Source organism: Falco cherrug, chromosome W (genome assembly GCF_023634085.1).
Source record: "Falco cherrug isolate bFalChe1 chromosome W, bFalChe1.pri, whole genome shotgun sequence".
Taxonomy (NCBI): domain Eukaryota; kingdom Metazoa; phylum Chordata; class Aves; order Falconiformes; family Falconidae; genus Falco; species Falco cherrug.
The window spans coordinates 9,789,829-10,078,186 of record NC_073719.1 but is presented as its reverse complement, the minus strand read 5'-3'; the positions used below and the strand labels follow the sequence as shown (position 1 = coordinate 10,078,186).

Here is a 288,358-nt window from a genome sequence, read left to right as displayed (position 1 = left end):
GACGGAACCGTTTCTCCGTCCCGTCTGGACAACTCGTCCCCAGCTTTTTGTCTTCCCCCCACCCGCCTCCGTTCTGACCGTGGCGTGCCTAGAGCTAATTTCCCAGCCGTTCCTCGCCGCCTTTTCCAAAGACGGAACCGACCCTCCGTCCCGTCTGGATAACTTGTCCCCAGCTTTTTGTCTTCCCCCCACCCGCCTCCGTTCTGACCGTGGCGTGCCTAGAGCTAATTTCCCAGCCGTTCCTCGCCGCCTTTTCCAAAGACGGAACCGTTTCTCCGTCCCGTCTGGACAACTTGTCCCCTACTTTTTGTCTTCCCCCCACCCGCCTCCGTTCTGACCGTGGCGTGCCTAGAGCTAATTTCCCAGCAGTTCCTCGCCGCCTTTTCCAAAGACGGAACCGTTTCTCCGTCCCGTCTGGACAACTCGTCCCAAGCTCTTTATCTTCCCCCCACCCGCCTCCGTTCTGACCGTGGCGTGCCTAGAGCTAATTTCCCAACTGTTCCTCGCCGCCTTTTCCAAAGACGGAACTGTTTCTCCGTCCGTCTAGACAACTCGTCCCCAGCTCTTTGTCTTACCCCCACCTGCCTCCGTTCTGACCGTGGCGTGCCTAGAGCTAATTTCCCAGCCGTTCCTCGCCGCCTTTTCCAAAGAAGGAACCGTTTCTCCGTCCGTCTAGACAACTCGTCCCCAGCTCTTTGTCTTCCCCCCACCCGCCTCCGTTCTGACCGTGGCGTGCCTAGAGCTAATTTCCCAGCCGTTCCTCGCCGCCTTTTCCAAAGACGGAACCGTTTCTCCGTCCCGTCTGGACAACTCGTCCCCAGCTTTCTGTCTTCTACCCAACTGCCTCCGTTCTGACCGTGGCGTGCCTAGACCTAATTTCCCAACTGTTCCTCGCCGCCTTTTCCAAAGTGGGAACCGTTTCTCCGTCCTGTCTGGACGAGTCGTCCCCAGCTTTTTGTCTTCCCCCCATCGGCCTCCGTTCTGAACGTGGCGTGCCTAAAACTAATTTCGTAGCCATTCCTCGCCGCCTTTTCCAAAGACGGAACCGTTTCTCCGTCCCGTCTGGACATGTCGTCCCCAGCTCTTTGTCTTCCCCCCACCCGCCTCCGTTCTGACCGTGGCGTACCTAGAGCTAATTTCCCAGCCGTTCCTCGCCGCCTTTTCCAAAGACGGAACCGTTTCTCCATCCTGTCTGGACAAGTCGTCCCCAGCTTTTTGTCTTCCCCCCACCCGCCTCCGTTCTGACCGTGGCGTGCCTAGAACTAATTAGTAGCCGTTCCTCGCCGCCTTTTCCAAAGACGGAACCGTTTATCCGACCCGTCTTGACAGCTCGTACCCAGCTTTTTGTCATCCCCCAACCCGCCTCCGTTCTGACCGTAGAGTGCTTAGAGCTAATTTCCCAGCCGTTCCTTGCCGCCTTTTCCAAAGACGGAACCGTTTCTCCGTCCCGTCTGGACAACTCGTCCCCATCTTTCTGGCTTCCCCCCACCCGCCTCCGTTCTGACCGTGGCGTGCCTAGAGCTAATTTCCAAGCCGTTCCTCGCCGCCTTTTCCAAAGACGGAACCGTTTCTCCGTCCCGTCTGGACAACTCGTCCCTAGCTTATGTCTATCCCCCACGTGCCTCGTTCTGACCGTGGCGTGCCTAGAGCTAATTTCCCAGCCGTTCCTCGCCGCCTTTTCCAGAGACGGAACCGTTTCTCCGTCCCGTCTGGACAACTCGTCCCCAGCTTTCTGTCTTCTACCCACCCGCCTCCGTTCTACACCGAGGCGTACCTAGAGCTAATTTCACAACCGTTCCTCGCCGCCTTTTCCAAAGACGGAACTGTTTCTCCGTCCCGTCTGGACATGTCGTCCCCAGATTTTTGTCTTCCTCCCACCCGCCTCCGTTCTGACCGTGGCGTGCCTAGAGCTAATTTCCCAGCCGTTCCTCGCAGCCTTTTCCAAAGACGGAACCGTTTCTCCGTCCCGTCTGGTCAACTTGTCCCCTACTTTTTGTCTTCCCCCCACCCGCCTCCGTTCTGACCGTGGCGTGCCTAGAGCTAATTTCCCAGGCATTCCTCGCCGCCTTTTCCAAAGACGGAACCGACCCTCCGTCCCGTCTGCACAACTTGTCCCCAGCTTTTTGTCTTCCCCCCAGCCACCTCAGTTCTGACTGTGGCGTGCCTAGAGCTAATTTCCCAGCCGTTCCTCGCCGCCTTTTCCAAAGACAGAACCGACCCTCCGTCCCGTCAGGACAACTTTTCCCCAACTTTTTGTCTTCCCCCCACCCGCCTCCGTTCTGACCGTGGTGTGCCTCGAGCTAATTTCCCAGCCGTTTCTCGCCGCCTTTTCCAAAGACGGAACCGTTTCTCCGTCCCGTCTGGACAACTCGTCCCCAGCTTTTTGTCTTCCCCCCACCCGCCTCCGTGCTGACCGTGGCGTGCCTAGAGCTAATTTCCCAGCCGTTCCTCTCTGCCTTTTCCAAAGACGGAACTGACCCTCCGTCCCGTCTGGACAACTCGTCCCGAGCTTTTTGTCTTCCCCCCACCCGCCTCCGTTCTGACCGTGGCGTGCCTCGAGCTAATTTCCCAGCCGTTCCTCGCCGCCTTTTCCAAAGACCGAACCGTTTCTCCGTCCCGTCAGGACAACTTGTCCCCAGCTTTTTGTCTTCCCCCCACCCGCCTCCATTCTGACCGTGGTGTGCCTAGAGGTAATTTCCCAGCCGTTCCTCGCCGCCTTTTCCAAAGACGGAACCAACCCTCCGTCCCGTCTGGATAACTTGCCCCCAGCTTTTTGTCTTCCCCCCACCCGCCTCCGTTCTGACCGTGGCGTGCCTAGAGCTAATTTCCCAGCCGTTCCTCGCCGCCTTTTCCAAAGACGGAACCGTTTCTCCGTCCCGTCTGGACAACTTGTCCCCTACTTTTTGTCTTCCCCCCACCCGCCTCCGTTCTGACCGTGGCGTGCCTAGAGCTAATTTCCCAGCCGTTCCTCGCCGCCTTTTCCAAAGACGGAACCGTTTCTCCGTCCCGTCTGGACAACTCGTCCCAAGCTCTTTATCTTCCCCCCACCCGCCTCCGTTCTGACCGTGGCGTGCCTAGAGCTAATTTCCCAACTGTTCCTCGCCGCCCTTTCCAAAGACGGAACTGTTTCTCCGTCCGTCTAGACAACTCGTCCCCAGCTCTTTGTCTTCCCCCCACCTGCCTCCGTTCTGACCGTGGCGTGCCTAGAGCTAATTTCCCAGCCGTTCCTCGCCGCCTTTTCCAAAGAAGGAACCGTTTCTCCGTCCGTCTAGACAACTCGTCCCCAGCTCTTTGTCTTCCCCCCACCCGCCTCCGTTCTGACCGTGGCGTGCCTAGAGCTAATTTCCCAGCCGTTCCTCGCCGCCTTTTCCAAAGACGGAACCGTTTCTCCGTCCCGTCTGGACAACTCGTCCCTAGCTTATGTCTATCCCCCACGCGCCTCGTTCTGACCGTGGCGTGCCTAGAGCTAATTTCCCAGCCGTTCCTCGCCGCCTTTTCCAGAGACGGAACCGTTTCTCCGTCCCGTCTGGACAACTCGTCCCCAGCTTTCTGTCTTCTACCCACCCGCCTCCGTTCTACACCGAGGCGTACCTAGAGCTAATTTAACAACCGTTCCTCGCCGCCTTTTCCAAAGACGGAACTGTTTCTCCGTCCCGTCTGGACATGTCGTCCCCAGATTTTTGTCTTCCTCCCACCCGCCTCCGTTCTGACCGTGGCGTGCCTAGAGCTAATTTCCCAGCCGTTCCTCGCAGCCTTTTCCAAAGACGGAACCGTTTCTCCGTCCCGTCTGGTCAACTTGTCCCCTACTTTTTGTCTTCCCACCACCCGCCTCCGTTCTGACCGTGGCGTGCCTAGAGCTAATTTCCCAGGCATTCCTCGCCGCCTTTTCCAAAGACGGAACCGACCCTCCGTCCCGTCTGGACAACTTGTCCCCAGCTTTTTGTCTTCCCCCCACCCGCCTCCGTTCTGACCGTGGCGTGCCTAGAGCTAATTTCCCAGCCGTTCCTCGCCGCCTTTTCCAAAGACAGAACCGACCCTCCGTCCCGTCAGGACAACTTTTCCCCAACTTTTTGTCTTCCCCCCACCCGCCTCCGTTCTGACCGTGGTGTGCCTAGAGCTAATTTCCCAGCCGTTTCTCGCCGCCTTTTCCAAAGACGGAACCGTTTCTCCGTCCCGTCTGGACAACTCGTCCCCAGCTTTTTGTCTTCCCCCCACCCGCCTCCGTGCTGACCGTGGCGTGCCTAGAGCTAATTTCCCAGCCGTTCCTCTCCGCCTTTTCCAAAGACGGAACTGACCCTCCGTCCCGTCTGGACAACTCGTCCCGGGCTTTTTGTCTTCCCCCCACCCGCCTCCGTTCTGACCGTGGCGTGCCTCGAGCTAATTTCCCAGCCGTTCCTCGCCGCCTTTTCCAAAGACCGAACCGTTTCTCCGTCCCGTCTGGACAACTTGTCCCCAGCTTTTTGTCTTCCCCCCACCCGCCTCCATTCTGACCGTGGTGTGCCTAGAGGTAATTTCCCAGCCGTTCCTCGCCGCCTTTTCCAAAGACGGAACCGACCCTCCGTCCCGTCTGGATAACTTGCCCCCAGCTTTTTGTCTTCCCCCCACCCGCCTCCGTTCTGACCGTGGCGTGCCTAGAGCTAATTTCCCAGCCGTTCCTCGCCACCTTTTCCAAAGACGGAACCGTTTCTCCGTCCCGTCTGGACAACTTGTCCCCTACTTTTTGTCTTCCCCCCACCCGCCTCCGTTCTGACCGTGGCGTGCCTAGAGCTAATTTCCCAGCCGTTCCTCGCCGCCTTTTCCAAAGAAGGAACCGTTTCTCCGTCCGTCTAGACAACTCGTCCCCAGCTCTTTGTCTTCCCCCCACCCGCCTCCGTTCTGACCGTGGCGTGCCTAGAGCTAATTTCCCAGCCGTTCCTCGCCGCCTTTTCCAAAGACGGAACCGTTTCTCCGTCCCGTCTGGACAACTCGTCCCCAGCTTTCTGTCTTCTACCCAACTACCTCCGTTCTGACCGTGGCGTGCCTAGACCTAATTTCGTAGCCGTTCCTCGCCGCCTTTTCCAAAGACGGAACCGTTTATACGTCCCGTCTTGACAGCTCATACCCAGCTTTTTGTCATCCCCCAACCCGCCTCTCTTCAGACCGTGGCGTGCCTAGAGCTAATTTCCCAGCCGTTCCTCGCCGCCTTTTCCAAAGACGGAACCGTTTCTCCGTCCCGTCTGGACAACTCGTCCCCAGCTTCCTGGCTTCCCCCCACCCGCCTCCGTTCTGACCGTGGCGTGCCTAGAGCTAATTTCCCAGCCGTTCCTCGCCGCCTTTTCCAAAGACGGAACCGTTTCTCCGTCCCGTCTGGACAAGTCGTCCCTAGCTTTTTGTCTATCCCCCACCCGCCTCCGTTCTGACCGTGGCGTGCCTAGAGCTAATTTCCCAGCCGTTCCTCGCCGCCTTTTCCAAAGATGGAACTGTTTCTCCGTCCCGTCTGGACAAGTCGTCCCCAGCTTTTTGTCTTCCCCCCACCCGCCTCCGTGGCGTGCCTAGAGCTAATTTCCCAGCCGTTCCTCGCCACCTTTTCCAAAGACGGAACTGTTTCTCCGTCCCGTCTGGACAAGTCCTCCCCAGCTTTTCGTCTTCCCCCCACCCGCCGCCGTTCTGACCGTGGCGAGCTTAGAGCTAATTTCCCAGCCGTTCCTCGCCGCCTTTTCCAAAGACGGAACCGTTTCTCCGTCCCGTCTGGACAATCGTCCCCAGCTGACTGTCTTCTACCCACGCACCTCCGTTCTGACCGTGGTGTGCCTAGAGCTAATTTCCCAGCTGTTCCTCAACGCCTTTTCCAAAGAGGAACCGTTTCTCCGTCCTGTCTGGATGAGTCGTCCCCAGCTTTTTGTCTTCCCCCCATCGGCCTCCGTTCTGAACCTGGCGTGCCTAGAACTAATTTACTAGCTATTCCTCGCCACCTTTTCCAAAGACGGAACCGTTTCTCTGTCCCGTCTGGACAACTTGTCCCCAGCTTTTTGTCTTCCCCCCACCCGCCTCCGTTCTGACCGTGGCGTACCTAGAGCTAATTTCCCAGCTGTTCCTCGCCGCCTTTTCCAAAGACGGAACCGTTTCTCCATCCTGTCTGGACAAGTCGTCCCCAGCTTTTTGTCTTCCCCCCACCCGCCTCCGTTCTGACCGTGGCGTGCCTAGAACTAATTCGTAGCCGTTTTTCGCCGCCTTTTCCAAAGACGGAACCGTTTCTCCGTCCGTCTAGACAACTCGTCCCCACCTCTTTGTCTTCCCCCCACCCGCCTCCGTTCTGACCGTGGTGTGCCTAGAGCTAATTTCCCAGCCGTTCCTCGCTGCCTTTTCCAAAGACGGAACCGACACTCCGTCCCGTCTGGACAACTCGTCCCCAGCTTTCTGGCTTCCCCCCACCCACCTCCGTTCTGACCGTGGCGTGCCTAGAGCTAATTTCCCAGCCGTTCCTCGCCGCCTTTTCCAAAGACGGAACCGTTTCTCCGTCCCGTCTGGACAACTCGTCCCTAGCTTTTTGTCTATCCCCGACGCGCCTCGTTCTGACCGTGGCGTGCCTAGAGCTAATTTCCCAGCCGTTCCTCGCCGCCTTTTCCAGAGACGGAACCGTTTCTCCGTCCCGTCTGGACAACTCGTCCCCAGCTTTCTGTCTTCTACCCACCCGCCTCCGTTCTACACCGAGGCGTGCCTAGAGCTTATTTCACAGCCGTTCCTCGCCGCCTTTTCCAAAGAAGGAACCGTTTCTCCGTCCCGTCTGGACAAGTCATCCCCAGCATTCTGTCTTCTACCCACCCGCCTCCGTTCTGACCGTGGCGTGCCTAGAGCTAATTTCCCAGCCATTCCTCGCCGCCTTTTCCAAAGACGGAACCGTTTCTCCGTCCTATCTGGACAAGTCGTCCCCAGATTTTTGTCTTCCCCCCACCCGCCTCCGTTCTGACTGTGGCATGCCTAGAGCTAATATCCCAGCCGTTCCTCGCCGCCTTTTCCAAAGACGGAACCGTTTCTCCGTCCCGTCAGGACAACTCGTCCCCAGCTTTTTGTCTTCCCCACACCCGCCTCCGTTCTGACCGTGGCGTCCCTAGAGCTAATTTTCCAGCCGTTCCTCGCCGCCTTTTCCAAAGACGGAACCGTTTCTCCGTCCTGTCTGGACAACTCGTCCCCAGCTTTTTGTCTTCCCCCCACCCGCCTCCGTTCTGACCGTGGCGTCCCTAGAGCTAATTTCCCAGCCGTTCCTCGCCGCCTTTTCCAAAGACGGAACCGTTTCTCCGTCCCGTCTGGACAACTCGTCCCCAGCTTTCTGTCTTCTACCCAACTGCCTCCGTTCTGACCGTGGCGTGCCTAGAGCTAATTTCCCAGCCGTTCCTCGCCGCCTTTTCCAGAGACGGAACCGTTTCTGTGTCCCGTCTGGACAACTCGTCCCCAGCTTTCTGTCTTCTACCCACCCGCCTCCGTTCTACACCGAGGCGTACCTAGAGCTAATTTCACAACCGTTCCTCGCCGCCTTTTCCAAAGACGGAACTGTTTCTCCGTCCCGTCTGGACATGTCGTCCCCGGATTTTTGTCTTCCTCCCACCCGCCTCCGTTCTGACCGTGGCGTGCCTAGAGCTAATTTCCCAGCCGTTCCTCGCAGCCTTTTCCAAAGACGGAACCGTTTCTCCGTCCCGTCTGGTCAACTTGTCCCCTACTTTTTGTCTTCCCACCACCCGCCTCCGTTCTGACCGTGGCGTGCCTAGAGCTAATTTCCCAGACGTTCCTCGCCGCCTTTTCCAAAGACGGAACCGTTTCTCCGTCCCGTCAGGACAACTCGTCCCCAGCTTTTTGTCTTCCCCACACCCGCCTCCGTTCTGACCGTGGCGTGCCTAGAGCTAATTTCCCAGCCGTTCCTCGCCGCCTTTTCCAAAGACGTAACCGTTTCTCCGTCCCGTCTGGACAACTCGTCCCCAGCTCTTTGTCTTCCCCCCACCCGCCTCCGTTCTGGCCGTGGCGTGCCTAGAGCTAATTTCCCAGCCGTTCCTCGCCGCCTTTTCCAAAGACGGAACCGTATCTCCGTCCCGTCTGGACAACTCGTCCCCAGCTGACTGTCTTCTACCCACGCGCCTCCGTTCTGACCGTGGCGTGCCTAGAGCTAATTTACCAGCCGTTCCTCGCCGCCTTTTCCAAAGAGGGAACCTTTTCTCCGTCCTGTCTGGACGAGTCGTCCCCAGCTTTTTGTCTTCCCCCCATCGGCCTCCGTTCTGAACCTGGCGTGCCTAGAACTAATTTCGTAGCCGTTCCTCGCCGCCTTTTCCAAAGACGGAACCGTTTCTCCGTCCCGTCTGGACAACTCGTCCCCAGCTTTCTGGCTTCCCCCCACCCGCCTCCGTTCTGACTGTGGCGTGCCTAGAGCTAATTTCACAGCCGTTCCTCGCCGCCTTTTCCAAAGACGGAACCGTTTCTCCGTCCCGTCTGGACAACTCGTCTCTAGCTTTTTGTCTATCCCCCACGCGCCTCGTTCTGACCGTGGCGTGCCTAGAGCTAATTTCCCAGCCGTTCCTCGCCGCCTATTCCAGAGACGGAACCGTTTCTCCGTCCCGTCTGGACAACTCGTCCCCAGCTTTCTGTCTTCTACCCACCCGCCTCCGTTCTACACCGAGGCGTGCCTAGAGCTAATTTCACAACCGTTCCTCGCCGCCTTTTCCAAAGACGGAACCGTTTCTCCGTCCCGTCTGGACATGTCGTCCCCAGATTTTTGTCTTCCCCCCACCCGCCTCCGTTCTGACCGTGGCGTGCCTAGAGCTAATTTCCCAGCCGTTCCTCGCCGCCTTTTCCAAAGACGGAACCGTTTCTCCGTCCCGTCTGGACAACTCGTCCCCAGCTGACTGTCTTCTACCCACGCGCCTCCGTTCTGACCGTGGCGTGCCTAGAGCTAATTTCCCAGCCGTTCCTCGCCGCCTTTTCCAAAGACAGAACCGACCCTCCGTCCCGTCAGGACAACTTGTCCCCATCTTTTTGTCTTCCCCCCACCCGCCTCCGTTCTGACCGTGGTGTGCCTCGAGCTAATTTCCCAGACGTTCCTCGCCGCCTTTTCCAAAGACGGAACCGTTTCTCCGTCCCGTCAAGACAACTCGTCCCCAGCTTTTTGTCTTCCCCACACCCGCCTCCGTTCTGACCGTGGCGTGCCTAGAGCTAATTTCCCAGCCGTTCCTCGCCGCCTTTTCCAAAGACGGAACCGTATCTCCGTCCCGTCTGGACAACTCGTCCCCAGCTCTTTGTCTTCCCCCCACCCGCCTCCGTTCTGGCCGTGGCGTGCCTAGAGCTAATTTCCCAGCCGTTCCTCGCCGCCTTTTCCAAAGACGGAACCGTATCTCCGTCCCGTCTGGACAACTCGTCCCCAGCTGACTGTCTTCTACCCACGTGCCTCCGTTCTGACCGTGGCGTGCCTAGAGCTAATTTCCCAGCCGTTCCTCGCCGCCTTTTCCAAAGAGGGAACCTTTTCTCCGTCCTGTCTGGACGAGTCGTCCCCAGCTTTTTGTCTTCCCCCCATCGGCCTCCGTTCTGAACCTGGCGTGCCTAGAACTAATTTCGTAGCCGTTCCTCGCCGCCTTTTCCAAAGACGGAACCGTTTCTCCGTCCCGTCTGGACAACTCGTCCCCAGCTTTCTGGCTTCCCCCCACCCGCCTCCGTTCTGACCGTGGCGTGCCTAGAGCTAATTTCCCAGCCGTTCCTCGCCGCCTATTCCAGAGACGGAACCGTTTCTGTGTCCCGTCTGGACAACTCGTCCCCAGCTTTCTGTCTTCTACCCACCCGCCTCCGTTCTACACCGAGGCGTGCCTAGAGCTAATTTCACAACCGTTCCTCGCCGCCTTTTCCAAAGACGGAACCGTTTCTCCGTCCCGTCTGGACAACTCGTCCCCAGCTTTCTGGCTTCCCCCCACCCGCCTCCGTTCTGACCGTGGCGTGCCTAGAGCTAATTTCCCAGCCATTCCTCACCGCCTTTTCCAAAGACGGAACCGTTTCTCCGTCCCGTCTGGACAACTCGTCCCCAGCTGACTGTCTTCTACCCACGCGCCTCCGTTCTGACCGTGGCGTGCCTAGAGCTAATTTCCCAGCCGTTCCTCGCCGCCTTTTCCAAAGACAGAACCGACCCTCCGTCCCGTCAGGACAACTTTTCCCCAACTTTTTGTCTTCCCCCCACCCGCCTCCGTTCTGACCGTGGTGTGCCTAGTGCTAATTTCCCAGCCGTTTCTCGCCGCCTTTTCCAAAGACGGAACCGTTTCTCCGTCCCGTCTGGACAACTCGTCCCCAGCTTTTTGTCTTCCCCCCACCCGCCTCCGTTCTGACCGTGGCGTGCCTAGAGCTAATTTCCCAGCCGTTCCTCGCCGCCTTTTCCAAAGACCGAACCGTTTCTCCGTCCCGTCAGGACAACTTGTCCCCAGCTTTTTGTCTTCCCCCCACCCGCCTCCATTCTGACCGTGTTGTGCCTAGAGATAATTTCCCAGCCGTTCCTCGCCGCCTTTTCCAAAGACGGAACCGACCCTCCGTCCCGTCTGGATAACTTGTCCCCAGCTTTTTGTCTTCCCCCCACCCGCCTCCGTTCTGACCGTGGCGTGCCTAGAGCTAATTTCCCAGCCGTTCCTCGCCGCCTTTTCCAAAGACGGAACCGTTTCTCCGTCCCGTCTGGACAACTTGTCCCCTACTTTTTGTCTTCCCCCCACCCGCCTCCGTTCTGACCGTGGCGTGCCTAGAGCTAATTTCCCAGCAGTTCCTCGCCGCCTTTTCCAAAGACGGAACCGTTTCTCCGTCCCGTCTGGACAACTCGTCCCAAGCTCTTTATCTTCCCCCCACCCGCCTCCGTTCTGACCGTGGCGTGCCTAGAGCTAATTTCCCAGCCGTTCCTCGCCGCCTTTTCCAAAGAAGGAACCGTTTCTCCGTCCGTCTAGACAACTCGTCCCCAGCTCTTTGTCTTCCCCCCACCCGCCTCCGTTCTGACCGTGGCGTGCCTAGAGCTAATTTCCCAGCCGTTCCTCGCCGCCTTTTCCAAAGACGGAACCGTTTCTCCGTCCCGTCTGGACAACTCGTCCCCAGCTTTCTGTCTTCTACCCAACTGCCTCCGTTCTGACCGTGGCGTGCCTAGACCTAATTTCCCAACTGTTCCTCGCCGCCTTTTCCAAAGTGGGAACCGTTTCTCCGTCCTGTCTGGACGAGTCGTCCCCAGCTTTTTGTCTTCCCCCCATCGGCCTCCGTTCTGAACGTGGCGTGCCTAAAACTAATTTCGTAGCCATTCCTCGCCGCCTTTTCCAAAGACGGAACCGTTTCTCCGTCCCGTCTGGACATGTCGTCCCCAGCTCTTTGTCTTCCCCCCACCCGCCTCCGTTCTGACCGTGGCGTACCTAGAGCTAATTTCCCAGCCGTTCCTCGCCGCCTTTTCCAAAGACGGAACCGTTTCTCCATCCTGTCTGGACAAGTCGTCCCCAGCTTTTTGTCTTCCCCCCACCCGCCTCCGTTCTGACCGTGGCGTGCCTAGAACTAATTAGTAGCCGTTCCTCGCCGCCTTTTCCAAAGACGGAACCGTTTATCCGTCCCGTCTTGACAGCTCGTACCCAGCTTTTTGTCATCCCCCAACCCGCCTCCGTTCTGACCGTAGAGTGCTTAGAGCTAATTTCCCAGCCGTTCCTTGCCGCCTTTTCCAAAGACGGAACCGTTTCTCCGTCCCGTCTGGACAACTCGTCCCCAGCTTTCTGGCTTCCCCCCACCCGCCTCCGTTCTGACCGTGGCGTGCCTAGAGCTAATTTCCAAGCCGTTCCTCGCCGCCTTTTCCAAAGACGGAACCGTTTCTCCGTCCCGTCTGGACAACTCGTCCCTAGCTTATGTCTATCCCCCACGCGCCTCGTTCTGACCGTGGCGTGCCTAGAGCTAATTTCCCAGCCGTTCCTCGCCGCCTTTTCCAGAGACGGAACCGTTTCTCCGTCCCGTCTGGACAACTCGTCCCCAGCTTTCTGTCTTCTACCCACCCGCCTCCGTTCTACACCGAGGCGTACCTAGAGCTAATTTCCCAGCCGTTCCTCGCCGCCTTTTCCAAAGACGGAACTGTTTCTCCGTCCCGTCTGGACATGTCGTCCCCAGATTTTTGTCTTCCTCCCACCCGCCTCCGTTCTGACCGTGGCGTGCCTAGAGCTAATTTCCCAGCCGTTCCTCGCAGCCTTTTCCAAAGACGGAACCGTTTCTCCGTCCCGTCTGGTCAACTTGTCCCCTACTTTTTGTCTTCCCACCACCCGCCTCCGTTCTGACCGTGGCGTGCCTAGAGCTAATTTCCCAGGCATTCCTCGCCGCCTTTTCCAAAGACGGAACCGACCCTCCGTCCCGTCTGGACAACTTGTCCCCAGCTTTTTGTCTTCCCCCCACCCGCCTCAGTTCTGACCGTGGCGTGCCTAGAGCTAATTTCCCAGCCGTTCCTCGCCGCCTTTTCCAAAGACAGAACCGACCCTCCGTCCCGTCAGGACAACTTTTCCCCAACTTTTTGTCTTCCCCCCACCCGCCTCCGTTCTGACCGTGGTGTGCCTCGAGCTAATTTCCCAGCCGTTTCTCGCCGCCTTTTCCAAAGACGGAACCGTTTCTCCGTCCCGTCTGGACAACTCGTCCCCAGCTTTCTGTCTTCCCCCCACCCGCCTCCGTGCTGACCGTGGCGTGCCTAGAGCTAATTTCCCAGCCGTTCCTCTCCGCCTTTTCCAAAGACGGAACTGACCCTCCGTCCCGTCTGGACAACTCGTCCCGAGCTTTTTGTCTTCCCCCCACCCGCCTCCGTTCTGACCGTGGCGTGCCTCGAGCTATTTTCCCAACCGTTCCTCGCCGCCTTTTCCAAAGACAGAACCGACCCTCCGTCCCGTCAGGACAACTTGTCCCCAGCTTTTTGTCTTCCCCCCACCCGCCTCCATTCTGACCGTGGTGTGCCTAGAGGTAATTTCCCAGCCGTTCCTCGCCGCCTTTTCCAAAGACGGAACCGACCCTCCGTCCCGTCTGGATAACTTGCCCCCAGCTTTTTGTCTTCCCCCCACCCGCCTCCGTTCTGACCGTGGCGTGCCTAGAGCTAATTTCCCAGCCGTTCCTCGCCGCCTTTTCCAAAGACGGAACCGTTTCTCCGTCCCGTCTGGACAACTTGTCCCCTACTTTTTGTCTTCCCCCCACCCGCCTCCGTTCTGACCGTGGCGTGCCTAGAGCTAATTTCCCAGCCGTTCCTCGCCGCCTTTTCCAAAGACGGAACCGTTTCTCCGTCCCGTCTGGACAACTCGTCCCAAGCTCTTTATCTTCCCCCCACCCGCCTCCGTTCTGACCGTGGCGTGCCTAGAGCTAATTTCCCAACTGTTCCTCGCCGCCCTTTCCAAAGACGGAACTGTTTCTCCGTCCGTCTAGACAACTCGTCCCCAGCTCTTTGTCTTCCCCCCACCTGCCTCCGTTCTGACCGTGGCGTGCCTAGAGCTAATTTCCCAGCCGTTCCTCGCCGCCTTTTCCAAAGAAGGAACCGTTTCTCCGTCCGTCTAGACAACTCGTCCCCAGCTCTTTGTCTTCCCCCCACCCGCCTCCGTTCTGACCGTGGCGTGCCTAGAGCTAATTTCCCAGCCGTTCCTCGCCGCCTTTTCCAAAGACGGAACCGTTTCTCCGTCCCGTCTGGACAACTCGTCCCTAGCTTATGTCTATCCCCCACGCGCCTCGTTCTGACCGTGGCGTGCCTAGAGCTAATTTCCCAGCCGTTCCTCGCCGCCTTTTCCAGAGACGGAACCGTTTCTCCGTCCCGTCTGGACAACTCGTCCCCAGCTTTCTGTCTTCTACCCACCCGCCTCCGTTCTACACCGAGGCGTACCTAGAGCTAATTTAACAACCGTTCCTCGCCGCCTTTTCCAAAGACGGAACTGTTTCTCCGTCCCGTCTGGACATGTCGTCCCCAGATTTTTGTCTTCCTCCCACCCGCCTCCGTTCTGACCGTGGCGTGCCTAGAGCTAATTTCCCAGCCGTTCCTCGCAGCCTTTTCCAAAGACGGAACCGTTTCTCCGTCCCGTCTGGTCAACTTGTCCCCTACTTTTTGTCTTCCCACCACCCGCCTCCGTTCTGACCGTGGCGTGCCTAGAGCTAATTTCCCAGGCATTCCTCGCCGCCTTTTCCAAAGACGGAACCGACCCTCCGTCCCGTCTGGACAACTTGTCCCCAGCTTTTTGTCTTCCCCCCACCCGCCTCAGTTCTGACCGTGGCGTGCCTAGAGCTAATTTCCCAGCCGTTCCTCGCCGCCTTTTCCAAAGATGGAACCGTTTCTCTGTCCCGTCAGGACAACTTTTCCCCAACTTTTTGTCTTCCCCCCACCCGCCTCCGTTCTGACCGTGGTGTGCCTAGAGCTAATTTCCCAGCCGTTTCTCGCCGCCTTTTCCAAAGACGGAACCGTTTCTCCGTCCCGTCTGGACAACTCGTCCCCAGCTTTTTGTCTTCCCCCCACCCGCCTCCGTGCTGACCGTGGCGTGCCTAGAGCTAATTTCCCAGCCGTTCCTCTCCGCCTTTTCCAAAGACGGAACTGACCCTCCGTCCCGTCTGGACAACTCGTCCCGAGCTTTTTGTCTTCCCCCCACCCGCCTCCGTTCTGACCGTGGCGTGCCTCGAGCTAATTTCCCAGCCGTTCCTCGCCGCCTTTTCCAAAGACCGAACCGTTTCTCCGTCCCGTCAGGACAACTTGTCCCCAGCTTTTTGTCTTCCCCCCACCCGCCTCCATTCTGACCGTGGTGTGCCTAGAGGTAATTTCCCAGCCGTTCCTCGCCGCCTTTTCCAAAGACGGAACCGACCCTCCGTCCCGTCTGGATAACTTGCCCCCAGCTTTTTGTCTTCCCCCCACCCGCCTCCGTTCTGACCGTGGCGTGCCTAGAGCTAATTTCCCAGCCGTTCCTCGCCGCCTTTTCCAAAGACGGAACCGTTTCTCCGTCCCGTCTGGACAACTTGTCCCCTACTTTTTGTCTTCCCCCCACCCGCCTCCGTTCTGACCGTGGCGTGCCTAGAGCTAATTTCCCAGCCGTTCCTCGCCGCCTTTTCCAAAGACGGAACCGTTTCTCCGTCCCGTCTGGACAACTCGTCCCAAGCTCTTTATCTTCCCCCCACCCGCCTCCGTTCTGACCGTGGCGTGCCTAGAGCTAATTTCCCAACTGTTCCTCGCCGCCCTTTCCAAAGACGGAACTGTTTCTCCGTCCGTCTAGACAACTCGTCCCCAGCTCTTTGTCTTCCCCCCACCTGCCTCCGTTCTGACCGTGGCGTGCCTAGAGCTAATTTCCCAGCCGTTCCTCGCCGCCTTTTCCAAAGAAGGAACCGTTTCTCCGTCCGTCTAGACAACTCGTCCCCAGCTCTTTGTCTTCCCCCCACCCGCCTCCGTTCTGACCGTGGCGTGCCTAGAGCTAATTTCCCAGCCGTTCCTCGCCGCCTTTTCCAAAGACGGAACCGTTTCTCCGTCCCGTCTGGACAACTCGTCCCCAGCTTTCTGTCTTCTACCCAACTGCCTCCGTTCTGACCGTGGCGTGCCTAGACCTAATTTCGTAGCCGTTCCTCGCCGCCTTTTCCAAAGACGGAACCGTTTATACGTCCCGTCTTGACAGCTCATACCCAGCTTTTTGTCATCCCCCAACCCGCCTCTCTTCAGACCGTGGCGTGCCTAGAGCTAATTTCCCAGCCGTTCCTCGCCGCCTTTTCCAAAGACGGAACCGTTTCTCCGTCCCGTCTGGACAACTCGTCCCCAGCTTCCTGGCTTCCCCCCACCCGCCTCCGTTCTGACCGTGGCGTGCCTAGAGCTAATTTCCCAGCCGTTCCTCGCCGCCTTTTCCAAAGACGGAACCGTTTCTCCGTCCCGTCTGGACAAGTCGTCCCTAGCTTTTTGTCTATCCCCCACCCGCCTCCGTTCTGACCGTGGCGTGCCTAGAGCTAATTTCCCAGCCGTTCCTCGCCGCCTTTTCCAAAGATGGAACTGTTTCTCCGTCCCGTCTGGACAAGTCGTCCCCAGCTTTTTGTCTTCCCCCCACCCGCCTCCGTGGCGTGCCTAGAGCTAATTTCCCAGCCGTTCCTCGCCACCTTTTCCAAAGACGGAACTGTTTCTCCGTCCCGTCTGGACAAGTCCTCCCCAGCTTTTCGTCTTCCCCCCACCCGCCGCCGTTCTGACCGTGGCGAGCTTAGAGCTAATTTCCCAGCCGTTCCTCGCCGCCTTTTCCAAAGACGGAACCGTTTCTCCGTCCCGTCTGGACAATCGTCCCCAGCTGACTGTCTTCTACCCACGCACCTCCGTTCTGACCGTGGCGTGCCTAGAGCTAATTTCCCAGCTGTTCCTCAACGCCTTTTCCAAAGAGGAACCGTTTCTCCGTCCTGTCTGGACGAGTCGTCCCCAGCTTTTTGTCTTCCCCCCATCGGCCTCCGTTCTGAACCTGGCGTGCCTAGAACTAATTTACTAGCTATTCCTCGCCACCTTTTCCAAAGACGGAACCGTTTCTCTGTCCCGTCTGGACAACTTGTCCCCAGCTTTTTGTCTTCCCCCCACCCGCCTCCGTTCTGACCGTGGCGTACCTAGAGCTAATTTCCCAGCTGTTCCTCGCCGCCTTTTCCAAAGACGGAACCGTTTCTCCATCCTGTCTGGACAAGTCGTCCCCAGCTTTTTGTCTTCCCCCCACCCGCCTCCGTTCTGACCGTGGCGTGCCTAGAACTAATTCGTAGCCGTTTTTCGCCGCCTTTTCCAAAGACGGAACCGTTTCTCCGTCCGTCTAGACAACTCGTCCCCACCTCTTTGTCTTCCCCCCACCCGCCTCCGTTCTGACCGTGGTGTGCCTAGAGCTAATTTCCCAGCCGTTCCTCGCTGCCTTTTCCAAAGACGGAACCGACACTCCGTCCCGTCTGGACAACTCGTACCCAGCTTTCTGGCTTCCCCCCACCCACCTCCGTTCTGACCGTGGCGTGCCTAGAGCTAATTTCCCAGCCGTTCCTCGCCGCCTTTTCCAAAGACGGAACCGTTTCTCCGTCCCGTCTGGACAACTCGTCCCTAGCTTTTTGTCTATCCCCGACGCGCCTCGTTCTGACCGTGGCGTGCCTAGAGCTAATTTCCCAGCCGTTCCTCGCCGCCTTTTCCAGAGACGGAACCGTTTCTCCGTCCCGTCTGGACAACTCGTCCCCAGCTTTCTGTCTTCTACCCACCCGCCTCCGTTCTACACCGAGGCGTGCCTAGAGCTTATTTCACAGCCGTTCCTCGCCGCCTTTTCCAAAGAAGGAACCGTTTCTCCGTCCCGTCTGGACAAGTCATCCCCAGCATTCTGTCTTCTACCCACCCGCCTCCGTTCTGACCGTGGCGTGCCTAGAGCTAATTTCCCAGCTGTTCCTCGCCGCCTTTTCCAAAGACGGAACCGTTTCTCCGTCCTGTCTGGACAAGTCGTCCCCAGATTTTTGTCTTCCCCCCACCCGCCTCCGTTCTGACTGTGGCGTGCCTAGAGCTAATATCCCAGCCGTTCCTCGCCGCCTTTTCCAAAGACGGAACCGTTTCTCCGTCCCGTCAGGACAACTCGTCCCCAGCTTTTTGTCTTCCGCCCACCCGCCTCCGTTCTGACCGTGGCGTCCCTAGAGCTAATTTCCCAGCCGTTCCTCGCCGCCTTTTCCAAAGACGGAACCGTTTCTCCGTCCCGTCTGGACAACTCGTACCCAGCTTTTTGTCTTCCCCCCACCCGCCTCCGTTCTGACCGTGGCGTGCCTAGAGCTAATTTCACAGCCGTTCCTCGCCGCCTTTTCCAAAGACGGAACCGACCCTCCATCCCGTCTGGACAACTTGTCCCCAGCTATTTGTCTTCCCCCCACACGCCTCCGTTCTGACCGTGGCGTGCCTCGAGCTAATTTCCCAGCCGTTCCTCGCCGCCTTTTCCAAAGACGGAACCGTTTCTCCGTCCCGTCTGGACAACTTGTCCCCATCTTTTTGTCTTCCCACCACCCGCCTCCGTTCTGACCGTGGCGGGCCTAGAGCTAATTTCCAAGCCGTTCCTCGCCGCCTTTTCCAAAGACGGAACCGACCCTCTGTCCCGTCTGGACAACTTGTCGCCAGCTTTTTGGCTTCCCCCCACCCGCCTCCGTTCTGACCGTGGCGTGCCTAGAGCTAATTTCCCAGCCGTTCCTCGCCGCCTTTTCCAAAGACGGAACTGTTTCTCCGTCCCGTCTGGACAACTTGTCCCCAGTTTTTTGTCTTCCCCCCACCCGCCCTCGTTCTGACGGTGCTGTGCCTAGAGCTAATTTCCCAGACATTCCTCGCCGCCTTTTCCAAAGACGGAACCGTTTCTCCGTCCCGTCTGGACAACTCGTCCCCAGCTTTTTGTCTTCCCCCCACCCGCCTCCGTTCTGACCGTGGTGTGCCTAGAGCTAATTTCACAGCCGTTCCTCGCCGCCTTTTCCAAAGACGGAACCGTTTCTCCGTCCCGTCAGGACAACTTGTCCCCAGCTTTTTGTCTTCCCCCCACCCGCCACCGTTCTGACCGTGGCGTGCCTAGAGCTAATTTCCCAGCCGTTCCTCGCAGCCTTTTCCAGAGACGGAACCGTTTCTCCGTCCCGTCTGGACAACTCGTCCCCAGCTTTCTGTCTTCTACCCACCCGCCTCCGTTCTACACCGAGGCGTGCCTAGAGCTAATTTCACAACCGTTCCTCGCCGCTTTTTCCAAAGAAGGAACCGTTTCTCCGTCCGTCTGGACAAGTCATCCCCAGCATTCTGTCTTCTACCCACCCGCCTCCGTTCTGACCGTGGCGTGCCTAGAGCTAATTTCCCAGGCATTCCTCGCCGCCTTTTCCAAAGACGGAACCGACCCTCCGTCCCATCTGGATAACTTGTCCCCAGCTTTTTGTCTTCCCCCCACCCGCCTCAGTTCTGACCGTGGCGTTCCTAGAGCTATTTTCCCAACCGTTCCTCGCCGCCTTTTCCAAAGACAGAACCGACCCTCCGTCCCGTCAGGACAACTTGTCCCCATCTTTTTGTCTTCCCCCCACCCGCCTCCGTTCTGACTGTGGCGTGCCTAGAGCTAATTTCCCAGCCGTTCCTCGCCGCCTTTTCCAAAGACGGAACCGTTTCTCCATCCTGTCTGGACAACTTGTCGCCAGCTTTTTGTCTTCCGCCCACCCGCCTCCGTTCTGACCGTGGTGTGCCTCGAGCTAATTTCCCAGCCGTTCCTCGCCGCCTTTTCCAAAGACAGAACCGTTTCTCCGTCCCGTCAGGACAACTTGTCCCCTACTTTTTGTCTTCCCACCACCCGCCTCCGTTCTGACCGTGGCGTGCCTAGAGCTAATTTCCCAGCCGTTCCTCGCCGCCTTTTCCAAAGATGGAACTGTTTCTCCGTCCCGTCTGGACAAGTCGTCCCCAGCTTTTTGTCTTCCCCCCACCCGCCTCCGTGGCGTGCCTAGAGCTAATTTCCCAGCCGTTCCTCGCCACCTTTTCCAAAGACCGAACTGTTTCTCCGTCCCGTCTGGACAAGTCCTCCCCAGCTTTTTGTCTTCCCCCCACCCGCCGCCGTTCTGACCGTGGTGTGCCTAGAGCTAATTTCACAGCCGTTCCTCGCCGCCTTTTCCAAAGAGGAACCGTTTCTCCGTCCTGTCTGGACGAGTCGTCCCCAGCTTTTTGTCTTCCCCTCATCGGCCTCCGTTCTGAACCTGGCGTGCCTAGAACTAATTTACTAGCTATTCCTCGCCACCTTTTCCAAAGACGGAACCGTTTCTCTGTCCGGTCTGGACAACTCGTCCCCAGCTTTTTGTCTTCCCCCCACCCGCCTCCGTTCTGACCGTGGCGTACCTAGAGCTAATTTCCCAGCCGTTCCTCGCCGCCTTTTCCAAAGACGGAACCGTTTCTCCGTCCTGTCTGGACAAGTCGTCCCCAGCTTTTTGTCTTCCCCCCACCCGCCTCTGTTCTGACCGTGGCGTGCCTAGAACTAATTCGTAGCCGTTCCTCGCCGCCTTTTCCAAAGACGGAACCGTTTCTCCGTCCGTCTAGACAACTCGTCCCCAGCTCTTTGTCTTCCCCCCACCCGCCTCCGTTCTGACCGTGGTGTGCCTAGAGCTAATTTCCCAGCCGTTCCTCGCTGCCTTTTCCAAAGACGGAAACGTTTATCCGTCCCGTCTTGACAGCTCGTACCCAGCTTTTTGTCATCCCCCAACCCGTCTCTGTTCAGACCGTAGAGTGCCTAGAGCTAATTTACCAGCCGTTCCTCGCCGCCTTTTCCAAAGACGGAACCGACACTCCGTCCCGTCTGGACAACTCGTCCCCAGCTTTCTGGCTTCCCCCCACCCGCCTCCGTTCTGACTGTGGCGTGCCTAGAGCTAATTTCACAACCGTTCCTCGCCGCCTTTTCCAAAGACGGAACCGTTTCTCCGTCCCGTCTGGACAATTCGTCCCTAGCTTTTTGTCTATCCCCGACGCGCCTCGTTCTGACCGTGGCGTGCCTCGAGCTAATTTCCCAGCCGTTCCTCGCCGCCTTTTCCAGAGACGGAACCGTTTCTCCGTCCCGTCTGGACAACTCGTCCCCAGCTTTCTGTCTTCTACCCACCCGCCTCCGTTCTACACCGAGGCGTGCCTAGAGCTTATTTCACAGCCGTTCCTCGCCGCCTTTTCCAAAGAAGGAACCGTTTCTCCGTCCGGCTGGACAGATCATCTCCAGCATTCTGTCTTCTACCCACCCGCCTCCGTTCTGACCGTGGCGTGCCTAGAGCTAGTTTCCCAGCCATTCCTCGCCGCCTTTTCCAAAGACGGAACCGTTTCTCCGTCCTATCTGGACAACTCGTCCCCAGCTTTTTGTCTTCCCCCCCACCCGCCTCCGTTCTGACCGTGGCGTGCCTAGAGCTAATTTCCCAGCTGTTCCTCGCCGCCTTTTCCAAAGACGGAACCGTTTCTCCGTCTTGTCTGGACAACTCGTCCCCAGATTTTTGTCTTCCCCCCACCCGCCTCCGTTCTGACTGTGGCGTGCCTAGAGCTAACATCCCAGCCGTTCCTCGCCGCCTTTTCCAAAGACGGAACCGTTTCTCTGTCCCGTCAGGACAACTCGTCCCCAGCTTTTTGTCTTCCCCACACCCGCCTCCGTTCTGACCGTGGCGTCCCTAGAGCTAATTTCCCAGCCGTTCCTCGCCGCCTTTTCCAAAGACGGAACCGTTTCTCCGTCCCGTCTGGACAACTCGTCCCCAGCTTTTTGTCTTCCCCCCACCCGCCTCCGTTCTGACCGTGGTGTGCCTAGAGCTAATTTCCCAGCCGTTCCTCGCCGCCTATTCCAAAGACGGAACCGTTTCTCTGTCCCGTCTGGACAAATCGTCCCCAGCTCTTTGTATTCCCCCCACCCGCCTCCGTTCTGACCGTGGCGTGCCTCGAGCTAATTTCCCAGCCGTTCCTCGACGCCTTTTCCAAAGACGGAACCGACCCTCCATCCCGTCTGGACAACTCGTCCCCAGCTATTTGTCTTCCCCCCACCCGCCTCCGTTCTGACCGTGGCGTGCCTCGAGCTAATTTCCCAGCCGTTCCTCGCCGCCTTTTCCAAAGACGGAACCGTTTCTCCGTCCCGTCTGGACAACTTGTCCCCAGATTTTTGTCTTCCCCCCACCCGCCTCCGTTCGACTGTGGCGTGCCTAGAGCTAACATCCCAGCCGTTCCTCGCCGCCTTTTCCAAAGACGGAACCGTTTCTCCGTCCCGTCAGGACAACTCGTCCCCAGCTTTTTGTCTTCCCCACACCCGCCTCCGTTCTGACCGTGGCGTGCCTAGAGCTAATTTCCCAGCCATGCCTCGCCGCCTATTCCAGAGACGGAACCGTTTCTCCGTCCCGTCTGGACAACTCGTCCCCAGCTTTCTGTCTTCTACCCACCCGCCTCCGTTCTACACCGAGGCGTGCCTAGAGCTAATTTCACAACCGTTCCTCGCCGCCTTTTCCAAAGACGGAACCGTTTCTCCGTCCCGTCAGGACAACTCGTCCCCAGCTCTTTGTCTTCCCCCCACCCGCCTCCGTTCTGTACTGTGGCGTGCCTAGAGCTAATTTCCCAGCCGTTCCTCGCCGCCTTTTCCAAAGACGGAACCGTTTCTCCGTCCCGTCTGGACAACTCGTCCCCAGCTGACTGTCTTCTACCCACGCGCCTCCGTTCTGACCGTGGCGTGCCTAGAGCTAATGTCCCAGCCGTTCCTCGCCGCCTTTTCCAAAGACAGAACCGACCCTCCGTCCCGTCAGGACAACTTGTCCCCATCTTTTTGTCTTCCCCCCACCCGCCTCCGTTCTGACCGTGGTGTGCCTAGAGCTAATTTCCCAGCCGTTCCTCGCCGCCTTTTCCAAAGACGGAACCGTTTCTCCGTCCCGTCAAGACAACTCGTCCCCATCTTTTTGTCTTCCCACCACCCGCCTCCGTTCTGACCGTGGCAGGCCTAGAGCTAATTTCCAAGCCGTTCCTCGCCGCCTTTTCCAAAGACGGAACCGACCCTCTGTCCCGTCTGGACAACTTGTCGCCAGCTTTTTGTCATCCCCCCACCCGCCTCAGTTCTGACCGTGGCGTTCCTAGAGCTAATTTCCCAACCGTTCCTCGCCGCCTTTTCCAAAGACAGAACCGACCCTCCGTCCCGTCAGGACAACTTGTCCCCATCTTTTTGTCTTCCCCCCACCCGCCTCCGTTCTGACCATGGCGTGCCTAGAGCTAATTTCCCAGCCGTTCCTCGCCGCCTTTTCCAAAGACGGAACCGTTTCTCCGTCCCGTCAGGACAACTCGTCCCCAGCTTTTTGTCTTCCCCACACCCGCCTCCGTTCTGACCGTGGCGTGCCTAGAGCTAATTTCCCAGCCGTTCCTCGCCGCCTTTTCCAAAGACGGAACCGTTTCTCCGTCCCGTCTGGACAACTCGTCCCCAGCTGACTGTCTTCTACCCACGCGCCTCCGTTCTGACCGTGGCGTGCCTCGAGCTAATTTCCCAGCCGTTCCTCGCCGCCTTTTCCAAAGAGGGAACCTTTTCTCCGTCCCGTCTGGACGAGTCGTCCCCAGCTTTTTGTCTTCCCCCCACCCGCCTCCGTTCTGACCGTGGCGTGCCTAGAACTAATTCGTAGCCGTTCCTCGCCGCCTTTTCCAAAGACGGAACCGTTTCTCCGTCCCGTCTGGACAACTCGTCCCCAGCTTTCTGGCTTCCCCCCACCCGCCTCCGTTCTGACCGTGGCGTGCCTAGAGCTAATTTCCCAGCCGTTCCTCGCCGCCTTTTCCAAAGACGGAACCGACCCTCCATCCCGTCTGGACAACTCGTCCCCAGCTATTTGTCTTCCCCCCACCCGCCTCCGTTCTGACCGTGGCGTGCCTCGAGCTAATTTCCCAGCCGTTCCTCGCCGCCTTTTCCAAAGACGGAACCGTTTCTCCGTCCCGTCTGGACAACTCGTCTCTAGCTTTTTGTCTATCCCCCACGCGCCTCGTTCTGACCGTGGCGTGCCTAGAGCTAATTTCCCAGCCATGCCTCGCCGCCTATTCCAGAGACGGAACCGTTTCTCCGTCCCGTCTGGACAACTCGTCCCCAGCTTTCTGTCTTCTACCCACCCGCCTCCGTTCTACACCGAGGCGTGCCTAGAGCTAATTTCACAACCGTTCCTCGCCGCCTTTTCCAAAGACGGAACCGTTTCTCCGTCCCGTCTGGACATGTCGTCCCCAGATTTTTGTCTTCCCCCCACCCGCCTCCGTTCTGACCGTGGCGTGCCTCGAGCTAATTTCCCAGCCGTTCCTCGCCGCCTTTTCCAAAGACGGAACCGTTTCTCCGTCCCGTCTGGACAACTCGTCCCCAGCTGACTGTCTTCTACCCACGCGCCTCCGTTCTGACCGTGGCGTGCCTAGAGCTAATGTCCCAGCCGTTCCTCGCCGCCTTTTCCAAAGACAGAACCGACCCTCCGTCCCGTCAGGACAACTTGTCCCCATCTTTTTGTCTTCCCCCCACCCGCCTCCGTTCTGACCGTGGTGTGCCTCGAGCTAATTTCCCAGCCGTTCCTCGCCGCCTTTTCCAAAGACGGAACCGTTTCTCCGTCCCGTCAAGACAACTCGTCCCCAGCTTTTTGTCTTCCCCACACCCGCCTCCGTTCTGACCGTGGCGTGCCTAGAGCTAATTTCCCAGCCGTTCCTTGCCGCCTATTCCAAAGACGGAACCGTTTCTCCATCCCGTCTGGACAAATCGTCCCCAGCTCTTTGTATTCCCCCCACCCGCCTCCGTTCTGACCGTGGCGTGCCTAGAGCTAATTTCACAGCCGTTCCTCGCCGCCTTTTCCAAAGACGGAACCGACCCTCCATCCCGTCTGGACAACTCGTCCCCAACTTTTTGTCTTCCCCCCACCCGCCTCCGTTCTGACCGTGGCGTGCCTCGAGCTAATTTCCCAGCCGTTCCTCGCCGCCTTTTCCAAAGACGGAACCGTTTCTCTGTCCCGTCTGGACAACTCGTCCCCATCTTTTTGTCTTCCCACCACCCGCCTCCGTTCTGACCGTGGCAGGCCTAGAGCTAATTTCCAAGCCGTTCCTCGCCGCCTTTTCCAAAGACGGAACCGACCCTCTGTCCCGTCTGGACAACTTGTCGCCAGCTTTTTGTCATCCCCCCACCCGCCTCAGTTCTGACCGTGGCGTTCCTAGAGCTAATTTCCCAACCGTTCCTCGCCGCCTTTTCCAAAGACAGAACCGACCCTCCGTCCCGTCAGGACAACTTGTCCCCATCTTTTTGTCTTCCCCCCACCCGCCTCCGTTCTGACCGTGGCGTGCCTAGAGCTAATTTCCCAGCCGTTCCTCGCCGCCTTTTCCAAAGACGGAACCGTTTCTCCGTCCCGTCTGGACAACTCGTCCCCAGCTGACTGTCTTCTACCCACGCGCCTCCGTTCTGACCGTGGCGTGCCTCGAGCTAATTTCCCAGCCGTTCCTCGCCGCCTTTTCCAAAGAGGGAACCTTTTCTCCGTCCCGTCTGGACGAGTCGTCCCCAGCTTTTTGTCTTCCCCCCACCCGCCTCCGTTCTGACCGTGGCGTGCCTAGAACTAATTCGTAGCCGTTCCTCGCCGCCTTTTCCAAAGACGGAACCGTTTCTCCGTCCCGTCTGGACAACTCGTCCCCAGCTTTCTGGCTTCCCCCCACCCGCCTCCGTTCTGACCGTGGCGTGCCTAGAGCTAATTTCCCAGCCGTTCCTCGCCGCCTTTTCCAAAGACGGAACCGACCCTCCATCCCGTCTGGACAACTCGTCCCCAGCTATTTGTCTTCCCCCCACCCGCCTCCGTTCTGACCGTGGCGTGCCTCGAGCTAATTTCCCAGCCGTTCCTCGCCGCCTTTTCCAAAGACGGAACCGTTTCTCCGTCCCGTCTGGACAACTCGTCTCTAGCTTTTTGTCTATCCCCCACGCGCCTCGTTCTGACCGTGGCGTGCCTAGAGCTAATTTCCCAGCCATGCCTCGCCGCCTATTCCAGAGACGGAACCGTTTCTCCGTCCCGTCTGGACAACTCGTCCCCAGCTTTCTGTCTTCTACCCACCCGCCTCCGTTCTACACCGAGGCGTGCCTAGAGCTAATTTCACAACCGTTCCTCGCCGCCTTTTCCAAAGACGGAACCGTTTCTCCGTCCCGTCTGGACATGTCGTCCCCAGATTTTTGTCTTCCCCCCACCCGCCTCCGTTCTGACCGTGGCGTGCCTAGAGCTAATTTCCCAGCCGTTCCTCGCCGCCTTTTCCAAAGACGGAACCGTTTCTCCGTCCCGTCTGGACAACTCGTCCCCAGCTGACTGTCTTCTACCCACGCGCCTCCGTTCTGACCGTGGCGTGCCTAGAGCTAATGTCCCAGCCGTTCCTCGCCGCCTTTTCCAAAGACAGAACCGACCCTCCGTCCCGTCAGGACAACTTGTCCCCATCTTTTTGTCTTCCCCCCACCCGCCTCCGTTCTGACTGTGGCGTGCCTAGAGCTAACATCCCAGCCGTTCCTCGCCGCCTTTTCCAAAGACGGAACCGTTTCTCCGTCCCGTCAGGACAACTCGTCCCCAGCTTTTTGTCTTCCCCACACCCGCCTCCGTTCTGACCGTGGCGTGCCTAGAGCTAATTTCCCAGCCGTTCCTCGCCGCCTTTTCCAAAGACGGAACCGTTTCTCCGTCCCGTCAGGACAACTCGTCCCCAGCTCTTTGTCTTCCCCCCACCCGCCTCCGTTCTGTACTGTGGCGTGCCTAGAGCTAATTTCCCAGCCGTTCCTCGCCGCCCTTTCCAAAGACAGAACCGTTTCTCCGTCCCGTCTGGACAACTCTTCCCCAGCTTTCTTTCTTCTACCCACCCACCTCCGTTCTGACCGTGGCGTGCCTAGAGCTAATTTCCCAGCCGTTCCTCGCCGCCTTTTCCAAAGACGGAACCGACCCTCCGTCCCGTCTGGACAACTTGTCCCCAGCTGACTGTCTTCCCCCCACCCGCCTCCGTTCTGACCGTGGCGTGCCTAGAGCTAATTTCCCAGCCGTTCCTCGCCGCCTTTTCCAAAGACAGAACCGACCCTTCGTCCCGTCTGGACAACTTATCCCCAGCTTTTTGTCTCCCCCCCACCCGCCTCCGTTCTGACCGTGGCGGGCCTAGAGCTAATTTCCCAGCCGTTCCTCACCGCCTTTTCCAAAGACGGAACCATTTCTCCGTCCCGTCTGGACAACTTGTCCCCAACTTTTTGTCTTCCCCCCACCCGCCTCCGTTCTGACCGTGGAGTGCCTAGAGCTAATTTCCCAGCCGTTCCTCGCCGCCTTTTCCAATGACCGAACCGTTTCTCTGTCCCGTCTGGACCACTCGTCCCCAGCTTTTTGTCTTCCCCCCACCCGCCGCCGTTCTGACCGTGGCGTGCCTAGAGCTAATTTCCCAGCCGTTCCTCGCCGCCCTTTCCAAAGACAGAACCGTTTCTCCGTCCCGTCTGGACAACTCGTCCGCAGATTTCTGTCTTCCCCCCACCCGCCTCCGTTCTGACCGTGGCGTGCCTAGAGCTAATTTCCCAGCCGTTCCTCGCCGCCTTTTCCAAAAAAGGAACCATTTCTCTGTCCCGTCTGGAAAACTTGTCCCCAACTTTTTGTCTTCCCCCCACCCGCCTCCGTTCTGACCGTGGCGTGCCTAGAGCTAATTTCCCAGCCGTTCCTCGCCGCCTTTTCCAAAGACGGAACCGTTTCTCCGTCCCGTCAGGACAACTCGTCCCCAGCTTTTTGTCTTCCCCACACCCGCCTCCGTTCTGACCGTGGCGTGCCTAGAGCTAATTTCCCAGCCGTTCCTCGCCGCCTTTTCCAAAGACGGAACCGTTTCTCCGTCCCGTCTGGACAACTCGTCCCCAGCTGACTGTCTTCTACCCACGCGCCTCCGTTCTGACCGTGGCGTGCCTCGAGCTAATTTCCCAGCCGTTCCTCGCCACCTTTTCCAAAGACGGAACCGTTTCTCCGTCCCGTCTGGACGAGTCGTCCCCAGCTTTTTGTCTTCCCCCCACCCGCCTCCGTTCTGACCGTGGCGTGCCTAGAACTAATTCGTAGCCGTTCCTCGCCGCCTTTTCCAAAGACGGAACCGCTTCTCCGTCCCGTCTGGACAACTCGTCCCCAGCTTTCTGGCTTCCCCCCACCCGCCTCCGTTCTGACCGTGGCGTGCCTAGAGCTAATTTCCCAGCCGTTCCTCGCCGCCTTTTCCAAAGACGGAACCGACCCTCCATCCCGTCTGGACAACTCGTCCCCAGCTATTTGTCTTCCCCCCACCCGCCTCCGTTCTGACCGTGGCGTGCCTCGAGCTAATTTCCCAGCCGTTCCTCGCCGCCTTTTCCAAAGACGGAACCGTTTCTCCGTCCCGTCTGGACAACTCGTCTCTAGCTTTTTGTCTATCCCCCACGCGCCTCGTTCTGACCGTGGCGTGCCTAGAGCTAATTTCCCAGCCATGCCTCGCCGCCTATTCCAGAGACGGAACCGTTTCTCCGTCCCGTCTGGACAACTCGTCCCCAGCTTTCTGTCTTCTACCCACCCGCCTCCGTTCTACACCGAGGCGTGCCTAGAGCTAATTTCACAACCGTTCCTCGCCGCCTTTTCCAAAGACGGAACCGTTTCTCCGTCCCGTCTGGACATGTCGTCCCCAGATTTTTGTCTTCCCCCCACCCGCCTCCGTTCTGACCGTGGCGTGCCTAGAGCTAATTTCCCAGCCGTTCCTCGCCGCCTTTTCCAAAGACGGAACCGTTTCTCCGTCCCGTCTGGACAACTCGTCCCCAGCTGACTGTCTTCTACCCACGCGCCTCCGTTCTGACCGTGGCGTGCCTAGAGCTAATGTCCCAGCCGTTCCTCGCCGCCTTTTCCAAAGACAGAACCGTTTCTCTGTCCCGTCTGGACAAATCGTCCCCAGCTCTTTGTATTCCCCCCACCCGCCTCCGTTCTGACCGTGGCGTGCCTAGAGCTAATTTCCCAGCCGTTCCTCGCCGCCTTTTCCAAAGACGGAACCGACCCTCCATCCCGTCTGGACAACTCGTCCCCAACTTTTTGTCTTCCCCCCACCCGCCTCCGTTCTGACCGTGGCGTGCCTCGAGCTAATTTCCCAGCCGTTCCTCGCCGCCTTTTCCAAAGACGGAACCGTTTCTCTGTCCCGTCTGGACAACTCGTCCCCATCTTTTTGTCTTCCCACCACCCGCCTCCGTTCTGACCGTGGCAGGCCTAGAGCTAATTTCCAAGCCGTTCCTCGCCGCCTTTTCCAAAGACGGAACCGACCCTCTGTCCCGTCTGGACAACTTGTCGCCAGCTTTTTGTCATCCCCCCACCCGCCTCAGTTCTGACCGTGGCGTTCCTAGAGCTAATTTCCCAACCGTTCCTCGCCGCCTTTTCCAAAGACAGAACCGACCCTCCGTCCCGTCAGGACAACTTGTCCCCATCTTTTTGTCTTCCCCCCACCCGCCTCCGTTCTGACCGTGGCGTGCCTAGAGCTAATTTCCCAGCCGTTCCTCGCCGCCTTTTCCAAAGACGGAACCGTTTCTCCGTCCCGTCAGGACAACTCGTCCCCAGCTTTTTGTCTTCCCCACACCCGCCTCCGTTCTGACCGTGGCGTGCCTAGAGCTAATTTCCCAGCCGTTCCTCGCCGCCTTTTCCAAAGACGGAACCGTTTCTCCGTCCCGTCTGGACAACTCGTCCCCAGCTGACTGTCTTCTACCCACGCGCCTCCGTTCTGACCGTGGCGTGCCTCGAGCTAATTTCCCAGCCGTTCCTCGCCGCCTTTTCCAAAGAGGGAACCTTTTCTCCGTCCCGTCTGGACGAGTCGTCCCCAGCTTTTTGTCTTCCCCCCACCCGCCTCCGTTCTGACCGTGGCGTGCCTAGAACTAATTCGTAGCCGTTCCTCGCCGCCTTTTCCAAAGACGGAACCGTTTCTCCGTCCCGTCTGGACAACTCGTCCCCAGCTTTCTGGCTTCCCCCCACCCGCCTCCGTTCTGACCGTGGCGTGCCTAGAGCTAATTTCCCAGCCGTTCCTCGCCGCCTTTTCCAAAGACGGAACCGACCCTCCATCCCGTCTGGACAACTCGTCCCCAGCTATTTGTCTTCCCCCCACCCGCCTCCGTTCTGACCGTGGCGTGCCTCGAGCTAATTTCCCAGCCGTTCCTCGCCGCCTTTTCCAAAGACGGAACCGTTTCTCCGTCCCGTCTGGACAACTCGTCTCTAGCTTTTTGTCTATCCCCCACGCGCCTCGTTCTGACCGTGGCGTGCCTAGAGCTAATTTCCCAGCCATGCCTCGCCGCCTATTCCAGAGACGGAACCGTTTCTCCGTCCCGTCTGGACAACTCGTCCCCAGCTTTCTGTCTTCTACCCACCCGCCTCCGTTCTACACCGAGGCGTGCCTAGAGCTAATTTCACAACCGTTCCTCGCCGCCTTTTCCAAAGACGGAACCGTTTCTCCGTCCCGTCTGGACATGTCGTCCCCAGATTTTTGTCTTCCCCCCACCCGCCTCCGTTCTGACCGTGGCGTGCCTAGAGCTAATTTCCCAGCCGTTCCTCGCCGCCTTTTCCAAAGACGGAACCGTTTCTCCGTCCCGTCTGGACAACTCGTCCCCAGCTGACTGTCTTCTACCCACGCGCCTCCGTTCTGACCGTGGCGTGCCTAGAGCTAATTTCCCAGCCGTTCCTCGCCGCCTTTTCCAAAGACGTAACCGTTTCTCCGTCCCGTCTGGACAACTCGTCCCCAGCTCTTTGTCTTCCCCCCACCCGCCTCCGTTCTGTACTGTGGCGTGCCTAGAGCTAATTTCCCAGCCGTTCCTCGCCGCCCTTTCCAAAGACAGAACCGTTTCTCCGTCCCGTCTGGACAACTCTTCCCCAGCTTTCTTTCTTCTACCCACCCACCTCCGTTCTGACCGTGGCGTGCCTAGAGCTAATTTCCCAGCCGTTCCTCGCCGCCTTTTCCAAAGACGGAACCGACCCTCCGTCCCGTCTGGACAACTTGTCCCCAGCTGACTGTCTTCCCCCCACCCGCCTCCGTTCTGACCGTGGCGTGCCTAGAGCTAATTTCCCAGCCGTTCCTCGCCGCCTTTTCCAAAGACAGAACCGACCCTTCGTCCCGTCTGGACAACTTATCCCCAGCTTTTTGTCTCCCCCCCACCCGCCTCCGTTCTGACCGTGGCGGGCCTAGAGCTAATTTCCCAGCCGTTCCTCACCGCCTTTTCCAAAGACGGAACCATTTCTCCGTCCCGTCTGGACAACTTGTCCCCAACTTTTTGTCTTCCCCCCACCCGCCTCCGTTCTGACCGTGGAGTGCCTAGAGCTAATTTCCCAGCCGTTCCTCGCCGCCTTTTCCAATGACCGAACCGTTTCTCTGTCCCGTCTGGACCACTCGTCCCCAGCTTTTTGTCTTCCCCCCACCCGCCGCCGTTCTGACCGTGGCGTGCCTAGAGCTAATTTCCCAGCCGTTCCTCGCCGCCCTTTCCAAAGACAGAACCGTTTCTCCGTCCCGTCTGGACAACTCGTCCGCAGATTTCTGTCTTCCCCCCACCCGCCTCCGTTCTGACCGTGGCGTGCCTAGAGCTAATTTCCCAGCCGTTCCTCGCCGCCTTTTCCAAAAAAGGAACCATTTCTCTGTCCCGTCTGGAAAACTTGTCCCCAACTTTTTGTCTTCCCCCCACCCGACTCCGTTCTGACCGTGGCGTGCCTAGAGCTAATTTCCCAGCCGTTCCTCACCGCCTTTTCCAAAGACGGAACCGTTTCTCCGTCCTGTCTGGACAACTCGTCCCCAGCTTTTTGTCTTCCTCCCACCCGCCTCCGTTCTGACCGTGGCGTGCCTAGAGCTATTTTCCAGGCCGTTCCTCGCCGCCTTTTCCAAAGACGGAACCGACCCTTCGTCCCGTCTGGACAACTTATCCCCAACTTTTTATCTTCCCCCCACCCGCCTCCGTTCTGTACTGTGGCGTGCCTAGAGCTAATTTCCCAGCCGTTCCTCGCCGCCTTTTCCAAAGACGGAACCATTTCTCCGTCCCGTCTGTACAACTCGTCCCTAGTGTTTTGTCTTCCCCCCACCCGCCTCCGTTCTGACCGTGGCATGCCTAGAGCTAATTTCCCAGCCGTTCCTCGCCGCCTTTTCTAAAGACGGTACCGACCCGCCATCCCGTCTGGAGAACTTGTCCCCAACTTTTTGTCTTTACCCCACCTGCCTCCGTTCTGACCGTGGCGTGCCTAGAGCTAATTTCCCAGCTGTTCCTCGCCGCCTTTTCCAAAGACGGAACCGTTTCTCCATCCCGTCTGGACAACTTGTCCCCAACTTTTGTCTTCCCCCACCCGCCTCCTTTCTGACCGTGGCATGCCTAGAACTAATTTCCCAGCCGTTCCTCGCCGCCTTTTCCAAAAAAGGAACCGTTTCTTTATCCCGTCTGGACAACTCGTCCCCACTTTTTGTCTTCCCCCCACCCGCCTCCGTTCTGACCGTGGCGTGCCTAGAGCTTATTTCTCAGCCGTTCCTCGCCGCCTTTTCTAAAGACGGAACCGACCCTTCGTCCCGTCTGGACAACTTATCCCCAGCTTTTTGTCTCCCCCCCACCCGCCTCCGTTCTGACCGTGGCGTGCCTAGAGCTAATTTCCCAGCCGTTCCTCACCGCCTTTTCCAAAGACGGAACCATTTCTCCGTCCCGTCTGGACAACTTGTCCCCAACTTTTTGTCTTCCCCCCACCCGCCTCCGTTCTGACCGTGGAGTGCCTAGAGCTAATTTCCCAGCCGTTCCTCGCCGCCTTTTCCAATGACCGAACCGTTTCTCTGTCCCGTCTGGACCACTCGTCCCCAGCTTTTTGTCTTCCCCCCACCCGCCGCCGTTCTGACCGTGGCGTGCCTAGAGCTAATTTCCCAGCCGTTCCTCGCCGCCCTTTCCAAAGACAGAACCGTTTCTCCGTCCCGTCTGGACAACTCGTCCGCAGATTTCTGTCTTCCCCCCACCCGCCTCCGTTCTGACCGTGGCGTGCCTAGAGCTAATTTCCCAGCCGTTCCTCGCCGCCTTTTCCAAAAAAGGAACCATTTCTCTGTCCCGTCTGGAAAACTTGTCCCCAACTTTTTGTCTTCCCCCCACCCGACTCCGTTCTGACCGTGGCGTGCCTAGAGCTAATTTCCCAGCCGTTCCTCACCGCCTTTTCCAAAGACGGAACCGTTTCTCCGTCCTGTCTGGACAACTCGTCCCCAGCTTTTTGTCTTCCTCCCACCCGCCTCCGTTCTGACCGTGGCGTGCCTAGAGCTATTTTCCAGGCCGTTCCTCGCCGCCTTTTCCAAAGACGGAACCGACCCTTCGTCCCGTCTGGACAACTTATCCCCAACTTTTTATCTTCCCCCCACCCGCCTCCGTTCTGTACTGTGGCGTGCCTAGAGCTAATTTCCCAGCCGTTCCTCGCCGCCTTTTCCAAAGACGGAACCATTTCTCCGTCCCGTCTGTACAACTCGTCCCTAGTGTTTTGTCTTCCCCCCACCCGCCTCCGTTCTGACCGTGGCATGCCTAGAGCTAATTTCCCAGCCGTTCCTCGCCGCCTTTTCTAAAGACGGTACCGACCCGCCATCCCGTCTGGAGAACTTGTCCCCAACTTTTTGTCTTTACCCCACCTGCCTCCGTTCTGACCGTGGCGTGCCTAGAGCTAATTTCCCAGCTGTTCCTCGCCGCCTTTTCCAAAGACGGAACCGTTTCTCCATCCCGTCTGGACAACTTGTCCCCAACTTTTGTCTTCCCCCACCCGCCTCCTTTCTGACCGTGGCATGCCTAGAACTAATTTCCCAGCCGTTCCTCGCCGCCTTTTCCAAAAAAGGAACCGTTTCTTTATCCCGTCTGGACAACTCGTCCCCACTTTTTGTCTTCCCCCCACCCGCCTCCGTTCTGACCGTGGCGTGCCTAGAGCTTATTTCTCAGCCGTTCCTCGCCGCCTTTTCTAAAGACGGAACCGACCCTTCGTCCCGTCTGGACAACTTATCCCCAGCTTTTTGTCTCCCCCCCACCCGCCTCCGTTCTGACCGTGGCGTGCCTAGAGCTAATTTCCCAGCCGTTCCTCACCGCCTTTTCCAAAGACGGAACCGTTTCTCCATCCCGTCTGGACAACTTATCCCCAACTTTTGTCTTCCCCCACCCGCCTCCGTTCTGACCGTGGCATGCCTAGAGCTAATTTCCCAGCCGTTCCTCGCCGCCCTTTCCAAAGACGGAACCGTTTCTCTGTCCCGTCTAGACAACTTGTCACCATTTTTTTGTCTTCCCCCCACGCGCCTCCATTCTGACCGTGGCGTGCCTAGAGCTAATTTCCCAGCCGTTCCACGCCGCCTTTTCCAAAGACGGAACCGTTTCTCCATCCCGTCTGGACAACTTGTCCCCAACTTTTGTCTTCCCCCACCCGCCTCCGTTCTGACCGTGGCATGCCTAGAGCTAATTTCCCAGCCGTTCCTCGCCGCCTTTTCCAAAAAAGGAACCGTTTCTTTATCCCGTCTGGACAACTCGTCCCCACTTTTTGTCTTCCCCCCCACCCGCCTCCGTTCTGACCGTGGGCGTGCCTAGAGCTAATTTCCAGGCCGTTCCTCGCCGCCTTTTCCAAAGACGGAACCGACCCTTCGTCCCATCTGGACAACTTATCCCCAGCTTTTTGTCTCCCCCCCACCCGCCGCCGTTCTGACCGTGGCGTGCCTAGAGCTAATTTCCCAGCCGTTCCTCACCGCCTTTTCCAAAGACGGAACCGTTTCTCCGTCCCGTCAGGACAACTTGTCACCAATTTTTTGTCTTCCCCCCACGCGCCTCCGTTCTGACCGTGGCATGCCTAGAGCTAATTTCCCAGCCATTCCTTGCCGCCTTTTCCAAAAAAGGAACCGTTTCTTTATCCCGTCTGGACAACTCGTCCCCACTTTTTGTCTTCCCCCCACCCGCCTCCATTCTGACCGTGGCGTGCCTAGAGCTATTTTCCAGGCCGTTCCTCGCCGCCTTTTCCAAAGACGGAACCGACCCTTCGTCCCGTCTGGACAACTTATCCCCAACTTTTTGTCTTCCCCCCACCCGCCTCCGTTCTGACTGTGGCGTGCCTAGAGCTAATTTCCCAGCCGTTCCTTGCCGCCTTTTCCAAAGACGGAACCATTTCTCCGTCCCGTCTGTACAACTCGTCCCCAGCTTTTTGTCTTCCCCCCACGCGCCTCCGTTCTGACCGTGGCGTGCCTAGAGCTAATTTCCCAGCCGTTCCTCGCCGCCTTTTCCAAAAAAGAAACCGTTTCTCCGTCCCGTCTGGACAACTCATCCCCAGCTTTTTGTCTTCCCCACACCCGCCTCCGTTCTGACCGTGGCGTGCCTAGAGCTAATTTCCCAGCCGTTCCTCGCCTCCTTTTCCAAAAAAGGAACCGTTTCTTTATCCCGTCTGGACAACTCGTCCCCACTTTTTGTCTTCCCCCCACCCGCCTCCGTTCTGACCGTGGCGTGCCTAGAGCCATTTTCCAGGCCGTTCCTCGCCGCCTTTTCCAAAGACGGAACCGACCCTTCGTCCCGTCTGGACAACTTATCCCCAGCTTTTTGTCTCCCCCCCACCCGCCGCCGTTCTGACCGTGGCGTGCCTAGAGCTAATTTCCCAGCCGTTCCTCACCGCCTTTTCCAAAGACAGAACCGTTTCTCCGTCCCGTCAGGACAACTCGTCCCCAACTTTATGTCTTCCCCCCACCCGCCTCCGTTCTGACCGTGGCGTGCCTAGAGCTAATTTCCCAGTCGTTCCTCGCCGCCTTTTCCAAAAAAGAAACCGTTTCTCCGTCCCGTCTGGACAACTCGTCCCCAGTGTTTTGTCTTCCCCCCACCCGCCTCCGTTCTGACCGTGGCGTGCCTAGAGCTAATTTCCCAGCCGTTCCTCGCCGCCTTTTCCAAAGACGGAACCATTTTTACGTCCCGTCTGGACAACTCGTCCCCAACTTTTTTCTTCCCCCCACCCGCCTCCGTTCTGACTGTGGCGTGCCTAGAGCTATTTTCCCAGCCGTTCCTCGCCGCCTTTTCCAAAGACGGAACCATTTCTACGTCCCGTCTGGAGAACTCAACCCCAACTATTTGTCTTCCTCCCACCCGCCTCCGTTCTGACCGTGGCGTGCCTAGAGCTAATTTCCCAGCCGTTCCTTGCCGCCTTTTCCAAAGACGGAACCATTTCTCCGTCCCGTCTGGACAACTTGTCCCCAGATTTTTGTCTTCCCCCCACCTGCCTCCGTTCTGACCGTGGCGTGCCTAGAGCTAATTTCCCAGCCGTTCCTTGCCGCCTTTTCCAAAGACGGAACCATTTCTCCGTCCCGTCTGGACAACTTGTCCCCAGATTTTTGTCTTCCCCCCACCTGCCTCCGTTCTGACCGTGGCGTGCCTAGAGCTAAGTTCCCAGCCGTTCCTCGCCACCCTTTCCAAAGACGGAATCGTTTCTCCGTCCCGTCTGGACAACTCGTCCCCAGCTTTTTGTCTTCCACCCACCAGCCTCCGTTCTGACCGTGGCGTTTCCTAGAGCTAATTTCCCAGCCGTTCCTCGCCGCCTTTTCCAAAGACGGAACCGTTTCTCCGTCCCGTCTGGACAACTCGTCCCCAGCTTTTTGTCTTCCCCCCACCCGCCTCCGTGCTGACCGTGGCGTGCCTAGAGCTAATTTTGTAGCCGTTCTTCGCCGCCTTTTCTAAAGATGGAACCGACCCGCCATCCCGACTGGACAACTTGTCCCCAACTTTTTGTCCTTACCCCACCCGCCTCCGTTCTGACCGTGGCGTGCCTAGAGCTAATTTCGTAGCCGTTCTTCGCCACCTTTTCCAAAGACGGAACCGTTTCTCCGTCCCGTCTGGACAACTCATTCCCAAATTTTTGTCTTCCCCCCACCCGCCTCCGTTCTGACCGTGGCGTACCTAGAGCTAATTTCCCAGCCTTTCCTTGCCGCCTTTTCCAAAAAAGGAACCGTTTCTCCGTCCCGTCTGGACAACTCGTCCCCACTTTTTGTCTTCCCCCCACCCGCCTCCGTTCTGACCGTGGCGTGCCTAGAGCTATTTTCCAGGCCGTTCCTCGCCGCCTTTTCCAAAGACGGAACCGACCCTTCGTCCCGTCTGGACAACTTATCCCCAGCTTTTTTCTTCCCCCCAATTGCCTCCGTTCTGACCGTGGCGTGCCTAGAGCTAATTTCCCAGCCGTTCCTCGCCGCCTTTTCCAAAAAAGGAACCGTTTCTCCGTCCCTTCTGGACAACTCGTCCCCAACTTTTTGTCTTCCCCCCACCCGCCTCGGTTCTGACCGTGGCGTGCCTAGAGCTAATTTCCCAGTCGTTCCTCACCAACTTTTCCAAAAAAGGAACCGTTTCTACGTCCCGTCTGGACAACTCATTCCCAAATTTTTGTCTTCCCCCCACCCGCCTCCGTTCTGACCGTGGCGTGCCTAGAGCTAATTTCCCAGCCGTTCCTCGCCGTCTTTTCCAAAGACGGAACCGTTTCTCCGTCCTGTCTGGACAACTCGTCCCCAGCTTTTTGTCTTCCCCCCACCCGCTTCTCTTCTGACCGTGGCGTGCCTAGAGCTAATTTCCCAGCCGTTCCTCGCCGCCTTTTCCAAAGACGTAACCGTTTCTCCATCCCGTCTGGACAACTTGTCCCCAACTTTTTGTCTTCCCCCCACCCGCCTCTGCTCTGACCGTGGCGTGCCTAGAGCTAATTTCCCAGCCGTTCCTCACCGCCCTTTCCAAAGACGGAACCGACCCTCCGTCCCGTCTGGACAACTTGTCCTAAACTTTTGTCTTCCCCCCACCCGCCTCCGTTCTGACCGTGGCGTGCCTAGAGCTAATTTCCCAGCCGTTCCTCGCCGCCTTTTCCAAAGACGGAACCGTTTCTCTGTCCCGTCTGGACAACTCGTCCCCAGCTTTTTGTCTTCCCCCCACCCGCCTCCGTTCTGACCGTTGCGTGCCTAGAGCTATTTTCCAGGCCGTTCCTCGCCGCCTTTTCCAAAGACGGAACCGACCCTCCATCCCGTCTGGACAAATTGTCCCCTTTTTTTTTCTTCCCCCCACCCGCCTCCGTTATGACCGTGGCGTGCCTAGAGCTAATTTCCCAGTCGTTCCTCGCCGCCCTTTCCAAAGACGGAACCGTTTCTCCATCCCGTCTGGACAACTCGTCCCCAGCTTTTTGTCTTCCCCCCACCCGCCTCCGTTCTGACCGTGGCGTGCCTAGAGCTAATTTCCCAGCCGTTCCTCGCCGCCTTTTCCAAAGACGGAACCGACCCACCGTCCCGTCTGGACAACTTGTCCCCAGCTTTTTGTCTTCCCCCCACGCGCCTCCGTTCTGACCGTGGCGTGCCTAGACCTAATTTCCCAGACGTTCCTCACCGCCTTTTCCAAAGACGGAACCGTTTCTCCGTCCCGTCTGGACAACTCATTCCCAGTTTTTTGTCTTCCGCCACCCGCCTCCATTCTGACCGTGGCGTGCCTAGAGCTAATTTCCCAGCCATTCCTCGCCGCCTTTTCCAACGAAGGAACCGTTTCTCCACCCCGTCAGGACAACTTGTCCCCAACCTTTTGTCTTCTCCCCACCCGCCTCCGTTCTGACCATGGCGTGCCTAGAGCTAATTTCCAGCCTTTCCTCTCCGCCTTTTCCAAAGACGGAACCGTTTCTCTGTCCCGTCTGGACAACTCGTCCCCAACTTTTTGTCTTCCCCCCACCCACCTCCGTTCTGACCGTGGCGTGCCTAGAGCTAATTTCCCAGCCGTTCCTCGCCGCCTTTTCCAAAGACGGAACCGTTTCTCCGTCCCGTCTGGACAACTTGTCCCCAACTTTTTGTCTTCCCCCCACCCGCCTCCGTTCTTACCGTGTCATGCCTAGAGCTATTTCACAGCCATTCCTCACTACCTTTTTCAAAGACTGAACGTTTCTCCGTCCTGTCTGGACAACCTGTCCTCGAACTCTTTTTTTTCTTCTTAACATTTCATGCCTAACAATCATCACAACCTTTTACAAATAAGTTTTTTCATACAGTCTTGACAACTTGTCCCTTAACTCAGACACATATCCCTTCTTCACTTTCATCTTGGGCTTTTCAGCTTCTTGAGGCTGATCACCTTTCTTCTCATCTGCTTTCTTGAAATCTGGGACTTTGTTTTCTTCAGAGTGAAGTTCCAATGAACCTATAGTATGTCGTCCTTTCTTCTCCTGGGTCACACCGGACAGGAACCTGAACGAGCTTTCAACAGCAGCAGATGTAGAATACAGCACTTATACATTACTCCATGTTCCAACAAGCTTCTCAACATCCTTGTGGTCGCTCATTTCTTCTACGACTGGAGGCATCTTCAACAAGCACATAAACACCAGCAAGAATAACACCAGGCCTAGCAGCAGCAGCAATGGTGGGAGCCACCCAACGCACCACACTGCTCCCGCACCTTCCCCCGGCACAGCCATCACCACTGTCTAGCTAGTTCCACTCTGGACCAGCCACCACTGCGGGCTGCTGCCACATTTAGCTGTGTACTCTGTTGCTATCATCCATTACCCTCAGTCTCTAAATTCCACATCAGTCAGGCTCCCTTCTCTTTCATCCCAACAGCTCACCTCTACCAATGTCTTATTCAGATCCCCAGGCTCTTCCCATCTATCTCAATGTGATCTGGATCGCAGTCTATCCCCACCTGTCTCCACTATGTTGGGCACCGCCATCACCACTCAGAACTTCAAATGTCCCCTGGCACAGCCATTATTGCTGTCACCACTCATTACACTCAGTCTCATAATCTGAAGGTCCTGAGTTTGAGCCTCACACAGGGCACCAATTGTCACAGCACTCTTAAAACTACCAGCTGCAATAAGGTCTTTTACTATTGCATAACAGTATACCCTTCATGGCAGTCTCTGCTGCTCTCTCCTAATCCCTCCCCATCCAGAGCTTCCTTGGCTGCTCACCCTTCATTGGCTGCCCAACCACTTAACAGAACCAGCCACAGCTGCACTTTATCTACATCAGCCAACCCACCACCCCAAGCCAGCCCACAGCTGTATATTATCAATGTTAATTAACCCAGCTTCATTCCTCTACACTTCCCCTCTTCTTATTTTTTCTCCTTCTTAACATTTCATACCTTATGTTTTTAACAATCATCACAATATTTTTACAAATAAACTTTTCATACAGTCCTCTTTAATTCCTCTACACTCATAGGACATACCTTTCCAGCCTTTTCACCAGGTTTGTTGCCCTCCTCTGGATGCATTCAAGTACCTTAACATCCTTCTTAAATTGTGGGGCCCAGAACTGCACACAATACTCAAGGTGAGACCACACCAGTGCTAGATACAGCAGGATAATCACCTTTTTTGATCGGCTGGTTATGCTGTGTTGAATGCACCCCACAACGTGGTCTGGCCTCTTGGCTGCCAGGGCACACTGCTGACTGCTATTGAGCCAACCGTCAACCAGCACCCCTAGATGCTTTTCTGCAGGGCTGCTCTCCAGCCACTCTTCTCCCCATCTATGCTTGAGTCCAGCGTTAGTTTCTCCCAAGTGCAGAATCCGGCATTTGTTCTTGCTAAATTTCATGTCACTGATGATCGCCCAATGCTCCAGTCTATCTAGATCCCTCTGCAAGGCCTCTTGTCCTTCAAGAGTCAACAGCACCTCCCAGTTTAGTATCATCAAGAAACTTGCTAGGGGTGCATTCAACTCCTGCATTCAGATCACTGATAAAAATATTGAACAAAACTGCCCCCAGAATTGAACCCTGAAAAACATTGCTGGTGACTGGCTGCCAGCCAGTATTTTTTTCCTGGAATTTCAATACATTCAGACCTCTTCTGTAATGAAAGGCACAATTTACCTGAATGTACCAAAGATAGTACAAAATGCTACATGCAAAATCCACTTGTTATTTGACAAACTGGGTTCTACCAGTTTGCATGAACATTCCTCCCCTTGCTAGGAGTATCAGAATTAGAAAGGTCTGTCATAAATATATCTGCTGTAATAGATTTCAGCCTTATTCAGTCTTACGGTTAGAGGTAAAATAAGCATCTTAGGTTGCCCTGTAAACAGAATGGCATTTGACTATGTGCTTGTTGCTCAAGTAAATATGTGTATTAGTTAACACCATTTGCGATGCGTATGCAGGGCAACATGACCGAACAGAAATGTGTGGCAATGTATTTGGAAGAAAAGGGACACCTGGCCTATCAAAAGTCGCTCTTGCTTTAGCACCTTGATATGATTAAAAGCTTTGTCTGCTCAGCAAGGCCGCGCGGTTGTGTGAGAAAGACACCCAGAATGAAGAAAACAGGATCTTTGGCAGTATAAGCAGGCAGAAAAACAGGACCTGAGCTGGGAACTGATGACTCCAAGAATGTCAACAATTTTAATGATGAGACTAACTGTTTGTATGCTTTTAACCAATTAGTATCTGTATAGCAGCGTCTGAACAGTGTATGTAACCAATAGAATTAAGGTATGACGTGTATGAATATTAATATTTTATATAATTTGCAGAAACTTAAGTACAGTGGCTTCAACTAGGATCATATTGATATGTCGTTGAGTCCGTGATTTTGCTTCTGCAGAAATGGACACACATAAAATGTGAAGTAAACTTCAGATACTGCATGCAATACCTGGAGAAAAAAAACATTTTTGAATGGTGGGAATGGCTCCCAGAGGCAGAAGAAATATTAGGAAAAAGTGCTTAAGACAGCAGTGAATGAGGCATAACTTAAGCAGAGGCCAGAACAATGATGCTGAATGTATTAGAAGGTAAGGAAGAACAAAAAGGAGAAGTGCTTCAACTCATGGCTATTAATGTTTATAAAATCCAGAGACAGCACAGCCCACATAGTGATCGATTCTGGGCTCCCAGGAGTTGGGAGTAGGGCATCTGTGGCCCTTCTACCATAATCTAGATAGACAAGGATGGTGTGAAGCTAAAAGTCTGAAAAAGTCCCATATGACTTGGCAGGCCTCACTAGTTTTTTTTTTTAAAAAAAAGCATTTGCAGCTAATGGTCTTGCCAGTCAGCACAATTTCACTTAAAGTGTGTATTATTATTACTTGTAAGAAGATCTGCTGTTGTGGTGGGTTGACCTTAGCTGGATGCCAGGTGCCCACCAAGCTGCTCTATCGCTTCCCCTCCATCAATAGGACAGGGAGAGAAAATACAACAAAAAGCTCATGACAGGGAGATCACTTACCAATTACCATCATGGGCAAAACAGACTTGACTTGGGGAAATTAATTCTAATTTATTGCCAATTAAAAATAATAGGATAAGGAGAAAGAAGAACAAATCTAAAAACACCTTCTCCCCACCCATCCCTTCTTCCCAGGCTCAGCTTCACTCCTAACTTCTCTACGTCCTCCCTGTGAGTGGCGCAGGGGGATGGGAAACAGGGTATAGGAAATGGGGGTTCTGGACAGTTCATCACACATTTTCTCTGCGGCTCCTTCCTCCTTGTTCTCTTCCCCTGCAACAGTGTGGGGTCCGTCCAACAGGAGACAGTCCTCCATGAACTTCTCCAAAGTGGGTTCTTCCCATGGGTTGCAGTTCTTCACAAACTACTCCAGCACAGGTCCTTTCCATGGGGTGCAGTCCTTCAGGAACAGATTGCTCCAGTGTGGGTCCCCCACAGGGTCACGGGTTCTGCCAGAAAACCTGTTCCTGTGTGGACTTCTCTTGACAGGGCCACAGTTCCTGCCAGAAGCCTGCTCCAGAATGGACTCTCCACAGGCTGCAGCTTCCTTCAGGGCATATAAACATGCTCAAGCATGGGGACCTCCATGGGCTGCAGGTGGATATCTGCTCCACCGTGGACCTCCATGGGGTACAGGGGGACAACCTGCATCACCATCATCTTCACCATGGGGTGCAGGGGAATCTCAGCTCCGGCACCTAAAGCACCTTCTTCCTCCCTGACACTGATGTCTGAAGGGTTGTTTCTCTCACATTTTCTCACCCCTCTCTCCCAGCTGCTGTTGCACAGTATTTTTCCCGTTCTTAAATATGTTATCACAGAGGCGCTACCAATGTCACTGATTGGCTCAGATTTGGCCAGCTGTGGGTCCATCTTGGAGCCATCTTGAACTGGTTCTATCCAACAGGGGGCATCTTCTCACAGAAGCCACCCCTGCATTCCCCTTCCACTACCAAAACCTTGCCATGTAAACCCAGTAAAACTGTCCCAAGCCTCCTTATCTTATGGTGCCTGAAAACGGACTGTTAAGACATGAAGAAGGGAGCAAAGGGAATAATCTAAAGTGAGGCAAACCAAATGTTTTTGGAAATAAAAATAGATAAGAAGTGTAAGGAGGAATTTGAAAGACTTGTAGTGATGAATATGTGTGAATACAAACTACTCACAAAAGGAGAGAATGAAGGGGAAATTCAAATTCTAACTGTGCAGCAATGGAAATTTGTGCCCAAGGAATGATCTGGTATGGAGGGAAAGAAAGCCTAACTGCAAAAGGGGTTAAACTGACTGGAAGCAGGAATGCCAGAGACTGAACTACTCCCTGCAAGGGAGTGAAGTTTGCTGAAGAGATAATAAATGGTAATTCAAAATAGATTGACTTTAGATCATGCTATAGCTGAACAAGGAGTAGTTTGTGCTTTAGTTAATGCTAGTTGGTTTTATGTTTACCAAGATCAAAGGACTGAAACAGATAAAGACTCATAATAAAATACTTTATGATATTGGAAAAGAAGCACCCCTCAATATGTTTGGGTGTGTAACCTCATAGTTTCCCAACCTTTCTCTCTGAGTCCAAAAGCTTTTAACTATATTGGTTATAATTTTACTTGCTTTTGCTGTAATTTATGTCCTTCTGCATTGCTGTATTTCTCTGTGGCTTAGATGGTCTTCAAAGTTCACCTACTGAGTGTCTTAAATCTGCCCCTGACAGTCAAAAGAAAAGGGGAGACTGTGAAGAAAATACAAATTTAGGACATTTAATAGCTTTATCCTCGTTTTGGTGAGCTCTCCATGAACTCAAGGAGGGAAGACACTGAAGCACGAAAGTTCAGCTAGTTATGACAGCCTTGCCTGATAACAAACCCATGGAAACCGGTTCTGAGCATGTAGCAGACAAAGGATGAAAAACAGCCCAGACCACTGTCTCTGATCACACAGCCACACGAAGGAAACCCCATTTTGCACGCAAACATTAAGGACTGATTGGCTGACTGTAAATAAGCCTAGGACTGTAATTGGCCGATAGCCTACCTGTATATTCTATATAACCTGTGTGTTACTAGTGATTAGGGTCCCTCAGAACTAGGCTGGGGCACCACATGCACACTACAGTAAAAAATTTCTCTTTGTAATTCCATATTTAAGGTGTTAGCAATAAAGAATCCTGTGACACCATACTCTCCTTAGCTTTCCTTATGCTGCCAGTGTGCTTATAGTAGTTCTTCTTGGTGCCCTTCACATCTCTCACTAGTTCCAACTCCAGCTGAACTTTGGCTTTCCTGACTCCATTCCTCCATGTGCAGGCAATATTTTTGTATTCCTCCTAAATAGCCTGTCCCTGCTTCCACCTTCTGTGTACTTCTTTTCTGTGTTTAAGCTCTGTCAGGAACTCCATGTTCATCTGTTCTGCCACACTTGCTCAGCTTTCTGCACATTGGAACAGACAATTTTATTGCTCTGAGGAGCCTGGCCTTGAAGATCACCTAGCTCTCCTTGGCCCTTCTGCCCTTTGGGGCAGTTTCTCCCATGATCCTGCCAAGCAGGTCCCCAAACACACTAAAATCTGCTCTTCTGAACTCCAGAGTTGTTATTCTATTGTTTTTCTTGCTCACTCCTCTCAGGATTTTAAAAAACACAGTCTCATGGTCATTGCAGCCAGGGCTGCCCTTGACCTTGACATCATCCAGCAGTTCTTCCCTGTTTGCAACTAGCAGGTCCAACACAGAATTTCCCCTAGTTGGTTCACTGATCATCTGAATCAATCATTTGTCTTCAATACATTCCAGAAACTTCCTGGATTGCTTATGCCCAGGTGAATTGCCCTTCCAGCAGATACTGGGGTGGTTGAAATCACTCATGGGTATCAGAGCCTGTGACTGAGACTTTCACCAGCTGCCTAAAGAAGGCTTCATCTGCCTCCTCTTCTTGAGCAGGAGGCCTGTAGCAGACACTTACTACAACAGCTGTGCTAGTCTGGCTTCTAATCCTTCTAATACCCACAAGCTCTCAGCTGCTTTGTTATTTGCCCCAAGGCAGAGCTCCACTCACTGAAACCATTCCTTTATGTAAAGTGCAGACCCTTCTCATCACCTTCTTACCCTATCCTTCCTAAAGAGCCTGTGTCCCTCCATTGCAGTGCTCCAATCATGAGAGCTATCCCACCATGTCTCTGTAATCCCCATGAGTTTATAGCTCTGCAACTGTATAGCGACTTCTAACTCCTGCTTTTTCCCCACGCCATGTACATTGGTGTACAGTGCTGTGGGTTGATTCCAGCCAACAGACAAACACCCACACAGCTGCTCACTCGCCTCTTCTGCAAGAGGGGAAGAAAACAGAAGGAATATGAGAAAACTCATGGATCAAGATAAAGACAGTTTAACAGGTAAAGCAAAAGCTGTGCACACAAGCAAAGCAAAATAAGGAATTAATTTACTATTTCCCTTCATCAGGCAGATATGTAGCCACTTCCTGGGAAGCAGGGCTTCATTATGCATAACAGTTGCTTGGGAAGACAAACGCCATAACCACAAACATCCCCCCTTTCTCCTCCTTTCCCTGAGCTTTTATAGCTGAGCATGACATCATATGTTATAGAATATCTCTTTGGTAAGTTGGGGTCAGCTGTCCCAGCTGTGTCCCCTCCCAACCTCTTGCCCCACCCTAGCCTTTTCAGTGGGGCAAAGTGAGAAACATAAAAGGCCTTGATGCTGTGCAAGCACTGTTCAGCAATAGCTAAAATATCAGTGTGTCACCAACACTTTTTTTGGTCACGCATCCAAAACACAGCACCATACGGGTTGCTATGAAGATTGACCCCATCCCATCCATACCCAGTACAACAAGCATTTGAGATGGGCTCTTTCTTGAGCTGCTTTTACAGGGAAAGTGTAAGAGCCTCCCCATTGCAACATTCCCGCAGACACATCTGCTCTACCCTTTGTGCCTTCACTTCTCTTCAAATCATGGTAATTCCCCAACAGCATACCTAACTTAAAGCCCTCCTCCGTAGGTTAGGAAGCCTGTTTGCAAATACACTTTTGTTCCACTTTGTCAGATGTATGTCATGACCCAACAGACTTCCCATCTGCTACCTAGAGCAGGAAATCTGCTTCACTGGTTATAGACCCAGGCAGTGCAACCAAACACTAGGACTCACTGTGTGATTAATATGATTACTTTAATAAAACACCATAAATCAATTCTCACAAGCAAATCACTATCCATGTTTATATATTGGAGGTAGTGATCATATGTGGATCACTCTTGATAGTATTATAATAAACAATGCACAGAAAGGTAAAGAAATAGACTACAGATCTGATCAACACATTATAGTAACCTACAAGTGGACAAAGGTAATAGACATACGACCTGCTCAGAGGGAAAGCACTGCGTGATGATAAGGGATCTCAGGCCAGCTGAGAGGAAGCTCCATAGAGCACTTTGAGTTAAGATTTTATACCCTTAAAGTCACTTAGGCTTTTTGTATGGATAACTTTGATAGGCAAGCCTTTTTTATCAGTTTAGACACAACATGGAGGTGTAACAACACTGGATGTGTGCTCCCCCTTAGACGATAGATAGTTTTTATCTTTGGGCTTTGTTCCCCTTGAGACAGAGGGTGTGAGTGAGGCATTGTTATCACCCATGCACAGTAGGGATTGAGGGCCTCAGAAAGGAGAAACTACCTGCCCAGTCCTGCTCCTCTCTTTATGGCTTCAATGGCTGTTTCCCTTCTTCAGCACACTGTTGTTTTTTTCCAAAAAGTCTGAACCTCACAGTATCCCATCACTTCTCAGTAGCCCTCACTCCTCAAAGAGAGCCCCATGGTCATAGAAGCCAAAGCCCTGCCTGCAACATCAGCCACACAACCAGATGTTGATCATCTGGATGAGTCCACTTCTGCTCAAGTCTTTTCTTCCCCTCTGAAAGGGTTGAGGAGAACACCACCTGGGCCCCCATACCTTTCACTCACACCCCGAGTTCTGTAGTCACTCTTGATATGCTTCTGGTTACTCCTAGCAAAATGGTTGGTGCCCCCATGGAAGTGCAAGAAAGGGTAATAGTCTGAGGGTTGGACAGTCCCTTTGCAACACCCTATATCCTGGACCCTGGCAAATAATAAACCTCACAAGATATTAGGTCATATCAGCAGATTCCCTCATGCCCCACAGGAGGGATTCTCTGATAACTATCACATTGAAGGAAGGGGTTAAAGAAATTTTAGTAGATCTAATTGCTTAACGATTACCTAGATTGTTGTTGATAATGCTTTGTGTAAATTAACTGAAGCAAGGAGTCTACAGTTCCTCCTGAAGGACACTTCGTGATGAGAACTAGCTAAACTTAACTCTATAGTTTAGACAAAGATCAAGGATAACTGAGTCTGCACGAAGAGAGAAGGTAAAAAGTTCAGAGTGAGGGAGACTACCAAGCCTTCATCCCCATGACCCCCAGGACCACCACCAAGAGGCACTACACAAGCGCAGTTGGGAGGGACTTATGGAAATTACTTCTTGGAACTAATTTTAATATGAAGCGGGGCTAGGTTATGAATATGTATAGGCGTATTTGGAAATCTTATGTATATGCAACATTTCATTGTATAAATTGAGGCAAGTTGTTGCCCCAGACATTCACAGCTTTGGTGGGACTACACACACACCCCATCCCCCCCACCCCACCCCCACCCCACTGCCCATACCTACTTTACAATCTGATAAGATTGTGGAGTCTGATTCTGCACATCAACATGGCTTTCCTCCTTTGTGTGTCCACAAAGTTTGGGCTCAGTTGGCTCTGATGGGTCTTTAAAGACACTGATAGATCTTTCATGTCCTCATCACTTCCCAAGGCACTATAGCTATTATGGTGGGTTGACCTTGGCTGGATGACAGGCACCCACCAAGCCGCTCTATCACTCCCCCTTCTCAGCTGGACAGGGGAGAAATATATGATGAAAAGCTCCTGGGTCAAGATAAGGACAGGGAGATGTCCTGGTTTCAGCTGGGATAGAGTTAATTTTCTTCTTAGTAGCTGGTGCTGTCATGTGTTTGGGATTTAGTGTGAGAACAATGTTGATAGGACACTGATGTTTTTAGTTGTTGCTGGGTAATGTTTATACTAAGTCAAGGACTTCTCAGTTTCTCTGGCCCTGCCATCAAAAAGGCTGGAGTGGCACAGGAAATTGGGAGGGGACACAGGCAGGACAGCTGTCCCAAACTAGCCAAAGAGGTATTCCATACCATAGAACGTCATGCTGAGTATATAAACTGGGGAGGGGCCTGACAATCACTGTTCAGGGACTGTCTGGGCATCGGTCAGCAGGTGGTGAGCAATTGTATTGTGCATCATTTAGGTTTTTTCCCCCTTTTGGATTTTATTCCTCTCCCCTCCTCATTACAATTGTTGTTATTATCATTTTATTTTAATTATTAGATTGTTCTTTTCTCAACCCATGAGTTTTACCTTTTTCTTGATTCTTCTCCCCATCCCTCTGGGGGGTGGAGGGGAGTGAGCAAGCAGGTGCATGCTACTTCAGTTTCCAGCTGGGGTTAAACCATGACAGCCTCCCAAGTTCAGGTCCCAAGTTAAATCTCACCCTGATCTCAAACAGCTGAAAAGTGACTTGGACCTTGAAACATGCAGTGTAGTAGCCTTTCTAATGCGTGCTCTTCATTCTAGTTGTACATGTTTTTATATCTATGTATTATCTCTTTCTCTTATATGATTTTAAGAATTATACTTGCAGAAATGGTAAGTTTAAAATTATGTATTTATACACATTTATTACAATCTTATGAAAGAATCATACTATGGGTACCTTATCTCCTTTCACAGTACGTAGAGGTTTCAATTGGGCAGGGCCAAGTTGATTCACAGATCCTGTAGTCTTAACTAGCCAAGAGGATTCTGCTAAACTTGTATCCCAGTGCTTGAATCTTCCAGCACCCATTGCTTTCAGTGTAGTTTTTAACAGTCTGTTGTATCGTTCAATTTTCCTGGAGGCAGGTGCATGATACACCCAGTCAATACCATGCTCCTTGGCCCAGGTGTCTATGAGGTTGTTTCGGAAATGGGTCCCGTTGTCTGATTCAATTCTTTCAGGAGTGCCGTGTTGCCGTAAAACTTGTTTTCAAGGCCCAAGATAGTGTTCCACGTGGTGGCATGGGTCACAGGGCATGTTTCCAACCATACAGTAGTCGCTTCCACCATTGTAAGCACATGGTGCTTGCCATGGCAGGTTTATGGTAGTGTGATATAATAAATCTGCCAGGCTTCCCCATACTGATATTTTAGTCATCATCCTCTCTACCAAAAAGGCTTTAGCCACTTGGCTTGTTTGATAATGATGCACGTTTTACATTCATGGATAACTTGTGCAATGGCATCAATAGTCAAGTCTTCCCCTTGATCATGAACCCATTTGTCTGTTGCATCCCTTCTTAAATGTCCTGATGTGTTATGGGCCCTCTGAGCTATGAATAGATCACACTTATATTCCCAGTCCAGATCTATTTGAGCCCAGTCCAGCCTGGTCCACCTCGTCGTTGTTTCATGTTCTTCAGTGGCATGACTCTTGTGTACGTGAGCATCTACGTGATGTACTTTTACAAGGTTCTCTACCCAGGCAGCAATATCTTGCCACAATTCAGAAGCCCAGATGGGTTTACCTCTGCACTGCCAGTTGCTCTGCTTCCATTGCTGTAGCTACCCCCACAGGACATTTGCCACAATCCATGACTGAGTATAGAGATGGGATACTGGCAATTTTTCTCATTCAGCAATATCTAAAGCCAGCCATCAATAAACAGGGCATATTGCTTTTCATTTTCTTCTATTTTTTTATACAGAGGAGCCTCTTCAGCATGAGTCACCTCCTCTAGCAACACTGAAGTTTCTGCCTTCTGGCCAGTCCATGATCAGTTCTAAGATTCCTAGGCAGTTGAGGTTTCCCATATAAGCCCATTGTGTGATCAATACAACCCACTTACTCCATGTAGCATCAGTTGCATGACCATCCCTTTGAACATCCAGCCTAGCATAGGCAATCTTGGTGCCAAGGGGAGCTGTGCTTCAGTATGAACTACTTCTGAAGTGGCTCAACCCCCTATCATATGCTGCTAATATTTCTTTTTCACTTGGAGTGTAGTGGGCCTCAGATCCTCTATATCTGCAACTCCAAAACCCTTGAGGTTGACCTTGAGTCTCTCCAGGTGCTTTCTGCCAGAGGCTCCAGGTGGGGCCGTTATCCCTGGCTGAGGTGTAAAGCATGTTTTTCACATGTTGTCCTGTACAGACTGGCCCAAGTGCTACTGCACGAACTCTCCCCCCTTTAACTTGTTCAAAGGTCTGACACTGCTCAGGGCCCTATTCAAAACCACTCTTCTTCTGGGTCATTCAACTGAGAGGGCTTACAATCAGACCTGGAATATGCATTCTCCAAAAACCCACAATGTCTAAGAAATTTTGTGTTTTGTTTTTGTTAGTTGGTGGAGACATAGCTGTTATTTTGTTTATCACATCCATTGGAATCTGACAACACCCATCTTGCCATTTTATTCCTAAAAACTGGATCTCCCGTGCAGGTCCTTTGACCTTACTTTGTTTTTTGGCAAAACCAGCTTTCAGAAGAATCTGGATTGTTCATTTCCCTTTCTCAAACACTTCTTCCTCTCTGATGCCTCACACGATGATGTCATCAATGTTGCAGGTATTCAGGAGCTTCACCCTGTTCCAGTGCAGTCTGTATCACTCCATGGCAAATGGTAGCACTGTGTGAAAGCAAACTGTGGCCTGCACTATGCTACCAAAGCAATTGAGAAAAACGTGTTAGCAATATCATTTCTGGCATACCACTTGACTGTCTTCAACTCCAGTTCATATTGGAGCTCTAGAATGTCTGGTACAGAAGCACTCAGTGGTAGCATGACTTCATTCAGACCACAATAGTGCACCTGTAGCCTCCACCCTCCATCAGACTTTGGCACTGGACATATGGGACTGTTAAAGGGTGAGTGAGCCTTGCTGATCACTCTTTCACTCTCCAATTGATGAATCAGCTCATGGATGGGAATCAGAGAGTCTAGGTTGGTGCGATATTGCTGACGGTGCACTGTCCTAGTAGCAATTGGCACCTGCTATTCTTTAATCTGACAACCCCACAACAGAAGGATCTTCCAAGAGACCAGGCAAGGTAGACAGATGCTTAATCCTCTCTGTACTCAAGGCAGCTATACCAAAAGCCCACCAGTATCCCTTTGGGTCCTTGAAGTACCCTTGTCTGAGGTAGTCTATGCCAAGGATGCACAGGGCCTCTGAGCAAGTCACAACATGAAGCCACTCAGTCCCTGTTAGGCTCACCTCAGCCTCCAACACAGACAACTGTTGGGATTCCCCTATCACTCCAGAAATACAGATGAGTTCTGCCCCTTTGTATCCTGATGGCATTGGGGTACACTGTTGTCATGGTTTAACCCCAGCCAGCAACTAAGTACCACGCAGCCACTCACTCACTCCCTCCTGCCCCCCAGAGGGATAGGGAAGAGACTCAGGAAAAAAGTTAAATTTGTGGGTTGAGATAAGAACAAATAATTGAAATAAAATAATATTTTATTAAAAATAATAATCATAACAACAACTGTAATGAAAAGGAAAGAGAGGGAGAGAGGAATAGAACCCAAAAGGAAAAACAACCCCAAGTGATGCACAATACAATTGCTCACCACCCACTGACCAATGCCCAGACAGTCTTTGAGCAGTGATCGTCAGGCCCCGGCCAACTCTCCCCAGTTTATATACTCAGCATGACATTCTACGGTATGGAATATCCCTTTGGCTAGTTCAAGTCACCTGTCCTGGATGTGTCCCCTCCCAATTTCCTGTGCCCCTCCAGCCTTTTTGCTGGCAGGCCATGAGAAACTGAAAAGACCTTGACTTAGCATAAACATTACCTAGTAACAACAAAAAACATCAGTGTGCTATCAACATTATTCCCATACTAAATCCAAAACACATCACAACACCAGCTACTGAGAAGAAAATTAACTCTACCCCAGCCAAAACCAGGACAGTATTCACCCCTTATTCCATACCATTTACATCATGCCACACTTCCCAATACACCATCACCTCATCTTTTGATATAAACACACAGATGATATTCCCTTAGTCTATGGACCATCCCTCTAAAAGTCCATTGAGTTCATTTAGTCCATGACGTTGGGCTCCAGCTGTCATAACAGTCTTTCTGGGCAGGGAAGACGGTGCAAGGTGATGGATGGATTGTTGCATGTTGAAGCCAGTTCTGATTCTATTACTGCTGTGCTGGTCTGGTTTCATCAAAGTTCATTCTTCATTAATATGGCAATTGGAAGGGAGTCAGGTTCAGATTTCCAAATCCAGAGTGGTAGAGATGGACACCGCAAGGCGCCCAATGCAATGATGGTCATATAAAAGTGACAATATACAGTGTTGTATAGCAATTAACATAATACAATTCAATTCATTGGCTATTCTCACCCAAAATGAAGTCCCCTTGAGGCACACACCAGACTTCCCCATCCTCCTGCATTACCCACCAAGTGCACCCAGGTCCTTGAGCAAAAGCAATCCCATGAATGGGTTTGTCTTTGCCTGAGGCAGACTGTTTTCCCCAGCATATTTTTAAGGTGCACTACAGGAACTTTATCCCCTTCTACAGTACATAAAATCTTTTATTGGGCAGGGCCAGCTTGCTTGGCAGATCCTCTAGTGTTGACTAACCAGATGGCTTTCGCTTAATGTGTATCCCAATGTTTGAAAGTCCCATCACCCATTGCTCTCAGTGTAGTCTTTAACAGTCCATTGTATGGTTCAGTTTTCCCAGAGGCTGGTGCATGATAAGGGGATGTGATATACCCACTCGCTGACATGTTCTTTGGCCCAGGTATCTATGAGGTTGTTTCAGAAATGAGTTCTGTTGGCTGACTCAATTCTTTCTGGGGTGTCATGTCACCATAAGACACTTTTCAAGGCCCAGGATAGTGTTCCGGGCAGTGGCATGGGGCACAGGGTATGTTTCCAGCCATCTGGAGGTTGCCTCCACCATTATAAGCACATGGTGCTTGCCTTGGCGGGTCTGTGGGAGTGTGATATAGTCAATTTGCCAAGCCTCACCATATTTATATTTTAGCCATCATCCTCCATACCACAGAGGCTTTAACCACTTGGCTTGCTTAATTGCAGCACGTTTCACATTCATGAATGACCTGTGCCATAGTGTCCATGGTTAGGTCCACCCCTCAGTCCTGGGCCCATTTATATGTTGCTTCTCTTCCTTGATGGCCTGAGGTGTCATGGGCCTACTGACCTATAAATAATTCACCTTTATATTGCCAATCCAGATCCACCTGAGACACTTCAATCTTAGTAGCCTGATCTACCTGCCGGATGTTTTGATATTCTTCAGTGTCCCAACTCTTGGGTACATGAGCATCTATGTGACATACCTTCAGAACCAGGTTCTCCACCTGGGCAGCAATATCTTACCACAAAGCGGCAGCCCAGATGGGTTTACCTCTGTGCTGCCAGTTGCTCTGCTTCCATTGCTGCAACCACCCCCACAGGGCATTTGCTACTATCCATGAGACAGTATAGAGGTAAAATATCAGCCATTTCTCTCATTCAGAAATGTCTAAAGCCAGCTGGATAGCTTTCACCTCTGCAAAGTGACTCAATTCACCTCCTTCAGCAGTTTCTGTGACTTGTAGGGGACTCCATACAGCCACCTTCCACCTCTGATGCTTTCCTACAGAGGACCCATCAGTAAACAAGGCATATTGCTTCTCATTTTCTGGCAATTTATTATACAATGGGACCTCTTCAGCACACATCACCACCTCCTCTGGTGATGTTCCGAAATCTTTGCCTTCTGGCCAGTCCATGATCACTACCAAGATTCCTGGACAACTGGGATTTCCTATTTGAGCCTGTTGTGTGATCAGTGTGACTCACTTGCGCCATGTAGCATCAGTTGTGTCATGTGTAGAGGATACCTGTGGATAACTGGCTAGCTGAAAAGGGTCACATAGACATAGTCCAGCTGGCTGGACAAAAATGCACATCGCTCTCAGCTTAACTGAAGTAAAGCAAAAATACACTGTCTTTGGCTGTTCTTGTTACACAGTAACAGGAAGATTTCTGTGGGAAAAGAATGTTGCAGGTGGGAACAGATAACTACAGAAGAGAAACTAGGGGCGGGCTTGGTATTTAGGCAACTAACCAATAATGAGCTTAACTTTTGTAATATGTATGAGCTAATTATAAGAAGGCATAAAAGGTGACTGTAAGGCACAATAAACGAAGTCTGCTGATCACTCATATTGAGTGACTGTGTCTTCCCTCCGTCGCGACACATCAAGATTATTAATCAGTACTGGACAAGCTAATGAGCTGGTCACCTGCCAATCACCCTCCAAAATAGCATCACAAACAACACCGGACCAATGCTGTAGAATTGGATCTTTTCTCGAGTTCAGCATCAGAGGGGTAGTTGGGCTAACTGGAGGAATTACAGGTATTGAAGTAGTAGGCAGGTTCATTTCAACTCGCTTTTCCAGTTTTCTTAATTTATCTATTACCTCCTGTAAGGATTTCTCTGTGTTGTTATCACAAAGCTTCTCCCCGCCTTCCACCAAGGGGAAGTGCCAAGTCCTGCACCTGGGGAGGCACAACCCCAGGCACCAATATATGCTGAAGGCCACCCAGCTGGAAACCAGCTTGGAAGAAAAGGACCTGGAGGTCCTAGTGGGCACCAGGTTGAACGTGAGTGAGCTGTGTGCCCTTGCTGCAAAGAGGGCCAGAAGTATCCTGGGCTGCATTAGGCAAAGCATTGCCAACAGGTTGAGGGAAGTTATCCTTCCCCTCTCCTCAGCACTGGTGAGGCCACACCTGGAGTCCTGTCTCCAGTTCTGGGCTCCTCAGTACAAGAGAGATGTGGACATACTGGAGAGATTCCAGCAAAGGGCCACAAAGGTGATTAAGGGACTGGAGCATCTCACCTATGTGGAAAGGCTGAGAGAACTGGGACTGTTTAGCCTAGAGAAGACTGAGAGGGGTTCTCATCAATGTATATAAATATCTGAAGGGAGGGTGCAAAGCAGATGGAGCCAGGCCCTTTTCAGTGGTGTCCAGTGACAGGACATGAGGCAGTGGGCACGAACTGAAGGTTCCATCTGAACATCAGGAAATACTTTTTCACTCTGAGGGTGACTGAGCACTGGAATAGGTTGCCTAGAGAGGTTCCGGAGATATCCAAAAGCCATCTGGACATGGTCCTGGGAACCTGCTCGAGGTGGCCTTACTTGAACAGGGGGTTTGGACTATATGACCTCCAGAGGTCCCTTCTAACCTCAGTCATTCTGTGATTGGCCTCTGATGATTTTAACAGTTGCATTTAAGCTCACAAAGTTTAATCAGTGGCTCTTTGTACAGCATTAGTTTGATTATTTGAGCTTTTTTCTCCAACCACACACTGTAGCAAAGATCAGCACTTGTACACCATGAATACATTCAACATTGAGCCAGAAATTGCCAAGACTTACATATTCATAATATTCCTTCCAGGAGCAGTTGTAGCAGCATAAAAAGGCAGGACACTGTTGCATGCCGGTCCAAGACCAGAGCAAGGTCCTGCTTGTATTCTTAGGAACAGAATTAAGGCTCAAAACAGAGTCAAGAGCCAAGGAATTTTATTTGCCTGACAACAGGTTTGCAAATGCAAAGGAGAGAGCAAGAGATAAAGAGAGAAAGGAAGGAAAGAAAGAAGGAAAGAATGAAATAGTTCACAGCAATAGCTACCACCCCAGAGCTGTGGCATCCCAACAGTCCAATTCGTTTCCAAGTCCAGTGGGGGAACGTTCCACCCGATGTTGGTTGGTTCCATTCTTTTATAGGGTTGTCATGAGCTGTTCTGCTTAACCACACCTTCCACCCGGTGGTGGTGTGCGTGCCCAGTACCATCAGGTGGTCCTCAGAGGTCTCCAGGCCCCTTGATCCCCCCGACCCCAGGTCTGGGCGCATACACAGGAGTCTGGTTAAGTTTCTCAGGATTAGCTCCCCCTTTTGCTCCATGGCATCAGTCGGTGGGTTTCCTGCCTTAACAATGTTGAGATAAACCTCTGCTGTGGCAGTGGTGTTGGCTTCCTGCCATAGCAATGTTGAGACAAACATCTGTCGTGGCGATGGTGGTTCTCACCAACACAATCTCTTACAGACACTCAGAGTAAGGAATGGCATTCTTGGTTGCTCTATATTTTGTGAGAAAGATGGAAATTGGTGAGAATCAGGTCTGGTATTATTCTAAATGTTGAATTAAAAATAAATTAAAATAATCTAAACAAAGTATTACCTAAATCAATAACTGCCAACAGCAAGTAGGAGGGTAAAAGTTTGAAAAAGCACCAATTTGCACATATTATAGTAATGCTACGGCACAAATTAAACCTTCATTATAAAAAATAATGTGTAAAGAGGTAATTTCAGTGTCTATTCCACATGGTCATGTTATTTCATCTTCCAAACACAAGAAACTAGCCTGTTAGATTTCTCTCATCTCCTTCTCTTTCCTTTGTTCCTCCCTCTCCTGTCCTTTGATAAGTGTCCTTCTATCCACAGGGGACAGCCAGGGCTATCAGATAGTGTGCATCACCAAACTAGTCCCTTCCAGCAGGGCTCACCTAAAGTAATATGGCAAAAATCTGAGATGCAGTGTCCTGGTTTCAGCTGAGAGAGTTAATTTTCTTCTTAGTAGCTGGTGCAGTGTGGTGTTTTGAATTTAGTATGTATTCTCATGTTGATAACAATGATATTTGCAGTTGTTGCTGGGTAATATTCATAATAAGTCAAGGACTTTTCAGTTTCTCAGGCCTTGCCAGTGAGAAGGCTGGAGGGGCACAAGAAATTGGGAGGGGACACAGCCAGGACAGCTGACCCAAACTGGCCAAAGAGGTATTCCATACCATGGGACGTCATGCCTGGTATATAAACTGGGGGGTGGGGGGGGTGGGGGGGGTGTTAGCCAGGGCCTGCAGATCACTGCTCTGGGATTGGCTGGGCATCAGTCAGCAGGTGGTGAGCAATTGTACTGTGCATCACTTGTTTTTCTTTCTCCCTTTCCCTTTGGATTTTATCCTTTCCTCCCGCCTTTTAATTTATAACTGTTATTGTTCTTCTTATTATTATTGTTTCATTTTTATTCTGTTTAAATTATTAGATTGTTCTTATCTCAACCCTTGAATTTTACATTCCTTTCCAGTTTTCCTCCCCACTCCTCTGGGTGAGGGAGGAGTGAGCAAGCAGCTGTGTGGTGCTTGGTTGCTGGCTGGAGTTAAACCATGACACGTAAGTAAGCAAAACTCTGATTTGCACAGAACAGCACATTTCACATATATTTTGCAGCTAAGCATATGAATTTACTTTTAAAGTAATGCACAATGATTGATTGCATACTTTGTGATTTGGACTCTGACAGACACATCTAACTTCAGTAACAGTCAAATGTGGCTTGAATTTGATCTTCTAAGTCCCTTCCAAACCCGTCAAATTTAATAACTCACAAAGAGGCATCTGATCCTACCTGTCTGAGAGGAAGTACCCTCTAAAACCAAAGATTTCCACAATACACAGTCAGTGAAACCTTTTTGACAACAGAGTAAAATACAAAAAAAGTTTCAAATGCTTACCAGGGACATAATCAGATGAAACCAAGGTCATGCCCTTCATGCATCAATCAGCTTATACCTATAGAGGACGGAGACAGTGGGTTTGACATTGATAATGTGCAGCTGTGATCCTGCAGCAAAGAAGTAAATAACTTTGAGGGAGTATGAGAAGAAACCTGGATGAAACAGAAACAAAGGAGGAATATGATCTAACCTCTAGAAGATAAGGAAACAGTGTGAACAGCAGAGAGTAGCCTATAGGGAACAGTGGCTGGGCGCATGGACAGTAGATTTTGACCAATAATAAAGCTTTAGCAGTGCCATGTGCAGAGTATAAACTTATAAAAGCTGTAACTAACTAACAATAAAGGTCTTTGCTTCACCATCCTTGCAAAGTCCGTGCCTCAATCGCCACATATACCAGTTACTGTTCTGCATCTGATTTAGGCTTGCACTGATTTTTATGGCTAAAGTAAACACTGTTTTGGGTAGCTCCACTTTAGCATGCAACATGGCAACTTTGTAAACTCTCCACACAGCATATTCTAGGGTTGCCCAATGTAAAGCTACTTATAATACCTCTGCGGCATCTAGCACTGTTCTCTCATGCTGAGAAGAGACTTATTTCTTCTGATCCACTATGGAAATTGCCATGTTCATACCTAATCTGTCAATTAATTTTTACCTTTATTTTTTGCTACACTCTAACACTAAATTAAATAGTGGTTTAATGGAGCAGGGGGAGGAAACATACATAAATCAGTGATCTTGCAGATCTTGTTCTAACAAATCTCCCATCAAAACCAACACAAGTTTTGCATGTCGGGTACTCTTTGCAAGCCTTTGCACCTCGAAGACAAATAAAGAAATGTAAAACAGGGACTAAAATTCATTACCAGTGATGTTTTACCAATTCCTAGAGAATTGAGTGAATTGTTAGAAGCTGTAGATGTCACCAGAGCTGGACAGGGGAAGTGTTAAAACAACTATCACTGTAAAAAACACATTTAATTCCCCTTTACAAACTGTCACAGTCTATTTGTATTTTAGATGAAAAAATGGTAAGTATCTATAATTTCCCTATATTAAAAATCACCAATATAAGATATTGTATAATATCATAATTATACTTGGGGGGAAGGAGCCATGTCATACATCCAGTAGACCTTCACTTTGTTGGATAACTCCTTAGTTAGGCAGATTTTTGAAACAAGTATTACACACACAGGCTGGAACATTTCCTTTCAAGTCCTCCTATTCTATCAAGTGATGGCATCATTAAGCTACACATGCTACATAGTAAAAATCCATATGAAAAATCATGAAAAAAATATACAGAGCTTGGCTAGAATACAGGGGAAAATACAATTTTAATATTTTGGCTTAAAAAAACCCCAATCTCCAGACAATTAGAAGGTTGTATCATTCCTTTACTGTTAGCCATTTCAAAATTCTATATTTACAAAATAAGTTGTTCAGGTCCCCCAAACACTTAACCATTCTCTTATAACAAATTACACCTTTCAGATGAGTTTACTAAATATGTCTATAACATATCCTCCCATTATCTAGCAAACACACTGAAATAATCAGAAAAGTTATCTAACTAAACAGATTTAAAAAATAAATTCTATGCATTAATTCACAAATCAGTAGAATAGTCAAGAAAAGGAAAGCATTTTTTAGAAGAAACATAAGTTGTTCTAATTTACAGTACAAATGGTATGATATGCTAGTCTTCTACAGTAATAAGACATCTATAAAACGTATTTTCAATACATGCAAATATCATCTACAATTTGTAGTAGCTCATGACGTGTCCAAACCTCAGCGTAGCACCTGAGGGACCATCAGCACTCAGACTCTCATGGAGAGGAAGGCAAAATGGCAGTTTATTGAAAGACACAGGCACTTACATACCAGTAGCAGAGCCAGCCCCTTCGTGGGCGGTTTTCTACTTAGTTCCTACATTTCCGTCACAACAAGTGATCTTCCGCATCGCCACATCCCTATGCTACTACAACAATTAACTGCAAAAAGGTTAGAATAAGAGACAGGAAGTAAAAAATTATATATTTATATTTAAAAGAAATGAATGTAATTTTTTCATATTCTTATAAGGAAAGAAAGAACTTAAATATTAATTTAGAACATCTCTTCTGTAAAGTGGACAAAAAGTCTCCAGTACAAATAACAGCAATTCACTCCCCCTAAATCTTCCAGAATCTTCTGGTTTAGAAGATCTCTTAGTTTTCTTCAAAGGTGGTGGTATCTATCCAATTGTCAATGGTTAATTTTACATGGAATGAAAAGCACTATTTAAATACATTGTTGCATTAAACATCAACTGTTTCTGATGTAGCTCTCAAATTACAGACCTATCTTTCTTCTATTTTAATTTTCAAGTAAGTTAGCAAAGGCTTCTTTCTTAATTTACAAAGCTATCTATGTAGTGACACAAATGCACAAATTTATGACAATATACATAAATGCTCCTGAGAGGTAATGTGCAACATTAAGTGAAATTATTTCCTAGAAACAAATTATAGAGATCTATATTTTATTTGTCATCTTAAACATATCAGGATCTTTATGATCTTATTTTTAAAATGTATTTTCTTTTGATATTTTCTGTTGCAAATGAACTGTATAAATAAGCAATGTGCTATGAGGCTTCAGACTAGCTGATAAACCCTTTAATTTTTCATGTCATCTTCATTTGTAATTCAAATCTGGCTGAAAACTGGCAGCTCTGAAAAGTGAAACAAGCACTGCCTCAGATACCTCATAATGCTATCCACCTTGGTCATCCATGCGTTGAGAAAGGAGGGATGCATATATGTCTGCAGTCATCCAGATAACACAACTCATGGTGGGGGGAGTTTGGGGTGGAGATTACAGAAGCCAGCCCTGGACTGAGCATCAAAACCTGTCATAATTAGGCAAGCAGAAGATAGCATACTTAAAAACCACATGCAGAACTCAGCCGCTGCTTTCATTACCAATTTTAATTTATCTCCTTTAGTTTGCTAGCCAGATACATTCTTCAGTGCTGGGTTTTTTTAGTTTTGTTTGGTTTGTATTTTTTTTTTATTTGCCACATTTCATGTTTAAATTGATAGTAGTAAGGGACAGGAGAAGGAATCACTTTTAGAGGAAATAAAGAAATAGATCCATTTATCAGGACCCATCAGGAAGTTCATTAATTAGCCAGGCTTTGTGCCCCCTAAACTGAAAGGTTAAATAATACCCTCAAGAATATTTCTCAGGATCTCTGGATGATTGTCTGGAGACAAGCTGCCATTCATAGCATTCTGGATCAGTGACAAGACATTTTACCACTGTTTGGACCCCAAACAATGATGGATAAACAGCCACAGGGATGGAAAAGAACAACAAAGCTTAGAAGTAGAGTGGGGGAGAAGGGAGGAATGGAGAAGGCAGCAAAAGGAAAAGAAAGAAACTTTTATAGGGATTCATATATATTTTATTTGAATGTTTATTAGGAGACCAATCACAGGCCTTTATATAAACTTATAGCACATGGACAATGCATACAGGCATGGTTATATACACACATGCTCATGCCACTGAGTAGATGCATATTTACACGTTAATCTGAACACAAACATTTGTAAAGCTTGTAAAATCAGAAATTGAACAGAGCTAAAATTATTATATTTATTAGCTAATACACTTGGAAGCCGAACAAACCCCATGGTTTTAATTTTACTGTAATTCTAAACGGTTTACAGCTCCCTTTTGCTCTCTCTCATGCTTTCTCTCTCTCTCTAATCTCTGTGTGGTCTACTAAACGAATTTCATTCTCAGATGCAAACACAGAAAGTTCCATTTAAAAAAAAATTCTTCCTAAAAACTTTAAAAAAGAAGAGGTGCATTTCTATTCATAGATAAAATTAAACAAAACCACAAGCAAAAATATGCTGCTGGAACAGGGCATTGTATCAGTTTGTTAGAAATACACTTTTGTAGGTGTACCTTGACATTCTAAATTAATGTTTAACTTTTCTCTTTTAACATTACATTATTTAGGCCTCAACCTGCAGTATCTTTTCACTAATAGATAGTCTTAAAAGACAGTAATTTTCCTTACATTGCCAAGATGCTAAGTGCAGAAGTTAATGTTTGCAGGAGGAGGCCTGGAAATCAGGACCATAAGTACCAGTCAGTTAGCTGAAAGGAATGTGCTCCAGCTTGTAGGCCACAAACCCTGGGAGGACAAGGAATGTGAATAGATAACAATCAACAGGATAAGTCATGCCGAGAAAAGATAAGGGAATGAGGAACAGATGGCGCCAAGAAGAAGTAACGCCTTGCTGTTAATTGATGACTGTAAAAACTTACTTAAAGTGTCCTTTGTTTGTAGTTAACCAATCAGGGATTGCCTAGTGTGTAATGCTTAGCTTAAAGAACCAATCTGTTTAAAGCGGGCACCTTCTGAAAACATATATAAACTCGTGATTGTGTACAATAAATCGACATCTTGCTTGCATCAAGCTACATCCTGTCTCTTCATTTGCTGCAAATGTTTTTTAAAGCAATTTCATCATCACTTTTTCATGCATTCTCCATTTATAGGCATCATGTATATTTAGGCAAAGATATAAGTATCTGATAACAAGTGACAGGTATTTAGCATGTCTTTTAACATGTTTTAACACACACAAGTGCTTTTACACATTTCTCATAAACTTCTTGTTATTAAAGAAGTCTCAATGCCAAAACCAGGCTTTACTCAATGTTGGGGTCTGCAGCGGGTCTGCAGACAAGTTGACTTCAAAGACTTAGTCATGTACCTTTAAGACAGCCACAAATTGTCAGGTATGTAAACAGGGTGTGAAGAACCGGAACTATAGAACCGCAGCATACGGGCACCTACAGCAACAGCAAATAGCAAGCAAGAAGAAGAACTCAGAAAGCCTATCAGGGTCTGACACATGTACTATCTAAGATATATAAGCAATATGTACAAACAATAAAGGGCATTTTGCCATTTTATCTGAATTCAGCCATGCAGACATAGTGTTTTTTCAGTCTGCCTCGACCTGTGTCACCACATTTGGTGACCCTAACGTGCCGATGTGATCCCAGTAAAGGGTATCAAAAAGAGACCCTGAGACTGTACCGATCTGACCCCGGTAAGGGGTGTCAGGAGCGATCCTGAGACTGACCAGCGGAATAGCTCAGCGAGCAGCTGCAAGATCCCAGGAGAACTGACACCGGTAAGGTGAGCCACCAGGGACAACATGGGGACTAAGTTATCTAAAGAAGATACCATGGTGCTATCAATGTGGAAATTAGTGACGTGCGGAATTAGACTCTATAACTCGAAAGTTATAAAGTAGGTATGTTTATTGCGCGCAGATGCACGGGGGATCGCTCCTCCACAAGCGTGCATGCCCGAAGTGACAAACCATCTCACATTTATACAATGAACAAATGAATATTCAATTAATGCCTATACATATTCGTTACCTAAACCCCGCTTCGTATGTTAATTAGCTTATCAGTCCATTTCCTGGAATGTGGTGGTGGTCTTGCAGGTTTGTAGGTGATTCATGTTCTTGTGACCATCCGATCTTCTTCAGGTGATTCATGTCCTTGTGACCATCCAATCTTCTCCAGCAAGGAGACTTAGCACTCCCTCCCTCTAGATAGCATTTGAATGTCTCTCATCTTTTCTCATTCTCTTTTAGATAGCCCCTTTGTTAGAGAAAGAAGGGCAGGCGTCTCCCCTTCGTTAGAGGAAGAGGGGCAGGCGTCTCCTCAAAACTGTAGTTGTCACCGCACCCATGACTAGTCACCATACCCACATTCCTTAAGCAGACACATACAATCACAATCGATGTCCATTATCCCCATTTCACACTATTTCTCCATATCATTAGTATTAGAGAAGCATGGAATTACTTTAGATGGGTTCCGGTTAAAAAATATGTTATTGTGGGCCAAAACACATGGAGTGGAAGTGTACCCCGTGACTGCTCTTAGTGTGTGGACCTGGGACAATTTAGGATCAACACTGTCAGAAGCTCTGGAGAAAGGGGACAAAGAGGCGTCGGGGCTTTTGCTTACATGGGGACTGCTTAGACATGCTGTAGGGGGCTTAAAAATCATCAAGGCACGAGTGGGGGCTTGCAAAATCAGCAAAATGCGAATGAGAGTGTATCATTCAAACCTCCCTTGTATCCCCCTCCAGAATACAGACAAGAGGATGAGGGGGTGGGGGAGGGGGAGAGTCTGTGTCCCTTGCCAGACGCCACTCCCCAATGTCCCGAATCCCCTAAATCTGTCCAACGGCATCGATCTATACTCGATTCCAATTCCGATTCCAAGGACGAGAACGACAAGCAGAAAACTCGGCGGACTGATCCCAGCCCCCCTGACTCCCCCCAACATTCGAGCCCACACGCTTTCCTCCTCCGCCTGCTCCGCCCCTGCCTGCACAGGATGGAAATGCCGAAAACCCAGAATTGGATCAACCTACGACAACGTGACAACGTTATCAGTCACAGGCAATGAAGAAGGTGGAGGTGGTAAAATCCAGTTTCCAGTGGTACAGTAATGACGCACAACCCTGGGCAATTTTGGCAGGCTGTAAGAGTTGGGGCATTAAGAGAGGGAAACTGGGATTTAGCAGAACAGATAGGCGGACCACTCCTTGATCTTCTTACTCCTTCCACCAATGCACCGCACGCATATCCTATTGTAATGGGAGATGCGGCTGCTGGTAATCCTCACGTTCATACACCATTTGCTTGGAAAGTAGTGCAGGACTTGCAACTTGAAAAAAACTGTTTCACAGTACAGGGTGACCGTGTTCTGTCACGCAGAAAAGCTGTTTATAATCTACTGTATTACAGCGGTTGAAATATATTTTGCTAAAAAAAAAAAAGAGAGAGAGAGAAAAAAAAGAAAGAAAAAGAGAAAAAGAAAAAAAAGGGGGGGGGGGGGGGGGGAATGAAGGGAATGACCTCAGAGGCATGATTAGAGAAAGCATGTTATGTTTTGAACTTTCTGAAAATCTCTGCCAATCATGTGGTGCCTCCCATTGTGTGACATTTTGTGTCAATTGGTGACAAGCAGCAAAAGCACAAAGGCCTCTTAGCACACACAATTTAACAGGTATGTAAACAGGATGTGAAGAACCGGAACTTAGAACCGCAGCATACGGGCACCTACAGCAACAGCAAATAGCAAGCAAGAAGAACACAAAAACCTATCAGGGTCTGAAACCTGCACTGTCTAACATATATAAATAATTTGTATAAACAATAAAGGCCATTTTTTGTCCGAACCCAGCCATGCAGACATAGTGTTTTTTCAGACTGCCTCGACCTGCGTCACCACATTATAGAATCATAGAATCATAGAATGGTTTGAGTTGGAAAGGACCTTTAAAGACCATCTAGTCCAACACCCCCTGCCATGGGCAGGAACACCTTCCACTAGACCAGGTTTCTCAAAGCCACATCCAACCTTGCCTTGAACACTTCCAGGGATGGGGCATTCACAGCTACTCTGGGAAACCTTTTCCAGTATCTTACCACCCTCATAATGAAGTATTTCTTCCTTACATCCAATCTAAACCTACCCTCTTTCAGTTTAAAATCATTGTCCCTTGTCCTGTCACTACAGGCCTTGTTAAAAAGTCTCCATCTTTCTTATAAGACCTCTTTATATATTGAAAAGCTACAATAAGGTGTCACCTGGAGCCTTCTCTTCTCCAGGTTGGACAACCCCAACTGTCTCAGCCTTTCTTCATAGGAGAGGCATTCCAGCTCTCTGATCATTTTTGTGGCACTCCTCTGGACCCACTCAAACAGATCCATGTCTTTCTTGTACTGGTGGCTCCAGAGCTTGATGCAGTACTCCAGGTGGGGTCTCACAAGAGCAAAGGGGCAGAATCACCTCCCTCAAACTGCTGGCCACAGTTCTTTTTTCTGAAGCCCAAGATATGATTGGCTTTCTGGGCTGCAAGTGCACATTGCTGGCTCATGTCCTATTTTTCACCTACCAGCATCTCTAAGTCCTTCTCCACAGGGCTGCTGTTAATCCATTCATCCCCCAGTCTGCATCAATACTGGGGATTACCCTGATGCAGGACCTTGCACTTGGCCTTGTTGAACTTCATGAGATTCACACAGGCCCACTCCTCAAGCCTGTCAAGGCCCCTCTGGATGACATCCCTTCCCTCAAGTGAATCAACTGCACCACTCAGCTTGGTGTCATCTGCAAACTTTCTGAGGGTGCACTCAATCCCACTGTATATGTCATTGATTAAGATATTAAATAGTATTGGTCCCAGTACGGACCCTTGAGGGACCATTACTAGTTTCCATTTGGACATGGAGCCATTGACTATAACTCTTTGAACAGGGACATCCAGCCAATTCCTTATCCATCTAACAATCCTTGCATCAAACCCATACCTCTCCAATTCAGTTACCAGAATGTTGAGGGGAGGCATATCAAAGGCCCTGCAGAAGTCCAGGTAGATGACATCTGTAGCTCTTCCCTTGTCCAACAATGCAGTAACTCCATTGTAGAAGGCCACCAGATGAGTTAGGCACTGTTTGCCTTTGGTGAAGCTATGTTGACTGTCTAATCACCTCCATGTCTTCCATATGTTTTGACATATCTTCTAGGAGGATCTGTTCCACAATCTTACCAAACACTGAGGTGAGATTGACTGGTCAGTAGTTTCCAGGGTCCTCCTTTCTACTGTTTTTAAAAATGGGAGTGATATTTCCCTTTTTCCAGTCACTGGGGACTTTGCCTGATTGCCATGAGTTTTCAAATATGACGGAGAGCGGCACAACAACATCTGCCAAATCCCTCAGGACCCTGGGATGCATCTTGTTGGGTCCCATGGACTTGTGTATGTTCAGGTTACTCAGGTGGTCTTGAACCTGATCTTCTCCTGCAATGGGAGGGACTTCATTCCCACAATCCCTGTCCTGAGACTACCCATATGCTCTCAACCTATTTTTTGCTGTTTTTCAAAGACAGCTCTGTACAGTCAATTCATTCTTTTACATAGAGAGCAACATCCCCCATCCCCCCTTCCTTGCCTGTCCCTTCTGAATAGTTTATAGCCACCAATTGCAGCACTCCAGGTGTGTGATTCATTCCACCATGTTTCAGTGATAGCGATTAGATTGCAGCTTTCTAGCTGCACAGTGGCTTCCAGCTCCTCCTGTTTGTTACCCATGCTGCATGCATATAGAGGCACTTCAGTTGGGCTGTCAACTGTGTCAGCTTTTTGGAGGATCATGCCCCACTTCCTTTTAGGCATTTCACAGGTGTTTCCCTGTTGGTTGCTAATGCATCAGCAGCCCCTGGCTCTTCTCTGTTACTCAAAGTTCCATCCCCTTCCCCCAGTAAATCAAGTTAAAAGCTCTCCTTATAAGTCTGGTCAGTTTGTTGGCAAAGACCTTCTTGCCTCGCTTGGTCAGGTGAATCCCATCAGCTCCCAGCAGACAGTTTCTCAAAGGTAGGTCCATGATCACAGAAGCCAAAAACTTGAGTATGGCACTAGCTGCACAGCCCGGCATTCACCTGTTCAATTTGTCTCTTCCTTCCTGAACCCCTTCCTTTGACTGGGAGGATAGAGGAGACCACGACCTGTGCTCCTGATTCTTTTAACATTCCTCCAAGGGGCTCTTTTGATGGTTCTAAATCACTTTGTCACAGTATTAATAGACCCTATATGGAATAGTAGGAGCAGATGATAATCTGTAGGGTTCACCAGGCTTGGCAGCCTTTCAGTGATGTCACGAATGTGAGCTCCTGGTAGACAGCAGACTGCTAGAAAAATTGGATGGCAAATGGATGCTTCAGTGCTGCTCAGTAAGGAATCTTCAGTTACTACTACTTTATATAGGATTTAAGTTCTTGTAATTGATTTTATGATTGATTTTTTTAATTTTAATTCAAAACCTGGGTAATTCTGTCACTGAGATAATATTTTTTTTATTCATATGACAGGACATAACAAGATATATTAAAATTCTTGACATGACATACCTTTCAGAATTAAATAAATAAATACTTTTAAGGAATCTTAATCCATAGATTATTAACATGATCAAGCAGAACTTCATAAAGTTATGGTCTAACATGTTTGAGTGCTTAGCTGCTCTTGAATATATGGATCATTGCAAGTTAAAGTAACAGCTTCTAAATAAAAATCATGGTCTGTCATGCACTTCTATCATAGTAGAGCTAAATACTTGTTAATCTCTAAATGGCCCAAGGATTTTAACATGTAAAGTATTTATATGATACAATGTAATTTTCAAATGATACTAAGGCAGATAATTTACAGTAAGTTCTTTGGAGCAGAGACCATATTTCCATATTTTTCTGAGTTTGTGGAACACCTGGCATTTAGAAAGACAAAATTATAAGGTAAACTTCCTACAACTCTGGAACAAAGAACTTCAGAGGCCTTCAAATTACTTTTTAAAAAATTGCATAACTTAATAATTAACTTAATATAACAATATTATTTAAAATTAATCATTAATAATAGCTTAATAATAATGACATAAGAATTATAAAACCTTTATATTTACACTTTAGTAAGCCATTATCATCAAAACTGTTTTTCCTTCATCTGTAAATTAAGGTTTTGTATTATTGAGTATTTAAATTTATAATAATCCCTTTGGCAAACATAAGCTGGTATCAAAGCCAACCAATTAATTGCAAATAAAAATCTATACAAAGAGAAACATAAAATATGTTTTGACAGATGTAATTTTCTTTTCCTGATAAAGGAGAAATACAGAGAGAAGGGACAGTGAAAATGCATTGCAAAAATTCTGAATCACCATTTTAAAGAGGTTATTAAATGCTATTTTAACCCACAGTGGGAGTGAGTTTGTTCTGCTGACTTTCAGTTCTTTTTGCAGAATAATTTTAATTAACAGAGTTGAAAGAACAAGTTTAAAGTAACTAACCTCATCCAGTTATAAAGCCTTGAATATCACAGGTCCTTTAAATTTAAACTTCACTGAATACAATATGACTATCTTTTTCTATCAAGGAAAAAATTAAAACATATTGCTTATCATCCCTTTTACTATTTTGGTTGCCGATAAAATTTCTTATACTGGCAGTCTGTTTTGGTTTAAATTAAGACACTTCTGCCAAAACTATAAAGCACTTGAGATGTGATAAAATTTGTCACCACAATAGGATAAGCAAGCAATATTACCCTCAATAACAGCAGATTTATTAGTCATTGTTCTTAGTGAACCTATGTTTCAGTCAGCGGCAACAAAGAGTCAATAGACAGTACATCTCTTAGGAAAGAGTTAGAAAACAAGTAAAACCACCAAAACCTTCACAAAATATTGGGCTCTGTAACAAATAATCACAGTGATTAATTGAGTATATTTAAAATAATGGATATGCATTTAGACAGACTTTGCAAGACCTGTTGTTAAAGCAGTACTATATAAGTGATCTTAAAACACTACAAATCTGAAGACATTTTTATAGTGCATAAGTATTGTTTTGTGTGTACATGCAACTGCATGTCACATGATCGTTACATCAAAATCGATTTCAATCCAGAGGTGGCATCTATAGTTAAAGCATGGGAAAAATTGACTTTATCTAACATGTTAACAGTAACATTAGCATATATAACAAAAATAGGCATAAGAGTATTTTTTCCACTTGTACTATTTTTCTATCAAGTTACCCTGTTTGTACAGAAATATTTATTTTGAACTAAAGAAACTTTAAACACTACTAATCACAATTAAATAGTACTATATTGATCTGAGAGTAAACTATCACTACTTTTCATATATATATAAAAATGCATTAACCTAAAATAGAAGGTTTGATTGCTGTAGAGAGCTTTATGGCAAGTGCTGGAGGCCACGATGCCTGTGAAGAACCTTGAAGGCTAAAGAAGAAAGAAAGTAAGATAAGGTTGGCTGAACGCCTAGAAGAAAAATGGGATATGACGCGAGGCCTGAGCGGATGTGCGATGCCACATCTTGGCGGCTGGCTGAGAACATGAAACTCACAGAGATAAGAAAGAGAGGAAAAAAATGCAAAAAGTTCAGTGTGTTTGTAGCTTAGTAATTAACCAATTATATGTAGCCAAGAAGTGTGAACAGTATTGATTAACCAATGATATTTTAGTATGTTGCGCGTAAACAGCGAACGAGGATATATAAGCATGGGTTTTGGACTAATAAAAGGTCTTCTGGTCAGATTCAGATGTGTCTTCATCTCCTCAGATTGCTTTAATGAATGGTATTTACTTCTATTCTGCTTCGGATATAGAGAATATTTAAATATAGAAATAAATTTTTGGTCTGACATTTAATTTGCATAATAGCTTTCTGAAGTAAAATTTAAATATCAAGTATATCTATTTAATAAATTTCCATTTTCAAGATTTCAATCTGATAATTTAACTGAGAGTCAAAATTCATCTTCACATGAAAACAGAGCAAGTGTAAAGTATTACCCTCATGTTGGAAACCTGTATTATTTGCAGTTAACTGCAAAATAGAAAATTAATTTGTTAAACAGCAGCTAGGGTCTGATTCAACCTGAAATTTTTTTCATGTATACATTTATTATTTCAAAACATTGTTTGAAAAACACCACAAAAATTCAAATTGTTTGATTAAAACTACATTTCTTTTTATAAAAATTACATTTTCTAAGTAGATCTTGTTTTGACAAATGTTAGTTTTATACTAATTAAAAAGTAAACTCGAAATACATTCTACAAAATTTCTAGCTAAAATTTTCTATCAGATACTTCACAATGATTGCCCAGAAGAATTTTAGCTGCCTTTTAAAATCAGCTATTTTAATAGTATTGCTTGAAACAGTTTTCCTGAGGAATTTTCAGTGACCAAACAAGGTCAAAATTAAATTTATTTTAAGAACTCAGTAAAGAATATAATCCATCATATTAATATACCTAGTATTATATCCTTTTCCCTGATGTATTTTTAAATAAGCAAAAAAAGTAGTGGTGAGTGAATGCATCTACTTTTCTCATCTTTTTACTAAGTCTTATCAACCCTGTTTCTTTAAGAGGAAAGTAACTGCTCAAATACAGTGGAGGATTTCCAAAGTACACCTTTGTTTTGGAATTGTTAAATACATGAGACAATGAAGTTGTCAACACTGTTTACCATTACATTTAGCTGTAAAAACAGAAAATAAGAGTATTGCACAATCTCGAAAAGGCAGAAGGAACAGATTGTAAAGTACATCCTACATCTTACTCAAAAGGAAAAATCCAGACCAAAGAACAAGAAAAAAAGTACTAGAAAAACATTTCTGCTTTGTTTGCCATGCACAAGTGAGACATTCTTAATACATACATAAACATACATAAGCTTTACGTTAAATAGTAATAACAGAAAAATATTCAGATGACCAGCTAAAGAACTTAATCTTATAAACACTTTCATGTATATTTTACAAATAGGTTTAAGGTTTGTGATACAAACCCAGTAAATGTTGTCTTGAAATAGTCAAATACTGTTGCTAGTTTCAGTATTAGCTAAATTTATATGCAGTGTGTTTCAGTTTTGTCTGTATCATTTATATGAGGAAAAAAAAGACTAATGTATTGTCCTGGTTTCAGCCGGGATAGAGTTAATTTTCTTCCTAGTAGCTGGTGCAGTGCTGTGTTTTGGATTTGGTGTGAGAACAATGTTGATTGGACACTGATGGTTTTAGTTGTTGCTGGGTGATGTTTATACTAAGTCAAGGACTTTTCAGTTCCTTGGGCCCTGCCAGCCAGAAGGCTCTGGGGGCACAGGAAATTGGGAGGGGACACAGCCAGGACAAGTGACCCAAACTAGCCAAAGAGGTTTTCCATACCATATGACATCATGCTGAGTATAGAAAATGGGGAAAGAAGAAGGAAGGGGAGGACATCTGGCATTATGGCGTTTGTCTTCCTGAGTAACCGTTACACGTGATGGAGCCCTGCTTTCCTGGGAATGGAGGAACACCTGCCTGCCCATGGGAAGTAGTGAATGAATTTCTTGCTTTGCTTTGCTTTGCTTGCATGTGTGGCTTTTGCTTTACCTCTTGAATTGTTCTTATCTCAACCCTTGAGTTTTACATTCCTTTTCTGATTCTCCTTTCCAATGCATTGAGCAGCATCCTACTGCCAGTAGCAATTCTACAAGGATTTTGCAAATATGCATCATGAGCAGATTCCTTATATACACTTGCACCAGCACCAATCCAAGTGGTTGCATGCGGTGCCTGGCCTTGGGTCCATCCCCCAGCACCTGCTGCCCAAAGGTGGCTCCTGAGCACATGCATTTCAGGATGGCTACAAGACAGTGATGCAGCTGTTTCTTATCACCAAGGGAAACTTTAATCCCTTACAAGGAGTCCTTCTGTCTCTGGCATTCCTGCTTCCAGCCAGTTTAACGCCTTCTGCAGTTGGACCTTCTTGCCCTCCTTGCTAGATCATTACCCTGTCAAAAATTACTACTGCTGAGCAGCTAAAATTTGAATTTCCCCTTCATCAATCATAGCAGCAGGCTCCCTGTGCCCCATGATGGGGGTTCCTTTTCTAAGTGGAGCAGAGCTTTAATTTCAACAGCAGCTAAGACATGCATACCCTTAAGCAAAGATTCAGATGGTCTGAGCCCTGTTACTATTTAATTGTTCTTAGTGAAGTTGCTAATATGCACAGTTCTTTCCATGCACAGTCTGCCTAAACCTTCTGCCACAGAAGAAGGATCAACTGAGAGACATGGTTAATATTTTCCAATTTTTCCATTTTTAAAAACGTGACAGAAAAAGAACAAGGCAATACCTGCACATCTGCCCTTCCCATTTTTACCCAGCCAAGATTCTACACTCTTCAGTGAATGTTTTTTCCTGGAAGACTTTGTGCTGAAAATAAAGCAGGCTTTGTAAGGCACAGAAACATGAAATAAGGAACAAACCATGTCCAACTCCTTCATTCAAGACTGGGGAAGGTGAGGTTTTTACACACCATTATTACTCTCTTATTTGCATCTACTGTTTCTTTCAAACAATGTCCTTGATTGGGATCTTTTGCAGATTTCAGTTGATTTGGCAGAAGCCAGAGTTTGTTCTGACTGATAGGTTGCTAAAATGAAGACTGAGAAGTAGTGAATGGATGTTGAGGGAAGGTGAAATACACTGAATCTTCACAGATTAAGCCCCCCTTCCTCTCACATAAAACTCCTACCTGGGAAAATACTTGCCATTTTACAAAAATGTAACATATTCAGTATCTCTAGCTCACTTTTGTATCACTTAGACCTTCAGAAGGGACAGTCAGTCAACACATTAGTAATGTGGCAGGTAGTTACTAAGAGCACATACATAGTGGGAAGGTCATTTCTGAATGGTGGGTTGATTTAATGCCTGACTTTCCTGTGGGACTCCAAATTGATGGGTATGTTTGCATAGTGAAATTTATTATCATTACTATGATAATATACTATCTATAGAAATTCTGGCATTTTTCTGAACTAATGTAGGCATCAAAGCAAATGTTAAGCTATAAAATATCTTTCTGTTTCAGATATATTCCTTATTTAAGTGCTGGTTGCTTCCTGTGAGGGACAGGGGTCAAGTTTGCTTCCTAAGATCAAATTTAAGTAGATCACAGACATTTTTGCATTCCCCAGACTTAGAGATGACATATATCAGACTTTTATTTTGTTTTGGAGATAAGGAAACAGAGAAATGACAAGAGGGGAAGATTTAAATCTAGACCATTTTCTGTCTGAACTGAAGAATTAAAATGTATTATGTCCTTTCATAAGGAATCCCCTCATCCCCTTAGAACCAGAGTGCAAATTTATCAACTGTTTTCAACCTTAAATTCTTTCAGGATGGTGATATACCATAAATATTCTTTAGCAAAGGTTTTAGAGGAACAGTGAACATCCTGATTTGTTGGTTCAGATGCAAAGGAAAGTTGGACATATGCTAAGAGATAACTGCATAGATACCTATGTAACAGTATTGGCATCTCTAGATAAAGTTCTCTCTTATCTAACAGGGATATTGTGTGGGTATGGGTGTTCCTTTGAGGAGGTGATGAGGACCCCTGAATTCCATTGATGACTGTACCACCACCACAACACTTCTGTGGGAGGTGGGGATGGGATAAAGGCATCTCTCAGCTAGGTGGCTTAAGCCTAAGAAGTCACCACCATCCACTGTATGTTGAGTCCAGTCCAGAGCTGAGGAGGTTAATGAGCAGGAAGAGTACAGTGTGTAAAAATCAGTTCTTTGCCAGCCAAAGAGGGAGACAAGGACACTTAGCATAGAATTACCCAGTGAATTTATTAGCTCATATTAGCAATGTGCAAAGTGATACCCCAGCCTAATGCATGGAGGACCCTGATACAGAGGAAAGCAGGGTTTATATATGTTACAATATGGTTGTGTAGACCAATCAAATTACCCATATTAAAGGGTGGGCTAATCAGTTATTATTGCTGATGTAATCGGTATGTACTTGTTCCATGCAGGATCAATATATGCTTGTCCCGTGAAGGTGGTGTGGATGTATGGTCAGTGGTGTGTTAATCTTCATTGTTCTAAACTGATGTCCCATGCAGGTGTGTGTGTGTGTGTTATACTGGATTCTGGTTGATTGCTGTTCTGGCTGTGGTTATATGCCTGGTTTTTTTGAAAGGTAAATCTTTTATTTTTTTATTGTCAGTCTGGGGCATTCTTAGCCGGTAAGAGCTGACTTAGGTTGGGTCTTCAGGTCACAATGACCCTGAGGATAAAAGCTCATAGCCTCAGGTAATGTTCATTCTTCTAAGCAAGTCCTATTGCAGTTAGCACCTTGCCTTTCACAGTCCCTCTTCTTTTGTTGGTCAGGACCTATTTACTTAATATAATACTTGGGAATTATAGTATTAGAACGAGAAAGACAACATTTAATACTCACATAAAAGACAACAAAAAGTGAATTATTATTAAGATCATTGTAAGCTTTTGTGCCCATTGAGCAATATTAGGAAACCATGTCATTAGCCATTTCAAAGCACCAAAAGTTTGCTCTTGTCCTACTTCATGTAGGACTTGCAAATTAGTTCTAATTTGTTCAATATCTGTCTTTATTCATTGATTTTGATTGACATAAAAGCAGCAGCTAGTATTAATTAGGGCATATAATCTGCCTTGTGCTGCTAAAATGTAATTTAAGGCCAATTTGTTCTGAATAACTATTTGTGAAGGTGTATTTTTACGAATTAGGTATTTCTGTCATAGGATCAGGTTTTGCCATCTGGGCCCTTTTTTACATGGGAATGATGAATTCAGGAATCTACTCTCCACCTTTACAATAGAAAAAGAGGTTAGTAATACAAGATAGGTTTCTTCCCATTTTGGAGACAATCCATTTTTCCCTTTATATACCTTTATCCATATTTATCCCCTGGGGAAAAGGTATGTAATGATCCCTCTAGCAATACTGGCTGTGCCAATTGGGCCTGATTCTGATTTTGTTTTATAGTTTGATGAATATTTAGGATATATTGTGTTACTTGTTCATCCCTGGTAATAGGCTCGTATAGGCAGCAATATATAGATTTGTAGCTATAGGCATACATCGTTCAAAAAGAATTTTGTAAGGCGACAGTCTGGTAGACTGTAATGGTCACTGCTGAATGTGCATTAAAGCTAGTGGTAGTGCATCTGGCTATTTGAGGTTGGTCTTGGAACAAATTTCCCCTATAAGTTTTTATAAAGATGAGTTATTCTTTCTATTTTACCAGCTGATTGTGGGCAGTATGGAGTGTGGAAATGTTGGTGTGTGCCTAAGGTTTTCATAATGTATTGCATATTTTTTGAGGTGAAGTGGCTTACTCTGTCTGAATCAATTTGAGTAGGATTATTAGTAGGAATTACTAGAAATTATTTCTTTCAGCAGAAATTTGACTATACTGGCCATGTCTGCTTTTCTTGATAGAGTTGCTTCTGGCTAGTTAGAAAGTTGATGTATTATTACAAGCATATATTAATAGTCCTGGGATGGTGGTAATTCTGCAAAGTCTATATGTATTTGAAAGGGAGAGGTTGCCCAAGGTTTTTCTCCTTGTGCCTTGAGGGAGGCTTTATGATCATTATTAAATTCCTGGCAGGTCAGACAAGCTGAGGTAATTTGTTTAGCAGCAATGGAGATCCCTGGAGCCACCCAGCTTTTCAAGATGGTTTGAGTCAGAGTAGTTGTTCTGAAGTGGCCCTGGCTGTGCTCTAGGTGAGCCATTGGGAGGTAATACTTGTCTTGGTAGTAGTGGAAGGCTGTGCTCCCCTATCCACCACATTTCTGCTTTGTCAAGTTGAGCTTCCATAGTTTTCCATTGTTGTATTTAATCATCAGGGAAATTTTTGTAAATGTGTGGTAATTGGATGGAGGTTGGATTTTCAATTTCTTCTGCAGATAATTGTGAGGTTGGGGTCAAGGGTTGTCTTGCTGCAGCTTTAACAGCTGCATTGAGAGCATTTCCTCTAGCATGTGGTGAGATGGGTTTGAAGAGAGCTGGTTGATGTATTACAGCTATTTCTTTAGGTTGCAGGAATGCTTGAAGAGGCCTTTTATTTCTTTGTGGTGGGATGACCTTGGCTGGATGCCAGATGCCCACCAAGCCTCTCTATCACTCTCCCTTCTCAAATGGACAGGGGAGAGAAAAAAACGTGATGAAAAGCTCATGGGTTGAGATAAAGACAGGGAGATCACTCAGCAATTACCATCACAGACAAAACAGATTCAACTTGGGAAAATTAATTTAATTTATTACCAATAAAATCAGAGTAGGATAATGAGAAATAAGAACAAATGTTAAAACACCTTCCCCCCATGCTGAACTTTACTCCCAAATTCTCTACCTCCTCCCCCTGAGTGGCGCAGGAGTAACAGGGAATGGCAGTTGCTGTCAGTTCATCATGCATTGTCTCTGCCAATCTTTCCTCCTCACACTCTTCCTCTGCTCCAGTGTGGGGTCCCACCCATGGGATACAGTCCTCCACAAACTGCACCAGCATGGGTCTTTCCCATGGGCTGCAGTTCTTCACAAACAGCTCCAGCATGGGTCCATGCCACAGGGTACACTCCTTCAGGAACAGACAGCTCCAGCATGGGCTCCTCTCCACAGGGTCACAGCTTCCTTCAGGGCACATTCACCTGCTCCGGCATGGGATCCTCCACAGGCTGCAGGTTAATATCTGCTCCACTGTGGACCTCCATGGGCTGCAGGGGGACAACCTGCATCACCATGGTCTTCACCGTGGGCTACAGGGGAAACCGCTCTGGTGCCTGGAGCATCTCATCCTCCTCCTTCTTCACTGACCTTGGTGTCTGCATAGTTGTTTGTCTTGCATATTCTCACTCCTCTCTTTTCTGGTTGCTGTTGTGCAGCAAGTTTTTTTCCCCTTCTTAAATGTGTTATCACAGAGGTACTACCACCATCACTGATTGGCTCAGCTTTGGCCAGTGGTGGTTCTGTCTTGGAGCCAGCTGGCACTGACTGTTGGACATGGGGGAAGCTTATGATATCTTCTCACAGAAGCTACCCCTGTATCCCCCCCTGCTATCAAAACCTTGCCACACAAACCAAATACATTGTACTCTGTACAAAATATGTGTTCCCACTGAAGTTATAAAACCTCTCTGTTTCCAAATTTTTCCTGTGGCATGGCACACTCCGAAGGCATATTTTGAGTCTGTGTAGATGTTAGCTGATTTATCTGTGCTTAGTTTACAAGCTTCAGTTAGGGAAATTACTTTGTCTGATGAAGAGCCATCAACGTATAGAATCAAAACTGGATTTGCAAGAGGAGTATCTTGGAGGTCTTCTCTTATTTTTCCAGTTTCTTGTATGACTGCTGTACAGTCATGATGTGGGAGTCCTTCATGGGGTAGTGAAAGCAAGGAAGCTGGATTTAAAGTTGTCGCATGCCGGTCTGAGACCAGAGCGTGGTTCTGTTTGTATTCTCGGGAACAGAATTAAGACGCAAAACAGAGTCAAGAGCCAAAGAACTTTATTTGCCCAACAATAAATCTGTGAATGCAAAGGGAGAGAGAGCAAGAGATAAAGAGAGAAAGGAAGGAAGGAAAGAGGTCACAGCAATAGCTACCACCCCAGAGCTTTGGCGTCCCGACAGTCCGATTCATTTCCAAGTCCGGTGGGGGAACATTCCGTCCGATGTTAGTTGGATCAGGCTTTTTACAGAGTTGTTACAAGCTGTTCTGCTTAACCACACCTTCCACCTGGCAATGGTGTATGTGCCCAACGTTATCAGGTGGTCCTCAGGGGCCTCCAGGCACTCTGATCCCCCTGACCCCAAGTCTGGGCGCATGCACAGGAGTTTGGTTAAGTTTTGCAGGATCAGCCTCCCTCGTTGCTCCATGGCGTCAGTCGATCTCCTAGATAAATCTCTGCGGTGGCAGTGGTGTTATCTTCCTGCTTAAATCTCTTCTGTGGCAGTGGTGTTATCTTCCTGCCTTAACAATGTATAGATAGATCATTCCCTGTGGTGATGGCATGAATTTCCTGCCATAGCAATGTTGAGACAACACATCTGCTGTGGCGATGGTGGGTCTCACTGGTGCAGTCTCTTACAAAAGTGTTGCAATGTTTCAATGTAATGCTGTCAGCTGTTAAGAGTGTTGCTTCATATTTATGAAGGTGTTGAGGGGACAAGGCTTGAGTCATGTGATTTGTCAAGACTGTTTCAACTTCGTGGTGCACTTGAACTTCTACAGGGTGTCCTAGGACTATATTTTTCACTTTGTCTATTAAAGTAGCGATGGCAGTCACGGCACGCATACAAGGGATAGATCCTCATATGGCTGGATCTAACTGCATAAAGTAATATGCTACAAACCTTGGCTGGGCCTTCCCCCCGCCCCCCATTCTTGTGTCAGTACCCTAGAGGTGGTTCCTTCTCTTTCGTGTATGTATAAAGTAAAAGGTTTATCATCATTTGGAAGGCCAAGTGTGGGGGCCATCAGCGAGGTTCCTTTACATTTTTCAAAGGCAGTCATCTGGTCCACATTCCATTGCAAGGGTTCAGCTTGATCCTGATGTATGCTGTTGAGGAGTGTCTTTGCTAATTCTCCAAAAGCAGCAATCCATGGTCTACAAAATCCTACAGCTCCTAAAAAGGCTTCCATCTGTTTTGTTTTTTTTAATTTGTGGCCAGGGTATAGTTTGGGTTGTTTGGATGAGATCCAGATATAAAAAGTCGAGTTCCTTCTTCTAAGATATATCCCAAATATTCCACTTTTTATTTACAAAGTTGGAGTTTATAAGGAGAAACTTCATGACCTTTATCAGTCAATGCAGTCAATAGTGCTAGAATATTGGTTTTGCATGCATGGGAGTCGGGACTAGCAATGAGTAAATCATCAACATATTGTATTAGTACAGACTGCCCTGGAAGTTTTATATCTTGTAAATCTTTGAACAATTCCAAGAAAAAAATAGTCAGCAATCCTGCGAATCCTTGAGGTGATTGGGTCCAAGTAAGTTGCCCTGACATACAAGTAAAAGAAAAAATATCTTGGGAATCAGAGTGAATGGGGATGCTAAAAAATGCTGTGCATAAATCAATGACAGTATAAAATTTAGAATTTGGAGGGATTAAGTTCATAATAGTAGATGGATCAGGCACTATTGGGTGGGGTATTTCTACCCACTTGTTGATGGCTTTTAAATCCTGTACAAATTGATAGAGAGGTTTCCTGTCCAGGCCTGGTTTAAGTTATTTAATGGGTAGAATGGGGGTGGTGCATGGTGATTGGTATTTTTTTAATATTCCTTTGTGTAAAAAGCTTTGTATTAGGGGTAATACCTCTTCAGTGGCTTCATGAGATATTGTATATTGCTTGAGTGAAGGTGGGGGACCCTCTTTAGTCTGTTTTTGCAGATTTTAGGAGTCCTACTTCAGTGGGATCCCACCCCCAGACATGGGGTGAGAGTTTTTGCAGCTCTTTTGGTAGGGTGAAGTCTCTAGGGCTTTTCCTGTAATGCAGCAACTAATTTTGATAAATTCTTGATAGGTATCTGGAGCCTGAGGGGAACAGTTTAAATTTTTCTGCAATTTGCAGTATAAATCTCTCCCTAATAAATTTCTTGGGCTGTTTTCAAGTAGTATAAAAGAATGTGTAATTGATAAGGGTCCTACCTGGAGGGGCATCTCTTCTAACAAGGGTACGTGTTGGGGGCTTCCTTCAATTCCCATGATGTATTTTTGTCCCGCTGTATTAATGTTTTGTCGTCGTTTGTTTAGAGCCAAATGTGTAGCATCTGTATCTACTAGGCACAAGTAATCTCCCTCCTATACTTTAAGGGTCAGTTAGAGTTCTTGTGGTTTTAGAGTGTTTTAAATTATGTGGGCAATACTCATGGTTGCTGCATAATAGATTCTTGTGGATAACTGGCTAGCTGAAAAGGGTCACATAGACATAGTCCAGCTGGCTGGACAAAAATGCACATCGCTCTCAGCTTATCTGAAGTAAAGCAAAAATACACTGTCTTTGGCTGTCCTTGTTACACAATAACAGGAAGATTTTGGTGGGAAAAGAATGTTGCAGGTGGGAACAGAAAACTACAGAAGAGAAACTAGGGGTGGGCTTGGTATTTAGGCAACTAACCAATAATGAGCTTAACTTTTGTAATATGTATGAGCTAATTATAAGAAGGCATAAAAGGTGACTGTAAGAGACAATAAACGAAGTCTGCTGATCACTCATATTGAGCGACTGTGTCTTCCCTCCGTCACGACAAATGGCGCCCGAACAGGGACCCTAGAGAGGGCTGAACCTGCGAGCCACGGTTCGACGGAGATTCGGGTACCGGTCCTGAAAGCAGCGCAGGAGGCGGAAGGGCACAGTCCCAGCGCCCGGGAGCACCTACAGAGGGTCCCGCTGGCCACGCGTCGCCGAAGTCTCGCAAAGGCTGCAACAGCGCTGACGAAGGTATGGAGAGACAAGCGACGTATGATTCGCTCATATGCTTTTTAGAAAAGCGGAGCGTTCGGGACATAGATTGTAAAAAGGAATTACTCGGGTTATTAGTGTATGGGATAGCATCCGGGACCCCCGCGGCAGCGGCGAGCGGCGGCGCAGCCCGGCAGGCCCCTTCCCGGCCGCGGTTTCTCTCCAAGGCGGCACCCCCCCACACCCCCCCCTCCGATCGGCGCCATGGCAATGCAAGCGGCCAAGCGAGCTGACATCTGGCTGCCCCCAGAGGTCAATCGGACCCTTTATATTCGGAACCTGCCGTATAAAATCACAGCGGAGGAAATGTATGATATCTTTGGGAAATACGGACCTAGTCGACAAATCAGAGTTGGAAACACTCCTGAAACAAGAGGAACAGCTTAAGCTTCTCAAGGAAAAATACGGACTTGATTACAATCCCACCAAAAAAAAAAAAAAAAAAAAAAAAGCTTCAGATGTCACCTACAAGAAATGGGTTTCTGCCTTGAACTAGCAAACATTTCTGTGTTTAAAAAGAAGCCTTTTTGCCTTGATGGAGATAATTTATTCTGTATTCTGTATTTATGCTGTATTCTGAATGTGGAAATTGGTTGGGACTAGGAGGCTGGCTTAAAGGCATTTTGCAAACGGGATTATTATTTTTGATCATTATTGTAATAATAGTTTCTTGATCAAAACCAGCCAACACTATTTGTAAGCATTAGGCATATCTGAAGAGAATGCCTTTATTTGAATCAGCAGTTAAGGTGTAGTTTAGTCTGAGGCTGTGGTTTTATCTGCTTCTGGTGAATTTTTGAAGTGATGAAATCAGAGATACAAGGTATACTAAGAGTTATGAGGTAATAAGGTAATAATCTAAGTAAGAGTGCTGTCTTTTATATCTACAAGTGCAATATGCTTTTATGTAGCAGAGAGAAACTTTAACAATAATGTTGCTTGAGCGAGATGTGCATGTGACAACTTGGGAAAAGGGATATCACAACTGGAGTGCAACAGTGTTTCTACGCCTGGCAGAGTGAAATCTTTCAAGACCTGAGTTTAGACAGTCTATAATAAATTGTTAGTATTCAGAAAGCCCATCTTAAGCCTCTTTTGCTTACACAGTGTTATGGAAGTCAACTGCTATTGTAGAGAATTAATGATTTTTTAATACATATTAACAAATACTACTATTTTAACTTGAGGCAGTTGAGTGAGAAATACTCACGTGTAGCATTTGAGGGAATGTCAGCATAAATCGCACTTACAGTAAGACTGCATTTTTAATTACTGTACTCGTTAAGATTCGATGATGCCATAAGGCTAAGGCCTTTTATCACAGATTGGTTCTGAACTAAAAGGTGTGTGCACATGTAGATATGCACATTTGTGTTATTTTCCTTAATTGGCTACAAAATAATATAATTAGGCTGGGGAGACTAGATCTTGGGAATTTGTCTATTATACTTCTGTTTGTTAAGGAACGTGCATAACATACAGCACCCATGTAGGCTTGGCTTGTGGCATAGTTGTCAAATTTAGCATAGACATTCAGACAGATAAGCAACGTACTCTTCTTGTGTGTATCACCTACAAGCCATTATGGCTTAGTGTGTAAATCCACTTATGAATGTATATAGCTTAGAACTAATTTTTTCCCTTTGTTAATTCTTTGATATCAATGAGGTATTCTTCAGAAAATGTATGGACTGGTCGGTTGCATAAGGGCAGTTGTTATTTGGACAGAAAATTGTTAATGGTCAGGGATTTTCCACTAAAATATTTGCAAATATTCCTAGTCAAACATCAGTTTGGTTTCTTTTTGGGTTTTGAGCTTGCATTAGTCCATGTTCAGAACTTTAAAATTACCTTTGAATTTTTTTAACTTTTTATATCACTGGAACAGAAAGAACATCTAAATTAAAGCTTCAAGCTAACTTTATTTTTCAAGTATTTCAGGAATTATACTTCTGAACTGAGATTTTATAAGTTGGCTGTGTATTTTCCTGTGTTAAAACGCTGTTATTGAAAATGGTCAACCAAGCCTATGTCGCCCAAAATAAAAACGGGGGAATTGTGGATAACTGGTTAGCTGAAAAATTTCACATAGACATAGTCCAGCTGGCTGGACAAAAATGCACATCGCTCTCAGCTTATCTGAAGTAAAGCAAAAATACACTATCCCTGGCTGTTCTTGTTACACAGTAACAGGAAGATTGCGGTGGGAAAAGAATGTTGCAGGTGGGAACAGATAACTACAGAAGAGAAACTAGGGGCGGGCTTGGTATTTAGGCAACTAACCAATAATGAGCTTAACTTTTGTAATATGTATGAGCTAATTATAACAAGGCATAAAAGGTGACTGTAAGGGACAATAAACGAAGTCTGCTGATCACTCATATTGAGCGACTGCGTCTTCCCTCCGTCGCAACAGATTCTTAGCAATTGTCAGTCTTAGGTATAATTACATCCTTGTGCGAGGGTAGAACCTGGGAATCACAGTTAAACTGGGCATAAATGGTGGTGAAGAGAATATTGGGGTTTATAGGGGTAATCTTTTTCCAGTGTCCTAATTGCTTGCAATAGTTGCAATTAAATCATTAGGGCTGAAAGGAACGTGAACAGTACCTCAAGTCAAATGTCTGGGAACCTGCCCAGGTCCCACTACAACTTGTTTTAGAGAAACCTGGACCTCTGGTGCACTAGGTGACCTGGGATCCTCAAAGTTGGATGAAATCAAGGGGGGTTGATTTGTAAAAATTCCCTGTTTGCCCGACCTTGATGGATGAGTGGAGGGGGACATTTATTTCTCCAGGCATAATTAATCCAGATATACCAATAATCCATCTGTCCTGGGAACAAAGGGGCAGCTTTGGCAAAATCTGATGTTCAGAATGTGCTGAGCACCTGTGGTGGGTACTGGAAGGTAAGCCCCCACCCAGTTGCTTGCTCACTCCCTGCAGTGGGATTGGAGAGAGAATCAGAAGTGCAAAAGCAAAAAAAAAACCTGGGTCAAGATAAAGACAGTTTAATAAGCGAAGTAAAGTTGCACACGCAAGCAAAACAAAATGAGGAATTCATTCACTACTTCCCATCTGCAGGCAGATGTTTAGCCACATTCCAGAAAAGCTGGGCTTCAGCACATTTAACAGTTACTTGGGAAGACAAATACTATAATCACAGATGTGCCCCCACCACCACCACCACCTTTCCTCCTCCTTTTCCTGAGGTTTTATTGTTGAGCATGGTGTCATATGGTATGAAATATCCCTTTGGTCAGTTGGGCAAACACTGTTCAACAGTATTTAAAACATCGGTGTGTTATCAACACTGTTTTGGTCACAAATCCAAAACATAGCACCATATGAGCTACTGTGAAGAAAATTAACTCCATCCCAGCCAGACCCAGTACAATCTCTACCCCTTATTCCATACCATTTACATCACGCTCAGATCCCACACTATCCAATACATTCTCATTAACCACCTCCCTGCTTCCCATAACATGAAATATACACAGATATTATTCATTTAGTTTATGGCCCACCCCTGTAAAATGTCCATAAGATGTCCATTGATTTTATTTAGTCCATGACTTGGTTTCCATCTCTTATGGTGGTCTTTCAGGACAGAAGAGACAGTGTGTTGTATTGAGTTATTGGGCACCAAAGCCAGCTCAGGTTGGGTCACCAGTGCCTTTGCACAGCTTCTTGTGAGACTCGTCCTCCGTTGGTTTGGGTAGTTGCTGCTGTAGTGCTTCCTATAACATACAACTCAAATCATGAGTTACAAGAATTTTAAGGTATATCCATTATAATCTCCACCCCTTTTCCCTTTGGAGCAGTTTAACATTGCAATGAACCCCTCCCCTTGCCCCTGCTCCATTATGGTCTTATCCATGGGCCACAGTCACTTCAGGGGCATACCTGCTCTGACATGGATTTATTTATGGGCCACAATCCCTTTGGGGTGTACCTGTGTCACAGTCTGTAAGGGTACCTGCCCCTCAGGTAATGATCACAACAGTGGACTTGTAGGATTCTGTAATACACAAGGACACAGAGGGTTTATTCCTTATGGTTTTTATTACAAACTAGTATTACTAAGACAAGTATATATTGCAAATTACTACAATATTACTAACAGAAAAACAAGTATATATTGAAATATTAGCAACAAGTCTATACTGAAATATTGCAAGTTACCACAATAAAGCAAGTATACTTATGATTAATTACTTCCATGTACATATATATATATATATTATTCAAAGAATTACCAGTACGGTGCTTATCAAACCACTCCCAGGAGTGGGGCCAATTGACAATGGACAAAGTCTCACCTCAAAGATGATCCGCATCACAGAGTCTGGAGTCAGTCAGGTGTTCCCGGTGAGGGTCCAGTCTGTCCAAGAGATTGTAGAGAGAAATTAACACAGGGGAAGTTCTCAGAGAAAGGCTCCATTTTGGGTAGAAAGCAAGTAATTTTTATGTGGTAGAGACATGGGGATGTAGGACACCACCACCTGGAGCAGACAATAGATGTTGCTAACGTCTATTTTTCACCTGGAATAGTCAATAGTTAGCTTTCTATTTTCTCAGACTAATTTTTACTTTTCCAGATGTTTTTTCTGTTCTTCCAGCTGCAATAGCCAATAGCTGCCACTGATTCTTATTTTCTCAGGATGTTTTCCATCTTTCCAGACTATTTTTCACCTTTCCAGACAATAGGTTTATTGATGCAGTTTCCTGCTTTTGTGCTTATTAAGGGTATGTCAGGATGTTGCTGATTTTTAGGTACCCAGCTGCACCTCAAGGATGCCATTGTGCTTCTCAAGGATGCTTCTGGTTCCCAGGCTGTTTTGAGACTAGCAGTTCCCAGACTTTAAGACATTTTCTCTGTCAGTATTTTAGCAGGCATCTTCTTCTGTTTGGTATTTTTCCCATTATAACCAGGTCACCTTTATGGCTTCGCCCATCACTCCATCCCTTACACCTACAACCACTTATGGATCACTAAGAAGTAAGCTACACCATATCTGATGCATCTCTCTTGCCTCCTAATGTGTGAGGCAGAGGAGACTTTTATCTGCATTAGGCCCAACACTGTAACTCATGAAAGGGTTTGTCAATTGAGACATGAGTATACAGTACCAGTTTAGATAAAAGTGATATGCACAGTGATTTGATACAAGGTACAGTACAGAAAAGCCCAAAACCTACACAGCTAGAATTACAGCTAATATCATTAAAATGTGCTGTGCCCATGCTCCAAGGTCTGATAGCCAAGACCATAACCATGGCCAGTCAGCTGACAGACCCCCGAGCAGAGATTGTTCTCAAGCTATTTGGTGAAAGGACATGTTGCTGAATGATATTTACATCATATTTGATTTGTTTAGATTTGTTAGCATAAAAAGAACAGGTAGTATTTTTTAGCAAACAAACATCTCTTTGTGAGGCTAAAAGATAGCCTAAGGCACAGCAATTTTGAATAGCTAATTGTGAGAGTGAATTAATTTCAGACTGTAGATTCTTTAAAGCAACTATAGTAGCATTTTGGACAATTTCAAGTATAGCAGAAATGTTAACAATAGCTTGTTCTAATTCAGCAACATCCAAGTTCGGAAAGAATGCACATCATACAAACTTGTGAAATTTAGTTGGTCTTATTACTAAGGGATTAAACACTTGATGCTTATTACGTACAGGGTAATAGTTGTGTAGAGAGTTAAATATTAAATCTTTGGATGGAAATGCATAGGGAGCAAGATGTGGTATGGTACAAGTGCCTACCCACTGTGGTGGTAGACTCTTATAGGCATTAGTTCTGCAAAGCCAGAACGACCCAGGTATTAAAATGGTAGACCACCAGCTTTGCCTGGAGATATTGTGATGTTGGAAAAATTAATACCATGGATTGGAAGGACAACTGAATTTTATTAAGCACATTTGGCTTAATTGAATTTGTTTGAAAGGGGTTGCAATCTATAAAGTGAGATATGTTGTTTGGGATACATGTGTTCCAATTATTGTTAGTACTCAGCCAACCATTATTCTGTAGATTATATCGTGTAGAATTAGGACTGGTGAAATTATAATCTTTGGCAATTCGTGTTATTAACTTTTCATGTAAGATTCCAAACCATAAAAAAAATCTTTGTAATTACTGATTCATTATTACAGGTCCATGAAGTTTTTAGGTCAAAAACAATACAAGCTTGTGTTCTGTTACATTTAAATTGAAACCAAGCTTGGGTTCAATTATAATGCAGAGTGTAATTACAATTACTTGTCTTCCTTGCTCAAGTTGCATTTGTGCTTTGGGTCATCATAATGCACCATGGGACCTTATTGTATGCATGTGCTTCAAAAGGTTGTCGTCAATAATCTGGGATATTGGGAAGTAAGTATGCCAAATTAGGTTGATAACAAGATGCTTCAGGGATAGGTTCTGCTAACCACCAAAACTTGGCATAATGATCTAGGGTGGTATAAGCAATACCAACAATCCGTTTCATTACTCACTTGAGAAATTGCATTCATAAATTGAATAATGTGATTGCTATTCCATCCCTAGGATAAGAGAACAAGCATTATTATAATTGCTACATATGACCCAATCATTATGTATATATAATTACAAGATAGCAATTACAAGAAGGAAAGAAAATTGCTCACAGCATTGTTTCATTTCATGCCAAATTGCCAAACAATCAGTATACTGAATAAGATAGAACTAAAATCCAGGGAAGATAATCTGAGTTTCTCGTTACTGATGTTGCAATTAGGGTAACCTGAAAGAAAACACCAAAAAAATGCTTCCTTCCTTTTGCATAGCTCAGAAACAAGATATTCATTACCCAGGTGATCAAGCACCTTCCCTTATTTTTCCATCTTTCAGCTGTCCAGTATGGGAGCCACTGAGTGACCCCAACCCATACTACATAGGAATCAGTATATAATGTGTTGGTGCCCCATTTGGCAGCTAACACCACTGCTTGGGGCTCAGCCGATTGAGCTGATCCATCTATCTTTTCTGTTGTAGCAACCTGCTCTGGTGTTGGCTTATCCACAGTCTGAAGTCCCTTCAACTTGAGTTCACAATGGCGTTCCAGTACAGCAGCATATGAAGAGCAGCAATGCTCTGGCCATCTACCAGCCCAGGCATATGGCCATTGCTGTTATCAAAATGTTCCCAGGCACAGCACAGTAAGATGATAAGCAGTGCAGCAAACAGCAAAAGCAAAAAGCAGCCACTAACAAGCACTAGACATATACAGCAAAGTAAGCAAGCCCCATGGCAAGCCCAGGAGCCTGCCAATTAGTAACTAAACAGTTATAACAGCTATAAATTTGGTCTAGCACATTCCATTCAAATCTGTTGTCTCAAACTGCTCCTGCCCCACATTGCATGCCAAAAAGGACTGTGGTGGGTTGACCCTGGCTGGCAGGTAAACCTCCACCCATTCACTTGCTTACTCCCCCTAGCAGGATGTGGGAAGAGAATTAGAAGGGCAAAAGCAATTAAACTCATGGGTTGAGATAAAAAGTTTAATAGGTAAAGCAAAAGCTGGATGTGCAAGCAAAGCAAAATAATAAATTCACTACTTCCCAGCTGCAGGCAGATGTTTAGCCTCTTTCCTGGAAAGCAGGGCCTCAGCACATGCAACAGTTACTTGGGAAGACAAATGCCATGACTCCAAATGTGTGCCCCCCCCCCTTCCCCCGAGGTTTTATTACTGAGCATGATGTCATATGGTATGGAATATCCTTTTGGTCACTTGGGGTCAGCTGTCCCAGCTGTGTCCCCTTCCAACTTCTTGTGCTCCCCCAGCCTACTTGCTGGTGGGGGCAGCATGAGAAACAGAAGGCAGCCTTGACACTGTGTAAGCACTGTTCAGCAACAGCTAAAACATTAGTGTGTTATCAACACTGGTTTGGTGTCAAATCCAAAACAGCCCCATGCAAGCTACTATGAAGAAAAATAACAGCCAAACCCAGTACATCAATTTTTATACTTTATGTTGGGCTGAGCCACATATAAGCTTCCCTCCCACCCCCATACTTGTCTGGCTACCTCCGGAAGAAATTACTTTCTACTAATTATCTCAGGGAAGGCTGTTGACACAATCTGATGACCCAGCACTATGCTAAACCAAAAGTTACTCTTCAGTACCCCTTGTTGATGTAAGTTCAACTTTCTTCAGGATAATTGGTGGCCAGTCCTTACATTCTTCCCTGAGCTCATCATTCTTGCTCATCTCCTCTGAACCTTCTTCCACTGTATCAGCATGTTGATTGGTCAGTGACCCAGCAAGTCTCCTCATGGAATTGAAACTTGAAGAGGGTCCCTGTTTGGGAGCAGATTCATTTCCCTGTTGTACTGGAATCAGCTGTCAGGCAGTTCTCAGAGAAGACAACCAAGCATTTTGTCCTCCAAAGATGCCCTATTAGGAGAGGCTGAGGAAACTGGGCTTGTTCAACCTGGAGAACAGAAGGCTTTGGGGAGACCTAATAATGGCCTTCCAATACCTGTGAGGAGGTCATTGAGAAAGTGGAGCCAGGCTCTTCACAGTAGTGCATGGAAGGAGGATGAGAGACAACAGGCCTAAGCTGAAACAGGAGACATTCAGACTGGATATAAAAAACCTTTTTCATCATGACGGCAATTGAACAGAGGAATAGGTTGCCGAGAGAGATTGTACAATCTCTATTCTTAGACATTTTAAAGCCCTGACTAGATAAAACTATTTGGCAATTCTTATTGTACCCCTTGAGGTGAATTGGACATGTTTGTACTTAAATGTCATAGAATTATAGAATCATAGAATAATAGCATCATAGAATGGTTTGGGTTAGAAGGGACCTTAAAGATCATCAAGTTCCAGTCCCCCTGCCATGGGCAGGGACAACTTCCACTAGACCAGGTTGCTCAAAGCCCCATCCAGCCTGCCCTTGAGCACTGCCAGGGATGGGGCATCCACAGCTTCTCCATGCAACCTGTCTCAGTGCCTCACTACCCTCACAGTGAAGAATTTCTTCCCTATATCTAATCTAAATCTACCCTCTTTTAGTTTAAAACCATTACCCCTTGTCCTATAGCTACATGGCCTTGTAAAAGGTCCCTCTCCAGCTTTCTTGTAGGCCCCCTTTAAGTATTGAAAGGTTCTATAAGGTCTCCCTGGATCCTTCTCTTCTCCAGGCTGAACAGCCCCAACTCTCTCAGCCTGTCTTCATAGGAGAGGTGCTCCAGCCCTCTGATCATCTTCATGGGCCTCCTCTGGACTCACTCCAACAAGTCCATGTCATTTTTATGTTGAGGCCTTCAGAGCTGAACGCAGTACTCCAGGTGGGGTCTCACCTCCTTTGGCCTGCTGGCCATGATTCTTTTGATGCAGCCCAGGATACAGTTGGCTTTCAGGGCTGCAAGTGCACATTGTTGGGCCATGTTGAGCTTCTCATCCACCAACACCCCCAAGCTTTCTCCTCAGGGCTGCTGTCAATCCATTCTCCGCCCAGTCTGTATTTGTGCTTGGGATTGCTCAGACCCACATGCAGGACCTTGCACTTGGCCTTGTTGAACTTCATAAGGTTCACTTGGGTCCACCTCTCAAGCCTGTCAAGCTCCCTCTGGACAGCATCCCTTCCCTCCAGCATGTCAGCCACTGTGGCATATGAAGGCACGGACCCCAAGGCAGTGAAGAAGTGAGATTGTTTATTGCATACATAAGTGCTAGCTATATGCAATCGCTTATCTACCCAAGTTCTGCCCTGGAATGTGCCTACGTGCAGCAGAGCACCTGGGAATTTGTCTACATGTAGCAAAGCAGTTTCTATGCACTATCTACGCACTGTCACTACAACATATAAAGAATCTGCAACTAGGTTTAAAGGTTGTTGTCTGAACAATGTAAAGGCACGAACAGCTGCAGCTAACTCCACTATTTGTGTAGAGCCTGTAACAAAGGTAACATCTGAGTTTCAATGCCCTTGCTCATTTTTCTATGATACAACAGCCTTTCCTGAAGGCCCCGAGTCATCAATAAAAACAGTCAGGGCATTTGGGATAGGTACATGAGAAATATACAGTTTCAATTGTAAGGGTAAATCAGTTAAAGAGTGAAGCAATTTATGTCGAGGAATAGAAAAGGCAATGGTTCCACTAAAGTCAGCCAGAGCAGACTGCAGTGAGAGGCTTTGCTTAACCCAAAAATCAAAGTCCTGTTTGGCCAAAGGTATAAAAATGGTGGCTGGGTCACGGGCCGTAAGTTCCTGTAGACGATGTCGACATTTTTGAATGAGGAGCACCAACATGTCAATAAGAGTTGTCAGTGTTTTGGAAAAAGAGTGGGGCAAAAAGACCCACTCCAAAATTTTCAGTGGATCCTGGTGTTCAGTTGCCCATTGAAACAAAAGAGCATGAGGCTGAAATTCATTATAAATCAAAACAAACAAACCAGGCAAAGTTAGTATAATGTGATGACTCTGATCCTCCTGTACGTTATTGGTTATGGTTTGCAAAACCCTTTTGGCTTCGAAGGTGAGTGCACGTGGCAACAACAAATTAGAGTCTCCTTTTAACAGGGTAAACAAAGGTGCCAGGTCTTGTGTAGTTATTCCCAGATATGGTCGCACCCAGTTGATGGTACCCAGTAACTTTTGCAGGTCATTGAGGGTCCTGACATTTGTAGCAAGGTGTAAAGGTTGAGGAAGAATATCTGTCTCAATTTTCCATCCAAGATATTTCCATGGCGCTTGAGTTTGGACCTTTTCCTCTGCTATACAGAGGCTGGCGTTGCTTAATGATCGTCTTAGGTCCATCACGGCTTGAGTGACCAATGAGGATGATGATGCCGATACTAAAATGTCATCCATATAGTGGTAGATGAAAACCTGCGGGTACCTTTTGCGAACAGGACTGATAGCCTGCGCTACAACATTTGACACATGGTGGGGCTGTTTAACATGCCCTGTGGCAACACAGCCCAGTGAAAACGTATGGTGGGTTCCTGATGATTAATTGCTGGTACCCTAAATGCAAACCGAGGTGCATCGTCAGGATGTAATGGTATGGTAAAGAAACAGTCTTTAAGATCAATCACTATAAGTGACCAGGAGTCAAACAAGAGCCTCATTGTGCATTTGCCACTACCATTTGCTGTGACAAGGTAGCAGCAAGTAAATCTGCACCATGGACCTCGGTGCCAACATTCTAGCAAGCCCTTATCATATCTGCTAATGAAGAGTTACTATTCCGAAGTAGACAGAAAATTCTCTGACAATCCGCATTTGCATTTTCAACTGCGAGCTGCATAAGAAGTAATTGTTTGGCTTCTTCTGACTCTACTTGCTAGACAGCTGCAAATGACTGTTTGGGCTTTCCCCCAGGGACCTTTCTTAAGGAGGCAAAAGCTATCTGGGTGGCTTGTTCAAGTGCCTCTCTAGGCAATTGTACCTGCACTACTGCAACAGAATATCTGCCCTCCCCCATCAGTTCATCCATACCTATATTTCCAATGTTCATTAAATTATCCATTGTCTGTGCAGTAGCTCGGTCTCGGTACTCTGTTACCCAAACTGTATACTGCATAGAGATAAGCGTCATACAACACAGCACTTTCCAATCATATGGGGTCATAACATATCCTTCTGCAATAGCAGTGTACAGGTTCATGGTAAATGCCGATCTGAGTCCAAAATCTTTAACTGAATGTCTGAGTTCTTTTACAGCTTTGTACAGGAGTTACTCCCACACAGCTGGTCACCCTGCCTGGTACCAGCCTGGATGGGGAATGCACTGAGTAATTCCACCTCTCCCTTTCACATAGCCTCCTTTCTGCACTGATTTAAAGTACCCTAGTATACTTCAGATGACTCACCAGAATGTGAGGACTCAGCTGGTTTTGCCCAAAATGCAGGATCTGTGGGTGGGGGTGATTCTGGCTGTTTTGTTCCAGGCTCCTTGGTCATAGGGTTAAATGGAGCTGTTGGCTCGGTTGGAGGCACAGGGATTACGCCTGCATCATTATCATCTGGTGGGTAGAGATCCGGCTCCTTTTCTTGATCTACTAAGCCTGGGTCGAAAGGATCATCAGGCTCAGGATCGTTATGCAAAGACGTTATGCTGTTCTTTATCTCCACTTGCTGTTGATGAGGCTGTCGAACTATAATGGGGGAGTTTTGCTTCATTAACAGTCTGTAAGTGGCTAAGAGCTGAGAACACTTGCTGCCAGGTTATCAGCAAACTCTTTGATTTCTCATCATTTCGCTGTCCCAACTCATCCCTGATATATTTCCATACGGTGATATTCAGCACGCCCTCTCTAGGGAACCAAGAACAATTGTCCCGAGCCCACACCAAGAGGGTTACAATGGATAGCTGAGACACATTGTCCCCATAAGTCTTTAAATTTTCTGCAAAACATCCATACAATTTTTCTGTTCCTGTGGTAATGATTGCCCCATGGTTCCCAGCCACTCACCTGCCATCCGACAGTGGTGATGAGAGTGCTTGTGTATCCGTCTTCCCTGGTTCAGCTGGGCTATGCCACCGGAGCTGCAGTTTTTATTCCTCAAGTCCCTGTTTGGGCACCATTTGTGGCATATGAAGGCACGGACCCCAAGGCAGTGAAGAAGTGAGATTGTTTATTGCATACATAAGTGCTGGGTATATACAATCGCTTATCTACCCAAGTTCTGCCCTGGAATGTGCCTACATGCAGCAGAGCACCTGGGAATTTGTCTATGTGTAGCAAAGCAGTTGCTCATTACAAGCTGTTCACACACTTGTGGTTTCACTGCCAAATTTGGCCGCTTATATGTACATTAACAGTTCTGCCAATTCAGCTTTGTTTCTCTACAAGGTCAACTTATTTTTGTCACTTACAGACCACAACACTCAGCTTGGTGTCATCTGAAAATTTTCTGAGGGTACAGTCAATGCCACTGTCCATGTTGGTGACAAAGATGTTAAACAGCCAGTCCTAGTACAGACCCCTGAGATATGCCACTCATCACTGAACATTGAGCCACTGACTGCAACTCTTCAAGTGCAGCCATCTAACCAATTCCTTATTCACTGAGTGGTCCATCTGTCAAATACATGTCTCTCAAGTTTAGAGACAAGGATGTTGTGCGGGACAGTGTCAAATGCTTTGCACAAGTCCAGGTAGAGGACATCAGTTGTTCTTCCCTCATCCAACACTGTAACCCTGTGGTAAAAAGCTACCATCTGTAGAGAGTTTCTTCCCCTCTCACATGCCATGGTGCCTTTTATTTTCTGTAACAAACAAAACCATATATATTCTCCTGAAAGGTTGTAATATTATCTCTGTTTTAATATTCACCAGTGCGCAGCACAGGCCAGCAAGGAGCACTCCAGCAGATTCCCTTACAGAAGCTACTCATGCTAACATTCGGGCTGTGTTGCCCCACCCAGTGTTGTCACTGGTGTATTGCAGGTGTTCAGGGGCTTTGTCCTATTCCAGTGCAGTCTGGATCAGTAGACAAACAGAACAGCAGTGCTTCCACCCCTGGGACAGTCAGTTCCAGGTGTATTGGATACCCCTCCAAGTGAAAGCAAACTGTGGCCTGCATTTTGCTACTAAAGGAATCGAGAGAAACACACTGGCAATAGCAATTGTGGCATACCACTTGGCAGCCTTCAACTCCACTTCATATCAGAGTTCTAGCATGTCCAGTATGGCAGCACTCAGTAGTGGTGTGACTTTGTTTACACCACAGAATCACAGAATGGTCACGGTTGGAAGGGACCTCTGGAGATCATCTAGTCCAATCCCCCTGCTAAAACAGGTTCACCTGGAACAGGTTCCACAGAATCATGTCTTGGTGGGTTTTGAATATCTCCAGAGAAGGAGACTCCACAACCTCTCCAGACAGCCTGTTGCAGTGCTGTGTCACCCTCAAAGTAAAGAACTTCTTCCTCATATTCAGATGGAACTTCCTGTGTTGCAGTTTGTGCTTGTTGCCCTTTGTCCTGTCACTTGGCACTACTGAAAAGAGCCTGGCCCTGTCCTCTTGACACTCGCCCTTAAGATATTTGTAGACATTGATAAGATCCCCTCTCAGACTTCCCCAGGCTAAACAGGCCCAGCTCCCTCAGCCTTTCCTCATAAGGGAGATGCTCCAGTCCCCTAATCATCTTTGTAGCCCTCTGCTGGACCCTCTCCAGTAGTTCCCCATCTCTCTTGAACTGGGGAGCCCAGAACTGGACACAGCACTCCAGATGCTCACCAGGGCAGAGTAGAGGGGGAAGATAACCTCCCTCGACCTGCTGGCCATGTTCCTCCTAATGCACCCCAGGATCCCATTGGCCTTCTTGGTTACAAGGGCATACTGCTGGCTCATGGCCAACTTGCTGTCCACCAGAACTCCCAGGTCCTTCTCTGCAGAGATGCCTTCCAGCAGGTCAACCTCAGCCTGTACTGGTGTGTGGGGTTGTTCCTCCCTAGGTGCAGGACCCTATACTTGCCTTAGTCGAACTTCATGAGGTTCCTCTCCGCCCAACTCTCTAGCCTGTCCAGGTCTCGCTGAATGGCAGAGCAGCCTTCTGGTGAATCAGCCACTCCTCCCAGCTTTGTATCATCAGCAAACTTGCTGAGGGTACACTTTGACCCTTCATCCAAGTCATTGATGAATAATTATAACAAGACTGGACCCAGTACTGACCCCTGGGGAACACTGCTAGCTACAGGCTTCCAGCTAAACTCTGCACCATTGATCACAACTCTCTGAGCCCTGCCATTCAGCCAGTTCTCAGTCCACCTCACTGTCCACTCATCTTACCCACACTTCCTGACTTTATGTATGAGGATGTTATGAGAGACAGTGTCAAAAGTCTTGCTGAGTTCAAGGTAGACAACATCCACTTCTCTCCCCTCATCTCCCCAGCCAGTCATTCCATCATAGAAGGCTATTAGAATGGTCAGGCATGATTTCCCCTTGGTGAATTCATGTTGACTGTTTCTGATGACCTTCTTTTCCTCCACATGCTTAGAGATGACCTCCAGGATGAGTTGTTCCATCACCTTTCCAGGGATGGAGGTGAAGCTGACCAGCCTGGAGTTTCCTGGGTCCTCCTTCTTGCCCTTTTTGTCACTGGAGTGACATTGGCTTTCCTCCAGTCCTCAGGCACCTCTCCTGTCCTCCATGACCTTTCAAAGATGATGGAGAGTGGCTTGGCAATAACATCTTCCAGGTCCCTCAGTACTCGGGGATGCATCCCATTTGGGCCCATGGATTTGTGGGTGTCAGGTTTGCTGAAACGATCTTTAACCTCATCCTCCTCAATCAAGGAAAAGTCTTTCTTTCTCCAGACTTCCTCTCTTGCCTCCAGGGTAAAAGATGCCTCCAGATGTTTCACCCCTTATCTATACACATGAGAAAAATTGCACTTACATTTTTCCATAAGGGTTTCAGTTTTCTAATGCAATCCCTACCAAACTGAATACAGGAAACAACACATATACATCCATTTCCAGCATCATATATGTGAGAATCATTAACTGGTACCATGTGTAAGTAATTATTGCCTCATTATTCCATTCCATTTCCACAACTGGAATTTAAACCTATCTGGACATTGATTTTCACACTGTATGTATTCAGGTGATTGTTCTTTTTACAGCAAGAAACCATTACTTTGGTTGTTTGCTGTCTTGTCTCAACTGCTAACATTTGCATTTGGGTACAAGCTCTGTCAATGCTAGTAACATTTCTCCAGTCTTAATACTTTTCCTTTATTTATGTTAAAGATTTTCATTGCTTATTTTCACATTTTGTTCCCAATATGATATCATTAAAGCTTGATTTGAAAGAATCTCACAGTTTGATATTTCCTCTAAATTATTCTTTTGGTTACATTGATTTTTAATCAGCTGTTCATTTAAGGCTAGTATCATTTTCAAATCACAAATAATATATTCCCTTGAAATCAGAAACTTGTTAGCAAGACAGCATTATTCTTAGCATCTTAAAACACAAACAATATTACTGGTTGATAGCCCTTGGAGGATCACTCTGCGAAATAAATGTAAAGATTTACCCAATCAATAGGTTATGATGTTTGTGATTAACTTTTATAGAGCTTGAAGTCAGATTGGTGAATAAAATTTCTTCAAAGGCTGATCTGATCTTGATATGGAGAGGCCTTTGCAATTACAGGCATTCCCTGTAGCTTCCTGCTAACTCACTGGGTGTGGGAGGGCTGGGGGGGGGGGAGAAGGGGGGGAGAAATGTGGGGAGACACTTGTAGGTGCTTCTGAATTGGAGCAATGGGAGAAGCTAGGGGTAGCTGGAGCATAAAGGACATGCTTGAGCCCTAATCCATGAGGCAATGCAAAGGGGACAATAATGACTGCAGGTTTGGTGTGTCTGGTCTACTCAGGACATTCCAACACAATTGATTGCTGCATATTTATTGCAGGCAGAAGATTCCCTGGCTTTGTGTAGATCTCCCGGGAACCAGGGCCACCTTGGTAAGACAAAGGTTCATTTAATCAAAAGTGTATGGATGGCAAGGACCCAGGGCTGGAAAAGTCTACCAAGCCCTTTCAAGCCTTCCCTGTTGAGTTTACAGCCATGTGCATGCACACACACAGAATCACAGAATGGTTGAGAATGGAAGGGACCTCTGGAGGTCTTCTGGTCCAACCACCCTGATCAAGCAGGGCCACCAAGAGCCAGTTGCCCAGGACTATGTCCAGATGGCTTTTGCATTATCTCCAAGGAGAGAGACTCCACAATCTCTCTGGGCAACCTGTCCCAGTGCTCAGTCACGCTCACAGTAAAGACATGTTTCCTGGTGTTCAGATGGAACCTCCTGTGTTTCACTTTGTGCCCATTGCCTCTTGTCCTGTCACTGGACACCACTGAAAAGAGCCTGGCTCTTGTCTTCTTTGCACCCTCTCTTCTGATATTTGTATACTGATGAGATCCCCCCCGAGCTTTCTCTTCTCTAGGCTGAACAGCCCCAGCTCTTTCAGCCTTTCCTCATGTGAGATGCTCCAGTACATACCGAGCAGTACAGGCAGTACTGCTAGCCAGTGGCTTTCTGCTTTCTGTGTGTATGTGTGGCAATCCATGTGGGGCTGTCCTCTCTCCATTGCTTGTATGCTTTGGTCATAAACTTTTTAAAGGAGAAGGGAAAAAAGATAAAGATGAGCAGAGCTCTGCCTGAGCTTAGTGCCCAGGCCCTTGACTGTTGAGACATCTGTCACTGCCACCGCTGGGGGTGGGGGCAAGTAGAGTCTGGGAAAAGAAAGAAGGGAGCAAGACCTGGGAGAGGGATGTGCCCTAGCATCTCAAGTGGCATATGATGCAGGACATTTTGCCCCTTCCAGTATGGCCAAGGGATATCCAAGGTGGTTGGGCTGAGACCTGCTGGTGCAGCTGAATGCTGGCAATGGGAGTGGGATGGAAGGAAAAGAAGTGGAGAAAGGAAGGAGAGGGGAGAACAAAACAAGGGAATGAAAGTTTGTGTGTTTGGTGGGGATGAGGCCCTCCCCTGGTTGTCACGTTCTATCCCGTGCAGGAGCCGGTATTCCAGAAAGGCACTGATCCCCTCTGCTGCCTTGGGACCATAGTGGACAGAATTGGTATGGAAGCAGGAAGATGCAGGGCTGGCTGTGAGCTGAGCATTCTTCTTTCTCACCATGTATAATTTATGCTGGGCTGGTGAGGCCGATAGCAGAGGAGGAAGGAAGCAACTTTTTCCCTGAGCAGGGGATAGAGGACTTGCCTCTTCCCAGCATAGGGAGAGAGGAAGGGGGGCGCGCGCACACACACACACACACACACACACAGACACGCACGCGCACACAGATACACACGCACACAGACACACACAGACACAGAGAGACACAGAGAGAGAGAGAGAGAGAGAGAGAGACAGAGAGAGGTATCCAATACATGAACAGGCACCCGCGGGGAATCACCCCCCTCTTCCGGTCAGGGCCGGGATTGAGATGTGGACCTTGCCGTCTTATACGAGGGGGGCCAAAACGGTAGAGGAAGTCCCCGAGACGGAAGGGTGGGGAGGGGACGGACTTCACTGATTCGGATATTCTTCTTTCGCTCCTCTGGCGTAGTGCTGTTATTGTTTCCAGGGCGGAGGCGGGGAAGGGAGAGGTATAATAGCCTTCTATGCTGCCTTTGTTTTCTCTCTTGCACTGAGCCCTAGCCCTTTGAGTAGTGAGGCACAGCTAATCGCCTCCCCTGCCGAACTAGCAGGCTCAGCCCCCGCCCAGTGCCCCTGAGCCCGTACAGGGGGGACAACGAGCTGTGACAGCCCCCTTGCCCTACCGCTGCTACTTCGCAGGGGAGGAGACCGAAAGGAAGTTTGCTGCCGCGCCCGCCACCCCTCGTGCGCTGTCTGGGGGATTGGGACCCCGTCTGCTGCCAACTGCTTGGGGGCGGGCGGAGGGAAGTGATGCCGATCGCCTCCAACTCGCAACCTTGCGCTGTGCAGCCCGCCTCCCGCCTCTTTCCTTCCGCCTGCCTGCGGAACCACGACCGGGAATCCGCAAAGTCCGGGGAGGACGGCGTTGAAGATCGATCGGATCCCCTTCGCCAGGTGGGAGAAGCGGATAGGGAAGCTGGGCTCACTAGCAGATTGGTGGCTCCTTCCGCCGTTTCCCTCCCCCCCTTCTCCTGCGCTGTCGCCTCCCGCGTTCTTCTTCTCCTCCTCCCCCTCCCCCATCACTGCCGCAGCCGTCACCTCCCCCCCAGCTCCCTTCCTCCTCCTGGAGCCACCCCGAATCCACTCCAGCTTCCTCAGCTTCGCCATGAACGGTGGCGCCGCTCATATCCAGCAGCCGCCTCCCCCCACCCTCCGCCAGCCGCCGCCAACCCTACACAGGCCGAGCCTCCCGGAGCAAGGAACTCAGAGCCAGGGCAGAGGCAGACACATCGCCGCCCCGGACACCCCTGTGTCAGGTAAGCGGTGCGTGTGAGGCAGGGAAGGCTACCCAACCCCACCCCTCCCGACAACCCCTTTGTTCATCTTCTCCCCCAAAGGTCCCAGAAGTTGACACCCTCCTCAACACTTCAGTGGAGTTATGCCTGTCCCGCCGGGTATGTGTCCCCACGGGAGACACGACGGGTGTCTGGACGCCAGGCGGTAAAACATGCAGGGATAGGGGAGACACCAGAGTCGTGGTATCGCCCTCCATCTCCTTTGGGGTGGTCTCTGCCCTCAGAGCTTGTAACCTTCTTGACTGGTCGCCTCGCGACCTGAACGGTGCTGAGTCCCCGGGGTGATATGAGAGCAGCAGCGCACACGGTGGAGACGTTGGGGCTCCTGGAAAAGGGACTAAAACTCTGCTAGAGTTGTACCAAAGCAAATTAACTTTTTGGGGCTCTTGTTCTAGTTTTGTACCCCCTGGTGAACAGCTGAAACTGCAGTGTATCGGGGTTAAGGAGAAACAGACTCAACAAGACCGAGGGTTTGTGGAGTCCTCAGATCTATGTTGAGAAGTCATTTCCTTCTCTGCCTATTTTCTCCCTGTATTTCTGGTATTGGAATCGTTGAGTGGACTATACTGCTGGAGAAAGTTTCTGAACTCTCTTGCTCCATGTGGCTCAAAGGGATGCATGGGTCTTGCCACAGAGCCCAAGTTGGTTGTTAGGATAGAAGCATTTAAAATGATTCCATCCTTTGAGACCTTTCATATATATATATATATATTTATTAGCATCAGATGTGCCATTATAAATTATGCTGCTGGAGAAGAAATGCTGTAATTAAATTTGAGAGGGCACATTTGTTCTTAGTATAATCATTGTTAATATAGTATTTGTGCTGTCTTTGTGTTTCCTAGCCTGTTGGTATAATGTTGGGGTTTTTTTAATTTGAGATTACTGTTTTTTTACTGTGCCTTTAAATATGTCTGTACTGTCACATAAACTTTTATTGTATTCTGAATAATATCAGGGCTGTGTAACTTTGATTGTAGTTATTCTGTTTAGCTGATCCTCCAAAATATTATGTGAGATTCAGTGATTGTCTATGGTTAGCTCTGATCTCTTTGGTAAAGAAACAGCCCCCTAATACAACTAATCTGTTGATAAATGTAGTAGATAGCATAAGTGTATGGGTGATGTACTCTTACTTAATTTCTTTAATGAGTAGCTGGCTGCTTGCTTTCTTATTGTCCTTTGTATTGTATTGGAAAGTGAACTGACACTTTTGTAAGCATCAAGTGTTTGATTTTTAGAATATTTATTTTGTGGGGATTCTTGCAGTCCTTCAGGAGTGGCATTCAGTTCCAAAATTACATGCATATACAAATCCAAAGCAGCCCCTAGCTGGTTGACTACTTTTTTCCTTTACTGTAAATGTCTTTTGAAACTATTATTATGACTGATATGGCTTCTTAAATTCTTGTATATGTTAGTAACTCCAAAATTTTGGGAAAAATCTTATGGAAACCCTATTTTTCTTCCTAATAATCTCTGTATATTGGCCATTTGACACCTGACTTTTTAAGTGTCAGGTCCATTTCCTGTTAAAAATGGTTACATGATGATATCCCTCTGAGGAACAGCTTTTGACCACTCAATTCACTTTTATTTTGGAGCTATGATGTTTTCAAGACTGAGGCCCTAACACTTAAGTTTATGTGTTTATTGTAAAACATGGGAGTTCTTTTCTAGACTGCATTGGGATTTCCCACATGATTAAATTTTAAACACAACTGTGCTTTCAGGATTGGGGTCTTAGATGTTTTTTCACCATTGTTTGCATATGGCAAGAAGAACTATTATATATAAAAATATAATAAACCCCTATTTCTATAACTATATAACTACATATAATAACCATATCTATAACATCAGTTTTATATATATGAAGTCAGTAATTATGCATTGGTGCAGGGAGCACAGCAAACAATGAAGGATCATTCTTTGGGACTGAAGCGTGGAAAAATAGACTAATTAATCCTTTCCTAGAATATATTTGTAACTGTGATTATGTCTTGGGGAATTACTTAGATAACTTATGAGAGTCTGTAGTGTGGTTGTTTACACTGTTAGAAATCTTACTCTAAGATATATTTTATACTCAACAGGGTTCACCACTTTCCCTTGGAATTTGTGGTTGGAAATGTTTTAAAGGAATATCATGTTAAAAATTTAAACAGAATTTTAATTTTTGCATTTAAATTGGTATATATATATATTGGAGAAATATCTGTGTATGTGTATTGGAGATCACTTCTTATTAGCTATCTCTCCTCCCCAGTTATGTGGGTCTTTCACAAAAGATGATATTTAACAGGAAAAAAAATATCTTCTCCAGATATAAGTGATCTCAGGAAGGGAAGTTTTACTTGACTAAAGTTCATTTCAATTCTGCTGTTTAGAAATTGGACATTCTTGGTGTAGTTGAACAGCTCAGGTTGAAGTCTGATCCCAAATCCTCTCCTAGCTCTCCTGCACTTCTGATAATCTCATAATAAAATTAACTTAATGTATTACTGTGAAAGAAAGTTTTACATTGCCTGTGACTTGGAAACTCTTAGATACAGTAAAGAAATAGAACCTTTATCAGTTTTTCAGTTCATCACAGTCCTGGTAACTGTGTACCGAGATCTTGCCATTGGATTAGGGGGAGTTCACTTTCTTTCTTGTTTTTACTCTGAAAAGGGATGGAGCTTTGGGGGATTGTTAAAAAGTCTTCATTAATGCAGATCCTGAGCTAAACATTCAGTTTTTGAGCAATCTCTGTTAGAGATGATGTTGCAGTCAGAAAAGTTTGTTTGCAACTATGACACTTGAAACAGTTAGGACCAGTTTATTCAAAGAGTTTAAGCTCTTTTGGGTACTAGAATTAAATGGTTAAGTTTTACAATGTGTTTGGATCCTCATAGCAGATGAATGTTCATTTTTAGTTATAATTTCAAGCCTATATAAAGTGTATGTGTATTATGACCTGCGATTAATCTTCTAGTGTTAAGAAAGTGTAGATATTTTACAAACCAAATCAGGTGGTGTGTAGATGGGAGAGAAGAAATGATTCCTATCTCACCCCCTACACTGGGAAAAGATCATTTTGGATCTGTGAAAATCTATTTAGTGCATTTAAATTTTTGCTACTGGAGAATTGAGTTGTGCACCTATTTGTGGAATCAGGAAGTTGAATTTTTTTGATGTTGCTGAAAATCCTGTTAGTCATATTTTTGAAAACAAGTTTTCCATTTTTTGCCAAAAGGTAAAATATCAAGATCAAGACTATATTATTAAACCCTCCTCAAATTTTGGGAGTAACTAAACAGTAACAGTAACAACTAAACATATTTTATAAGCACTGTCCACAGAGATAGACACAGAGACACACATGCACAGACAGATGCACACTCATGGAATCATAGAATAATCTAGGTTGAAAAGGACCTCCAGAAGTCTAGTCCAACCTCCTGCTCAGAACAAGTCTAATTAAATCAGGTTTCTCAGGGCCTTGAACACCTCCAAGGATGGAGATACTGCAACCTCTTTGGGCAACCTGTTCCAGTATTTGACCACCTTCATGGTAAAATTTTTTTTCCTAATTAGAACTTCCCATGTTCCAACTTGTTTCTATTGCCTGTCTTCCTATTGCTGTGCATCTCCAAGAAGAGACTGACTTCATCTGCTCTGTATCCTCCAATTAGGTATTTGGGGACACACACACAGACACTCATGTGCACACACACAGAGGAGGACATTTCTGCACATGTACAAATGGAGGGAAATGCTCATGTGCTCACACAGGGAGACACTTGTGTGCACAAACACAAGGAGAGTTGCACATGCACACAGGAGACATGTTCACACAGAGAGATACAAACAGAATAACAACTTCAGGCAGCTCAAAGAAGCCTCAGGTCTGCAGGCCCTGGTTATTATGGGGGACTTCAACTACCCTGATATTTGTTGGGAAAGCAACACAGTGGTGAACAAGCATTCTAAGATTTCTTGAATGCATTGAGGGCAACTTCCTGATGCAATTGCTGGATGTGCCAACTAGGAGTGGTGGGTGCTCTTCTGGACCTACTGCTTACAAATAAGGAAGATTTATATGGAGATGTGACTGTCAATGGCCACCTTGGCTGCAGTGACCAAAAGATCACAGTTTGAGATCCTAAGGGGCATGAGGAAGACAAGTAGCAGGATAAAGACCTTGGACTTCAGAAGACCTGATTTCAACTTGTTTAGGGAACTGTTATGAGGGATCCCATGGAAGTCTGCTTTGGAGGGTAAAGGGGCTCAGGAGTCCTGGGAGATTTTCAGAGACGGCCTCCTCCAAAGCACAAGAGCAGTCCATCTTCCTAAGCAGGAAAAGGAGTAGACATAACAAGAAACCAGCCTTGTTAAACAGTGAGCTACTGAGAGAGCTCAAATGCAAAAAAAGAAGCATATGAGAGATGGAAAAGGGGAAAAACTCCCAAAGAATATAGAAATATTGCTTGGGCATGTAGAGATGCAGTTAGGAAGACAAAAGCTCAGCTGGAACTCAAACTGGCAAGAGATGTCAAGAATAACAAGGCAGGCTTCTGTAGGTGTGTTTGTAGCAAGTGAGCATGTATGCATGAATGTTTCTCTCTGCACACATATGTGCATGTGTGTCTCCCCCTCATAAAAAAGTCTAGTCTAACCTTCTGTTAAAAGCAGGGTCTTAGATTAGGTTATCCAGGACCCCATCAAGCTGTCTTGACTATTTCCAGCTCAGCAGTTTAGCTACTTTTCTATCCATCTTGTGGTCCATCTATCTAGTCCATATATTACCAACTTGCCAACAAGGATGGGATGGGAGACCATGTCAAACACCTTGCAAAATTTGAGATAGATGATGTCCACTGCTCTCCCCATATCCACTGAGCAATTTTTTGTGCATTAGAGGAGGACACTCATGCACATACAAAGGGAGAAACGTGCCCTGACACATGCAGAGACGCTTGTGCATGTACACTCACAGAGGCTAACACAAGACATCCGTATATGGAGACACACAATGCTACAGAGAGGGAGAAACTAGCATGCACCCACACAGATGGAGATGCTCACACAGAGGGACAGATGTGTGCACGCACACAGAGACACTTAGATTCATACAGATAAAGAGGGAGACACACACCCCTACACCCCCATGCACACACAGAGTACACTGATATACATGGGCACAGAGGGAGATGCACAGAGTCAGAGGGGGAGATGTACACACACAGAGCATGCACACATTGAGACACATGCACATGTACGCAGGGAGATGCACATGCAGAAGGAGGTACACACAGACACAGGGAGACCGATACACGCAGACAGGAAGACAGGGAAATTATGTACAGAGAGAGAGGCACACATAAACATACAGGGAGACAGTCATGAGTGTATACACATAGACACAGAGAGAAATACTTGTGTGCACACATGCACATTGGTAGATACTGATGCATGTTCACACACAGGGAGAAATGCATGTGCACACCACAGGAGATGCTCAGATGCATATGTATACACATACACAAATGCACAGAAGAAGACACACACACATACACACACACATGCACACATACAGCTGGAGATGCACACACATATACCATCATCTCTTCCTCTGTCTTGATTTTTCTGTTGGTACCAGTGTACAAACACTACTGAAAATGCCCTGGATTTGCTTGTATGCAGTTGAAAGGCAATTCAGGCCTAACATCTTATAGTTTTTATGGTGAGGATATGTCTGGTAATCCTGTCTCAGTTAAAATGACTGGTAACAGACATGATAATGATAACTTGGTGTACAGTACGGCCTCAATTCAGTGAAATGCTGCAAAATGTAGCTGTCCTGTGTCTAAAAGCAATGACACAAGCATATTTAACTGTGACTTTAATTCAATATTAAAATCTCTTCAGTTGCCCTTTGTAGTTGAATAGATAGCTATATTTTTTTTACCTCAGTCCATGTCCCAACACTTCCCTTCTATGTCTGCATTATTTTTCAGTATTGGAAATGATGCTACAAACACACATGTTTTCATGCCTATCTTAAAGTAGCATCACAGACACTCAAAAATGTGTTGTTTGTGCTGTGGGATATTTCATTCCAGAGTAAAATTATTTAAAACATATTGCCTGCTTCTTTTCTTGTATTCTTCCCGCTTTATGTGGGGGTTGTGTTTTGGGACAGCTGGGGAGACTGAAATTTTATGTCAGAAGTTTTATTTATATAGTGTTAAAAAGAATGATTACTTTGTCACTGGAAGTAAAGAATAATGCTTTATCAGAGTACTAATAAGCGTGACTGTGAACATACAAACCCTTTGAAAATATGAGCTAGTTTTTTTTAAAAAAAGCTTTTGCTCTTCTTTTCATGCTGCTTATAACCTCTTTTCTTCACCCTCAATGTTACCTTTGCAAAATGAAACCCGCATGTACATATAATCTTTTAACCTATGTTGTCTAAGAAAAAGATTTAAAATCTTTTTTTTCCTCAGGATTCTTGCACTTGAAACCCACTCATCAGGTCTTCTTATATGGTATCTGCTTTATATCAGAAGTGCAGATAGAATGATGTCAGCTAAACATAGGGTTGAAAAGCTGAATGAGATGCAAGATGTAGGGGGGAGCCACAGATCTGAGTCTGGACAACCTATCCTATCCCTCAGCAAGGTGGTCATCTGGCAATAGTTACTGGCAGTGACCATCCCAAACGACATGCTGGTCAGAAGCCTGACTGGGGAAGGATTAGGAATGTTTTCAGTGTGACTCTTTAGGAGGTGATTTGGAATGTCTTACTCGGAAGAGAGGAGAGAAGGATGATGCAGCAAAACCATGCAGGGGTGCTCTGATTAAGCTCCCTCCTCTTCAAATAAGAATGCAAAACGTCAGGGAGTGTCTTAAAAAAATTTGTAGTGAATCTCCCTTCATGTGAACATGCTGATGTCAAGGTGCTACCTTCCTCCTGCTTTTATTTTTCTGTTGCTTTTTTCTTTAGATGTGTCCTGGTTTCAGCTGGGATAGAGTTAATTTTCTTCATAGCAGCTGGTGCAGTGCTGTGTTTTGGATTTGGTGTGAGTACAATGTTGATAGGATACTGATGGTTTTAGTTGTTGCTGGGTAATGTTTATACTAAGTCAAGGACTTTTCAGTTTCTCAGTGAGAAGGCTGGAAGGCATGGGAAATTGGGAGGGAACACAGCCAGGACAGGTGATCCAAACTAGCCAAAGAGGTATTCCATACCATATGACGTCATGCTCAGTATATGTAAGCTGGGGGAAGGAGGAAGGCAGGGATGTTCAGCGTTATGGTGTTTGTCTTCCTGAGTAACTGTTACCTGTGACGGAGCCCTGCTTTCCTGGGGATGGCTGAATACCTGCCTGCCCATGGGAAGTGCTGAATGAATTCCTTGCTTTGCTTTGCTTGCATGTGTGGCTTTTGCTTTCCTTATTAAACTGTCTATATCTCAACCCACAAGTTTTCTTACTTTTACAGTGAGTGAGCAGCTGTGTGGGGCTTAGTCACCGGCCGGGGTTGAACCATGAGTCCTTTTTGGCACCCAGTGTGGGGCGTGAAGGGTTCAAGATAACAACAGTTTTGATTTGAATGTGCTAGTTTGAATTTGTAGCTGTTACTGCTATTTAGCTATTTAGGGGCAGGTTTCTGTGCTTGCCATGGGGCTCTCTTGCCTTACTGTATATTAGAGTCTAGTGCTCGTTAGTGGCTGATTCTTGCTTCGCTGCTTGCTGTATTGCTTATCATCTCACTGTGCTGTGCCCGGGAACATTCTGATAACAGCAATGGTGATGCGCCTGGACTGGCAGATGGCCAGGGCATGGCTGCTGTTTCTGTGCTGCTGTACTGGACAGGCTGGAACTCCAGTGTGAACTCCAGTCAAAGGGACTGTGACCTGTGGATGAGTCCACGTGGGAGCAGGACACCCCAAAGCCCCTGTGGCCGTGACTAAGTCCATGCCTGAGCAGGTATATCTTGGAGTGTCTGTGGCCATGGTTATGTCCATGCCACAGCAGGTATGCCTCTGAAGGAATTGTGGCCCAAGGACAAGTCTGTGCTGCAGTAGGTACACCTTGAAGAATCAGTGGCTGTGCATGAGATCATGTTGGAGCACCTCAAAGTGTGTGGACATGTATAAGCCCACGACAGAGCAGGTACAGCCCTGGAGGGATTGTGGCCAGGGATAAGGCCATGATAGAGCTGATTTACTTTTGAAGGGACTGTGGCTGTGGGTAAGGCCATTCTGGAGCAGGTCTATGGTCATGGCCAATGGATAAGGCCCTGTTGGAACGGGTGCACCTCAAAATGACTGTGGCTGTGGATGAATCTGTGCCGCAGCAGGGATAACCCTGGAGAGACTGTGGCTCGTAGCTGAGGCTCCACTTGGAGCAGGTACAACCCTAAGGGACAGCAGTCTGTGGATAAGTCCAAGCCAGAGCAGGGGCAAGGGGAGGAGTTCATTGCAATGTTAAACCCTATGGGCTGGTCCAAAGGGTCCAGGGATAGAGACTGTAATGGATATACCTTTAAATTGTTGTAACCCATGATTTGAGTTTCATGTTATAGGAATGACTATAGCAGAAACCACCTGAACCATTGGAGGACAAGCCTTACAAGAAGCAGTGCAAGTGCAGCAGTGACCTGACCTGAGCCGGCTTTGATGCCCGATAACCCCATACAACACACAACCTCTCATCTCCTGAGTGACCACCATAAGAGATCGTGTTCATGGACTAAATGAACTCAATGGAAATTGTGTGGACATTTTATAGACATTTTTACAAGGGTGGTGCATAGACTAGGGGAATGATATCAGTGTATTATATCAAAGGATGGGAAGGGTGATGGTGGTTAATGAGGTTGTATTGGAAAGTGTGGCATGACATAAATGGTATGGATAAGGACTGGATAGTGTCCTGGTTTCAGCTGGGATAGATTTAGTTTTCTTAGTAGCTAGTACAGTGCTGTGCTTTGGATTTGGTGTGAGAACAATGTTGATAGGACACTGAGGTTATTAGTTGTTGCCAGGTAATGTTTATACTAAGTCAAGGACTGTTCAGTTTCTTGGGCCCTGCCAGCCAGAGGGCTGTGGAAGCACAGGAAATTGGGAGGGGACACAGCTAGGACAGGTGACCTAAGCTAGCCAAAGAGGTATTCCATACCATATGACATATATAAGCTAGGGGAAGAAGAAGGAAGGGGGGGACATCCGGCATTATGGTGTTTGTCTTCCCAAGTAACTGTTACATGTGATGGAGCCCTGTTTTCCTGGGGATGGCTGAACACCTGCCTGCCCATGGGAAGTAGTGAATTAATTCCTTGTTTTGCTTTGCTTGCATGCGTGGCTTTTGCTTTCCCTATTAAACTGTCTTTATTTCAACCCATGAGTTTCCCACTTTTACTCTTCTGATCCTCTCCCCCATCCCACTGTGGGGGGAATGAGGAAGTGGATGCGTGGGGTGGGGCTTAGTCTCCGGCTAGGGTTGAACCATGACATGATGTGTTTTGGTTGAACTGTTATGCTTGTTCTATAGTATTGGGAGTTTTTTGTGGTGGTTTTTTTTTTTTTCTCTCTATGTGTGTGTAAAGTGCAGTTAATATATATTTTGTTGTTAGAGCTCCCTGGCTGTGGAAAACATTTTCTCACTGTTGAGGGGAAAATTATTGGCTGTTGTTCTTGTGCACTGGCAATCTAAGATACAGCTTTCTTTTAGAAATTACTTTACTTGACAAGTAATGTAGAAGGAAGAATGAGTACTTTGTTTTATTTAGGGAAAGAAGTGGGAAGTGGTTTTGAAATTTGATATTTTAAGGTTTTTGAGTATGTATAGTGTTCCTGTTTTCTCATCTTCTCAAATACAGATACATGCCCCAAATGTTCATTTTTAAAACACTGTCTTCTCCAGACCTTTCTCAGTTGAAGGAATTGATATCATACCTTTTATCACCTAGGTTGCTGTTCTCAGAATCACTGCTATCTTATTTAGGTTGAGCCTCTGCCTCTCAGCACAAGCCCTTGTTAATCATGGTTTGTATGAAAAGGGAACCTTTATCATCATCTATAGATGATAAGACATTTCAAGACATTTCACTAATTTCTCTTGTAATGGCTAATCTTACATTATAACATAGATAACCTGTGTTCATTGCAGCGTTGTCTAGCACCTGGTATGGTTTTGTTGGGAATCTTTCCTGTGTACATAGAGAGATGATATTTATCTTTTATAGTTTGGAATTTTTTCTTAACAATTAGCCTTCAGTAAAGCACTACAATATTTCAGAGTTCAAAAATTAACCAATACATCACTATGAACTTACCTGGCCATCTGGACTGTTGTCTGACCCTGGTTATTGTCATCGGACCTGCTCTGTTCTCTTTGCACAGGTAGGTACTGTGGGTTTAAGGGCCCTGAGAGCAGCCCCTACTCCTGGTGGTTTGGCTGCCTGGGCTCAGGGCCAACTTAGATATAGTACAGCTGAAGGCAGCCCCCCTTCCCTTCCCTTCCCTTCCCTTCCCTTCCCTTCCCTTCCCTTCCCTTCCCTTCCCTTCCCTTCCCTTCCCTTCCCTTCCCTTCCCTTCCCTTCCCTTCCCTTCCCTTCCCTTCCCTTCCCTTCCCTTCCCTTCCCTTCCGTGACTTTGGGGAGAGTACTCCCAGGTAGCTCTGCTGGGAGGCCTCAGCCAGACCCACCCCCACTTCCCTTGGCTTTTAAGCTGATGCTCTAGCAGCTGGCCTCCACCTGAGCTACAACTACACCACAGCCATGCCTGTACCTACCTGGCCAGAGACCTCACTGATGCAGACCCTGACCTGGGGACAGACTTCCTAGCCTAGTCTCAGATCTGCCTCATCATCACAGACTTGCCTGGCAATTGGAACTCTTGGTTGAATCTGGCTACCATCCCCAGGCCTGCCTTGCTTGCCTTAGTTGGGTACTGTGAACTGGGCCCTTGCTGGCAAGGTCACTGCTTCTGCTGTCTTTGTTGCTCAGCTCCTGGCTCCTCTTCCCTTAGGGAGCAGCCAGCCCTTACTGCACCCTGAGAGTGGGGCTGCACACCTTGTAAGCAAGGTCACTGCCCCGACCTGCCTTGCTGTCACCCTTGTCTCCTAGCTTGCCCTCCCTCACAAAGGAGTCACTCTTACTGTTCCCTGAGAATTTCATAGCCTCTCTCAGTTAACAAATAAGAGGGAGCACAACTGGTCATGTACATAAGTTGGTGTGTAATGGCATGATGACATGAATGAGCATTCTTTATGATTTCTGAAGCCCTGCCTACTTTAAAACAATCATTTATACTACCTACTCATCAAGGGGGGTCATTTTTTAACCTTTAAGAGACTGCCTTAGATACTGTCAGACAGCAGCAAGAGTAGGGCTGCCCTCTCAAGGAAGGTGAGCCAGAAGCTGAGAACAGACACAACACAGGCCAAGCAACGACCTCACCAACAGGGCACATTCCCACAGCACTAAGAGGCAGTGTGGTGAACAGCAACAGGTCCTACCAGTAGTCCAGGGAGTCAGAGCTGCAGGCTCTTGGGACCAGGGGAGCTGCAGTGATGCAGAAATTCTGGAGTAGCCTTACATAGTTTCTCATTCTTAGAGTAGTTAGTGACTATTCAATTTCTCCAGTTCATCCAGGAGGATCATGGCTCAGGATCTGTCCATGCTGCCCCTGCTTCCCACACATACCTTTCCATTGATTTCCCTACCAGTTCCAAGCATCCATCTAATTCCACCAGATGGCCTTCTCCCCTACATAACCAACCCCTCCTTCCCAGACATACCCATTTAGTCTGCTAACTTCAGATCAGGATCCTGGCACTATGTCGGATGTTAGGCACTGATTAGCAAAATGCCATCATGACTAGAACAGGCACCGATATGGCAATACCAGGATGCTTGACCCATCCTGTCAGAGTGTTCTCCTGCTAGCTAGTGAAAGCAGCTCCCCTTCCTGACCACAGAAAAGTTTGATTTGCGTGGCATTGTCAGAACAACAGGCTTTGTTCAATGTCTTGATTTAGGCTGCAGTGATCCAGTGCAGGGCTGTCTGGCAGTGCCCCCAGACAGCCCTGATCCCATGATTTGCATAAATTACTCATTTTCCCATGTCTTCACCCTCCTTTTCATTGCCCTCGTACTTCTGTTGCAGGAAAAAAACCCTGGTGAACCTATGTAGTTTAAATCAAATCAGGATCCAAATAGTTTATTGATGACATAATTAGCCAGCAATCAGTGAACTATATATTCAGGATCAATATCAGGAATTCAACAGATAAAGCACAATACTACAAACTCACAAAATATTAATAAACACTTAAAAAATTGTAAACACCCTCCTATAACTAACCCCAAGAGGTTTTAATCACCCACCCCACTGACACCATTATATGCACACCCTCTCCTGGGAGTGCAGGTACCTCTACTTGCACACACTTCCTGTGGGAGATGTGGGTGATCCAGCTTTATGTGAAGCAATGCTGCTTCCTATATTCCTGATGAGAGAGTATCCCATGAGGATACACTGAGGATACACTCTCTCTCTCTCTCTCTAGCTATATATGTTATTACTGTACAGTTACCCAAGCACTGCTGGCCTTGCAAGATTCTACTCCCCAAAAGGCCCCCGATACTCACGTTAGGTGTCTTCTCCTTAGCCTCAAATGAAATCCAGCCATCCCTCATGGCACTGCCCGTAACTTCTTATTGATGAGGAGAAGCAAGAGCAGAATTGCTCTATGAGGGGGAAAAAAAGAGTTACAACCAAAAGGCAATTACAGAAAAGACAGGGGCAATGGCAGTGGAAAGGGTCTGTGTGATAAGGCTTCAGGAGGGAGACACAAAAAACTAGGTAAATCTTCCAGGATCATGGGAGCTCCAGGCAGTAGGTGATTTGGTCAGCCATGGTGAAAGGCCCCAAATAATGATGGTCTAGCTTGGCAGATGGTCAGGCAGTCTGGATGTGCTTGCTAGGAAGCCAAACCCAGTGACCAATGGAGAAGGCTGTGGCCAGACAACATCATCTGCCTGTTTTATAGGTGCTTCTGGCTTTGTCCAGCTGGGTTATAAAGAGAACGTGAATTTGATGGAATTGTACAAGCAGGTTACCAGTTCCAGGTGCATGTGAAGCAGCTGCTGTGGTTGGATGACTCTGAAGGTGTAAATCAAAGTTAGCAAAGAATGGAGTCTACTCTGAAGATGCAAGGGTGTTATTGTTGTAAACAAACTCTGCCAATGGGAGGAGGGTGACTGTGGTGGGTTGACCTTGGCTGAATGCCAGGTGCCCACCAAGCTGCTCTATCACTCCCCTCCTCAGCGGAACAGGGAGGGAGAAAATAAATACTTGTGGGTTAAGATAAAAGCAGTTTAATGAAGCAATAGCAAAAGTCATGTACACAGAAGCAAAGGAAACAAAAAGTGTTATTCTCTACTTCTCATCAGCAGGCAATGTTCGGCCACTTCCTGGGAAGCAGGGCTTCAGTACACGTAGTGGTTGCTCTGGAAGACAAATGTCATAAATAACAAATGCCCCCCACTTCCTCTTCCTTTCTCTTAGTGTTTATATCTGAGCAGATGTCCTATGGTATGGAATATCCCATTGGTCACTTTGGGTCAGCTGTCCTGGCTATGTCCCCTCCCAAGACCTTCCCACCCCCAGCGTACTGATGAGGTGGGGGTGAAGGTTGGAGAGACAGCCTTGATGCTGTGGGAGCACTGCTCAGCAGTAGTCAAAACACTGGTGTGTTATCACCACCTTTCTAGCTACCAATACAAAGCACAGCACTATGAGGACTGCTATGGGGTTCAGCCAGACCCAATACAGTGACCCAGCCATCTTGTAGAAAATTATTGTAATGCCAGAGATACTGTTCCAGGATCTGACTCACTCTCTCTGCTCATTGGTCTGGGGGTGGTGAGAGGGCAAGGCAAGTTTGTATGGGGAAGAGCCCCACAAGCTCCTTCCAAAATCTGTCTGTAAACTGCTTCCCCCCCCTCCCCCCTTTCCCCAGTCAGTAATGATGCTGTCTGGGAATGGCTATGGCATCAAAAATGTGCTGTAGGAAGTCAGGCAGTCTGTGGACAATTTCCTGAGGGGAAAAAAGTAAGCCATCTTAGTGAAGAGGTCCATCATTGCTAGGACAGCTGTGTTGTCCTGTGAGTCAGGTAGGTCTACTATGAAGTCCATGGACTGTGACCTGTACTGTGGGCCACCAGTAGGTCCAGGTAATCAGGTGTTGTATTTTCCATCAGCCCATGCATCTGGCTGCAGATCCATGACGGCACTGATGCTTGCATCAGTCTCTGCAGGATGTACAGCTTCTTCCCCCAATACAGGCAGCTGTCCTGTTTTTGCAGGCTAATTTAGTACCAGGGCAATGCTTTGCTAGTAGTGCTCATCCTCTGCTGTGGTGGTGACAAAGTGTCTGAGTTCCCCTTCCATGACAAGGCATCAGCCTTGCCATTTTGCTGCCCTGGACATTAGGTGAAAATGAAGTGAAAGTGCATAAAGACAGAGGCCTAGAGGGCAAGGCTGAGAGAGAGACCTGTCATCCCTCAGTAGTATTCCAGGCTATGGTGGTCAGTCAACAACACTGTTGTGTCTTTTGCCTCCTTGAGGAGGTGAAAGGCAGCTTTGATTGCCAGGAGCAACTTGTCCCAGATGTAATTTGTCTCAGTGGGAGCAAGCTGCTGAGAGAAAAAGGCACAGAGGTGGAGCTCCCACTCAGGGCTGACCTTCTGAGAGAGGATGACCCCTACCGCTCCAAGGCATCCACTTCTACAATGAAAGGCCATCTGGGTAGTCTAGGAATGGGGCTGTAGTGAGTACCCGTTTCATTTTCCTGAAGGAGCATTTCTTAAGTTTGGCATAGAGATACTTCTGTCACAGGTCACTCGAGAATTCCTGCATGTCGTCTACATGAGCCTTTTGAGTGGTTGAAAAAGTCAAGATGTCATCCAGGTATGCCACAACAGAGCTATCAAGCAAATCCCTCAGGACATAATTTATAAAATGTTGGAAGGTGGTTGGAACATTGCAGAGACCAAATGGCATCACAAGATACTCGTAGTGGCTGTACCTGGTGTGCAAAGCAGTTTTCCACTTGCCCCCCTGTAGATTTCGAGCAAGTTGTAGCACCTTCTCAGGTCCAGCTTTGTGAAGCAACTAGCTCCTGCAAATGTACCAAGAGCTTCAGGATGAGAGCCAGTGGGTGATGGTTTTTAACCATTGTATCATTCAACCCCCTGTATTCTATGCAGGGGCAGAAACCTCCATCATTCTTTTTGCTGAAAAATATGGGAGCCCTGGTGGGGGAGATGGAGGGGACAGATGAACCTACATGCCAGATTGTCCTCAAGAGCTGCTAATTCCAGGCACAGAAGCATTTGAAAGGCCCCTCCTTTCCTTGGATCAGGCCAATGGGACAGTCATACAGGCAACAGGGCAGTAGTGTTTCCATCCCCTTCTTCTCAAAGACATCTGCAAAGTCAGTGTACTCATCTAGGAACATTGTTGGGAGCAAGGGATCCAGTGACTGAGGCAGAGGTATGTTCAACCTGGACAACTGCACACATGATGTAGAGCCAGGAACATGGGAGTCTCTGGGTCAAGTCGCAGAGGGTGCTGTGGTGAGGGAGACAGCCCCAAGAAGATCCTAGGGCCAGATCTTGTCCTCAGGTTCTGAATATCCCCTTTCCACAGGAAATCCCAAGAAGACCAATTGTCAGTTAACAATAGGTTCTGCTTCCATAACCAGGGCAGCCTGAGTATGACTAGAAAGAGGGGTGTGTGCAGGATGAGGAAGGGCAAAATCTCAGTGTCTAGGTGCCATGGTTACCCAAAGAGGAAAAGTCTCATGAGTGATGCCCCCCCATCCCCCCCAATCTTGGGTTCTCCTCCCATCTTATAGCAATGATTGTGCTTGGGGTGGGTCAGGGCTGGGCACTCTCCATACTCAGAGGCCATAAACCAATGGGAGGTCCCAAGTCTACCAGAACAATAGTTAAAATGGTGTGCCCACCTGGGAGGGTGATGATCCTGGACTCACAACATCCCTTACCTTGTGCAGATGCCCCTGACCACACTCCCTCCACTAGTGGCTAGGGAAGAGGATTTGTTGGGGCAAGTGGCAACACAATGGCCTTTCTCACCACAGTAGAAACATACCCTTTCCTTCCATCTGTGTTCTCACTCTTGAAGTGAGGTTGGGTTTTGCCTATCTCTATGGATTTCTCCTCTGGGGATAGCAAGGGAGGTGGAGCAAAATGTGGAGGTATGCTCTCTCTGGTGTGCTATCAGGCATTTCTCCAGGGTGATAGCCAAATCTAAGAGCTGCCCCAGGCTCTGGGGTGGGTCAGCCCTGGCTAGCTCATCTTTGAGAACCTCAGTCAGCCCTGATCTGTAACAGGCCATAAGGGCTTGGTTCCTCCCACCCGGTTTCCATGGCCAACTACATGAATTTGAATTTGGAATTGAATTGAATTGAATTGCATAGTTAATGCCTGACTGACTCCCTTGCCATAGCTCCAGCAAGGCAGCCTCAGCTGCATGATTGAAGTTTCCTCCATTACTGTTCCAGAGCAATGAATAAATAATCAGGGTCCTGGAGCACTGCGTCTTTGCTCTTCATATAGGGGGTGATGCAGTCTAGGACCATCCCTGAGAGCCAGAATATTATTAACTCTGTGTGGCTAATTTCTCTTGGATAAGCAGTACAGATTAGCTGTATCTCACTAATAAATCCCCATACCCTCATCTGATGCCCATTGAAGGATTTGGGGAGGTGGGGGGCAGGGGTAGTCTGTGACCTGCCTCTGCATGCTGATTACAGCTTCTCATAGGGTTTGGAGGTCAGCCTGGAGCTGTGGGGGAGCCATAGGGGCAAGTCCCTATCTAGCCTGAGAGCCAGACTCTGGTACTCAGCTCAGGGCTCAACAAGGCCAGAGCTAACTGTCAAGGAGCAGCAAGAGGAGAACTGCTCCATGAGGGAAGGTGAGCTGAGAACTAAGGTGTGACTGATCAACAACCCCTACAATGGAAGAAGGCTCAGAGAAGATAGGCAAGGGTGATGTGCTCATGACACTCAGAAAAGAATGTAGAAAGTGACCACACCTATTGTAAAGGAAGCTGAACTTATCTCAACACAAAGGGGACTGTTTTAGATAAACAGGTTGAGTCAACTGGTTATGCAAATGGACTTCCCTCCCTAATACAATCACCAGAGAGTATTATCTTCCTAAGCCAGACAGACCAACATGGGAAATGTATATGTGGCTCAGCCCAACACAGAGCAGAAAAACTGGACAACTAGCAAGGTGAATTTTGAAGAAAGCAACAGGCTTGAGCTGGCTTCAACCCATGTATTCCTTCCTGGCAATTGGGGATGCTCAGTGTCGTGATGGTGAGCATATAGATATTGGTAGCGGGAATCATGTTTATATTGTGATCCAATTATATGTTGCAATTGCTGTAGTGTGTTTGTGTTGTGATTTCAGTATGTTGCTGTATCACTCTGCTAAATCAAAAATACCATGTAATGTCAAATACCTACAAATAAGTAAATCTGATATTTCATATTATTCTGGAATAACTAAAATTACCTGGTCAGAGACTATCAGACTGTGACACAAAGGCAACTGCAGCACAGACAGGGGCAGTGACCTAACCAAAAAGGGCACAACACCACAGTATCTGAGCAGGGTGAGCAGAGCAGGGGTGGTGATAGCAGCAGGTTCCATCAACAGTCCAACAATAATCAGACACAGGTGAGGTAACAAGTCAAATCTGAGGTCTATCTGGAAAGTCCAAGCAACATGTCAGGAATGACAGGGGACAAGACTGGAAACAAGTATACCAGTTGCATAGCTCAGGCAAGGACATATAGTATGGGCCTGAACTTAAATGGAGCCCCTAGACCCAGTGAGCAGAGGGTATGTGAGTGGGAGTCCCAGGTAAGGTTGGTCAGGACAATGAAGGCCTATTATTGCACTCAGTGCTTTGACAGTTATCTGTCACGTCCAGCAATTTCTTATGTCTTGGCCAGTAGTTTTCCACATCTTGTTCAGTTATAATAATCTCAGGCCAGGGACTAGTCAGTGGTGTAGTCATTTGCTATCTTGGAGAGAAATGGGCTGCTCCATAGGGTGAGCCATCTAATCTACCTTATGTCATGCATCACCTTCTAGGGGTGCTATTGACTTGGAAAAACAGCTTGGAGTGACTAGATGTCCCACATTTTATTGTGTAAAATAGGACAGGTGATTACTACCCTGTACACCCACTGAATTTCAACAGGTCTCCAACTGTAATGTGGAGATAATTAACATGATAAGATATTGAAATGTTTGCTCTTTCCATGCACAGCACCAAGCACAAAAAAACAGAAGAAACAACCAAGTACGTTTCCATCAGAAAAGCTTTTTTTCTGTCTTTTTTTTTTTTGGATGCAAAGTAAATTATTTTTCCACAGAGGAAAATTTTCAGACTGCTAAGCATATTTTTGATGATCATATAAATCAAATAGAATTATGATAGAACAAGTCAGAATTAAAAATAAAATCCTTGAAAATGCTCAAATCTTTTGAGTTCCATGGGTTTTGAAATGGAAGGGGTTTTTATTTTATAAATAAAGGTGATTACAAAATTAATTAAAAAAATGTTTTTTACATTTTCCCCCTCTTCCGATCTCCCTTTCTTCCTTTCCCCATTTATTCCACTGATTGAAAACATAATAACAGCCATACTGGGTCAGACCTAAGGTCCACCTAGTATCCTTTCACTGACAGTGACCAGAAGTGGAAGTCTGTCATGGTTTAACCCCACCAGCCAGCAACTAAGTACCACACAGCTGCTCGCTCACTCTCCCCACAGTGGGATGGAGGAGAGAATTGGAAGAATAAAACTGAGAAAACTTGTGGGTTGAGATAAAGATAGCTTAATAAGTAAAGCAAAAGTCACGCATGCAAGCAAAGCAAAACAAAGAATTCATTCACTACTTCCCATGGGCAGGCAGGTGTTCAGCCATCTCCAGGAAAGCAGGGCTCCATCATGAGTAGCGGTTACTTGGGAAGACAAAACACCATCATTCCAAATGTTTCTCCCCTTCCTTCTTCCCTCAGCTTTATATGCTTCACGCATGCAAGCAAAGCAAAACAAAGAATTCATTCACTACTTCCCATGGGCAGGCAGGTGTTCAGCCATCTCCAGGAAAGCAGGGCTCCATCATGAGTAGCGGTTACTTGGGAAGACAAAACACCATCATTCCAAATGTTTCTCCCCTTCCTTCTTCCCTCAGCTTTATATGCTGAGCATGATGTTATATGGTATGGAATATCCCTTTGGTCAGTTGGGGTCAGCTCTCCCAGCTGTGCCCCCTCCCAACTTCTTGTGCACCCCCAGCCTGCTCACTGGGGGGGTTGTGTGAGAAGCAGAAAAGGCCTTGAGACTGTGCGAGCACTGCTCAGCAATAACAAAAACATCCCTGTCTTATCAACACTGTTTCCAGCACAATTCCAAAACGTAGCTCCATGCTAGTTACTATGAAGAAAATTAACTCTACCTCACCCAAAGCCAGCACAATGTTGAAAGAAGGGGATAAGAACTGAACAAGTGTACATGATACTTTCTCAAGGGCTCTCTCAACCTCTGACCACTTGTGAGATCTGGGTTTATTTTCCATTCTTTTTTTGTCACTCAGTGAAGGTTCCAAAACTGAGGAAGACTTTTAAGAGTGCCACGCTGGAAAAAATTATCACTTGAGAAACTTTTGTTATTGTCTCCCCCCTCTCCTTGAAAAAAGAAAAAGAGAGGGGAGAAGAAAAGAAACCTCCCCAAAGACTGCCTGTTCTGTTGTGTTTTGTGGCAACCTGGATGCTAGCAGAGGGGTATGAGGGGAAAGAATAAAACGTGGAATATTTTTTTACAGGAGTCGTCTTTACCTCTAACATTTTGACCAATTCTAATAAAACTAAGAGGATAAAAGGTGTTTGCAGTGGTCAGCGTAGGTTTGTTGGGGTAAATGACAGCATGATGGCCTTTTTCACCACAATAAAAGCATACCCCTTCCCTCCATCTGTGTTCTTACTCTTGGGATGAGGGGTGTGGCTGGATGGCACCTACTTCCATGGGCTCATACTCTGGCAGGGTGTTATGGGTGAGACAGAGTAAATGAGAACCCATTGTGGAACTGGATGCTGGGGTTTATTTAAGAATCAACAAGATTAGAGCTTGTACCCTACATGTTTCTCTCACACACTCATTCATTGGCTTGCTTCCTTCCCCCACTGTTATATTCACTAGGTCGGGTCTTAACTTCCCTTCCCATGAGGGAGTTTGCTGCTAGTCCAGGAAGACTGAACAGAATCACAGAATCATAGAATGGTTGAGGTTAGAAGGGACCTCTGGAGATCATCTAGTCCAACCCCCCTGCTAAAGCAGGTTCACCTAGAGCAGGTTGCACAGGATCATGTCCAGATGGGTTTTGACTATCTCCAGAGAAGGAGACTCCACAACCTCTCTGGGCAGCCTGTTCCAGTGCTCTGTTACCCTCAAAGAAAGTTGGATCAATTCCTGCTGTGCAGCTACTCACAGTTACTGGTCTCAAGCATTACTGGCCAAGGTCCCCGGGCATTTAGGGACTGGAGCATCTCACATGAGGAAAGGCTGAAAGAGCTGGGGCTGTTCAGCCTAGAGAAGAGAAAGCTCGGGGGGGATCTCATCAATGTATACAAATATCAGAAGGGAGGGTGCAAAGAGCCAGGCTCTTTTCAGTGGTGTCCAGTGACAGGACAAGAGGCAATGGGCACAAAGTGAAACACAGGAGGTTCCATCTGAACACCAGGAAACATGTCTTTACTGTGAGTGTGACTGAGCACTTGGGACAGGTTGCCCAGAGAGATTGTGGAGTCTCTCTCCTTGGAGATAATGCAAAAGCCATCTGGACATAGTCCTGGGCAACTGGCTCTTGGTGGCCCTGCTTGATCAGGGGGGTTGGACCAGAAGACCTCCAGAGGTCCCTTCCATTCTCAACCATTCTGTGATCCCCCCAGCATTTGTCTCCATACATCACCCTGATCTCCAGGATCTTTCCCCACTACCAGGTTCTTCACTCACCTTGCCCCCCATGCCCCTCCCTCCCTCTTGAGACTTCTTTTTGAGAACCCTTCTTTTTGGCACAAACTTGATTTTCCTGAACCCCAAGGCCCTGTTCTTCTTAATCTAAATAGTCTACATGCAGAAGCACAGTGTGATCACCCTCCTAACTGGTGGGTCTGTCTTGCATCTCTTTATTAATTGAAGGATGCAGGATATGCCACTTTTGTTTAGTCCAGGTGTTATCAAAGTTTTTGACCAGCCTATACCAGCTGCAGCTAGCATGTAGCAGACTTCCACTTAAGAGTTCAAAATTTCAATTTCAGACATTCACCCACACATACACCTAATTATCTGCTGCCTGTTAGCATTCACAACTTAAGCTATGACAGGGTGGTAAGGGAGGTAGAGAAAAGCATGGCTGAGTTCCCCCAGGGATCTGGGCACCCTCTTTCTGGCATGCTATCTGGCAACTGGTTGCCAGGTCTGAGCACTGCCCCAGCCTCTCATCTTTGAGGGCCTCAGTCAGCCCTAACCTATAGTGAGCCATAAAGTGACGTACGGAATTAAACTCTATAAATCGAAAGTTATAAAGTAGATATGTTTATTGTGCGCAGATGCACGGGGGATCGCTCCTCCACAAGCGTGCATGCCCGAAGTAACAAACCATCTCACATTTATACAATAAAACAAATGAATATTCAATTAACGCCTATACATATTCGTCACCTAAACCCGCTTACTCTCGCTTCGTATGATAATTAGCTTATCAGTCCTTTGCCTGGAATGTGGTGGTCTTGCAGGTTTGTAGGTGATTCATGTCCTTGTGACCATCTGATCTTCTCCAGCAAGGAGACTTAGCACTCCCTCCCTCTAGATAGCATTGGAATATCTCTCATCCTTTTCTCATTCTTTTTAAAATAGCCCCTTTGTTAGAGGAAGAAGGGTAGGTGTCTCCTCAAAGCTGTGTGCCTATGTGACCAGACACCGCACCCATGACTAGTCACCATACCCACATTCCTTGAGCAGACATATACAATCACAGTCGATGTCCATTGTCCCCATTTCACACTGTTTCTCCATATCATACTGATCACTGCTCTTGACTAGCTGAGTCATTTTGGCACCCAACATGGGGCTCCAAGGGTTGAGATAGCGACAGGTCTAATCAGACTGTGTTAGATTAAATTGTTTGCAGTATTCACTTTATTAGATTTATAATAATTGGCTACAATGCTGGCTTCTCTGCTTTCGAATTTGCTGCCCATGGTCCCAGGCTTGAATTGTCTTGTTTATTTACAGTATGTGTTCCCTTTTGTGTTGTTTGTTTACATTGGGACCTGGGCTGAAGTTATTATAGTGCTGTACTATATAGTACTAGTTTATAATATGATGGACTCGTTGCTTATGAAACTAATCTGGTCTGTGTACTCGGTGTTGTCTCCTCTGTGTGTCTGGTGGCCCCTGCGGGGGGATGCCCACAACTGTACTTTGGCTTTGTTTTCCCAGAGAGTCAGCCTGTGGGTGGGGTCTACACCTCCCCCTTCTCCTCAGGGATAATTAATGAAACATTAAGGATTTTAGGAGGCTCTGAGTATCTTTGGTCCGCTGGAAGCTCCCTGGTGTCCTGAACCTAGTGATAGGAATACTGAATTCGGTTTTCATGTCCTGGAACTGGTGGAATTCTAAGCGACAAACTGTAACTACTGCTCCGGCCCCTGCTGCACCCTCTGCAGCCGCTCCAGCTCCAGTGGCAGGCACTGTGGCCTCTGCCGCCCCTGCTCCAGCCGGCCCCTGCTCCAGCCGCTGCAGCCCCTGCTCCAGCCTTTCCAGCTGCTCCAGCCCCCACAGCCGGCGCTGCAGCTACTCTAGCCCCTGTGGCAGGCATTCCAGCTACTTTGGCCCTGAAAACGAGTGATGCAGAAGACCAACTGGTGTCAGTGTTAGTGGCCCCTGTAGAAAAAAAGAAATGGAAATGGAAAGCAGCTCATTTGGTAAAGGAGGATAAAGGAGCAGGCCCATCACATGAACAAGATGAAGAAAGTGAACAAGAGGCAACCTCTCGATCTCTATCCCTGAGTGAACTGCAGGATATGAGGAAAGATTACACCTGTCAACCAGGTGAACACATTATCACCTGGTTGCTTCGATGCTGGGATAATGGGGCTCATAGTATAGACTTGGAGGGTAGAGAAGCCAAGCAGCTGGGATCACTTGCTAGACAAAGGGGCATTGATAGGACAATTGGAAAAGGAGCACAAATCATCAGCCTCTGGAAGCAACTTCTGTCAAGTGTGAAGGAAAGGTATCCCTACAAGGAGAATATTACATGTTGCCCAACCAATTGGACTGCAACAGAGAAGGGTACTCAGTACTTGAGGGAATTAGCTGTGAAAGAGATGATCTATTATAACCTGAATGATCCACAGTCACCCATAGATCCTGATGAAGTCCGATGCACATGACCCACATGGTGGAAATTGATACAGAGTGCACCATCAGCATATGCCAACTCATTGGCAGTAATGGGTTGGTCAGACACTGCACCACCAACAGTGGATGAAGAGATTCATCAGCTGCAAAACTATGAAGATAGTGTCTCTAACTCCATCATCTCAGCTGTAGACAGACAGGTCCAGCAGATTAACAAGAATATGTCCTACTCTCCACCAATACAGACTCGCATCTCAGCTATCAACCATAAATGCCCTTCTGTTTGGGTGGGAGAATATAGAAAATACACACCATGGGGTACCCTGTGGTTTCACCTGCGAGACCACGGAAAGGATATGAGGAGGTGGGACAGAAAACCTACCTCAGTCCTGGAGGCATGAGTGCGTGAACTACAAGGAAAAACAATCACAAATAAGGAGTCTTCCAGGATGGTTGCTGCTCCACTCTCCAGAGGACAATTTTCCAGACAGAGTAATAGGACTGACTTTACTCTTGATCCTGTGAAAAGGAATTCTAACCCATTCTGGCAAGACATAAGTGAGAGGAACCAGTCCACACTACATCCGTTTCTCACCGCTAGCCATCCTAGTGTGGAGTCCCTAGACCAGGATTAGAGGGACCCTGCCTCCAGTCAGGTGGAGGTCAGAGATAACCGGGTTTATTGGACTGTGTGGATCCGATGGCCTGGCACATCAGACCCACAGGAATATAAAGCTTTAGTAGATACAGGTGTACAGTGTACTTCAATGCCATCAAGCTATGAAGGGGCAGAACCAATTAGTATTTCTGGACTGACAGGGGGATCGCAACAGCTGACTGTATTGGAGGCTGAAATAAGCTTGGCTGGGAATGAGTGGCAAAATCATCCCATTGTGACTGGCCCAGAAGCTCCATGTATCCTTGGCAGAGACCATCTCAGGAGAGGGTATTTCAAGGATCCGAAAGGGTATCGGTGGGCTTTTGGTATAGCTGCCCTGGAAACAGAGGAAATTAAGCAGCTTTCTACTTTGCCTGGTCTTTCAGAAGACCCATTTGTGGTGGGGTTACTGAAAGTCGAGGAACAGCAGGTGCTGATTGCTACAACACAGTGCACCAGTGGCAATACCGCACCAACTGAGACTCCCTGATTCCCATCCAGGAGCGGTTTCGCCATCTAGAGAGCCAAGGAGTGATCAGCAAAACCCGTTCACCCTTTAATGCCCCATATGGCCAGTGCAAAAGTCAAATGGAGAATGGAGACTAACAGTGGACTGTCGTGGCCTGAATTAAGTCATGTCACTGAGTGCTGCCGTACCGGACATGCCAGAACTTCAATATGAACTGGAATCAAAGGCAGCCAAGTGGTATGCCACCACTGAAATTGCAAATGCATTTTTCTCAATCCCTTTGGCTGTGGAGTGCAAGCCACAGTTTGCCTTCACTTGGAGGGGCGTCTAGTACACCTGGAATCGATTGTCCCAAGGGTGGAAACACAGCCCTACCATGTGCCATGAACTGATCCGGGCTGTACTAGAACAGGGTGGAGCTCCAGAACATCTGCAGTACATCGATGACATCATTATCTGGGGCAATACAGCAGAAGAAGTTTTTGAGAAAGGGGAGAGAATTATTGTTGTGGTTTAACCCTGGCCAGCAACCAAGCACCATGCAGCCAGTTGCTTAGTCCCCCTCACTCAGAGGGATGTAGAGGAGAATCAGAAAAGGAATGTAAAACTCAAGGGTTGAGATAAGAACAATTTAATGATTTAAACAGAATAAAGAGGTAAGAACAACAATACTAACAATAATACTAACAATAATACTAATAACAAAATGGAGAGGTGGGGAAAAAGGGTAAAGCAAAAGCCATGCATGCAAGCAAAGCAAGGAATTCATTCACTATTTCCCATGGGCAGGCAGGTGTTTGGCTGTCCCCAGGAAAGCAGGGCTCCATCACGTGTAACAGCTACTTGGGAAGACAAATGCCATAATGCCAAATGTCCCCCCCTTCCTTCTTTCCCCAGTTTATATACTCAGCATGACGTCATATGGTATGGAATATCTCTTTGGCTAGTTTGGGTCAGCTGTCCTGGCTGTGTCCGCTTCCAATTTCCTGTGCCCGCTTCCAATTTCCTGTGCCCCTCCAGCCCTCTGGCTGGCAGGGCCCAAGGAACTGAAAAGTCCTTTTTTCAGTATAAATATTACTTTAGGAACAACTAATAACCTCAGTGTCCTATCAACATTGTTCTCATATCATAGCCAAAACACAGCACTGTACTAGCTACTAAGAAGAAAATTAACTCTATCCCAGCTGAAACCAAATCCTTCTGAAATCCGGTTTTGCCATAAAACAAAGTAAAGTCAAGGGACTTGCACAGGAGATCCAGGTTTTGGGAATAAAATGGCAAGATGTACGTTGTGATATCCCAATGGATGTGATCAACAAAATAGCAGTGATTTTGCCACCAACTAATAAGAAAGAAACTCAAGCTTTCTTAGGTGTTTTTGGTTTTTGGAGAATGCACATTCCAAATTACAGTATGATTGTAAGCCCTCTTTATCACGTGACCCGAAAGAAGAATGATTTTAAATGGGGTCCTGAGCAATGACAAGCCTTTGAACAAATTAAATGGGACATAGTTCAAGCAGTAGGTCTTGGGCCGGTTCAGACTGGGCAAGATGTAAAGAATGTGCTCTACACTGCAGCCGGGGATAATGGCCCTACCTGGAGCTTCTGGCAGAAAGCACCAGGTGAAACTCGAGGGCGACCTTTGGGATTATGGAGTCGGGCATATAAAGGATCTGAGGCCTGCTATACTCCAACTGAAAAAGAGCTATTGGCAGCTTATGAAGGAGTTTGAGCCGCTTCAGAAGTGATTGGTACTGAAGCACAGCTCCTCTTGGCCCCCCGGTTACCAGTGCTGGGCTGGATGTTTAATGGGAGGGTTTCTTCTACACATCACACAACTGATGCTACATGGAGTAAGTGGATTACGGTGATTACACAGTGAGCTCAGATAGAAAATCCCAGTCGTCCAGGAATTTTGGAAATTATTATGGATTGCCCAGAAGGTGAAGATTTTGGGATTTCATCAGAGGAAGAGGTGACGTGCTGAAGAAGCCCCTTTGTATAATGAACTGCCAGAACATGAGAAGCAATATGCCTTGTTTACTGATGGGTCCTGTCGTATTGTAGGAAAGCATCAGAGGTGGAAGGTGGCTGTATGGAGTCCCCTACAACAAGCTGCAGAAACTGCTGAAGGAGAAGGTGAATCGAGCAAGTTTGCAGCAGTGAAAGCTATCCAGCTGGCTTTAGACATTTCTAAAGGAGAAAGATGGCCAATACTTTACCTCTATCCTGACTCATGGATGGTGGAAAATGCCCTGTGGGGGTGGTTGCAGCAATGGAAGCAAAGTAATTGGCAACGCAGAGGTAAACCCATCTGGGCTGCTGCATTATGACAGGATATCGCCACTCAGTTAGAGAACTTGGTTGTAAAGGTATGTCATGTAGATGCTCATGTACCCAAGACTCAGGCCACTGAGGAACTTGTAAACAACCAGCAGGTAGATCAAGCAGCCAAAATTGAAGTGGCTCAAGTAGATTTGGATTGGCAACATAAAGGTGAATTATTCATAGCTCGATGGGCCCATGACACTTCAGGTCATCAAGGACGAGATGCAACATATAAATGGGCCCGAGATCGAGGGGTGAACTTAACCATGGACACTATTGCACAGGTAATCCATGAATGTGAAACATGCACTGCAATTAAGCAAGCCAAGCAGTTAAAGCCTCTGTGCTATGGAGGATGATGGCAGAAATATTTATTTATATTTATATATGGTGAGGCTTGGCAGATTGACTATATCACACTCCCACAGACCCACCAAGGCAAGCGCCATGTGCTTACAGTGGTAGAAGCAACCACCAGATGGCTTGAAACATACTCTGTGCCCCATGCCACTGCTCAGAACACTATCCTGGGCCTTGGAAATCAAATCTTATGGTGCTGCGGTACCCCAGAAAGAATTGAGTCAGACAATGGAACTCATTTCTGAAACAACCTCATGGACGTTTGGGCCAAAGAACATGGCATTGAGTGGGTATATCACATCCCCTATCACGCACCAGTCTCTGGGAAAATTGAACAATGTAACAGACTGTTAAAGACTACACTGAAAGCAATGGGTGGTTGAGCTTCCAAACGGTGGGATAAACATTTAGCAAAGGCTACCTGGTTGGTTATTACTAGAGGATCTGTTACCCGAGCTGGTCCTGCCCATTCAAAGCTTTTGCATACTGTAGAGAGAGTTAGAGTTCTTGTAGCGCACCTTAAAAATATGCTTGGGAAAACAGTGTGGGTCATTCCTGCCTCAGGCAAAGGCAAACCCATTTGTGGGATTGCTTTTGCTCAAGGGCCTGGGAGCGCTTGGTGGGTAATGGGGGAGGATGGGGAAGTTTGATGTGTGCCTCAAGGGGATTTGATTTTGGGTGTAAATTGCCAATAAACTGAGTGATGTTAATTGTTACATAATACTTTATATTGTCATTGGTGACAATGGTAGAATTTGAACCTACGCCTCCGGAGAGACTGGATAATTTTGTGGCATCCATTTCTACCATTTTAGATTTGAAGATTTGAACCTTACTCCTCTTCAACTGCCACACCAACGAAGACTGACTGGTGAAACCAAACCAGCGCAGCTGTAATAGGATTAGAACTGGCTTCAACATGGAACAGTCCAACACCTGATACCATCCTCCTTGCCCAGAAAGACTGTTATAAAAGGTGGAGCCCAACATCATGGACTAAATGAACTGAATGGATTTTAGAGGGATGGTTCAGAGATGAAGGGAATTATATCTGTGTATTTATATAAAGGACAGGAGAGGCAATGACGATGTATTGGAAAATGTAGCGTGACGTAAATGGTATGGAATAAGGGGTGGATACTGTCCTGGTTTCTGCTGGGATGGAGTTAATTTTCTTCATAGTAGCTGGTGCAGTGCTGTGCTTTGGATTTGGTGTGAGAACAATGTTGACAGGGCACTGATGTTTCCAGTTGCTGCTGGGTGATGTTTATACTAAGTCAAGGATTTTTCAGTTTCTTGGGCCTTGCCAGCCAGAGGGCTGTGAGCAATTGAATTGTGCATAAATTTTTTTCTTTTGTGTTTAATTCCTCTCTCCCTCTCTCTCCTGTGCATTATAATTATAATTATAATTAGTATTGGTTTTTTATTATTATTATCATCATCATTATATTTCTATTATTAAATTGTTCTTATCTCAACCCAGAAATTTTACCTTTTTCCTGATTCTCCTCCCCATCCCACTGGAGTGGTGGGTGGGGGAGTGAGTGAGTGGCTGCATGTTATTTAGTTGCTGGCCAGGGTTAAACAATGACATGTCTAAAGCCAGCTGGATAGCTTTCACCTTTGCAAAGTGACTTGATTCACCTTCTCCTTCAGCAGTTTCTGTGACCTGTTGTAGGGGACTTCATACAGCAGGCTTCTACCTCTGATGCTTTCCTATAATATGGCAGGACCCATCAGTAAACAAGGCATATTGCTTACCATGTTCTGGTAATTTATTATACAGTGGGGACTCTTCAGCATGCATCACCTCCTCCTCTGGTGACGTTCCAAAATCTTTGCCTTCTGGCCAGTCCATCATCACTTCCAATATTCTTTGATGACTGGGATTTCTGATTTGAGCATGTTGTGTGATCAGTGTGACCTACTTACTCCACATAGCATCAGTTGCACGATGTGTAAAGGAGACCCTGCCTTTAGACATCCAACCCAGCACTGGCAACCAGGGTGCCAGGAGGAGCTGCGCTTCAGTACCAATCACTTTGATGTACGGAATCGATCTCTACAACTCAGGAAGAGTTATAAAGCTGGTATGTTTATTGCAGCACCGGGTGCAAGGGGGATCGCTCCTCCTAACGTGCACACTTTATTTTACTCACAATACATATTTATACAGTGAAGTTGGTTAGTTCTGCTCAAAGTCTACACCTACTAACTAATTATTGGTTAGTTGCTTTCTCGCTTCAATTTAAAGGTACAGTTAATTTTAAATTTACTGTGCATGCTCCCCGAGAAGGGGATCCACCCTCTTGGGGGGGGAAGGGGGGCATTTGAGTAGGAGGTCGTGATCTCCCACTACCACAATTATTTTACCCTAGTATCCTTGAGTCTTATATATTCAGCAGTTTATTTTCTTTTAGCAGTTAGCATATCCTTGTCAGAAGGCTCCTTATTTACATTCTTGTTGAGCTCATCTACACCTGTACTAACTGCCCCTTCTTGAAGTGCTGAGTGGGCCAAGCTCCCAACCTTCTCTTGAAGACAGTGAGGCTCCTGCATGCATCTTGATGGTTCCTGTTATCTATGCAACTCCTATCTATGCAACTTCTGTCTGGAAGAGAGGGGTAGGTCTCTTCTCCCAGATAGCTAGCTGTGAGGCTCTTGCTTGCATGTTGATGTTTCTGTTATCTATGAAGCTCCTGTCTAAAGCAGAGTTTTAGGTTTTTCACTATATTTTCTTGCATCAACTGCCAAAGCAGCCCGAACCCCTTCATAAGCTGCCAGTATCTCTTTTTCAGTTGGCGTATAGCGAGCCTCAGATCCTCTGCATCGCTGACTCCAAAAGCCTAGGGACTGACCTCGAGTCTAAACTGATGCTGTCTGCCAGAGCCTCCAGGCAGGGCCATTCTCCCTGGCTGCAGTATAGAGCTCATTTTTTACATCTTGCCCTGTCTGGACTGGCCCAAGTGCTAAAGCATGAACTATCTCCTGTTCAGTTTGTTCAAAGGCTTGTTGTTGCTCAGGGCCCCATTTTAAATCATTCTTCTTCCAAGCCACTTGATAGAGAGGGCTTATGATCAGACTGTAATTTGCAATGTGCATTCTCCAAAAAACCACAACACCTAAGAAAGCTTGTGTTTCTTTCTTACTAGTTGATGGAGATATTGCTGTTGTTTTGTTGATCACATCCATCAGGATCTGATGACATCTACCTTGCCATTTTATTCCCCAAAACTGAATCTCCTGTGTAGGTCCCTTGACCTTACTTTGTTTTGTGGCAAAACCAGCTTTTAGAAGGATTTGGACTATTCTCTTTCACAAAAACTTCTTCTGTATTGCCCCAGATGATGATGTCATCAATGTATTGCAGGTGTTCTGGAGCTTCACCCTTTTCCAGTACAGCCTTGATTAGTCCATGACAGATGGTAGGGCTGCGTTTCCACCCTTGGGGCAGACAATTCCAGGTGTACTAGATGCCCCTCCAAGTGAAGGCAAACTGTGGCCTGCACTCCGCAGCCAAAGGGATTGAGAAAAATGCATTTGCAATTTCAGTGGTGGCATACCACTTGGCTGCCTTTGATTCCAGTTCATATTGAAGTTCTAGCATGTCTGGCACGGCAGCACTCAGCGATGGTGTGACTTCATTCAGGCCACAATAGTGTACTGTTAGTCTCCATTCTCCATTTGACTTTCACACTGGCTATATGGATCTATTAAAGGGTGAGTGGGTCCTGATGGTCACTCCTTGGCTCTCTTGTCGGTGAATCAGCTTATGGATGGGAATCAGGAAGTCTTGGTTTGTGCAATATTGCTGGCAGTGCACTGTTGTGGTAGCAATCAGCACTTGTTGTCCTTTGACCTTCAGCAACCCCACAATGGAAGGGTCTTCTGAGAAATTGGGCAAGGTAGACACCTGCTTAATTTCCTCTGTTTCCAAGGCAGCTATACTGAAAGCCCACTGGTACCCTTTTGGGTAGTCTATACCAAGGGTGCACGGAGCCTCTGAGCCAGTCACAATGGGACATTTTTGCCACTCATTCCCACTCAGGCTTCTTTCAGCCTCCAATACAATTAGCTGTTTCAATCCCTCTGTCACTCCAGAAATACAAATGGGTTCTTCCCCTGTCCTGGTTTTGGCTGGGATGGAGTTAACTTTCTTCTTAGTAGCTAGTACAGTGCTGTGCTTTGGATTTGGTGTGAGAACAATGTTGACAGGGCACTGATGTTTCCAGTTGCTGCTGGGTGATGTTTATACTAAGGCAATGATTTTTCAGTTTCTTGGGCCTTGCCAGCCAAAGGGCTGGAGGGGCACAAGAGAGTGGGAAGGGACACAGCCAGGTCAGCTGACCTGAACCAGCCAAAGAGGTATTCCATACCATGGGATGTCATGCTTGGTATACAATCTTGGACGGTTAGCTGGGGCGGGGGATTTCATTGCTCAGGGACTGGCTGGGCATCGGTCAGTGGGTGGTGAGCAGTTGTATTTGTTTTCCTTTTTCCCTTTTCCTTTGGATTTTATCCTTTTCCCCACCTTTCCATTATAATTGTTATTATTATAATTGTTATTATTGGTGTTCTTATCTTTTTATTCTGTTTAAATTATTAAATAGTTGTTAGCTCAACCGTTGAGTTTTACAATGCTTTCTGATTCTCCTCCCCACCCCTCTGGGTGGGGGTGGAGTGAGCAAGTGGCTGTGTGGTGTTTGGTTGCTGGCTGGGGTTAAACCATGACAGTCCCCTCATAGCTTGATGGAATTAGGGTACACTGTACACTGGTATCTACTAGAGCTTTATACTCCTGTGGGTCTGACGTGCCTCTAGTTCTGAAGTAGATTTTCCATCTCACTTTCTCATGTCCTCTCTGTGGTCCAGCAGGTAAAATCGCAGGGTACCCCATGGTCTGTACCTTCTATATTCTCTCAATTGAGAAAAAGTATGCTTACTGTTAATAGCTGAGATTTTTGTCCATACTGGTGGGGGTAGGATCTATTCTCATTGAGACTCCGGACCATTTTCTCCACAGGCAAGATGAGGGAAGAAGTTATATTGTCTATATATTCCCGGAGTTGGCACTTAGGGATAGGGATAGAGTGGTTACTTCTTGTTCTGCCTCTTCCTCCTGTTCTTGTGATGGCCCCGCTTTGTCCTTCTTTACTAAACGAACTGTCTTTCATGTTCATTTTTTCTTGTATTTAGGGGCGACTGATACCAGCACGGGTTGGACTTCTGGTTTAGCTGTATCACCCATCACCAGTGTCTCAGCAGTTGTAGTACCAGTCACTGGGTTTTGAGTAGCTGCAGTACCTGTCTCCGAGGTTTGAATATCTACAGTGCTTGTCATGGGGATTGAAATAGCCTGTTGCTGGATTTTGAGTAGCCACAATGCTTATTGCTGGGGTTTGAGTAGCTGCATGCTTGTCGCAGGGATTGAAGTAGCTGCAGTGCCTGTCGCTGAGATTTGAGTAGCCGCAGTGCTTGTCACAGCAGTTGGAGTACCCACAGGGACTATTGCTGGGGTCTGAGTAGCTGCAGTGCCTGTCACAGGGGTTGGAATAGCTGCAATAGTTGCTTAAACCTAAACAAGGTCTGAACCATGTTCAGCATTGCTAGCAACAGGACCATATCAAGCAATAGGCTGGTCTCATCCCAAGGATATTCAAAATTTTCAAAATTCTCAAACGCTTCTGTGATTAGCCTGGAGGAGAAGGAAGATGTTGAAAGGAAGGAAGGAAGATAGGTGTAGGAAGATGTCTCCCATATAGGTTGGGTCTCTGAGGAGAAAAGTCAAAAGGTGTAATCATTAATAGTTCCCACTAAATGGCTCCTAAAGTACAGAGGTGATGGCAATGCAGAGTACACATACCAGATTAGTTTCACAACCAGGAATTCTATCATATCATAAGCCAGTGTTGCAAAGTCCAACACAATTATAACCTTAGCCCAGGCCCCAGGGATGATAAGCAGCACAACAGGGAATGCATACTGCAAGGAAGGTCTTACATAATGCAACTCTGACAACAAGCGCAACAACTCTGAGTGTGAATAAATCAACATTGTGACCAGCAACTATTAAACTAATATAATAAATGCTTATAACAAGTTTGTTTTAACACACTCCGGTCAGATCTGTTGTTATCTCAATGCTTCAAGCCCCATGTTGGGCACCAAAAAGGACTGTCATGATTTAACTGCAGCTAGCAACTAAGTACTATGCAGTTGCTTGCTCACTCCCCCTAACCATCCTCCCGCCCCGGTGGGATGGGAAGAAGAACTGGAAAAAGGTAAAACCCATAGGTTGAGATAAAAACAGTTTAAAAATTATAATAATAATAACAGTAGTAGCAATGACGATAATAATTGTAATGAAGATGAGAGAGAGGGTGAGGAATAAAACTCAAGGGAAATATGAGTGTGAAATGTTTCTTACAAGATATACAAGATCATTCTCTGCCAATATATATGTAGAAAAAAAAATAAATCTGAATTCTGTAGATTTTATTAAAATATAACTTCATAATCTGCATAATTTAAAAGTTTCCTCTTAAAGGAGCACCCTACAATATTCTAAAAAAATGGTAAATGGCATAGAGCATATCTGTTTGTGTGTTATGTATTTGTATGAAAGGTTTGGGAATGATTATGCAACTAAATCTGGCCAGTAACATTTACTGAAAAGATGAAAGTGTTGAGTTTGTGTTGGAGAAAACAAGGAACACCACATGAATGCTGTATGATGTACCTGTACCAAGAAGTTGTAATACAGAATTTGAAAAAGTTTGCTGTGTGTTATAAGCATAGATAAAAATTATCCCTCTTTATGTTTCTGCACTATGTACCTGGGATATTATTTAGGTTGCAAAGGAAATCTTTTGAGGTTTACATTTACTCTCTGCTCAGGCCTGTTCCTATGAAGATTTGATTCACAGACTCCTAGAACCATGCAGGTTGGAAGGGACCTTAGGAGGTCCCTAGTCTAACCCCCAGCTCAAAGCAAGGTCAGCACTGAATTCAGACCAGGTTGTTCAGGGCTTTGTCTGGTCAGGTCTTAAAACTGCACCCTGCAGTTTGGTGGTGTTCACAAAGTTGATGAGGTGCATTACGTCTCCTCCTCCAGGACACTGATAAAGATATTAAGCAGGAGCTGTTCCAGAACAGACCTCTGAGAAACTCCACTTGTAACCAACCTCCAGATAGAGCATGAGCCATTAACCTTTGAGCCAAATGATCCAGCCACTTTCACCCATCTAGTAGTCCACTCATCTAGACCACAATGTCCCAACTTGGATATGAGGATGCTGTGGGAGACAGTGTCAAAAGTCTTGCTAAAGTCAAGGTAAGCAACATCCACTGCTCTCCCCTTGTCCTCAGAGTCAGTCATCTCATCATAGAAGGCATCAGGTTGTTCAAGCATGTTTTACCCTTGATAAATCTGTGCTGGTTCTTCCCAATCACCTCTTCCTTCATGTTCCCAGAAATATGTTCCAAGAGGAATTGCTCCATGATTTTCCCAGGGACTGAAGTTAGGTTGACCAGCCTGTAGTTCCTTGGATCATCCTTCTTGTCCTTTCTGAAAACAGGTGCAATGTTTTACTTTCTCCAGTCACTGGGAATCTTCCCTGATCTCCAAGCCCTTTAAAAGGTGATTGAGAGCAGCCTCATAATGAAATCAGCCAGCTCTCTCAGCAACCTCCCTTGGCTGCATCACATATGGTCCATGGACTTGTGTGAGTTGCGTTTTCTCAAGAGATCCTGATGCCTGACTTGACCTTCCACTATTGGCAGTTCCTCTCCTCCTTGAACTCTGTCTCTAGGCACAAAGGCCTGGGAGATGTTGTCTTAGTGGTTATTGTTACTTAAAGGAGTGTGCTTTGAACTCACCTGAAGTGAAAGGCAATCTGCAATACTGAATGCAGTAACTATCTGATCACTGCAATATTTTGAGCTTGTAAACTCTAAAACAAAACAAAGACTATGTCCTGGTTTCAGCTGGGGTAGAGTTAATTTTCTTCTTAGTAGCTGGTGTAGTGATGTGTTTTGGATTTGATGTGAAAACAATGCTGATAGGACACTGATGTTTTTCGTTGTTACTATGTAATGTTTATACTAAATCAAGGACTGTTCAGTTTCTTGGGCGTTGCCAGCAAGAAGGTTGGAGTGGCACAGGAAATTGGGAGGGGACACAGCCAGGACAGGTGACCCAAACTAGACAAAGGGATATTCCATACCATGAGATGTCATGCTGAGTATATATAAGCTGGAGGAAGAAGAAGGAAGTGGGGGACATCCAGCATTATGGCATTTGTCTTCCTGAGTAACCATTATTCGTTATGGAGCCCTGCTTTCCTGGGGATGGCTGAACACCTGCCTGCCCATGGGAAGTAGTGAATGAATTCCTTGTTTTGCTTTGCTTGTGTGTGCAGCTTCTGCTTTCTCTATTAAATTGTTCTTATCTCAACCCTTGAGTTTTGCATTCCTTTCCGATTCTCCTCCCCATCCCTCTGGGTGAGGGGGAGTGAGCTAGCAGCTGCGTGGTGCTTGGTTGCTGGCTGGGGTTAAACCATGACAGACCATATCAGTGGAAAAATCCTCGCTGGATATAACTTTTCCTTAGATCTGTTTGATGTAAGCTATCAAGGAGTTTAACACTGGACATCAGTCAGTACTGTTCTGTTCAGGAGAATGAGATAGGGTAGCAATTCCTTCTGTAAGAGCCCTGAGAGAATCCTCCCTCTCCTGGAGTTTTGGCTGACTGGGCTAAGGCCAACTTAGTGTTGTGGTTTAACCCCAGACGACAACTGAAGTACAACGCATCTGCTTGCTCACTTCTCCCCCCTGCCCCCATTGGGATGAAGAGGAGAACTGGAAAATGGTAAAACTTGTGGGTTGAGATAAGAACATGTTGGGGAGAAGGGTTTGCCGGAGTCAAGAAGTCGGTCAATATGAGTTATGCATCTTGCTCAACTTTATTAGTTTCTAACACTACTTATATAGACTCGATATACATGAATATTCGTAAAGCAAAAATATAATTGGTTATTAGTCTCTCTAAGCACGCGCGGTTCTCACACCCCTAATTATCATGACTAAAATAAGCATTCTATCCGTGTAGCTAATTGTGTTGCTGTGCTTCTGCCTTGTAGTTTGTTACTCCCCATATTCCCATACCGCTCCCTATCTTTCTTGGCCCTGCACCTGCTTTCCCAGCAGCTGTAGCTTGTTACAGCCACAGCCTGTTGGCACAACATAATTACTTGGTCTCAGGATTCAAGAATAGCTCAAGGCTACCTTTCTTGTTATCTTCAGCACAGCAACTTCAGCACAATTCTAATTCCAGGCCTATTCTAATACCAGGCCTGGATTGTGCAGATCTTCAGAGATTCTAAGGCCACGCTTCTGCAGCCATTCTTCTACAAGAACAGTTCAATATAAAGTAAAATATAATAATAATAATAATAACAACAACAACAAGAATAGTAATAATAATAGTAATGAAAAGGAAAGAGAGAAAGAGAGAGGAATAAAACCCAAGGGAAAAAAACCAAGTGATGCACAATACAATTGCTCACCACCCACTGACCAATGCCCAACCAGTCCCCAAGCAGGCCCCTTCTGGCCAACTTCCCTCAGTTTATATACTGAGCATGACGTCATATGATATGGAATATCCCTTTGGCTAGTTGGGATCAACTGTCCTGGGTATGCTCCCTCCCAGCTTCTTGTGTACCTGCTCACTGGCAGAGCATGAGAAACTGAAAAGTCCTTGATTTAGAGTAATCACTACTTAGGAACAACTAAAACATCAGTGTGTTATCAACATTATTCTCATGCTAAATCCAAAACACAGCACTGTACCAGCTACTAGGAAGAAGATTAGCTTTGTCCCAGCTGAAACCAGGACACTTAGAAACAGTGTGGCTGAGGGCTGCCCCCTTCCCTCTGGTAAACTTGGGGAGAGTGCTCCCAGACAGCTCTGCAGGGAGGCCTCAGCAAGGGCTGACCCCACTTCCCATGAGAGTTTCTTTTAAACTGAGTCTCCACTGTTTGGCCACTGCCTGAGCTACAGCTCTCACTGTGTTGCAGCGAAACCTGTGCCTGGCCATGAGACCCGTTGGTTAGAACCTGGACCCTGACTCACAAACTGATTTCTTGGCCTGACTTTGGAGTTGCCTTGGTTGATCATGGACTTACCTGGAGATCACTGGACTGTCTGACCCTGGTTACCATCACCAGTTCTACTCTGCTAATCTTGCTTGGGTACTGTAGGACTGGAGCCTTACTGGTGAGGCCACTGCCTCTGCTGGCCTTGTTATCAGGCTTGGCTTCTGGCTCACCTTCCCTTGCAGAACAGCCAGCCCTTGCTACCTGACAGCTTTTATCTTTAAAGAAGGAAAACTAGGTCTTGAAATACCCTGTAGGCCTCACCCTCTTCTCATAGGGCATGTGCTCCAGCCTCCTGACCATCTTGGTGGCCTTTGTTGGACTTGCTCAGGTTTATCAACATCTTTCTTGCACTGTGTTTGTGGGTGTGTGTGGGTGCATGCATGTGTGTGTGCACACATGCGTGTGCACTAAAGCATGCTGCTGGCTCCTGTTTAGCCTTCTGTCCCCCAGGACCCCAAGGTCCTTTTCAGCAGATCTGCTCTCCAGCTAGTCAGACCTGTACCGCTGCAAGGGGTTAGTCCATCCCACGTACAAGATTTGATATTTATCCTTGTTGAGTTTCATAAGGTTCCTGCTGGCCCATTCCTCCAGTCTTTCTAGATCCCTCTGAATGGCAGCTCCATCCTTGATGTCATGGTTTAACCCTGGCCAGCAACCAAGTACCACACAGCCACTTGCTCACTCCCCCTCACCCAGAGGGATGGAAAGGAGAATCAGAAAGGAATGTAAAACTCAAGGGTTGAGATAAGAACAATTTAAGAGGTAAAGCAAAAGCTGCGCATGCAAGCAAAGCAAAGCAAGAAATTCATTCACTACTTCCCATGGGCAGGCAGGTGTTCCTCCATCCCCAGGAAAGCAGGGCTCCATCACACGTAACAGTTACTTGGGAAGACAAACACCATTATGCCAAATGTCCCCCCCTTCCTTCTTCCCCCAGTTTATATACTCAGCATGACATCCCATGATATGGAATACCTCTTTGGCTAGCTTAGGTCACCTGCCCTGGCTGTGTCCCCTCCCAATTTCCTGTGCTTCCACAGCCCTCTGGCTGGCAGGGCCCAAGAAACTGAACAGTCCTTGACTTAGTATAAACATCACCCAGCAACAACCAAAACCATCAGTGTCCTATCAACATTGTTCTCACATCATAGCCAAAACACAGCACTGTACTAACTACTAAGAAGAAAATTAACTCCATCCCAGCTGAAACCAGGACACTTGAGTATATCAACTACATTGCCCCAGTTTGGTGTTGTCCACAAACTCAGTGAGGTAGATTCCGTCTCCTCCTCCAGGTCACTGGTGAAGATATTAAACAGGACAGGTTGCAGGACAGACTCCTGTGGAACGCCACTTCTTACTGGCCTTCTAAGCCTGTGTGTAATTCTGCTTTCATAAAAGTCATGTTTATGTATTTTTAGGATCAGAACTGTGGGGCATGAAACCTATCACACTGAGTCATTGGGAGCAGCTCTCAGCTCTCTAGATCACCTTTTGGACCAAGGGGGGTTGCTGCCAAGGGATGAGACACTTTATGGGATGCAGGATAAAATCTGTTTGGGATCGTACAGGACTTAGTATGGGATGTTTAGGGGAGGAACCAAAGGCGGGACAAGGGAGGAGTTTAGGTGTTTTGGGGAGGAACAAGAGTGGGAAAATAGATGGGTAAGGGGATAAAAAGGACTGGTTGCATGTAGTTGGCTAGTCACGATGCTTGTCTGGCTATGCTCTGTTCCTGATCAGCACAGTCTGTCTTATCTTCTTATTCAATTCCTTTCTAACTCTTTCCTGGGTGAGGCACTCCCTGTTCTGTGTGCATGTATGTGTATGGGAGTGTGAGTGCAGCAGCTGGAGTCAGACCACAGGTTGGAGGGTGTTGGGGTCTGCAGTGGGTCTGCAGACAAGTTAGTTGACTTCAAAGACTTAGTTGTGTACCTTTAAGACAGCCACAAATTGTCAGGTATGTAAACAGGATGTAAAAAACCAGAACTTAGAACCGCAGCATATGGGCACCTACAGCATGTCTAAGCAGTCCCCATGTAAGCAAAAGCCCCGACGCCTCTTTGTCCCCTTTCTCCAGAGCTTCTGACAGTGTTGATCCTAAATTGTCCCAGGTCCACACACTAAGAGCAGTAGCGGGGGATGCTTCCACTCCATGTGTTTTGGCCCACAATAACATATCTTTTAACCGAAGCTCATCTAAAGTAATTATAATACTAATTTCCACGTTGATAGCACTATGGTATCTTCTTTAGATAACTTAGTCCCCATGTTGTCCCTGGTGGCTCACCTTACCGGTGTCACATTCTCCCGAGATCTTGCAGCCGCTCTCTGTGCTATTCCGCTTCACCAGGCTCCGCCTCCCCAGCAACTCACTGGTCACAGTCTCAGGATCTGCTCCTGACACCCCTTTACTGGGGTCACATCGGCACAGTCTCAGGGTCTCTTTGGTACCCTTTACTGGGATCACATTGGCACGTTGGGGTCACCAAATGTGGTGACACAGGTCGAGGCAGACTGAAAAAACACTATGTCTGCATGGCTGAGTTCAGATAAAATGGCAAAATGCCCTTTATTGTTTATACATATTGCTTATATATCTTAGATAGTACATGTGTCAGACCCTGATAGGCTTTCTGAGTTCTTCTTCTTGCTTGCTATTTGCTGTTGCTGTAGGTGCCTGTATGCTGCGGTTCTAAGTTCCGGTTCTTCACACCCTGTTTACATACCTGACAATTTGTGGCTGTCTTAAAGGTACATGACTAAGTCTTTGAAGTCAACTAACTTGTCTGCAGACCTGCTGCAGACCCCAAAAGGAGGGCCCGTGTGTCCATGATGCCAGTGACTGGAGTGAGTGTGGGCATGTGAGTGAGCATGCAATCACTAGCAAAGATCAAGCCGGACTAGCCAGTGAATAGGTGAAGTAGCTGTGGAGCAAGAGGGTGAGTGGGTCTCTAAGGGCTATCTCTGGGTGTGAGAATACCTGTGTAACTCTAACGGCGAGCATGGGAGGGGGACCTGTCCTGCTGTGTGTGTGTGACCGTATATACCAGCATCTAGAGTAGGACTGCAGCCTCAGGGGCTTGTATGTCCAAATGCCAGCAACTAGGGAGACTGCAGTCCAAGGGGCCAGCTACTGGGCAGACTGTCTGAACCCAGGTGTTGGAGGGATCCACCTTGTACATATGTGTATATATATATATTCTCACTAGCGGACTTCCATCCTGTCCAGCCAGAGAGGGGAGCAGGATGAGGCCATTAGTGCTATCTATGTTTGTGTGAGTGCTCTTAGTGTCTATCTGTGATCTGTGTGGCAAGTCATGTATATATGTATACATGGATATATGTCTATATGTAGTGTATATGTGTGCTTTTTTGTGTGTGCGTGCTGGGAATATATCTTCAGCCTCTTTACTGGATGGACCTGGGGACATGGAGTGGCAGCAGCCTTACTTCTCTTGGGCTGGTGGATCTGGCATGATATATTTTCCTCTAACACAAAACATTGTAAGCATGCTGGAGCTCTATTAGTATGTAAGCTGGTGAAGTATAAAAATGTTGAGTCAACTAGTTATATCTCCTTTCTAGATAGAAACTACCTCTTGTTCTCAGATGAAAATGTAATACAGACATTCTATGACTCAAGGTTTCGACCTTGTTCTTGGTTCAATGAGAAGCCTTTGCGGCGAATGAAGAGACGGGAGGCAGCTTGATGCAAGCAAATGTCAATTTATTGTACAGAAGCACGAGGTTTTATACACTTTCAGAAGCTGCGCGTTTTAAACTAATTGGTTCTTGAAGCTAAGCCTTGCATACTAGGCAATCCCTGATTGGTGGTTAACTACCAGCAACTAACCACAAGGTGTTACCTTTCCTTGGCGCCATCCTTGGCGCCATCCTTGGCGCCATCCGTCTCCCACTCCCCTGTGCTCTGCAAACATGCCTCATCATGTTAATTGTTGTCTAGACAAGCTCGAGCACATTCCCCTCAGCTAACTGATTGCCACGCATGGTCCTAGTTTCCAGCCCGCTCCTGCATCTCCCCCTTCCTGTTGCACAAAAGAACCTTTGAAACCGAACGAGTAAAAACAAGGTATAAGTAATAGAACAAATAAAAAACCAGCTAAGACATATTATCAATGTCAAAATAACCCACTGTCTTTGTTCCGTACAATTTTACAATTTCCCCTTTTTGTTTTTGAACAGCTAGTACCAGGTTTGCCATGTTCTGCAGGGCCCTTGCAAACATGACAGCAACCAAGGCAACAGCAAACAAACAATACTGCCAATTGAGTGAATGGATGCCAAAAAAAAGGCTGGAATTTTCTCAGATTTTGATAACGTTGCTGCAATGGGGCGCCTAAAATCCACGCAGCACATACCATCAAAATCCTCACAGCCATGTCCTTGAACCAACAACAAAAAGCAGTGGCAATTTTGACTCACATTCTTAACTGCCTACCAAACAAGGTGATTTAACTCTTTAATGCTTTCCCTGCTGTTACTCTGGATAAGAGAAGAACCGCTGCAATACGTTCCCATCATAGCCTCCTACTACATTAGTATCTACAGAAAGACAATTATCGACCTTCAAAGTGTAAACAATGTCATCTTCTTTTGGATTAACATTATACATAGGTGGAAGGGCACACCAAACAAGAACTGGTTCAGTCAAAAAGTTCGAAACATCACATGCCTTCTCTGAACATACCTCTGGGGTCATTCCCTTCATTCCCTCTCTTTTTTATGCAAAGAGAAACACTTTTACCATAACAGAGAAGCCCCTATTTACATCTCTGAGCCCGGACACAAACCGCAGCTGTATGCTCCACCAGGCTCAGGGCAGGAATCATTCATGTAGTTACGTAGCTATATATCACTACAAGCATGCAGACACCTATTAAACACTAGATAACCATGTTTATCTTTCCTATTCTCCTTCACAATACCCAGCTGTTCTCTCATCTCTTGTTAGGTCAAATATTCTCCAGCTTCTTCTCCTACATCTCTCTTCAGACATTCTCTATACTCCTCTTTTTTGCTTGTTAATTGTGAGGAGGCAAAGGGTGTGTGTAGCTGGGTGACCATGACCTGCTTTAAGTTACAATCAACTAAACACTGAATACAGAGAAAAAAAGGTATGGGAGACATAAGGCAAACATCAATTAGGTGGTTAAAGATAATTATAATAAATCCTGTAATACTTTTGAGTCATGGCCCAAAGTTTCCCAGCCGTGAGAAGAGACCAAAGGCATCCCGCCCCTGGCTCTGTTGCAGATCTTTGTTTTAAGGCTTTTGAGTTTTGTATACTTTTGGAAATTAATTCACAGTGGTCACTCAGATTCACGTAACACATCCTATCAAAGTCTTCACACTTGTGTCCCTGTGCTAATAATAAAAATCAATAGCAACTCGGTTCTGTAGCAACATAAGATGGACAGAATCAACATCTGTTAATAAGCCAGAAAAAAAAAATAGTATTTGTAGTATTACTTTGTTTAGCAAGCTAGCAGCCTAATTTACTAAGCAAGTTAAGAGCGTGTACTATTCTTACAGAAGAGATTAGAGCAGCAAAAATCTGTTATGCTGCATTCCAGAACTCAGCCTGAGAATTACAGTCTGCTGTGAGTTCTGCGTTACAATCACTTGACACATGTTGGGGTTGCGATTGTGAAAGTTGCCCGTTTACAATTTTCATTGACATTATCACAGCTAGTTGTTTTAAAAGCAACCCTTGAGCTTCCTGATGTTCGACTTGTTGCAAAATATTCTGAAGCCAATCAATCAAGTTAGTATTAAAGTTAGTGACTCTCTAGGACCCGGCAAGACTGTGGCAAGACTCCCCCATCCGGACTGCCTTAATAGCCATCTCATTCATTTGCAAACAGTTGTCCCTGGGATACCTTGCCTGAGTCACAGAATCGGCACAGTTATTTGCTCCAGCCGACTGCTCATAGTTAATAGCAATTCCCCGATTAAGGTTTTCAGTCAAGGCCACTACACATAGCTCACAAAAATCAAATAGCCACATCATATACTGTATCAGTTAGTACCATACAAAGCAATAACTTCCAATCATGCAGTGTGAGTGTATAAGGCTCTGCCATCACTTCAAGAAGGGACATAGCAAATGTATTATGAATCCTCCCTTCCCGCACTGCTTTGCTTAACTCTTTAACAGCCTCGTATTGCACAGGCTGCCACTCTGCAGGTTGATTTGTCTGAAAAAATACTGAACATGCCCTAGCGACTCCCAAAACCCATCACTGAAGTGTTTCCCACTTGCATTCCTGTCACCAATCCCTCAGACTCCCTTTCACCCTCCCCGAAAATACAATCAATGCATCAAGAGAGACAAGGGGGTGGGGGAAAGGTCTAGCTCCTTTTCCAGATCTATAGGACCTGGATCAAAAGGTTTATCAGTGTCAATAAAATCATTGTCCGAGTTGTCCTGTTCCCGTGCTTGGTCCTGTGTTGTGAGGGTCACTGCAATCGGTGACAGAAGCTTTGGGGGCAGAGGATGTGTGGACAGATTCACCATCACTGACGGTGTCTTGAGAAGAGTCGCGCTGTTGGTGGAATTTACAGCTTCCTCTGGATTAGCACCGTTAGTAGAATTAGTCCACACTTGGCAAAGAGTAGTCAGAATTTGCCACCAAGATGTTAATTGCATTCCCGACACGGAGTTCCCCTCCGCGGCAGCATCATACAATTGGCTGCTGTATGTACACACTTTCATTCTTTCAAAGTCTCTAAAGTTTCTTGGCTGCTCACCTGTCTCAATGAATACAGGTGTTATCCTCGGGGTTTAGGTTGTCCGCCTGGTCCAGACAGCAAGACGATCGTTCAGCCAAGCCGTCTCCTCTGGAACGCAGCCCTCTTCCACGAGCTGTCTTTTTTCCGTCCTTATTCTTCCAAGGCTTCGGAACACCACCATAGGGATCACCATTTGAGGAGACTGAGGCACGGACTCCCTGATCTGACTAGAAGACCCTTCATGAGTCCATATACGTCTCTTTCTGGGGACGAAGCCTGATTCCCCATTACGGATTTCCCACAGCTCACCTCTCAACTCCGGAGGGATTTCAGGCCGGCTCCTGCTTCCTTTCAGCAGATCATTCAAAGTTCTGTGGGATTCGCTGCATGTTGCTCAGACAGGCGATTCGAGAGCCCTTCACGTCAGATCCTTAAACGCATCACGTCGGGGTCACCAATTTGCAGTGAATGAAGAGACGGGACGCAGCTTGATGCAAGCAAATGTCAATTTATTGTACAGAAGCATGAGGTTTTATACACTTTCAGAAGCTGCGCGTTTTAAACTAATTGGTTCTTGAAGCTAAGCATTGCATACTAGGCAATCCCTGATTGGTGGTTAACTACCAGCAACTAACCACAAGGTGTTACCTTTCCTTGGCGCCATCCTTGGCGCCATCCGTCTCCCACTCCCCTGTGCTCTGTAAACATGCCTCATCATGTTAATTGTTGTCTAGACAAGCTCGAGCACATTCCCCTCAGCTAACTGATTGCCACGCATGGTCCTAGTTTCCAGCCCGCTCCTGCAAGCCTTCTCTCAGGCAGTGTCTCTTTGTTCTTGGTTGGTTGAGCACCTGCATGAACTCAAGTAGATATTAATGCCTCATTTGCCATAGCCAGAGAAAGGCCTCTTGAATAACAGCCATAGTTCGGAATCTAGCCTGCTACTGAATGAAGTCCCTGCTCATTGTCTGTTCATATGTACTACTGAAAGCATTAGGCAGGTGTCTTGATCCACTTGATGTCTGTACTATTCCAAATAGCTAAAGTAAGTCTTATTACAAATAAATGCTGCTTCAGTGTCATGGGAAAGGCAGAATAAGCAATAACTTGAAATAGATCTGGATACTGGGGTTTATTTAAGAACCAATGATATTAAAGCTCTTACCCTACTTGATAATTTCACACACTTAGTTGTTCACTCCCTCCAAAGTGTCGCATTCATTTGGTCTTGACTTCCCTTTCCATTGAGGAGGTCGCTGCTGGTTCAGGAAGGTCAGGGAGAAAGTCATGTTGGTTCTGTGCCATACAGATGCTTACAGTTACCAGTTTGGGGCATTACCAGCCAAGGTCCCTGGGCATCCTCTGACATTTGTCTGCCCACATCTCTCCCATCTCCAGGATCTTCCCTCACTTACAGGATGTTTCCAATGTTTCCTCCAGCCAGGACATTCAACATCTTATTTCTGAGCCCCAAGTCCCTGATTTTCCCATTCTATGTACAGAAGCACAACTCCCGATCAGCCTCCTAATTAGTGATTTTGTCTCACATCTCTATTAATTGAAGCATTCAGGACGTCACTTTTGTTGATGACAGGTGTTATGAAAATTTACAACCAGCCTGTAGCTAGCAATTAGCAGGCTTCTACTTGAGAGTTCAGAGGTTCAGTTTTACACATTCACCCACACACATACACACAATTATCTGCAGCATACCTGTCAGCATTCACAATTTAAGCTATTTTTTGTCCAACACATTTAGTAATTCTAAATAATATCAATGAAATAGAAGCACATTTTGGAAAATATGTTTCTTTTTGAACATCAGTGAGTCACAAAAAATTGTGATCTTTTAAAATATTTATATACATCTTTTGTGTCTGCTGTTCATAGAGCTAAAAAGGACACTGAACATCTTATCTGAAGATAAAGCTAAAATACACCGCAGAGTAAAAACCCTTATTTGCATGAATGATAAACCAGTTGTTCTTAATTCCTTTGAGTTCCTGTTGCTTAAATAACCTGTTCTATCCCTAAGTTGAGGATTGAGCTATACCCAATACTGGGGAAACTGCCTGGTGATTCTGCCTCAACAGTTCAATATACTATGGTTGTTCCCTATCAAAGTGCTTAGAATAGTATTAAATCTGATTGTAATGAAGAGCTGTTGTGTAGCACGAGACAATGGATTCCTTTCCACTAACGTAGATTTATATATATATGTGTGTGTATATATATGAGATACATTTTTAACTAAAGATAGGTCTTACTATGGAAGGAAGGAAGATCAAGTAGATAGCTTCCCTATCAGTTTCAAGTCTCATGTTCCACTGTGAATGTTGGGCAAATCACATGACCAGCGTGTATCTTGTTTCTCATTCTGTATGCTGGACTCAGTCTTGCCATTCCATAACAAAGGCTGTTGTGATAATTAACACATTTATGATTGTGAGATATTTGGCTAGTACGGTTAAGAGGAGGGTTTGGGATATGGTATTAATGGTAAAAAGCTATATAATTATATTTTAGCCTTTTTTTTTCCTCCTGAGAGTTATTGTCATTCATGTATGGTATTTTGGGGGTGGGTTTTCTTTCCTGTTTTTCAAAACTGCAATTGATTTTCTTGCAAAATATAGCTTAAAGTTATGAGAACAGTTATTCCAATTGATTTACATAAACTGATTCTGATGTTCAGATATTGTCCCTGCTTATCAAATAAGACTTGTAACAATAACATGGCAACTGACTGTTCCTTAGGCTAAGCAAGAAAATCTTTGGTGACTCCCTTACTGTTTAATATGTTCATCAATGTCATAGACAGTGGGATCAAGTGCACCCTCAGCAAATTTGCAGATGACACCAAGCTGAGTGGTATGGTTACCGTGCCTGAGGGATGGGATGCCATCCAGAGGGACTTGGACAAGCTTGAGAAGTGGGCCCATGTGAACCTCATGAGGCTCAGCAAGGCCAAGTACAAGGTCCTGCACCTGAGTCAGGGCAATTCCCGATATCAATACAAGTTGGAGGATGAATGGATTGAGAACAACCCTGTGGAGAAGGACTTGGGGATGCTGGTGGATGAAAAGCTGGACATGAGCCGGCAATGTGTGCTTGTAGCCCAGAAGGCCAACATTATCCTGGGCTGCATAAAAAGAAGCATGGCCAGCAGGTCAAGGGAGGTGATTGTCCCCCTCTACTCTGTTCTCGTGAGACCCCACCTGAAGTACTGCATTCAGCTCTGAGGCCCCCAACACAAGAAGGACATGGACCTGTTGGATCAGGTCCAGAGGAGGGCCAAAAAAACAGAGGGCTGAAAAACCTCTCCTATGAAGAAAGGCTGAGAGAACTGAGGTTGTTCAGCCTGGAGAAAAGAATGCTCTAGGGAGACCTTACTGCAGACTTTCAACAGGTAAAGGGGGCTTATAAGAAAGATAGAGAGAGGCTTCTTAGTAGTGTCACCAAAATTGGGAACAAGAAAACTTGCAGGAGCGGTCAGGAAACTAGGACCATGCGTGGCAATCAGTTAGCTGAGGGGAATGTGCTCGAGCTTGTCTAGACAACAATTAACATGATGGGGCATGTTTGCAGAGCACGGGGGAGTGGGAGACGGATGGCGCCAAGGATGGCGCCAAGGAAAGGTAACACCTTGCTGTTAATTGCTGGTAGTTAACCACCAATCAGGGATTGCCTAGAATGCAATGCTTAGCTTCAAGAACCAATTAGTTTAAAACGCGCAGCTTCTGAAAGTGTATAAAACCTCGTGCTTCTGTACAATAAATTGACATTTGCTTGCATCAAGCTGCGTCCCGTCTCTTCATTCGCCGCAAATTGGTGACCCCGACGTGATACGTTTAAGGATCTGACGTGAAGGGCTCTCGAATCGCCTATCTGAGCGACATGCAGCGAATCCCACAGAACTTTGAATGATCTGCTGAAAGGAAGCAGGAGCCGGCCTGAAATCCCTCCGGAGTTGAGAGGTGAGCTGTGGGAAATCCGTAATGGGGAATCAGGCTTCGTCCCCAGAAAGAGACGTATATGGACTCATGAAGGGTCTTCTAGTCAGATCAGGGAGTCCGTGCCTCAATCTCCTCAAATGGTGACCCCTATGGTGGTGTTCCGAAGCCTTGGAAGAATAAGGACGGAAAAAAGACAGCTCGTGGAAGAGGGCTGTGTTCCGGAGGAGACGGATTGGCTGAACGATCGTCTTGCTGTCTGGACCAGGCGGACAACCTAAACCCTGAGGATAACACCTGTATTCATCGAGACAGGTGAGCAGCCAAGAAACTTTAGAGACTTTGAAAGAATGAAAGTGTGTACATACAGCAGACAATTGTATGATGCTGCCGCAGAGGGGAACTCCGTGTCGGGAATGCATTTAACACCTTGGTGGCAAATTCTGACTACTCTGCCAAGTGTGGACTAATTCTACTAACGGTGCTAAACCAGAGGAAGCTGTAAATTCCACCGACAGCGCGACTCTTCTCAAGACACCGTCAGCAATGGCGATTCTGTCCACACATCCTCTGCCCCCAAACCTTCTGTCACTGATTGCAGCGACCCTCACAACACAGGACCAAGCACGGGAACAGGACAACTCGGACAATGATTCCATTGACACTGATAAACCTTTTGATCCAGGTCCTATAGATCTGGAAAAGGAGCTAGACCTTTCCCCCACCCCCTCATCTCCTGATGCATTGATTGTATTTTCGGGGAGGGTGAAAGGGAGTCTGAGGGATTGGTGGCAGGAATGCAAGTGGGAAACACTTAAGTGATGGGTTTTGGGAGTCGCTATGGCATGTTCAGTATTTTTTCAGACAAATCAACCTGCAGAGTGAAAGCCTGTGCAATACGAGGCTGTTAAAGAGTTAAGCAAAGCAGTGCGGGAAGGGAGGATTCATAATACATTTGCTATGTCCCTTCTTGAAGTGATGGCAGAGCCTTATACACTCACACTGCATGATTGGAAGTTATTGCTTTGTATGGTACTAACTGATACAGTATATGATGTGGCTATTTGATTTTTGTGAGCTATGTGTAGTGGCCTTGACTGAAAACCTTAATCGGGGAATTGCTGTTAACTATGAGCAGTTGGCTGGAGCAAATAACTGTGCCGATTCTGTGACTCAGGTAAGGTATCCCAGGGACAACTGTTTGCAAATGAATGAGATGGCTATTAAAGCAGTCAGGATGGGGGAGTCTTGCCACAGTCTTGCAGGGTCCTAGAGAGTCACTAACTTTAATACTAACTTGATTGATTGGCTTCAGAATATTTTGCAACAAGTCGAACATCAGGAAGCTCAAGGGTTGCTTTTAAAACAACTAGCTGTGATAATGTCAATGAAAATTGTAAACGGGCAACTTTCACAATCGCAACCCCAACATGTGTCAAATGATTGTAACACAGAACTCACAGCAGACTGTAATTCTCAGGCTGAGTTCTGGATTGCAGCATAACACATTTTTGCTGCTCTAATCTCTTCTGTAAGAATAGTACACGCTCTTAACTTGCTTAGTAAATTAGGCTGCTAGCTTGCTAAACAAAGTAATACTACAAATACTATTTTTTTTCTGGCTTATTAACAGATGTTGATTCTGTCCATCATATGTTGCTACAGAACCGAGTTGCTATTGATGTTCATTATTAGCACAGGGACACAAGTGTGAAGACTTTGATAGGATGTGTTACGTGAATCTGAGTGACCACTGTGAATTAATTTACAAAAGTATACAAAACTCAAAAGCCTTAAAACAAAGATCTGCAACAGAGCCAGGGGCGGGATGCCTTTGGTCTCTTCTCACGGCTGGGAAACTTTGGGCCATGACTCAAAAGTATTACAGGATTTATTATAATTATCTTTAACCACCTAATTGATGTTTGCCTTATGTCTCCCATACCTTTTTTTGTCTGTATTCAGTGTTTAGTTGATTGTAACTTAAAGCAGGTCATGGTCACCCAGCTACACACACCCTTTGCCTCCTCACAATTAACAAGCAAAAAAGAGGAGTATAGAGAATGTCTGAAGAGAGATGTAGGAGAAGAAGCTGGAGAATATTTGACCTAACAAGAGATGAGAGAACAGCTGGGTATTGTGAAGGAGAATAGGAAAGATAAACATGGTTATCTAGTGTTTAATAGGTGTCTGCATGCTTGTAGTGATATATAGCTACGTAACTACATGAATGATTCCTGCCCTGAGCCTGGTGGAGCATACAGCTGCGGTTTGTGTCCGGGCTCAGAGATGTAAATAGGGGCTTCTCTGTTATGGTAAAAGTGTTTCTCTTTGCATAAAAAAGAGAGGGAATGAAGGGAATGACTCCAGAGGTATGTTCAGAGAAGGCATGTGATGTTTCGAACTTTTTGACTGAACCAGTTCTTGTTTGGTGTGCCCTTCCACCTATGTATAATGTTAATCTAAAAGAAGCTGATATTGTTTACACTTTGTCGATAATTGTCTTTCTGTAGATGCTAATGTAGTAGGAGGCTATGATGGGAACGTATTGCAGCGGTTCTTCTCTTATCCAGAGTAACAGCAGGGAAAGCATTAAAGAGTTAAATCACCTTGTTTGGTAGGCAGTTAAGAATGTGAGTCAAAATTGCCACTGCTTTTTGTTGTTGGTTCAAGGACATGGCTGTGAGGATTTTGATGGTATGTGCTGCGTGGATTTTAGGCGCCCCATTGCAGCAACGTTATCAAAATCTGAGAAAATTCCAGCCTTTTTTTTGGCATCCATTCACTCAATTGGCAGTATTGTTTGTTTGCTATTACCTTGGTTGTCATGTTTGCAAGGGCCCTGCAGAACATGGCAAACCTGGTACTAGCTGTTCAAAAACAAAAAGGGGAAATTGTAAAATTGTACGGAACAAAGACAGTGGGTTATTTTGACATTGATAATATGTCTTAGTTGGTTTTTTATTTGTTCTATTACTTGTGCCTTGTTTTTGCTCGGTTTCAGGGGTTCTTTTGTGCAACAGGAAGGGGGAGATGCAGGAGCGGTCAGGAAACTAGGACCATGCGTGGCAATCAGTTAGCTGAGGGGAATGTGCTAAAGCTTGTCCAGACAACAATTAACATGATGGGGCATGTTTGCAGAGCACGGGGGAGTGGGAGACGGATGGCGCCAAGGATGGCGCCAAGGAAAGGTAACAATTTGCTGTTAATTGCTGATAGTTAACCACCAATCAGGGATTGCCTAGTATGCAATGCTTAGCTTCAAGAACCAATTAGTTTAAAACGCGCAGCTTCTGAAAGTGTATAAAACCTCGTGCTTCTGTACAATAAATTGACATTTGCTTGCATCAAGCTGCGTCCCGTCTCTTCATTCGCCGCAAAAACTCCTTAACGCCAATGTAGCATTTAGAAGCAGACATTTCTTTATTGCAGCACTGAATGCATAGGGAATTGCTCCACCTAATGTGCATGCCATATGTTTCATTCAAGCAAAATTATATAGTCCACGCTTATGTTTATGCATTACATTTCTGGGAAAAATCATACATACTCATTCATTAGGTTATGTTGATTAAATGTCACACATGCTCCTTACAGGTATTTTAGAGTCTTCTAAGGGGTCACAAACAATGGTTGACCCTATAGTTACAACTGACCGAGGGTGAGAAATATTCCACAGCTCTCCTCCATGTTCCAAATATTTGAGACATCATGCCCAAGGCCAAATACAAATCAGGTAGTCCCAATGCAGGTGCCGACATAAAAGCCCTTTTCAAATCCTTAAAGGCTGCTTGGCATTCGGGGGTCCATAGTAAGTGGTTCTCTTTTGACCCCTTCAGGGTTTCATAAAGGGTTTTTACCAATAGTTTATAGTTGAGGATCCACAGTCTGCACCATCTGAGCACGACCTTAACTCCCACACAGTTCTTGGTTCTGGAGTTTGGCAGATTGCTTCTTTCCTATTGGTTCCCAGTTTCTGTTGTCCTTGGGAAATCTCAAATCCCAAGACAGAGCAGAGTTTCTTTTCCTACTTGGGCTTTGCCCTTTGATACATGATATCCTCCTTGTTCTAAGAAATTCAACAATTCTAGAGTCATCTGTAAGCATTCTCCCCAGGTTTCTGCAGCCAATAAAATATCCACATACTGTAATACTATTCATTCTGGATTTTCCTTTTTCCACAATTCCAATTCCTTTGCCAGTTTGTTGCCAAATATTGTTGGACTGTTTTTGAACCCTTGTAGAAATACCATCCAAGTAAGTTGAGGTTTGTGTCTGGTGGTGGGGCTTTTCCATTCAAAGGCAAATATCGACTGGCTACTTTGTCTAGAGGTATGCAGAAGAAAGCATCCTTAAGATCAAGCACTGTAAACCACTTATGTTTGTCCTTTGAGGATGTCAGCAAGGTACATGGGCTATCTACCACTGGGTGAATATCTTGAACAATCTGATTTATGGCTCTTAAATCTTGAACTAATCTATACTCCCTATTCAGTTTCTTTGCTGGCAATATCAGAGTGTTATATTCTGATTCACATTCTATTAATAATCCATAATTTTAAAATTTCCATATTAACTCTTCCAATCCCTTCCTATCCTCCCACTTAATAGGATACTGTTTTTGTCTTACTGGTTTGGCTTTGGACTTTAAAACGATTCTTACTGGCTCGGCCAACTTGGATCGAACTGGGATTCCACTAGCCCATACCAAAGGGGTTACCGCATCTTCTACTTCTTCAGGGATTTCTTCCTTTTATCTCTGTGTATTCTGTAACATAAAAATCTTTGCCTTCACAGCTTTTGATTCAGGTATTAACAATTGTGCTCCTCCATTAGTAAAGACTATCTATAATTATACTGAAACAAACAATACATGGTAACAGTGGCAGCAACTGTAGCAAATGAGGATGTGTGAGGGAGTGTGTGATCACTAGCAAATATCAAGCTAGACTAGCCAGCATGTAGATGAAGTGGCCTGGGAGCCAGGTATGTGTGTGCTTCTCTAAGGGTGAGACCACAGGAGGAGTTGGCTAGTGGAGGGACCAGGGGGGCCCACTCAGCCATTTGCCAGAGGGACTATAGGGTCTGGGGGACTTTGAGGGTGAGATCCGCTTGTGTCTGTGTGCTTCTAAGGGCAAGACTACAAGGTTTGGCTACCAGAGGGACGTGGGAAGTCCCAGCCAGCTTTTCATGTGTGCTTGTGCATGAGGATGTCTGTACCGGCAACTGGAGTGGGGCTGCAGGTCTTGGGGGCTCATATATTCAGATGCAAGAAACTGGGGATACTGGGATCCAGGAGCCAGCTACTGGGCAGACTGAGTGTCCACATTTTACATGTGTATATATTCCTACTAATGGACCTTCATCCTGATCAGCCAGAGAGGGAAAGAGGATGAAGCCATTGGTGCTGCTTGTTTCTGTGTAAGTTCTGAGTTTGTCTGTCTGTGTTGATCTGTGTGGCCAGCTGTGTATACATGTAGTGTATACGTGTGCTCATGCATGTGCCTGCTGGGAAGAAATGCTCATCCTGGCTACTGCTTGGACATGGGAGTATGGAGCTGCAGCAGCCTCACCTCTGTCAGGCTACTGGATTTGTCCTTCTCTAACATTTACCTCTGGGTGAACAGTAAATAGTGAAGAGGTAGCTTTCTGAGACGCATCCATTCTCATTCAAGTCACACATGGTCATGGCACACTTGCTCTCAGAACCCTGTTAGATGGTGGTTTAATCCAGCTCCATAAGTAATACCACGTATAAGGGAGGCTCTGTATTCTGAATCCTCCAGAGGTTACAGTGAAGTTGATAAACAAGAGAGGAGTTAACCTCTGCAGGCAATAAGTACTGTGATGTGGACTTCATTTATGTCACAGATTAAAAAAATATATTCCTAGATCTCCAATTCTTGGGTGTGGTAATTTCAGTATTGTGGGTGCACTATTCCTAAGTTATCTCCTATGACCCCATAGGGATAAGCCCTTTCCTTATTCCTAAATCGAGCTGGTTTTCTCCAGTAATGTCTTATCTTTGCTGAGCTGCAACCAGACAGCTTTAATTAATAACCTTCTAACAGAAGAAGAAAACTCCCAACACAGTCATGACAAGTGAAACAGCCTTGCCAAAGCCTGACAGGGAGCTAGTAAGCTTCATGGGAGACAATATTCAAGCCTCCTTACAGAACAAAGGAAACAAGGATGGGTGTTAAAGAATTTCCACAAGCCCAATGGGTTTCTCTAGGTTTGCTTTTAATCACAACTCAGAGTTGGGCCATCACCTCAGTGAGTGGCAACTTGAAATTTTTAATTTTCCATCTTATATTGGTTTCTTAAAGCAATTACATAATCCCTAAAGTCCAATCATAAGAGTCCACCTAAAGTTTCCTCATCTTTTTGATTCTTCTATTCTTCTTGGTCAGCTAGAAAGTACTTTGAATTCTCTTCCATCAGCTATTTCTCATCATTCAATCCAATTGTCGACCATGTAGATCATGCTGTTCTCTTCATGACTCAAAATCATGAAAGTAATTTATATCTAATAATAATACTCTGACAGGCTTATTTGATTATTACTTACTGTTTAACATATACATTTATTTTTATTTACTGATTAACTCAGTTGAAGGCTAAATCAATCATGGAAAGAATCATACAATGGACTTGGTTATATTGTTATTGCTGTACCTGTGTTTTCACTGCTGCTAACAATTAATCTTACTACTTTAACCTACACAATACTGCTATTAATCTATGATTAACCTTTAACAATGGGTCTCTCTTTTTTGAACAGTAGCATCTGTTGGGGAAATTTTATTGTACCTCTCAAGGCAAATTAAACACTTGTTTCTGCTTAAATATAAAGAGATTTAATGGACACTGCATTGGACAGAGTCCTACCACCATAAGCAGTTCTAAAAGGAGTCTGCAAAGATGCAGCACAAGCTGATTCCTTATATACACTTGGAGTGTAATCATAGGAGTGTTGGTATTGGGAGCCTTAACCCAGCATTTGGTTCATCCCCCAGTGCCAGTTCTGCTGACCAAAAGTGTCCCCCTGAACACTTGATTTCCATGGTCCTTACAAGACAGCATTTCTTTTCTTATCAGCAAGGGAATCTATGTTCCCTTTCAAGGAGACCTTCAGTGTCTGGCATTCTTGCTTCTTCTGCAGTTTAACCAGTTCTGCAGTTAGGCCTTCTTACCCTTCACACGAGATCATTCCTCTGTCACAAATTACCATTGCTGAGCAGTTACAGTTTGAATTTCCCCTTCAGCTATAATGGATCCCCTGGGCCCATGGGCTGAGGGTGTAAGTGGAGGCCCCATGTGAGGATGGTCAGGGCCACTAAGGCCTATTAGTGCACTCAGAGGCCTGAAAAAGGCAGAAACGTCCTTCTTGTTCCTTGAGTTCATGTACCCAGATAGCTAACTCCTTGGTGACTGCACTATCCATGGCACTGTCATTGGACAGAGACCCCATCCACCATGCCTCCCAGTCCTCTTGTCTCTAAGCTGCTGGTGCCCACACCCCAGCATCATAATAGGTTAGTAGATTTTCCTCATTTAAAATCAGTCTTTAGGTCCCTATTTAAGTGTTGTGTGGTTTCAGTTTCTTACATCATTAGTGTGTTCTGTTCTTAGCCCCTCTTCCAGCCTGACAGAAACTGTTGCAAGAAACAGCCTCTTCACATGGATGCCAGGAGAGGAAGTGTTAGGATACACTGCTCAGAGCACAGCTACACAGTCTTGATTCCTGTTTCCTACCACTACTCTTCAAGGACTACACAGTGTCTTGGCCCCTCCCCTTTCCAAGAAGTAGTTTCATACCAAGGATGCTTTGGACAACACAGAAAGGATTTGCTGGACTATATACTGAGAGTTGCTGAGTGATTACAGAAGACATACCAAGAAGGGGAAAGAGCTATATTACATTTGTTACTGTTTTATGCTTGAACACTGGGATAATCACCTCTTTTGACTGGCTGGTTATGCCTTGTTGAGTGGTGGTTTGGCCTCTTGGCTGCCAGGGCACACTGCTGACTCCTGTTGAGCCTGCTGTCAACCAGCACCCCCAGGTCCCTTTCTGCAAGGCTGCTCTCCAGCCACTTCTCTCCCAATCTATACTTGCATCCAGCATTAATCCATCCCAGGTGCAGAATTTGGCATTTGTTGTTGCTAAATGTCATGCCAATCTATCTAGATCCCTCTGCAAGGCCTCTTGAACCTCAAGAAAGTCAACAGCACCTCCCAGTTTGGTATCATCAGCAAACTTGCTAAGGGTGCATTCACCTCCTGCATCCAGATCATTGATAAAAATATTGAACAGAACTGGCCTTGAACCCTGAGGAACACCACTGGTGACTGGTCATCAGCTAGATGTAGCCCCATTCACTACAACCCTTTGAGCCCTGCCAGTTCTTCACCCAGTGCACCATAAACCCCCTCATCCCACAGTTGGACAACTTGTCCAGAAGGATACTGTGATGGACGGTATCAAAAGCCTTACTAAAATCCAGAAAAAACTATACCCACTGTCTTCACTTCATCTGACAAGCGAGGGGAAGCACGCGGCCGACTCAATATGAGTGATAAAGCAAGCTTCGATTTATTACGGCGTGATTATGTCTTATATACAGTTCCAGTTAATTATGCCTACTAGTCATCTGCTGATTGGCTAAGCTCTAAAGGGTTACATTTTCATATGTCCTCCTACTTGCGGTTTCTGCGGATAGCTAGCTACATATTTTTTTTTTCCTCTCTTGTCTACGTGAATTCCTCAAAGTTATTTACAACATTAGGCACAAGGTCAGTGTTTTTCTCAGCTTCCTTATCAGCATGCCTCAGCATAGCTGCAAGGCCTGCTTCAGCTAACTTACGCTAACTTTGTTTCACAAAGATCTTTAAGGGAGTCATGGCCATGATCACACAGCCATTCTGCAACATTTCCCCCTTTTTCTCTTTGCGCAAGCAAACCTTGTGCAGTTACACGCTCGAGTAATTTTTGAATACAAGAGAGAGCACAGCTTAAACATACGAGTGCAATGATAACAATTATTACTATAAGCAACACACTTTACAACAGCCCTTTTGAACTACCAGAAGACCACCCTAATAATAGAGCACCATAGCTTTGTCCATTAATTATCAGAGGTCCTCGGACACGAGTTGCGATGTTTTGTGGTCGGTTGTCAATTAACGTTGTATCTACTGCTGTTGCCAGGTCCAGGCCGAGGCTCCTTCGGGTGGCGGGTTGTAACACGGTGTCTGCCGATAAGAGTTGGTCATGTCTCCTGGAGGGGGTGTCGTGAAGGTGACAGGAGTCGCGATTAGGGTTGACGCGCTGCGGCTCCTCGCGCTCGGTTTCTCGTTTCCCGTCTGCCGACAGACATTGGTTCTGTGGGTCCCTTGCTGACAATTTTGGCACCACACTTGACGTTGTCGACATCGGTCACGGGTATGTCCTGGCTTCCCGCATCGATAGCAGGGGAAGTCTCGGCGCGTGGTGGTCGCTGGCTTTGGGGGCGCGGTAGCCCCAGGGGGGTGCAGAGGCGCAAGCGCTGCAAAAGCCTGACTTTGGGCTTGCACTAAATCTCTCCCTACTGCTTGGATTGCTTCCACTAGCAAGGCTTGCTGACCTACTGGCACCCAACTCATTCGCTCTAGCATTGTTTCTACAGAAGAATCTAAGGGCAGGGTTACTAAAATGCCTTTGGTGTAACTGTTACTATTCTCCAGAATACACTGGCACAATAACGGCCCTTTCATAAAGTTAGGTATATCTGGTGGGCTCACTGTGGAGGCCTGACTCATTCACTGTACTACGTAACTGACTTAATATTTTCCAATCAAAGCCTCCCAGGTTCCCTGTCTTTGGTTAGCGGCATTTATCTGATACGTTACAGGGAAAGCTTGTGGAGGGTTGACTTGCTCAGCAATATCAAATATTCCCTGAGCAGCTGCTTCTTGTGCTATTTTTTGCCAATTAATGTGCGCACCAGTTTGTTTACTGTATTTTTTGTTCCTTTTTTTTTTTTTTTTTTTTTTAATTTTGTATTGACTGCCCACTGCTATTTTCTTCCTCAGCAGCACTTTCGTCAGATGTGTCCCCGCCCTCTGGCCCCCCCCGAGGCTACTGTGCCGGGGGGGAGGGGGGGGGCAGAGGGCACGAAGGGTCTATAGGTGGTACAGTGGGCTCTATAGGTGGTACAGAGGGCACTGTTTGTGATAAAGGGGGTATTGGAATGTAATTTTCACATGGTATAATTTTTCCTGCATTATCAACAGTGTAAATTACTGGATAGGCTTGATGATTAATTTGAGCTACAACATCAAAGTCTTTTTGTTCCATCGCTTCTCGGACTATTTTGTCCCAACCGACTCGAATTAGTCGTGGCTGCGGGTGAAGGCAAGGCGGTTTAAAAGTTTTATTAGCTGAATCAGTTTTTAACTTCCCATCGTCTGCCCCCTCATTTTTGTCACTTGTCTCCTCCTCAGTTTCACTTTCTTGTGATTCTCCCTGCACCTCCTCTTGAGGTGGTGCCGAGGGACAAGCTTTTTCTTCCGGAGGAGGAGGGGGAGGAGGATGGTCTGAGGGTCGGCGGACAACAGGAACAGGGATTCCCGAGGCAGGGGGGGTAAAATAATCACCTCCTGCCGTAAGATGCCCAGCAGCCGGGTCAGACCGTTCGAGTCGGCTGGAAGCAGCTGCTGCCATTTGTTTTTCAACTTTATATCTTTTTAAACAATTAATAACTTCTCTCCAAGGTTTCATTAATTTCTTAGCAGCTTTATCATCATCAATTACTGAATCCCATAAACAATCCCCATAATTACGCCATTCTTCTACTTCAAACATATGCTCAGGATCTGCAAAATATCTTTTTGCTTTACCTAATGCAATTAACCTGGCCAGATCTTTTAAAGGGCCTACTCCCCGCTTTTCTAAAAAGCATTGTAAAAGAGCGAGTGCTACCTCTTTTTCCATAGCGCGCTTTAAACAGTTCTTTTCCTTGATTAAGATGCAGCCTTTTCCCTGGGTAGTCACTCACGGACGGCAAACCTTTCCTTGATTAACGTTGGTTCAAGCACGGATCGGGCACGATGCCAGCATCAGTCGATCTTTGCTCCCTGGTCGCTGCTACCAGTGCTTCTCCGTCCTCGCTGTCCGGTGAAGAACAGGGATTGGGGGTCCCTGTTCGGGCGCCACTTTGACGAGCGAGGGGAAGCACGCGGCCGACTCAATATGAGTGATAAAGCAAGCTTCGATTTATTACGGCGTGATTATGTCTTATATACAGTTCCAGTTAATTATGCCTACAAGTCATCTGCTGATTGGCTAAGCTCTAAAGGGTTACATTTTCATACGTCCTCCTACTTGCGGTTTCTGCGGATAGCTAGCTACATTTTTTTTTTTCCTCTCTTGTCTACGCGAATTCCTCAAAGTTATTTACAACATTAGGCACAAGGTCAGTGTTTTTCTCAGCTTCCTTATCAGCATGCCTCAGCATAGCTGCAAGGCCTGCTTCAGCTAACTTACGCTAACTTTGTTTCACAAAGATCTTTAAGGGAGTCATGGCCATGATCACACAGCCATTCTGCAACATTCATCCACTAGGCAGGTGACCTCATTGTAGAAGGATATCAAATTGTTTTAACAGGACTTTCCCTGTTGTGAACCCATGTTGACTGTACCTGATGATTGCATTGTTCATTAAATGCCTTTCAATAGCACCCAGTATGACTTCTCCATAATTTTTACAGGTTGGTCAAATTGGTTCAGCTGTCCTGGCTGTGTCTCCTCCCAACTTCTTGCACACCCCCAACCTACTCACTGGCAGGGCAGTGTGTAAAGCAGAAAATGCCTTGATGATGTGTAAGTACTCTTCAGCAATAGCTAAAACATGGGTGTGTTATCAACACTGTTTTCATCACAAATCCAAAACATAGCACCATAAGAGCTACTCTGAAAACAATTAACTCCATCCCAGCCAGACCCAGGATACTTCTACCATCCTGTCATAAGGAAAAGAAAGTTTAAAATGAATGAAAATCTTTGACACATTTCCTACAACTGCAGGAGAGAAGTGTAAATGTTCCCACTAGTATTGCCACCCTCAGGCGATGTCATGCCAACCCTTGGTTTGCCTTCAGGTTTCCTGATGGCATCCCCTTCCCCCATGGATTCTAGTTTAAAGGCCTCTCAATCACTCCTGCCAGATTATGAGTAAAGATGTGTTTCCCCCATTGGGACAGGTGGATCCCATGAGGCCCCAGCATACCTTATGTTTCAAAGACTTCCATGGATATAAAAATCTCCCTGGAAACCAAACATGTGCCAGACAGAGAGGTGATTTGGAACAGCCAGTATGGCATTACCAAGGGCAAATTATGCTTGTTCAACCTGATTGCCATCTACAATTAGATGACTGGCTGTGTGGATGAGAGAAATGCAGTTGGTGTAGTTTACCTTCACTTTAGAAAAGGCCTTTGACGCAGTCTCTCATAGTACCCTTATACTCAAGTCCAATGAACTGGATAAGTGGACTATAAGGTGGATGGAAATCTGGCTGGACTGTCAGGCTCAGAGGCTTGTGACAAGTGGTACCATGTCCAACTGGCAGCCAGTTACTAGTGGTGTTACAGGGGTGCCAATAGTGGAGCCAATACTATTTAATGTCATTATTAACAACCTGGACAATGGGACAGAATGTGCTCTCAGAAAGTTCATGGTTGATGTGCTGGAGGACAGGGCTGCTATTCAGAGGGATCTCTACAGACTGGAGTAATGGGTTGAGAGGAACTTTGTGAAGCTCAGCAAAGGAAAATTTGAAGTCCTGTCCCTGGGCTGGAAAAAAACCCATGCAGCAGGACAGGCTGGGGTCTGACTGGCTAGAAAGTATTTTTGCAGAACTGGTAGACAAGTTGACTATGAGTGAGCAGCGTGTCCTTGCAGTGAAGAAGGCCATCCACATACTAGGCTTTATTAGGCTGCAGAATGAGAGAAGCAACTACTCCCTTGTATTTGGCACTTGTGAGATCACATCTGCAGTAATGTGTCCAGTTCTGGGCTCTCCAGTATGAGAAAGCTATTGACATGCTGGATTGAATCAATCGGAGGCCACCAAGATGATTAGGGGGCTGAGAGAATTGAGCTCGTTCAGCCTTAAGAAGAGAAGGCTAAGAGGAGAGCTTATTGCTGTCTACAACTACCTGATCAGAGGATACAGAGAAGATGGAGCAAGAATACTGTTGTAGGTGCAGTCTTTGGATGAGAGGTAATGGACTCAAGTTGCAACAAGGGAAATACAATTAGATTTTAGGCTTTATTTATTTATTTATTGCCATTAGTGTGGTCCAGCAGTAGAACAGGGGCACAGAGAGGCTGTGGGATTGCCATCCTTAGAGATGTTTAAACTGTGACTGGACAAGACCCTGACAACTTGCTTTAAGTTGGCCCTGCTTTGAATAATTGCTTAGACCAGAGACTTCCAGAGGTCCCTTCAAATCTCAGTTATTCTGTGATTCTGTTTATGTGAACATGAATACAAACATAATCATCAGGTCTTAAAGGCACAGTTGTGTAACTTAAAGACAAAACTCTTGGTTGCATTTTGGGCTACAAGCTGATGAAGAAATCTGAAAAATGTGACCACTGTTTTAACAAAAACTTTTGGTGTCAGGATCAAGATTCTTTTCTTCCACTGAAGAGAACAAAGGGAATTGTCATGTTTGTCTTAATTATGAGTTTCTTGCATCTAGTGTGTTGTATTACAATGATAGAAATTCCTCTGGCTATGTGTTGTTGATTTTTTTCTTCTCCAGAGACAGTTCATGGTCTCTTTCTCTCAGCTATGCATTATTTCTTAAACTTACTTTGCAACCTTAGGGTGACCTGTGCCTTCTGAAAATGCATTCTTGGTTTTGCTGCTTTGTAATCTACAGATAATTTAAAAAAAAACAAAAGGCTCAATCTGTGGCATTTTTAATGACTGTGTATCTGTCAAGTGTTATTTTGGGTTTTACTTGTACTTGCTAGGGGACTGAGGTAGGGATGTATGTGTGCTCATCTACAATATATTTTATAAACCGAACAATTCTGAATAAAAATCAATTCCCATCTCAGTCTTATTTCTTTTGCAGAATCTCAGTCATGCTGAAAGTTCTTCAGTAGTTCATAGAGGTAGGGAAACAAGGCAATCACATCTTAAATTTTTAGTAATGTACTGGGGGGGGGAGAAGTGAGCAAGTGTCTGTGTGGGTGCTTGACTGTTGTCTGCGATGAATCCACCACAAGTATAAAAGAAAAACCTGTGCATGTGAGCTTGGGTTTTTTAAAAATTTAATTGCAAGCCCATGTTTTCCAGTGCTGCTGAGCCACATTTTTCAAAACCTGTTTATTCATATTATTTATGAACAGCAGTTTCATATACTTAGCATGAGACTAATATTAAATAACTAGTCAACTAAAGTATTATTGTCCTTATGCTATTCTCTTCACATAAGGCTTTTTGCAAGTCTCATGTTGTAACATAGACTATAAACTATTTTGAGTGGAGACTCTTCTGTCAGAGTATGCTATATCTGGGCAGATCTGTAAGTCATAAGTAATGGAACTTTGGAGAAAAATCTTCTTGCATATCACATTTTCTGGAATAGAATAGAATAGACTGTTTCAGTTGGAAGGGATCTACAATGATCACCTAGTCCAACTGCCTGACCACTTCAGGGCTGACCAAGAGTTAAAGCATATTACTAAGGGCATTGCCCAAATGCCTCTTAAACACTGACAGGCTTGGGGCATCAACCACCTCTCTAGGAAGCCTGTTCCAGTGTTTGACTACACTCTCTGTAAAGAAATGTTTCTTAATGTCAAGTCTCAGTCAAGTCTCCTAATTTTCAATATTCTTTTATAGCTAAGGACACTTGTTTGAAAACAGACTGTTTCTCAGTACTTCTGCTGTCTGTTCCTTAAATGAAGTCCATAATTACCTTCCAGCAATATTAGGGAGAGACGAATCTGATAGCCTGACAGAGGTAAGGCTGCTACAGCTGTATGTCACCAGGTCCATCCAATAGCAACACTGAGAATGTACTCCCAGGAGGTGTGCACACAAACACATATACAACTTGTATATACATATTTTTATATATATACACACACATTTCTGGCAACACAGGCAAACACTCAGTGCTCACACAAACACAAACCACCAACAACTTCATCCTGTTCCCCTCTCTGGCTAATCAGGATGAAGGTCCATTAGTGGGAAATGTGTATATATATATATATGTACAATGTGGATCCTTCAAGGAGCTGGGCTCATTCAGTCTGCCCAGTAGCTGATCCTTGGATTCATGTCCCCAGTTGCTGGCACCTGGACATAAGAGCCCCCTAGGCTGCAGCCCCACTCCACTTGCTAGTGCAGACCTCCTCACTTAAAGACACACATGCACAGAGCTCTCCAGCAATTGGCCAGGACTCCCTTGATCCCTCTGGTAGCCAACTCGCCCTGTGGACTTGCTCTTAGACACACACACACACTACCCTGGCTCCCAGGCCACTTCACCTACTCACCAGCTACGCCGGATTGATTTTCAGTAGCAATCACACACTTGCACACCCACACTTGCACCAGTTGCTTGCTTGCACCACAGACACACAGACCCTTTGACCAATGGTCCCACTCCAGCTGCTGGCACTTAGATCTCCATAAACATACTTGCACACAGGACAGAGAGTCCCTCACCCAAGAAAAGAGTTAGAACGGAGTTCAATGAGAAGACAGGACAGATGGTGTTTATCAGGTTTAGGGCATAGCCAGGCAAGTGTACTGATCAGGAGCTGTTTGCACACAACTGGCCCTTTTTATTCCCTTTATCCCTCTATTTTCCTACATTTGTTCTTCCCTGAACCACACAGGTCCATTCCTTTAGTATCCTTAAGTAGCCTTAGTAACACTTTAATTTCACTTTTACATTACGACTGATCTATCCACTAGCAAACATATATCTGTAAATTAAACAGCAAACATTCCTTCATGTAGCAAGCGAGAAGAAAGGGATATAGCTTTCTTCATACTGAATCTGAATTTGTTTCCAGTAAGCAGGATTGTCAGTACTAAATGTCAGGTTTCCTGCTGAGAACATCGAGTAACACCTTCAAGACTGGTCTCCCTAGAGGAAAAAGAGGGGAGGAGGAGGGATCAATAGCCTGCTTGTGACAGACTGGCTGTGAGACTACCTCTTTACTGTTACTGCATAATGAAGTTAGGGAGCCTAGAGGAATGTGCTGTTGTAAAAAGCTTCTGATCCATTGTGGATTAGAATTTTCAAACACCAATGCCAAAGCTGCAAGTTGCCCTTTCTTCAGCAACCAAACCACTTTTCAAAAGGCTGATATGCACATATGTGACAAAAAAGGAAGTTTATGGTCATTTCCTACTGCTGGATACACAAGCACATTCATTGCAAAATTTAGCATCGGTCTTCCCTATTTGTCTTAACTTGTTAAATTTTGCTAGTATTGATATTATTTTTGAGTGGCATTAAGGGAATGTTAAACAATAATACTGAAATACATTGTAAAAAACTGCAAAACATTGAGCTTAATATTAGGAATAGTAAATATAAGGAATTTATTGTATGATGATTCTGTTCTCACATAGGTGAGATACCACCTCCATTGCTAGTGATTTTTGTCAGCAAAAAGTGCATAAACCTTTCTACTTGTGCCCTTCAACATTCTTATATGCTAGATATCTATCAAACTTTATTTTAGAAATGTTGCAGGATGTCTGAAAGATGGAGGTACTACTTTTTCCATTTTCCATTATTGATTACACTCAGCATTCCTTAAACATTTTGACTACCTGAGTGAAAAACTACAACCAGTGGTATGTACAAAACTCTTTAATGTTACCTAAATTCCCTTTGTCTGCGTAGCTTTGTGTTGACTATATGGCCAATTCAAAAGTTCTGCAAAATCATAGGTTGGACACTAAAAATTGAGGAGTTTGGTTTAAGAAATTATTTTAAATACACATATCTTTTTTTCTCGTCATGATTTTTCCTCCAACTTATTGGTTACATTTGATGGAGTTTTATGGTCTTCTTCACAGGTATGTTGTCTATAAACTTTGTATTGAGTGCCTTGCAGAAGACATTGTCTTTGAAGGTTTATTGATCTTAGGCAAGCCATGTCTGCTTTATTGTGCCTTGTACTTAGGGCTTGCAAAGCCTGTACGTTAGCATGAGGAGCTGTTGTAAGGGAATCTGCTGGAATGCCCTGTGTTGGTTTGTGCTGCATGCTGGTGGATGTTATGACAGATAGAACATTTCAGTCTGTCAGGATAAGATATATGATTCTGCTTGTTACACAACATAAAAGGCACCATGGTATGGGAAGGAGGCTGAACGTCTCCATGTACAGGATCTGTGCAGTATGCCAAAGGAAACTCCATCTGGGGTCCATCCACTGCTGCATGAAAACAAGGTTCCCAACATCTGAAAGGACCTAAGATTTACTCACTATAGATATTTATCTTCTTATTCTGTAATATTAAACCAGCTATTTCATTATGCCCTTTGTTGTCGAGCCTTTCTTATTGAGATCCAGAAAAAAACCTACACGTTCTGTCTCTATCAGCATCCTCACCCTTGGGGGCACAACAAACTTTATTTTAAAAAAGCGAATGTTCTGATATATTTCATGCAGCAATAGTACTCCAGAAGTGGAATATTTAAGGGAAACCCAAAATATGACAAGACTTAAAGTAATATCCATCAATTCATAGGATCATAGAATCATTTAGGTTGAAAAAGTCCCTTTGGTTTGTTATATATGTTGGCGATAATAACTGACCAGGGCCAGAGCCAACTGAGCCAAATTAATTTATTAAAGCAAGCAGCAACAAGCAAAACAGCGCTGGGCGGCCGGGGAGTCTCCTGCTCCACCAACGGCGCGCACCCAGTTCCCGAGAGTCACTGGTTTTATACTCTTTGCCTTCCGGTATACGTGTCTCCTTTAGTGGTATACTCTGCGTTTGTGTGGCTTGTTGCTTAAGGGGTCGTTCATTGTTTTCTTCGGCTTCCTGGTGGTCGTGGGGATGAAAGCTCCTTGTCTTCTTCACGTCACGAATTCCTCGCCTCGTACTTCTGTATTTCCTTTTTCCTTGCTTCCTTGACCCCCACACAATGTTATCTTGCTTTACCACATTTGGTTAGTTGAGCGCTTCCGGTTAGTCTTACACAATGTAGCAATATAGTTAGCCTTGCAGTTAGCCTTATATAGTTTCTGTGGCAACCTCCTTCTCCATTGTCTTTTAACTAAAATTGATGAACAGTTTACTATCTATCACAATCACCCCTTTTTCTTTTCACTATTTTGTTCATCAAACCGCTTAAGTTCTTGTCGGCTTAGAATAAGGGTTTCTTCTATTTCTGGTATTTCTAGGGATTCATACTTGGTTCTCATAAGCATTAAATGAGTTGTTTCTAATTTACCTTTTACAATTTCTATGATTTTGTTAAAAATGCAAGGGCCAAATGTTAAACCTAATACCAGGAGAATTATTGGTCCTGTTACAGTTGATAACAAGGTGGTGAGCCAGGGGGAATTGCTAAACCAGGTCTCATACCAGTTTTGTTGTGTCTCTCTCACTTTTTTTCTTTGTTCTAGTGCTTCCCTCAACTTAGCCATTGAGTCCCTTACAATATCTGTTTTATTTGCATATACACAGCACTCTTCCTGCAAAGCAACGCACAATCCTCCCTGTTGTAAAAATATCAAATCTAAACCACTTCGATTTTGCAGCACAACTTCTGACAATGACCGTACATCTTGTTCTAAGGCTGTTATGGATTGTTCGATATGTGCTAAATCTGCATCTACTGCCACTCTTAAGGAGTTAAACTCCCGGTCTTGTTTTACTAAAGACGCTACCCCTGTAGCAACACCTGCTCCTCCTAATAGCACCAGAGTAGCTACAGTCAAGGCTGTCAATGGTTCCCTTTTTGTAAGGTGATGTTCCCTGATGTTTTGGAGGCTGTATGCATACTCTTCTGGATGATATATGATTTGGGGAATTATCAATACTTGTATGCAAAAATCAGTAGACTCATTAAATAGATTCAGGGAAATACAAGGGGTGAGCCCTTCTTTAGAACATATCCATTTGGTGTTTTTTGCTGGAACTAACCACTCCGCCGGGCTTTCCGACCGTTTTGCTTTAGTAATTATCCCACAGAAACGCCTTTTTTGTTCAGGAACCTCCCCAATGCATCTACCCTTCCCAGTTATTGCTGCTAGGGTTATTCCGCATGTTTGAGTATTTTTCCAATCACACTGGGGGGGGGTTGCTTCCATTCACTCGTTTTGCTTTTTCCATGACTCCTATCGCCTCATAGAAAGGGGGGGTGATATTAAAGCAAAGCCAACAGTGCTCAGTGAGGTTGGGTCCGGTGGCATTAAGAACTTGATAAGCAGCATGCATAAGCTCCCAGAGAGTATGTTGTTGTGGGTCTATGGTTGGGAGTATGAGGGGCTCACTCTCTGGTGTTAGGGTGCTATTATTTTCTGCAAGTATTTTGTTATTTACTTTAGGTAGTTTGTCTTTACCAATTATTGGGTTCGGGCTCACAGCTTGATAGTCATTGGGCAGAGGTTCCTTTTTTATAAGAAATAGTCCTCCTCTGTCGGTCCCTGTCTCCCAAAACCTTAATCCCCATGTTCTTCCAATCATCCATCCACCATCATGGGGTTGTGTCACATTTAGGTATAGGTATGTACAATTCCCAAGGGTCAGGCGGCGGAGGTTACTTCGGGCTTGGTATGCCTCAGGGGGCTTACATCCTCTTGGTCCCCATTCTACTTTTAGATATTTGTCTGGGCCTCCTCCTGGTTCGAATCCATATGCAATAGTTTCACATCCCCAACGGGCACAATAGTAGTGTCCGGGCCAATTGCAATACTTTTTTCCTGGATTTGATGCTGGACATATGTAGAAACCCTGTCTATCTAAACAAGGGTCGTTGGGTGCCAAATCGCATAAGGACACCTGGAAGGTTGGGGACCCAGCCACATTTACTGATTGTAAAGGCTTCTTATCTTCCCCTCTAATCAAAGACCATTTAAAGGGTTGGTGAGCATATTCCCCTTTTAACAGATTGCAAAACATTCCCAAAATCACTAAAATAGTTTGCCAGAAAGGGTGGGGTCTCAGTCCTCTTATTATCTTTTTAATTTTAAATTTTTCCCTTATATCCAGGTGTTTGCCTCTAAGTCCTTTCCTGGTGTTTTGTCCGGGCTCTTTTAGGGAATCAGTAATCCTGGGGCATTTCTCGCAATGCCTCAGCGCTGTCCCACTCGGTGGGGTCTTGCCTCCACACCTTTCTTCCTCTCTGCCTCGCTCGCCGACTTGGTTGCTGCAAGCCGCGAGGTGTTTCATCTTCTCGGCAGCAGAGGTAATGTCTGGGAGGTTCATTAGTGTGCCCCTTTCTGTTCTTGTACGATTCCCAATTTTTGTCTTTTACTTGTAAGTCGCACCGGATCCACTGGATCTTATTTAGGACTTTTCGGCAACACCCTTTTACAATTTGGACTATTAATGGGGCTGGTTCGTTGGAATGGTAACAATAATTTGCAGGATTAGCCCCTTTAACAAATATTTCCCACCATTCGCGAGATTGTTTCGGTATTTTTCCAGTTATTTCTCCTATTTTTAAGGTTGTCTTAGTAATTTTTCTCTCTATTCGATAGCACTCTCCACAAATTCCCCTGGGCAGTCTGCCTCCATAACAATGAGTCCACCACCATTCTTGGCAAACTTTACAAACAAAGCATACAAAGGGGTAACAATTACAATCTTGAATCCCACAATGAACCCTAAAATCAGTAACAATAGCATAGCTAAATCCGGCCAACTCACTAAATCGGGTCCCTTGGATTAATTGTACAGAGTTCATTAGTAGCAATTTTAATCCGGCCTCAAGTCCTTATCTTTGAAGGGTGACCTTCAGATCTCCAGGCATGCTAGTGATTTTCCAGGGCTTCTCGGCATCTACCGAAATAGGTCCTTTCACTCTACTAGCGTGAGTCCATCCTTTTTCAGCAGTTCTTACAGCTGTTTCTGTGGTAAGCAAAACAACATAGGGTCCTTCCCAACGAGGTGTCAAAGATGCTTCTCTCCAAGTCTTAATTAATACTTTATCTCCTGGCCTAATTTTATGGATTGTTATATCCAAAGGGGGACGCTGTGCTAAAAGGCCCTTTTTACATAACTCCTCACTTCTAGTCATTAATTGTGTTATGTACAAACTAATTTGAGAGTTCTCGAGACGCGAATGATCCACAGGGGCTTCCATATCATAGGGCATTCCATAAAGCATTTCAAAAGGGGAAATCCCTACGTCCGTTCGGGGTTGTGTTCTTAGATTTAGCAAGGCTAGAGGGAGGCATTTTATCCATGACATCTTTGTTTCTAGCATTAATTTGGTTAATTGTTTCTTAATTTCTCTATTCATTCTTTCAACTCTTCCTGAGCTCTGCGGGTGCCAGGGGGTATGATATTGCCATTGGGTTCCTAGTGCTGAGAAGACGTCCCTCACCACTTTTGACACGAAATGCGGGCCTCTGTCTGAGTCAATTATCTCTATTATCCCATAGCGCGGGATAATTTCCTCCAAAAGTATTTTTACTACAGTTTGAGTGGTAGCTCTGGCGGTAGGGAACGCTTCCACATAATGAGTTAAATGGTCTATTATTACTAGCAGATATTTATGCCTCCCTATTTTTGGCAATTCAGTGAAATCTATTTGTATATGGGAGAAAGGTCGGTGTGCTAATTCTCTTCCCCCCATTACCCGTTTCCTTAGCTGTTGTTTGTTAACCTTTTGACAGGTTATACAGCTTTGTGTTATTTGTTTAGCCAAATTATAAATTCCAATGCACATATATTTAATGGTAAATTGATCTACTAATGCCTGTGTTCCCCAATGGGTCTTCTCGTGAATTGTTCGTAGTATTTTTAAGGCAAGTGATTTGGGGAGGACTTCTCTACCATCCAGTAGTTCCCATTTCCCCTTAGGTGTTTCTTTTATTCCTATTTGGGTTAATTTGGTTTTGTCTTGTGTAGTAAAACTGAGAGTACGTATGGGGCCATGCAAAAGACAATGTTTTTTCTCTGGATTGTCACAAGCACAGCGTATTCCGTCTACCCCGAAGTCCTCCCAGCATGCATAACATGGCTCCTCTTCTAAGTCTCCACCACAGTTAGGACAGTCTTCTCTGGTCTGTTCTTTAACCCGTAAGGGTAACAAGGCTGCCCGTCTGGCCTCCTGATCTGCCAAATTATTCCCTCTCACTATAGCACTTAGCCCCGTCTGGTGCCCTCGTACATGTACAATAGCTAATTTCTCTGGCCCTCTCAGGGCCTGCAAGATTTGTGTTATTAATCCCTCATGGATTAACCCTTTCCCTTGTGAATTTATTAGGCCTCTTTCTTCCCATATTTTTCCAAATGTGTGTACCACCCCATAAGCATACTTAGAATCTGTGTATATCGTTCCTTTCTTATTTTTAAGTAATCTTAGGGCCCTCAATACTGCATATAATTCACATGCTTGGGCTGACCAGCTGGGGCTAAGAGGGCCTGATTCTATAGCTTCAAAGGTTTTCCCATTTATGATAGAATACTCTGATTTCCTTTTCCCTTCTACTACCCTAGAAGATCCATCTACAAATAATTTTTCCCCTTCGTCCAGTTCCTCTTCTTCTAAGTCTGGTCTTATTTTTATCTGTTCTTCTATGGTCTTAAGACAATCATGGGTTAATTCTTTACTAGGTTCTCCGTATAAAAATTGAGCGGGGGTTTGTAAGGTGGTTGTTTCTAGTGTTAACTTAGGGGATGATATCAAGATCCCTTCATACTGCATTAACCTTGCATCAGTAATCCATTTCTCTGCTTTTTGTTGTAATACTCCTCTGATATTATGTGGGGACATAACTCTGAGTTCGCCTCCAAAAGTTATTTTTACTGCTTCTTTAACTAATAAGGCCGTGGCCACTATGGCTTGCAAACACATTGGCCATCCTCGACTAACGGGGTCTAAAAGTTTGGATATGTACGCCACGGGTTTTCTACTCCCAGCCCACTCCTGGGCCAGAACTCCAAATGCTGTCCCTTCATCAGTGTTAACAAACAGGAAAAAAGGCCTCTTTAAATCTGGTAAACTAAGTACTGGGGCATTTACTAATTCTGCTTTAAGATTCTCCAATTGCTTTTCATCTTCTGGAGACCATTTCACTAATCCTTCCTTGGTTAGTTTCCGGTATAAAAATTTTACTTTCCCACTAAAGTTTTCAATCCATTGTCTACAATAGCCAAACAGTCCTAACAACTGTCGGACCTGTCTTTTAGTCTTGGGGCTGGAATTGAAAGGATTCCCTGCACTCTCTCAGGGTCCAGTTTTTTAGTGCCATTGGTTAACCTATGTCCTAAATATTTTACTTCTTTCTCCACGAATTGTAACTTAGGTTTAGACACTTTTAGTCCTTGCAGATTTAAAAAGTTCAATAATTTTATGCTTTCTTGCCTGACCGCTTCCTCATCTTTCCCAGCTATTAATAAGTCATCTACATATTGTACTAATGTCACCTCTTTCCCCAAATCATAATTTCGTAAAATTTGTTCTAATGCTTGTCCAAACAGATTAGGGGACTCCGTAAACCCTTGGGGAAGGACTCTTCCACCTCAATTGTTGTTTCCTATGTGTGTCTGGGTCTTCCCATTCAAAGGCAAAATAGTCACGACAGTTTTCCTTTACGGGACATGCCCAAAATGCATCTTTTAAATCTATTACACTATACCACTTATCTTCTGGTCCCAGTTGACTCAATAACGTGTGGGGATTGGCTACCACTGGGAACCTTTCTACAGTTTTTTTATTAATTTCTCTTAAATCATGTACCAATCTATATTTTCCATCAGCTTTCTTTACAGGTAGTATGGGAGTATTAAAGAGAGACATGCAGGGTTCTAGCAACCCTTGTTTTAATAGTCTGTCAATTTCATGTTTCAGGCCTTGTCTCCCTTCCTTAGACAAAGGGTATTGTTTGATCCTTATAGGGATTTCTGGGTTTCTAATTGTTACTTCAAAGGGTTCAATATTTAACTTTCCTACAGTGTCGGGTGTGTACCATACTTCAGGATTTATCTTTTCCTCATCTACCGTGCGCAGGGGGCACAATTTAATGCTTAATTTGTTTTCCATAACTTCCAGGCTAATTCCTAATTCAGTCATTAGATCCCTTCCCAACAGGTTATAATCAGCTTCGGGGACTAACAACAGGGATCCTAAACTTATTTTCGAATCGGTTTCAAATAATACATCTTTTATTATAGGGACTCCGAAAGGTTCTCCTTTTGCCTGAATAACATCCCTGGGGTAATCTTTGAACAGTAGATCTTTCTGCTCCCGAGTCCACTAGGAACTCGATTTCTTGTCGCTGGGGACCCACTTTTAATTTTATCAAGGGCTCAGATTTTTCACGGGTCCCCAGCAAATAGAGCCCCTGACCCCTCTAATCTTCTTCGAACATCCTTTCATCCGCTGCCCTTTTCCTGCATTCTCTTTTCATGTGTCCTCTCTTTCCACAATAAAAACATATTACTCCTTTCTCCTTTTCTCTTCCTGTTCTCCCCACTTCTTGATTGCCCTTTTCTCCCCTAGAAACAGCTACCCTTGGAGGGGGTGCTACTCTTTGTCCTTCACGAACTGCCGCCACCATCATTTTTACTTGTTTCCTATGAGTCTCATCCTCCCGCCGGACATATACCTTCTGAGCTTCTCTCAACAATTCCTCTAAGCCTCTAGCTTGCCAGTCTTCTAACTTCTCTAACTTCTTCCTAATGTCCACCCATGATTTTGCCACAAACTGGAATTTTAACAATGCTTCCCCCGCAGGGGTGTTGGGGTCCACTCCCAAATATAATTGAAAGTTCTTCCTAAGTCTCTCTAACCATTCTGTGGGATCTTCATCCTTTTTTTGATGTTCACTATAGGCTTTGTTTATGTTCTGTCCCCATGGGACAGATTCCTTAATTCCCTGGATAATTATGTTCCTGAGGTCTTGCATTTCTGTTTGATGGTTAGGGTTTTGGTTATCCCAATTGGGCCGCTGTAATGGCCATTTCTGATCCCCAGGTGGACCTTGCTGGTGTTGCTGTTCCCATATCCTCATTCCAGCTGCCCTAATCATTCGCCTCTCCTCAGTTGTGAATAAAATACCCCAAATAGCTTGTATTTCATCCCATGTATAAATATTGGGCCCCAAGAACTAATCAACCCTTTCTGACACCCCTAAAGGATCTTCCAGGAGATGCCCCATTTCTTTTTTAAATTCCCGAACATCCCCTGAATTAAGGGGTATAGCTACATATCCAATCCCGGGAGCCTGTCCCCCACCTTGCTGGGGAACCATTCCCATTGCGACTTCCCGAAGGGGAAATAAGCCCTGTACCTCTTGTTCCCTTCTCGTCTGACTCCGGGTCACCCACCGCTCCACCCTTGGTGTGCCGGAATCTGAGTCCGAATCCCCTGAATGTATGGGGGCTGTAGGATTGGGTGGTGGTAAGGGTGTAAGAGGGGGAGGTGGTGGAATGTATGGTGGGGGCACCACGGGTGTCTCGTCCTCCGTCCTAGTTTTTTTCTTCTTCTCTTCGCTTAACGTGAAGAGGTTCACCCTGGTCTCAGTAACTATCCACAAGGCAGCGTACTCGCTTTCCTCCAGATTAAAGGGTTCCTTAGAATTCACATATATATTCAGAGCTTGACAAATCCAATCCTTAAAGGATCCAAAAACTGGCCAATAGAGGTGGTCTCCCCTGATATGCTTGCCACCCCATTTTTCCATGCAATAATATATCATTTTTGCCTTATCTTTCCCTTTCCTAGAGGGGAAAGCATCCCAGGTTTTAATCATTAAACCTAATGGACTATCTGGTGGTATGTGGGGGAGCTTAACTTGGGGTCCTCCGCCCATGGGAACAGAGGGCTTGCTTTTTCTCTGTCCCATCTTCCGGAGTACCTTCTCTCACACACACACTCGCTGCCCCCCGTTTGTGACCCAGCCGCTCACGGGGTATGGGAGCTGCACTACTAAGGGGTTCGCACTCGCTTCGCCCGCAATTGGACATCTCACACAGCACACTCCGGGATACTCAACCCCAACTGAACGGATCACCGGCCTATACTCACGCACTCCTGCGTCTTCATCCGGGGCTTCGTGCACAAAGATTACAGGGTTTGCTGGCTTTCTTTTGCTTGTTGTCAAATTTAGGGTTCGTCGGTAGAGGATGTGGTGTGACAGCACCCAGTCAGGGCCGCTGAATTTCAGCGGGGCGCCTCCCTGTATGGGGCTTCCCACCAGATTGCCTCTATCTGAGTCACGGCACCAAATTTGTTATATATGTTGGCGATAATAACTGGTCAGGGCCAGAGCCAATTGAGCCAAATTAGTTTATTAAAGCAAGCGGCAACAAGCAAAACAGCGCTGGGCGGCCGGGGAGTCTCCTGCTCCACCAACGGCGCGCACCCAGTTCCCGAGAGTCACTGGTTTTATACCCTTTGCCTTCCGGTATACGTGTCTCCTTTAGTGGTATACTCTGCGTTTGTGTGGCTTGTTGCTAAGGGGTCGTTCATTGTCTTCTTCAGCTTCCTGGTGGTCGTGGGGATGAAAGCTCCTTGTCTTCTTCACGTCATGAATTCCTCGCCTCGTACTTCTGTATTTCCTTTTTCCTTGCTTCCTTGACCCCCACACAATGTTATCTTGCTTTACCACATTTGGTTAGTTGAGCGCTTCCGGTTAGTCTTACACAATGTAGCAATATAGTTAGCCTTGCAGTTAGCCTTATATAGTTTCTGTGGCAACCTCCTTCTCCATTATCTTTTAACTAAAATTGATGAACAAACAGTTTACTATCTATCACAGGTTGATTGAGTTCAACCATAAACCAAGCACTGTCAAGTCCACCACTAAACCATGTCCCTAAGCACCATGTCTACATGTCTTTTAAATACCTCCAGGGATGGTGGCTCAACCACTTCCCTGGGAAGCCTGTTCTGATGCTTAAACAACCATTTTGGTGCAGAAATTTTTCCTAATATCCAATCCAAACCTCCCCTGGTGCAACTTGAGGCCATTTCCTCTCCTCCTATCATTTGTTACTTGGGAGAAGAGACTGAAATCCACCTAGCAACAACCTCCTTTCAGGTAGTTGTAAAGACCAATAAGGTCTCCCCTGAGCCTCCTTTTCTCCAGACTAAGCAAGCCCAGTTCTCTCAGCCGCTCCTCATAAGACTTGTTGTCTAGGCCCTTCACCAGCTTAATTGCCCTTCTTTGGACACACTCCAGCACCTCAATGTCTTTCTTGCATTGAGTGGCCAAAAACTGAACACAGTATTCGAGGTGCAGCCTCACCAGTGCCGAGTACAGGGGGATGATCACTTCCCTAGTCCTGCCAGTCACACTATGCCCGAATACAAGCCAGGATGCTGTTGGCCTTCTTGGCCACCTGGGCACACTGCCAGCTCATATTCAGCTGGCTGTTGTTCAACACCCCCAGATCCTTTTCTGCCAGGCAGCTTTCCAGTCACTCTTTACTAACACTAACTCCATACAGAGCAACATTTTGGGCCTGGCTATCCAGCCAGTTTTTACCCAGTGAAGCATACGCCCATCCAAGACAGGAGCAGCCAGTTTCTCCAGAAGAATGCTGTGGGAAACAGTGTCAAAGGCTTTACTAAAGTCCAGGAAGACAACAACATCCACAGCTTTTCCCTCATCCACTAAGTGGGTCACCTTGTCATAAAAGGAGATCAGGTTCATCAAGCAGGACCTGTCTTTCATAAATCCATGCTGACTGGGCCTGATCGCCTGGTTGTCATGTACGTGCTGCATGATGGCCCTCACGGTGATCTGCTCCATAACCTTCCCTGGCACTGAGGTGAGACTGACAGGCCTGTAGTTCCCTGGATCCTCCTTCCAGCCCTTCTTGTAGATGCACGTCAAATTTGCTAACCTCCATTCAAATAGGACCTCCCCGGTTAGCTAGGATTGCTGATAAATGATTGAAAGTGGCTTATTGAGCTCTTCTGCAGGATCCCTCAGTACCCTTGGGTGGATCCCATCTGGCCCCATAGACTTGTGTGTGTCTCAGCGGGGTAGCAGGTTGCTTACCATTTCCCCTTGGATTATGGGGGCTTCATTCTGCTCCTCGTCCCTGTCTTCCAGTTCAGGGGGCTGGGTACCCTCAGAACAATTGGTCTTACTATTAAAGACTGAGGCAAAGAAGTCATTAAGTACCTCATCCTTTTTCACTGTTTCCTTCGCATCCAATAAAAGATGGAGATTCTTATTAGTCCTCCTTTTGCTGTTAATGTATTTATAGAAACGGGGAAGACGACCAGCCTGGCTGAACAGAGAGCTTTGGCTGGAACTCAGAAAAAAAGGAGAGTTTACCACCTTTGGAAGAAGGGGCAGGCAACTCTGGAGGACTATAAGGACGTCACAAGGTTATGCAGGGTAAAGATTAGAGAGGTGAAAACCCAGCTAGAACTCAGGCTGGCCACTGCCATAAAAGATAACAAAAAATGTTTTTACAAATGCATTAGAAACAAAAAAAAAAGGGCCAAGGATAATCTCCTTCCTTAATTGGATGTGGCAGGGAACACTGCCACAAAGGATGAGGAAAAGGCTGAGGTACTCAATGCTTTCTTTGCCTCAGTCTTTAATTGCAAGACCAATTACCTTCAGAGTACTCAGCCCCCTGAGCTGGAAGACAGGGTTGAGGAAAAGCAGAATGAAGTTCCTACGGTCCAGGAGGAAATGGTTAGTGACTTGCTGCATCACTTAGACACACAGAAGTCTATGGGGCCAGATGGGATCCACACAAGGGTACTGAGGCAGCTGGCAGAGGAGCTTGCTAAGCCACTTTCCATAATTTATTAAGAGTCCTGGCATGAATCAGATATCCACCCTCTAGCCCAAGGAGGACCCTATGCCACAGCAGGTGGGTATGCCCTGAAGGAAGCTGCAGCTCATGGAGAGATCATGCCAGAGCAGGTTTTCTGGCAGGACTTGCAACCCCATGGGGGACCCACACTGGAGCAGAACTGCAGCCTGCGGGAATGACCAGTGTTGGAAAAGGTTGTGAAGAACTGTCTCCTGTGGAAGGGACCCCACGGTGGAGCACATAAAAAGTGTGAGGAGGAAGGAGTGGCAGTAATGGACTGATCGCAACCCCCATTAATTGTCCCCTTGCAGAGGGGAGGGGGGATGAGGTAAAGAGTCAGGACTGAAGTTGAGCCTGGGAAGAAGGGGGGTGGGGGGAAGGTGATTTTAAGTTTTGGGATTTTCTTTCCACTACCCTACTCTATTTTTGTTTGGCAATAAATTAATTTCCTCAAGTTGAGTCTGTTTTGCCCATGATGGTAATTGGTGAACAATCTCCTTGTCCTCATCTTGACCCACAAACTTCCCCTGTCTTGCTGAGGAGAGGGAGTGAGAGAGTGGCTTGGTGGGTACCTGGTATCCAGACAATGTGAACCCACCATAGAAATCTAGATTAACTTCAAAGTTTGCTTGTGAGCACAAATGCTAAAACTTTTAAATAAGCTGTGACTGTTGGATCAATTTATGTAGTTTGCAACTGGTATCAGTTTTTTAGGTTCAAGTCCAAAATCTATCTAGGTTTTATGGCCATATATTACATTTATGTACTAAAGTAGTCTGCAACTATTTAACAATTTCAGTTTATTGAAATCATGTGTGAGGGGTTTTCAGACTAACAGGAAGATTCTACCAATTTTTCTGACAATTTTTTTCTTTCCTAAAATACAATTATGGGATTATTTGTGGAGGGAGTACATAACCAAAAGACATGTTCTTAAGCATTCTTTCAATTTGAAAACGGAGGGATTAAAACTTTTCTAAAAAATTAACTTTGAAGATCGTGTCCTTAAACAAAATAAGTTTACAGCGAAGTGAATGTACTCGGAAATTAACTGAAACACATGGTTCTTGACTTTCTACTTTAAAAGCAGGAAAAAAGTATTGAAAGCAATTTTAATGTCTGATAAATTTTTAACTAAAGTAGTGATGACAATAAGCAATGAAATATTACAATTTTTTTTCCAAATAACTATGTTGGGAGAGATGTCTAAGGAGACCTTCCACTGGCAATGACTTTTGCCTGTGTCTAGTCTGTATTTTGTCAAGCATTCTTACAAGATCTTTGATCAGTCTTCTTATGGTCCAAAGAAACATGGACCACAAAGATGTATAAAAATGCTGTATGTGAAATCACAAAATAAAATTATCCACATTTCAAAACTTTAAAAACAGTGAGAAATTGTTAAGGAAATGCTTTAGGTACATCTTCTGCAAGGAAACTATGTAATAATTCAGCTTTACAAATGAGACTGCTTTTTCTACTTTTTTTATTTTTTCCACAGTGTACAGACTCTATACATATAGCCATTTGCACATCAGCCAAAAGCTGTTCCCAGCTTCTAACTATTTTGGTTCAGTACAGCTTAGTCCTTACTTAAGTTTGGTCCTATGCACTTTACCGCATATGTTTATATGTTTGTTTTGGATATATGAACAAATGCGAATTTTGTTATCTTTAAGAAATTAAAAAATAAATCTGGGTGAAGTTATTGCTGGCAAACTAAAAAATGTCTCTCTGCTGCTTATTGTCTTGAATATAAGACCTATCTATTAAAGATGTTTGGCAAGCAAATATCTCTGCTGTGTAAAATTAGTTTCCTGCTGATACAGTTGTCTATTTTTAGCATTCATAGGAATTGGGTTTTAATTTTAATGAATTTTTTTCCTTCCCCTCCCCCGCTTCTCTTGTAGGTAGCATTGGCACTTCATTGCAATACCAGTCAATCCATCAAGAACACATTTGCAGCAATGACAGTGACAAGGTGAGATTTGCATAAATGTTCCATTCACAAGGTACATTTTTTTTTAAATGAAACACATTGATTTTACTGTATTACTAATGTTTGTTTTACAGGCCCAGTAGCTAATTTTTAGTGTTACAATTTGAAATCTTTCTGGCTTTTTAACAAGTATATGTACTAAATTCACTCAAGGTAAAATTTTTAGTTGATTAAAGAGAGATTTCTCTTGTAGTGGATTTTTCTTCTTCTTCACATTCCCTTCTATTCTAAATATTTGTGGTTTACCATAGTGACCCTCACAGGTAATAAAGAGTGGTAACGTCATTGCTAATACATTAGGCACAGTAATGTGTCTTACTCCTATCACAGAATCAGGCTACATTAAGCTATAAGTGTGCACTTACAGTTCAGCACACTAAGCTATAAGTGCAGCACAGCACAGTACTGGGCCTGGGTCTACTCAGGTTAAATGTTTATGTATATCACTAACTCTTCAGTGTACAGTAGTCTCCTGGTTAGGATCGCTACAAGTGATCCCAAACTTAATTCCAGCATAGTGTTTTTTTATGTTATATTACTTTGATTCTACTATAGTTGATGCATGACATGTGTGGACATTGCAGATCATAAAATCACAGAATGGTCAGGGTTGGAAGGGACCTCTGGAGATCATCTAGTCCAACCCCCTGCTAAAGCAGGTTCACCTGGAACAGGTTGCACAGAATCACATCCAGGCAGATTTTTAATATCTCCAGAGAAGGAGACTCCACAACCTCTCCGGGCAGCCTGTTGCAGTGCTGCGTCACCCTCAAAGTAAAGATCTTCCTCATATTCAGATGTAACTGCCTGTGTTACAGTTTGTGCTTGTTGCCCCTTGACCTGTCGGTTGGTACTACTGAAAAGAGCCTGACCCCATCCTCTTGACACTCCCCTTAAGATATTTGTAAACATTGATAAGATCCCCTCTCAGTCTTCTCTTCTCCAGGCTAAACAGGCCCAGCTCCCTCAGCCTTTCCTCATAAGGGAGATGCTCCAGTCCCCTCTACAGTCAATCCTTCAATTCTAAATTAGATGAAAAGTTCTGCTACTTAATTGATCTAAATAACAACGATGATAATCTGTGTTTTGCTGGGAGTCTTGCAGTGCTTACAGCGTTGAGGGATCTAACGGATGCAGAACTGTGAATAGATACAAAAGAGCTACAGGACAAACTGAGTGTAAGGGTATGTGGAAAAGGAGTCCATCTGATCAAGGGCCTTTTCAATGCAAAACAAGATAATAAGTAAGGGGGAATCCATTAACAAGAACACACAGAGACACAAACCTGGTAGACAAGGGATAACAGAGACAATGCCAAGGACCAAAAGTCTCTGGTCACTAACTGATGTGCCATCAAGAAACTACATGCTTTGGAGAGGGCCACCTGGTCTTTGTAACTGATAAGAAGCAGGAAACTAGAGGTATATAAGGATTTGGGATATTCAAGGGGAACCTGTTCTAAAATCTATTAGGGAACGTTTAGGGGAAAGGGATTGGGAAGGAACAAAGCAGGTATAAAAAGGGATAGTCATATAAAATGGGGCTGTTGCAGCCCTCTCCAAATTATCAAGCTGCAACAAGGTCTTTTACCATCTCACACCAGCATACTCTTCATGCCAGTCCCTCTGCTACCTTCTCCATGTCTCACCTCATCCAGGGTACATGTTCTCTCTCCTCTTGCTTCTTCCTCCACTGCTCTCTCTTCATTGTCTCTCAACCACTTAACCAGTCACACCTGCACCTTATCGACATTGGCCAACCCACTGCCCCTGAAGCCAACCCACAGTTGTAAGTTGTATATTAACAATGCTAATTAACCCAGCTTCATTCTTCTACAATTCCCCCTTTTTTTCTTAACATTTCATACCTTATGTTTTTAACAATCATTACAACCTTTTTACAAATAGATTTTTCATACAGTCTTCTATAACGCCTCTACAAATTCCCCCCCCCCCTTTTTTTTTTCCTTCTTTTTAAGATTTTATACCTCATTTAATTACCAACCATCACAAACTTTTTAGAAATAAACTTCTCATACAATTCGGACAACTTGTCCCTGAATTCATATTCCTTCCTCACTTTTTTCTTGGGCTTTTCAGCTTCTGCAGGTTGATCACCTTTCTTCTTATCTGCTTTTTTAGCATCTGGGACTTTGATTTCTTCAGAGAGGGATTCTGATGAACTTATAGTGCCTTGTCCTTTCACCTCTTGGATCATACCGGACAGTAACCTGAGTGAGCTTTCAGCAGTAGCAGATCTAGAATACAGCACTAACACATCATTCTGTGTCCTGAAAAACTTCTCAACATCCTTGTGGTTGCCCATTTCTTCTTCAACTGGAGACACCTTCAATGAATACAGAAATACCGGCAAGAATACCACCAGGCCGAGCAGCAGCAGCCACGGCAGGAGCCGCTCACAGCACCATGCTGCTCCTACACCTTCCCCTGGCACAGCCATCACCACTGTCTAGCCGGACCCACCACCGCTGCAGGCTGCTGCCACATCTGGCTGTGTACCCCGCCACTATCGCCTGTTACCCTCAGTCTCTAAATTCCACAGCAGTCAGGCTTCCTTCTCTTTGATCCCAATGACTCACCTTTACCAGTGTCTGATCCAGATCCCTAGGCTCTTCCCACCTATCTCAAACACGATCTGGATCGCAGGCTATCCCCGCCTCTCTCTACTACATTGGGCACCACCATCACTGTTCAAAACTTCAAACATCCCCCAGCACAGCCATCACTGCTGTCACCGCTCATTACACTCAGTCTCATAATCTGAAGGGCCTCACACAGGGCACCAATTGTCTCAGCATTCTCCAGACTATCAAGCTGCAACAAGGTCTTTTACCATCTCATACAACACACTCTTCATGCCAGTCCCTCTGCTACTTTCACCTTATCTAAGGCACATGTTTTCTCTCCTCTTGCTTCTTCCTCTCTGCTCTCTCTCCATTGGCTCTCAACCACTTAACAGAACCAGCCACAGCTGCACCTTATCTACATCTACCAACCTGCCGCCCCTGAAGCCAACCCACAGCTGTATATTATCAATGCTAATTAACCCAGCTTCATTCTTCTACATGGGGCTGTTCAGTACACTGGTCTGACTAAGCTCTGTGGCTGATTATTGCAGTCTGTCCTAGCTTTTAATAAATCCATAACTATTGCTGTGTGTAATCTCACTCTCTGACCTGTGTGTGTGAGTGTTATAAGGACTAGGTGCCAGTCACTGGTGAGACTGACATGAGTGGATTTGATGCCAGCAACTGGATTCAGACTGGGAGTGTAGGTGCTCCCTGGCCCATGTTGTCAGCAACTGAAGTGACTAGGTGTGTCTCAGTGCCAGTCACTGGAGTGAGGGTCTTGGCTCCACTTACATGGGGCTGAGCACCTCCTCCTCCTTCACTGACCTTGGAGTCTGCAGGTTGTTTCTCTTGCATTTTCTCACTTGTCTCTCTTTGGCTACTGTTGTACAAGGCTTCCCCCCCCCCCCCCCCCCCCCTTCTTAAATATGTTATCATAGAGGTGCTACCACTGTCGCTGATTGGCTCAGCCTTGGCCAGTGGCAAGTCCATTTTGAAGCTGGCTAGCATTGGCTCCATTGGACACAGAGGAAGCTTCTAGCAGCTTCTCACAGAAACCATCCCTGTAACCCCCCTGCTACCAAAACCTTGTCATACAAATCTAGTACAGGGGTACACTCTCAGCCTTACTGCTTGAACCTGCAAATGTGAAAGCAGCAGCTGCATCCATCAGCCTGGGATGGAGACCCTCGGGTCTCCTGGCTGGGCTCCATCAGCCAGTCCCTGCACCTGCTGCATGCAATGGCTATTTATAACATCTCTTAACACTGGGGTGATATGTATACAGGAAGGTTGTACTAAGCAACATCCTCTTCTTTGAGGCTGCTACATGTTAATATATGTGTCAGCCTCCTATCTGAGGAAAAAAAAAGTTGGGGAATTTTTAAGCCAAACAATATTCTTATGTATCTCAAGATGTTTCCTCCTTTTGCACAACTAACATTTTTATGGTGTTATGGATGTGCCCTAGTTCCAGATGGGACAGAGTTAATTTTCTTCTTAGTTGCTGGTACAGTGCTGTGTTTGGGATTTGGTGTGAGAACAATGTTGATAACATATAGAGGATCTGAGGCCTGCTATGCTGCAACTGAAAAAGAGATATTGGCAGCTTATGAAAGGGTTTGAGTCTCTTTGGACATGATTGGTACTGACACACAACTCCTTCTGGTGCCCCGTTTGCCAGTGCTGGGCTGGAAGTTCAAAAGGAGGATCTCCTCTACTCTACAGATCACGCAACTGCTACTGCATGAAGTGGGTCGCATTGATCACACAATGAGCTTGAATGGGAAACCCCAGTTGTCCAGGAATCCTGGAAGTGATTATGGACTGGCCAGAAGGTAAAGATTTCAGAATGTCACCAGAGGAAGAGGTGACATTGCTGAAGTGTCCCCCATTGTATAATAAACTGCCAGAATATGAGAAGCAATATGCCTTGTTTACTGATTGGTCCTGCCATATTGTAGGAAAGCATCGGAGATGGAAGACAGCTGTATGGATTCCCCTATGACAAGTCACAGAAACTGCTGAAGGAGGTGAATAGAGTCAGTTTGCAGAGGTGAAAGCTATCCAGCTGGCTTTAGACATTGCTGAATGAGAGAAATGGCCAATAGTTTACCTCTATACTGATTCATGGATGGTGGCAAATGCCCTGTGGGGGTGGTTGCAGCAATGGAAGCAAAGTAATTGGCAACGCAGAGGTAAACCCATTTGGGCTGCTGCGTTATGGCAAGATATTGTTGTCCGGGTGCGAAGAGGGTCCCCTGTGGAGAGTTGGCCAAGTCACGACAATCACACCAATATGGCTACATGCCGTGCTCACTTTATTAAACAAACAGGTCATATTTATAACTTAAACCAATTGCTCACACAACTCTACACACAGGTGATTGGATAAAAGTTTCTGGTCACGCGGGCGTCTGTGTCGCTGATTGGTGAGCATGCTGCAGGCACCTGATCAGTGTGTGCCGATGAGAGTGTGTTGATTTTGCGGTTCCCAGGACTTGCTCTGCACGTGGCTTCTTGTTTGTGCATAGCTTGTTTTCTTTCTCACACTGCTTGTTCCAAGGACAATTTAAAGTTGCTCTGCAGCTTTAACTAACAGGCCTGGGTTGTCCAACCCGGACAATGGTAACATATGTCCTCGGTCCTTTAAAAATTCCTCTACAAGGGTGGACAACCTGGTTGTAAAAGTACATCATGTAGATGCTCATGTACCCAAGAGTTGGGCCACTGAGGAACTTGTAAACAACCAGCAGGTAGATCAAGCAGCCAAGATTGAAGTGGCACAAGTAGATTTGGATTGGCAACATAAAGGTGAATTATTCATAGCTCGATGGGCCCATGACACTTCTGGTCATCAAGGATGAGATGCAACATATAGATGGGCCTGGGATCGAGGGGTGGACCTCGAACATTTAATCTGCATCTGCCTTACCTGGAGTCTCACACACACTTGAGAGCTTTTAGCTGCTGAAAGATTGCTTTGGATATGTCTTTAATCTTGATTCCTTTGAACCATTAAAAAATTTTCTTGAAGTGGAAGCATTCTCTCTCTTGTTTCTCTGATGTCCCTCATCTTCTATAGTTCTTTGTTTTCATTTAGTGCTTTTCAAACTTTGTTTCCTAGTAGTTCCCACTTCCTAGTTCACTTGCAGTAACTTTGTCGCTTCTATTCCTCCCCACCACCTCAGCTCTTGTCAAAAAGTGCTGTGCTTTTTTTTGCCTGAATACCACTATGCATGCATCCTTTAGTTTTGTTCCTTAGAGAGTCCTCTAATCCTCACCGTTATAACTGAATAACTTCCTGTCAGTCTCACAATTCTGTCTCCATTCCTGTAATCACTGGTTTTCCATTAGTAATAGGCCAACTTAATGATTATATGATTTCAGCCCCATCCTCTCTCCACAGCCTTTCATCTTAATGCAGTGTCTGGCTTGGTCAGCTCCTTGAGTTTTTGATAGAATCCTCTCCATGTTGTTTCATGCTACAGTAAGAATGGACTATTATATAAGAGAGAATGAAAGCACAAATAACACAATTTGTAATTCTTTTGAAAAGAGAGAATACCTAGGAGACTTCAGTAAAGCTTTGAGATGGTTCTGTCTCTTGGCAAATAAAGAAAAATAACAATTTGGTTTTCTTCCTCACTGGTTATTTCTTCAGAGGCTTCAACTGTGTTTGGATTGTTCTGAATTAAGGCTGCTGTGTGCTGAATGTTTTTGATGAGCTGGTGTTCTGCATCAGAGTGGGAGAAGAAAGGAGAGTGTAGGGTTCTTTCTGGATCTCTAAGGAAGGCCCAACAATAAATCGCATAATAAAATATCTGGTTTAATATTATATAATACGAAGAGGAATATAGATAGCAAGTAAATCTTACATCCCTTCAGATGCTGGGAACCTTGCTTTTGTGCAGCTTCAGATAGACCCCGGATGGATTTTCCCATGGCATGCTGCACAGATCCCATCCATGGAGAGGATCTTCCTCCCTCTCATGCCATGGCACCTTTTATTTTGTGTAACAAGCAGAATCATATCTTCTGACATGTTGCAATGTTTTCTCTATCATAACATCCACCAATGTGCAGCACAACTCAGCATGGGACATTCCAGCAGATACCCTTACAGCAGCTACTCATGCTAACATATGGGCTTCTCAAGCCCTAAGTACAAGGCTCAATAGAGCAGACATGGCCTGCTCAAGATCACTAGCACCTCAATTACAATATCTTCTTCAAGACTCCCATTACAGCTGGTTCCATTTCAGTGCTTCTTATTCCTTCAAAAATTGGCCAGTGTGTTGCAAGGACAGATGGACAGCTGTTTTGGACATTAAGTACTCTAGTAGGTTTTTAGTTTGCTATGCTGCATGTATAAAAACTTGTTGGTTAAAAAAATTGGATATGAAGCTTTAGCATATGATTGTTTTCAACTAGTGTGCCTATTATAATGTATTGCACTATGAAATTAAAATGTTCAGTTATTACTGAAGGGTATACATATTTTTTTTCAAAAATAAAGTAAAAGTCTAATTGACATAAAATATGCTTGATAGATAGCCTTTGCATAAAATAAGGATATGTTTTAGAGTTTGAGGCGTCTTTCTGTGGGATGTTCCATATTGTCTACGGAAGTAGAGCAGATGGAGTGGTAAATGAGCAAAAGCTACTATTTGATTTAAGTGGTCCTGTGGAATGAACTTGCCAAAACAAGTGGTAAAGTTTCAAGTGTTTGAGTATGTGGATATGAGAGAAATAAGTAGATGTGTACATGAAGAACCTGACAAGACTGCTATATGTTTGTTCTGTGGAGTGTGGTAGGGGGAGAAGGGTGTGTGTATATCATTCTCAACTGTCTACCAAGCCAAGGATGGAGCTTACCTAGGAAACTTCTTCTTTATCCTCTGCATCCTTATTGGGTCTGAGAACTACTAAAAAATGCTCTTCTCGAGACCCAAACACATAATTCTGGTATGGAGGTTGTTTTTTATTGCTGTTTTCAATAACTAATGATTCTGTATTTGATTTTAAAAAAGAACTGTAATAGCTGTAGTTAATGTAAACAACTTTTTTTTTTTCTAAGTTCTTCAGAAGAGGGTTAGTCTAACCAGGACAGAACAGTTTTGGGCACTATACAAAGTACAAATCTCTATCTTGTGCACTTTAAATTGTTATGCGGAGGGGTGTGTGTGTGTGATGTAGATGTTGTTTATTGATTTTAGCAATGCTTTTGACTTTGTCTCTGATAACATCCTCATAGACAAACTGATGAAGTACAGGATAGATATATGGACAGTGAGATGGACTGAAATCTGGCTGAACTTCCAAGTTCAAAGGATTATGATCAATGGCATAAAATCCAGTTGGAAGCCAGTCTCTAGTTGTATAACCCAGGGTTGATACAGGGACCAATAGTGTTTAATCTCTTTAAAAAAAAACACAACTGGGAGGAGTGGTTGATGCAACATATGGGCAGATAGAAACTTAATGAAATTCAGCAAAGGGAGATGCCAAGTCCTGCACCTGGGCAGGAATAAGCCCATGTACTACTAGGCTGGGGGCTAACTGACTGAAGCAAAAGACCTAGGGGTCCTGGTGGACAGCAAGTTGAACAGCCATGTGCCCTTGTGGCAGATGACCAGCAGCATCCTTGGCTGTATTAGGAAGAGTATTGCCAGCAGTCTGAGGAGAGGTGATCCTTCCCCTCTAGTCAGCACTGGTGATGCCACATCTGGACTTTTGTGTCCAGTTCTGGGCTTCCCAGTACAAAGGATATATGGACATACTGGAGAGAGTCCAGAAAAGGACCACAAAGATGATTGGGGGACTGGAACATCTTTCACATGAGGAAAAGCTGAGACAGCTGGGACTGTTTAGCCTAGAAAAGAGGGGACTCAGGGAATATCTTATCAATATATATAAATACCTGACGGGAGGGAGTAAAAAAATGGAACCAGAATCTTCTCAGTGGCACCCAGTAATAGGACAAGAGGCAATGGGCACAAACATATACCACACTTCATAGGGTACATCTTATTTTACAACACAAGTTGTGTTTCTTTTAATAAGTAGATGTTCATTTTTTACCATTTAATTCATAGAAATGAATAAGTAACCCAACACATGTTAAAAAGAAGTTTCTGTGGTTTAGCTTCCATTTTTTAAGTTGATGTCATTCCTCCCCTCCCTTTTCTCCCATCTTTTCCAAACTCCATTGTTTTGGAAGCATTCTAACAAACTTGCTTGTTCTGCCTCTCATAGGATAGAAATGCAGGGTGTTCACATTGTGAGTTGTATGGGTTTGTGGTTTAGTGTGTGTTTTGGTGTTTGAGGCTTTTTTTGTTTGTTTGTTTTGATTTGGTTGGTTGGTTTACACAAAGAAGAGAGGTCAAGATTGCAGATATATTTGGTTTATGTGGCAAGGTTTTGGTAGTGGGGGGGCTGCAGGGGTGGCCTCTGTGAGAAGAGGCCAGCGTTGGCCCCATGTCAGAGCCATTTCCAGTTGGCTCCAAATGGACCCGTCACTGGCCAAAGCTGAGACAATCAGCAAAGTTGGTGGCACCTCTGTGAAAACATATTTAATAAAGGGCAAAAAATGCTATGCAGCAGCTGTGAAAGAGAGGAGTGAGGAGAAAATGTGAGACAGACAAAGCAGTATGAACACCAAGGTCAGTGAAGGAGGGGGAAGAGGTACTCCAGGTGCTCGAGCAGAGATTCCCCTGCATCCCATGGAAGAGACCATGGTGAAGCAAATATCCCCACTATAGCCTGTGGAGAGCCCATGCTGGACCTGTTTGTGAAGGACTGTGTCCCATGGAAGGGACCTGTGCTAGAGCAGGGGTGTGAAAAGGAAGGAGCAACAGAGATAAACTGTTATGAACTGACTGCAAGCCCCCGTTCCTGCCCCGTGTCACTCAGGATGCAGGGGAGGTAATAGAGCAGTCTGGCATGAAAGAGTGAAGTTAAGCCTGGGAAGGGGGCAAGGGGAAGATGTTCTTTTAATTTTGTCTTTGTTTCTCACTATCCAAATCTATTTTAATTGGCAATAAATTAAATTAATCTTCCGCAAGTCAAGTCTGTTTTGCTTGTAACAGTAATTGATAAGTGACCTCCCTGTCTGTCTCAACTAGTGAGGTTTTTCATCTTAATTTCTTCCCATGTCCTGTTGAGGAGGGGGAGTGAGAGAGCAGCTGAGTGGGTGTCTGGCAGCCAGCCAAAGGTTAATCCATCACATCAGGTTTTCCTCTGAAATAGTATTTTCACTGAAGTAGTAGAAATGGGCAGTACCATTCTGGAATTTATTTGTCTGTATCCCTGAAATATACATCCTAGTTTTAAGGTATATGTTGCTTTCAGTAATAGTTGACAATTTCAGGAATGCTATCTCTTCTTCTGTACTGTGTCTTCTAAGACATACCTAGCATTTGATGGGGAGAAACAACTGCTCAGAGAGGTACTCACCATCTTAAAAATAACTGCTAGAATTCTATGCAAAAATACTCCAAGTTGCTCTCTGCTCCAAACTTTTGAGTTCTTCTGCAGGCAAATGCTCCTAGAAACTTTGTACTTTACATGCAGAGAAGACTTATTTACAAGCTCCCTTTGTGCTGTCTCACAATCCTTTTTACCTACACTAATGATTGGCTTGTTTTGGCCTTCCTTACAGGTATCCAGAGTTTAAGGCAGCTCTCAGAGTTTTGGGAGGTCAATTTTTTCTATGTCATATTTTCAGTAGCCCAAGTTCCAACTGTCTTCATGTTCCTTCATTGAGAAATCCTGTTTCTGTGTCCAGACAGCCAGATTTTCAAGATTTATCTGTCAAATTTGAAATCAAGGCTTAACTCTGGGAGAGAGGGTAGGGTGTAATTCTGAATATCAATAGTGTTGTTCTTAATGACCTGCCAGTACTCTAGAGCAGGGGTCCTCAAACTACAGCCTGTGGGCCGGATACGGCCCCCCAGGGTCCTCAATCTGGCCCCCGGTATTTACAGAACCGCCCCGCCCCCCCCCCCCCGCCGGGGGATGGGGGGGGAAACCAAGCAGCCGCAGATGACTGCCTGCCACTTCATCCGCGCCAGCCCCCTGGCTAAAAAGTTTGAGGACCCCTGCTCTGGAGTTCCTTTGCCCTTCAGAGCTGTCTTCCATGATATCCCACCAGGCCAAGATCTGTACTTTGTGGCTTGGCTTTTTCACTCTTCTCAGGTTCTTGAACACTGCTATTTCATGGTCACTGCAGCCAAGGATACCATTTATTATCATGTCCCCAACCAGTTCTCCCTTGCTAAATAGCAGAACCAGCTGTGGATCTCTTCATTCATCATCTCCTTCATTCTCATTTGATGGTCTGTAGCAAGCTCCAAAACCCCCACTACAGTGTCACTTCTGTGTGACATTTTTGTGTGTCCTCTGATCCTGACTCATAAGCTCTCACAGGGACTGACATCAGTCATATAGAAGAGCTCCATATGTTCAAGCTGTTTATTGAGATACAGCCTTTGCCCCCAAACACACATGTATGCATACACATGCACACGCACACACACACACACACACGCACATGCACACGCACGCGCGCGCACACACACACTTGTCTGCCCTGCCTGCAGTGTGGTTTTTGTTCTGGGGTTTTTTTGGTTGTTTTGGTTTTTTTTTAAGAGTTTATATCCACCACTGCAGCATCCAGTTGTACATGCTGTTCTACCATGTCTTCCATTCCAATGAGCTTCTGGCAAGCAATAAACCTCTGTAGACAATAACTCAGTTTGGCAGATAGGAGTCTCCATCTCTTGAAGGAGGGAGTCTCCCACCACTATCACCTGTTGCTTCTTCTTGGTGCTGATTTGTGGTTCAGGCTTGGCTGGATCTGATGCCTCCTCAGACATGGCTTTCTCTCCCTTGTCTTCTACCAGGGCACTGAACTTATTCCACTGTTGCAGATGTACAGGTAGAGAAGGAGCAGTCTTCCTGTTACCAGAAGTTGCAAGCCTGCAATCTTCCCCATCATGGGAGTCTTCATATGCCTCACAACTGACTACAGTTTCTGGTTGTTCCTTCTGTGCAGTTGAGGATTCAGGCTCTCATCTCTGCAGGGTCTCTGTGAAAATCGCACCACTCTTCATCTTTTCTGATGCTGAAAAGACTGCCTAAAAATAATACTTAATAGTTACATTTTTGTCATAAATGTTTCCCTATTAAGCTTGATATCATATTTTGTTGTGGGTTCCAATTCTGAAAGTTGGAAAACTTTGTCTAATTAGTTTTAATTTTCAGAAAAGCAAATGTTTAACACCTGTAATATTTAGTATCAGTGTGTTAGTATTGCTCTTTCTCAGATTTGTCCACATCTTAATGTGTCTTTCCTCCAGGTTGTTTTCACAAGACCTGGCTAATTTGCATCCTCCAAATTGAGTTTTATTCTTGAATCTTATCTCCCCATTTTTTCCACCTTTGATCATTCATAGCTTTTGGTAAAATAGAAACATCTGTGGACATCATGACAACATTTAATCTTCTTAAATATGTAGACAATATGTGGAGGAATGGAGTGGAGATGTATTTTAGATATCAATCTTAATTATTTCTGGTAATAATTCTATTTATGTTGTTTGGTTTGGGGGATTTTTTGTGTTGTAGGTGTCTTTTTTTAATGATTCGTTTGTATGTGTAATACTTATAATTTAACTGGAAAACAGGCATATCTCAAGGTACACTGACTTGGTGAAAATATAAGAGGTCTGAATTATCGTGCTATAACTTTCACTTTCTCTATACAAAGCAGAACAGCATTTAGGTAAACTATGTAAAAGTGACTATTGAAGCATGTTCAGAAGTGTAACTGTGGTTGGTTGACCTTGACCAGATGCCCACCCAGCTGCTCTCAATTTTCCCCCTCATCAAGACAGGGGGAGAAAATAGGATGAAAAAGCTTATGGGTCAAGATAAAGACAGAGAGATCATTTACAAGTTATGATCATGGGCAAAACAGGTTTGACTCGGGAAAAAATTAATTTCTTGCTAATTAAGATATTTGAATGCTGAGAAACAAAGATCAAAATTTAAAACAACACCCCAGAGGAGAGCAGGAGCACAATCGCAGGTGGGGAACCCAAATTCCAGACTCAAAGAAATGGACACCTTGTGCAGGCCATTCTCAGGGCTGTCCCAGGTGAGGCATGAGTTCCATTGTCCAGGCATGAAACTAATCATGATGGTCAACACCAGAGCACCCTTTGGACCGGTGTATGTGTGTGTGTTACTGCCTAAGGGTAATTGGACATGTTATGGGATGCAGGGGAAAAGCATTTTGGGATTGCACAGGATTTATTATGGGATGTTTAGGGGAGGAACCAAAGCCAGGGAAAGGTGATTTGGGGAGGAACAAGCATAGGAAAATATTGGGGTAAAGGTGATAAAAAAGGCCAGTTGCATGTAAACAGCTCCTGTTCAGTATACTTGCCTGGCCACGCCCTGTACATGATCAGCTCCAGCTGTCCTGTCTCTTTATTAAGCTCTTCCTTCAACTATTTTCTGGTAAGGGGTTCTTTATTCCATGTGCATGTGTGTGTATGGGGGTCTGTAGTGCCAGTAAATATAGGTGTGCAAGTGTGTGGTTGTTAGTGAAGATCAAGCTGGACTTGCTGTTGAGTAGGTGAAGTGACCTTGGGGTCAGGGGTATGTGTGAGTCTCTAAGGGCCAGCTCTGGTTGTGAGAGCACCTGTGTGTTTCTAAGGTAAAGAGCACAGGGGGTGGGGGTCAGCTATGGGAGAACAGGGGTTTCCTGGCCAATGCTATGCATGTGTGTGAAACAGTCTATACCAGCAACTGGAGTGGGGCTGTGGCTTTGGGGACTCCTATGTCCAGGTGCCAGCAACTGGGGAGAGTGGGATTCAGGGGCCAACTACTGGGAAGACTGAGTGTCTGAGGTCAACTGCTGGAGGGGCTCCACTTTGTACATATATATATATATATTTTCTCTCACTAGACATGTATTTTCTCTCCCTAGTGGACCTCTATCTTGCTCAGCCAGAGAGCAGAGCAGGATGAGGCCATTGGTGCTGTCTGTGCTCTGAATGTCTGTCTGTGATCTGTGTAGCTGGCTGTGTATATATATGTGGTGTATACATGTGCTCTGTGTGTGTGTGTGCGCATGCCTACTGGGAGTAAATTTTCAGCCTCGCTACCAGTTGTACTTGGTGCATGAAGCTGTAGCAGCTTTGCCTCTCAGGCTGTCGGATCCAGCACAATATACTTTCCTGTAACAGATATAACTAGTTCTTCCAAAGGTTAGTGGAATCTGATACATTTTAAAAACAATCTTAAAATACATAAAATATATTTGTGCCTCCACAGTCTGCAGTGTGAATATTTGCTCTGCTGGTCTCTTCCATGGGCTGCAGGGGAATATCTGTTCCGGCACCTGGAGCACATCCTCCCCCTCCTCCTTCTCTGACCTTGGTGTCAGCACTGCTATTTCTTGCTCTATTTTCTCTCTTTCTCTGCCTGTCTGGTGGTTTTGCCCTTTAAATATGTTTTCATAGAGACACCACCAGCTTTGCTGGCTGGCTCAGCCTCAGCCAACAGTGAGTCTGTTTTGGAGATGGCCAGAACCACCTGTGTCTGGCATGACAGCAGCTCCTGACCTCTTCTCACAAAGGACACTCCTGCAACCCCCTCTCACTACCAAAACCTTGCCATATTCACCTATTACAGTTTCCCAGCATGCTCTTATAACCTTGCTGTAATGATCATATAGGAGTTTATTTATTAATTTATTTTTAGTTGAAACCAAAGAGAGCCACCATGTTTTTGGGGGTGGATTTATGACACTTCCTGTCCTGTAGAAAGCATGTTCATTTTACCTCTGCCACATTTCTTGGGCTCTAAATTATGATAGTGGCAGCAGATGTCTATCAAAAGGAAGCTACAAGATTGTACTGGTTTTGGCTGGGACAGAGTTAAGTTTCTTTATAGTAGCTTGAATGGGACTATGTTTTGGATTTGTACTGAAAATAGTGTTGATAACACACTGATTTAGTTATTGCTGGACAGCACTTGCACAGTCTCAAGGCCTTTTCAGCTCCTCAGACTGCCCCCACAGCAAGTAGGTTGGAGGTGCACAAAAAGCTGGGAGGGGACACAGTTGGGACAGCTGACCCCAACTGGCCAAAGGGATATTCCATACCATATGACATCATGCTCAGCAATAAAACCGAGGGGAAGGGGGGGGGGGGGGGCATGGCTTGGGAACTGTCTGGGCATTGCTTGGTTGGTGGTTGCTATTTTTTTCTCCTTTTCTCACAATTTTATTTTTAATTATTATTTCTCTCTAATTATTAAACTATCTCAACCCATGAGTTTCTTTCTCACTTTTACTCTTCTAATTCTCCCCTCCATCCCACTGGAGATGAGAGTTAGTGGGATGTGTGGTGCTTTGTTGTCGGCCAGGGTTAAACCATGGCGAAGATATAGGTGGAGTGATGAATATTTTAACCCTTTGCTTTGCTTTGCTGGTCTTCCAATTCCACTGAACCCTCTGTCTCCTTCCTACATTCAGCTCTTCCTTTTTGCATTCCAGACCCCACAGTGTGCCGTGTTTCTGTGCCTGCCTTATCTACCTTTCTTGCATATATTTTTGTCTTGTCTCCAGTCAACTTGGTGTAAAAAGTTACTTCTCCCTAGCCTGAAAGTTCTGAGGCAGGTCACAAATCATTTTCATCCTACATTCTTTTTGTTGCAACAATAAGATAAATTTAAATAAACAAGTGGCAGAAGTAATGAAGTCTAGTTTCATAGTGATTTCTCTTTGGTAAGATTCTCTAGCATGTAACAAGAAGCATATTCTGATTTAAGCTTTTTGTCACGTCTGGGGCATTTCTCCAGGTGGGATTTACTGCTGTTTAAGGAGGCTGATCTTATGGAAGTGGGAACCCTTCTTGGAGAGCTTTCATGAAACTCTAAGAATAGACCTGTCTTTGACTTCTTTGTTCTTTTGTGTTGAATTTCAGTTTATGAAGGAATTCAAAAGTGATTGGAGGATGAGCAAGTATATGCATCATAGAATCATAGGATAATTCAGGTTGGAAGGGATCTAGTTCTCTAGTCCAACTTCTTGCTCAAAGCAGGGTCAACTATGAGAGCAGACTGTTAAGGAAACAATGCTAAAACAGGGATCAATACTAGGTCCAATCCTGTTCAACATCTTAATTAATGATCTGGATGCTGGGGCAGAGTGTACCCTCAGTAAGTTTGCTGATGGCACAAAACTGGGAAGAGTAGCTGATATGCCAGAAGGTCATGCTGCCATTCAGAGGGACCTGGACAGGCAGGAGAAATGGACTGACAGAAACCTCATGCAGTTCACTAAGGGGAAGTGCCAAGTCTTGCACCTGTGTGTGTTAATACAGGTGTGAGCTGAAAAAAAGGCAAGAAAACAAGTAACCTATCAAGCAGAAGAGAAGTAGGGCTTCTGTCTATAATCACTGAAAAGTCATGGAGATCAGGGGATGTCCCTGATGACTGGAAGAGGGCAGATGTCACACCCATGTACAAGAAGGGCCCAAAAGAGGACTCAGGAAACTACAGACCCATAGTCTTGCTTCAGTCCCTGAGAAAGTAATGGAACGAGTCCTCCTAGAAACTATTACAATCCAAATGAAGCAGGTGATTGGGAAAAGACAGCATGGATTTACCAAAGGCAAATCATGCTAGACTAACCTGATCACCTTCTAGAACAAAATAACTTATTCTGTCAACATGAGGAGAGCAGAGCAGTGGATGTTGTTTACCTGGACTTCAGCAAAGTGTTTGACACTGTTTCCCACAGCTGTCACCTCGAAAAACTAGCAAGATACAGACTGGATGGGCAATCTGCAAGATGGGTGGGAAACTGGTTAACAGGCTGCACTCAGAGGGTGATGATCAATGGTTTTTACATGGCAGCCTGTCACAAGTGTGGTCCCCCAGGGATCAATACCGGGATCAATTCTTCAACATCTTCATAAATGATCTGGACAATGAGATTGAAAGCGCCCTCACCAAGTTTGCTGATGGCACTAAACTGAATGGTAAGGTAGACATGTCAGAAGGGAGAGCCATATTACAGAGAAACCTGGACAGGCTGGAAGAGTGGGCAAGCAAGAACAGTGTGAAGTTTACCAAAGACAAATGCAAGGTCCTACACCTGGGATGACATTACCAAAGAGCCCGGTGCAGGCTAGGATCTGTGTGGCTGGGGAGCAGCCTTGCTGAAAGGGACCTGGCAGAAAACAAGCTGAACATGAGTCAGCAGTGTGCCACTGCAGCAAAAAAGGAAAACGGGATCCTGGGCTGCATCTGCAGAGGCATTACTAGCACAGATAGAGAAGGGATCATCCCACTCAGTGCTTATCAAGCCATATCTGGAGTACTGTGTCCAGTTCTGGTCCCCACAATTCAAGAATGATATGGAGAGACTGGAGAGGGTCCAAAGGAAGGCCATGAAAACGAGCAAAGGGATAGAGAACCTGCCCTATGAGGAGACACTGAAGGAGTTGGGTCTTTTGTCCCTGGAGAAGGCTCAAGGGGGACCACATCACAATATTCCAGTACTTAAAGTATGGCTGCAAAGAGGATGGAGGCTCTCTCATCACAAGGAGCCATATGGAGAAGACGAGGGACAATGGGTTCAAGTTGTATCAGGAGAGGTTTCATTTTGACTTAGGAAAGAAATTTTTTACAATGAGAACAATCATTCACTGAAACAACCTCCCCAGGGGTGTGGTAGAGTCCCCCATCACTGGAGGTTTTCAAGATGCAATTGGACAGGGCACTAGATAATCTCATCTAGGCTCCCTTTCCCACAAAAGGCTGGATCAGATGATCTTTTGAGGTCCCTTTCAATCTTAGCTGTTCTATGATTCTGTGAAATATTCTACTCAACCAATAGTGTTCAGAAAGTGGAAATCAAACTCCTTTAAAGATAAAACCATAAGAAGGACAATAAAATAGGAAGAAAAAGAATATTTGGTAGACCAAGGAAAATTGTGAGAGATGAATAAGTGTAGAGAGGCTTTAAAAGATTATAGTCTATAAATTTATGTGAAGCAAAAGGCTTCTAACAGGGTTAGAGGGGGCAGTTCAAGAAGACAGTTATTGTAGAGAAACTCAGTTTTCTCTGTATTGGTCATCTGCAAATGACTGCAAATATTTAGTTTCTTAAACTCATCACATCATATCTCTTAAATTATTATGGTGAACAAGGAGAGGTCTAGCTAACCATTTTAAGCAGGGGCAAGCAGTGAAAAGGGAAGGTAACTATTCCTGTTCAGGACCTGATGTAAACTTGGAGGTGAATGGTTTTCATATCACTAACACTAACAACTCTAGGAGCTACCTAGTCCGAGTAGAACTTCAGTAAAATACACAAACTTAAATCAAGTTTTTCATGGTGGTTGGGTTTAATCACATTGTCTTTACCTGTTAATTACTATTACTGCACTAACAAGTTAAAAGATGAGGCACCTCTGTGGTGGGATAGCAGAGCTGATTTGTACTCCAGATATTTAAAAATGTTTTTTCAGCTATGTATGCATGTACCTGGTAGGAATGGAATGCATATGTTGAACTAGAGGTCTATATGGCATCTATTTACTGGCAAATATGGATCATATTGGTGTGAAATCTATGCTTATCTTTTACAAAAAAGTCTTTGGATAACTCATTCATGTGTTTATATCCTAAACCTGTATTGAGGTGGCAGGGCAGTGCCTCTGTTGAATATTATAACAAAATAGGACCTAGCTCTTTCTTCTGAAGTAAATGTTTACTCCTTTTTCTGATATAACTTCTCTTATTGCCTTAGCATTAGTCTTTAAAATATCTTGATGTTGCTGAAATATGCTTTAGTAAAAATGCTCAGGTAGGCAATTAGTTGTTTGCATTATGAACGCAGTAGGTTCTACAACTAATTGTAGTTGTTTAACTTTATGGTGTTCTGATTAGTCTGTTAAATCTCCCTCTGTAATGCTAGCTGAAGTAAATAATATTGGAGTTTCAATATGGGAAACAAATCACTCAGCTGAGGGCTTTTTTGTTTATGTTGGCACAGAGTGAAGACAGTTCAAGTCCCAAGAGACAACGTCTTTCTCATTCAGTCTTTGACTATACAGCAGCATCACCAACTGCATCACTGCCAATGCGACCGTGGGAGATAGCATCAAATAGGCAGCCTCCTATGGCTCGGTCCAACCAACATCACTTCTCTGGGGAACGCTGCAGCACACCTGCGCGAAGTAGGAGGAGGTAAGCAAGCTAAATAGGTTAGGGACCAGTTTCTTATTCTCTCTACTGTCAACTCAGGGGAAGTCTATTTCAGGCAACATTGAATAGTATTTATTATATGATAAATACTCTAATGCTTCTTTTGACTTTTTTTTTACTAAATTATAAGTGCAACAGAAAACTCTGTATTGAAAGTAATTTAAGTTCTTACATCTTCCAATACTTTGTAAGAGTACAGAGAATTTGAGAAGAGAATACTTGTTAACATTTTTTGTTATGAGCTGTCTTCTTTCTCTCATTCTGTACTGGAGAAATAAGGGTTTAAAAAATGGGAAGGGGGGAATTGTGGTGGGTTGACCTTGGCTAGCTACCAGGTGCCCACCAGGCCACTCTATCACTCCATCTCCTCAATAGGACAGGGGGAGAAAAATATGACTAAAAAGTTCATGAGTCAAGATGAGGACAGAGAGATCACTCAGCAATTACAGTCACAAGTAAAACAAACTCAACTTGCAGGAATTAATTTGTTGCCAATTAAACATCATAGGAAAATGAGAAATGAGAACAAATCTGAAAATACCCTCCCCCCACCCCTCCCTTCTTCCCAGGCTCAACTTCACTCCTGACTCTTGTACCTCTTCCCCCTCAGTGGCACAGGAGTATGGGGAATGGGGATCGTGGTCAGTTCATAATGCTTCATGTCTGCTGTTCCTTCCTCTTCATGCTCTTCCTCTGGTCCAGCATAGGGTCCCACCCATGGGAGACAATCCTTCATGAACTTCTCCAATGTGGGTCCTTCCCACAGGCTGCATTTCTTCAAGAACTGCTCCAGCATGGGTCCTTTCCATGGGGTCACAGGCCCTGCCAGCAAACCTGCTCCAGCATAGGCTCTCTATGGGCTGCAACTTCCTTCAGGGCAAATCCACCTGCTCCATCGTGGAGTCCTCCATGGGTTGCAGGGTGGATATTTGCTCCACCGTGGGCTGCATGGAAACAACCTGCATCACCATGGTCTTCTCCACAAGCTACAGGGGAATCTCTGCTCCAGTGCCTAGGGCACAGCACCTCCTCCCCCTCCTTTGCTGACTTTGGTGTCTGCATAGTTGTTTCTCTCACATTTTCTCTCTCCCAACTGCCTTTCTTAAATGTGTTATCACAGACGTGCTACCAACGTTGCTGATTGCCTCAGCTTTGGCCAGCCTTGGAGCTGGCTAGAACTGGCTCTGTCTGATATGGGGGTAGCTTCTGGCATCTTCTCAGAGAAGCCACCCCTTCAGCCCCTCTAATACCAAAACCTTGCCACATAAATCCAATACAGGAATAAAACCCTCTTTATTGTCAGAGTGCTATCAAAAACAATAAATTCCATATGTAGTGTCATGTATGTTCACTGCACTCACAACTCAGTCCTTGTCTTGCAAACAGCAAAGGTGAGGAGGACCTGACTGGAGGACACCATAGCATCATGTGGTTGCTGAGGTGGTTGGTTTGCATATTATAAAGACTGCATTTTTGTTCTGATTTTTAGTGTGTGGCTGTCACGTTAAGAAAGGGGGTTTCCTCAAACCCTTTACATTTGATACAACTATTCAAATCTCCAGAGACTTATAACTTCAGCTGAAGATTTTTATTATAAAATGCAAATTTGTGACAGAATAAGGTTCAAAGATTCCGGTGATAATACACTGACTGCAAAGCAAGCTTAAAACAATATACCTAATAGCAGCTAGCATGAGTTAGTCATAGAATAAAGTTCTTACCCAATAGGCGTCCCTATGGGGGAGAAGACAGGTTCAGCCGATCCCAGAAGTTACGATGGAGTCTTACCTACCTTCTCCTGTCATTTGTCCACTTTCTATACTTCATAGTTCATTGCACATTCATTTATGATAAACAGGATTGGTTACAAGTTTCTCGCTTCAATGCAAATTACTACACATCCTCAGATAGCACTGCTGAAGTTTTCTGCTAACTACACATGCTCCTCAAGCAGGGTTTTTCCCTCTTTCAGGGGGGATGCTATTTGAGTTGGAGGTCGCGATCTCCCACTACTATGCGGCGAATGAAGAGACGGGACGCAGCTTGATGCAAGCAAATGTCAATTTATTGTACAGAAGCGCAAGTTTCTATACACTTTCAGAAGCTGCGCATTTTAAACTAATTGGTTCTTGAAGCTAAGCCTTGCATACTAGGCAATCCCTGATTGGTGGTTAACTGCCATCAATTAACCACAAGGTGTTACCTTTCCTTGGCGCCATCCATCTCCCACTCCCCTGTGCTCTGCAAACATGCCTCATCATGTTAATTGTTGTCTAGACAAGCTCGAGCACATTCCCCTCAGCTAACTGATTGCCACGCATGGTCCTAGTTTCCAACCCGCTCCTGCACTACTACAATTATCTTTGTCCTATTTTCAACTAATTTTCTGTTGATGTCAGTGGATTGCAACACCTTATCAGCCTGTCTCCTCTTACAGCCAGAACTTTATTCACTTGAAGGCTTCTTTCTGCATAACTTTGATAATGGTGTTCTTCTCACTATCTGTTCTGTGTTTCTCATCCTTCCCAAGGCTGACTCCCTTGATTAGAAGCCCTTTAATTTATAACAACTTTAAAGAGTGGGTCAGCTTGACCTAACTTTATGCACAGATTTGTATATAGTTAAACACTAAATCAGAGTTTGGTAATCCAGGAGTTTATACAACAGTTCCCCCCTTTGGACTTACTTCAGTCCAGGACTAGTCCATTTCCTTCACATTTAGGTGGAGCTTGAGTGACTCTAGTCATACATATTGTTGTTACTGATTGGTATCACATGCCCAGTGAAGCGTAGTAGTACCTTGGAGGCAGGTAACTTTGAGATGGAGGTGTGCGTTGTTATTACAATGAGATTATTTCATCTAAGGAAAGTAATTTTGCCACAGTGGTTGGCTCAGCAGTGGACATCTCATATACTCTTTATGTGACAACTGCTATGCAGCTTATCAGCTGTGTGGTACCATCAAGTTCCTGTTCTTGCAGGGAGCACGACAAAGCCTGGCCACAGTGTCTCCACTCCACTCCGTCCTCCATTACTCCTATGAGCATGTGCTGAGATGGCAGGGTGTAATTCTTAGGGAGCTGTAGTAAAGTAGATCCCGTGCATGCCAACCATCCTGAAAGCGATAGCTGCATTCTACCCTAAAAAGCTTTAGTGGTTTAACCCCAGCTGGTAACTAAGCACCATGCAGCCACTCACTCACTCGCCCTCACCCAGAGGGATGGTAAGGAGCATCAGAAAGGAATGTAAAACTCAAGGGTTGAGATAAGAACAATTTAATAGGTAAAGCAAAAGCCGCGCATGCAAGCAAAGCAAAGCAAGGAATTCATTCACCACTTCCCATGGGCAGGCAGGTGTTCAGCCATCTCCAGGAAAGCAGGGCTCCATCACGTGTAACGGTTACTTGGGAAAACAAATGCCATAATGCTGAATGTCCTCCCCTTCCTTCTTCTTCCCCCAGTTTATATACTCAGATTGACGTCATATGGTATGGAATACCTCTTTGGCTAGCTTGGGTCACCTGTCCTGGCTGTGTTCCCTCCCAATTTCTCATGCCTCTCCAACCCTCTCACTGGCAGGGCCTGAGAAACTGAACAGTCCTTGACTTAGTATAAACATTACCTACTTACAACCAAAACTGCCAGTGTCCAGTCAACATTGTTCTCACACCAAATCCAAAACACATCACTGCACCAGCTACTAAGAAGAAAATTAACTCTATCCTAGCTGAAACCAGGACAAAGGCTTTCTGTAATACTACGCTTCTATTAGGTCCCAGTTTTCTCTAATTCCCCCCCACCAAGTAATTTTCCCACAGTGACTTATAATGCTCTCTGAGGCAGAGCTTTTGTAACAAGATTCCTTAATCATGGAAGAGTAGAGTTTTAGATGACTATGTTGAACTGATGCCTGGATAAGAGTATATAGGAAAGCATAAAAATAAAGTTGACCTTTACTCTTCTATTTAGTTATCCAAAGCAAAAGCTTTCAATTCCTCAGCATTTCACACTGCATTGTTTCAGAAATGTGTCCAAGCCATGTAATGAAATTTTAAAGCTAACTGACCTGTTTACATCGCAGACACACTATAGCTTGATTTCTACTAAAATGGAAGTATTTGTTCTTTTTCATGACTGTAGAATGTTAGATGAGGTTGAAATAATGTAATTGCTTCTCCTCTGATTCCATAGATAAATTTTGTCAGCCATGATAATATAGTGTTAGAAGGAACAGACTTAAATGTACTGGATTTTGTTTCTTCTTCAAGTCCACAAATATGGAAGCTTTCAGTCCAAAGCATGAACATGGTATGGGTGTTCATACAGCTGTCAGACCCAAGAAAGAAATGTGTTTGTTGACTCAAGCTTCTCTTTTCAGAATAACTGCTATATGTCCTTTATTCAGTTCTGTGCAGTGGTTACTCATAAATCAAGTCCACAAGATGTTTTTATTCAGAAATGTTTTGAACTGGGCCATTCAGAATATGATGCATTTGGCATTTTTGCTTGTCATCTGACCAGTCCACACACATTTCCTTGCATCCTTCCATTACCATCTATTGCTAGTGTGAGCCTGAGCTAATCTACCTTCCCAGAATATGATTGTTGGGGGAGCACAGTTTATACACATCTGTGTACATGTTCTGCAGGAGTCTGATAAAGTTTTATAGAACTAATGCTAAACCAAAGCTGATAAGCCCTAATGGTTCAGAGCTCAATTCTTTAAGGTTGTTGTGAGTCATAGAATCATAGAATGGGTTCAATTGGAAAGGACTTTTAAAGTTCATCTAGTCCAACTTTGCTGCCATGGACAGGGACATCTTTCACTAGATCAGGTTGCTCAAAGCCCCATCCAACCTCGTCTTGAACACTTCCAATGATGGGGCATTCACAGCTTCCCTGGGCAGCCTGTTACAGTGTCTCACCACCCTCATCATAAAGTATTTCTTCCTTATATCCAGTCTAAACCTACCCACTTTCAGTTTAAAACCATTGCCCATTGTCCTGTCACTGCAGGCCCTGGCAAAAAGTCTCTCTGTCTTTCTTATAAGCCTCTTTTATATATTGAAAGGCTGCATTCAGGTCTTCCCGGAGCCTTCTCTTCTTCAGGTTCAACAACCCTAACTGTCTCTCAGTCTTTCTTCATAGGAGAGGTGTTCCAGCTCTCTAATAGTTTTTGTGGCCCTCCTCTGGACCTGATCCAAGAGCTCTGTGTCTTTCTTGTGCTGGGGACTCCAGAGCTGGACACAGGACTCCAGGTGAGGTCTCACTAGAGCAGAGTAGAGGGGGAGAATCACCTCCCTCATCCTGCTGGACACATTTCTTTTTCTGCAGCCCACATTATGTTTGGCTTTCTCGGCTACAAGCACACATTGCTGGCTCATGTTCAATTTTTCATCCACCAACACCCCCAAGTCCTTCTCCTCAGGGCTGCTCTCAGTCTGTTCATCCTCCAGTCTGTACTGATGTTGGGGATTGCTTCAACCCAGGTACAGGACCTTCCTTGTGCTTGGCCTTGTTGAACTTCATGAGGTTCACATGCACCCGCTTCTCAAGCTTATCCAGATCCCTCTGGATGGCATCCCTTCCCTCAAGGGAATCAACTGCATGACTCAGATTGGTGCCATCTGCATTTTTTCTGAGAATGCACTCAATCCCACTATGTCAGTAATTTCAGTTCAAAAGAGTAAAGGCATTCAAAAAGTTGCTGCATCAAAGAAATTACCTTAGAGAATGCTGACATCAAGGTTCTTCAGTTATGGACAGCTTGTGATGGCTGTTCTTGTCTAAAGATGATAATTACTATGTGTTCTGTCTGTTTCCATCTGACCCACTTTAACTCATCTGGACACATCACCTTTTTTAGATTGTAAATGATTTTGGGTGCCAGGGACTGTCGCTTACTGGTTTTGTACAACATCTAGCACGGTGCTTGGAAGAAAAGAATCATGGAATCATAGAATACCAGGTTGGAAAGGATGTCAAGGATCATCTTGTCCAACCTTTCTTGGCAAAAGCATGGTCTAGACAAGATGGCCCAGCACCCTGTCCAGCCAAATCTTAAAAGTGTCCAATGTTGGGGAATCCACCACTTCCCTGGGGACGTTATTCCAATGGCTGATTGTTCTCATTGTGAAAAATTTTCCTCTTATGTCCAGTCATAATCTCCCCAGGAGTAACTTGTACCCATTACCCCTCCTCTTTTCCATGTGACTCCTTGTAAAAAGGGAGTCTCCATCTTCTTTGTAGCCACCCTTTAAATACTGGAAGATGGTCATAAGTTGTCCCCTAAGCCTTCTTTTCTCAAGGCTGAACAAACCCAGTTCTCTCAGCCTTTTCTCATATGGCAGACTTCCCAGTCCTTTGATCACCTTTGTGGCCCTTCTCTGGACCCTCTCCAGCCTGTCCACATCTTTTTTCATAGCGGGGACCAAAACAGAACATAGTATTCCAGGTGCAGCCTGACAAGCGCTGAGTAGAGTGGGATAATGACTTCTTTATCTCTGCTGGTGACACCCTTGTTGATGCAACCCAGCATCCTGTTGGCTTTCTTTGCTGCAGCAGCACACTGTTCGCTCATATTGAGCTTGTTGTCCACCAGGACCCCCAAGTCCCTTTCCACAGAGCTGCTCCCCAGTCAGGTAGATCCCTGCCTTTGCTGCACTCCTGGATTACGTTTTCCCAGGTGCAAGACCTTATGTTTGTCTTCATTGAATTTCATAAGGTTCTCGTTAGTCCACTCTTCCAGACTATCCAGGTCTTCCTGCAGGGTGGCTCTCCCTTGCAAAGTGTCTGCTTCCTCACTCAGTTTGGTATCATCAGGAAACTTCATCAGGGTACACTTGATCCCATCATCCAGATCACTTATGAAGATATTAAACAGCATTGGGCCCAATACAGATCCCTGGGGAACCCCACTTGTGACAGGTTGCCAGTTTGAAAATGATCTGTTTACTGCCACCTTCTGGGAGTGGCCTGTCAACCAGTTCCCCACCCACTGCACAGACCACTTGTCTAGACCGTAAGGTATCAGTTTCTCTAGGAGAAGGCTGTGGGAAACCATATAAAAAGCCTTGAAGAAATGCAGGTAGACAATATCCACCACTCACCCCACATCAACTGAGCAGGTTACTTTGTCGTAGAAGGCAATCAGGTTTGTCAAGCACGATTTGCCCTTGGTGAATCCGTGCTGGCTTTTCCCAATCATATGCTTCATTTGACTTGTGCTAGCTCCTAGGAGGATTCATTCCATGACTTTCCCAGGGACTGAAGTAAGACTGATGGACCTATAATTTCCTGGATCCTCCTTTAAACCCTTCTTGTATATGGGTGTGACATTAGCCTTCTTCCAGTCTTCTGGGACATCCTCTGATCTCCATGACATCTCAAAGATTATGGAGAACGGCCTTGCAATGACATCAGCCAGCTCTCTTAACACCCTTGGGTGATATCATCAGGGCCCATTGATTTGTAGGGGTCAAGCTCCTGTAATAATTCACATTCCAACTCTTCCTTCACTGACAGTGGGTCTGTGTTTGCATCAACATGGGTTTCTGTTCCCAAAGCCTGGGAACAAAGTTGAAGTGCAACTTCAGTATAGGTATTTCATAATTTAGATGCAGTTCTGACTACTTTTCCTGAGTCATTTACAATAAATTAGAAATTTTAAAAGCTTTTAGAGCTGTGTATCTGAATACTCTGAGTTTTGTTAAATCTTTTTTTTTAATAGCTCTACATAGTAAAAGAATCTTTTGCTTCCAATTTCGTTGCTTTCAGAGAATTTTGTTCTGCCCAGCTGGAGGAAAAAAAAACCACCCCAGAAGCAATGCCAAAACCCCAGCCATACACCCTTTAACTTCTACCTCTCTCTTTCTGGGAGTAGTCTTAAAAGAAGCTATTCTCTCTGAGGATCAGTACTGATCATAATTAGGAAATATGCTTAACTGTTTTTCCAAGCAATTAGGACTTTCATTGCCAACTCTCCTTCTCTCCTACAGTTCTTGTAAACATAAGTCTTTACATATATATTTTATATAAAAAGCATTCAGAGCATGCATATGCATCAGAATTTAATTTTTTTAAGAAATAACAGCTTTAAAGCTATAATTAGAATATTCCAAGGAAAAAAAAACCCAACAGTCTACTGCCTTAAGTATTATCTGCTCTAGAATTAGAATCACATAAAGGAAAGAAAAATATCCTAATACAAAACACTGAACAGGTAGATCATACTAATAATGCAGAGAAAGACAATGATGCTATCTATGACAATAAGTAATGTAAGACAGACTATGACACAATCACAATAGCATCTGAACAACTGTGATAGTATCCTTTTCCCATTCAGAGTATCGTTCTGTTTCTTTAAATGCAGTTGAGCTGCAGACAATAAAGGTCTTTTTGGCCCATCAGGGCAAGTTTGGGACAGGTTACAGTGAGTAGGGTGTTTGGTGAAACCCCATTCAGTTATAATAGGGTCACAGGAGTGTACTGGTCCCAGTGACTGATATGTTTTTAATTCTTCAGTCATGTGTTTTGACCACTTCTCTACATTCTTATTTCCACTCCCAGGGTTTGCCTTTCCATAAGAATGAGTATAATGGATGGGAAATAATATATAATCCAGGTACATGTTTCCTCTGATATCCTAAATTCCCATTAATTGTAACTACTTCCTTGAGTAGAGCATTTGCAGCTCTTCAGTTTTTCTTAAGGTATCTGGAGGAATCACTGCACTGCCTGTTATCCACCAAGTACCCAAAAATTTTACTTCTTTACTTGGTTCCTAACATTTTCTGGGTGGAATCTCAATTTGTGCTTTATTTAGTGCTTGCCATACTGCTGCTGCCACTTCCCCCACCTTCTCAGAAGAAGTTCCTCCAATCAGAATATCATCTATATATTGGTACAGTTTCACATCTTGAGGAAGTGAGACTGTCTGTAAAAGTTCAGCAAGCCTGGCATGAGCAGTTGTGGGTGAATGTTTATATCCCTGTGGGAGTCTATTAAATGTATATTTAATTCCTTCCCAAGTGAAAGCAAACTTTTCTTTATCCTCCTCCTTCAAGGGTGCCATAAAGAACATATCTTTTACATCTAGAGCCACCATGCTTGGGTATGCAGCTGCTTGCAAAGTAGCTGTTAAGTTTGCAATGTTCGGTACAGCAGCTGTCAGCAGGGCTGCATTGGCATTCAATTGATAAATGCCACCTCCCCTCTGGTTTCTGAACCAGTCAGACAGGTGAGTTATATGAGGAGTGGGTTCTGGAGATAATTTGTAATTTCTGCAAATCAGCTATGACCTCAGAAATTCCATGTCGTGCCACAGCAGAAAAAACGATACTGTGGTATGTCCATAATTCTTGTGTCAGGGAGTGCAGGGGCTGTGCACAGCACACACACTGCAGCCTTCCGATTTCTGCCGGGGTTGGGATTGATGTTTGAGCTGAAAGACCACACACTGCCATTTGGCAGGTGCCAGTCTTGTCCATTTAAAACATTGTAACCTAAAATATTTTCATAATGATCTTTAATTGCAAAGTGAGTAGTCAACATATGCTTCTTGCCCAGGAGCCATATACCGACTTTGGCAGTTTGACACACAACACTCACTCCATTCACACCACTAATCTTAACTCTTCACTGTCCGGATTGCACACCCAGCTTCTCAGCATCTTGTTGTGTTAGAATTGAAATTTGTGTTCCCGTATCTATTAAAAACTTCACCAATTGTCTCTGAGGACCAACTGGAATTAAAATGTATGGGCCATCATCACTTATCCACTGATAAGCTTTCATTTTCTGGACAGACAGGGCCACTTGCTTTCGGATGTTACTTGGTTTTTTACTTCATATCATGAAATTCCTTCCTAAGGGGGAGGAAAGGGCTGTCTTCTTTTCTGGGGACTGGTGCTGAAGGAGCTGAAATACTCTTCTTCCTTTCACTGTTTCTGGAATGCTTCAATCAGACTCAAGATAATGCCAGTAGGCTGACCTTGAATCACAGCTCTGGGAATGCCTAGGGCTATGGCTTCCAAATTATGCCAATTGTCACAAGTCCAGTCTTAAAAGAAGTCGCGACTTGGATTCACTCCATGCCTCTGTAAATAATCAGTGATACTACTTGTCAACCTGCTGACTATGCCAATTTGTCACAGATGGAGTGACACACTTCACTCGTAAGAGAGAAGTAGCAACATGTTTATTGATATAAAACAGTGGTTTAACAAAGTTTGATAGTAAATGTGACAGTGGTTTAACAAAATTCGATGGCAAAGTACACTTGATTATTTACTGCACAGAGGACAGGGTCAGACAAAATTGTCAAGGACACCCTTCTGTTTAGTCATGAGGTTCAGAAAGGACCCCCTTGCACTCTAAACTCCTTCTCAGAGGGAAGTTTAGCTTACATGTGGCTAGATACAGACTTAGTCTCAGACTTAGTCAATGATTTATATCTAAAGGATTATAAGTGCACAGTCAATCCTTTATACCGCTTAGCTAAGATTTCAAAGTTTTGCATGCTATTAATAATTTATCGAGAATCTGTTGCAGCAAGGAATCTCTCAGCCTCGAGGAGTAACCTTGAGAAGCATCCCTACTCAAGGGGAGGTCCTGTCATGCAGCCCACTGCTGTGCAGGAGAGCTCAATGGGCTCTGGGCTGTCCAGTGTTTATGGTGCAAGATAATTGACTCATAGTCATATTTGCATACTACAGAAGTTAGTTTCTTTCACACTTGTCTTGAGATGGACCTTGACCAGCACTGTTAGGTGGGTGCACTGTTCAAATTAGCCCTTGGCTATTGTGTTGTTATCGGTCTCCCCCAAACCCACTTTGAGTCAGATACAGCCATCCCCACTGGGATACATCCATCAGGACCACCACAGATGGTTATCACTTGAGCATTGTCAGGACTGCCACAGGTGGTTATCACTTGAGCACTGTCACAGAAACAAAGGTCAGGATGGGGAGGGGGGAGGACACCACCACACCTTACAAGAAGCAGTGCAAGTGCAGCAGATGACCCAACCTGAGCTGTATTTGGTGCCAAATAACTCCATGCAATACACAACCTCTCCTGTCCTGAGTGACCACGATAACAGATGGAGCCCAAAGTCATGGACTAAATGAACTCAATGGACTTTTAGAGGGATGGTCCATAGACTAAAGGAATGATACATGTGTGTTTATATTAAAATACTGGAAAGATGATGATGGATTAGAAAATGTAGCATGATGTAAATGGTATGGAATAAGGGGTGGATACTGTACTGGTTTCAGCTTCATTTTCTTCTTAGTAGCTGGTGCAGTGCTGTGCTTTGGATTTGGTGAGAGAACAATGTTGAGAGGACACTGATGGTTTTAGTTGTTCCTAAGTAATGTTTATACTAAGTCAAGGACTTTTCAATTTCTCAGGCCCTGCCAGTGAGAAGGCTGGAGGGGCACAAAGAATTGGGAGGGAACACAGCCAGGTCAACTGACCCAAACTAGCCAAAGGGATGTTCCATACCATATGACGTCATGCTGAGTATATATAAGCTGGGGGAAGAAGAAGGGGGACACGGATGGACGGATGACACATGTTCAGAGTTATGGCGTTTGTCTTCCTGAGTAACCCTTATGTGTGATGGAGCCCTGCTTTCCTGGGGATGGCTGAACACCTGCCTGCTGATGGGAAGTGGTGAATGAATACCTTGCTTTGCTTTGCTTGTGTGTGCATCTTTTCTTTTACCTATTAACCTGTCTTTAGCTCAACCAATGAGTTTTCTCACTTTTACTTTTCCAGTTCTGTTCCCCATCCCACTTGAGGGGGGAGTGAGTGAGTAGCTGAGTGGGGCTTAGTTGCTGGCTGGTATTAAACCACGACTTGCAGTATTAGTAATTACCAGTGCCTGATAAGGTCCCTTCCGGCACAGCTGAAGTGTGTATTTTCACTGGTATACCTTAATGCAGACCCAGTCTCTTGGTTTCAAGGGATGACAGACTTCAGTGGCAGATTACGGCAAAGCTTCTTTCAGCCATGTGTGGAAAGTCCTTAAACATTTCATTGATACATTTAATGTTCTTTAATTTTTCTTTCTCAGTATTAGCTGTATCTTCACATACATCAGCATTTTAATGATGTAGTCATTAGCTCAGTGACTTCACTAAAGCATTCCACTGCTCTCATCCCATTCCAAAATAATGTTGAAAATAGACAAATAACTGAAAAATACATGCATAAGAAAAATTTGGATCAAACTAATCCTGTCATACAGCTGGAATAATCCTTCCTTTGCTGGTGTGGGCCAGAGAATGGGCCACATGAGCAAGGGTATATGTATCTTTTAATCTTGCTGTACTCCAAAAGCCATTTTGCCTGCAATTGGCAGAGAGCAGAGTTTAATAACTCTGCCTAGGTTCACTGCAGGGTATTTCCTACCTCTTGGTTAGTTGTAGTACAATTAGTTTGGAGTGATCAAGTGAACTATAGTCTAAGAAATCAGGATGAGAGAAATTTTTCGAGCAATAGGAGAGTCTCCCTATCTCTCCTTTACTATCTTCTCAGGAATACCTCCTAGGGAAAAATCCCTGGGGACATCACAGGAGTTTGAGCAACCCCACCTCCCCAGCAGCTGTATGGAGTTAAGGGCTGTCTCTGTTTCAGTTCATTAACCCCACCTTCATTATCCTTGAATACCAAATAAGGTATAAAATATTAAATACTGGTGGTGGCTGAGTAGTTAATTTAGAGCATATTCAGTAAGAACTAAAATATTAAAAGTAAAGTTTCTGCTTCTTTGCTGAACGAGCTCTGGCTCCCCAGTGAAAGTGTTGTCTCTAAAACGTGAGTCCGTTCCTGGCGTGCAACAAGCCAATCTTACACAATGAGACAAAATATTGTTTTATTACAATTGCGCAAGTCTGGGTGCTAGCAAACAAAGCTAGCATACCACAGTACAAAGTTACAAACATTATATACAAAATCTTATCACACTTTCCCTGCCCAGAGGGCAGGTCCGTATAGATGATTGGCTATACATTTGCATATCCATTACCTTACTTATTTTACTACTACCCATACTCTCTGAGGAAGGGTCTTTTAGTGGGCCTGGGTCTTTCCCTCAGCGGGTGTGATTTTTAGTATTATAATGAGGATAGTTCACTTCTAGGGCAAGGCTAAAGACCATAAGAGCTGACTAATAGGAGTTTAACATAAACAAGGTAGTCTAAGTGTGCATGGCTTTCATCACAAAGATAGGCTGTTCTCTCTCCCAAAGATGACTCCCTCGATTAGAAGTCCTTTCATTCCTCATTCCTGACAAATCTAGAGGGCCAGCTTGACCTAAACTCTGTGCACAATTAGTTAAACACTAAATCAGAGTTCAAGAATTTGGGAGTTTTAGACAACAGAAGGAGGATCTGAATGTTATTTCAGCCCCCTCCCTCTCACTGAACCCTCTTCATCACCAAGTGTTGCTGCTGCAGCCGCCTTTAGCTCTTACATTCAAGGGGGCTGGGAAGTGCGGGTATCCTCCAGGACAGCAATGAAACTGTCACCTGACCTGTCCCTGTGCCTGAATTGTTGCTCTGTGGTGGGTTAACCGTGGCTGGACACCAGGTGCCCACCCAAGCTGCTTTATCACTCCCCTTCTCAGTGGGACAGGGAGAAAATCAGATGAAAAACTTGTAGATCAAGGTAAAGGCAGGTGATGTCCAGCCACTTCCTGGGAAGTAGGGCCTCAGTATATGTTTTATATTAAAAGCATTCAGAGCATGTATATGCATCAGAATTATTTTTTTTTTTTAAGAAATAGCAGCTTTAAAGCTATAATTAGAATATTCCAAGGAAAAAAAACCCCAACAAAATACATCTACTGCCTTTAAGTATTATCTGCTCTAGAATTAGAATCACATAAAGGAAAGAAAATTGTCCTAATCCAAAACACTGAACAGGTAGATCATACTAATAATGCAGAGAGGGACAATGAGGCTATCTATGACAATGAGTAATGTAAGACAGACTATGATACAATCACAATAGAATGTGAACAACCGTGGTAGTATCCTTCTTCTTCACCCACCCCCCATCCCCACCTTCAGTAGTGAAACTGGGTGCAACTTGAGAAATGTCAGGGCTGTGTAGTGAGTTACCAACAGGTTTCAGGGTTGTTTGATGATAGCAAAAGGAATGGTGAAAGCTGAGAATCTTGCATTCTGTTCAAGGCTGTGCTGGAAAAGATGTGCTCTAGTGTTCGCAGACCTTTTTTGTTTCTTTCCTGCAGTTTGGCTCATTGAGCCTGTACCCAGGTTAGCACTAAATCCCATGTAACTTGAATGATTCTACACACAATGGATAAATTATTTATTTGTGGAGATTGGAAGGCATGTTGTGGAATCAAGTGGGGCACTCTGGGATGGTCTCTACTTAGTTTGTTCTATTGCAAAAATTATGAGAAATGCCATGGAAGTAACTTAATCTAAACTTTTTTTATGGACAAGTTATTAATTGTGCGTCTCATGAGTACATTGTCAAATCCCAAGTCTCTAAATTGCTTACTCAAAGTAAGAAGATGTGCTAGCTTCAGTTGGTTTAAGTGTCAGTTACCCATTGTAAAATAGAAATATTACCATGGTTACAACTCGTTAGGAGCCTCTAGAGATAATTTTTGTGAAGCACACAAGTAATGTAAATATGTGGAAGTCTACTGAAATTTGCATTCTTGTTTTTAGGGTTGCTGAACCCTAAAACAAGGGAGTTTAGGGTTAGTGAACCTTTAGTTCAACAAGGGGAAGTGCAAAGTCCTGCACCTGGGGAGGAATAAACCCATGCACCAGTACGTGCTGGGGGCTGAATGGCTGGAAAGCAGCATTATGGAAAAGAACCTGGGGGTTCTGGTGGACACCAAGTTGAACATGAGCCAGCAATACACCCATGTGGTAAAAAAGACCAATATTAACCTGGGCTGCATTAGGAGGTATGTTGCCAGCAGGTTGTGGTCTGAACAGTAATGGAGTCTGACAACAAATTATAAAACAAAGCTTTATTGAGGCACTAGAAAAGATGAGCAACAACTGTGGTGAGTTAACCTTGACTGGCTGCCAGGTGCCCACCAGGCCACTCTATCACACCTCCTTAGCGGGACAGGGACAGGAGAAAATCAGATTAAAAACTCATGAGTCGATATAAAGACAGTTTAATAAACAAATGCAAACAAACGCCATGCATGGAAGCAAAGGAAACACACAAGCAAATTATTCTCTACTTCCTATCAGTAGGCGATGTCCAGACACTTCCTGTGAAGTAGCGCCTCAGCATGCATAGCAGTTGTTTTGGAAGACAAATGCCTTAATAACAAATGTTCCCTCTCCTCCTTTCTCTTATCTTTTATTGCTGAGCACAATGTCATATGGAATAGAATATCTCTTTGGTCAGTTTGGGTCAGTTGTCCTGGCTATATCCCCTCCCAACCTCTTGCCCACCCCCAGCCTACTGGCCTTTGGGGGGGAGGGTGTTTTGGGGTTGGAGACACAGTCTTGGTGCTGTGTGAGCACTGCTCAGCAGTAGCCAAAACACTGGTGTGTTATCAACACCTTTCTAGCTACAAATGAGGGCTGCTATGCGGGAAGTTAACTCCATCCCAGCCAGACTCAATACATGCTCTTAAGGGTAGAATCTTTTAAGGACCCCTAGAAGGGTTTTAGGAGGAAAACAAATCATATATCCCCTTTGTGACTGTTCACTCAACTCCTGCTCAGATTTTGGCTCACACCTCATGCTAAGGCCTGATGTCTGCTGGGAGTAGCATCATTAGGTCAAAGTGAGAGCACCACATAGACAGGACAGGTGGCCAGAAAGAACTAAAGGGCCATGATGCAGCCATTATCACCTGCAAATTGCTGTCTCTGGCAGCCATTATCTTTTGTCTGGTAGTTTCTTCAGAATCCACTAACTTATGGAAATGGTATAGACCAAACCTCCAGGCTGGAGGATATAAAACATCAGCTTACCCAAAAAGCTTTTGAAGCAGATCCAACAGCAGCTGGACTGCTGTGGCTTTCATGCTTCCGGGTGTGATACAGGGGATGCTCTCACGGTGATTGGAGGAGGAAGGATAAGCACTCACAGTCAGCTAGGTAACTAATTATTTTCTTTTGCTCATAGGATTCCAAATAATTTGCACATTCTTAAGAGTTACGGGTTATAACTTATGAAACTTTGTGACTCGAATGGTGAAAAATTGAATTCACGTGCTAGACTAGTCTGGGCAAAAGGGACTTGAACCCCTGTTGGTTGCGTTTGTTGCATTTCTCAGTGAGCTCATGAAATAAAGTTTAAATCGCAGAGTACGCTGTCCTGTAAATTTGAGAGATCCAAATGGACTGTGACACCCCTTGGATCAGGGACTTATTTGAGCATCCTTGGAGACAAGGACCTCTTGTGCCACTAACAATTGGACTGGCTGACCCTAGTTGTCCTGTCCAGCCACTTGTTTACAAGCAGGATCATATGCATTTGTCTAACAAGGGTTTTACATTTCCACTGGGTCTATTATTTGCAGAGTTAAGTGATTTTTGTTCCTCTATAATTCATCGATTTCGACAGCCCTGCTTGGGTCTACTACTTGGCTCCATCAGGTTTAAATCTCCGTAAGATGCTCTTCCTTTGCAACTGTGCATTTCCCTTTTCTACCTGATTCTTCACAAATTTGGAAATTCATTTTAGAGGGCTCAGCCTTAACCTGATTGTCTCGGGTTTCATCCTGCTTTATAGCCAACATAATTAATGATTTGATAGATGGAAGCTATCTGTTACTTATAGGAGGCCTTGTACATATTTTCGTAAGCCTCCCTTTTCATCCCCCAAACTACAAATCCCAGTCACTAGGCCTGCTGATTGAGTAATTTACACCTCCTATTGTCCTTCTAATGTTCTGTAAACATCTTTTCAACCCAATTGTTCCAATTAACCCATGAATTTAGTAGCACAGGTCCTCTTCTGGTGCCAGCATAAAGCTCTAGAAAGTTGGTTACAAATTTATCACTGTAGACACATTAGCAAAGGATCAGTTCCCCCCTCACATAAGAGTTATATGTGTGCAATCTTGGGAGTACTCACAGCTCAACCAGATCCTGCTGGATATGAAACTGAACAGAGGGAATAAAGAAGAGAGAGCCAGAGTCTTCTCAGTCGTGCCGAGTGACAGGACAAGATGCAATGGTCACAAATTAAAACAGATTAAATTCCATCTGAACATAAGAAAATACTTTTACTGTGAGGATGGTCAAACACTGGCACAGCTTTCCCAGAGAGGTTGTGACAACTTCATCTGTAGGCAACCTACTCTAGCTGCCCCTGCTTCTGCAGGGGCACTGGACTAGACGATCTCAAGACCAACCTCTTCCAAACTCTATGATTCTGTGTTAGTCAGTGGAATAACACCAAGTGGTTGCTCATCCATGTGGGTATCAATGGAAATCCCAAGGGAGACCTTGAGCATACCAACTGTGACTACAGGGCTCAGGAAAAGTGGAAAAAGGGCACCAGAGTTCAGGTGGTAGTCTCCTCAAACATAGAATCATAGAATGGTTTGGGTTGGAAGGGACCTTAAAGATCATCTAGTTCCAACTCCCCTGCCATGGGTAGGGATGCCTTCCACTAGACCAGGCTGTTCAAAGCCCCATCCAACCTGGCCTTGAACACTTCCAGGGATGGGGCATCTACAATTTCTCTGGGCAACCTGTTCCAATGTCTCACCACCTTCATAGTGAAGAATTTCTTCCCAATATCTAATCTAAATCTACCCTCTTTTAGTTTAAAACCATTACCTCTTGTCCTATAGCTACATGCCCTTGTAAAAGGTCCCTCTCCAGCTTTCTTATAGGCCCCCTTTAGGTACTGGAAGGCCGCTGTAAGGGGTCTCCCCGGAGCCTTCTCTTCTCCAGGCTGAACAACCTCAACTCTCTCAGCCTGTCTTCATAGGAGAGGTGCTCCAGCTCTATGTGATCATCTTCATGGGCCTCCTCTGGACTCGTTCCAACAGGTCCATGTCCTTCTTATGTTGGGGGCTCCAGAGCTGAATGCAGTACTCCAGGTGGGGTCTCACGAGAACAGAGTAGAGGGGGACAATCACCTCCTTTGACCTGCTGGCCACGCTTCTTTGATGCAGCCCAGGATACGGTTGGGCTGTAAGTGCACATTGTTGGGCCATGTTGAGCTTCTCATCCACCAGCACTCCCAAGTCCTTCTCCTCAGGGCTGCTCTCAATTAATTCTTCGCCCAGTCTGTATTTGTGCTTGGGATTGCTGAGACCCACATGCAGGACCTTGCACTTGGCCTTGTTGAACTTCATGACGTTCACCTGGGCCCACCTCTCAAGCTTGTCAAGCTCCTTCTGGACAGCATCCCTTCCCTCCAGCATGTCAACCGCACCACACAATTTGGTATTGTCATGCTGGCTTAGATAGGAGCAGACTAACCCTGCACTTGAGCCTTACTTTGGTCCCTGGGAAAACCATGGATAAAGTCCTCTTGGAACACATTTCCAGGCACATGAAGGGAAAGGTTATTGGGAAGAGTCAGCATGAATTTACGAAGCAGAAATCACTGCTGACTCACCTGATTGCCTTCTATGATAAAATGACTAGATTTGTGGATGCAGGGAGAGCATTGCATGTCATTTACCTCAGCTTTAGCAAGGCTTTTGACATGATCTCCCACAACATTCCTGTATCCTTTTTGGGGCATTAGGGTCTGACTTCTTGGACATGTAGATGGTTAAAAAATACCTTGTCAGCCGGTCATGCTCAAAGGGTAGTGGTCAACAGATCATACTCTACCTGGGGGTCAGTAACAAGTGGAGTACTGCAGGGATCTAGGCTATTTAAGATCTCCGTCAATGACCTGAACGAGGTGACAGAGTGCACTCTAATGAAATTTGCAAATTGCACCAAAGTTGGGAAACAGTTGATACACTTGAGGGCAGGGCTGCCAGCAAGAGTACCTGGAGAGGCTGGAGGAATAGGGCAACCTTGTGAAATTCAACAAGGACAAACACAAAGTTTTGTACCTGAAAAGGAAGAACCACCTGCAATGATACAAACTAGGGAGCAGCTCTACTGAAAAGGATGTGGAGGTTTTGGTAGACAGCATGTCTACATGAGTCAGCAGTGTTTCCCTGGCAGCAAAGGCAGCCAGGAATATCAACAAGAGCTCAGCCAGTAGTTTAATGGAAGTGAGTATTCCCTTTTAGTCAGCACTCTTTAGAGTGCATCTACAGTACTGTGGTCAGAATTGGGCACCCTAATACAAGACAGGCATTGACAGACTAGAGTGAGTTCAGTGGAGGGCCTCCAAGATAGTTGAGGAGCTGGAGCAAATGCTCTGCAAGGAGATAATGAGGGAGCTGTGCTTGTTCAGCCTGGAGGAAAGGCTATGGAGTGTGGGGGGAAGACAGCTAATAGCACAACCCCCACCCCCCAACACCTGCAAGGAAGTTATCAAGACAACACAGCCAGGCTCTTTACAGTGGTGCATGGCGGAAGGATGAAAAACAATAGGCACGAATGGAAGCAAGAGAGGTTCAAACTAGATATGATAAACTTTTTTACCATGGGAACAGTTAAGCAGTGGAGCTAGAGCCCAGAGAGGCTGTGCAGTCTCCATCCTTGGAGGTTTTCAAGACAAGACTGGGCAAATCCCTGAGCAACTTGATCCAATCTCATAGCTAACCTGCTTTGAGCAAAGTGAACTCCCTTCCAACTTTATCCTATGATCCTACAACTGCCTGATGCAGTACAGGCAGCCATTCTGTTCTTGTAGACTCAGGGAGGCTGTGCCAGTGTGATGCTGTGCTAGGAGGATGATTTACAGTGGCCTGGCAAACTTCTACAGTGAGCTCATTCTATGTTGAAGGATAAAATTCCCTTCCAATCTGAATTATGCTGTGATTCTGTAATATTCCAAGAAAGCAGGAACAGAGGGTAGGGGAGGAGGAGCAGAAAGAAGAAGGAAAACTTTGTTGTGGCAGCATGCCTGACTAAAGTTATCAACAATTTATGGGCAACACATGACAGATTTGTGGATTTATAGAAGTCCTTAGTATTTTTTTGTTTGAAGATTAAGGGGATTAAACTTTAGAATGTGGTTGTGTTTGGGGCAGCATTCAGCCAGCAGGAGCAGAGAATACCCAACTGACAGGTAAAAAAGAGGAGTCTAAGGATTTGACACTGAGAACATTTCCTGGCAAAGTAAATGGGCTTGATTGTTGGCCTATTAGCTAGCAGATTGTGTTGGGTGTATGTGACAAGGTCTTGGTAGCAGGGGGCAGGGGCTACATGGGTGGCCTCTATGAGAAGAGGTCAGGGGTTGGCCTGTGCCAAACAGCTGGTTCCAGGAGGGGGAAGAGGTGCTTCAGGCACCAGAGCAGATATTCCCCTGAATCCTGTGGAAGAGACCACAATGAAGCAGGTATTTCCCTGTGGTCCATGGAGAACCCATGCTGGAGCAGATTTTCCTGACAGGAACTGTGGCCCATGTGCCAGAGTCCAATACTCTCTGACCAGGTTCTTTTAGATATGTCACACAAGTAAGTTGTAATATTTTAATACCAATTTTACTTATTTTAAGATATTTGATGTTACACAGGATTTTGATTTAGCAGAGTGATACAGCAATAAACTGAAATCCCAATACAAGCATAATATAACAATTGCAATATGCAGTTGAATGACAATACAAGCATGATTCCTATTACCGGTATCTATATGCTCACCATCCTGATGCTGTGTGTCTCCAGTTGCTAGGAAGGAATACATGGGTTGAAACCAACACAAGCTGACCAGTTACTGTCATGGGCAAAACGGACTTGACTTGGGGAAAATTAATTTAATTTATTGACAATTAAAAGAGATTTGAATACTGAAAAACAAAGACAAAAAATTAAAACTATACACACCCTTCTTCCCAGGCTCAACTTCACTCCTTCATTCCCAACTCTTCTACCTCCTCTCACTGCCCCAAGCAGCACAGGGAGGATGAGGAATGGGGGGGTTAAAGTCAGTTTATAACAGGTCCTCTCTGCTTCTCCTTCCTCCTCACACTTTTCCCTTGCTCCAGTGTGGGTCATCTCCATGGGCTGCAGTCCTTCAGGCTAAACCTGCTCTGGTGTGGACTCTCCACAGGCTGCAGCTTCTGTCAGGAGAACCTGCTCCAGCATGTGCTCTTCATGGGCTGCAGTTCCTTCAGGAAATATCCACCTGCTCCAGAAACACATGATTATAGCAAACACAAGATTATAAGCAATGGCATGGCTCTGGTGTACTGCTAGGAACATTTGATGTCTGAGTAATCTGGGAGCAACAGTCAGTCATGGAAATGCCTTTTGAATGAGGGTGAGAGTCACACCATCCCTTGGCTCCACCAATGGTAGTGTGATTTGAGAGATTCAAACTTTACATGGAATGTGGATGGGACCCTGCCTACACTTCCAAGGTCAAGGGTCAGGGTGTCAGGGCAGTATGTCAGCAGTCTGTCTAGGCCTACAATAACAGTCAAGTGGCAGGGTGTCACAGGTTGATGGAGGTATCATTCCCCTCTACTCAGCACTGGTGAAGCCACACATGGAGTCCTGTGTCCAGTTCTGGGCTCCCCAGTACAAGAAAGACATGGACATACTGGATAGAGTTTAAAGAAGGGCCACAAGGGTTGTTTTAAGTGAGTGAAGCATCTCTCCTATGAGCAAAGGCTGAGAGAGCTGGAACTGTTTAGTCTGGAGAAGAGAAGGCTCGAGGGGCATCTTAATGTATATAAATATCTGAAGGGAGGCTGCAAAGAGGATGGAGCCAGGCTCTTTTCAGTGGTGCCCAGTGACAGGACCAGAGTCAATGAGCATAAAGTGAAACACAGGAGGTTCCATCTGAATGTCAGGAAACATTTTTTTACTGTGAGGGTGACTGAGCACTGGAGCAGGTTGTCCAGAGAGGTTGTGGAGGCTCCCTCCTTAGAGGTATACAAAAGCCATCTGGACATGGTGTCATGGTTTAACCCTAGCTGCTAATTAAAGTACCACGCAGCTGCTCACTCACTCCCCCCCACCCAGAGGGATGAGGAGGAGAGTCAGAAAGGAATGTTCAACTCGAGGGTTGAGAAAAGAGCAATTTAATAATTGAAATAGAATAAAAATGAAAGAACAATAATAACAATACTGACAATAACAGTTATAAGGGGGGGGGGGGAATAAAATACAAAGGGAAAGGAAGAAAGAAAACAAGTGATACACAATATAACTGCTCACCACCCACTAACCGATGCCCAGCCAGTCCCCGAGCAACAATCAACCGGCCCCGGCTAACCCCCACAAGTTTATATACTGAGCATGATGTCCTATGGTATGGAATGCCTCTTTGGTTAGTTTGGGTCACCTGTCCTGGCTGTGTCCCCTCCCAATTTCCTGTGCCCCTCCAGCCTTCTCGCTGGCAAGGCCTGAGAAACGGAAAAGTCCTTGATTTAGTATAAACATCACCCAGCAACAACTAAAACCATCAGTGTGTTATCAACATTGTTCTCACACCAGGGCCAAAACACAGCACTGTACTAACTACTAAGAAGAAAATTAACTCTATCCCAGCTGAAACCAGGACACATGGTCCTGGGCAACAGGCTCTTGGTGGCCCTGCTTGAGCAGTGGAGTTGGACTGGGTGACCTCCAGAGGACCCTTTCAACCTCAACCATTCTGTGATTCTGTGAATCAAGTGCTCAAATATCTTTTTAATATGTCTTTTGTGAAGGTAGTATTTCTATAAAAATGCTGCTTCTGTTTTTCTGTCTTGTATTAAGCTATGCTAAAACACTCATGCTGAAATAAGGATGTAGGGCTTTCAGAAATTTTCTCAATGAAAGATTGTATGACAATCTAACATACCTGGCCTAGTAAAATTTCCAGTGTATCCTTACTATTGAGTTCTTTGTGCTTCTAGTTAAATGTGCCACAAACCTTTCTCAATGTGATCTTTCATCTTTTTCTTTATGTGTTTTTAGTCCTCCTGCTCGCCGTCAGAGAGCAAGAAGGGATCGTCTGTCTCGACACAATTCTGTTAGCCAGGATGAAAACTATCACCACCTGTTCTATGGACAACAGCAAGCAATAGAAGAGCCCCAAGCCTTTAACCCTCCAAATATATCCCATCGTATGTTGCACCCAGCTGCTCACCCGCCACAGCAGAACACAGTGATGGTTGACATTCATGATCAGGTAAGAGTGTGTTTAGAACATGGATGCAAATGTCTTAAACTCTGTGTATTCCTCTCCAAAGACAGCAAATGAGTGAACGCTCCTTGACAAGTTACTTGGTAATGAGGGTCACATAACACTAACTCCTATTAGTCCTTTTGTACAGCGGGTTTTTTTCTTTTTTTCTTCTGAGTAGTATCAGTGTATAGAGAGCTGCAGCATTCAGTGAAAGCAGATACGTTTGTTACTTAAGAAAAAATAAAAATCTAGACTCTAATAAAGAACAAAAGTCAACAGTCTGCCAGTGTGTGTTAGCACAGTTCTGAAGATCTCTGCATCCCACCTTTGAAATGTGACTCTTCTGCTTCTGAAGTTAATTTAGTTTAAGATATGCTACGGTAATAATGTATTTTACTTCACTGCATATGAAGTACCTCTCCTTAGCTTAAAGTGCTTTACGTAGTTTAAATATATTCTTTAAAAATAGAATTCACAATGCATGCAATTGCCTGCCTGCATATATGCTAGTGATCAGGGTGGGCAAACAGGGTGTGGCGCAGCAGCAAGGGCGATGGCGCAGCAGTTTGCATGGCAGTTCATGCAGAAGGGTGCGCAGGAAGGGTGGGGTAGCTCTCCCAGCTCAACCAGGGAGAAATGGTATCTACCCATCAGGAGTCCATGGCCTCTCTAAACTCTGCACCTGCCACGACTGATGCAGCTTCCCAGACAGAGCTCTGATGGGAACATGCTGCCATCCAGGTGTCCTACTCTTAGGCCAGTATTGGATGGGAGTAGTGAGTACATCTGTGGGAGGCGCACCCAGGTAGAGGAACTCCTCAGCTTAGTGACAGAGCTCTGGGACAAGGTGAGTAGGATGAGGAGTATCAGGGAATCTGAGAGAGATAGATTAATGGAATCTCACCCTACAGTCCCTGGGACAGGCCTGTCAGGCAAACAGGACAAGTGGTATGGAGGATTCTCTATCCTCTCTCCACCTGGCTGAACATGGTGACTTAAGGGATAGCAACAAGTTCCTGCCCGGCACAGCAGGCGCATCTCCTCCATGACTACCCCACCTTCCCAGGTGCCCTTGTATAATAGGTACAAGGCTCTGCAAATGGAACTGAACAATGATGAGGACGACAGTTCATCTAGCTTGGAGGTGTTTCCAAGGTTAAGTTGGCCTATGCCCTGTGTGAAAACTGCTTCCAGAAAGAAAAAAGACAGATCATTGTCATAGGAGACTCCAATATGCAGACAGGACCCACTTAGGGATGTCTGCTGCCTCCCTGGGACCAGGCTTAAAGATGGTGAAGAGAAAGCTTCCTACTCTGGTATGGCCCTTGGATTATTATCCATTATTGATTTTTCAGGTAGGCATCAATGAAGTTGCACCAAGAAGTCCAAGGGCAATCAAGAGAGACTTCATGGCCTTGGGACGACTGGTTAAGGGATAAGGAACAAAATCAGTGATCTCCTCTATCCTTCCAGTTGCAGGGAATGATGAGGGAAGAAATAGGAAGAGCCAGCAGATCAATACCTGGCTCCAAGCCTGAAGAATTTTGGAGGATTTTATCATGGGTTGGTTACACGACACCAGGCCTGCTGGCAACAGATGGAGTGCACTCGTCTCTAAGAGAGAAAAGGTTCTTTTCGCAGGAGTTAGCAGGACTCATTGAAAGAGCTTTAAACTAGATTTGAAAGAGGAAAGGGATAAAACCAGGCTCATTAGAGATAAGCCTGGGGGTGGCATACCAGTGTTCAAGGGACGGTGTGCTAGCAAGGTTCATTAGTCTACCATCTCAGTGGAGGAAAGGGATAGGGATCCACATGGCAGCAAAGACATAAGGGTTACTGATGTGTTAGAAACCATGGAAGTGCCTGAGAATGGTCACATAGGAATTAGGGCTTCTCCCCCAAAAAAGGTGGCAGGATCAATAGCCCAATTGAAGTGCATCTACGCCAATGAATGCAGCATGGGCAACAAACAGGAGGAGTTGGAAGCCATTGTGCAGCTGGGAAACTGGCATTTTTGCCATCACAGAAACATGGTGGGATGACTTGCACAACTGAAGTACTGCAATGGATGACTATAAACCCTTCAGAAGGGATAGGCAAGGAAGGAGATGCGGTGGGGTAGCCCTGTATGTTAGGGAGTGTTCTGACTGTCTAGAGATTGACAATGGTGATAAAAGGCTCGAGTGTTTATGGGTAAGGATAAGGGGGAAGGCCAAAAAGGCAGATATAATGGTGGGAGTCTCTTATAGACCACCCAACCAGGATGAAGCTGCAGACGAAATATTCTATAAGCAGCTGGGAGAAGTCTCATGATTGCTAGCCCTTCTTCTCATGGGGGACTTAGCAGATGTCTACTGGAAATGCAATACAGCAGAGAGGAAATGGTCTAGGAGGTTCCTGGAGTGTGTGGAAGGTAACTTCCTGACACAGCTGGTGAGTGAGCCAACTAGGGAAGGCGCCCTGCTGGACCTGTTGTCTGTGAGCAGAGAAGGACTTGTGGGTGATGTGATGGCTGGAGGCCAACTTGGGCATAGCAATGACAGTTTTCAATTCTTGGAGAAGTAAGGAGGGTGGTCAGTACAACTGCTACCTTGGACTTCCAGAGGGCAGACTTTGGCCTGTTTAGGAGCCTGGTTGACTGTGGTGACGCAAGTCGAGGCGGACTGAAAAGAAACACTATGTCTGCGTGGCTAGGTTCAGACAAAATGGCCTTTATTGTTTATACAAACTATTTATATATCTTAGACAGTGCAGGTGTTAGACCCTGATAGGTTTTTGTGTCCTTCTTCTTGCTTGCTATTTGCTGTTGCTGTAGGTGCCTGTATGCTGCGGTTCTAAGTTCTGGTTCTTCACATCCTGTTTACATACCTGACAATTTGTGGCTGTCTTAAAGGTACACGGCTAAATCTTTGAAGTCAACTAACTTGTCTGCAGACCCGCTGCAGACCCCAACAGTTGACAGAGTCCCTTGGGAGGCAGTCCTGAAGGGCCAAGGGGTCCAGGAAGGCTGGACATTTTTCAAGAAGGAAATCTTAAAGTCACAGGAGCAGGCTGTCCCCATGTGTCAAAAGACGAGCCAGCGGGGAAGAAGACCATCCTGGCTGAACAAAGAGCTTTTGCTGGAACACAGGGAAAAAAGGAGAGTTTATGACCTTTGGAAGAAGGGGCAGGCAACTCAGGAGGACTACAAGGATGTTGTGAGACTATGCAGGGAGAGAATTAGAATGGCCAAAGCCCAACTAGAACTTAATCTGGCTATTGCCATAAAAGACAAAAATTGTTTCTATAAATACATTAGCAACAAAAGGAGGGCTAAGAAGAATCTCCATCCTTTATTGGATGCGAGGCAAAACATAGAGACAAAGGCTGAGGAAAAGGCTGAGGTATTTAATGCCTTCTATGCCTCAGTTTTTAATAAATTAAGACCAATTGTTCTACAGGTACTGAACCCACTGAGCTGGAAGAGAGGGACGGGGAGCAGAACAAAGCCACCATAATCCAAGGGGAAATGGTTAGTGACGTGCTACACCACTCAGACGCACACAAGTCTATGGGGCCAAATGGGATCCATTCAAGGGTACTGAAGGAGCTGGCAGAAGTTCTCACCGAGCCACTTTCCATCATTTATCAGTACTGGCTAACTGGGGAGGTCCCATTTGACTGGAGATTAGCAAATGCGATGCCCATCTGCAAGAAGGGCTGGAAGGAGGATCCAGGAAACTAAAAATCTGTCACTCTGGACTTGCTGCCAGGGAAGGTTATGGAGTAGATCATTTTGAGTGCCATCATGTGGCACTATACTGGTTTCAGCTGCGATAGAGTTAATGTTCTTCTTAGTAGCTGGTGCAGTGCTGTGCTTTGGATTTGGTGTGAGAACAATGTTGATAGGACACTGATGTTTCCAGTTGTTGCTGGATAACATTTATACTAATACAAGAACTGTTCAGTTCCTTGGGCCCTGCCAGCCAGAGGGCTGGAGAGGCACAGGAAATTGGGAGGGGACACAGCCAGGGCAGGTGATCCAAACTAGCCAAAGGGATATTCCATACCATATGACATCATTAACTCTATCCCAGCTGAAACCAGGACACAATCAGTGCTAATAATAGCATAAATGGGAACAACCAATAGAGAGTTTGATCAGGTCCTGATCACAAGTGGTGTTCCCCAGGGCTCAGTATTGGGGCCAGTTCTGTTTAATATCTTTATCAGTGCCTGGGCGAAGGGATCAAGTGCACCCTCAGTAACTTTGCAGATGACACCATACTGGGCAGGAGTGTTGATCTGCTTGAGGGTAGATTGGCTCTACAGAGGGATCTGGACCGGCTGGATCAATGGGCCGAGGCCAACTGTATGAAGTTCAACAAGGCTTAGTGCCAGGTCCTCCACTTGGGTCACAACAACTTCATGCAATGCTACAAGCTTGGGGAAGGATGGCTGGAAAGCTGCCTGGCAGAAAAGGACCTGGGGGTGCTGGTTGACAGCCAGCTGAATATGAGCCAGCAGTGTGCCCAGGTGGCCAAGAAGGCCAATAGCATCCTGGCTTGTATTCGGGCATAGTGTGACTGGCAGGACTAGGGAAGTGATTGTCCCCTTGTACTCAGCACTGGTGAGGCCGCACCTCAAATACAGTGTTCAGTTTTGGGCCCCTCACTACAAGAAAGACATTGAGGTGCTGCAGCGTGTCCAAAGAAGAGCAATGAAGCTGGTGAAGGGCCTAGACAACAAGTCTTATGAGGAGCGGCTGAGAGAACTGGGCTTGCTTAGTCTGGAGAAAAGAAGGCTGAGGGGAAGACCTTATCACTTTCTACAACTACCTGAAAGGAGGTTGTGGCAAGGTGGGACTTCATCTCTTCTCCCAAGTAACAAGTGATTGGAGGAGAGGAAATGGCCTCAAGTTGCAATAGGGGAGGTTTAGATTGGATATAAGGAAAAATTTCTTCACCAAAAGGGTGGTCAAGCATTGGAACAGGCTTCCCAGGGAAGTGGTTGAGCCACCATCCCTGGAGGTATTTAAAAAACATGTAGACATGGTACTTAGGGATATGGTTTAGTGGTGGACTTGGCAGTGCTTGGTTTATGGTTGGATTCAATGACCTTAAAGGTCTTTTCCAACCTAAATGTTTCTATCATTCTGTGATCCAGGTTACAAACTGCCAGGCTTAAAATGCAATTCTTACAGCACAGCTTATAAAGTGACTTGTATTCAGTATAGCAGGAGATCACTGATGTATTTTCTGTGCAAAGTGCTGCTGAAGAAGGAAGTATCTGCACCCAAAGTAGGGTGCATGTATTAAAGCTAATAGTCTTTCTGGCCATGTCACAGCCTTCTGTTGTATTTGAACAGTTGAGCTACTGAAGTATTTCTAAATAATAATACAATTTCTGTTTGCCCTTGGGTGATCAGATTTACAGTGTCATCTTGAGAAATTATTGTTCTATGATGCTGTCTCTACCTTCCGATCACCATTGACTACCAGGTGTTAGTGTTTTCAGAGTTACTATGGGTCTTCCGAGATGGTGGTTTGCAGAGACTACTCTAGAGAAGGAACCACTGTTTCTTTTTTTTTCTTTCTTTCTGCAGTGAGAGCAGTGGTAACCTCTCCTGAATTGCACCTGGCACTGCCCTCAAACATCCAACAATTATGGCATTAAAAACTCTTTGACAGCTCACAGACAAAATATTTACATTTGGTATCTGAACTGGAACTAGATCAAAGTCACTGTTTCTGCTGAGTGGGTTTTTTCCCAAGTATGTGCAGTTTTGAGATTTGAAGTTTCATTCAGTCGTCTGTGTGGTGTTCCTGTTTTGACCTCTGCATCTCAGGGCTAGTTCAGTAGGTTAGCTCTCTTCATTTTAATTATTCTTACCTTTGTTACAAACTGTTCTTGCTTGTTCATTTTCCAAGGGTGGATTCCATTTTAGTAGGTTGTGAAGGAAGGTTCTTCAAAATAATTGTTTTCTGTGGATCCACATTCCCTACCTATGATTCTTTGCAGTTTTTACTAGATTCCTGATGTAGTACAAGAACTGAGCAGTGTATGGGTCCAGAGTACTTTCTACCCTTGGATTGATGATTGAGTACTAAATGAATATTGATAACAAAAAACCTGTAAGCCATCATGTTCTCTACTATGTTTGTAATTATTTAGTGGCTGTTGTCTCAGAGGCATGATTATGAATATGTAACCTTGTCTTTTTCAGCTTTTAAATTAATCTTTGGTTTCAACTACTGTTAGTTATGTTAAGACACATTCCTGGAACATTGTTCTGAGTAGGCATTCATAGATTGGTTCTTTACAGGAAAGAAAATCTATCTGAAGTTATTTTTCTTCAAAGATATAAGCCTCTGCGTTAACATTTAATCACTTTACAAGGACGAGTTGAAGAGGTTCTTTAGCTACTTGTAGGGAGTTTTTTCCCCCCCTTTTTCTGACTGACTTTTATGTGGGAGTTACTGCTGCCTATTTTCTCTAAGAACTAATCATAGTGTGTGGGAGGGGCAGCTTTGCTGAATTTGAGATGCTTTTGAGTGCCTCTAACAGTCCCTTGGAGGACTTAACATCTTGAGAGCTCCCTCCTGGCCTTGTCCTAAAAGCACTGACTGATGAGTGATACTCCAATGAGAAGATATCTTTTCTTTTTTCTTTTTTTAAAGGACAGGGATTTCAGGTATTTGCCTTCTTTAATACCTTCAGAGTAAAAAATACTTTTTTATTATGTTAGGTGAAAGCTTGTTTTCTGTGCCATGCCATAACTGTCCAAAGCCCTTGTAACATCTTACTTCATACACTTGTGTTTTTGCTGCAGATCCATCAGGGCACAGTCCCCGTCTCATACACGGTGACAACAGTGGCGCCACATGGAATTCCACTTTGTACAGCCCAGCACATACCACCCTGCAGCACACAACAGGTCCCAGGTTGTTCTGTGGTATTCAGTGGACAGCACCTTCCTATCTGTAGTGTGCCTCCTCCAGTAAGTACTGTTCTCTAGTTATATTGATTCTGTATTTAGACATAGGAGGTGGAAAGGCTGGAGTTTCACTGCCCATACAGCTTTCTCTAATGTACAATAAAAGCTGTTATTTCCTGGGGTAAATTTTAATGGTATATATAACATGGTATATATAATAGCGCAAGCTTTAGAGCTAGTAAACATATTGTGCTTCCCTGCTCCCTTCATAGAATTCTGCCATATTCTCATGTATTTTTGACTCAAAATGTATGCTGGTTTATGATCTTGTCTCTTACCCTATCTATTAACAGCTAATCTACATACATTCACATGCTTACAGGAAAAGACATTCAAAGTTTGTAAAGTACTATTAGGAATCTCACCTAGAGCTTTTATCTGAAAATGGTCTTATAAAAGGCTACAGCTACAGCTGACAGCTCTTTATGAAAGACAGAAAAAGAAGGGGATTGCCCCTTACATGAAGGACTAGCTCAAGCATATAGAGCTCTTCTATGGAATGGGTGACAGGCAGAGAGGTTGTGGGTCAGGAACAAAGAGACTAGTAAGGGGTGATATCATAGAACATAGAATCATAGAATGGTTTGGGTTGGAAGGGACCTTAAAGATCATCTAGTTCCAACTCCCGTGCCATGGGTAAGGACGCCTTCCACTAGACCAGGCTGCTCAAAGCCCCGTCCAACCTGGCCTTGAACACTTCCAGGGATGGGGCATCTACAATTTCTCTGGGCAACCTGTTCCAATGTCTCACCACCTTCATAGTGAAGAATTTCTTCCCAATATCTAATCTAAATCTACCCTCTTTTAGTTTAAAACCATTACCTCTTGTCCTATAGCTACATGCCCTTGTAAAAGGTCCCTCTCCAGCTTTCTTATAGGCCCCCTTTAGGTACTGGAAGGCCGCTGTAAGGGGTCTCCCCGGAGCCTTCTCTTCTCCAGGCTGAACAACCTCAACTCTCTCAGCCTGTCTTCATAGGAGAGGTGCTCCAGCTCTATGTGATCATCTTCATGGGCCTCCTCTGGACTCGTTCCAACAGGTCCATGTCCTTCTTATGTTGGGGGCTCCAGAGCTGAATGCAGTACTCCAGGTGGGGTCTCACGAGAACAGAGTAGAGGGGGACAATCACCTCCTTTGACCTGCTGGCCACGCTTCTTTGATGCAGCCCAGGATACGGTTGGGCTGTAAGTGCACATTGTTGGGCCATGTTGAGCTTCTCATCCACCAGCACTCCCAAGTCCTTCTCCTCAGGGCTGCTCTCAATTAATTCTTCGCCCAGTCTGTATTTGTGCTTGGGATTGCTGAGACCCACATGCAGGACCTTGCACTTGGCCTTGCTGAACTTCATGACGTTCACCTGGGCCCACCTCTCAAGCCTGTCAAGAGAATCATGTTGGCATCCCTTCCCTCCAGCATGTCAACTGCACCACACAGCTTAGTGTTGTTGGCAAACTTGCTGAGGGTGCACTCAATCCCACTGTCCATGTCACTGACAAAGATGTTGAACAGCACCATTCCCAGTACAGATCCCTGAGGAACACCACAAGTCACTGGTTTCCACTTGGACATCGAGCCATTGATCGAAACTCTTTGAGTGCAATCATCCAGCCAATTCCTTATCCACCGAGTGGTCCACCTGTCAAACCCATGTCTCTCCAGTTTAGACAAGGATGTTGTTCAGGATAGTGTCAAAAGCTTTGCACAAATCTAAGTAGGCAACATCAGTTGCTCTTCCCTCATCCGTCAATGATGTAACCTGTTGATGCAGAAGGCTCGGACACAACTTATACGACCAATGTGATCAAGTTAGTGTCACTTTATTAATAGACTCACACCAATTTATACTCTACAGCTAAAAATACACACGCTACGCACGCTTTGTTACGTAAAAGGTGATGGGTTAAAACTACTCGTTCACATGCTTCCATCTCCCCTATGATTGGTCCCGGTGTGGTGCCCACACGCTGCTCCCCCCTTACGCAGGCATCCTGCTTATTCTCATCTTTCTGTCCAACTCTCTTATCTCTCTGCCAGTACACAGTTTCTTTGTCTCCCTTGGTCTTGTCTATGTCCTTCACAACACCTGCAGCTTGTTAGAGCCGCGGCCTGTTATTACAAACCAGTTATTCGGTCTGGATTGCTCATAATATGCCCGTTTTCTTCCAGCCACTCCACAGTAACCCCATCGTAGAAGGTCACCAAATTTGTCAGGCATGTCAGGCATATCATGATGTGAGCTTGTTACAGACCACCTGATCAGTTTGTAGAAGGGGCAAGACCTTCTTTAAGCAACCTGAGAAAGTCTCCAGATTATAGACCCTGGTTCTTATGGGGGACTTGAAACTCCCTGACATCTGCTGGAAGGGCAACAATAGGACAGAAACAGTCCAGGAGCCTTCTGGAGGGTGTTGTAGGGGGTGAATGATGATGAAAACTTCTTAATACAGATCTTGAATGGGCCAAATGGGGGGATGCACAGCTGGATCTGCTGCTCATTGTGGCATATGAAGGCACGGACTCAGATTATGGTGCAAACAGAGATGCTTTATTGTGCAAAGAAGGTCATATTTATATCTTTGAGCCCGGTTACAAATTCCAGCTGTATGTTCCACCAGGCTCAGGGTGGAAGCCGTTCATGCAGTTACATAGCTATATATGTTTATAAATACACAAACACCTTTTTGGCCAGATAAACATGTTTTTCTTTCTTACTTTCCTTCATAAGACTCAGTTGTTTTCTTACTTCCCATTAGTAACGATCAGACAGTCTCCGTCCTCTTCTCCCACAGCTCATGAACAAGGAAGAGCTAATTGAGGATGTGGCAATCAGTGGCAGCCTTGACTTGAGTGGAGTTCAAGAACCTGAGGGGTGTGAGGAAGGCAAGAAGCAAAGTACAGATCTTGCATTTCAGACTGTTATGCTTTTGCTTTACCTATGAAACTGTCTTTATCTCAACCCATGAGTTTTCACACTTTTATCCTTCTGATTCTCTTCCCCATACCACTGGGGGGAGGGGAGTGAGCAAGTGGCTGTTTGGTGTTTAGCTGCATACTGGGATTAAACCACAACAGTCCTTTTTGGTGCCCAACGTGGGGCTCAAAGGGTTTGAGATAACAACAGATTTGACCAAAGTGTATCGGAGGGAAGTTATAATTATTATATCTGTTTAGCATTTGCTGGTCGTGATGTTGATTTATCTGTCCTTGACGCTGGTTTATCTGATCTGCACCATGCTCTCTTTTTTTGCTGTACATCAAATTTGAGAGCTTGTTAAAGGCTGGTTTTGCCTTTTGCAGTTTGCTGTACTGTGTAGCACTTAATATTTTGCCTGGGAGAACTATGATAAAAGCACTGGCCTTGAGCTTAATCTGGTATTTGGGCCCTGCATTGCTGCCTTCCCTGTACTTCAAGAACCATCTCATGGAGACAATTAACAATTACACTTTTTACCTTTTCTCCTCTGAGTGTCATTCAGTGGAGGACACACGGAATGGCACCTTCCTCTTCTCCTGTGGGGCAGATGTTTGCTCCCTTGTTACAATGTTGTCAGTATCTTAAACATCCTTGGGTAACCAAAACACTCCTATTGGTACTTCTGAAGAATATTTTTTTTTTCTAAGGTTAATCAACTGTTTAGGAGTATCACCCAGGGATATGCCTCAAGGCAGTATGGTTATGGGTGGCAAGGTGTATGGGACAACATGGGCAGGTACCTAGAATGGTTATCACTGATTGTCTGGAACTTCACCCCCAAACAAGTGAGAAATCCTGACAAAGTGATAGAAAGTTTGAAAAAAGGAGGCCCTGGCCCTGGCTATGCCAAAGAGACACAAGTTCTCACACTGTGCTGGGGCCTGGCCTACGCCTACTGAGAGCTATTCAGCACCCTCAAGAAGAGAGGGTCTCTGGATCTGAAGACATGCAAACAGACACTGTGGCTGAACCAGAGACCCAGCCCTGAACTATATCTGCTGCTCCAGGATAGTCAAGAAGAAACAATGGAAGCAGAGGTCAATTTGTTTAGTAAGGGAGAAACAAGCTTCTGAGAGGGAGCAGGAGGGACAATCAGAAGAGGCAGCCTGTTCTGCAGCAGGGCAATCACAAGAACAGGAGAGGGAAGAGACTGAAAGCATAAACAAGTCAGAAACCACCTGATCCCTATCCTTGAGTGAGCTGCGAGATGTAAAAAGATTTCAGCCATCAACCAGGTGAGCAAATTCTCAGCTGATTGCTCCAACGCTGGGATTTTGGGACCAATAGTCAGGAAACAGAGGGTAAGGAAGCCCAGCAGCTGGGATCTCTTGCTAGGCATAAAGTCATTGACAAAGGGATTGGAAAAGGGACAACAGTCCTGAGCCTCTGGAGGTGCCTCCTGTTGAGCATGAAGGAAAGGTATTCCTTCAAGGAAGATCTTGTAAATTACCAAGACAAGTGGACCACCGTTGAGGGAGGTATCAGTATCTGAGGGAATTATCTGTGGCAGAGATGGTCAACAACCTCATAGACACTTGGGCCAAAGAGCATGGCATTGACTGGGTATATCACATTGCCTATCATGCACCAGCCTCTGGGGAAATTGAATGATAAAATGGACTGTTACAAGCTACACTGAGAGCTAGGTGCTGGGACATTCAAGCATTGGGATTCAAATTTAGCAGAAGCCACTTGGCTAGTTAACACTAGATCTGCCAGTCGACCTGGCCCTGCCCAATCAAAACTCCTATGTACTGTGGAAGGAGATTAAGTCCATACATAAGTACACATAAGGAACTTATTGGGAAAGACAGTGTGTGTTATTCCTTCCTCCAGAGAAGGCAAACCCATTTGTGGGATTGCTTTTGCTCAAGAGCTTGGGTGTACTTGGTGGGTAATGCAAAAGGAAGGGGAGGTCCGATGTGTACCTCAAGGAGATTTAGCCCTTGGGGGAAAATAACCCATGATTTCAGTTGTATGGTGCCATCATTGTATGATGCCAGTGTTATATGATTCTGTATGTTGCCACTGCTGTGACTGCCATACGTCAAAGGTATTATAACAGGAACCCCTTGCTGCTAGCCAGGCAATGTTAAATTCTATAACCTGGCCCAAAGGGACCAGAGGTGGAGATTATAATGGATATACCTTTAAATTGTTGTAACCCATGATTTGAGCTGCATGTTATAGGAATGACTATAGCAGGAACCACCCAGACCAATGGAGGACGTGCCTCACAAGAAGCAGTGCAAGTGCAGCAGTGAACCAACCTGAGCTGGCTTTGGTGCCAAATAACTCCATGTAACATACCACCTCTCTTCTTCTGAGTGACCACCATAACAGATGGAGCCCAAAGTCATGGACTAAATGAACTCAATGGACGTTTTATGGACATTTTAAAGGTGTGCTCCACACACTAAGGGAATGATATCTATTTATATATCAAGGGATGAAAGGGGGAGGGGGGGGCTTAATGAGGATGTATTGGATAGTGTGGGATCTGAGCATGATGTAAATGGTATGGAATAAGAGGTGGAGAATATACTGGTTTTGGCTAGGATAGAGTTCATTTTCTTCATAGTAGTTTACATGGAGCTATGGTTTGGATTTGTGCTGAAAACAGTGTTGATAACACATCTGTGTTTTAGTTAATACTGAACAGTGCTTTGCACAGTGTCAGGGCCTTTTCTGCTTCTCACACTGCCCTGCCAGCAAGTAGGCTGACTCTAACTGACCAAATGGATATTCCATACCATATGATGTCATGCTCAGCAATAAAAACTAGGCGGGGAGGAGGAAGTTTGCCAGGGCTGTCATTTCTCGGGGACTGGCTAGGCATCAGTTGGCTTGTGGTGAGCAGTTGTGGGTTTTTTTGCATCACTTGTTTTTCTGAGTTTTGTCTTTTTGTTGTTTTTTTCTCTTTTTTCTTATGAAACTTTCTTTATCTCAACCCATGAATTTTCACACTTTTACCCTTCCAATTTTCTCCCTCATCCCACTGTGGGAGGAGCAAGCAAGTGGCTGTGTGGTGCTTAGCTATCTACCAGGGTTAAACTATAACACTCTGAATCCATGCACATGCCTCTGTCTATCTCTCTTCCTCTGCATCTGTGTGTGTGTGTGCACCTCTCTGTCTTGCTTTGTCTTTCTGTGCATCTGTCTGTGGGTGTCTCTGTGTACACATGGATATCTCTCCTCCTCTGCCTCTGTGAGCGTGCATGTCTCTGTGGCTGTGTGAATGCATCTGTATTTCTCAGCGTCTTTGCCTAGGCATGTTTCTCTATGTCTGTGTGCATGCATGTTTCTGTATCTCTCTGCATCTGTGTGTGCTGACATCTTTCTTCCTCTGCATCTATCTGCATGAATGTTTTTTAGATGCTCTTCCTCTGAATCTGTGAGTGCATGCATTTGTGTGTCTTTCTCTCTGTCCCTCTGTCTCACTTTGTGCCTGTGTGTATATCTCTGTTCTTCTGTGTGCACATACCTCTATCTCTGTCTCTCTCTTCCTCTGCTTTTGTGTGTATGTGCATTTGTCTCTGCATCTGTGTGCATGTGCATCTCTATGTACCTCTTTCTCCTGCATCTGTGCACTCACATCTCTGCCTCTGCCTCTTTGCCTCTCTCTCTGCATGCATGTCTCTCCACGTGTGTGCTGTGTATGTCTGTCTCTTCCTTTGTCTCTCTTCCTCTGCATCTGTGTGCGCACCTTTGTGTTTCTCTCTGTGTCTGGGGGTGCTCCAGTCTGTGTATATGCACGTGTTTCCGTCTCCTCCTCTGCATCTGTATGCATGTGCCTGCCTCTGTCTCTCTGTCTTACTCCGCACACACGTCTCTCTCTCTGCTCATCTCTGTCTCTCTCTGCATCTGTGTACACATGCAACTCTCAGTGTGTGCACATCTCTCTTCCTCTGCTTCTGTGTGCAGAAGCATCTCTGCGTCTGTGTGCACATGCGGCTCTGCTGCACTTCCTCTGCATCTCTCTTTGCACATGTCACTCTGTCTCTCCACCTGTGCATCAATGTGTGAGTGTGCATCTCTCGGTCTGTCTTCCTCGGCATCTGTGTGTGCATACGTCTCTCCATGTCTCTGTATGCACATCTGTCTGTCTCTCTGCATCTGTGTGCACATGTGGTAGGTTGACATTGGCTGGCCACCAGGTACCCACCAAGCCGCTTTCACTCCCCCCTCCTCAGGACAGGGGGAGAAAATAAGATTAAAAACTTACGGGTTGAGATAAAGGCAGTTGAATGAAAGAAAGCAAAGGCCATGCACAGAAGCAAAGCAAAAAAAAAATATTATTCTATACTTCCCATCAGCAGGTGCTGTCCAACCACTTCCTAGGAAGTAGGGTCTCAGTATGTATAGCAGTTGCTTTGGAAGACAAATGCCTTAATAACAAATGCCCCATCCTCCTCCTTTCCCTGAGCTTTTATTGCTGAGCATGACATAGCATATGGAATATCCCTTTGGATCAGCTGTCCCAGCTATGTCCCCTCCCAACTTCTTGCCCACTCCCAGCCTTTGGGGTGGGGGTAGGGTTGGAGAGATAGCCTCCTTGTGTGAGCATTGCTCAGCAGTAGCCAAAACAGTGGTATGTTTTCAACATCATTCTAGCTACAAATACAAAGCACAGCACTATGAAGGCTGCTATGGGGAAAGTTAACTCCATCCCAGCCAAACACGGTACAATCTCCACCACTTATTCCATCCCATTTGTTTCATGCTCATTCCACATAATTTGAAGCATTAGCATATTTTCTGATCATCCCTTTTTATCTGTTTCACATTAATGAAACATCCTCCTGCCAACACTTGTAACTTATACGACATAATTAAACCATCTTTATACCCAACATACAGATTTATACATTCTCATTAACTACTATCCTTTCTCCCTTAACAGATAGATATCATTTCCCCATTCCATGGGCCTCCACCACTTGCCAAAATGTTCATAAGAACAGGTTGTGACTTGGATCTCATATGTCAAAGTGGTAACTCAGGACAGGAGAAGCAGCATGATGGTTTGGATCATTGCTGCACTTGTCGGGTTGCATCAGATTGCATTTCCTTGAAACACATACCAGATCTCCCAGTCCTTCCACATTACCCACCAAATACACCCAGGTCCTTGATCAAAGACAATCCCATGAATGGACTTGCCTTTTCCCAAGGGAGGAGCAACTCACACTGCCTTCCCCAGCCACTTCCCTATGTGCACCACAGGGACCTTATCTCCTCCCACAGTATGTAGGGGCTTTGTTTGGGCAGGACAAGGATGGTCAGCAGATCCTCTGGTGTTAACCAGCCAAGTGGCTTTTGCTAAATTTATATCCCAGTGTTTCCATGCCCAACACTCTCAGTGTAGTCTCTAACAGTCCATTATACTGTTCAATCTTTCCAGAGGCTTATGGGTGATAGGGGATGTGATACACCCATTCAATGCCATGTTTCCTGGCCAGGAATTTCTGAGGTTATTCTGGAAATTACTTCCATTGTCTGTTTCAGTTCTTTCTGGGGTCCTGTGTCTCCACAAAATTTGCCCTTCAAGGCCTAAGATGGTCCAGTAGCATGGTTTACAGGGTATGTTTCTAGACACCCAGTAGTTGCTTCCACCACGGTGACTATGTAGTCCTTGCCCAGGCATGTTCATGGCAGTGGTCCAATATAGTCAATTTGCCAGTCAATTTTCATATTGAAAACCCAGCCACTGCCCTCTATTCCAGGGAGACTTTACTCATGTGGCTCACTTGATTGCAGTGCATGTTTCATGTTCATGGGTGACCTGTGTGATAGCCTCCATGGTCAGGTCCACCCCTCAATTATGAGCCCATCTGTATGTTGTGGAGAGTCGTAGAATCATTTAGGTTGGAAAAGACCTCTAAGATCATCGAGTCCAACCATAAACCAAGCACTGCCAAGTCCACCACTAAACCATGTCCCTAAGCACCATGTCTACATGCCTTTTAAATACCTCCAGGGATGGTGGCTCAACCACTTCCCTGGGAAGCCTGTTCCAATGCTTGACCACCCTTTTGGTGAAGAAATTTTTCCTTATATCCAATCTAAACCTCCCCTGTTGCAACTTGAGGCCATTTCCTCTCCTCCAATCACTTGTTACTTGGGAGAAGAGACCGGGACCCACCTCACTACAGCCTTCTTTTCAGGTAGTTGCAGAAAGCGATAAGGTCTCCCCTCAACCTCCTTTTACCCAGACCAAACAACCCCAGTTCCTTCAGGTGCTCCTAAGTCTTGTGCTCTAGGCCCTTCAGCTTCATTGCTCTTCTTTCAATGTGCTCCAGCACCTCAATATCTTTCTTACATCTCTCCTTATATGTCCCGATGTTTTGTGGGTCCATCGAGCTACAAATAACTCGCCCTTATGCTCCCAGTCCAGGTCCACCTGAGCCACTACAATTTTGACAGTCTTCTCTACTTGTTTGTTGTTTTGGTGTTCTTCAGTGGCACAGTTCCTGGGCATGTGAGTATCTATGTGCTGTACCTCTAGAGCAATGTTTTCTACCTGGGCTGTGATGCCTTTCCACAGTGGAGCAGCCCAGATGGGTTTACCTCTGCACTGGCAGTTGATCTTCTTCCATTGCTGTAACCACCCCCATAGGGCATTTGCCACCATCCATGAGTCAATATAGAGACAAAGTACTGGCCACTTTTCAGCAATCTCTAGGGTCAGCTGGATGGTTTTCACTTCCACAAACTTTCCTTCTCCTTTGATACCTTCAACAACTTGTCATGTGGGACTCCACACATCAGCTTTCCACTTCCAATGGTTGCCCACAACACGACAGAATTCATCAGTAAACAAAGCATAATGCCTTTCATCTTCTGATAACTCATTATATGGTGATGCCTCTTGGGCATGAGCCACCTCCTCAGGCAATGCTCCAAAATCACTGCCTTCTGGCCAGTCCATGATCTCTTTCAGAATTCCTGGGCAGTTGAGGTTCCCCATTCGAGCCCATTGCATGATCAACTCTACCCACTTACTCCATGTAGCATCAGTCATGTGATTTGTAGAGGGAATGTTTCCTTTGAGCATCCAGTGTAGCACAGGCAATCACAGTGCCAAAAGGAGATATGTTGCTGTACCAACAACTTCTGAAGTGTCTCAGATCCCCCTCATATGCTGCTAGTATCTCTTTTTCAATTGGGGTGTAGTGGGCTTCAGATTCTCAATACCCCCAGCTCCAAAACCATAATGGTCGACCTCAGGTTTCTCCTGATGTTTTCTGCCAGAGGCTCCAGGTGAAACCATGCTCCCCAGTTGCAATGTAGAGTACATTTTTTACAGCTGGTCCTGTCTGGACAGGCCCAAGGACTATTGCACGAGCTGTCTCCTCTTTGATCTGCTCAAAAGCTTGTTGTTGCTTAGGGCCCCACTCAAAATAGTCCTTCTTTTGGGTCACTCAATAGAGAGGGCTCACAAGCTGACTAGAACCTGGAATATGCTTTCTCCAGAATCCCACAAGGCCTAGGAAAGCTTATGTTTCGTTCTTGTTAGCTGATGGAGACATAGTTGCTATCTTGATCACATCCATAGGGACATGATGGCATCCATCCTGCCATTTTACTCCCAAGAACTGAATCTCCTGTGCAGGTTCATTGACCATGCTTCTTTTTATGGTGAAACCAGCTTTCAGAAGAATCTGAATTATTCTTTTTTCCTTTCTAAAACACTTTTTCTGTTTTGTTGCCCCACACAATCATGTCATTGATGTATTATAGATGTTCAGGGGTATCACCCTGTTCCAGTGCAGTTTGCGCTTCTGTCTCTATTCCTCTGCATCTGCGTATGCGCCTCCCTGTTTCTCTCTGTGTCTGTGTGTGCTCCAGTCTATGTAGATATGCACATCTTTCTGTCTTTCCTTCTTTACATCTGTGTACACATCTCTGTGCATGTGCATTTCTCTTCCTCAGCATCTGTGTGCACAAGTTTCTCTCTGCATCTGAATGTGCACACATCTCTCCATGTCTTTGTGCATGCACACCTGTCTGTTCCTCTGCATCTGTGTGCATGTCTCTGTTTCTCTTTGCATCTGTGCATGCCCATCTATATCTATGCATGTGCATGTCTGTCTCACTGTCTCTCTCTGTATCTGTACACATGCACATCTCTGTTCCTCTGCGCCTGTGTGCACTTATCTGTCTCTCTCTGTCTGCGTCTCCGCATGGCTGTGACTCTCTCTTCCTCTGCATTTGTCTGTGCACATGCATCTGTATCTCTCTTTGTCTGTCTGTCTCTGTGTCTGTGCATGTGCCCTGTCTCTTCTGTGTCTGTGTGGGCTCCCATCTGTGTCTGTGTGTGCACATGCATGTCTCTGTCTCTATTCCTCTGTGCATGCCCCCATCTTTGTTTCTCTGTGTTTGTGTGCATGCCCGTCTATATCTGTGCGTGCATGCATCTGTCTCTTTTCCTCTGTGTCTGTGTGTATCTCTCTGTCTGTGCACACCCACATCTCTTCCTTGGCACCTGTGTGTGCATGCATATGTCTCTCTCTCTCTCTGCATTTGAATGAATGCATGCCTCTCCACATCTGTGTGCATGCGCATCTTTTTGTCTCTATTCCTCTGCACATGTGCCTCCCTGTTTGCCTTTTCATCTGTGTGCACGTCTCTTCCTCCTTGTCTGTGTGCAGGCACATCTCTCTGCATCTGTGTGTACATGCATGTCTCTGCATCTGTGTGTGTCCCTCTGCCTGCCTTCCATTATGTCTGTGCATGTGTTTATCTATATGTCTCCATCTCCATCTGTGTGCACTCATGTCTCTCTCTCTTCCTCTCCATCTTTGTGCACACATCTCCCTTTCCCTGCATGTGTGTGCATGCACATATCTTAATTTGTTTTTCTGCGTGTCTGCTCTCTCTTTGCCCCTGTGTGCAGGGGCCTTTGTCTCTGTGTTGGTGTTCACACACACCTTTCCTCATCTGTGCGCACAGGTGTCTCCCCCCATGTCTCTGCATCTGCATGCATGTCTCTCTTCCTCTGTGTCTGTGCATGGTTCTCTGTCTGTCTGTGTCTATGTAAGTGCCTGTTTCTCTCTCTCTGTCACTCTGCCTTTGTGTGCCTGTGCATCTCTCTTCCTTTGTGTCTGTGTGTGCATGCGTCTCTCTTCCTCCCCATCTTTGTGTGCGTGTGTCTGTCTAGCCTCCTCCACACCCATCTGCACGTGCCTTTCATGCCTTTCTCTTCCTCTGTCTGCACGCTCCTCTCTCCCTCTGCATTTGCACACACATGTCTCCCTGTGTCTGTCTCCTGTCTGTCTCCATATGTCTCTTGCTGATGCTCTTTCTCTCATTCAGCCTTTTGTCCTCTTTCTCTCTCTCTTCTCCACTGTCTGCTGCTGTCTCATGCGTGCTCACTTTCTCTCACACTTCCTGTGTCATTCTCTTGATTGCACTTTCTTATACTCAGTCTCTCTTGCTGTTTCTCCCTTACCCTTTCTCTTCCTTTCTGCTTTCTCTTTTTCGTCCTTTATACTTCTATTTCACTTTATTCCTTTCCTTTCTTTCTTTCTTCCTCACTCTCACATTTGCACTTTTCTCTCTTCCACCCTTTCGTTTTTTTCTCTTTTCCTGTCTCTCTCCCCTTCTCTTTATCTCCCTCTTGTGCATTCTTTTTCTCTCTGCCTCTCTGTCTCACATCCTAAATATCCTTCTTTTGCTTTCTCCCTTGCTCCTTCACTTCCTTCTCTCACTTTCTCTCTGTCTCCGTGACATGGTCTGGAAAAGTCAGCCTGTAAAATTTAAACTTTTCAATAAACTTCTGAAAAGACTTTCTAAAATTGTAATGGTCATTATTTTTAGTACCAGACATCATTGCACATTCTAGCTCTACTTAAAAAAAATAAAATTGAAAATTATTTCAGAATATAACACTATAAAGTGAAGTTTTGGTTGACATGTCCTCTTACTGTAATATTGGGTGAAGAATACATTCTGTTTCTTCAGTATTGAACAACTGGATTAAGGCAATTGATTTGAAAGCCTGAAGGACATTTAAAATATACCCTAACCTCCTGCATAACATACATCACAGAATGTTGCTCAACAACCTTTATGCAGTACCTTTAACATACGTTAAAGTTATAATACTCTTTATTTATTCTTGGCTATTATATAAACTGATGAACTGTGTTTTAATATTTCTAAAAGTACCTCCTACATGTGTTATAGAATGCTATGTTATGTTGTACCTGCACATTTATTATTTATTTCATAGGATCACTTTAGAAATATTAGTATTTAGATCAGATTAATCTTGAACTGTATCAGCTTGGTGTAAAGATCAATTTGGGGTCATGACCACAGTAAATGAGGTTGTGACTGTATTTTCACTATTGGAATCTGATCATAAACTGTATCTCCTTACCATCTTTGCAGTCATTATGCACATTGAACATAACATGTTTTGTGTTTTCTAATAAGAACAATATGCTTTAGATAAGAAAGAGTACAGCTGGGTCCTGTACTCTTCATATCTTGATAAAGCTTGATTCACTTTGGAAGTGGAGCAGTGAAATTTAATGTTTGAAAATTGTCTCTAATAAATACTCTTGCTTGCATAAGAGAATTGATGCTTATTTTTTAAAAGCTAATTTTGAGTTGCACTTTTAATGATCAGAAACATAAAAGGAATGTCAGATATTCTGGTGACTAAAAAAGCAGTTGAAAGTCTGCAAATTTGGGGTCTTGTTCATGGATGTGTAGAGCTGAAATTGAAACTGAGCACTTCTGTGAAGTGAGATTCTGTTCTCACTACCACCACCTTGATTCTTGAGAGTTCAAACTTTAATGACTCACAGTATACTTTGCACATGTAACTTCACAGAGGAGACGTCTGCTTTTACAGGAAACTGTCTCTGGGTGATGCCTTCACAGATCAGAGGAAGAGTTTTTGCTCCAGAGCATGAAGCTCTCCTCAAAACATGGAAGTGAGCAGAACTTTTAAGGCTAGTTATAACTTAAAATCATAGAATCATAGAATGGTTTGGGTTGGAAAGGACCGTCAAAGGTCCACCCCCTCACCATGGGCAGGGACATATTTCTCTAGATCAGGTTGCTCAAAGCCCCATCCAACCTGGCCTTGAACACTTCCAGGGATGGGGCATCCACAACTTCTCTGGGAAACCTGTTCCAGTGTCTCATCACCCTCATCATAAATAAATATCTTCCTTATGTCAAGTTTAAATCTACTCTCAGTTTAAAACTTTTACCCTTTGTCCTGTCACTGCAGACCCTGGCAAAAAGTCTCACTGTCTTTCTTATAAGCCTTCTTTATAAGTCTGGTCAGCTTGTTGGCAAAGACCTTCTTGCCCACTTGGTCAGCTGAATTCCATGAGCTCTCAACAGACCCAGCTTCTCAAAGATAGATCCACGATCACAGAAGCCAAAACCTTGAGTATGGCACCAGCCACACAGCCAGGCATTCACCTCTTCAATTGATCTCCTCCTTCCTGAACCCCTTCCTCTGATTGGGAGGATAGAGAAGTACAGCACTTGTGCTCCAGATCCTTTTAACATTGCTCTGATGGTCATACAGTATTTTTTGATGTTAGTAAGTTGCCTCATTGTAGTATCATTAGACCCTACATGGAATAGAAAGAGCGGATGATAATCTGTAGGGTTCACTAGTCTCAGCAGTCTCTCAGAGACATCATGAATGTGAGCTCCTGTATCATGGTTTAACCGCAGCCGGCAACTAAATACCACACAGGTGCTCACTCACTCACTCCCCACCCCCACTCCCCCCAGTGGGACAAGGAGGAGAACTAGAAAAAGGTAAAAATTGTGTGTTGAGATAAGAACAATGTAATAATTTAAATAAAGTAAAATATAATTATAATAATAACAACAATTGTAATGAAAAGCATAGGGAAAGAGAGATTAATTAAACTGAAGGGAAAAAACCCAAGTGATGCACAATAGAATTGCTCACCACCTGCTGACCGATGTCCAGCCAGTCCCCAAGCAGTGATCAGTGGCCCCCAGTCAACTCCACCCAGTTTATATACTGAGCATGACATTCTATGGTATGGAATAACCTTTTGGCTAGTTGGGATCAGCTGTCCTGGCTCTGCTCCCTCAAAGCTTTTTGTGCACCTGTTCACTGGCAGAGCATGGGAAACTGAAAACTTCATGATTTAGAGCAAGCACTGCTTAGCAACAACTGAAACATCAGTGTGCTATCAACATTATTCTCATACTCAATCCAAAACACAGCACTGTACCAGCTACTCAGAAGAAAATTAACTCTATCCCAGCTGAAACCAGGACATCCTGGTAGGCAGCAGACTTCACTAGAGAAATTGTTTGGATGGCAAGTGGGTGCTTCAGTGCCTCTCAGTAAGGAATCTCCAATTACTAATACTTACGTGCTTTTAAGGTGGCACTGGTTCTAATGCTGACGGGTGGTCAGATCAAGTTTGCATGGTTGGCTTCTCCTCGAATCTGACCATTACTCGTGTACTCTTAATTCTCCAACCCCAGAGCATTTTGTCTGTTATACCGGGGCACTTCAGGGGATTGGGGAATGTTCTTCCTTCTACCCCAAGCAGAGACAAATGTCCAGGTCTTCTTCATCTTGTGAGTTACTTGTGTCAGTCACCTGGACATTGAATTCAGTCTTACTTTCATAGAATCATAAAATAGTTTGGGTTGGCAGGGACCTGTAAAGGTCATCTAGTCCAACTCCCCCCTGCAATGAGCAGGGCCATCTTCAACTAGATCAGGTTGCTCAAAGCCCCATTCAGCCTAACCTTGAATGTTTCCAGAGACGGGGCATCTACCACCTCTCTGGGAAACCTGTTCCAGTGGTTCCCACCCTCATCATAAAAAAAATTCTTCCTTATATCTAGTCTGAATCTACCATCTTTTAGTTTAAAGACATTACCCCTTGTCCTATTGCAACAGGCCCTGCTAAATGTCTGTCCCCATCTTTCTCATAAGCCACCTTCAGGGTACTGGAAGGCTGCAGTAAGGTCTCCCCAGACCCTTCTCTTCTCCAGGCTGAACAACCTCAACTCTCTCAGCCTGTCTTCATAGGAGAGGTGCTCCAGCTCTATGTGATCATCTTCATGGGCCTCCTCTGGACTCGTTCCAACACGTTTGTGTCTTTCTTGTGCTGGTGGCCTCAGAGCTGAATGCAGTACTTCAGGTGGTGTCTCACTAGAGCAGAGTAGAGGGGGACAATCACCTCCTTTGACCTGCTGGCCACGCTTCTTTGATGCAGCCCAGGATACGGTTGGCTTTCTGGGCTGCAAGTGCACATTGTTGGGCCATGTTGAGCTTCTCATCCACCAGCACTCCCAAGTCCTTCTCCACAGGGCTGCTCTCAATCTATTTGTCCCCCAACTTGTATTGATATGGCGGATTGCCCTGATCCAGGTGCAGGACCTTGCACTTGGCCTTGCTGAACCTCATGAGTTTCACATGGGCCCACATCTCAAGCTTGTCCAGATCCCTCTGGATGGCATCCCATCCCTCAGGCATGGTAACCGTACCAATCAGCTTGGTGTCATCTTGAAATCTGCTGAGGGTGCACTCAATCACACTATGTCATTGATGAAGATATTAAACAGTACAGGTCTCAAGATGGATCCCTGAGGGACACCACTCATCACCGATCTCCATCCAGACATTGAGCTTATGACCATTACTCTCTGGATGTGACCATTGAATTGATTCCTTATCCAAAGAACAATCCATCCATCAAATCCATCTCTCTCCAACCTACAGAAAAAGATGTTGTACCAAATGCCTTACAGAAGTCCATATAGATCAGTTCTGTAGCTCTTCCCTTGTCCACTGATGTAGTGCCATGGTTTAACCCTGGCCAGCAACCAAGCACCACGCAGCCACTTGCTCACTCCCCCTCACCCAGAGGGATGGGGAGGAGAATCGGAAAGGAATGTAAAACTCAAGGGTTGAGATAAGAACAATCTAACAGGTAAAGCAAAAGCTGCGCATGCAAGCAAAGCAAAACAAGGAATTTATTCACTGCTTCCCGTCATCAGTTGTTCAGCCATCCCCAGGAAAGCAGGGCTCCATCACGCATAACGGTTATTCGGGAAGACAAACACCATAATGCCAAATGTCCATGTCCCCCCCTCTTCCTTCTTCTTCCCCCAGTTTATATATTCAGCATGACGTCATATGGTATGGAATACCTCTTTGGCTAGTTTGGGTCAGCTGTCCTGGCTATGTCCCCTACCAATTTCCCGTACCTCTCCAGCCCTTTTGCTGGCAGGGCCCAACGAAACTGAAAAGTCCTTAACTTAGTATAAACATTACCCAGCAACAACTAATAACCTCAGTGTCCTATCAACATTGTTCTCACACCAAATCCAAAGCACAGCACTGTACTAGCTACTAAGAAAACTAAATCTATCCCAGCTGAAACCAGGACACTATCCAGTCCTTATCCATACCATTTATGTCATGCCACACTTTCCAATACAACCTCATTAACCACCATCACCCTTCCCATCCTTTGATATAATACACTGATATCATTCCCCTAGTCTATGCACCACTCTTGTAAAAATGTCTATAAAATGTCCACACAATTTCCATTGAGTTCATTTAGTCCATGAACACGATCTCTTATGGTGGTCACTCAGGAGATGAGAGGTTGTGTGTTGTATGGGGTTATCGGGCATCAAAGCCGGCTCAGGTCAGTTCACTGCTGCACTTGCACTGCTTCTTGTAAGGCTTGTCCTCCAATGGTTCAGGTGGTTTCTGCTATAGTCATTCCTATAACATGAAACTCAAATCATGGGTTACAACAATTTAAAGGTATATCCATTACAATCTCTATCCCTGGACCCTTTGGACCAGCCCATAGGGTTTAACATTGCAATGAACTCCTCCCCTTGCCCCTGCTCTGGCTTGGACTTATCCCTAGACTGCTGTCCCTTAGGGTTGTACCTGCTCCAAGTGGAGCCTCAGCTACGAGCCACAGTCTCTCCAGGGTTATCCCTGCTGCGGCACAGATTCATCCACAGCCACAGTCATTTTGAGGTGCACCCGTTCCAACAGGGCCTTATCCATTGGCCGTGACCATAGACCTGCTCCAGAGTGGCCTTACCCACAGCCACAGTCCCTGCAGATGTAAATCAGCTCTATCATGGCCTTATCCCTGGCCACACGATTTGAGGTGCTCCAGCATGACCGCATGGTTTCAACCGCTCACACGACTCTACACACAGGTGATTGGATAAAAGTCTCTGGTCACGCGGGCATCCGTGTCGCTGATTGGTGACATGCTGCAGGCGCCTGATCAGAGTGTGCTGATGAGAGTGTGTTGATTTCGCAGTTCCCAGGACTTGCTCTGCACCTGGCTTCTTGTTTGTGCATAGCTTGTTTTCTTTCTCACCCTGCTTGTTTCAAGGACAATTTAAAGTTGCTCTGCAGCTTTAACTAACAGGCCTGGGTTGTCCAACCCGGACAATGGTAACATATGTCCTTGGTCCTTTAAAAATTCCTCTACACCCTTCCTTCTTCTTCCCCCAGTTTTATATTCTCAGCATGACATCATATGGTATGGAATACCTCTTTGGCTAGTTCAGGTCACCTGTCCTGGCTGTGTCCCCTCCCAGTTTACAATGCCTCTCCAGCTCTCTCATTGGTAGCGCCCAAGAAACTGGAAAAGTCCTCGATTTAGTATAAATATCCCCCAGCAACAATTGAAAATATCAGTGTCCTATCAACATTGTTCTCACACCAAATCCAAAACACAGCACTGTACCAGCTACTAAGAAGAAAATTAACTCTATCCCAGCTGAAATCAGTACATGTAGTCACTCCACATACAATCCCCTTGCACAGCCTTAAGGCAGGATTGTCACTCAGCCTGGGACAATACCACATATTAATTTCCTGCTCACATTCCCAGATACTGCACTGCCTGTTGAGCTCCTTTTGTTAATGGCTACTTGTCTGAAGAGTTCTTCCAGCTATGTACACTTGTGCATCTATGACATCCACTGATGCCTTTAGGTACTAGGGGGATTTCCAGATACTGGAGATCTATGCATCCTGAGGTCTGGACAGCTTTATCCATCCTTGGGAGGTCTGTTTGGTGGGAGTTGTCAGCATAGGTGGGCTGTAATGATTCTGTTTGGGTTACAGCCACAGCCTAACAGTTTTGGCAGATGGACACCATTTTCTTTTAGCAGATCACCACAAAGTCCCAGGACAGAGAAGAGAGACAGCAGGTACCAGCAAGAGGGGAAAGAAGGGGCCCAGCTTCAGGCAACAGAGTTGTTTAGGGCACAATCTGACATTTAGGAGTCCTTCAGTTCCAACTAATGATTGTTTTCTTAGCATGTGTCTGTAAATGTAATATATGGGAAGAACAGAAGCTACTATGGTAAGTAAACCTGCTCCCCCCTTGGGAGTCTGTGCCTGCTAATGCAGAGTGAACACCCCCAACTCCTATTGACTTCATCTGAAGTAAAAGGCCCTTTGCACCTTGCAAGTATAGCTGGTAGCATCACACTTTTAGAGCCTGTTCTGTACTAGAATCACTGTTCATTTAGTTTCTGAACAAATTATTGTGTGGGTTGTGTTTGTAAGCTGAGGGTACGTGGACTGCTTTCTTTTAATAATCTTTTACTGTAGATGTAAAAATGTTCATTTTCTTTCAGATGCTTCAAGCGTGCTCAGTCCAACATCTACCAGTACCATATGCAGCGTTCCCACCCCTGATTTCTAACGACCCATTCCTTTTGCATCCTTCTCACCTCTCTCCACATCACCCGTCTCACCTGCCACCTCCAGGGCAATTTGTTCCCTTCCAAGCACAACAGTCACGTTCAGTAAGTAATGCTTCTTATCCCCTCTCCTAAAATATTTGGGGGTTGATCAGCAAATGATGCTCTTGTCCTTCTAATAACATTCTGGTTGAAAGAACAAATAGATCTGATATAGAGTACGTAATAGGGTTTTGTAATAGTGCTACCTGAGCAAGACTTAGACTGAAGAAAAAAAAAAAAAGTATTATTTTGAAATTCATTTTGATTGTCTTAAGATTTTCTCAGCTGTTGCCCACTGTTTCCCTGGAGGCCTGTACTCCTGTAAGTCTGACATGTCTGCTTCATGTACTGCTTCTGCAGGTGGTGTTCTTCCAGAAAGTAAAAGAGAATATAGAGACCTAAGTGTAGTGCAGCAGTGGTCTCAGAGAAAATAAATTGTAGAGAGAACAGAAAGCACAAAGCCTTATTTCTATTGCATGCTTCTATCACATTAAATCACAGTTTATTTAGTGTCCACTGTATCCCCCCTGAACACTAGTGTGAAAAGTATTACTTAAACTTTCTATGGCATACTAGAACCTCTTTTCTCTCCTGCTTGTAGAAATTATTGACTCTTTTCACTTAAAGAAACTTGGCCAAAAAGTTAATGCCTTCATAATAGAGCAAAAATTAGAGAAGATGCTATTTTGGACACAAGGGAAAAAATTACATTTTAAGATTTTTACTTACTAATCTTCTACCAGAGGTTAGTAATTTCTACTTATTAATCTTCTGCCAGGCACCTTTCCACCTGTTTCTTTGGAGCTCTACCAATATTTCATTAATACAGAAATACAAAATAATTTCAGTATTACTAACAAATATTGCTCAGACTGTTTTGAGCAGTAACAAATACTGCTGTGTTAAATGTCAGGTGCTGGCACTATTGTAATTATTGCATTATAGTCATGGGGGAACAGTTATGGATAGTTTTCTCTGGTAGTCAGGATGTCTTCCCTCAGAAAATGTTGGGGCTTCTTTCTTAGATTGCTAATTTAGCTTCAGGAATAGGCTCCCTTGTTAACTTTTAGCTCTGTTCAATAGCTTGATTTTTTGCTGTCAAGTCTTACTAGAAAAATTATTGCCTTAAAAATGCTATTTAAAGTTTGATCAGCAGAATGGGGAAACAATTTTCCTTTTCCTTTGCTTCCACAACATGACTTTCATATCTGACTGTTTTGAAGCATGTGGTATTCAGTACTGGGAAAAGAAGGGTGAATTAGTGAAATATCAGAGTTAAGTTTTTCCCGAAAAATGAGACCAAAATGACCTGAGATGTGAATTGATCTTTCCTAACAGCAAAAGTATAGCTTCAAGATAATGTATCTAGCCTAAATGTGGTAATAGATTAATTATAAATCGTGGTGTTTATAATAAAAAATTTTGCTTCACAGGGAAATGCTGAGTTGTTTTTGTAAGAAACTTATTAATTCTTCATACATCAGCATACCTTCAATTATTCCTTATGGTATTGATGTAGAACTGTTTTCTTCAGTTTGAGAACATGTCTCTATTAAGGAAGTTAGTTGCTGCCTTATATATACAGTTTGATGAAAGAGATCATAGGATCACAGGCTCAGAGGTTAATTCAGGTTGGAAGACACCTCAGAAGGTCTCTAGTTCAATCTTCTATTCAAAACAGGATCAGCTATGAGGTCAGTTGAGGGTGCACAGGGTTTTTTCCACTTGGGTCTTGAAAACCTCCAAAGATGGAGACTACACAAACTCTCTAGGCTCCTGTTCCACTGCTTGACTCTCATCATGGTGAAAAAGCTTCTCTTTGTATTTAGCTGAAACTTCTTTTGTTTTCACTTATGCCCATTGTCTCTTGTCCTTCCACCATGCATCACTGTAAAGAGCCTGGCTCCATCTTCTTGATCAAATCTCTGCAGGTGTTGGGAAGGCTGCTGTTAGGTGGCTTCCCCTCTCCCCTAAGCCTGTTCTTCTCCTGGCAGAAAAAGCCCGATTCCCTCAAGTTCTTCTAATAGGACAAATGTTCCAGTCCCCTGACCATCTTGGTGGCCCTCCTTGAGCTTGTTCTACTTTACCAATATCCGGGGATTTTTTGGTATCTGGGTGCCCAAAACTGGATGTAGTATTCTACATGAGGTCTAACAGGTGTTTAGTAGAAGGTGGATAATCACTTCGCTCAATGTACTGGCTATGCCATTTTTTGTTAATACAGCCCAAGGTACCGCAAGCCTTCTTTGCTGCTAGGGTACACTGTTGGATCATATTCAGCTTGCCTGAGGGCGCCAGTGCCTTTTCAGCAGAGCTGCTTCACAGCCAGTCATTCCCCAGTCTGGATTGTTTCCAGTTATTCCTTCTCAGGTGCAGGACTTGGAATTTATCCTTGTTGAATATCATAAGGTTCCTGTTGGCCCATTTTTCCATCCTGTCCATGTCTTGCTGTATGGCAGCCCTACCTTCCAGTGTATGGATTGTTCTCTGCAATTTGATATCAGCTATAGACTTCATGAGCAAGTACTCTGTCTCTTCCAGGTAACTGATAATGTTGTTAAACAGGATAGGTCCCTGTGGTATACCACTTGTTACCAGCATCTTGGTAGAGTATGACCCATTAACCACTATGATCTAAGCCTGATCATCCAAAATTTTTTTTAATCCATCTGGTTGTCCACACATCCAGACTGTAACGTTTGAACTTGGTTACAAGAATATTGTGGGAGATAGTGTCAAAAGCCTTGCTAAAAGTTGAGGTAAATGGCATCCACTTCTCTCCCCTCAGCCACAAATTCAGTCACCTTATCAATACTAGACAATCTGGTTGATTTTCCCTTGGTATAGCCATGCTGACTGTTCCCTCTTCCACGTGCCCAGAAATATGTTCCAAGAGGACTCACTCCATGATTTTCCCAGGGACTGAAGTAAGGTTGGCTGGCCTGTAGTTTCCTAGATTGGCCTTTTTGGTTGATGAATGCAATGTTTGCCTTTCTCCAGTTGTCAGGGATCTCCCCCTGATCTCCACAGTCTTTGAAAGGATGATAGAAAGCAGCTTTGCAAGGACATCGGCCAGTTGTCTCAGCACCCTGGATGTAGTCCATCTGGCCTCTTAGACTTGTATGGGTCAAGTTCTCTCAAGTAATCAATCCCTGACTCAATCCTCATCCACTGCTAGTAGTTCTCCAGATTCTTCTCCCTGCCCAAGTGGCACAAGGAATGGAGTGGGGTGGTTATGGTCAGTATATAGCAGTCGTTCTCTGCTGCACCTTCCTTTTCACACCTTTCCTCTGCTCTGGCGTAGGTTCTTCATGGGCTGCAGTCCATCAGGAAAATCTGCTCTAGTGCGAGTTCTTCCATGTGCTCAGTCCTATCAGGAAAAACCCCTGCATGGGTTCTCAATGGGCAACAGTTCCTTTGGGAAATATAAATCTGTTCCAGAGTGGGTCCTCCATGGGCTGCAGGGAATATCTGCTCTGGTGCCATGGAGTACCTCCTTCTCATCCTTCTCTTTCTCTGACCTTGGTGTTCCCTCTGCTGTTTCTCACTCTTTTTTGTTCCCTCCTACTCTCTCCATCCAGCTTTTTTTTTTTTTTTTACTTTCCTTAAATAGTTTTTCACAGAGGCACCACCAACGCTGCTGATTGGCTCAGCTTTTCCCTGCAGTGGATCCATTGCAGAGACAGTTGGAACCAGCTGTGTCTGGCACAAGGCAGCCCATACCTCTTCCCACAGAGGCCACCCCTGCAGCCCCCCACCCACACACACCCCAAAGCCTTACCATATATACCCAGTACAACTCTATTTAATTTCCACATATCCTCAGAACATATAATTGGAGTTGTGCTATTTTGATATTAAAAAATAAATTTTAAAAAAATGGTTTTCTATTAATACAACAAACCCTGTGTTTCTTTTAGCCACTTCAAAGGATAGAGAATGAAGTAGAAATGCTTGGAGAACATCTTCCTATAGGAAGCTTTACCTACCCACCATCAACTCATCCACCAACACTGACTTCCTCAGCTCCTATCCAATTCTTAACCCATGATCCTTTATACCAAGAGGTTTCATTTGGAGTTGTAAGTATTGCTTTTTGTACTACATCCTCATGCATGCTGAGTTCACATTCTTGATCTTTGTTCTAAGTTATTAACATTTTATTGAAAAATGGCACTTTTGCAATTTAATTTCATTAGTGGCTGCAGCTGTGGAAAGACAGGGTAGTTGGTTTTTAGGGTTAGACTTACTTCATATAATCTGAGGGTTCAAACTTGGAAGAACGAAAACATGCTAAAAACATCTTTGAGCAATCTTTTTTCATAAAAGTAAATGCCTCAAGTACTCTGAATATCATTTCAGTACTGGTGTGTGAATTTTGGTTCTAAAAATTTGCTAATTTTTCACTACTAAGTATTTTAAAAAAATACAATTTATATCTAAGTTACAATTCTTCACCTGCTCCCATTTTAGTAGACAGTGGAAGATGCTTTAAACAGTCATACTGAGGACTTATGTAAGTAAACTAAAGAGCTTTGCATGCAAATGGAAATGGGAAAATAGTCTTTTTTTCCTATAGAAAGAATGCGTTGAAGCTGTAAAACTGAATGTCTCTTTAGGCACTATAGCTATATGCAATTGAAAGGCTACAACCCCTCCTCCCAAACGTGAACGTAATTAACTGCAACTGCGAAAGTGATTTAGTTGTGGTTTAATCACAGCCAGCAACTAAGTGACATGCAGCCACTTCCTCATCCCCCTGCCCCAGTGGGATGGGGAGGAGAATCAGAAAAAAGGTAAAACCCATGGGTTGAGAAAAAAAGTGTGCAATTATTTAAATAAATGATACTACTAATAAAGATTATGATGATCATCATTATGAAAAGGGAGATTAAAAAAAGATAAATAAAACTCACGGGGGGAAAAAACAAACAAAGAAAAAAAGAGATGCGCAATACAATTGCTCACCACCTGCTGACCAATGCCCAACCAGTCCCCAAGCAGCAAACCTTCCCTCCCCCTCCCCCCCCGACAACTACTCCCACTGTATATACCAAGAATGACATCATATTGTATGGAATATCCCTTTGGCTAGTCCAGGGCAGCTTTCCTGGCTGTGTCCCCTCCCAATTTCCCATGCCCCTCCAGCCTTCTCACTGGCAGGGCCTGAGAAACTGAAAAGTCCTTGATTTAGTATAAACATTACCCAGCAACAACTGCAAACATCAATGTGTTATCAACATGCTGAAGCCAGTTCTGATTCCATCATCGCTGCACTTGTCCAGTTTCATAAAACTTCTTTCTTGATTAATGTGGTGATCAAAAGGGAGTCAGGTTCAGATCCCCAAATCCAGACTGGTAGAGACAGGCACTGCAAGCTGCCCAGTGTATTGACGGGCATATAGCCACCATAAAAGTTATAATATACAGCGTAATGTAGTAATCAATATCACACAGTTTAATTCATTGGCTATTCTCACCCAAAATCAAATCCCCTTAAGGCACACATAAAACTTCCCCATCTTCCCGCATTACCCAACAAGTGCTCCCAGGCCCCTGAGCAAAAGCAATCCCACAAATGGGTTTGTCTTTGCCTGAGGCAGGAATGACCCACACAGTTTTTCCAAGAATATTTTAAGGTGCACTACAGGAACTTTATTCCCTTCTACAATATGTAAAATTTTGATTTGGCAGGGCCAGCCTGATTGGAAGATCCTCTAGCGTTGACTTTTGCTAAATGTATATCCCAATGTTGGAAGGTCTCACCATCCATTGCTCTTAATGTAGTCTTTAACAGTCTGTTGCATCATTCGATTTTTCTGGAGGCTGGTGCATGATAGGGGATGTGATACACCTACCCAACGTCATGCTCTTTGGCCCAGGTATCCATGAGGTTGTTTCAGAAATCAGTTCCATTGTCTGACTCAATTCTTTCTAGGGTACTGCATCACCATAAGATTTGATTTTCAAGGCCCAGGAGAATGTTCCGGGCAGTGGCATGGGGCACAGGATATGTTTCCAACCATCCAGTGGTTGCTTCCACCATTGTAAGCACATGGCACTTGCCTTGGAGTGTTTGTGGGAATGTGATATAGTCAACCTGCCAGGCCTCCCCATATTTATTTTTCAGCCATCGCCCTCCATATCAGAGATGCTTTAACTGCTTGGCTTGCTTAATTGAAGCACGTGTTTCACATTCATGGATAAACCTGTGCAACAGTGGCCATGTTTAAGTCCACCCCTCAGTCTTAAGCCCATCTATGTGTTGCATCTCTTTCTTAATGGCCTGAGGTGTCATGGGCACACTGCGCTATGAATAATTCACCATTATGTTGCCAATCCAGATCCATCTGAACTACTTCAATCTTAGTAGCCTGATCCACATGTTTGTTCTGATGATCTTCAGTGGCCAGACTCTAGTACATGAGCATCTACGTGACTTACCTTAACCACCAGGTTCTCCACCTGGGCAGCAATATATTGCCATTATCATTCAGAGCACATTCTTTACATCTTGCCATGTCTGGACTGTCCCAAGTGCTACTGCTTGAACTATCTCCTATTTAATTTGTTCAAAGGCTTGTCCATGCTCAGGGCTCCACTTGAAATCATTCTTCTTCCAGGTCACTTCATAGAGAGGGCTTACAATCAGATCGTAATTTGGAATGTGCATTCTCAAAAAATCCACAAGACCTAAGAAAGCTTGTGTTTCTTATTGGTTGGTGAAGACATCATTGTTATTTGTTCATCATATCCATTAGAACCTAATGATGTCCATTTTGCCATTTTATTCCCAAAACCATCATTCTCCTGTGCAGGTCTCTTGACGTTACTTTGGTTTATGGCAAAATTGGCTTTCAGAAGAATTTGGACTATTTTCTTCCCTTTCTTGAAAACTACTTCTGCTCTATTGCCCCCCACATGATGATGTCATCAATATATTGCAGGCGTTCCAGAATTTCACCCTTTTCCAGTGTAGCCTAGATCAGTCCATAGCAGATGGTAGGGCTGTGTTTCCATCCCTGTGGCAGTCAACTCCAGGTGTATTGGACACCCCTCCAAGTGAAGGCAAACTGTGGCCTGCACCCTACAGCCAAAGGAATCAAGAAAAATGCATTTTTACTATCAGTGGTGGCGTACCACTTGGCTGCCTTCGATTCTAGTTCGTATTGAAGTTCTGGCATGTCTGGTATGACAACACTCAGGGTCCGTGCCTTCATACGCCACACACCACTGCCAAGTCAGTGAAGAAGTGAGATCATTTATTGCATACATAGTTATACACAAACGCTTATCTACCCAAGTTCTGCCCTGGAATATGGCTATGTGCCGCAGAGCACCTGGGAATTTGTCTACATGTAGCAAAGCAGTTGCTCGTTACAAGCTGCTCACATGCTTGTGGATTCACTGCCAAGTTCGGCTGCTTATCTGTACACTAACAGTTCTGCCAATTCAGCCTTGTTTCTCTACCAGGTCAACTTATTTTCATCCCTTACAATTCCCCCTTTTTTGTTTGTTAAATTGGATAAGGTTAAGGCTGTGTGAATTTGAACCGTCATAGCTTGACAGACAGCCCTTTGTATCATGGCTCACATCAGGTTCATCAAACATGGTAGACATAAAAATGGTCAAAACCCCTAGCAATGTAAGAAACCCGCACATCAAAATTTTTCCATCCAAGGACCTAATCCTAGGGTCCAATACCAACCTTCAAAAGGATTCTTTTCTTCAAAAGTCTCCAAATTATCAAGCTGCAACAAGGTCTTTTACCATCTCATACCAACACACTCTTCATGCCAGTCCCTCTGCTGCCTTCTCCTCACCTTGCCTCATCCAGGGCATGTGTTCTCTCTCTTCTCCCTCTCTCTCTTCTTCCTCGGCTACTCTCTCTTCATTGGCTCTCAACCACTTAACAGAACCAGCCACACCTGCACCTTATCTACATCAGCCAACCCACAGTTGTATATCATCAATGCTAATTAACCCAGCTTCATTCTTCTACAATTCCCCTTTTTTTTCTCCTCTTTATGTTTTTAACAATCATTACAACCTTTTTACAAATAAATTTTTCATACAGTCCTGTAACTCCTCTACAAATCCCCCCTTTTTTTTTTTCTCCTTTTTAACATTTCATACCTCATGTTTTTACCAACCATCACAAACTTTTTACAAATAAACTTTTCATACAATTCAGACAACTTGTGCCAGAACTCATACTCATATTCCTTCCTCACTTTTATCTTGGGCTTTTCAGCTTCTACAGGTTGATCGCCTTTCTTATCTGCTTTCTTAGCATCTGGGATTTTGATTTCTTCAGAGAGGGATTCTGATGAACTTATAGTGCCTTGTCCTTTCACCTCTTGGATCATACTGGACAGTAATCTGAGTGAGCTTTCAGCAGCAGCAGATCTAGAATACAGCACTAACACATCATTCTGTGTCCTGAAAAACTTCAACATCCTTGTGGTTGCCCATTTCTTCTTCAACTGGAGACACCTTCAATGAATACAGAAATACCGGCAAGAATACCACCAGGCCGAGCAGCAGCAGCCACGGCAGGAGCCGCCCACGGCACCATGCTGCTCCCACACCTTCCCCTGGCACAGCCATCACCGCTGTCTAGCCAGACCCACTCTGGATCTGCCACCACTGTGGGCTGCTGCCACATCTGACCATGTACTCCACCACTATCGCCCATTACCCTCAGTCTCTAAATTCCACAGCAGTCAGGCTTCCTTCTCTTTGATCCCAGTGGCTCACCTTCACCAGTGTCTGATCCAGATCCCCAAGCTCTTCCCACCTATCTCAACATGATCTGGATCAAAGTCTAACCCCACCTGTCTTCACTACATTGGGTCACTGCCATTATGGTTTTAAACATCCCCCAGCACAGCCATCACCACTGTCACCACTTGTTACACTCAGTCTCATAATCTGAAGGGCCTCACATGGGGCACCAATTGTCACAGCATTCTCCAAATTACCAAGCTGCAACAAGGTCTTTTACCATCTCATACCAACACACTCTTCATACCAGTCCCTCTGTTGCCTTCTCCTCATCTTGCCTCATCCAGAGCATGTGTCCTCTCTTCTCCCTGCTTCTTCCTCAGCTGCTTTCTCTTCATTGGCTCTCAACCACTTAGAAAAAACAACCACACCTGCACCTTATCTACATCAGCCAATCCACTGCCCCTGAAGCCAACCCACAGTTGTATATTATCAATGCTAATTAACCCAGCTTCATTCCACTACACCAGGGCAGTTCCCGTCAAGCAGGACAAGAGAAATGTTTATGCACGGTGCTATGATTGGGAGAGCGTTTTAAAAATTTGATCACTTATAGATCTTTCCACAGTTGCTTCTGTGGTGACGTACCTGGGTTATTCCCCCTTTTTTGTTTTTGCAGCAGGTCTTTAAGAGACTGATGAGTTCGTTCAACGATAGCCTTTCTAGTGGGTGAGTGGGGAATGCCCATCACATGGGTAATGCCCCCATGTTGCAAAAACAGGCATGTGCATTGTGCTATATATGCTGGGCCTTTGTTGGTTTTAATTTGAGCAGGAACTCCCATAGTAGCAAAGCAAGCAAGCCAATGACGGTAAACATCACGGCTTTTCTCCCTGGTGTGAGCAGTGGCAAAAACATAGTGTGAAATGGTGTCAACCAAAACATGAACATATTTAAGATTCCCAAACAAGGAAATATATGTGATATCAGTTTGCCAAATTTCTTGGGCTTGGCGGCCACAAGGGTTAACACTGGGGTAAAGGGCTGAAGTTTTGACAGTCAGGACAGGCCCTCACAATCTCTTGGGCCTGTTCTCATGTCAGGTGATACGAATGTTGCAGCACCTTAGTATTTTGGTGAAAAAAGTCATGTGAAAGCTTAGCCTGTTGATAAACACCGGGGGTAACAACAGCCACAGTAAAAAATTCCGTCACCTTATTGCCTTCAACAATGGGACCAGGCAATGAGGTGTGTGACTACACATGTAAAACAAAATAGTCATGACAGCAATGCTCCAATAGGAACAAAAGATGTTTCAACAAAACAAATAACTGTTGGTTAGAAACCGTTTTTAAAAATGTAAATTCAATTCTATGCACTATCCCTACAACATATAAAGAATCTGCAACTAGGTTTAAAGGTTGTTGTCTGAACAATGTGAAGGCACGAACAGCTGCAGCTAACTCCACTATTTGTGCAGAGCCAGTAACAAAGGTCACATCTGAATTCCAATACCCTTGCTCATTTTTCCATGATACAACAGCCTTTCCTGAAGGCCCCGAGCTATTGATATTTGGGATAGGTACATGAGAAATATGCAGTTTCAATTGTAAGGGTAAATCAGTTAAAGAGTGAAGCAATTTATGTCAAGGAATAGAAAAGGCAATGGTTCCACTAAAGTCAGCCAGAGCAGACTGCAGTGAGAGGCTTTGCTTAACCCAAAATTCAAAGTCCTGTTTGGCCAAGGGTATAAAAATGGTGGCTGGGTCACAGGCCATAAGTTCCTGCAGACTATCCCTTTTGAATGAGGAGCACCAACATGTCAATAAGAGTTGTCAGTGTTTTGGAAAAAGAGTGGGGCAAAAAGATCCACTCCAAAATTCTCAATGGATCCTGGTGTTCAGCTGCCCGGGCTAGTGGAGGGTACAATACAGCCTGCTTTGAGTTGCTCCTGCACCAGTTCATGCAATTTGTGCAGCCTTTCTGTGCGCAAGGGCCACTGTTCCACCCACACCGGTGTATCTGTTTTCCAGGTGAGTTTAATCGTTGGCTGCAACTCAGTGGCCCTTAGGACAAATTTGTCTTCAAGGTAACCCCCCATTGGCTCAACAAATCACGTCCCCACAGGGTGAAGGGGACTTGCATAACATATGGAGTGATATATCCTCATTGTCCTTTGGGGCCGAGTACTAAAATTGGTCGGGCACTTTGTTTAGGCAGCTGTATTCCCCCAACACATACTATTGCTGATGCGGGGTCTTTTAAATGTCACTCTTTCAGCCAGTCTGATTGCAAAACTACCGAAACATCAGCGCCAGTGTCCACTAGGCCCGAAAAGGGTCTTCCCTCAATATAACAGGTTGGTTGTGAGTAATTTGGTGTGCCCACATAATCTGTGGAAGGTTGGTGCTGCCAAACCCAACTTGCCTTTCGCCTCTCCCTTTTGGACCCACATTTTGAAATAATACAAGCTGAGCTATTTTTTCTCCCTTTTGAATATGACACAGAGGCGATGGGGTCCAAGCCATAATTTTTATTTCACCAATGTAATCAGTGTCAATCACTCCAGGAAGTATAAACAACCCTGAGCGAGTGACTGAAGAGCATCCCAACAAAAGCACATTACAATAATTCCCTAAGGGACCCCAGACTCCAGTTGGGAGCAAATGTACAGTGGTATCAAGATTGACTGGGAGATGGCCAAGTCCAGTCCGGCACTGCTGCGTGTGCAAGTCAGAGATCACTGGCCAAACTTCTGCACTTGCATTTCTTTTGTTGTTCGGGGTGTGTGGCTTTGCCCCCCATTTCCCGTTTCCCGATGGCACATCAATCAATTGCCCATTGGTATGATATTTGGAGTGACAGTCATTGGCCCAGTGTTTCCCCTTCCCGCACCAAGGGGCAGTCTCTAGCCAGCTTAGTTCCACTGGACCCTCCTTTTGGACATTTCTTTTTAAAGTGATTATTTGAGCAGCCAGTGCAGATGCAAGGGCTGCCACATGGTCCCTATATTTTGACATACTCTTACCATATCTGACAACATAGGGTTGTGATTGCAAAAGGGTTGCAATGCCCGCTTGCAGTCTTCATTGGCATTATCATACACTAGTTGTTTCAAAAGCAGCCCTCAAGCTTCCTCATGCTCGACTTGTAATTGCAAAATATTTTGAAGACGATCAATAAAGGTAGTATATGGCTCTCTAGGACCCTGCAAGACTGTGGCAAACGACTCACTAGAGGCGCACCCAGATTCAGGTATTTTCTGGACCGCCTTAATAGTTATTTCCTTAATTTGCAAACAGGCATCCCTAGGATACCCTGCCTGCATCACGGAAGAGGCATAATTATTTTCTCCAGCCAACTGCTCATAAGTAAAAGCAATCCCCCGATTAAGCTTTTCTTATGGTGATATTCAGCATGCCCTCTTTAGGGAACCAAGAACAATTGTCCCGAGCCCACACCAAGAGGGTTACAATGGATAGCTGAGACACATTGTCCCCATAAGTCTTTAAAATATTCTGCAAAACATCCATATGATTTTTCTGTTCCCGTGTTAATGATTGTCCCATGGTTCCCAGCCACTCACCTGATGTCCTGCAGTGGCGATGAGAGTGCTCATGTATCTGTTTTCCCTTTTTCCCTGGTTCATCTGGGCTATGCCACCGGAGTTGTAGCTTTTATCTCTCAAGTCCCTGTTCCTGCACTTGGTCCTGTGTCACGAGGGCCGCTGCAACCAGTGACAGGAGTTTTGAGGACAGAGGAGGTGCGGACATTGCCATCGTTGACAGTGTGTTGAGAAAAGCCATGTTGTCAGTGGAGTTTACAGCCTCCCTCAGTTTGGCACTATTAGAATTAGTTGACACTTGGTGAAGGGTAGTCAGAATCTTCCACCAGGTTGACAAATGCTTTCCCGCAGTGGGATCCCCCTCCACAACAGCATCATACAATCACCTGCCGACTGCTTGCCAGAAAGTAATTTGAAACGTGTCATCAGGCGGAAAGTCCAGCACTTTGTCACGGATCCATTCTAACAGAGTCACTAGCTGCGGACCTGTCACAGCTCGTTGCTGAGCTGCAAGCAGCCATCGCAATACATCCAGGCTGCGCTGCTGATCTTGGGATAACTCCCCTCCCATGGTTCCCGACTGCTCACCTCCTTTGTAGGTGATGGGTGTACAAAGTCAAAATTTCCACGGCTCCTGGTTCAGTCAGGCGATGCCACCGGTTCAGGCTTTGTGAGTCTCCTCTTCAGTGTCCCTGTTTGGGTGCCATTTGTGGTGTATGAAGACACAGACCCCATGTCAGTGAAGAAGTGAGATCATTTATTGTATACATAAGCACTAGTTATATACAAACGCTTATCTACCCAAGTTCAACTTATTTTTGTCCCTTACAGTGGCTTAACTTCATTCAGGCCCTGATAGTCCACTGTTAGTCTCCATTCTCCATTTGACTTTCACACTGGCCATATGGGGCTATTAAAGGGTGAGCGGGTCCTGCTGATCACTCCTTGGCTCTCCAGTCGACAAATCAGCTTATAGATGGGAATCAGGGAGTCTCAATTGGTACAATATTGCCATGGGTGCACTGTTGTGGTAGTGATTGGCACTTGTTCTTCCTTGACCTTCAGCAACCCCACAACAGACAACAGAAGAGTCCTCCAAGAGACCAGGCAAGAGGTGCTTCATTTCCTCTGTCTCCAAGGCAGCTATACTGAAAAGCCCACCTGTACACTTTTGGGTCATTAAAATACCCTCTTCTGAGATAGTCTATGCCAAGGATGCATGGAGCCTCCAGATGAATCACAGTGGGGTGCTTTTGCCACTCATTCCCAGTCAGGCTTATTTCAGCCTCCAATACAGTTAGCTGTTGGGATCCCCCTGTCACTCCAGAATACAAATGGGTTCTGCTCCTGTATAGCTTAATGCAGGGGTCCTCAAACTACGGCCCGCGGGCCAGATACGGCCCCCCGGGGTCCTCAATCCAGCCCCCGGTATTTACAGACCCCCCCGCCCTTCCTCCCCCCCGCCGGGGGTTGGGGGGGGAAACCAAGCAGCCGCAGATGACTTCCTGCTACTTCATCTGCGCACCGGCCCCCTGTTTAAAAAGCTTGAGGACCCCTGGCTTAATGGCTTTAGGGTACACTATGCACTAGAGTCTACTAGAGTCTCATACTCCTGTGGGTCTGGTGTGTCAGGCCATCAGATCTACACAGTCCAGTAAACCCGGTTGTCCCTGTCCTCCACCTGGCTGGAGGTAGGGTCCCACTAATCCTGGTCATAGGATTCTCCACTTACTTCTTGTAAAAACGGTATAGAGTTCCCTTCCATAGGTTCAGGAGTAAGATCAGCTCTTCTGCTCTGTCTGGGGAACTGCCCATCAGACAGTGGAGCAGCAACTTTCCTGGATGAACCCCCATTTATGGTTGATTTTCCTTGCAATTCACATACCTGTGCCTCTAGGGTCAAGGTAGATTTTCCATCCCACTTCCTCATGTCCTCTCCATTGTCCTGCAGGTAAAAACACAGGGTACCCCATTGTGTGTACCTTCTATATCCTCCCTCTTGAGCGGAAGGGCAACTACTGTTAATAGCTGAGATGTGGGTCTGTACAGGTGGGGAGTAAGATCTATCCTGTTTGAGTCACTGGACCAGTTTCTTCACAGCTGAGATGAGGGATAGTTTGTCCTCGTATTCCCAGAGTCAGTGAGCCACTTCATCCACTGTCGGTGCTGCTTCATGTCTCCAGCTCATTACCGCCAATGAGTTGGCATATGACAATGGTGGACTCTATACAAATTTCTGCCACATGGGTCATGTGCATTGGACTTTGTCTGGATCTGTGGGTAAATGCACTGTTCAGGTCATAATAAATAATCTCTAGCATGGCTAATTCTCTCAGGTACTAGATACCCTTCTCTATTGTGGTCCATGTGCCTGGGTGACATAACATCTTCCTTGAAGGGATACCTTTCCTTCATGGTTGACAGGAGTCACCTCCAGAGGCTGAAGACTTGTGTCCCTCTGTGGTGATGCAAGTCAAGACAGACTCAAAAACACTATATCTGCGTGGCTGGGTTCAGACAAAATGGCTCTTTATTGTTTTTACATATTGCTTATATATCTTAGATAGTACATGTGTCAGATGCTGATAGGCTTTCTGTCTTCTTCTTCTTGCTTGCTTGCTATTTGCTGTTGCTATATGTGCCCGTATGATGCAGTTCTAAGTTCTGGGTTTTCACATCCTGTTTACATGCTTGACATTTTTGTGGCTGTCTTAAAGGTACATGACTAAGTCTTCAAGGTCAACTAACTCATCTGCAGACCCGCTGCAGACCCCTACATCCCTCTTCCCTCTTTGCCTTGTCAATGCCCCCTTCTCTAGAAGGTGATCCCAGCTGCTTGGCTTCCTTACCCTCTAATTCCAAACTATTAGCACCATTATCCCAACATCGGAGCAGCCAGTGATAATGTGCTCACCTGGATGATGGCTGAAATCTTTTTGCATATCCTGCAGCTCACTCAGAGATAGGGATCGAGTGGTTACCTCTTGCTCTGCCTCTTCCTCCTGTTCCTGTGATGGTCCTGCTTCGTCCTCCTTCACTAAATGTCTTTCATGTCCATTTCTTCTTGTGTATAGGGGCGACTGATACCAGCATGGGTTGGTTCACTGGTTCATCCACAGTGTCTCTCATTGGGGTTTGCAGTAGACGCAGTGTCTGTCTCTGCCCTCAGATCCAGAAACCTTCTTTTCCCCTTGAAGATACTGAATAGTTTTGAACAGGGCTTGGTAGGCATGGGCCAAGCCCCAGCACATTGCAGTGATTTGTGCTTCTCTGGAATTACCAGGGTGACCGCATACTTTTTCCAAATATTTTACTAGTTTTTCCAGATTCTGCACCTGTTCAGGGGTGAAGTTCCAAAACACTGGAGGTGCCCACTGTCCTAGGCACTTGCCCATACTATCCCACACACCCTGCCACTCATAACTATCTACCCTTGGGGCAGATCTGTGGGTGGTATTCTTAAATACTTGTTTAACCTTAAACAAGATTTGGAGCACATTCAGCAACATGCTGGTTCCTTGCAATAGGATCACACTGGTTTCAGCATCCCAAGGATATTTAAAGTTTTCAGAGTTCTCAAACAACACTGTAATTAACCTGGTGGGGAAGGGGAAGATGTGGGAAGATGTCTCCTTCATAGTTTGGCTTTCTGAGGAGAATAGGAAAAAGATGTAATTATTAATAGTTCCCATTAGATGACTCCTGAAGTACAGAGGTGACAGCAATGCTGAGTACACATACTAGATTAATTTCATGAACAGCAACTTTATCATATCACTAGCCAGTATTACAAAGGACAACAAAATGAGAACCTTAGCCTAGACCCCAAGGGTGATAAATACCAAGACAGCGAACACATACTGCAAATAAGGTGTTACATAACACAACTCTGAGAGCAAGCGCAACAACTATGTGAGAAAATAAATCAACATTGTGACCAGCAGCTATTAAATCAATACAATGAATGCTTACAAAAATTGTTTTAACATGCTCTGGTCAGACCTGTCATTATCTCAACCCTTTGTGCCCCACGTTCGGTGCCAAAAAAGACTGTCATGGCTTAATCCCAGCCAGCAACTAAGTCCAACGTAGCTGCTTGCTCACTTGCCCACCCCAGTGGGATGGGGAGGAGAATCGAAAAAAAGGTAAAACCCATGGGTTAAGAACAGTTTAATAATTGAAATAAAGTAAAATCTTATACTACTACTACTACTACTACTAATGTAATAAAAAGTGAAATTACAAAAATAGAAAGATAAATAAAACTCAAGGGAAAAAACCCAAAAACAATCAAGTGATGCACAATACAGTCTCTCACCACTTGCTGACCGATGCCCAACCAGTCCCTGAGTACCCACCCCAGCCAACTCCCCCCTAGTTTATATACTCGGCACAACATCATATAATATGGAATATCCCTTTCATTGGTTCGCGTTACCTGTCCTGGCTGTGTTCCCTCCCAATTTCTTGTGCTCCTCCAGCCTACTCGCTGGCAGGGCCTGAGAAGCTGAAAGTCCCTGACTTAGTATAAACATTACCTAGCAACAACTACAAGCATCAGTGTGTTATCAACATTATTCTCATACTAAATCCAAAACACAACACTGTACCAGCTACTAGGAAGATAATTGACTCTATCCCAGCCAAAACCAAGACAGATTTCTTTATTTATTAGTTTTAAACCTTGCTCTTCATTTAAAGTGGCTTTGCTGTAGAACATCCTGGCAGTGCCCCTTAATGGATGTTTGGCTTATACTAGTGAAAGAACTCCTGTATGTATGTTGTTTAAAACTCTCATTCCTACCCAACTAGCTGCGCAAGCCAGCACATTGCACCAGGTTGAAAGCCCTCAGCTTTTGGTTTGCAGCATGTTCAGCAATTCAAGTCCTGCCTGTCCAAACTAGCCCGTATATAGGCTAAGCCGTACTAAATGTTTATTAGCTAGCTTACAAGGGTTTCTGGTTAGCACTGTTACCTTTTTCCTGCAGGATAGTATAATTGTATATTACAATTGTATATTATGAGATGTGTTGGTCAAAACGATTTAAATTTTTGGCTTGGATAGGGCTGTATTTTTTTTTATAATGCCTTATTTAAAATATTTCAACATTCAGTTTCCATTTAATTTCATTATTAAATAAGACAAGAAAATATTGAAGTTTTTCTTCCTTTTTACAGCCTTACCCACCTTTCATGCCTCGAAGACTCACAGGGTCACGCAGTAGATACCGATCACAGCAACCAATACCACCACACTCGTACCATCCCAGCCTATTACCATATGTGCTGTAAGTCCAAAGCACATTGTACTTGTAGACTACTAAATAACTCTGTAAGCTAGTTGATCTCCTCAATGTTTTTTTACATTTGGGCTCTACCACAGGGTAAAGACAGTTCAGACAATCTCAAGGAATAAGAAAACTTGTAGTTATATTTTAAGTTTCCAGTCTATATGAACAGCATACATACCTGAGCAAGGAAAAAAAAGTGAACAGATTGATGATAATACAGTTTTGGGATTTTCTATGCCTCTTCTTTCTGTTGAAATCTCCTTAAAGATGTTCATTGTAGAATGGTTACACTTGGTTCTTGGATAATAGTTATGAGTTATACCCATGGCTAGTTACATCCTAAAGTCTACTTATGTAGGATAAAGATCTAACAGTCCTTACAAAAAAAACCCCAGGCAAATCAATTTACTCTTAATTAATTACTGAAGCATAATGAGGGAAGCCTTCTGGTGTGGGTGTGTTTTTTTATTTGGGAGGAGTGTTTTTCTTCTGAACTCATAATCTGTTACAACTTTTGAACTTCTGCACCTGATTAACCATTTCTGGAAGAGAAGGGATGGGAGAAGCAATGTAGAAGAATGGCTGCAGAAGCGTGGCCATAAAATCTCTAAAGATCTGCACAATCCAGGCCTGGTATTAGAATAGGCCTGGAATTAGAATTGTGCTGAAGTTGCTGTGCTGAAGTTAACTAGAAAGGTAGCCTTGAGCTATTCTTGAATCCTGAGATCAAGTAATTATGTTGTGCCAACAGGCCGTGGCTGTAATAAGCTACAGCTGCTGGGAAAGCAGGTGCAGGCCAAGAAAGATAGGGAGTGGTATGGGAATATAGGGAGTAGCAAACTGCAAGGCTGAAGCACAGCAACACAATTAGCTACATGGATAGAATGCTTATTTTAGTCATGATAATTAGGGGTGTGAGAATAGCGTGCGCTTAGAGGCTAATAACCAATTATATTTTTGCTTTATGAATATGCATGTGTATCGAGTCTATATAAGTAGTGTTAGAAACTAATAAAGTTGAGCAAGATGCATAACTCATATTGAGCGATTTCTTGACTCTGGCGAACCCTTCTCCCCAACAAAGCAATATTTATTTTTTATCAGTAGGTTATCAGTAACCATTTAAAATAGATCCCCTCTGCTGTAATTTAGATGTGTGACGTAATTTATTGTTCTTTGTAGGTTCTGTTTTTGAAATTAATAAAAAATGCTTAGAAAATGAGGATTTAATTTAAAGGTGTCATTGACAAGGAGATAATCTTTGTCATTTGTTGTTTTGCCACAACATCTATAGTTTCTGACCCTGCAGTTTGACTTGCATCAAAATAGCACCAGGATATATGACTCAGTGAAGTTGTTAAACTTTGCATTGTGCATTCTGACAGTCTGCTCTGATGTTATAGCCGTTTGCCTGTCTACTCAGGGACAGTGTGCCACAATCATTCCTTATTAATTTAATCAGATGACATTTATAGTGCTGTGGATTTTTTATTTCTATGGTTGTGTATTAAACATTGACCCATATTACTATTTTGGGATGGAGATGCTTTTTTAACTTATAATAAAAAAAAAAAAGGGCATCCTCTTGCCTTTATATCTGAAGAGGTTCTTCTCTGGCCTAATCCATGTTATATGGGAATGTATAGTCTGCTGTCAATGTAGATGTTGGCCCAGTACTATATTGTAATTATCCGTTATGCATATTATCAAAAAGGAGACTGAAGGGCAACCTCATTGCTCCCTACAGCCTCCTGAGGAGGGGAAGTGGAAAGGGAGGTGCTGATCTCCCTGGTATCCTGTGACAGGATACGTGGGAATGGCTCAAAGCTGCACCAGGGAAGGTTCAGGCTGGACATTAGGAAGCATTTCTTTACCAAGAGGGTAGTCAAACACTGGAACAGGCTTCCTAGAGAGCTGGTCAATGCCCTGTGCCTGTCAGTGTTTAAGAGGCATTTGGACAATGCCCTTATTAATATGCTTTAACTTTTGGTCAGCCCTGAAGTGGTCAGGCAGTTGGACTACATGATCATTGTAGGTCCCTTCCAACTGAAATAGTCTAGTCTAGTCTAATCTAGTCTAGTCTAGTCAAGTGCTTGAGTGCTTTTGTATTGGGGAGCTAAGTGAACTTGGGTTATTTATCTTTGTTGATATTCTATCTGTTTAAATAAATTTAAAACCAGAAACTCTGTTCAATATTAATATTAACTCTGTGATGCAGACTATCAAGAGATTAATTTCTGTAATAACACTGAGCCTTACTCTAAGTATGAGTTGTCATAGCAGTATACATGCAATTTAAAAATGCAATACAACAAGCATCAAAAAGTAGTGCAATTAGCTTTCCTTTGACTCCTTTACTTTGAATTTTAATTCTTAATTTCAAATTTAACCTTTTTACTGATTCTTAGAATTTGTTGATTTAAGAAGGATCAACAGCATAACCCTATATCTGCCATATGTTTGCATACTTCAGGAAGATGTTGAGTCTTACTGTTTGTTCTTCTGGCAGATCAGTGCTTCCAGTGCCACCTGCAGTTGGACCAGCTTTCAGTTTCGAGTTGGATGTAGAAGATGGAGAGGTAGAAAACTATGAGGTTGGTGTGCGAAGTGCAAATTCATGAGGAGCAGAGGTTAACTCACTACATGAACTTAAATGGTCTTTTGCTTTTCAAAGACAAAACCAAGATTAAATAAATGTAATGTTTATGAAGACAGAATCCAGAAACATTCTTTTCATACTAGTTTCTAACACAGAATGTTAGACACACTCTTATTTTTTATCTATTTCTTTTCCCTAGAATCTGTCCTTTCAGATTTGTGATGGTTAAATTCCTCAACTTTCTATTGTAGATGTGACTCTTCTTTTGGCCTTTTGCTTGATTCTGAAATACTGAGCATAAATATCCTATTCTTTTGAATACGCTATAACTTAGTGCTTTTTATGTGCCTCGCTAACTTTACAGATTAGTGTTAACATTATAGGATGGATTCAGGTAAATGTGATGTTGACAAGAATCTCCTAATATATATTTTGTCTTGACAATAAGGGCAGTACAGCAAGTCACATATTTTGAAATAAAATGTCAGTGGTGTCTTAGATAATTGAGGGTTGATCCCAACTCTTGTCCTTGCTGCTTCTTAGGTTGTTGGATTCCCATCAGAGTCTGTTCAGAAAACCTCAGCTGCTGCCTACCCCTCCTCATGATCTATTTCTCCTTGATTCTGCTCAGAGCTGTGTATTTATGCAGTTGCATAGCATTTACAGTGTAATGACAACCTTTCCTATAATGTTTCTTGTGCTAGTTAAAAGAAGCATCATATTGTAACTGACATGTTGGGCTAGAGGTTTTGGGCTATTTGAGTACCTGTACTCTTTGCATCTTTCATCAAATCTCTTAATTTCTGTGCTTCAGTTCTCTATCAAGTTGATACTAATGCTTTTCTGGAGCCTCTCATGAGGGAGCAGAAATTATTTACATGAGGAGGACTTAGGTACAGTGTTCTACCTGTATGAACGAGTACAAAATTTAATTTAAAAGGGTCTCAATTCAGTTTAATGTCATGCCTTTGTTTCCAAAGGTTCAGCATAAAATCTCCATGTGTCAATTCAGTTAGCCAAAGAAGTGGAATGGTAGTCAAAAGCTGTCCCTTTAAACTCTTGGCCACATAGAGTTACACTCATTGCATATTCCTAGAAAGAAAGTTTGTCAACATTTTCTTCCGGTTACTCACACTACTGTGTGGGGGATGGGGGAAGTGGCCTCATTTCCAAAGCAAAACATGTATCAAGCTATGAATACAGCTGCAGGAGTGATTAACAGGTCATAGATATTTGGAAATCCCAAAGATACTATCTTATGCAGTTCAGAAGGATTCATCAATGATCAAACTTTGAAAGACATCTTTCTGTAGTACTTGCAGTTGGAGAGAGAGAGAAGCAAGACAAAACATGTCTTGATGGAGAGATGGGTTGTGCTACCTGGTGGGATAGTGATATGGCAGAAGAAATCACTTCTGGTAGAGCTGGAGCTTGTTTGAGCAATGAATGTTAAAAAGTCCAAATTCCTTGTTTCATAGGCACTGCTGAATTTGGCAGAACGTCTAGGAGAAGCCAAACCTCGAGGACTGACAAAGGCAGACATTGAACAGCTTCCATCTTACAGGTTCAATCTAAGCAACCATCAGTCAGAACAGACATTGTAAGCACATCTATCTCAAATTTAAATACTTTACATAACTGTGTTTCCATTCCTTCAGACTCCAGCCTCAACTAGGCAAAATGTAACACAAGTGCCCTAAAAGCACTCAAATAAAAAAGATAAATTTTCTTAAACCATTTTTCAGATCAGTTATCATTTATCTTGGCTTTAAAATTCTGCATAGTCTCACTTCAGGTAGATGTTCAAATTTAGTTATTCAGTATTTTTTAAAAGTTTTCCAAATTTTTGTTTGGCATACTAGATATTAAATGGCCATCATCAACTTGGAATTCAGCCTATATTGAAATATTTTCCAATTACTAAAATTTCAAGTTGTCCTGGAAGAGCTTTGGAGTTTTACAGTTATATTTTCTTATTTTTAAGAGTAATTCTGTTTGAAAGATCTGCATATGAGATATATATGAAAGATCTATATGAGATATAGATGGGAGGCAGTAAAAGTGATTTACAGTGCTGTCAAACGTTTAAAATTTGACAGAAGAGATTTTTTTCTCTGATCTTCCACTTAAAGCAATCTTCAATGTTATTTTTAACATAGTAAGGAATAAGAAAAATAAAAGTAGAGGGGAACTTCAGTTGATGATGTCCCTGGGGAAGAAATGTGTTTATAAAATATGTACAAAAGTATATAGATGTGTGTGGTCTCCAATGAATTATGGCTTTGAGAAATACTCAAAAAAATTTCTGGTTTTTATTTTAATATATGTAAAATTAAAGTTTAAACTGAAAGAAATATGCTATAGGGTTTGTACTACCTGTTTATAAGGGTGTTGTGGTTTAACCCCAGCTGGCAACCAAGCACCATGCAGCCGCTTGCTCACTCCCCCCCACCCAGAGGGGTGGGGAGGAGAATCGGAAAGGAATGTAAAACTAAAGGGTTGAGATAAGAACAATTTAATAATTTAAACAGAATAAAAAAGTAAGAACAGCAACAATAACAATAATAATAATAACAGTTATAATGGAAAGGTGGGGGAAAGGATAAAAAACAAAGGAAAAGGGAGAAAGGAAAACAAGTGATGCACAGTACAACTGCTCACCACTCACTGACCAATGCCCAGCCAGTTCCCGAACAATGATCCCCCCTGCCCCCACCATCCAAGTTTATATACCAAGCATGATGTCCCATGGTATGGAATACCTCTTTGGCTGGTTCAGGTCACTTGTCCTGGCTGTGTCCCCTCCCACTCTCTTGTGCCCCTCCAGCCCTCTGGCCGGCAAGGCCCAAGAAACCAAAGTCCTTGATTTAGTATAAACATTACCCAGCAACAACTAAAAACATCAGTGGGGTTATCAACATTGTTCTCCCATCATAGCCAAAACACAGCACTGTACTAGCTACTAAGAAGAAAGTTAACTCCATCCCAGCTGAAACCAGGACAATGAGCAGGCATGAACTCCAGTATTTTGAATTATGGTAATACAATCTACTGCTTGGGCCAGTGAACTCCCATGGGTATGAGTTTGAGCCCTTGTCTGCTTTGAGTTTTGAAATGATGGTGAAGAAAACAAAAGCAATTCTAATTTTACACTTGTCCACTAGAGATCTATACCCACAATAGTTTGATCACTGTAGATACTGCTGTGCTTTTTTAAAAAAAACTTTTGCAGACACACCTAATAAGTTGCTTATAGAATAGAAATTATTGCTATTAAATGGGAAAGTTTATAGATATTTGCTGTCTTTTTTTTTTTCAGGTGTGTAGTGTGTATGTGTGATTTTGAGCCAAGACAGCTACTTAGAGTCTTACCCTGTAACCACGAGTTTCATGCCAAGTGTGTTGATAAATGGCTTAAGGTAAATGAAACCTGTGTTGGATGCGTTTCATGATGTCCTAGTTTGTAGTTTCATTTTTTCTTTAGTTTTCTACTGTATTTCATCTTGTTTCTCCATTTTAATATTTAGGCTCTGAAGTAACAAAAAAGGGCACAAGCTGAATTTATCTTCTTTTTGTTGTCTCCTTACACTATAGAAATATTCTTTTTTAGTGATTAACAAAACATATTTATTTGTAATAATAATTGGAGTAGGGCCATTTTAAAAGGAATATGAGGAGAATGATCTTCACTAGTAGAAAGCGCTCCTATAAGAATCCTTCCTATCACTATGAATTTGAATTCTTGGGGCAAATAAAAAATTATCTATTTTTATAAGGCATGATTGAGAGATATTTTAAAAACAAAAGGTTTAGCATGAAATTATGGCTTTATGCATTCTATGAGATATTCCTTCAAAACAAGTTGGGGGGAAGACCTAGAAGCAGGACAGCACAATAAGTTGACAGAATTGCAGTGGTACAGAAGGTGAGGATAGAAATACAGTTTAGAAGATATATATGATTCTATGTGTGGCATGGAGAGAAGGTAAACAAGGAAAAATAGCTTACTCCCTCTTCTGAAATGAGAACTAGGACCACTGGGTATCATGCACCCCATGACATGATGGATGCTGATATCCTGTGAAGGTTGATAATTTTTTTAAAAAATAATTCTTCCCAGGGTTGTTGATGCAAAGATATTGCGTCTGGCTGAAAAAGCACTTGACCTACAAACTGCTGGAAGGTAGGGAAATGTATCAGGGAAATATCATGTATGCTCTTTCTTATCTGCTGTCAGTCAATGTTCAAATCAGAGTATTTGGTTAAATGAAGCTTTGTTAGGACTCAATATGGCAGTTCTTATGTTACATTAAGCACTTTCAATTGGCAATCAAAGGGTAGTGAATATAGCCCTTAGAGATCAGTAAAATGGGGAAAAAAGTTTTGGGGCATTCTTTTTTTTAGTAATCTGAAATGAACTGTAGTATTTGTGAGGCAATTTTGCATTGATGCTTCTAACTAAGCTTAGAAATTGCTGACTTTTAACACTGGTATTGGCTAAAGGATGACTGACTTCAGAAAAAACACATCAGCATAGCAATGTAAATTTGGCAGGTTTCTCTTTAATTGAAAGACTTGTGTAATCTGAGCCTAAAGGGAGTACAGTTACACTATGTCAACACAAAGTTTTAGACTGTGTAGGGGGTGGAGTAAAATAACTTTTGCACTTCAAATTCACATCCCATGTAGATAAACTGTGCAAGGGAACACGTTATCATTGGTAAATTTCAGTAAAAATTACTATACCATTGCAAGCTGGTGATGCAACAATAGAAGGCATCAAAGCAAACTGACTTGTCTACATATGAAATTTGGATTTTTGCCTGTCCTATAGTTATAAAATCCTACATAGACTATTTCAGGCAATATGAGATAGCCAGGGTAAAACCTATTTCATACTGAATTATGTGCCTATATGTGGAGTGACTGGAAGACAATGGGCATATTATGAGCAATCCAGACCAAGTAACTGTGTTGTAATAGCAGGCCGAGCAGGCCGAAGCTGTAACAAGCTGCAGCTGTTGTGAAGGACATATGCAAGGCCAAGGGAGACAAAGAAACTGTGTACTGGCAGAGAGATAAGAGAGTTGGACAGAAAGATGAGAAAAAGCAGGATGCCTGCACAAGGGGAGAGCAGCGTGTGGGCACCACACCGGGACCAACCATAGGGGAGATGGAAGCGTGTGAACGAGTAGTTTTAACCTCTCACCTTTTACATAACAAAGCATGCATAGCGTGTGTATTTTTAGCTGGGGGTATGAATTGGTGTGGGTCTATTAATAGCACCTGTAGAGTATAAATTGCTGTGTAACCCTTAATAAAGTGGCACTAACTTGATCACATTGGTCGTATAAGTTGTGTCCGAGCCTTCTGCATCAACACCTATATATTAGACTACAGTGAGAAAAAAAACCCATGTTAAAGAAGGCTGAAGACTCTTGAAAGAGATGTTAAACAGTGAATGGGACAAGATTAACAAGAGAGATTATCCTTTTTGCTTGTCAGTCTTTTCAGCACTCATTTTTATCGTGTTTCACAATATCTGATTGCTTATTGATATCCTAACTCCTTGAGTCAAAGGAATACATGAGAAATCTTTTTTTTTTTTAAAGCAGGATTTAGTCATAATTCCGAAGAAAAACTTGAAAACATGACTTGTATTCACCCTGAAGGCTCAGGCTGTAAATTCTTTTCTTCTAAAAGTGGTTCATTTCAGATAGAAAATTTTAATTTAATATTTTTTATGATAATTTCAGTTAATTGTGCAGCTCTTATGTTACAGAAAGTTAGCTTGCCTGAAGGAATAGCAAGTTAAAAGAGGATATACATTGCAGCCTATGATGCATTATGTGCACCTAATTAGTCTTTACACCAGTTATGTTAAGATGCGAAGGGGAATTAATTTCATGAAATATACAAGAACAAGTAGTCGAACAGGGGTCCAGAGATGCTGTGCAGCCTCCATCCTGGATATTTTCAGGACCTAATGGCAAAGAGCCCTGAGTAACCTGGTCTAATCTTACAGCTGACCCTGCTTTGAGCAGGAGGCTGGAGTAGACACCTCCTGAGGATCATTCCAACATGAATTATTTTATGAATAGGTGTATCCTCAACAAGTTTTTCACTGAAGGGCTAAACTTAAAACTTTTATGCATGTTCAGCTTTGGAGCTGTTTAGTCAGATTGTGTGTTGTGTCTATTACTAAAACCCCTTCTCTTTTTCCCCTCTGTTCAGCTTTCAAGCTTTGGCCAAGCCTGCATGATAGACTTTTCTTCTAGGATAATGGGGGGTAGTGAGACCTAAAGAGCTGTGATTCATGACAAAGAGCTAGTAAGACTAGGATGCCCTAATATAGAGCACTTTTTTCCACCTCTGTCTTGCTTCTCTAGCGATGGTGGCTTTCTCTGTCCACTGTATTTTTCTTTTGAGTTTACAAAACTTTTAGTTCATTTTCACATTCTCTAAAGTAACAGAAAATGGGCGCTCACTGGGTTTATCTCTTTTTTTTTGTCCCTTTTGGGTACTCTTGATCACTGCGAGTGGCAATTTCATTCTGGGTTGCAGACACTGTTACCATAATGAGTGTATTTGTCAGTGCATTAAACTTTCTTTTATTTCTGTTTTTACAGGCAAATCGTACCTGCCCAATTTGCAGAGCTGATGCTTCAGAAGTGCATCGTGATTCAGTATGACTAATCTAAGAGCACAAATCTGGTTTGGGTGTTCTTGGTCACGTGTGTATATGAACTATCCATTAAACTTACCCATGTGGCTTCCAGCATTCCCTTTACACAAGAGTCAATGGACATTTCTTTGCACTGTGCGACTTAATTGATTATAAAGCTTATAATTAGACTTCACAGTTGTGGGATTGCTATACTAACTGTGTGATTGGAACTCCAAAGACATTTTTTAGCTTAATTTTGTGTGTGCACTAACTTTTCCTGGGGTTTGTGTGATCATTCTGAGTTTTGCTGCGAGATTACAGTGGACATGATCTTTTAGTATGTGCTTTTATAAAAAGTGGTAGCTCCAAACAACATAGAAATCTACCTTCAGATACTGTGAGTGGGCATGAAGGGGGTGTGTGTGTGAGAGGATGTGTGAAGTGCACTTGTGACTGGGTGTGTATATGTGTTTGAGAACATATATACCAGCATGTACTAAGAATGTATGTGTGTAGTATTAATTATGCTGCAGTGTATAATCTTATGCTATTTAAACAGTACTAGTACTGTACACTGGTTTCTTTCCTTGTGTTTGGAGTCGCACACTGAATGCAGAGGGTGCTGCAATTAGAGACATTTAATATTTTCTCCTCAATATACTTAATGGTATAAAAAGACTTTTTTACTCGCTATTCAAACAGATGTTATGCTTCCCCTTTATTGGAGGCTTTTAAATGTACCTCTAAAGAGTGTGTTCATTACTCAGTATGTGAGTAACTTTGGATTTTTACACACAATAGGAAATCCAAATTTCAGTATGACAGGTTTACTGCTTATTTTATCAATATGAAGTTGCAATATTGCATAATTCAGTTAACAATATTAACACTTCCAATTGGTGACATTAAATGTTGAAACTTTTCTGTTCTCAGTTCTTCTAGCTGTGTTTTATTTACGTTCAGCTGATTTCAGATTAGACTTGAGTTTTGAAGATATTGCATTTTGTGCTCCTTCTCCAAAAGGAAGCTGAAAAGGTGTTGAGGGTCTTGTGAAAAGTTTCTTCACTTTGACCATTATACTTGCTAAGTATGTATTATTCTTTAGTATATAAACATTGGCTTTAGTCACTTATGTTCTTTGTTTACAAGAGGGTTTGTATACAATTAAAATAATCTGTAACAGGATATGATTTTATTCCTGTGACTTAATGAACAAAATAAAGTTTTTAACATTTTTTCAGAGAAGTAGAACTTTCAATTTTTGTGCTTCAGAAAGGGTTGTTGGTGGTCATTCACTGCTAGAATACAGTTGTCCTAGGATGCTGCTTCTTAGCCTTCTGTATTTTCTGATAGGCTTGGCATGAATGAATTACCCCTATTTCTTTTTCTGTCAAGTCTCCAGAATGTTCCACTGTAGAAGAGTAAATTGGTACACCATCCAGAACAAATAATGCTGTGAAATGGGAAGTAACTTTCATTTGACTGCTTTTCAAATAATATTTTTTATTTGTGCAGTTGAAAATATTGACTTAACACTTCAGACTGTTAAGAACTTAAAGATGTTTTAGTGAAATAACTGTATCTAAACATACCATAGTTAATCAAGGGATGTGATTTTTGGCATCAAAATGTTTTCTCCTAAATTTAGTGTCAATACCTTGGTTACAATAGTACAAGCAACACAACTACCAATATTGCTATAACTTGGTGCCAGTATGAGCTTTGTTTGTTCTTTGTCATTTCTGATACTTTTGTATGCTGCTATGCTTGAGTATCAGTTATATTTTCAGACAATGTTATGTTTTATATGCTGCTTGCCCTTCTTTGAAGGTTCTACAAACCAATTAATTATAGCTATTATTTTTGCTTGTTTCAAATGCTCTTGTCTTTTAGTTCCATAAATAGTACTCAAAACTTTAGTCTGTCCATACCTGTCAATAATTAAGAACGCTAAATAAAAATATACTGTTATATCAACTTCAAAATATTACAACTTGCCCTCTTCCCCAGGCACTAAAGAATGGACTCCTCACAATAAATAACATCAAAAAAATCACCTATAGTAAATTTTATTTTTTAGCAAATTAAATCATGTAGTTATTTTAAAAAGTATGTGCTGTATATGTCTTATAATACTTAGGGTCTCTAATATATCTGAAAAAAACCCAACCCTAGCTGTGCAGACTTAACCATAGCAAACACTACTACACTCAGTATTCACTTTGAAGCATGGAAAGAAGGCACTTGTTCTAAGCTAGATATAAATGCGCAATGTACAAGGCACACTGCATGAATACCAAGGGGAAAGTAGTCTTTCTGTAACTGGAGAAATCTTGGTGTGTAATGTCCCTTTTTTGCCAGTTAAACACTGAGACAGATGAAGATTTAGGAGATGGAGTATCTAATTTGGTGAAATACTGAATTTAATTGTTGCACTACTGTGGTCGATCTCTTCTGGAATGTTACTTCTGTTTCCATGGGACTCTTGGAGATATGTGCAGACTTGCTTCCTGTGGTTAGTGTGTATAAACAGCACATGTGCATGTGTTCCAAATCAGATCAGACCAGGTACAACCAAGTCTTTTGTATTGTGGCTGTCAAAAGAGAAGGGGAAGGGGATTTATGCTCAGCTCTTAACTGCCATGTGCTGTGCACATTTGTATTTAATGTCACAGCCCATTGTGGTGCCTGATGGTACCAGAAACCAGCAAGACAAATAAACGTTCATTGCCTTCCTACCATACTTACCCAAGGAGGGGGGGGCATGTTAACAGTTTACCATATTGGCACACCTGTTAGGTGGGGGGGGGGGGGGGTAGAGTTGGGGGGTTTTGGGTTTGGGGTTTTTTTTAGCAAGAGCCCTCAACATAACTTTGACCTGAGAGAGAGAGAGGCTTAAAGGCTTACATATATCTCCAAGGTCTCATTTTATCATTTTCTCTCCAGAAAATTTACTGTGCAAAGTAAACCTTTTTAGTGTGTATGGCTTCTGTAAAGGATCTTGAATGTGATAATGAGACATGTTAACAGCTGAAAAATATTTGGAATGGCATTTACCAACTTTTGCTGTTTTACTTTTGAAAAACACATTTTTGACCGAGTTATATTTAGACTCCTATAAATGAGCTATGTGGGTTTTTTGGGGGTTGGTTTTTTTTCCTTTCCTTTGGTACTGTTACCTCATTTTTCTATATGTTTGGTTTGTTAATGATTATCAAAGCTTATGGGTTTTCTTAGAATAATATTTTGTCAAGCATTTTCTTTAAAATCACACTTTATTGTGTCATTTAACATTTTAAATGTATAAATATGTGTAATGAAATAATTTGCAAGCTTGATAATTTTTTAACAAAACTTGTACTTTTTTATGAGTTACTACTAATGCTTTATGAAATAGTTCAATTAATTTTTATTTTTAATCTCTGTGCCCAATTTTGGAGAGACTTGTTTAATAATAAAAATAAAGATATGATGTATACTTACACAATTTTGGCCTATTCCTTGTTCCTAGAAAGGGATGCAGTCCTTGCCTTGAGTAGTCTCCATATTTCAATGCTTCTTCATGCAACTCTAGGTGGAAGGGTAATATGTTTGGGCATAAGCAACCCAGATTTCTGGAGTGTATTCATGGCAGTTTCTTGATGCAGGTGACTGATGAGCTGACTAGGGGAAATGCACAGTTAAAAGACAAGAGGCAATGGGCCCAAGCTATGATGTGGGAAATTCTGATTAGATGCAAGGAAACTTTTTTTTCCATGAGTGTGGTTGAGTATTTAAATATGAGCATAAAGTGGGTTTTTAATATCTCTAAAGATAGAAATTTCACACTTAACAAGGCCCTGAGCATCCTCATCTAATGGATCTGCTTTGAGCAAGGGAGAGGACAAGGTGATCTCCAGAGATTCCTTTCAACTTAATTTTTTCTTATAGTTTCATCCCAGTAACAAAGTTGGGTTGGAGGGTGTGTGTGCTTTGCTAACTCTGTCAAATAGAATTGTTTTAATTAACAGGTTTATTCCTAGAGACCCTAGGAAGACACATTTTTTTAAAAAATGCAGTGTCATGTCTTTAATAGCTCTTTTACAATTTAACTTCTTGAACTATAACATTTTTTAAAGCCTTGTTCAGCTTTCTGCAAAACTTGCTTAATTGAAATGAATGATAAGGAAAGTGCCAGGGGGGGAAGGTGGATTGTTTTGGAAATATAATTTGTATTCTATGTTAGGTGAAGATGTATTATGCATTGAGTGCCCATGTGTGATGTAAAAATATATCCCTGAATTAAGAGGTAAATCTGAAGTACAGAGTTTGGTTAGTTGAGGGTCACAGGAAGAAAACAGTATAAAATAAAAAGAAGAGGGTTTATACTGTGGGTAGGGTTCTACTTGCTTGTTTTTTTGTTGGTGGGATGATACAAACTCCGTCTTCAGAAGTAATCTGTGTAAAGGATACCATCCACACAGTGCAGTTGATCATTTCCTGCTGTTGAAATTATTTTTGTGCTCAAAGCACATAATATTTGAAGATCTAGTGGAGTTTTGCTAAAGATAATCATTATGGGAGGATCTATTTAAATTTCTTTTGTTTTTATAATCCTGGTTAAATAACTGGTTTACCCTTTACGCAATAAAAATTATCTATCAATTAAAGTGGACAGTACTGCCACTACTAATATTTCTACAAGCTAAGGTGCTAGGAGGTCCAGTTTCAGTAATGGCAGAGCCTCATGGGTGTTCAAGACTGACTTGATTAGAAACTGTGCCAGCACAGCTCTGAAAGTAGGACATCTTGATGTGTGTGCACTAAATCACAGAATGATAGAAACATTTAGGTTAGAAAAGCATCATAGAACAATAATTTCTCAAGATGACACTGTAAATCTGATCACCCAAGGACAAACAGAAATTGTATTATTATTTAGAAATACTTCAGTAGCTCAACTGTTCAAATACAACAGAAGGCTGTGACATGGCCAGAAAGACTATTAGCTTTAATACATGCACCCTACTTTGGGTGCAGATACTTCCTTCTTCAGCAGCACTTTGCACAGAAAATACATCAGTGATCTCCTGCTATACTGAATACAAGTCACTTTATAAGCTGTGCTGTAAGAATTGCATTTTAAGCCTGGCAGTTTGTAACCTGGATCACAGAATGATAGAAACATTTAGGTTGGAAAAGACCTTTAAGGTCATTGAATCCAACCATAAACCAAGCACTGCCAAGTCCACCACTAAACCATATCCCTAAGTACCATGTCTACATGTTTTTTAAATACCTCCAGGGATGGTGGCTCAACCACTTCCCTGGGAAGCCTGTTCCAATGCTTGACCACCCTTTTGGTGAAGAAATTTTTCCTTATATCCAATCTAAACCTCCCCTATTGCAACTTGAGGCCATTTCCTCTCCTCCAATCACTTGTTACTTGGGAGAAGAGATGAAGTCCCACCTTGCCACAACCTCCTTTCAGGTAGTTGTAGAAAGTGATAAGGTCTTCCCCTCAGCCTTCTTTTCTCCAGACTAAGCAAGCCCAGTTCTCTCAGCCGCTCCTCATAAGACTTGTTGTCTAGGCCCTTCACCAGCTTCATTGCTCTTCTTTGGACACGCTGCAGCACCTCAATGTCTTTCTTGTAGTGAGGGGCCCAAAACTGAACACTGTATTTGAGGTGCGGCCTCACCAGTGCTGAGTACAAGGGGACAATCACTTCCCTAGTCCTGCCAGTCACACTATGCCCGAATACAAGCCAGGATGCTATTGGCCTTCTTGGCCACCTGGGCACACTGCTGGCTCATATTCAGCTGGCTGTCAACCAGCACCCCCAGGTCCTTTTCTGCCAGGCAGCTTTCCAGCCATCCTTCCCCAAGCTTGTAGCATTGCATGAAGTTGTTGTGACCCAAGTGGAGGACCTGGCACTAAGCCTTGTTGAACTTCATACAGTTGGCCTCGGCCCATTGATCCAGCCGGTCCAGATCCCTCTGTAGAGCCAATCTACCCTCAAGCAGATCAACACTCCTGCCCAGTATGGTGTCATCTGCAAAGTTACTGAGGGTGCACTTGATCCCTTCGCCCAGGCACTGATAAAGATATTAAACAGAACTGGCCCCAATACTGAGCCCTGGGGAACACCACTTGTGATCAGGACCTGATCAAACTCTCTATTGGTTGTTCCCATTTATGCTATTATTAGCACTGATTGTGTCCTGGTTTCAGCTGGGATAGAGTTAATGATGTCATATGGTATGGAATATCCCTTTGGCTAGTTTGGATCACCTGCCCTGGCTGTGTCCCCTCCCAATTTCCTGTGCCTCTCCAGCCCTCTGGCTGGCAGGGCCCAAGGAACTGAAAAGTCCTTGACTTAGTAAAAAAATCACCCAGCAACAACTAATAACCTCAGTGTCCTATCAACATTGTTCTCACACCAAATCCAAAGCACAGCACTGTACTAGCTACTAAGAAGAAAACTAAATCTATCGCAGCTGAAACCAGGACACTATCCAGTCCTTATCCATACCATTTATGTCATGCCACACTTTCCAATACAACCTCATTAACCACCATCACCCTTCCCATCCTTTGATATAATACACTGATATCATTCCCCTAGTCTATGCACACCCTTGTAAAAATGTCTATAAAATGTCCACAAAATGTCCATAAAATATCCATTGAGTTCATTTAGCCTATGAACACAATGTCTTATGGTGGTCACTCAGGAGATGAGAGGTTGTGTGTTGTATGGGGTTATCGGGCATCAAAGCCGGCTCAGGTCAGGTCACTGCTTCTTGTAAGGCTTGTCCTCCAATGGTTCAGGTGGTTGCTGCTACAGTCATTCCTACAACATGAAACTCAAATCATGGGTTACCACAATTTAAAGGTATATCTATTACAATCTCCACCTCTGGACCCTTTGGACCAGCCCATAGGGTTTAACATTGCAATGAACTCCTCCCCTTGCCCCTGCTCTGGCTTGGACTTATCCCCAGACTGCTGTCCCTTAGGGTTGTACCTGCTCCAAGTGGAGCCTCAGCTACGAGCCACAGTCTCTCCAGGGTTATCCCTGCTGCGGCACAGATTCATCCACAGTCACAGTCATTTTGAGGTAAACCTGTTCCAACGTGGCCTTATCCATGGGCCATGACCATAGACCTACCTGCTCTAGCGTGGCCTTACACACAGACACAGTCCCTTCAGAAGTAAATCAGCTCTATCATGGCCTTATCCCTGGCCACAATCCCTCCAGGGCTGTACCTGCTCTGTCGTGGGCTTATTCATGACCACACACTTTGCGGTGCTCCAGCATGAACTCATGTACAGCCACTGATGCTTCAAGGTGTGCCTTCTCCAACATGAACTTGTCCTTGGGCCACAATTCCTTCAGAAGCATACCTTCTGCAGCACAGACATAACCATGGCCACAGACACTCCGAGAGTGCCTGCTCAGGCATGGACTTATGTGGAGTGGCTAGAAGACAATGGGCATATTATAAGCAATCCAGACCAAGTAACTTTGTTGTAATAGCAGGCCAAGTAGGCAGAAGCTGTAACAAGCTGCAGCTGTTGTGAAGGACATATGCAAGGCCAAGGGAGACAAAGAAATTGTGTACTGGCAGAGAGATAAGAAAGTTGGACTATTAAGGAACTGCGTACGTGGGAAAGAGATAAAGGAGTTGGACTGAAAAATAAGAAAATAGAATGTCAAAACAGAATGTAGGCGAGGAGCATGGATACCACGCCGTGACCAATCATAGAGTGCAGGAGAGTGAATAGACAAGCAGCTTTAGCCTATTAGCAATCTAGAAGCAATGTGTGTGTTTGTGCTAGTGTATACATTGCTGTGTATCCCTTAATAAAGTGGCACTAACTTGATCACATTGGTCGTATAAGTTGTGTTCGAACCTTCCACATCAACAAGTGGCACTCAAACAGGGACCCTCTCGTCCATGCTTCCTGGAGCGAAGAGACGGCTCAGAGGGGGCGGAAGAAGCCGGCCGTAGCAGGCGCTACCCTGGTGCCTGGGAAGACGCTTGAGCGCAACCCTTGGAATCTCGCCCTGATCAGGTGAGCGGTCGGGGAGGAGATGGGGTCCACACTAAGCAAAGAAGAAGTGGCAGTAGTTAAGCTCCAACATATCCTCTCTAAGAGAGAGTTATCTTATGATGAGGGAGGCCTGAAGAGGTTGCTGTCATGGGCTCGGCAGCATGGATTAATCCTTTCAGTGAGAGCAGCCTTTGAACTAGCCACTTGGGAAAAGATTGGCGTGGCACTGTGGGAGGACATTAGTTCAGGCTCTAAAGAAAGTGCTAAATTCTCTGCAATGTGGTTGATTTTAGAAACTTTGAAAGAAATTAAAGCGGTCAGCAGACGATTGTATGATGCTGCCATGGAGGGGGACTCCGCAACGGGAATGCATTTAACACCTTGGTGGCAAATTCTGCATCTTTGATCTCTGGTACTTCTTTGTTTTTAGAAAGCACAAAATCATAAACCTGTGGAAATAAGTCATAAAATCATTTCAAAACTGTCCCTCGACTCAGCCAACGGACTTCTGTGTGGTACAGAATATCTTCATAGGCAACATTTAGCTCAGACAGAAATTCCTGACACTGTCTGTGTTTTAGTGCAGGAGCTCTAATGAAGTTAACACAAGAAAGCACAATTTTCATGACAGAGTCCAGCTTCAGTGATTTACAACACAGGGCTTGTTGGTGGATGATGCGGTGTATGGCTATTGGATGTGAATGGCTGCGTTTGTCCATCTCTTTGTTAATGTGTGCAACCACTCCTTTCATGGAGCCGTCCATGCTAGAAGCACCATCATTTGTCACATTGAATAGTTTACCCCAGTCCAGCTCCAAATCATTCATAGTTTGGCAAACTTTCTCAGAGATATCCTCTCCTGTAGTTGTTCCTTTGGTGCTTTTCAGTGCAGCAAGCTCCTTTGTGACTTCGAAAGAATCATTTGTCCCACGAATGAAAATTAGAAGTTGTGCAGAATCACAAACATCATTGCTTTCGTCGAGTGCCAATGAGAAATAGCAAAGTTTTTTTGAGGAGTTTTGCAACTGCAGATTCAAATTTCCCCCCATTTCTTCAGTCCTTCGTGTAATTGTAGGTCCTGAAATACTCACTATACTAAATAAATTCGCCTTCTCTGGACACATCTCTTTGGCCACAGAAAGGAGGCATTCTTTAACAAATTCTCCCTCTGTGAATGCTCTGCCAGTGCGCGCTACGAGCTTGGCAACTTGATAGCTTGCTCGAAGTGATGACATATTGAGCTGCTTTTGCTTCACAAACGTACTTTGCTGAGTTGTCAATCCATGTTTCAGTCTTAATATTTTATCTTTTCTCACTTGTCCGACCAAAGAATCATATTTACCTTTATGTTGAGTTTCATAGTGTCAACGCAAATTGTATTCCTTTGACACAGACACTGAATTCTGGCATATCAGACAAACAGCTCGCTCTTTGTACTCCGGTGAAAAAATAATCAGAAGTCCACTTTTCTTGGAACACCCCGCACTCGGAGTCAATTGTTCTTTTTTTTGACATGATGGTGTGCGCGCTTCCCACTGGTGCTGGCTTGCTTGTCCTGCCTGGGAGCTGGAGGGAGGGAGGGAGAGACGGGGGAGCCGCCCCCCTCGCTGATGCCGCCGCCCCCCTCCTCAGCCCGGCCGCGCAGTCCGGACAGGGTGGCCAGAAGGGACTGAAGGGACTTTGCCGCGCCGGGGCTCTGGCGATTCGCCCGAGTTGGCTGGACCTCGCAGTGCAGAGGCTGCCGACTGAGCTTGCCCGGCGGAGAAGAAGGAGGAGGAGAACGCGGCGCGGTTTGTAGGCGAGAGGCGCCCCCTGGCGGGGGCAGGTCGAGAACGAGGCGCTGGTTCCAGTTACCTCTGGAATGCCATATCTAGGAATAATTTCCTTCAAGAGAGCTTTAACAACTACTTTTGAGTCATTTTTCTGAGAAGGGAAAGCTTCCGCTCACCCTGACAATTGATCAACAATAACAAGGAGGTATGTGAACCCCATTACTTTAGGCATTTCGGCATGATCAGTCTGAAGCTTTTGAAAAGGATATGTCACTGGATGTCGCTTTCCCAGCAGTGTCTTCATTCTTAAAGAGGCATATTCTTTACATAGTCAACAGTTCTCACAAATTCTTTTGGCTGTTGCATAAATTCCAGGCGCTGCCCACAACTGCTGGATTTTGAAAGCAATACTTTCTGGTCCTCTGAGATCTGTCATGCTGCCAGTGAGTGATAGGTAATAAATACCTCTTTGGAAGTAGTGGTTTACTTCCTAATAGTTACTGTTCATCACATTATTGTGCTCCCAGTTTCTCCCAGGTTTGTCTTTCTTCTTCAGGTAGGTCTTCATGGAGATGAGTTACAACTGGTAGTTCAGCCTTATCCTGTTCAGTCAGAATCAGTCATTGTTCAAATCACTTGCTGTGCAGCAGCTTTTGCTGCTTGATCAAACAAGGCATTTCCTTGAGATACACTGTCTCAGTGGTTGGTATGAGACTTTACATAAATTACTGCCAATTCCATGGGCTGTTGTATTGCCTCTAACGATCCTTTAATTAAAGTTCCATGTGCTGTGGTCTTACCTGAGGAGGTAAGAAACCCACGCTCTTTCCATAGCATGCCTGTAGCGTGACAAACTCCAAATGCATATTTAGAGTCCATGTAAAGGTTAACTCGCAGTCCAAGTGCATATTTTGCAGCCTCAGTGAGAGCAAAAATTTCTGCAACTTGTGCACCTAGATTGGGAGATAAAGGTCTGGCCAATAAAACTTGAGTCTCTGCGGTAACTGCATATCCAGTGCAGCACCAGCCGTCTTCATAGTATGATGATCCATCTGTAAAGATTCAAACCTGGTTTATCTAAAGGTTCATCTGTTAAATCGTCTCACAGCTTACTTGTTGTGGTTACTACTTGTTCACAATTGTGATCATCTTTTTCTCCCTCTGTAGGTAGTGGCATTAAGGTAGCTGGATTAAGGTTATTACATCTTTCAAGTTTCACATTGTCTGCAGGTAAAAGCACTACTTCATATCGATGTGCCCTTTGTGGAGAAAGCACTTTTTCTGCATATTGTTTCAAAAGTATTTCCACTTCATGGGGTACACATACTGTCAGGGGGTGTCCCAGGACAGTAGTCTGAGCTCTTTCCACTAACTCAGCAGCAGTTGCTATAGCCCATATACAAAGGGGAGTTCCTTTAATTACTGGATCTAGAGTACAAGAATAATAAGCTGTTGTAGACAAAGTTGTAATTTGGATAGAGATGCACAGTGTCCCTTTTTTGCAAGTAGTATACACAGGTATGTCTTCTTCTGTATGACTAGCTAAAAAGATCATCCACATACTGAAACAAAGTAGAATTTCCTGGAAAATTTAAGTCTTTAAGATCATTAGAATAGTTTGCCCATGGTGGTATCTGAGTAAGTATTAAATTAGGCTCTGGAACTATCGGGTGAGGTGAGATAACATGCTCATTTACTGCACGGAGATCCTGAACAAATCTGTACTCTGGATTCCCATCTTTATCTATTCTGTGCTTGCTTACAGGTAAAATTGGGGTATTATAAGGGCTTTGGCATTCTCTGAGAATTCCTTTTTTTTTTCAGGAAAAATTCAAGTTGTTTTTTCAATGCTTGGGACTGCTTCAGCAACAATAGGATATTGTTTAATAGAGGAGGGAGTCTCTCCCTTTGTTTTATTACCACCGGCTCTGCCAATAGCAATAATCTTACATCCTCACTTGAGGTACTCCACAATTCTCAGGGAACTGCTTCCAATCCCAAAGTTATTTCAAAATTAGGTTCTTCATTTTTTAAAACATGCACAATTTCAGAACCCATAAGGATTAACCAAATCCCGTCAGGCACTAGAGATACCTGAGTACCAAATTCCTGCAAAAGATATCTCCCTAATAATGATATAGAGGAATTAGGAGAAATTACGAATCTTCCCCATGCAATTTTTCCAGCTAAAACACTTGGAAGGGGTGTAGAAAGGTATTTCACCTCCTTGCCTACTACCCCTTTAACAATAACTTTTTTTTCTGATAATTGAGGTATCTCATAAATCAACAATGATAATGTTGCTCCAATATCTACTAAAAAAAACAGAAAGAATTCCATTTACCTTTGCAGTAATTTGTCCGTACTCATTTACCTCTATTCCTTCCAGATTCATCTCTCAGCAGTTCCTCGATAATCTTATTCGTCCATTGCAGGAGCGGGCTGGAAATTAGGACCACGCGTGGCAATCAGTTAGCTGAGGGGAATGTGCTCGAGCTTGTCTAGACAACAATTAACATGATGAGGCATGTTTACAGAGCACAGGGGAGTGGGAGACGGATGGCGCCAAGGTTGGCGCCAAGGAAAGGTAACACCTTGCTGTTAATTGCTGGCAGTTAACCACCAATCAGGGATTGCCTAGTATGCAAGGCTTAGCTTCAAGAACCAATCTGTTTAAAACGCGCAGCTTCTGAAAGTGTATAAAACCTCGTGCTTCTGTACAATAAATTGACATTTGCTTGCATCAAGCTGCGTCCCTTCTCTTCATTCGCCGCAAATTGGTGACCCCGACGTGATGCGTTTAAGGATCTAACGTGAAGGGCTCTCGAATCGCCTGTATGAGCGACATGCAGCGAATCCCACAGAACTTTGAATGATCTGCTGAAAGGAAGCAGGAGCCGGCCTGAAATCCCTCCGGAGTTGAGGGGTGAGCTGTGGGAAATCCGTAATGGGGAATCAGGCTTCGTCCCCAGAAAGAGACGTATATGGACTCATGAAGGGTCTTCTAGTCAGATCAGGGAGTCCGTGCCTCAATCTCCTCAAATGGTGACCCCTATGGTGGTGTTCCAAAGCCTTGGAAGAATAAGGACGGAAAAAAGACAGCTCGTGGAAGAGGGCTGCGTTCCGGAGGAGACGGCTTGGCTGAACGATCGTCTTGCTGTCTGGACCAGGCAGACAACCTAAACCCCGAGGATAACACCTGTATTCATTGAGACAGGTGAGCAGCCAAGAAACTTTAGAGACTTTGAAAGAATGAAAGTGTGTACATACAGCAGCCAATTGTATGATGCTGCCGCGGAGGGGGACTCCGTGTCGGGAATGCATTTAACATCATGGTGGCAAATTCTGACTCCTCTTTGCCAAGTGTGGACTAATTCTACTAACGGTGCTAAACCAGAGGAAGCTGTAAATTCCACCGACAGTGCGACTCTTCTCAAGACACCGTCAGTGATGGCGATTCCGTCCACACCTCCTCTGCCCCCAAAGCTTCTGTCACTGACTGCAGCGACCCTCACAACACAGGACCAAGCACGGGAACAGGACAACTCGGACAATGATTCCATTGACACTGATAAACCTTTTGATCCAGGTCCTATAGATCTGGAAAAGGAGCTAGACCTTTCCCCCACCCCCTTGTCTCTCCTGATGCATTGATTGTATTTTTGGGGAGGGTGAAAGGGGGTCTGAGGGATTGGTGGCAGGAATGCAAGTGGGAAACACTTAAGTGATGGGTTTTGGGAGTCGCTAGGGCATGTTCAGTATTTTGTCAGACAAATCAACCTGCAGAGTGGCAGCCTGTGCAATACGAGGCTGTTAAAGAGTTAAGCAAAGCAGTGCGGGAAGGGAGGATTCATAATACATTTGCTATGTCCCTTCTTGAAGTGATGGCAGAGCCTTATACACTCACACTGCATGATTGGAAGTTATTGCTTTGTATGGTACTAACTGATACAGTATATGATGTGGCTATTTGATTTTTGTGAGCTATGTGTAGTGGCCTTGACTGAAAACCTTAATCGGGGAATTGCTGTTAACTATGAGCAGTTGGCTGGAGCAATTAACTGTGCCGATTCTGTGACTCAGGCAAGGTATCCCAGGGACAACTGTTTGTAAATGAATGAGATGGCTATTAAGGCAGTCCGGATGCGGGAGTCTTGCCACAGTCTTGCCGGGTCCTAGAGAGTCACTAACTTTAATGCTAACTTTATTGATTGGCTTCAGAATATTTTGCAACAAGTCGAACATCAGGAAGCTCAAGGGTTGCTTTTAAAACAACTAGCTGTGATAATGTCAATGAAAATTGTAAACGGGCGACTTTCACAATCGCAACCCCAACATGTGTCAAGTG

General features: G+C 45.2%; 2 protein-coding genes across 5 annotated transcripts; one reads left to right on the top strand and one right to left on the bottom strand.

The window, feature by feature from the left end:
- Window positions 1–98,198: 98,198 nt before the first annotated feature.
- LOC129734572 (E3 ubiquitin-protein ligase RNF38-like) lies at window positions 98,199–278,326 on the top strand. Of its 4 annotated transcripts, none has more exons than XM_055698181.1 (13): window positions 98,201–98,901; window positions 99,167–99,263; window positions 178,433–178,503; window positions 197,190–197,383; window positions 220,421–220,634; window positions 227,443–227,610; window positions 247,244–247,414; window positions 251,272–251,433; window positions 264,822–264,931; window positions 267,444–267,528; window positions 269,012–269,133; window positions 270,853–270,952; window positions 274,163–278,325. In XM_055698181.1, the coding sequence occupies exons 1-13, from the start codon at window positions 98,758–98,760 to the stop codon at window positions 274,223–274,225; spliced, it is 1,701 nt and encodes a 566-aa protein (XP_055554156.1). In that variant the 5' UTR covers window positions 98,201–98,757; the 3' UTR covers window positions 274,226–278,325. The 4 variants fall into 4 exon arrangements, with proteins under 4 accessions (XP_055554158.1, XP_055554156.1, XP_055554157.1 ...); XM_055698182.1 differs by having other exon boundaries at window positions 98,766–98,901; window positions 99,057–99,263; window positions 274,163–278,324; XM_055698183.1 differs by lacking the exon at window positions 251,272–251,433 and having other exon boundaries at window positions 98,199–98,901; window positions 274,163–278,326.
- On the bottom strand, window positions 236,220–241,010 carry LOC129734573 (sarcoplasmic reticulum histidine-rich calcium-binding protein-like). The gene has a single exon (XM_055698185.1). The coding sequence runs from the start codon at window positions 239,259–239,261 to the stop codon at window positions 238,317–238,319; it is 945 nt and encodes a 314-aa protein (XP_055554160.1). The 5' UTR covers window positions 239,262–241,010; the 3' UTR covers window positions 236,220–238,316.
- Window positions 278,327–288,358: the final 10,032 nt, after the last annotated feature.

Excerpts from the sequence above, each read along its gene's own strand:
- LOC129734573 (XM_055698185.1), bottom strand. The coding sequence starts at position 239,261 with ATGTACACACAGATGCAGAGAGATGTGCCTGCACACAGACAAGGAGGA.
- LOC129734572 (XM_055698181.1), top strand. The coding sequence starts at position 98,758 with ATGCCGATCGCCTCCAACTCGCAACCTTGCGCTGTGCAGCCCGCCTCC. Across the intron at positions 220,635-227,442 it reads TGGTTGACATTCATGATCAG|ATCCATCAGGGCACAGTCCC; the intron begins GTAAGAGTGTGT and ends TTTTTGCTGCAG. Across the intron at positions 270,953-274,162 it reads GTGTTGATAAATGGCTTAAG|GCAAATCGTACCTGCCCAAT; the intron begins GTAAATGAAACC and ends CTGTTTTTACAG.